The sequence below is a fragment of the Falco rusticolus genome, chromosome 15 (assembly GCF_015220075.1).
Source record: "Falco rusticolus isolate bFalRus1 chromosome 15, bFalRus1.pri, whole genome shotgun sequence".
NCBI lineage: Eukaryota > Metazoa > Chordata > Aves > Falconiformes > Falconidae > Falco > Falco rusticolus.
Window position 1 is genome coordinate 8,496,007 of NC_051201.1, and position 288,358 is coordinate 8,784,364.

Below are 288,358 nucleotides of genomic sequence, written 5' to 3' on the forward strand. Positions count from 1 at the left end.
TTAATTCTTTTAAACTTGTATTATAAAACAAGAATGTAATAAATAAGTAAACTGATATTTCTAAAAGGTGTATGTGATGTAGAAGACAGCAAACATGACAAGAGGATGGGGACTCTATAGCCCTTGTCTGCCACAAAAGTATTCCCTCTGCTGGAAAAACTCCTCCAAAGGTTTTGTAAATTGGTTTCAGGGCTGCTTCCCCTTACAGAAATTTCAAGAAGTATCGGTTCCTGCACTTGGATCAAAAAACCCCCGCAAAACACTACAGGCTTGGGGAAAAGTGACTGGAAAGGTGCCTGGCAGGAAAGGACCTGGGTGTGCTGGTTTAGAGCCAGCTGAACATGAGCAAGCCATGTGCCATGGAGGCCAACAGCATCCTGGCTTGTATCCAAACCAGTGTGGCCAGCAGGACAAGGGAAGTGATTGTCCCCCTCTACTCGGCACTGGTGAGGCCACACCTTGAATACTGTGTCGAATTTTTTGGCATTTCACTACAAGGGCAACATTGATGCTCTGAGGTGTGTCCAGAGAAGTGCAGCAAAGGTGGCGAAGGGTCTGAAGCTCAAGGCTTATGAGGAGCAGCTGAGGGAACCGGGGGTGTTTAATCTGGAGAGGAGGAGGCTTAAGGGAGACCTTATCTCTCTGCACAACCTGACAGGAGGCTGTAAGGCAAGTGGGGGTCTGTCTCTTCTCCCAGGTAACAAGCACCAGGACAAGAGGAAACGACCTCCAGTTGTGCCAGAGGAGGTTTAGCTTGGATATTAGGAAAAAATTCTTCATGGAAAGGGTGATGAAGCACTGGAACAGGCTGCACAGGGAGGTGGTGGAATCACCATTCCTGGAGGTGTTTAAAGCCACGTAGCTGTGGCGCTTAGCAACATGGTTTAGTGATGGGCTTGGCAGTCCCGGGTTAATGGTTGGACTTGATTATCTTGAAGGTCTTTTCCAACCTAAAAGATTCTATGATATATAGAATAAATACAGGGGAAAAAAGCTTCTAAAAGGATGATCTAGCTTGAGATCTCTATAATAATAAACTATTGGACAGAATGTCTTTCATAATCTTCCAAAAGAAATTCAGAATTACTTGGAAACAAGCCAGCTGGACTGGAAGCTGGCTGAAGAACTGCAAACTAATGATGTTACACAGTAAAGTATCAACTTCTCTGCTCAGACACCAGAAAGAGCAGTGGTTCTGTCAGGTCTTATTTAAAGCATTGCTCTGCTCTGGAAAGTGACAAGACAAAATGACACCTTCTTTCTCAAGAAATCTGATCTATATATGTATCCAGTCATTTCTAATTAGTGACAAAAGTTTATTCCCATCACTCTTGTGGAGCCAGAATTTAGAGTTAACAGAAGGCTATTGCTGCCAGTATATCATTGAAATAGTTTGGTAGTTTTCAGTCAGTTATAGCTGTACAATAGAGGTTACAGAAGTGCCACTAGGGTCTTAATTCAGCAAACAAACTCTTTATTACCAGTAGTAATGGGAAAAAACCACAAACCAACACCTGTCTGACACAGGGTCTTAATTCAGCAAACAAATTCTTTATTACCAGTAGTAATGGGAAAAAACCACAAACCAACACCTGTCTGACTGAAAACAGGCAGAGTTTTCCAGACTGGCAGCCAGATCACTCTTCTTGAGAGACAATTACATTCAGTAAAGACTCATCAAGGCATTAACAGCCATGGATCCCTCTAATACTATGTTCACCAAGAAACTTTTCAGAGTGAACTGAATTAGCAAGCTTGTTTGTGATTTAAAAGTGGCGAGCTATGGGAGTTCATCCCTGAGGCTCATGAACAAATGCAAAATTATGATCTAAAAGGAAAGTTAAAAGACCTTGAGAAGTTTAATATGTAGTAGATAAAATTGGTCTTGAAGCATAATTTCAGAATTTTAGTAATTCAACTCTTTAATCCTCTTTAAATGCTTTTAACATTAAATTTCTTAAAGTGTACATAAGCTGCTTTAACTGGAATTATCTTAAAGTGATAAAAAAGAATATACATTGTGATTGGGCACTCATTTTCCTAGCCACAATGCTAGTGAATGTCTTGAAAACTGCACCAAATTCAGCAGGTGGTATTGATCTATCTTAAAATAAACTAAGCTAAATAATAAAATAGTCTAAGCTAAACATACAATATACTACAGCATTAAAAGCTGTAGCATACCACATACAATTGATTTCTTGTGGTTCATGAGTAAGTGCCAAGTATTGACTGCTCACAATAGAATCTAGCACAAATTAGGGATGGACAGGAGTCTCAGCAGATTCCAAATGCTAATATACTGTGAATTTCCAAAAAGTAAACAGGAAAATTCCTTACAAAGGCATGAAATAAAAAAGAGCAAAAAATGAAGAGAAGACATTAGTGCTTTCTGGTACATTTTGATATAATGACTAATGCATCCTCATTAATAAGCAGAAGACTGACCCACACATTTCTGTAAGGTATCTTCCCACTTTGTATAAGAATACTGCTTCTAGCAAATACCCAGGAAACAGGAATGCACCCTAGCTTATTTCTTCCCTTATGCTGCTACATTTATTACTCCAGCAAGTTATATGCAATACTTTGCAAAATATGTCTGATATAAAGATTTGCTTAATATTTGCATTTTGAGATGCACATTTACCAGGAGCAGGCCTTACAGATGGCTTCAGTCCTATAGCCAAACGGAAGAGAGCCTGCCATCTATCTTTAATTTGCCCTCACACTCCCCAAATATGAAACAAACTGTTTCTACAGCAACCAAAGTCTAAAATGCAAAACTAAAAAAATACTCAGAACCAAAACCAAACATCCCCTACCTACTCATATGAAAATTTAGCAGTGCAACTGAGTTGTTCCCCATGCCACAGGATGTTTTTGTTGCAAAAAGTGCTATTCCAGTTCATCATACAAAAGAAATTCTGAATACAAATGAAATTGCAGAAATAAACTTGTGTTAACTTTCACTTTTTTCATACATTTCAGCATGCGCATACTACTCCAAACTTTGGAATTCATTCAATTTTTAATTGTGACCTGTAAATTAAGAATGAGACCTAAAGGCTTCTACCATGCTGAATTACAAAAATAGGCTCAATAGCACTATCAGCAGTTTAATTAAATATATTATTCCTCCCAGCAGACCTTGATTCTCTCACATTCTTACACCAACTTTCAGTATGACTACTGCACACTTTTGAAAAAGTTATGCTTCTGCTTAGAATAGCCATATGTCTGACTATTGCACTTTAAGTAAAGTGACATGCTTACTTCTATTACTTCAAAATTAGTCCTAAATTCAGGATCTTCTTTCAGGAATCCAAAAGACACTGTCAACTTACTGTAAAGAACACCAGTTTCTTGATTACTAGTGAAGCCCGGTAAACTTCACCTTATTCTCGCTTTATTGCTTGTCAGTGCCCATGACAAGAACTGCATGGTATAAAAACAAGTTGTTGTAATTAAAAAGCAGTAAATGTGACTAAACAAAGGGATACAATGGGTAAAGAAACTGCAATTTTTATAACTGCTTGTCAAGTGAAATCACACTCTGGAATACCTCATAGTGATGTTTTAAATATCTCTACAAATAGGTATTTCCATTGCCTAATTTTTCTTATTGTGAAGGATTTTTCCCCCTAATGTCTGATTTAAATATTTCCTTTTATGCAGTAATTTCACACTATTGCTCCTTATTATGCCATTTTCAGCCACTGTCAATAACACAACAGGGATTCTTGCTGCTCAATTATTTGTAGACATTTATGTCCCTATCATAGTCCCCTTTTGACTTCTTTTTCTCCTGGTTGTGCATATCAAAATGTGGCTCTGTCTGCAAAGTGTAAAGTATATATAATGGGATATGGTATTTATCATACATCATTTGCCTTTGTACCAAAATGATACAAAATTTGCATGTCAAAAGCTTTTCTTCCACTCCTCCCAACTGCTAAAGCAGCAAACTCAGTCTGGGATCTGAAAGTCAAGCTGTGTTCCTTCTGCTTCATACATCATCTTTCTAATAAAAGTTCTACAGTGAGACCCAGCTGCAATTCTGCTGATGACGCATGCAACAAAATATGTACCAGCTCATAGTACCATTGGCTTGACAGTCATAACAGAAGTAAAAACTAGATGCCACTCAAGTGATTGTGAGTGACTGGAATTAATCAACTGGGACAGAGTGACATCAGTAGCTTACGCCCAATATCTAGCAGAAGTCTTTCATTTAGATATAATTTCTGGAGCTTAGCATTATGTATAAGATGTTATCATTGTAGAATGCGGTGTGCACAATCTCAAAACATTTTCACAGGTTTAAAGTAGTGATTCATATTTCGCTATTTTCTGTTCTTTTCCAAAAGTCCTAAACTGTCATTAAATGTAGTTCCTTCTTTAACGTGAACTCTCACTGCAGGATTTAAAAAACATTCTTCTGATACGTGAGGGTGAGTTTTAACTGAGTAACAGCTTGTTTGATCCATTTGAGAGCTATCCAGAATTAAATCCCACAGTATAGGGCACAGGTCCTTGTATAATCTTTCCACAGATGTGCCAGCAGATACCCACAAGTAGTGTTCAACCCATGGCAAGATGGTATTTCTCTCCTGTAGGTCTTAGGGGCCCTCTGTTACCTCACAGATTTTCCCTTGCATGTCAATGTATTAAAGAACTAGACCTCCTATCCATTCTGTTAGAACCTGTCCTGAACACGATTGGGAACATGGTCATTTTTTGTGATTCTCTAGTCAACGCTAGAAGGTAGGTATACCTCTCTCCCTATCAGAAGGTAGTACAGACCATACTCTTGCGGTGAAAACCCCATGTCCTTCTTAACTTCTTGCCAGTCTAAACTTAGATTCACTTTTCCATGGAAGCTCAGAATAAAAGTCACAACCTTTACAGAGCCGCAACCCTGACGAAAGCTCTCTCTGCAAATAAGTGTGCTAACATTCATGCTGTGTGCTGAGTTAGATGTAACATTGTATGTCCTGCAGGACATTTTTTGTATGTTTACTGTGAATTTAAGCATAAGGTCAGCATGTAGGCCTGATGTTGGTAGTGATATTAGCTACAGAATTACCAGACTTCTCAAAAATCACTGACTTTGATTAGATTTGTGAAGTTAGCCTGGCATCGATTAAGGTCATAGAGGAAGTAAGTTATCAAGGGTTTGCTGACTTCATTGGGTTATGACACAGATAGTTTAATGCAGATTTCACATATTACATTTAATTTTTATGAAAAGTGGGCATTGTTTCACTTGAACTTGCAGCATCAGGGTTGGCTGTCCCCTACCTTACCTGCCAATGTCTAGGAATATAGACTAAATATGAAAGTGTGGAAAAGTGTGTGGGGGTTTTGTTTCAAGTAAACACTTGACTCTGGATTCCGTTTCAGTCTGTTTCTTTTCCAGAAACTTGACTACAAGGAGCTCAGAAGCAGCTTTCTATTTCTCTGCACTTCCATATGCAGTATAAAGAGAGGCCAGAACAAGCACAAAGAACAGTGAGTAACAGAAGCAGCTTATATTTGGAGTTGTCTTGATACAAATATTTCTCAAGCAAAAACGAGGTATGGAAACAAATGCTAAATTAGGACTACACTATGTTTCTTTCATAAGGACAATATTAAAAAAGAATGCATGAAAGTAAGGTAAACTGAAACACACGACGGAGCAATCACTTAGACTTTTGAAAGCAATAAGCAATTTGATTCAAAACAGAACAATTAATAGACTTTGTATGAGAAGACTAATACTTCAGACTGAAATACCTGAAAAGATGAGGGCAGAAACATCAAAACATGTAAAAGGAAGAGTCCCTGTGGTAGTAACCAGAGTGCTTGCTTGTACACTGAAGTTTGTCAGTGGAAAACAGAATCATTAGGCATCCTAGAAATTTGGTCTACCTATACTTTAAGAACATTCCTTTAAGAACATATTCCTTTATTACATAACATCATACTCAGGCTGACACGTTATTTGAAACAATACTACTATTTTCAAAATGCAGAGATGGAAAGCTTTCCTAAAGCTATCTTCTTAGATTATTGCTTTTTAAATATATTTAATAAAAACCGTTAGTTAATGGAGACTGTAAATGCACTACTGAGCTACTCTCTATTTGTGGTATTTTAAATTTGATTGAAAACAATTAGCAGATGAGAGAGATGCCTGTGAGCATTCATTAAAATGAGGCTTGTGGATTGTGACTGCTGAATTTCACTGTGCATCTGGAGCTGTTTACACTGATGGCACAGTTTTCCATCATAATAAAAAAGGGACTGTTCCCTATAAAGGTTATGCTGGCAAAATACAAAGTGTATTAATTTTTTCCAAAACTTCCCATTGAAAAAGCAGCAGCTTGTTACCCATGGGGAGTTTCTATATCGGATGATGATGGCTCATGGACAATTTAATTTGTTGTTTAGTTTAACAGCTTGTAAATCCCTCTCCTATAAATAACATGCAGTTGTAAAAGCTGACTGCTAATGAGATGATTGACCCTAAAGGTCATACTGGCAGAATCCCCCATTGTTTGCTTAAGGATATAATTTTCATTTCATCTAACTGAAAACTGACATTCAAGTATAATACAATGAGAAATTAAACAAAAATATTGCATTACTGGAAGAACTATGTTATTGTTTTACCTTTGAGGAAGAAAAAAAAAAATTAGCTTGGGCTGAAATGCTACCAAGTCAGCTGATGAATATGTGGCTCTCAAACGGACTGTAGGAAGAAATGAATACACTGAAAAATATCCAATGAGCAAGTACAGTATCAAAAGTGAGCATGTTCTGAACTTGAACATTCAATTTTATTTTTCATTAAAACAAAGTTCAAATCCAAAACTCATCTCAAAGTGAGGTGAGTGGGGTAAGGAGGTTTTATTAAGGTTTTACTTGTTTTATATTAGAAATTTTTGTTGCTGCCTGCATGTTTGCAATTGAATGAATAGAAGAATCTCAGGCAAGATCTAAACTTAAAACACAAGAGGACAAATACTATGGACAACAGTCCTAACTTAATAATGGTTAACAGAGTAAAAATCTTTAAACTTGCCTAATCCATTCTTTGTACCCAGTATTCTGGAAAAAAAAAAAAAAAAGCTCATATTTAAGTATGAGGCTGCTATGTTACCTTATATATTCTTAGTATCCACTGTAGCAGATGTACTCATATTTCATTCTTTTTCTGCACTCCAAGTGAAAATCATGCAAGAGAACCCCGAATTAGTCTAACACTGTTCTGTTTCCACCAGCTGTACATCGTCTCCAGCATTGCTTGTGTGATTTCAGCTACACACAACTCATTAACTGGAGTTGTGAATAGTCATGTAATACTAACAAAATTAGTTCTTCGGGCAAGATCAAGATCCCTCTTTGACTTAGATTAGCAATAAGAGCTGTCAAAAATCCTAGGCATACAGTAATGTTATAAAATAACATCTTAGAGAAGTCTGAAATTTAACTTTACTTGCTCAGACCCATCATTAGTTCTCATACAGTTTAGTTACCATTTACATCTAGGGAATATTTTGGCTTTTGTGTCAATGTGCATCTTGAGTCATGAATTACTTGGTTAATGTTTAACAGTATACCCAAAAGAGAAATATTTAGCAAATACAGGAAAGAACATGCATTACTCATCTGAGTTAATCCAGTAAGACTAAGTAATGTAAATGAAGTGTGCAATACGTTGTAATTTTCAACACATTAATTTGGGATAATCATGGCGATTATATAACCAGCTATCTGATCAAGACACACATGAACAGATGTGTAATAATACCACAGTTACATCAAATATATTGACAGACTTCTCAGTACCTCTGCTATCTGCTAAGGAAAACATCTCCACAGGAAATACTATTATCATTCATATATTGTTCTTATCAAAACATTAGTTATATAAAAAGCTCAAGATAATAGACCACTTGGCAGTAGTATACTTATTTTACACACGATAACTTTGTGCAATTCTCCATCTTCTTGGTACACATTTGAAAATTCAAGGTACATTAAAAGGGCAGTCTCTGCCATTTAGTTCACAGGAAATGTAATGTATACCACAAAAAGACTAAAATTAGCACTAATGCTCACAAATCAATCTGAAGAAAATTATAGGCTGTATGTAAGTAGGTGATACCTCATTTTTATATTTATGCATATTCAAAATTTAATAAGAGCTATGTGCTCTGCATGTTCCATTTGCATCTCTAAAGGTTCAACAACAGGGTATTCAGGAATTTCAAGGTCTCCATGGCAATGATGTGGGTTGAGCACCTGTTCCCTATGAATAAAAAGTGATGACCATATTTTTATTCTTCTTGGCACTGGTTAGTATAGTAAGAGTTCAACTCTTTTTGAGATCTTCACATTCCATCATACTTTCCCCTGTTTTTATAGGAAAAGTTGAGAGGTCATATTAATTGACAGGAAGCAAAACCAAAGATTGCTTGCTGGACAGAAGAAAGAGTGGGGAAAAAGAGTTTCCAGAAAAGATCTGGTTATACTCTTGAATTTCCGTTTAAAAAATAATGGACTATTCAAATATGTTTAAGTTTCTTTTTAGTTTGGAATCCCACAATGACAAACAGTATCAGCAAGAATGAGTGATCATCTGCTTAATGTCCCATTCTTAAGCCATTCTATCTCCTTTTAAAAAAAAATAAATTCCAATTATGCTGCTCTGCAGACATCAACCTAACACTGAAGAATTTTGTTTGCAATATATATCAGGACATTTATTATAGCATCACCTGGCTGTATTCTCCCATAAGATCCATGTTCTTTTTAGCCTACAGCACAGACTTGAACCATCTTAGTTAATGAAGATTCAACACAATTTTCTAGTGCAGGGAAGCTGTCAAGGAATAATGAGGTAGCTATCATTTATCCACTATAGACACTACTATTTGTCAGTTCAAAGAAATCAAAGAAAAGGTAAGTTTTGTGATTTAAAAAAAATCCCCAAAGAAGTTGTTTAATGTTAAGCATCAAACACCCAGCCCCACAAAAAGTGATAAAGCATCACAATGGTAATTCCAATTACAGATGCTTCAGGGTTTTCCTGTATAGAAATACAGTGTTTAGGGATTACCTGTCTAGGATTATTCAAATTTTTTGTTTATTGATCAGCAGCAGGTCTGCTGATTTCCACTGCTATGCTCTCCACACTGGCATTTTGTTTAGCAAGTCTGTAGAGATGCCTTTAATAGTCATAAGTCTATTATATTAAATGTAATTCCTAGACCTTGTTATCAATTATCTTCTTAGCTTCCTGGTGTCATGCACAGCCAAGTACAACCCATTGTTGTCCTTCTGTTTAGGGCAGTACTGTTCCCTCTTTGAAGACTGCTGCTTATGATTAGCTAGCTAGTACTGGAGTATCCATTGGTGTTTTCTACTAAAAAGCCAAAATTTTTACTGCCCTTCTCAATCACCAAAAAAAAGCTACAGTTCAAAAAACTACATCTTAGTCTTTGCATGAAAAAAGGCTTCACTGTGATCAAGGACTTGAAGAGGTTAAGTGGCATGAAACATATTTTGCAGCCTAAAACTGCTGAAAAGAGAATTAAATATTTTTTTATTTCCTTAGAATTTGTCATAGTTGACTCTTTCACTGCTGCAAAAACATGAAAACAAGACTTTTGTGGAGTTTTGTCTCAGGGAGAAGTAGTAAAGAGCAGCAGGTAAAAGTAGTGCAGGCAAACATACAGGTTTTCACAGAATGTTAAAAGTCTGTTACTTCTCCCTCAGTGTCATTTCACTTCCAAAAAGTTTTGTGTGTTTTATCAAAAAGATTCAACTTTGAATAAGTTTCTGAAACTTTACTTGTGAATTTTAATGGAACACTGATAATAGATTCCATTCCTCTGCCAATGTGAATGTAGTATATACGTGCCATTTTTCATTTGCTAGCCACTTAATTGAGTATCTGCATATGTGATTGGAGAGACGAACATGGATGATTGCATTTATGCTAGTATATGAAACAATATATGGTATGTTTGTTTATGCCATCTCAGGAAACCACAAACTTCTATGCATTATATTTATGGCAGGGACTTAGGATTCAACAAAGTGTCTGCAGATAATACTTAAATATCTTCAATAAAGGGCGATTGACTTTCCCTTTATCTCCAAAATGGAACCTAACTGACCTTTAAGTTCTCTGTCTAATGTGCATCTGAAGATGCTCCCATGTCTTAATCATACTAGCCCCTCCCTAGCAAACATTGCTCCTCAGCAGTTTCATATGGCAGTACTTGTAGGTAGGAGTGTATAAATAGAAGTACGATAGAAACACCACTTGTATCACAGCCATAGGAATATGATTTCCTTGTGCAAGGTTGTTCAAGATGGGCGTCATATGCCAGCTCTGTAGGCACATTGACAGTAGGTAAAAGAATGCATCTAATAGGTTGAGTTTCTTTTAGCCACTCCAATCCTTCCAGTTGGAAGCACTGGTTTGGCTTAATAAGGACTGAGTAGAAGGGGCAATTTTTAATGCTGATGTGCAACATAGCTGTGCAAGTACTGCAAACTGTTTCCAGGGGTGTTCTTTGCTTTCTTCTGAAGGAAAAGTGATTACCAGTTAAATTATACTGGCCATGGTCATTTGGGAATGAAGCTGTCCAGGTGTTAGCAATTTTTAGAGTACAAACTGTTAACTGCTTGTTCCCTGCTGGGGAATGCATGGTCATTCTCAAGTCAGAACTTGGAATTCTAGATCAGGATTGAATACTAAGAAACCTAAAATAACACAATAAGGGCATTTAAGTCTTGGGTATTGTGTATCAATGAGAAAATAAGTGTCTGTGGCTGGAATAATTCTACTTTATTCATAGGCTGGCAACACAGGGTAATATTCTGAAAGAATTCCACAAAGGATTTTATTGGACTAATCTGAGCCCCTGGTGAACAGACCTAATTACTAAACTGCCATGGAAACATCAGCACAGTTCCAGGTGATTGATAATTTTTGTTATTTCCAAAACACAGAGAACAGGGAGAAGGAAATATTTAGATAACAAATAATGCATAAATGTGAGAGGAAATGCCATATCTTTAAAAGATGTTGTTCTTTTATGGAACTACTGTTATCTCATCCTTTTATCCATAATCATGATAAAAAGCAAAACAAGTCATTTGCAGACATTCTCTTCAGGCCTTCTGTTTTTCCTTAAAACGCTGACGGAAAAAATGCCTAGGACCTCTTATCATACGGGACAAATAAAATAGCAAACAAGATGAAAGCAAAATCCCTAATGGGGATAGTTACACAGATGTTATGAGGGATCAATGTCCATATGCGGGCATGATTGCTCTAGTAGAAATCAAGAAGCATGGTATTAGGTAAACCCAGTGATGTCGGGTTTTTTCACAGGCTTCAGCTAGCTCTGGATTACAATTTCACTGAAATTATTGCAGATTCACATTGGTGTAAGACATGCTTAGGAATCTGCACAGATAGTTTGTGGAATGTCATTACTTAAAGCCTTCTGGATCATAACTGTTACAAAAAAAGCTTGTCTATCTAGAAAGCCACCCTGTTTAGTTGACAGCCCGACACATTATGTTATAATAAAAAGGAAGAGTAACAGCATTTTCAAGCATATTGCATTTCAAGGATTTAAATAAGAAATCTGCAAACTTTCTCTCAGTTTTACACAGAATGTGTTATTTTCTTTCACAAGATGCACCCTTCAATTTTTTTCCCAAGGTAAGGTCCCCTGTATGTCCTCCTTGCAAGCCATCTGAGAGCAGGTGATAATGGCCATTTGTTGAAGATCTCCACACATCAAAGCTGCTCATTCAGAAGTGTAGTGCCTTGCTGTGTATGCCAATCAACTTCAGAGCATATGCTCAGCAGGGCCAAATTACACAAGGATGCAGCACACTCGTAGTGCCTGCTGTGCAGGGCTAAACTAAACATCACTGACATTTAGAATCCTCTCCTCTAGTCCCAGCTCCCTCAGGAACATGAACAACTAACCCATATATACATTTATTCACTAGCTTGCAGACAGCACATTCCAGATTCAGGGCATGCTCAGATCACTATGTATCTTTATCTGCTTAGATCTAGAAACACAAACATATCATTGAAATGTAAAATTTCTGAGCATGGGAACAGCAGCTCGTGCCACATGATCTCCACTGAGATTGCTGTCGAGCGAGTAAAAGCCAAATTCAAACTAATGTCAGAAAGAAATAATTTTAAACAGGGCAACCTTCATCTCCAATTCATCTCAGTGATGTGATGCAGAAAAGGCCTTTTATGAGAGAAGGATGATTCTAAAATTTTTGAAGGTTCATTTCAAAAGCTTTTAAAATTATTATCCAAAGCATCCCTTTTGTATAAAAAGCAGGCTGGAGCAATTTTTTTCATCTCATAAGCCTACCATCCTCATTTGGACTACTCAGAAATACCTTTCGCCCATAGTACTTTCATTCCATTGATAGGTACCTCACAGGAGTGCAGACATGCAAATTATTAATTTACACACCAAAAAATATCAGGATTTTGAGCCAAACTGAGTAAGAAATTCTAGATTGGTTAATTTAAAAATATTACCAAGGAATGAGGCAGCTCACTCATCCGAATGTTGAGAAATCATTAATTAGTTGGTCATACTGACACGAGACTCAAAGTTTCCTGTTCACTTCAGTAGAGACTGGGTGTGATCACAATTATTTTAAAAGATTGTAATAAAAAACCCGAAACACATGAAATCTGGTATTTTCTATTATACTTTCTTCAGTTATAGTGTTTTCTGTTAACTTGTTCTAGCTATTGTAGAGTCTAGTGGTCTAGAAAAAAGGCTGTCCTGGTCTTGCAGGACATGCATAGTTTTTAGCTTATGATTCCTGTTTTATTACATATTTTGTGTGGCCCTATAGAAGGGTTTTAGTATTTCAGTTTCTTAGTTTGTACAAGCTGGTTAATAGCATGTTACAACATAGAGGTGTTGTGCAAGTAACAAAAATGAGGAGTTCAGCTACTACAATGGAAACTAATGTACATTAAAGAAAAAGAATTATGTATCTCCCCTCTAATTCTCTTAGACTTTTGATGGAATAAATCTCTCAAGAAAAAATTCTTAGAGTGTCTTGAAATGCTAGGGTCTCTAAAGTCCGGCTATTAATTAAACTATTAATGTGTTTTTTCTCAGCTCTACTATGGAGGCAAAGAACCAGTCTAATGCTTGAGGAACCTCCTGTGAATAACAGCAGGTTTTTAACCTCCATTATTATTTTGCCTCTCACCAATCCAGTATCATTCTCTCTTTTTTTCCCTTTTCTACCTTTCTACTAACCTCCGGAAATATAAGGGCTAATTGTTTATATTCTTTCTTTATTGATGAGATAGACTTAAAAATTATTTAGCTTGAATGTAAAATTTTAATTTTTTTTCAGGGACTATAATTTAAAACGTTTGTATTCCATTCTTTTCACACAGGTACCACTACCTGAAAAAAGACACTATTTTAGCACATAACATGCCTGTTTAGATGAATGACGTTATGATTAAAAATCACCCAGAATTTAAACATACCTCATAACATGTGATGAGCATAAAGTTCACCCATAGCATACCAAAGGGGGTTATAATTAAAAAAAAAAATAATTAAGTGGTATTCATCTTAGTAAACTACATCCACTTTCCTGTCAGAAAAAAAAGCAGAGGTGAGAGAGGAAAGGAGAAATGGCAGGACAGCTCATTGTTTTTTTGTTTCTGGCCACTCCACATGAAATAAAAAGTTTGGCATGCAGCACATTCCACAGGAATATAATCAGCAAAGCACACAGACATAAGTCATTAATATTTTTTTGAGAGAATAGCACATAAAATAAGAAAGGCACAGAGTAAAGGGTAATGAGAAATTGACCTTCGTTCTGAAGTATCTGCTTGGGAACTATATGAATTCTCTTTATTGATCCATGTATTACAATGACAATTTCTACTCAAACCCTCATGTTATTTATAGTATCATATAACTTCTTTAAGCTTATTGCATATTTTAACAAAACAAGATCTGAAAGTCCTTTTCTCTTAACTCTCAAGAAGAATTGCAGGGGACTAGAGATTTTATTTCTAATCTTTAACTTTTGTGGTTTTGATTCTAATGCCTTTCTTTACTCACACTTAGTAATACATTCAGTATTACTGTGAGAGAGCAGAACAGTCATACTCTGGTACCCTGATGAGACAGAATAACACATTCTGATAAACCTGCGCTCGTTTAGGCTACATCTAAATAGACAGTCCCAGGAATGTATCTAAGACTCAGTATCCTACCTCCATACACAGTCCTTCCTCAGGCACTAATTTTCATGGAAAGACATTCCAGACTCACAGGGGGAAGGAAGGCACTACAAATTTTGGACTTATTTAGAACTTGTGCCAGCAGGGGAGCAGGTCTCAGGAGATCTCCTCCAAACAACATTTTTTCTATAATTCTATGTAAAATATGAGAAATCTCTCTGGCATCATGCTTCTGTGATATTCAGTGTCTGCTAGACAGCTGTGCACTGTGCATGCTCATTCCCGGTTCAGTCAGTATTGTCCACAGTGTGTGTATCACGCTGAAAGATTCATTTGAAATCAAATTCAAGCTTTAACCTGTGACTTCAAGAAAAACTTCGAGTTATCTAGCTCTTTCTTAGCATCAATACTAACATCATCAGGATCATTGTAGTTCTCTCCCTAATACATGTACAAGTTAGTGGTAATGGGGAAATCCATCTGTTCTGGAAAATGAAAAAAAAATATTAGTATGTTTCTTTGTTCCTGTGAAATTCTGCTGAATTGGAAGAAAGTAAATTCTTTACCCATGCTGTTTCTCTGAAGCTGACCAGTTAGTATGGCTCCTTTTTTTCTAAAAGGCAACTTCATATATCTTTTCTTCAGTTTGCAAAAGGCAAAGGAGCTGTATAAATATCATCAAATCAAAGACATGAAATACTAAAACATCAGAAAGAAATACTGTAAGATATTTGATTGTCTTTCACCTTTGGGTGAAAGACAATCTGAAATACAAACGTCTATTTAAGGCATAGTGAGATGATCAGACATATATTACTGCTCAGCTCAGGTGACTCTGATGATAATTCGTTTTATAACAAGAAGAAATAAAGTTGCTTGTGTTGCAGATAAGAGCAGTGAAGAAAATAACCCAAGTAGAAGTTCTCTAATAGTTGTCTTACCAGAACAGAAAAATGCTTGAGAACCTTGTAAACTGGACCATCAATCCTGTTTATAAAGACTGAATGTCAAGGTGTTAATGGTCCATGCGTGCAGAATCTTTCTCAAATTTTTGATATTTTCTTTTCATTTTCTCCCATACTCCATACACATACCCTGTCTCATATTTACAATGTATTTGTGAGAAACAAATTCTGTTGTTTTTTTTTTTTTATTTATTCTCATTTATACTGCTTTCCGCTCTGTTACTCATCCCAGAAATCACTACATTCCCAATCTGATTTGGGGTTTACTGCATACACACTAAAAACAATTATACTCAGACTCAGATTGCAACACAGTGATTTGATTATAAGTGACACCTTATGTTTTAGCTGCTCATTCACTTTCAACTCTTGTACATTATTTGAATTCTCACCAGCTGACTTGTACAATTTTGAACATTTTCAGCTTACACTGCACTACAGAATTGTAAAGCCATTGGGTACAGGCATGAAAGTTACAATGATGTATGAGACTGCCAACATAATGGCAATAGCCTACAAGTTTGAAGCTTATTCTCTATGCTTGTGTCCTCAGAGAAAATGACTGCAGTGCTGAGGGCCATATTTTGTGGGTTTAAGTGTTAATTAAGTGGTGTATAGGTCTCACTCTGGTTCCCTGCACAGGGGAAACTTATACCCTTTTTTGCTAGGTGAACTTATTCACAGCAGATTTATTTTGTTTGTTTGTTTTGTTGGGTTTTTTTTGTTGTTGTTGTTGTTTTATTTACTTTTTTTCAGCTGTACCCTTTTTTATCATTAGCCCTTCACAATTTATAGAAACTTGTTTGAATGTTTTATGTAAAGCATCAAGTGCTATGAATACAAAAAACATTCTATAAGCACTTCCAACTATTCATTATCTGAATTTCAGCTTTCAAAGAAAAATGTTTAGGTTCCCAGGACAAATATAAAAATGATTACTACACACTTACCTGGTCAGGTATTACATTAGATCCAGACATTGACTTAATGCCTCGGTTTCTTTCTCACTGTTTTTTGTGCTCCACCTTCCACCTAAAAGCAATCAGGAACAAATGCCAAAACAGAAACAGGCAAATTAGATCCTCTCAGTCTACAGCACTCACACCTGGTGCAGCTGGCACTTGTTAGGACTAAGCTGTTCATTATCCTTTTACTCAGTAGTGCATTCCTCACTTAGAAATCTCCGCAATAACATATCATACTGTATGGAGCCATGCACACTTCCTCCTCTACCTTAGGCTACTATATAATGAAAGGGTTGCTTATCTCCCACCCAGAGTTTGTGTGGGTAGGTCCATTCTCTGAAATGATTATTCAACCTACAGTTTTCTAGTCTCATATGAAAACAAAAAAATAGGATGAGGAAGCATTTAACAACATAACACTAAAACCTGGAGTGCAAACTGTGTCTTCCCCACAACTTTTCTTATAACCTGTAAACCTCCTGTTCAGTCTGAAGCTGTCACAGTTTTTACCTGTCATGACTTCCAACAATGGAATGTATCCACACTCTCCATGAGGACTACAGCTCCCATAATTTCCACGTTGAAAACTAATATCAGATATCAGAAAACTGATATCAGACCATCAATTTTCATAATTCACATAAAACTACCATCCGCAGCAATAATGTCTGTTCTCTTAATGGAAATTACCCTATAAGTGTCAGCATACATATTTGTTTCCAGAAAATATTCCACAAAGCACAATGAAAATATTACTGAAATAAAATGCTGTAGCCACTGCTCAATTTTTCATAAGGAGAAACAATAGACTTCAGCTTGCAAAAGACTTGTATGTATATTGGTACTTATATTCAGACTTGAATGGTTTGGAGGAACCCAAGAATGTTCAGCAGTGAAGACACAGTTTTCAAAGTAAAATATAACTTTCTATCAAAATAACCTTTTCTGAATACTCATTATATCATCTCATGAGTGGAGAAAAAGGATTTTATCTGTAGGATCTGTTCCACAATGCAAACATTTGGTATAGCATTTCTTGGGGCTAAATCTAGCCCCTTTTGTCATGCAAAGCTAGCTAGCAGGCATTGATTTCAGTGCAAGTACCTTTTGGGATTATTAGAATCCGTACATGGGAAATGAAAATGAAAATTAAAACTAGACTGAGTCATTCTAAAATATATAGGTAAAGATACCTAGTTTTGCTTGTTTTGTTTTGTTTTTTAATATTTTAAATATATTTCTTTTTCTATTCTCAACTAGAAGTTGGTTTGTGATAATAAAACTCTTCACATCATTACGTGCTGATTTGACCATCATGCTGACATAAGGGGAAGTACATTCTCAAAATCAATAGATTCTGTTTGTGTCACATTAGGATTGCAAAAACCCCACTCACCTAATTCTTTCATGCATCTTTAAGTGATAAAATGTATTCAGAAAGAGAAACTGTGGAAAAACTTGAAAATCAGTTATTAAGGCAATCATAGATTCATAAAATAGTAGTTTTCTTTCCTACCTGACATTAGCACGCTGCCTGAAAGGAAAGGGTTCTTACCAGAGTCTGAGTTAAAAAGCTCTCAAATAAACTGCCATGTGGACAAGACCAGGCACAATGGTAAATTTAATCAATTCATTAATTAAACAAGTCAAAAACATTCATGAGGATAAGACAGAAAGAAAAGAGTAATGTGGTCTTCTGTTCTGGTCAGATATTAGGCTGTGTCTATACAATTATGGTCTGAAAATTTCCTATTTGTTTTGTAAATTATAAAAAAGAATCAGCAGACATTATGACAGTCTGAATAAACTTCCTTTATCATCAACTTTTACTTTCATTTAAAGAAGAAATATTATATACAATAAAATAAATGGCTGGTATTTCATGTGAAGTGAGAGGGTTGGAAAATACCCATTAAAAACCTACAGCATTCAATGATTCATACTTGACCTTTTTCTGGAAGGATTAATTGTATCTCCTGCTCTGTGTTGCAATGACATTTTACCTAACAATACCCTGCCTTTATTTGGTATAACAGGTTATACTGGGTTGCTACAACTTGAAACAATTAAGATCTGAAAGTGAAGAATTTGAAAGGAAGCTAGTACTGACTGAAAGACTAAAAGCTGTCTTAATACAAGGACTGTAAAGCTACACCTGCCCCTCTGTAGATGGCAGGCTCTGGGCAACCTTCATAGCTTTGTCATGGAACTTACCTGGCAGGAGGCTGGGATAACACCCTGCCTCAGGTAACCTACAAAACCACCATGCGCTTGATAGTTGTACCAAGACCCCTTCGTTGTGTGAAGGAGGGAAGTCATATGCATTGCTGAAAAAAATCTGTTACTTGCCTCTGATCAGCTGTCCACTTATCTGTATCTTCACAGCTGAGGCGTTGGACCAGGACTCAGTTCTGGATTCTACTTGTGAATATGTTTTTGAGTATAAAAACCTACCCTTTCCTTGTCCATAGGTTTAAATCATGACATACTTTTTTTAATAAAATATAGGAAACTTATTCATCAACAATGTCTAAAGAGACTGAGGTATTCTCTTGCAAGTAAACTCATGCCAACTGCATGTGAATACAGGTATACCAGTGTATTTGAAAATTAGTCCAAAAGTGGTAACATCTGTGGCTGGAAATGTGGGACTGCTGGAGTTTATTTTTAAAGGTGATTCAACTGGTTTTGCATTACTTGCAATTCTATAAATGATATTTCAATTAAAATTACATATCTTTTATATTAATTGTTGATACCGCCAGCTTGTGAAATCTGGCATAATGAACTGTGTCAATGTTGCCGTCACTGGAAGTTACATTAACAAAGAAAGAAATGACAAAAAGACACATATACCCCCCAACATAAGACCTGTCTTATAATTGAAAAAACAAGCTGTTATGAAGAGCAGGGAATTTACTTTTTTGCTGTTAATATTTTGAAATGAAAAATAACCCACAACAAACCAAGGCTAGATTTAGGCAACAAAAATACTCAAGTAAGATTCAAAATGAGCACCTATTCCAGAATCATCCATCCTTTTACCATCAGTTATCAATGCTACCTACCTTTTGTCTTACTGGCTGTTTATTCCAAACTTCACAAATCAAAACCTTTCCACATCAGTAAAGATACACATCTATGTGTTCATAAGCACTGTGGAGTGAGTCTGTATATAGGTATCTACCACAGAATAGCTGGCCCATTTTCGTTTGATGAACAGGAATTTGAGATGCCAGTATTGGACTTCAAGTAGTTGTTGGGAGTGCACAGAGAAAGAACAGTTCTATTTTGTATACATTGAGGAAAAGCTTTGCCTGAATATGTGTGGTGTGATGAGCATTCCCTAGAGGAACATCTGCAAGATTTTTATTTTGACGAGATTTTGAGGAGAGTGCACTACTGCCTTCATACTATAAATGTTTTCTCCATTCATGTAATGAAACAGGTAACCTCTACTCATCCCTCATATCTGCCTGTAATTGTCACACAGATTTCATTCAAGCAAGCATCTGAAATGGTAGAAGGAGAAGAAAGGGAATTTTCTAAATCATTACATATCCTTTCTGAAGACAAGGCTGACATTTTCATTTTGTTTATTTCACTGGTTTAATTTTTGTGATGGAGGAGTGGGGGTAGAGGGAGAAAAAAAAAAAAAAAAAGAATCGTTGTGTTGCAATGCTAATGAACACATTTACAGGGCTCTGTACAGAAACTCTGCTTCAGCTCGCTTTTATTAGCCGTGTTGGAAGATGTCTTAGTTGCAGTTGCACAAAAAGCATTGTCAGGGCTTTTATATTTTCTCATTTAAAATACTATGACATTGGAGAGGGACTAGTTCTGCAGCACATAAGCCAGTATAATACAGCAGCTAGACTAATTTTGCAGTGTGATTACAAAACCCATCACAGTGACTTATACAGCAAGTTGAATTGGTTTCCATATTCCACAAAGCCAGAAAATTGTCTTGCACAAACAGTGTACAAATGTGGAAATAATACAAGTCCAGCTTCTCTGAATGATAAGACTACAGAAAGTTTCCATTGCTCACTCCACCAGTACTCTGTCTGCTGCTAATGACACCTGCTACATTCTGAAAGAAAACTAATAATGATGAATACTCCCCCCACCATTTTTTTTGTCCTTTTAATAAACTTTAATTTACTAGGACATCCTGCTAATACTAAAACCATTCCAAATCAGAAAAATATTTTTTTGAGTAACCTCTTTTCACTTCGCTTGATCAGAGGTACTTATGAATGTGTGTTGCTACTGAACATTCTTTTTATTACCTAAAAAGCACCATCATTAGCTTTAGAATTTCCAGTGTGTTTTAAAATACAGAAACAGTTATTTGGTATAAGTAAGCCAGACTGTTCACTACAAGTCTTCCTGTGATAGGGTTTTGTATTGCTTCTAGTCATACCTTTTATTTATTTATTTGCTTATTTTATTCAGCACTTAAACTTGTTCAAGTAACAACAGAGTCCTCTAACTACAACTGAAAAGTAAAGTCACTTGCATACTGTTGTGGGTAAGAGAGAGGGAAGAGAGTTTGGTGAATCTAACTATCCTGGCCTACCTGCTTACTTCCAGTCAGTGAGCACACCAGCTGAAATAAGCTGAAATAGAGCTATGTGATCTTAATGAACTTAATTCCTAATATTATGTTCACAGTATTACAGCTCAGGATAGTGAAGTGGTGGAGAGAGGGGCAGGGAAAAGGGGAGAAACAAATGGCTTAATTAAGACTTAAATTTTACATCCCCCAAAAATCAGATACAGAAACAGATTACCTGCCAAGGTTTCCTCCAGCTGGACAAACTTTGGAGAAGCTTTCTAAGCCCATTTATCCGTTTCTAGAATTCCATGACCATGCAGGCTGTTAAAAAAATATGCCAGGCACACGTGTAGGTACATGCAACTGCATGGAAATAACATAATTGATTTATTTTTCTCTGTATATGAGAATCAGCAGATCCATCTCTAGCAGACCTGTACAAATAAAGTTATTTTGAACATACTGTATTGCAGACATTCTGTCAGTTCTCCAAATTGAGGATTGTTACTGCTGTACGGTAACATAGTTGATGGTATTTGGAGTTGCCATAGTGCTAAATGTTTCTCCTGTGATCAGCAACTGCTGATTTAAAAGAAAATCTTCAGCCATTTTATTTTCTGTATATTTCACAGTCATTTCAAACTCATCATAGACAAAAAGGTATAAATAATACCAGATAGAAAATTTATTGTGTCTAACTGAGCTTCCCATGATCTGATTTCAAGGTCATAGCACACAAATAGCATGTGCTTTCAGTTACTGGAAATGACAGGATATGTCGAAGACCTTTAGTCATCTGAGTTATAATTTGTAAACATGTACACACATTCACTTCTCAGTACTTGCATATATAAGTGCCTCAGCTTAATTTTGTATCTGGACAATGCCCATGCCAAAAATGTAGAATTCCACCTTTCATGTGTGGGATGATTTACTTTAGCAATTCTGACAAAATGAGATAGCTAGGTGAAGGTAAGCCAGAATTGGTGGGACTCTAAGGCGCTTGGCACTTGTAAAAGATTTTGAGAATTTAATTCTCAAATTTATCAGTATTAATAATTCTAATTTAATGCATTTTCCGTGTCACTTACAATGAGTCAATTGCTAATTAAATGTTGTTGAAAAAGATGAATTACCATTTTACATGCTTAAAAAGAATGTCACCAATATGTCTAAATCTAGAGGTGAAACGTAGAACAATATGATTCTAATCCCCCTCAATACCGCTGTTATCCAAAACAATTTTATACTGAATTAATTTCTTTGTCAAAAAAGGAGAAGTACTAGAAAACTAACGATCAACATTTAAACCCCTAATGTGTTTTGGTATAAATTTTATATTCAAATTACATGGAATTAGTTTGCAGAATGAATTATTTCCCTTTGGTGGGGCAGCAATGACTTCAAGAAATAGCACGTTGCTATTGACAGATCACAAATTCATTAATTTCTTTCTCCCCTCTGCATTGTAGATATTCATGTTTAAAACCTGTATAAATGCACAATTTACAGTATGCCCAGCAGTAGCAGCTACCATCTCTTTTCGACTGACAATGATGAGATTTCTGTCATGCTTTGCCTCTCCTACAGTGCCAGTGATGGGATTTTTTTTTCCTGGAAATCTTATTACTGAATGCGCTGTCATGGTCTCAGATGGAACTTTCAATCAAAAAGGCAATCAAAGAGTTATCCATTTGTGAGTTTTCCTACAAAAGAGCTTTGCAAAACTCTGCAGTAGATAATATAACTCATAGTCAGAGCTACTTGCCCTAAACACTTATGTGACTATAGACAATAATGTGATCCATATCTCACAGCACCTTCCTTTGCTCCCAGGATTGGGATGTAGTCTAGAAATTGGCTTAGTCTAAATTTCAAATCAGACTTTTCCATTTACACTACTATTAGATTTGGCATGGCAATTCAGAACACCCTGACACTTGGTCCAAGTGATTAGTAAGAATGTGTTTGGCTTTGATTACAATCTGTTACATAAACCTGTTTGATTTCATTGAAATCTTGATGACTGCTTCTTTTCTATCTTTAGATTACCTCACTGTTCAATTTATAGTATTATCCAAATTGCTGTATAAAGTTATTCAGAAGCAATTTTTTTTAATGCAGTGTAACTTAAATGAATTTGAACTTCATTAATGACAACAAAATCTTTATAATACATATAAAAGTGGTGTTAGCATGTTAGTTGTCCACAAACTACAGTCATTACAACCAGCCATGCCACAGCTAAAGTAAATGTTTCCATTTTGAAATATAGGCAAAATTGAGGGTGATGCATTAAGACATTTTTATCTGCAGAACAAACATTACAGGAGCTTAAAAAGAGGGGATTGTTCTTACTAGCAATAACAAAAAAGTGTGAGGTTATTTTTCAGCATGGAGCAGGGAATTAGATACACATAACTCCTGTGGTCAAGGCTGCTGTGTATTTAATTCTGCAAACATTGTCAAAAATTGCTTCAAACATTACCCTTTTTTATTTTGACTGTATTCAATTAATAAATAAATAATTTTTAAGGAACTACATTCCTCAAAAAACTATGAAGATATTCAGGCAGATTCCTTTCTGCAGTGTACAGGTAAAACTGAAAGAAAATCAGTAACAAGAGAAATATTTATAAAAATATATTTCACAAAGTAGGAAACAATACAGGAGTTTCTCTGAATACAATACATGGAGTAAATAAACAAACAATAATATAGCTTCAAAACAAAGTAGAAAATTAAAATGATTTGCATGTAATACGCAGTTTTATTATACAATTGCTACTTCTAAATGGCAAGTTTGCATTACAAATTGAGTATGCTCGCAGCTTCTAGTGTTCTTTCTCTGTGTGCAAGAGCCCTGGTGCATCACTATGAATATTATAGAAAAGAAATGCTAATAACATAAGCAGTAAAATTATGTACACACTGGTTCCTGCTCTAATACAGTGGAGAACTATAAGCATGTTTTTTACTGTACTGTTATGTGTATAATTCTAAAAGTCTATAGTTTAAATATTCACATGAACCAGTTTACTTCCAGCTGTTTGTGCTTGTATTAAAAACACCAGGTACTAGATTTATGAAGAAGATATAAAACTGTCAAAAGTTTTCTCTGGGAAAGTTTTATTCCTGCCAGCATTCTCTTAAAATTCAGCTACTGCAAATGGATAGGTTACTGCTTTAACCTGCAACAATTTGTAATTTTTCTTTTCAAAATGTACATGTATTAAACATTCATTATATATAGAAAAAAAATCTAAAGGATATAATTTAGTTTTCTTCATAATCTTACTCTATATGTTATCAGTCTTAATAAATAAAAGCAGTAATGGACATCAATAAAATACTTATTTCAAAGATTAAACAAATAAATTTGATCTTTAGCAATAAAATCAGCAATTCTTTCATATATGTAAGTCCATCCCCTTTCACAGTTTTTTCTTTCCTTTCAGAAGATGAAGCACAGGATTGATCCTTCTTATAGAAAAAGATCCTTTTGTAAAACAAGGTTTTGTAGCCCTGCCTCTGAATCTCTGCACATTAGTAGGCTTTATTACCCATCACTGGAATGGATTAAGAACATGTGAATATTTTAAGGCTTGACACAATATTTAAAGATGATATTCAGTCTGTGGTTACGTGGCCAACAATTACTGTATGTACAATGTATGGTCACTGCACAGTAGAAGCCAGTAGGAAATTACAATGCTATTTCTATTCAGCATTGCTAAGAAGACCATGATATTGCTTTTAACATTTCTGTGGCAGGATCTTTGTTGGCAATGCAGAAACAAACCATTAGCTTTACACATACTGGCAGGAGATACTGTTCAACAGCAAAATCCCTGCAAGTCCATTTTCTAAGAAAGCACCAATTTCTTTTTGTTCTTTTCAATTCACTGAAGATAATCAAAGATCCAAATCTCCATCTTCAGAGTGGTCAAGTGAATACCAAATATCCAAAGACTTCTAGACACTCCACATACTTTACTTCACACTCCACAAGACTTAACCTCCTAACATATACTTTTTTTTTTTTTTTTTTGGTTCAACATTACAATGTAATTGATTTTATAGATGACCGGCGCTAAACTTGCCTCTAAAACAAAAAGCCACATCAGTTTTAACTAACAGCAGTGGCCCTAGAATATTACATGATCATTAAGTCAACATTGAAAAAGTTTGTGATCCACTGTCAAGTCTCTTTGTCACTTTCTCCAACTGAGTAAAGTTCTCCAAGTCTTTTAAAGCGAGGACCCCATTCACTGAGGTAGTCAAAATTCTGATCTGAGTCTGATGTAGAGGACTCCAATGAGCTAAGGGAACCAGCTGCTGACCCTCTTCCTTCATAGCCATAAATCTGGATAGAGTCATATGGTGGAGCAGTGGGATCATTATCAGCTTCATGGAGCCTTACATTAATAAATTCATCAACATCAACACCATTAGGAACAGGTGCAAGACCCTGCCTGGGCATAAATTGAAGATCAGGTTTAATATCCTTGCGAGGCAAAAATCCATTAATTCCATCTGGATTTTGCAAAGTTGCAATGTCAAAAGCTTCTGTATCTTCTTCTCCACCTCCTTCATCATCATACCGAATAATATTTTCCCTCACATCTTCATCATCTTTGATGATTAGAGGCTCATTCTTATGTCTTCTTAGTGTTACAAACAGCACCACAATGACTGCAAAGAAAGCATCACAGGCTGATTAGGTAAAAAGTTTCCAATCAAAGAACTACACGTTAAGGGCAGTTGCAGAAGGTGATATGTTGCTTTTTGTGAAAATAAGAGCAATAAGGGTAGTGAAAATCTTGAAGACCTATAACTTCAACCCCATTCACATGATAAAAATTTGATCGGGAGCTGTGGTTACTCCTCTAGTTTTCTATTATCAGCTTGTATTTACATCTGAGTCTCAATTTTATCTAAGCAGTAAGATTTTGCATCCTTCCAGTTTTAAGCCTCAAAATTAAACAACTTTTCCCTTTGGAAAAGTTGCAAATCTAAGTGAAGTCAACCTATCATCATTCACTGAACATAGCCTGTAATGATCTACATTATGATGGAATTTTCCAAAATTAGAGGATGTTTTTCTGAAAACATAGCCCTGATGACAGAAGGAAATTGGTGTCTATTTTTTGTGTTGCAACAGGCTCACATTATATAACTGAAAAGAGAATGAGACAGTAAAGCAAAAAAGAAAGAGCTTAGGTATACCATTTTCAGAATCATGGACAGATGCATAAAAAGCTTTAAAATGGTTACACTGATGTTTTTGCAGCTTAATGCTGAAATCTCAGTTACTGATGTAAATCTCAGTTACAAAGTGAAGCTGCAAAGTGCAGAAATAGGCCTCTTCCTTCACTGTTCTCTCCCTTGCATGATGTTTTATACAAATTTTGTATGTTTTATTGAAATATAGTACTTCTGATCTTGTAAAACTGTAATATCTCTTGTGCCATTCCAATCCAGGATAAACTCATACAAGCCTTAGAAGATACAACCAATTCATTTTCCATCTGTGCAGTACATACTGTGTTCATCTTGCTATTTAACATACCTGATTTTATTTTCAGTTTCATATTCCATACCTGTTTATTATGTAATGTGTGTAAGACTATTTCAGATTGGGACTTTGTTCTATATGCTTTTGTTCAAGTCTCAGTAAGTAAGGATGCAGTCCTGAAATGTTTTTCAGTACTGCTGCACATTACATTGTATTAGATTGTATGTCCTTCCATGTGACTTCTTTGCTTGCTTCCAGCCACCCAGGAATCAGAAAAATTTTGAACACCAGACTGTGAAACGAATACGTACCTAGCAGCAAAATGATGCATGCTAATATTGCAATTAGGGCTCCCATACTGAGTCCAATGGGAAGTACGTATGCTTCAACATTACAGGACTGGACAATACCATCACTGCTGCAACCACAGACTCGAATAGTGAGAGTGCTAGTGCTGCTCATAGGAGGGTTCCCACTATCGCTTATTATGATTGGCAGTAGATACACTTCTTGCTTCTGTCGGCTGAATCCACTATGCTTTGCCAATATGCTGAGAGTGTTATCTGGAAAAGGGAAAACTTGCATTGGTTTACCACACAGAATAACAGCTAAAACCACAGCTTTTTCTTAATGCATTCAGAAAATCTCTATACAAACACATATGCACTTTATTACACTCATTATACCAGCAGCATGTGGCACAGAAATCCTTCCCCTTTCTGTCTGGCTGCCCATGCCCAAAAATGAGTGAATGCAACATATGCATTTTCTTGTGTCATGTGGTAGGAAGTTTATTTGGTATTTAAGCACATGGGTAATTGTTTCATACAAAAGAACAATGAAGCCTCGTTGTCCCACTCAATGACTAAGAAACTGGAATTCAAGTAGGCTCCTTCTGAAGTTCAAGGTCTTTGATTTCACAGTCTTACTGTATCTTTCCATGGTGCAATCACCTACCAATCACTCTTACACAGCCTAGAGAGGTTCTTACTATAATTTATATTGCAGATTATGTCATCATTTCAGCATTTTCCTTAGCATTTAGCGCATGCAACACATGAAGATCAACCTAAAAATTAACTACTGTATAAAGAGTACACATATGCTCACTTCATAATACCTTTGCAGAACAAAAAATATTTCTAATTATTTGTCTTTCCATGACAGAAGTTTTTTATCTGTTCAAGTTGGAAACAGTCACATCAAAACTGATGGCACCCTGGAGCTAAATAATTAGTCTAGTCCTTCTTTGTGGCCTTTACAAAATTAAAGGAAGCATATGTGCTTACTGAAAATAAATTCCAGGTATAAGCTTTTAAGAATTCTGACAGCTCAAATAGGAGCAAACTCCTTGACGATACCCTGTATCGTATGTGCCACTATAATGCAGTGGAAAAGTCAAGTGTGTTTTAAGACAACAACTAGCACACATTAGAATTAAGCAAAAACTGCACTCCTCCTCCTTGCTTGAATGTATCCGAGGTTTAAACTCATGAGTGCAAGTTAAACCACTTCCAGTGTCATGCTTACTCTCTAGCTGAACTGCAAGGAACAAAAGCAGATGTTATGTTAGTAAAATAATATTGTAAATAAGTTTTCCTGAATATCAGTGTGTATAGCTTTACCAAAGAGCGCCACATCTATTGTTATGTGTAAAAGGTACATTTTTTTATCTGATAGCATTCTTTTCCTCCTCTGCACACACACACACACATTTTCAAATACTGGAAAATAAATTTATCTGTCTATTTGATTTTCTCCTACAAAATTAAAAATATCTCAGCAGAAGTTGCATCCTTAATCCTTTTGCTTTAACCTTTTAAAGGAGAAAAAACTGTGGGGCTCAATTTCCAGTTCTGTCTGTCTTTGAGATAAATCCCACTCAGAAGTATCACATCTGTAGTCATTTACTCAGAACTCCAGAGACTTTCATAGTTATATTACACAGTGACTTCTTGTGCTGTAGAAATCTGTACTGATACAGACTGTGCCTTCCTATAAGCCTGGTACAGTCCTTCTCTGTCCAAGCTGGAGGAAAGGATTGATATGCTGAGCCCTGGCATCCCTGCCCTTTACAGATATGCAAAAGAGCTAAGGCACATGGCTTTAGGAAGAAAGAAAAGAAAAAAGAAGCTCCTCTTGGTGACAGCTTCAGACCCCTTCCATCTTTCTGACACACTCACTGCTGCTCCTCCTCGTTCAGAAAATTCTTGTAAACCAGAATCACAGAATAAAACAAAGTAGAAAAGGAGGAGTGCTATAAAGAGACAAATAGAAGAGGACATAAAAAACGAGAGGAAGGAGAAGGGATAGAGAAAATAAAGTGCTCATTTCTGCCAATCAGTAAAGCTGTGCTGAGTATAAGAAACTAACTGGTACCAGTAACAGTTATCAAATCAAGTTCAAAATAAATGAAGCAAAAGATATGCATGGTATTTGGGAAATTTAGCTGAACTATTTAAGTGTAAAAGAAATTGTAATGGCTGAATAGTTAGTATTATGTAAGACGAGATAGAAAACAAGGAGAGAAGATAAACTTTTTTTACAGAGGTGTGGTTTGGGGGGGGTGTTTTTGGTTTTTGTTTGGTTTGTTTTGGTTTTTTTTTTAAGCTACTATGTTAGACTAAAGTTGCATTTGTTGTGCCTGGGAAAAAACTGGCAATCAATAGTCAATAGGAAAAGCAAAATGAAATGACCAAGTTATTTTGCCAGTGGATGGTAAGTATTCAGTTTTGCCTTGGGAATTTTGTTTAGCAACAAATTTCTTCCCTTTTTTTGCTACGTCTTACAATAAATATACCTTGGTGTTGCTGGAGATGTGATTCTTGAGTGAAGAACAAGGACTCTTTTAACTGACAATTTAGTTGGTTCCTAGAACTTGAAAATAAATCCTGGCAGCTGATTAGCAATAAACTCAATCTGTATGATTTGCTTTCTCCTCTCTGTGGACATTCCCCTTACCCATAGCCGACAAAACAGCAGGAATCTCCTCCAGGAACAACCTCCAGGACTGCTGCATGAATTAACTTGGCAGCAGGTGCTCAGCAGGAGAGGGGACAATCACTTTCCACTCATCTTTCCAATTAACCCACTGATTCTTCATTATAGCGCTGTTCAGGCTATTTATTTTTTCATGTTATTTTTAGAAAAACATGGAAAATTACACGCAGAAAAAAAGAGCCCCTCTCTGTTAACAAAGCTCTGAGGCAACCTGCCATAAGCAAAGAGATACACTAAGCATTTACCTCCAGTTAGTGAGGTATATTCAGGAGGTCCTTTGACATTCTCAACCAAAATAAGCCCCCCCCGACTTCTGTACCCTTCTGTGTGGGGAAGGGCTTGAAGAAGTTCACTGAAATGCCAGAATCCTATTAAATGCCATTTCACTGATGAAATGTACATCAACACTGATGTTGATGTACCAGTTACACAGGATGGACTAGGAAATATATTCTGTCCTGTAGGCTTAAGGAATAGTGAAAGATAAGTGATCTTCATAATTATCTTAACTCATCACAAATTTTTGCATCAGTGTAAGGTCAGAGTAACACAGCTCCAGGAATATATAACTACAGTTTATATCTGCAGCTCATTCTTACCTTTTTTAAACATAAAATCAGAACAATCATTTAGATCACCAGATGACTCTGAGTTTCTCAAGTTTATAAGCAGATTTGCAAAACAACCATGAAAGAGGCTATTACGGGAATATCTCCCTCCTAGCTGGAACAAATAATGACAGCACAGAAGGTCTTTACAAGATGTCCAGTGTGATTTCTAGACAAAAGTACTTTGAATAACCACAACCAAGGACATGCTTACCACAGAGCCAAGTGCTTCCTGCAGATTCCCAACTCTTGTCAAGACCCTCTGATCTCTTTTGAGGTTCTTGGATGAAAGATTTTGAGAAAAGTAAATGTAATAGTTTCAATACAAAGCTACTTTTGGATTTGCTAGACACAAGTGATTTTAATGGCATGGACATCTATCTGGACGTGAAATTAACAGGCAGAAGTCAACTTATCTCCCACTTCGTGCAAGAATGCATGTTGCAATTTTAAGTCAGACAGTAAAATGATAGAACAAAAGTAAAAAACAGAAGCAGCTTACATCCAAGTGTCATTTGCTCTGTGCATATTATAATTCCCTCACGGTCTCTAATATTGTGAGATCAGTGGACTTCCCTGCTGTGTAACCTTACACCTACATAGTTCTTTTTCCATCTTTCTTTTTCTATCCCTTTTATATGTTCTCAGAAAGATCAAATCATTTGTGCTATTAAAGACTCTGGTAGAATTTTTTATCCGTGCTGGATATATTACTTATGTGAAGTAAGAATTTTAATTGGAAATTTTACAGTTGGAAACACTAGACAGAAATAAATGTTTCTTCATGTTTATTATAGCCACCTTTTTGTGTACATTTTTTAGTCTAAAACAGATTGTCTGTAATAGAGTCCTTTGGCAAAAGTAGAAGAGCAGCAAAAAAATCCTTACTGTGATACTCCCTGCTTTTTTTGATAATGAAAAGAGGAGGACAGCTCATTCGTTTCCTTCCTCAGTTCATACGTGGCATCTATTCTCACATAAAAACTTGAAATAACTGAGTAATTAAGTTATTATTGTCAAATTTTCAGTGGAAACTACCAAAACACAGGCAGAAACCCCAAAATATATGACATTCCAAGAAAAGTTTGCTATATAATATGTAGCAGTCATCTGCAAATGCTCTAGAAAGGAATGTTCAAGAGAATGCTAAGATAACATTTCAGCTCTTTGTATAACTATTAATTTATATACACACCTCCTGTAATACTTACTATACATCCTGGAGACCTTACAATGTTAAACACAGATTTTCAAAAGATTTGTGATAATACTGGTATTTTTGTTTTTCTTCAAAATTGAAACCTAATGACAAAGAAACAGTGGAATATGGGGAAGACTCCAATCCCCATTTTAGAGGCTGGGAACCAATAAAATTGTGCAAAGACATGTAGAACTCTCAGAAAGTCTCTATATACACTCCATGAGATATAAGCCATACATTAATCATTATTCTTTTGCATATTTTCTCAATAGTACATACCTTTCTGTGAAAGGATTTACAAATAACACATATTTAGATTGGCAGCATCATGCTGCACAGAAAAGACAAGTGAATGTAGCCCCAAAAACTCAATGTCATAGTCCCACGTGTGATATCTCTCTGTCAATTCAACTGTTTCGAAATCTTTTTTTATTCTTATAATTACAAGAGCAGTGGGAAAGAATATTTATGACCTGCTTTCTGATCTAGTACAAAACCCCAGAAGCTGCAACTTAAAGCATACCTTCATCAATGTTCACCGTGTAAAAGGCTATTCACAGACAGGCCCTGAGCTGGAAAACTGATTTGTATGTTTCAGACTACGCTTAGGTACAAGGTAGAAACGTTGGTTTTTTGCTTCCAAAAGAATGCCATTAAAATGCTTGGAGAGATACACCTGTGTTTATGTAAGACAGGGTTTTTTTGTTTCTGCCTTAGGCTGTAACACTTTCTAAAGGAATACTTGATTAAAAGGGAACAATTTTGAGTTTGCATGTTATAATTTGCCACTCGTTAGTAGATGCAAAAACAATCTATTTGTTCATTAGTATCCGTACAATATTTTTTTTTAATTTTTAAACTTAGTATTTTTAATATCGGTGTGTTTATGTACACCAAATAAATTTTTATGAGAAGTCATATATGTATCTGTGTTAATATATATAACACAACTGTGTTATGTGTAATATTTTACATGTGCTAGATCTTTCCTGATAACTGTCTCACACAAAACCCTGTTGAACAGCAGTTTACAAGAAATATGACCCCTTGCCTAATCTGTGTGGTAAAGGCATAAATGTTTTATTCAAGTAGAAGGCTTATAAAATAATCTGAAAACAAAAAGAGGCCATTTTTATAGTATATTTTGTCTGATTTATGATAGCCAAACCATATGGGCACTGAAGCATTCACAGGTATTTCAAACTGACCTGCTTCTCATGAATGTCAAAAATTTGTGATGTTTTCAAAAATGCAGATTGATGACTGCTATCAAATTTGATTGCAGACATCAGGTTCAAAAGAAAAAAGTTTTTGTGCTATAAAAATCCAGCTGACTGATCAAACTGTCTCTCCTGCACCACAGTAAGTCACATGCCGTACCAACATATAAAATGGCAGTTCACAAAACATTCCTATGATACTTCAGCAAGCACCTGAACAAATTTTTATTTTTAGAGAGACCTGGACTTTCTGGAATCCCTTAAAACACCAATAAGAACACAGGAAAAAAAGTATTCATTCCATGTGAGCAAATGTACTGATAAGGAGAAGAACTGGAAAATGTCACATATTTTGTATATTTGAATATTACTTTTTTCTTTCCCAATTGGCCTAAATAATAATAGCTTATGCCAGAATTGAACTGCTGAATCAACTAACGAATAAAAAACCTAAACACATTTCCAGGTCATGTATTGCTTTGCAGAAATAAAAAGTGCTGCTGGGAATTTTGAATCATGAGCAAAGTAATATTTAATCATGTATAAGAATACATCATTGTCATACGGTAAAATTTCTTGGAAAGAGAATAATTGTGTGAATATTACTTTGATGCAAAACTTGTAGTAAACAAATTCTTGAATAAAAAATTGAGGCAAATTTACAGAAAAGTGATGGAATAAGCATTTCCTCGTACATTTTTCCTTTGAAAAATGTGAACTTTAGATAATAGTCTGTATAATTTCTAGTTATATTCCTTTGGAAAAGTTTGAACTTTAGATAATTGTCTCTTAAGTATTCTAAAACTTTCCTTTGACCTTTAGTCCAGCAGAGCTATAATCAAACTTATCTATATTGTCACTTACAGTCTAGCAGCAGCTCTTAAATTTTATACCTTGTTTTTGTAACCCATTGAAGGAAGGAAGGAAAATCCCTGCTGAATAAATAATGATGTAGAAGCATGCACTGAGTCTGAAACGATACTAATTTCATTGATAATGTGGTAGAGAAATTATTAAGACATAATACCTTTTTAATTCTCTTTTTAATTCATGGATACTTATGGCAAGTCAAACCAGGAAACTTTGTGCTCTGGGTCTGTTAAGTTACACTGTTACCACGGTTGTCTGAACTGTACCCAGTATGCCTGATTTTAATCTCACCTGCTCTCTGATGTTATGCCCATTTATCTCTTCTGAATCCTCTGGTGCCGGTTATGATTGACAGTCCCACAATACGAAGCAAATTCAGGCCAATGAAGATGCTAAAACAGCACTGGCTTTTGCCTCTCGTTTTTCTCTGTTGTATTCAATAAGCCAGCCACAAACTTGTTTACTAATAATCACATTGCTTTGACATGCTTTACTTTATTCGGATCACATCACTACATGGCATGTGCATTGAATGTTACATCTGTAAAGTGTAAGAATTAATGCAGGTTGCCAAGCTTTAGTTTAGAAAGAGATGAAATGGCTGTCAAATGTGCTTAGCATTAAAAATACATTATTAACAGAGCAATTTGCATAGAATGATGGATCATTTTTGAAATCTACATATTCTAGTTAATTCTATTAACTTGTTACTTTAACCAAAAAGTTTCAGAAAGTAATACTGTGTTTTAGAATGCTTTGATAAAATATTGGCTATATTTTGCATTGCAACCAAGAGCTTTCCATTACTGTGTTACCAGATTCCAACAAAATGCTGCAGATAAATAAAAACCCCAAAATATCCCCAGGTTTTGCCATCTGTATTTCTCTTTAGGGATAATGGATTCTTATTCTTATTATGAATGCGTACTTACAAGTGCAGTCTAGAAGTGAAACAAATGAAAGACAGGTATCTAAGCCCCTCAGGTGAGATTTACGGTTTTACACATTACATTGATTTGGGGTTCTCCTATACGTAATGCTAAATCTCAAGCAGATTCACTGGCATTTATAAAATGTAGGTTATGGAAGAGTTCCAAGGATTCCATCCTACTTTCTTTACCTTCCTCACTTTATACACATCCTTTAATTCTTACTTCAGTGACTTACTTCTAGGGTCTGGAAAGTTTCAGAGTCTTCATGACCATGAAGACAATCACAGAAGTTTGAAGTGAATCTTTCTTTCTAGAATGTAAACTATGAATACCATAGTAAGAAAAAGAAAACTTAAGCAGGAACATTTTGGGTTTTAAACATGATATATTCTTGGCATTTAAGTGAATTCCACACTAAGCAACTTAAGAGCCACTTCTCCATGCCATGATAACTGTCTTTTCTGTTCCAATACTGTATGGAACATATACATTCACATAGTGAGAATTTAAAACTATTTACCAGTAGATCTTATAACAATCTATTAAAACTCAATCTGTAATTGGATATATCAACCATACTGAAGCTTTGTTATAACAGTTGGAGAACAAAATTCAAGCCATAACAGTGTATTTCTATTATGCTATTCCTTTTTCTTATAATGTTCACTTTGAAATATAACGGCAGAAAGCAACCACCAGACTATAAAAAAAAACCAACCAGCATTTATTGAAATGCAGCCTATTTGTACTGGTGTAATAAAAGCCTTATCAGAACTTGCATTACAAAATGCCAACTTTCAGAGGTTTATAACTGATATAATAACTTACTATGAGAAGAAATTTAGATTGTGTACTCTCTGCCAAAGAACATTGAAAGTTAAATATGACTTACATTGCTGAGGTATTTTCAGTAGAGAAAATAAATTAAAAAAAATTGACTTATCATTTTGTTGAGCCAGGGCCACTTTTTAAAAAAAAAGAAAAAGAAAAAGAAAAAGAAAAAGAAAAAGAAAAAGAAAAAGAAAAAGAAAAAGAAAAAGAAAAAGAAAAAGAAAAAGAAAAAGAAAAAGAAAAAGAAAAAGAAAAAGAAAAAGAAAAAGAAAAAGAAAAAAGTGGCTTTGATTTTAAAAACTGCCAGATCCTACAGTTCTTATATACGCAGAACTCCCTTTAACTTCACTGAGAATAATTTCTGTGAGAGAACTGAAAGGAGTGCCATTATACATTTTTGTAAATGTCATCAGGAGTTATATTAGCTTTTTGTAATTTGAAAGACTGAAATGCTATGGTATAAGATTGCCCCTGGGCACACAGGCAGCATGATAATGACTTTTTGAAGACATTCTCATATGCAGATTACATAAAACAATAAAATTTATTATCATCAGGCCATTAATGGCAGTAATTTATAGCTCTGTCTTACACTCAAAGTATACACATAATGTCTTATTGTATGCACACCTCTCAACAAGGACGTGTCTCCTATGGTGAAGACTAACGGTCATTTGATATGCAGAGAACAGCAAAATGCATCCAGAGAAGGAATGTCAGCAAGTGAAAAAAAACCAATTACCTGTCTATAGAGTGGAATAAATTGCATAAAGTTTTCAAAGGAAATATTCCAGATACTCTTGGGAACATTTCTGCATACCATATAAACATTACACAGAGAAAACCTGGCATAGCCAGAAGTTCCAGACTGCCATCACAGTCAGATTACTGAGAAGCAAAGCAGGTCTACAGGAACACATGTGCACATACATTTAAATTTCAAGACTAGGACATACCACAAGACCCTAACTTTGCTATATATGTTGTGTGACACAACACACAACTTGGAAAAAGAAGGAGCAAGGGAAAGATGTCAGCATATGAGTTCTGCCTCACCACTGTAGAGATATGATAAAGTTAGTGCTTATATTGGTAAATATCCTCAAACTATAGCATCAGTTCATAAGGTGTTCTAGTGTTTTCATGGAATCACAGAATGGTTGAGGATGGAAGGGACCTCTGGAGGTCATCTGGCCTACCCTCCTGCTCAAGCACAGCTGCCTAGAGCCCAGGACCATGTCCAGGCAACTTCTGAATATCTCCGGGGGTGGAGATTCTGTAAATAGTAAACCAGGTGTTAGTCACTATTGAAATATATGTGCAGCAAAACGAAAGACATTTCATTTATTCATTCTCCTCCTATCAAGCATAGAAAGTATAAGGTACAAATATATAATGCATCTCTATGCATAGAGAACAACTTGCATATCACAGTGAAATTGTTTCCTGTTGTCTTCTGATTCATGATGAAGTACAAATGAAGTATATAGGAAGACGCTGCAAGGAGCAGGATCAAATAAAAGTAATACAAGAGACTAGGCAATTCTACTGGCAAAAAAGAATACATGTTAATATGCTAAAAAACCTCCGAGATCATGAAATAAACTTAAATAGTCCAAAAACAAAGAGCAGAAAAAACCAACAGATACTTTGAGAAAGATACGTTTCCTTACTAGAAAAAAAAAGAAAAGAAAAAATACTAAAAGAAACAATTTTAGTCTAGAAAAAGCTAAGCTTTTATATGAAGTTTTGAAGCAAGTGGTTCTGCTAGACAGACTGCAGTAGGATTCTAAAGTTTTTAGCAAATACATCTTTTGGTCTTGTGTGTTAGCAGCAGACAAACAAAAAATAAGAGAAAGTTGATTTATTATAAAAAAAATAAATTTTCTTATTGAATAATAGAAAGTAGTACAAAGAAGTTGTAATGTTGTGGGATAGATAAAGATGGTATGTAGAATCAAGTGTAAAACACCTTCCTCTACATTTTGTACTCCAGCTTGTATCAAAGATACAACAATGCTTCCCTGAGTGGCAGAGTAACTTCTACATGTTTTCTACCTGGGAGCTTCAGAAGGATCCAAATGGACACCATAAAGCACTCTTGAAGATCACAGTCTTCACCGATCCATAGGGAGCCATTAATGCCATAGGAGCCATTAATGTCACATGTGAGTATCACATGAATGTTTTACAATACATCTGCAGTATATGCATGGCACAATGACAGGCATGGTGATTAAATGACCCATCCAAAATCATATAGGAAACCTGTAACTAAGATATACAAAAGTATTCTGAACCCCAGAACACTTCGTTAACCAAAATAAACATCCCACAACTGCTGTAGAGTGCTCTTAGATCACAAGGTCTTATTCTTTGTTGGCGTGAACACTGTATAATTTACAGAAGGGTCATATATAATGGATGAAAATGTTATAGAAAGTGACATGACGGAGTTAAGCAAGGTTACAGAGTGGTAAGTTCAAAAAGGCTACATGAAATATTTTTACCTTATTTCTTATTATTTCCTATAACCTAGATTCTAGCTTTAAGTTCAACTGAACAAACATTTCCTAACAAAACACAAACAATCCCAACAAGTTCTATATGATTTTATGAAAACAATGTGAAACCGTAATGTGTTTTATTACATTATAAAAATTAGAGAAGAAAGTCAATGTTCGTGTTCAACAGTCCAACATGCTATAGAATATAGGACATACCAACATTCAGTGATTATTATTGATGCTCCTTTTAAGGTTTATGACTGCAATACCTAACTCCATTCAAAACTCCACAGATAAGACTTTATTCCTGATTTATCTTTTGTTATAGAATCAGATAAAAAAAAATATTACTACATTGTTACATTTACTGCTCAAAAATATACATAGACCTTAGCCTATAGCAAAAATAAAGGTTACTTGCTTAAGCCCACAATTACTTTAAGCCAAGCTGGGGTGATCTGACTTTGTTATTTTAATATGGGCATACAACTACTACTGCTTCGCTGATTCACTGTACTCTGACTATGCATCCATCCATGTTACGTTTGAAGGACCCCACTAGCTCTCCCTCTTCAACACCATCAAGCAGACATCTGGTCCTTTTCTTGAAGTTCTTCTATTTATCTCTCCCTAACAAGCTGCCTTATTATCTCACTTCAAACAGGGGCCCATCTTCACTCCCTCTATAATCAGCATTGATTACCAAGTCTGCACATCCTATCATTTTAGGATATGCAAACTCTCTCCCCAGACTAGACAGGTCAACCTAAGTGTTTCATTTATTTTCTGCATTTGGCTCCATATGTAAGATCTCTGCATTCAGTAAAATCATGTACTCTACCTCTTTTCTGGCCTTTGAATGGATTGCCTTCTAGGCATATTTATTATATAAATATTAAATACTAATACTTACATAAATATATCACTAATTACTGGATGCTTCCCAAATGGAATACATCCTAATGAGATAGAATTAAATGAAGACCAACAAAGTGAGTCATTTGACAACAAGACCACCCATACAAATTACAAAATCAGAACTTGATGGGAAAATATCATAAGTGGTACACCCCCACCCCCACCCCCCACCCCACCCTAAACTGAATAAAGCCTTTGTCTCCATTATTCTTTAAAACTTGACGTGAGAAGCTCTGGTCAGAATCATTAAAAATGTTGTATTTCCTTCAGTGTGTCACTGCTAGATTTGTTCTTGTCAGAGATATACAGCCCATTCTTGAACCTGCTTAAAAGGAGTAAGGAGAAAAGGAAAGGGTATAGAATAAATGTGAGCACACCAGACAGGCTCGGTAGAATGTATAGGCATAGACTTCACATAATAATCCGTGTAATGGTCACCTTGTAGGAAGAACGACTGTGATTCCAATAATAAGTTCTTCCTTCCTGTACACCACTTCTGTAATTGGTTCAAAACAAGATGCAAATTGGAAAATAGTCGGTGTCTTTTTAAATCACATTATAATGTTAGTTGTGCAATAGTTTATCATACAAGCCTTGAGGCTAAGTGTGAAAAGTTAGTACCTTTTATTTTAATGGAGGAACCATATGCAAACTGTTTGTATAATTTATATGTGTTATTATGATGAAAGGAGACTTTTACTAATCAAATGAAAATTTAACAGCTAATATGTGATTATCCCTGCTCATATTGTTTTCATTCTAGCTGTTTAGATTCTTCCTCTAGTGGAAGAGTGTTGGGGTTCTTTTAATCCTGACTGCAAGTGAAACTTTAAAATGGGACTCCTATCTAGTTTCTCATTAATTGACAAAATAAAAGTACAATTAGAGCAACTAATAAATTAATATTTACTCCCCCTCAAAAGCCTGTATTTAGAACGTGATAACACAAAGAAACATTCCATAATGAAAACAACCAATACATTTACAAGGTGGAAAAAAAGTAAGAAAAACAGTCTTGTGCCATAATTACCAATTAGACACCAATAGAGAAAAAATCAAGCATTCAAAACAAAGCCAAATAATAAGGAGAAAACAGAGGGGGGTTCTTAAGATGCAATATGTCTTTGTCAGATAATATATTGAGGTGGTGAAGGGGCAGAGACTCTACCAGGACCTTCAGCTCTGGACATAATTTCTCCTACTCAGTGAATTAAACACGTTTATAAGCAATCAAACAGTGCATTGTCCACCAACACTTCCACTACAGGAATTGTTTCTTGCAGAAAACCTGGAGGAATTAGATCTACCCATGGAACCAGAAGTGGTACTTTGGCAGAAATCTTATTTTCAGAAGACGGTTGATTAAAAATCTAGAAACCTATCTTCAAATATTCTGTAATCACTTAGTTACAAATACTACTATGAAAAACTTTTAAAGTCATAGAATGTAATTATTGTGGTTGCTGTTAGCTTTCAAGGAGTTACATTTTTAAAGCACTTAGGGAACCTTTGAAAATTAAAGGGCTATTGGAGCAATTTGCATTGGAAGGCAAATTCCAGAGAGATGGTACTACAGATCTTACTGTTGTCCTGATAGCACTTAGTTGAGCAGTTTTTTACTCATTAAGAACAATGCCATTCTGTCTGCTAAGCAGTTCCGTTTTGAGACCCTGATGTAATGTTTATTTTCCGCAATCTGTGTCTGAAATTAAGTCAAACTGAATATTCAATTTATTCTTCTCTCCGTTATTTCTTTGAGTCATGTTCCATATTATTACTAAAAACGATTTCTTTTCATGCTAATTTGCTGACCAAATTATTTTCCTCTTTTGTTTTCATAACCTTTTACCCCTTAGTTCGTCTTTTTAAGTCACAGCAGTGTTGCTCACTTTTCTTTAGTTTTCTTATGAAATTAAAGGAATAAACTGGAAAGAGAGACATAACTATGTTATACTATCTGAGCATGATGATACTCCTACAGCAGGAAAATTCACAGCTGTCCAATCCATCTCCTCACCATGAGTAAGCACTGTTGTACATATGGTGCACAACAGTGACCTCAGATCTTTTTCACTCACATTGCATCTGGTTCTTAATTAGTTTGATTTATAAAATGAAACATAATTGATGCCTTGACAACATTTTGTTGCTTAGCAGCACAAATAATAAATTAAGAATGAGTGAAGTAAAAGTCTCTTTGGTCATGTATGCATAATGGTATACTGCATATATACAGTATTATCCTGTACTTCAACACTCACACTTTACGGTTTTTGGGGGCTGGGTCATCGTTTACATAAATGTCCTGAAATAGCTTTGTCATTTTTATTTAGTCAAACAGTTTTTAAAAAAGGCGCTTTCTGCAAGGATGTGATGCTGTGGAATTTAGTCTTATTTTCCCATGTGCACATACAACTCTTCTGTAGTTGTCTGAACGTTTGTATTGGTGAGGCTTGGAAAGAAGTTGTCATCACAGAGCTGAATTAGAAAGGACTGAAAGGTTAAACAGCATGTGGAACAGAAGCGCTCCCAGAGAAACGCTTTGCCAGCTACAAAACTATAAAAAGTACAGACGTGCTGGGGAACACAGCAGAGATGAAGAAGAGCCTAAAGATGCCTAAAAGAGGACAATCGGCTTACCAGATGGCCCCCTCCTTGCTGGTTCATTCATCAGGTTGGCCTGTCCAGTCGAATGAAGACTTGATGGACCGCATCTGGCTTAGGGCGGAGGAGAGAGGGAATCTGTCTGGAGTCCTGCATCCTGAATACAGGAGAGGAGTGAATAAGGTTTCAGATGGACAGAACAGACAGAATGGTCAAAGTGTGGAGGAGCTTGGGAGCTGAGCTAGCGTTTGAAGAGTTGATTCTGTTTTTCTGACATTCAGTTTCAGCTAGAGCAGCTATGTGCACCAAGAAGGATTCATCTTTTTAGCCTACCAAAGTGGTGAAAATCACATAACTAGTGTAAGAAGGTGCAAATCATCCAGATAGGGCTAAAATGTATGTTTGCAGAGGAACTGCACAGAGTCTTCACATGTTCTGTAGTTCTAATTAGCAGGGAGTCCAGAAAGAGCAGTGATCTACATGCAAGAAGAAAGATGGTAAAGACAGCAGAAGCAGGTGTCAGTGAAGGAAGTGGCACACAAAGGACTGGAGTGGAAAAATACTGGTTTCCAATCTACAGTAATGTAATCTTCACTTCAGAAAAAAACATCACATCCTTCTATGCCTGGGAAGTTACTTCAAATTGCACTCAATTGATATTAAACATCAAGGAAAAACATCAGTGAATAACAGAACATAGTCAATAGTGACGATAGTAAAGAAAGAAGGGGTAAAGGAAGCGGAAAGCTATCAAGTATGAAAGATATATACTGAGAATATTTTCACTGACATTCTCAGACTAGATGGGGCTAACACTACTGTACCATGGAAAAGTGTAACCTTGCTAGGACTGCAAAATGGTATAGCAGAAAGGAGTTGAATACATTACTTCAATGTGAAATCATACAGAGGAAATGGAAATGCGTTCAGTGCCTGGGAAGATAGAACTTCAGAGTATTACTGGAATGTATTTGGGTGCCTCAGTAATATTATCAGCAGCTTGAAATTCTACCAGTCTTCTAGAATTTAATAGTCCAAAGATCTATAGTACTGATTTCCACCTCATGTTGCTTATCACTTTATCACTAGCAGAAAGGGTTCATCTTTTTGAGTCTTTAGACACAGTCTATTACTTCACAAGATGACATTACATCTTAGAATTGTCAGATATGTAAATAAGAAAATTTATTATTTTTCCTACAAAAATGATCTAACACAGTTTCTGATCCAAAGCAGTTTCAATCAGGTCAATTGTCTAAGGGCCAAGGATGAAGGAACCTGAGTATAATATATAAGGAACTGCATTTCCTATGTTATAAAACCAAATTATTTCAGGGACTTGACACTTACCACCTTATGCACAACCAATCACTCCAGGAAAAGCGCTTGCACCAGCTGAATACCGCTTTTTGCATATTAATCAGGTGGATGCTTGAATCTGTCCTTTCCTTTTCCAGGCCGTGATAGCCCTGCCTGCCTGCTCCATAGCGAGGGAGGTAAGGTAGCATAGTGTTCTCTTATCACCACACAGCCGGATGGTAATTCCTACATGCCTTCCAGCCCACAGACCATGACACACCTGGGACATTCTCAGAAAGGCACTCAAACCTTGAAGTGTAGTATAACTTGTAGATCATAAGTAGAATGTGGTACTTCAGGCCTGTAAATCACATTTTGTTTTTAACTGAGAAAGGTAAGTAAGCATCTGAAATGTAACTAAGAGTTTTCTGAAATATGACTTAATGTCAGAAAAATCTAAATCCACAACTAAAATGCCTCATGCAGTTTAGCTACCTTAACTCTCGTATGATTTGTTCTGATAAAACTTAGGCCTTTCTGCTCGGCAAAATATCACCACCATCTTTATGCTTCCTTGTTTTAACTTCTGTAACTCAGAATTTATAACATAAGCAAAAAAGAACTTATTGAGCAAAATCTCTCAACCACACTAAAAAGCAGATCCTTCAGTAAATTTATATTAACAATATCATTATTAACTATATTATTCATTAAAAAAAAAATCAATGCTTTGAGGTTGTTCTGGTATCCTGAGTTTATAAAAATGTTGAACTTTGCTTTTTAAACTGTTCCAACTTCAATGCCATGCTGAAAAAAAGACTGATAGTATGATATTTATAATACCTTTTTTCACAATATGAACACTCCTGGAGAAACATGGCGTCTGCCTGTGGATGGCAGATTCTGGCACAGAAGTGCCAGATTATAGGTTAGCTTGTGTTTGTTAGGGTTTTTTTTAATACATCAGAATAATCAATTTTTAACTCTACTACTGTCACACTGAACACACTTCATTATGGAAGTATTCTTTGTGATTTCTGGTGCCAAGACTATGCCTATTAAGAGAGATGATAATGTTGTTTTCTAGATTATGCCGCATATTGGTTTATAATTTTAGATTCAGTCTTCTAGATGTTATTCTATACCACTAATATTGACAGACATGGTAGAAAAATATTTAATTTTAGACACATCTCTGATCACATCACTTAACTTTACTTTTCAAGAAAACCACTAAAAAGGATGTGATTTCATATGTTTTAGAGTTCTACCTTGAAAGTCTAATTACTGATATATAAAGAAAATTTGGATGATTATTAAACACATGAGAAATATATGAGCATGTGCTTTCCCTTGAGAATTGCCATTGTCAAACATTCTCTGGCACAGATGGCAGCTGGGCCACAAAGTTTCTGAAGGCTCATGAAAAATTTCATGAAACTGCAAAAGTGTATGAGGATTTACTGCTCATATCCAAGGACCATATGGGTGCTGTTATTCTAGGTGTACATTGTACATCTACCAAGAAATGATGCGTTTAATGATGTCCTTGCTAAGGCAATTTGTACCTGAGGTCAGTGGGTTAACTTTCAAATTGGGCAAAGTGGAAGGAGGGCAATGAAATAGCAGTGCCACCTCTTAGCTCTCTGAGGCATATATTTGGAAAGAAAAGTCAATCAAAAACACAGAAGGAGATTTAGCTGGCAGCTGAGACAATGGCAGAGATATCGAGAAATGCCAAAAGAAACTGATTCAAGGAAAGAAACTCATTTTAACACATGAGAGTTACTCTTGTGGGAACAAAAGACTCATCCTCCAGGTATGCATTTGACAGACACTGCTAAAAATATTTTCAGGGAAAAGATATGGAAAAAAATCTAGGTTTATTACGTTAAAAACACAGTGACAGAGAAGTACTTTAAAAAAAAATGAAGTAGTGCTGATAATTTGGTTTTATTATTTGGGATAGCTAGAAAAGAGGTTGCATGTAATTGTCATCTTTGACTATTTCAAAATAGTTTAGAAATATTTATTATTGTAAAGAGTTGATGAAAAATAGAAAATGTGCAAAATACAAAGGCATGTATGCCAGTTAGTGGTTGAAGTGATTATACCAGGCTATTTCCATTCAAATACATGACATTGCCTATACTTTCAAGGCAGCACAATGAGGACGTAAGTGACAGATTAAACTTGCTAGATGGAAAGAACAGAAGAAATGGACATTTAAACATGAACATTCTTGGAGCTATTATAGGTATAATGTACTAAGCATGGGTAAGAATAAATATTAAGTTCATTATAGAGAACCAACAGAACAGTGCATCACTGAAGTACTTATAATGCTTCAATTTAAAACAAAAAGAAAAAAAAAAAAAGCAAACCCTCTTGACTGTGCACTCACTTAAATCAGTTTGGCCCAAATTTGGACCTCACATGGATGGACACTGAATATTTTGGGGTGAGGGAAGGCTCATTACTTATAAGGCTATTGGACTTCTGCAGGAATACAAATGTATGCCATTAAGATGGTTCTCTTAATCCAAAGATGAGGCTTTCCCATGTTTCAAGCCACCTTGTAATTGATTCTACTACATAAACCCTGGTAAGAACTATGTAATATCACACTTACGCAGTAGAGATGCACCATTTCTTCTGTCAGAAGAGTTACTGCATCCAAAGGCATTGTAAAACATTTGATTCAAGGTTTATTCCATTAGGAAAAAGAATTTGGTATAAGAAAAGTAGAATAGCAATGGAAATATCTTTTGGGAAAAACTTTTAAGACTCTCTACTTTATGGCAAAGATGTATTTGCTAGTTTTCAAAAGTAAAAATTGCATTGGTAGGATATCAAAATGTTTACATCTTGAAAAGGCTTTCATCACAAAATTCTGTTCTCAGTTGAACAACCTAAGGAAACCATAAGAACATTAGGAATTCAATGCTGAAAACAAGTATTGCTGTAAGCATATTGTTTGGGATGCAAGAGATGATCCATGTACTGGCATTAGATTTTAGGTAATGGTTTGTGAAGACCACTCACCTGAAGAAAAGACTATCAACAAATGCCAATTCCATTTCCAGAGGTCTCATTTCAATTTACTGATGCTGTGACAGTACAAAATCTTTATCAGTTGTCTAAATTCCTGTCAGTTTTTTGTCCTTTATTGTGATCCTACAGCTTTTTGGAAAGGTTAATTCTAATCAGCTAAGAAATCTAAACCACACTGCTAGAGTGTATCAACATCTGTCTAAACATATTTTCATGTCAAGTTTTAGTTTTTTTCTGTTTTGAAGTTTGTCAGACACACTATACAGAATATTTTCTTTCATTTTCCACATTTCTGTTCCTATGCACAAAGACATGAAAAGTGACCAGACAGTCAGTCTGAGTTTATGGAGTCAAGGATTTGTTATGTTATGGAGTCACAGGCTCAGTCATCAGGACTAACACAGAAAACATTACATGATTTTCACGTTGCGTTAACTTCTTATATTTTTATTGCATAATTTTATTCTTTCTCTTGTGAAGGAATAAAGGTTTATGCATCTGGAAATCTAAATGATCAGTATTCCTTGCACTGCAGTTTGAGAGAGTAGGATAGCTTTACTTCAGATTATCACTAGCTGCCCATTCAACCAAGACAAAAAGCCTAAGAAAAACTACCCAGTAACTGACATTTGAGCTCAGAAAAGAACAGAAAAAACAGATCAGGAGATAGGAAAAATAAAGATTGCTAAGAGATGATTTACAGACATTCAGTGAGATGTATGGCAACATTTAAATTCACATTTATAGATTGTTTACATCAGAAAGGCACTACAGCATCTACAGAAAGACAGTACAGCCTCTACAGTTTTGGGCATCTTGTCTACAGAACGGATTGTAAATATGCAAATATAACAGACCAAACAAATAAAGGATACTGGTATATCCTTTCAAGGAACAGATTCTGCTATGATCACAGGATAATTTCTATAACACATAACATGACTTTAGGAGGAGTAGGGGGTTTTGTGGTTTCTGAGTAAGATACACTGTTGTGTCACTCAGTTAAACATCTGGCAATAACAACATAGCAGATCATAATACTTGTAGTATTTTTTGGGCAGCACAGTTGATTACTGAAATATCATGTTAACTTGCCTTAGTGCAATCTGGGAAGCTTAAACAACAGGAATAGCCTGTAGGCAAGAAACTAAATTAATTAATGTTTATGCTTATGTTCCATATACCAAGAGAAAAATACAAAATATATGCATCATATATTTTTTAATTTGAGGAACGGAAACAAAACATCATAACTTTCTTCCCATGGCAGATGCCAAGCTGCATTGTTTGCATACCAGTGCCACCAGATCAGATAACATCATTATTTCATGAAGCAGAAATGGAATTGCCAAATGCCACAATGTTACCTAAAGCACAAAAGAGGAGTCCAAAATGATAATATCATTTCATAAATGCTCTTGAGAAGGGGCACTTTTGTTTATCTCTGCACTTGGGAGAATTTTGGAGAAAGGCAAGATATAAAAAATAATTTAAATAAAGGAAAATACATAGTAATTCTAACAAATAAAAAATTGGGTTTCTATATTAGGTTTCCTGAGAAAATGCAGTCTGTTTACAATACCCATAACATAACATATGTTCAGCAGCCATCAAGTCAGTCCCACTGCCTTGAAGAACTTGTCAAGGCCAAGAATGTGGAGGAAGTTGAGGCTGAGGTCACCGTCAGGAAGATGTCAAGGATTTTGCTCCACCATTATGAGGAAATGTTTTTATGTTCCAAGCCTAAGTGGGCTGTAGACTGATCTACCCCTCAGAAATACAATTATCCAGAAATGAGAGTAGGGTTTGTTATTTTTTATATTGCCTCTAATAAACCATACCAAACTGGCTTTTGGACAGCCCAGGCACTCATTAGTACAACTAAGGAGAAATCTGACTTGTGAGAGATCGGTTCTTTTAGGCATACTAGAGTTTTTTCAACACACATAATCATTCACCCTTACCTAGCATATATATGCAAGACAAATTCATGGTCAAGTCTATCGTTTAAGCAGCATAACTAAATAAAGACTAAAGATTTATTGTGTTTAAATGACATGAAACCTCACCTCAACAAAATGATACCCTGATTTTGGCTTTGACAGGAATATTTGCTTCCTGTGGGAGATCGTATTCTAACATCAACCATGGACTGCATCCATGGCTGAGCAATCTTGATAGAAAAGGATGGTATGCATAGTTGGAATTTTATTCCTGGATACTGAAAGATTAAATCAGAAAAGTCTCTTCAAATGGGTTTTTGATTTTGAGATTTCAGTTAGCTGTTTTAAGAGAATTTACACATTTAACTGATGCAAATGCATTCAGAACTGTGGAAAACTGAGCAGCAATGTTGTAAAAAAATTAGACTTATTTTTCTAAACCATGTTGTATAGAAAAGTTCCTCACTCCCACTCACATCAGGAGTCATTTTTGTCATTGGCTGTGACTAGGAGTAAGAGTGGGTCTTAAATGGGTAACAGATTGGGAGGACAAGGCTAATTAGTGATGTGTGCTAAATATTTAACCATGAAGAGAAATGTTAAGACCTTTTTTACTTTGTCATGCTGTGCAAAGCAAACCACCTCACATTTAGGATGTTTAATTCAATTTGTGTTATGCTACTGATGATTATGAAATGCATTTTGAAGAAGTTTGTTTTATCTTGTCCTGTAAGTGCAGAAAACATACAGAGACTTATTTCCTACATGAAAGTACAAATAAAAGTAGAGACAGACTTCATGAATGCTACAAAAGAAAACCATATCTAATGAAAAGAAAAATTCAGCACATATTTAAGCAGATTTAAGAATTTAGGTTTTTATAGTATCATTTAACAAAATAGCACCATCATTCTTCTTGGTTGGAACAGCTAGAATAAAAAATGAAAACAGTATTTTCTCTTTATTTGACATTTAATGTATTACTTTTACACCTGTGTAGATACACCTCACACATACATCTTCCTATTAGCAAAGGACTAAATAGGGATTTCCTTTATTATCATTTCAAATAAGAGAAACAGGAGACTGTATTTGACTAAAATTCCTGACCGCGTAGTGTGGTTTGTTTGTTTTATATATATGTATGTAAAGCCAAAGTGGAAAAACTTTGCTGAATATTCAAGAGAGTACAAATACGTAAAGACATATAGCACTATTTATAGCATTCTTGTGATATAATTCCTACCTCTTTCTCACATGACCTTCAAATGTATCTGTGAGCCTAAGAAAAGGTTCAGTGTAAATTTATTGCTCAACAATATTAAATGGGTCTTTTTTTCCATCACGCATGAGATTCCACTCCTACAGTACTACAGAACGACACTATGCCCTTCCAGAAGTGCTCTAAAGCATAGTGACACAAAGTGCCCTTCTGGGCTTTGCTGACCTAGCAGATTTCTCTTCCTAGTAAAAGTGCCTAACTGAAATACTTTGAAACCATTATGCCCACAACAAACAGGCTTAAAAGGTGTTTCCATTGGGGATTTAGTAGATAGTTAATTTTATGTTCCCATCTATATCCAGTCAATGTAGGACCAACATTTATTTATCAACATAGTTTCAGATTTTCATCTTACAACATATCTCTGGAATTTCAAATTAACACAAATAAAACAGGCAGTAAATCCATCCTTTTATTTTATTTAAGCTATTGAGCTGTCTTCTGGATCTAAATTCAGTATTCATTTACTTTCTTCTTATCTACTGCAAAGATATTGGAAATAGCTTAAGAGATATAATGAAGGTACCATTATAACAGGTTATCTACACTGTAATTGCCCAAGGGACAAACTGGTAAAGTAACTGGAAGTCAACAAAGCAATTCAAAACTAAGTTGTTCGGATACACATTATGTATGCTTTATATTTACCTTCATTTTTCTTGATGGTGAAGTTTGGATTGTTGACCATTTCAGGAAGAAGACTGTACAGGAAATAGTGCCCGTTTTTAGGATCGTCTTTGTCGATGGCACTGACAATCTGAATTACCTGCAACAGAAATCTCTCTCATTAAGTATTCACACACCTGATAAACACAGTATTGAAAAAAACAGTCCATTCTATTGGACACACTCTCATTTGTCTACATGTTAGATTAAAAATGCTAATTTATGATCTTGCAAGGCTTTTACAGAGCTTAGACTGAAAGTCTGGGGAACAGGGACTATCTGGCCCATTTAAACTGTTTCCAGAACAAGAAGACAGGGAATAAGGAGAGACAAGTACATAAGAAAGGCCAGTAAAAACTGCTGCTGATTTAAGCATGTAATTATTACTCACCAATAGAGAAGGAAAACTGTTTCAGAAACACTCATGATGCTTATGGTACTCTTTCTTTCTATAGCCATGCTTCTCACTGGACCGGAATGTATAACCTATCTTTAATCCTTTCTCCTTTCTGCCCCAGCCATTCTTTACTTAATTGAAGAAATTTATTTTTTCTTTATTAACTTCTGGTGTAAAGTTTTATACCACAAATAATCTGAACTGAAATAAAAAATAAATTATCTAAGTATATATATATATATATTTTCCCCCCTTAATTTTAATGAAACCTCAGTTATTCCTGTGCTAGGAACATAGGTTTGTTCTAAAATATCATTATTAACAAATGATTCCCAGAATAATGCAGAGAACTAAGGTTAGAAGAGGAGAGAGTGTTCGGATAGTCTGAATAACTTCAAATAATCAAATAACTTTGCATGAAGCACTTCATACAATTTATACGACCAACTACAGTATCTGTAGTGTATTTACATCCATTTATTTCTTTTACCTCCAACACTACTTAGAAAGATACTGCAGCTGATCATCTTCAAATCTTAAAAAGATGCACAGGAATATGAAAGGAAGAAACATTTTTTTCAAATACTCATGAGGTTTTATGTTGTTGGGTTTTTTTTTTTAAATATTTGGTGCAAATACTTTTGATTCCAACTATTTTCCAGATAATTAGAAACAAACTGTGGATCCAGATCCCACACTCAGTGCTGAATTTCAGTAGTATGAGGCTTATAAGAAATGTAATGAGAATTATTGACCTTTCCCATGTCCATTGAATTCAGTAACATTTTTGTCTTATGTAGTCAGTTTTGTAATGCCTAAAGCCACTGACCAATAACTTCTTGGACAATTAAATTCAAATTAGGAATCACTACAAATTTCATTTTTAAAGTGCAGAGTAAGAAATAGAAACAGGGTTCGATGCTATCCAAATTCATTACTTCATACTTTAAATTTTCAATGCTTCACTAAGAAACTTCTAATAACTAATATTTTATACTGGTTTTACTGGAGAGAAAAGATTATCAATCTTTCTACATTACATATACAATAATAGTCAATTTCCCATTCTTTCTTCTCTGTTTTTCAAGAGTCAAAGAAAGAATAAAATCTTACTAGATAACCACAAAGAGCAACATCTTACCATAAATATTTGAAATTTTGTATGTAAAGAGATGTTTGAACAGGTATTGATATAAGCACACATAATTTGTAAGACAACCTAGCAAGCAAGTTGAGGCAATTAAGATAGGTCAGATTTGTTCTAAAAGTCTACTGGAAAAAGGTTTAGATTGTTTAAATACCACTGAAATAGTTTGGTGGGGTTTTATTTATTTATTTTATTATATCTGCCAAGGTGGAAACCTTGATTGATATGATTTCCAATACAATGTATTAGAAGAGATGGATAAAAAAAGGCCTTCTTTTGCTTAAAGAATTAGGTCTCCAATTCTACACAGTGTGAAAAAACATGAACAGCTAAAAATTATATAAGCAGATGTTTTAAGTCCCACTGCAGAGATGGACCTATTTACAGATGTGGAACATTTTCAGATTTTTCTTTGCAGAGGAGTAAGGTACCAAACTATCCACATGCATTGGGCCCAGGGTTGGACTAAGTACTAGTAATTCTGCATCACAGGGAAGCGCAATTTAGAAGGAATCCCGAACAAGTGTCTTTAGACAGATCTATTATATAATTGTTCCACTTTTCAAACACTGCTAGAATGAGAAAGCAACAGGGAAAAAGGACAACGGCACAGTGAAGTTTGGAAGGTCAACTGCACATAATAGGTGCAGTTTATCAGATAGTTATGCAATTTTATCTCTGCTGGCTACATAACTGTTAATTCTTTCCAGCACTATGTAAGAGAGTTGACTGTAAAAATTCACTTCATTGTCACCAGATTTTCAATTAATATACACAAAGAACAGTAGCCAAAAGCATTAGTAATATGAGTATTCAGGTCATGGACATTTCATGAAATAAGCTTAGAATATCATCTAGATTGGAAATTTTCAAGAAACAGAAACCAAGTATATTATTTGTCCTTTTTTTTTTTTTTTTCTTTCCCCATGAACTACAGATACCTCTTAATGTTCTATAGAATTCTTTCTTATATTTCAGTTCTTTCCAGCCATTCCCATCATTGTTTGTGAAACCATTCTTTCTCTGAAAATGCACCAAAAATTATATGCAAAAGACAGGCTTAGTGGAATATTACATTTGTTGTGTTACATGCACACATCAAGGAATTAGGAGTTAGTGTTCCCATAGCAACCTTATTTCTTTGTGTATTTGCATTAAAACAAGCTCTTAAAAAAAAAAAAAAAGACGGCTAATATATATACAGCGATACAAAGCTCTTGTATCTTTTACTCCATAGGGGTGAGAAAAGTCCAGTAATTCTCATTAACACATTTTTATTAGTATGCTGATGAGCACACTTTATTGCTCAGTGTTGTGCGATTATGTAATGAAACACTATTGAAGTAATTCTCCGACACTTAAACTGTGGTTCATAACATGGTAGAGAATCTTCCAGGGCTGACCTGCCTTAATGATCACTACAGATATTTTTTCTTTCCTAGTAATTACATGCATAATGGAGGTGTTCCATATATAAAATTGGTCAATACTAGTAACAGCGAAAACAATGACTGACTTTTTTCACTAAGTATCCATAACTAGAGTGAAAGTTAAGAGCCCTTTGTCTGTTCAATCTTGACTTTTCAGAAATTCTTCCATGTAAAATTTCAACTATGATGTTGTATTAAAAATTCATGCTTATACTTGATTCTGTACATATATTTAATAGAAACATAATAAATCAGCATATTTTGCTTAACAGGCAGCTCTGGATTGAAATGAATAGTTAAGTGATCCCCTAGGACAACTCTGCATTATGGTCTGCAGATTTGCATTGCATTTCTATAAAACCTCGTGTGCCTGAAATAATATTTATAAAAGATCACCAGTATAATCATAATGATGTAGAAGGATAAATAGAAAAACAAAGTTCTTATCAATGTACTGTAACTACCTATATGCAATTTTAATACATGATGCCGTTTAAAAGCCTTTCCCTGCAATGCAACTTGTTAACCTAACTTAGAATGGTTCCTTACCATTAGTAAACTGTTCCCTTCTGTTACTAAAGATGTTCTTCCAGGTGTGAAAAAAAAAACACTTTTGCAGTTACATGGGAGTTCATGGTTCTTTCTGAATTACTTTGTAGACTCGTAATACCATAAACAGCAGACTCACAGTGGAATTTTAACTTTGCCTTTTCAGCTAAAGCCAGCCCTTTACTGCTAGAACCTGCATTTTGCTGTTTGAATGAGCTTTGGCTCTCCAGAGAGGCAAAGATCTATCTGAAGATTTCTTCCATTAGAAAAAGGCAATTCTATTAGGGGAACTGAATAAAACAGAGACAAATTGCAAGACTGGAGGAACATTGTGCTCAGTTTTTATATTGTTCTAGTTTAAACTGGCTTGAGCACTGACACATCTTTGTCTGTGCTACTTACATGTTTGAAAATTTTCTAGCTTTGTTTTGAGCAAGCAGCACTTCTGGAAAAGTCTGGGTATGGACTAGGGAACAGTGAGTGTGGCACTTTTCTTACTCAACAATACAGACACTCTTTTCTAGGAATATTGGAAAATAATTTAGCTGGGCTGGAGACAAGTAAACTGTACAGCTACAGCCAGCAAAACCATGAACGTTCTGGCTTTATTAAGTGGAATTATGCAATAAAGGGAATGATATGAAAAGGCATGAACTGGTTTATGGTTAACTTAGACATACTTTAAAAGCACATTCAAATACTTTTTTTTCCCCCCTTAAAACTGACAAAAAACATTTCAGACAGCTTCCTGTTGCGTGTAAAAATGTGCAACAAGCACTTAAATATGTGTGTAGACAAATATACTTCCTCCTCCTGTCCCTTTCCTCTCCTACTAGCTGTAGTACCCTCTACTGCTAGAGGTAGATTAAAGCAAAGAAAATGCATCTGGCAACGTTATACATCAACAGTTTTTAATACATTCTGTCACATCACCAGCAGCTGCACTTGCCACTTGCAATTATATCAGAACCTAAAATAGAACACTTAGAAAGTGAACTGGAATAGATGGTTCAATATGTTTAGGGGCTGCAAATAAGGTTTCATAAAAGGTTCAAATGTAATCTCCCTTATGGTAATTCAAATTTGATTTAAATTTAGATCTAAGTTGAAATGCAAATGTAAATAGATTGGAATACCATAACACAATTGCCCCTTTTCTGCACTTGTAACATCAAAGTTTAAACTTTGGCGAACTATCCTAATTAGGCTTTTGTTATTATGTAAGAGGGTAGCATCTTTCACATATTAGCTATTTCATAGCTGAGATATATTTAAATTTTTAACACTTCATCTTGACTAATTAATATGATTTCTTCCAAAATTTTAATATAGAATAATAAGCATAAGAAAAACCAATCAAGCAGTGTAGATAATTTTTGAATGATGACTTAAATTTAGAACCTAACCTTGGTGATTCTTCTGGACTGGTTACTGTTCCAATAATGTTATTTGTTTAAAACACAGAATAAATTACAGGATCACTGCCACCTCATCCATGCTGGCAGCCAAATATTTAATAACCATCTGTAAAGTTCACATAGGATTCATGCTCAAGAGTGACATCTGCCATCAGATCAAGAGTGTAAGAGATGATGGGAAGATGAAGGATATCTTGGTTTAATGAAAGTTTTCTGTAAATGCTTAAACAAAAGCCCCTTTTACCAGCTGACTCACAATCATTTATTTTATTTTTTTACTCCAAAATGATACGTGAACAATTTTTACCATCTCTTTAAACCACCTGAAATTTGATAGAAATACCTAGATATATTCAGAAAACACTGTGCGACACAGCTTTCTGATTTTAGGGAGGCTTACTGAGTCCTGGATAAAGGTATACTCATTAGAATACAATATATCCTAGAAAACTTAACTTCTCAGCATCTGAAATCCACCCTGCGCGAAACAAAAACCCACTTTGAGCTAGAGGAACTTAAGTACCAACCATAGCATAACTGTCTGCCCATAAGGGCACATTTCAATAATCTGCTTTTCAGTGGTTAGAGAGAAAGTTCATTTCTTAAATTACACATTTTTGACACTGTATAAATAAACAAAAAGAGGTCTTAGAAGTCAAATCATCTTCTCTAACAATCCAGTCTTGGCAGAGGTAGGTTGTCATATAGTACTATACAGGATCTCATTTAATACTACTGAAAGAAAATAACTTCAGCTCTATTGTCTGGTAACCTTCTTTGGCGAGTAGTAAATTTAATGCTTAACACCCACACGAGGCACAGGAATAGTTGGTTTAACGAGACTAGTGTCATGTTGTCAGCTGCTGTTTATTTAAATAAAATGTCACAATCTAGAAATAAATTGGAAAGCTTAAAACCAGTGAATTTCTTAAAAACCAGAAACACCCAGTGCTTATCAAGCTGGACAAAAGTTAAATCTGATGTACACTGCATTACTTTCTAAAAGTCTGTACATTTTCTTGAATCTTTATCTCGTAATTTATGTGACGTATGATATATCCTTCCCTACTGCTATACATTTGTCCTTCAAAATGGATGCCTTTCAGGAATTCTGTTTAATTTTCTTTGAAAAAGGCTACACAAGTTAAATCTTGCTTCTGATTATTAGTCTATGGGGCCAGATTGGAGGGCCTAAGGCCACTGAGGGAGCTGGCAGAGGAGCTCACCAAGCCCCTATCCATCATTTATCAACACTCCTGGCTAATAGGGGAGGTCCCAGAAGACTGGGGGTTAGCCAGTGTGACACCCATCTACAAGAAAGGCAAAAAGGAGGATCCGGGAAACTACAGGCCTGTCAGCCTGACCTCGGCGCTGGGGAAGGTCATGGAGCAGTTCATCCTGAGCGCCTTCACGCAGCACGTGCAGGGCAACCGAGGGATCAGGCCCAACCAGCATGGGGTTAGAAAGGCAGGTTCATAAACCTGATCTCCTTCAACAACAAGATGGCCCTCCTAGTAGATGAGGGAAAGGCTGTGCATGTTGGCTACGTGGACCTTAGCAAAGCCCTTGACACAGTCTTCCGCAACATTCTTCTGGAGAAACTGGCTGCCTGTGGCTTGGATGGGTGCACTCTACGCTGGGTTAAAAGCTGGCTGGATGGCTGAACCCAAAGAGTGGTAGTGGATGGAGTTACATCCAGCTGGCAGCCAGTCACAAGTGGTGTTCCCCCCAGAGCTCACTACTGGGGCCAGTCCTGTTTCATCTCTTTATTGGCGATCTGGACAAGGGGATTGAGTGCACCCTCAGTAACTTTGAAGGCAACACTAAGCTGGGGGGAGTGTCGATCTGCTCAAGGGCAGGAAGGCTCTGCAGAGGGACTGAGGCCAATTATAAGAGGTTCCACAAGGAGAAGTGTCAGTTCCTGCATCTGGGTCACAACAACCCCCCAAAATGCTACAAGTGGCTGGAAAGGTGCCTGGCAGAAAAGGACCTGGGGGAGCTGGTTGACAGCCAGCTGAACATGAGCCAGCAGTGTGCCACGATGGCCAACGGCCAACAGCATCCTGGCTTGTATCCAAACCAGTGTGGCCAGCAGGACAAGGGAAGTGATTGCCCTCCTGTACTTGGCACTGGTGAGGCCACACATCAAATGCTGTGTTCAGTTCTGGGCACTGCACCACAAAAGGAATGTTGAGGTGCTGGACTGTGTCCAGAGAAGTGCAGCAAAGCTGGTGAAGAATCCAGAGAACAAATCCTGTGAGGAGTGTCTGAAGGAACTGGGACTGTTTAGTCTGGAAAAAAGGAGGCTGAGGGAGTACCTTATTGTTCTCTATAATTACCTGAAAGGAGGTTGTAAGCAGGTGGGGGTAGGTCTCTTCCAGGTAACAAGCAACTGGACAAGATGAGAAAACTCCAAGTTACGCCAGTGGAGGTTTAGATTTGATACTAGGAAAAAATTCTTCACTGAAAGGGTAGTCAATCATTGGAATATGCTGCACAAGGAGGTCGTGGGAATCACCAGCCCCGGAGGTATTTAAAAATGCTTAGATATGGTGCTTAGGGACATGGTTTGGTGGTGGACCTGGCAGTCCTGGGTTAAAAGTTGGACTTGATCTCAAAGGTGTTTTCGAACCTAAATGGTTCTATCATTCTATGGTATTTTGCTATGTTTATTTCACCTTGTAGAGTGTTGTGTAAGTTCCATTAACAACCCTTATACTTCATTAAATCAAGAAGGAAATAACCCATTAAGCTCTTAGGTTTTTTTTTTGTTTGTTTTTGTTTTTTTTTCCTTTGGGGTGGTGGTGTGTGGGGTGGCAGCGGGAGGGGAATGTAATGAAAAGTTGAACTCCACTTCTCCAACACCCCATCACTCTTTAGATACTTTAAACACAGTTACAATTTACTTCATTTTCCATTGAGTTCTGGTTTGCTTGCTCCACATCAGAGTGGAAACAGAGGGACCTTAAAGACACTCATTATTTTTTTCTGGATATTGTCCCAAGATACCTACCTTCAATTTTAAACCTACATATTTAAAATATTTAAATTTCTAAATTTCTAAATAAATAAATAAATAAATATTTAAATATTTAAAAATAGTTATGTCCATGTATAGAGAGATGTATCACAGAATATGATCATAGGTTTATCTTGAATAAATGTTAAGAGTTGTTAGCATGGACACACAGGCACATATTTTGGGAATAAAGATGGGATAAGATAACAGGGAGAAACTGCACCCCATTCTCACACAGTGAAGTACACAACATAAAAACATGGAGATACTTACTTGTCCAGCTTTCCCATTCTCACATAAAAAAGCTTCATGCTCTGATGCAAACTCAGGAGCGTTGTCATTTACATCAAGAACCTTGATAGCAACAGGCACCCGGGACACTTGACTGTGGTTCCCTAAGAAAAGAAATCAAAGCATGAAAGCTTTGATTTAAAATATATAAGTATGCTTATATTTAATTTAGGACTGATACATAAATGCTTACAAAATAACCATCCTCTTCCTCTCTTCTGTCCTTGCTTAATTGGGTTGTCTTATCTTTAATGGATCGTAGAGTTGGAGCACGAGATAAAGAAGGATGGCTGAGATTTTATGGTTGAAAAGAATAAATAGATCCCTATTGCAAACAGCATTTGTTGGAGATTAGCTCAATGAAGACCTTTCTTGGACTAAATGGGTAAGATCTTTCTTTGATGAAGTTTGTATTGTTTTATTGATAAAGTCCATTATACATGGAAAAAAAGAAGGCTGTAAACAACATAGATTTATTTCTTTGTTTATCTTTGGCAGAACACAGAACATTTTACTCTATTACTTTTCTTACTGCACATCTATTATTTCTTCATTATAAATGCGATTAAGGTGGAGACCCACATTGTGAGAAAGACAGATGATAGACTGACATAGGGATAACTAGATAGTACTTTGGACTATTAAAGCACTACCACTACTGACCAAAAGTATGACCTGTGAACTTCTTTTTTCATTGAAATAAACCACCATTATTTATTACACAGAGCTATTTTGCATAAAACTGTTTACTGTAGAGAGCAGAATAAGCTTTAATGCAAGAAAAGCTAAACCAACAGTTCACATTCTACTTTGAATACATTTCCGTCAGTTGCTGTCTTTCCTTCACTTCAGTGGAGCTAATTTATTTTAAGACATTATTTATAAACACATTAGATTATTTCCCCCAGAGAACAAAAAGACAAGTTCAGTTTAAACTGAGGTGAGCAGTTGATCGGAAGAGTTTAAAAAACCATGTTCTATAGCACATGCATACCTCTACAGGTAACTCAAATACTAGTTTTAAAAGCCGTCTCCTGGTGAGTATTGTTTTACAAGCATAGTAGTTTGTCTTGTTTATATCAACAACAATTTGAAGACCTGCACGCTGTATGAGTTAAGCTCTGGGTCTGACTGGAACTGACCTACCTGGTTTTGCCTAAATAATTGCTGCAGGCAAGAAAGCTGTTACCATAACTCAGGGTATCAACTTACTGACTGTTGTGACAGTTGGCAGCTTCCCAAAGCTGTCATCAGTCTTTGTGGGTTCTATTCTCTGGCAATACAGAACTGGCTTAGGGGAAGGCAGGACAGAAGTTCCTACTGCCTGGTGTTCAATGTACCTCAAACAATAAATGCCTACAAGGTAGAAGTAGGTCAGGCTCCACCAGTGAGCAGGTGGCAACTTGGTGGCAGCCTTACAAGTGGCATAGATGACAAAAGGAGGAATCACTATATACACTGTATTTTTCCTGGTTTCCATCAACATTAATTGTGCTGTAACCTAATCAAACCCTCCCTCTTGCATCTTGTATGCTAAAGACAGTCATAAGTTTTGAGGCTCAACTTAGAAATCTAAATGTGTAAATTTCAATTGCTCTGCTAACATTACTTTGAAATAGCATAAAAATAACTATTTCAAAAGACACAAAGTCAAGCTATCACCAAATGTACTAGTACTATAAACAAAGGCTTTATGTTTGCTGGGTAGCCTGAAATATTAAAATTCCACTTGTACAGGATATTGAAGATTACAACACATCAGACAGAGTTTTAGTTCAGGAAGAAAAATGTTGCGGAAGAAAAAGAAATCCCCACCAAGATATTGCAAGAGTAATATTTATGTCCATTTTGCATCATATGGTCTTATTTCTTAACAGGTGAGGTGAACACTAATGCCCGGAAATAACAATGTACTTGAAATCACATAAAAGCTAACATGCAAATAATGAATCCCAAACATTTTAAACACTTTTTTTCCCTCTAACTTGATAAAAATACAGACAATGAATCTTGAGCTTATCAGAATTCTCAGCAGCAGTGTCATATTTAAAACTAAAGATTTACTTTTATCTAAATTAATGAAATGATGGCAGTTCAAATTTTAAAGACATTACAGAGAAATGTAATTAATTAGATAAGCTTCTAAAGAAATTATTCATGTCCCTTGTGACTGCCCCCAAAATGTTTGTCTTTCATCAGAAATACAAACATTAAATTTAAAGATATTATAATTAGAAACTTGATGAGAATTCATTTAAAAAATTAATTTACTAAACACAAGAGAGACCCAACTGGTTTGGAAATCTCCAAACAAGGGGATATCCACCGCCTATTAGGGTTCTTGTGACTACAATGAAATTTGTTGTTGAGAAAGAGAGAGAGGGATGGAAAGGGAATTTTATCTACTGCTTGTACTGACCACCACACTGATTATATTGTATTATTTCATCATTGCAAACTTTTCAATGAAATTTCACTTTATGCTAATTTTCCCTGTAAATAAAAATCACCCTCAGTATACCTGTGCCAGCAATTTAATGCATTCTCACTAAGAAAATCCAGATTTCACTTGTCGATGAGAACACTGTCAAGATAAAATAGTTTCATCTGTCCATTTTCATACTTTCAATATCTGCAAACTTCTCAGTGGTAAAAGATGTATGCAGAGGATGTCCCTCTCCCATGTAAATCCATCTTTGTTAGCAGTGCCCAATATCCTTGAGATAAAAGTAGAAAGTGATTGAAGTGGATCCACGCTGGTGCACAGACTGTTACGTTTGCATGGGCAACTGTTCTTAATGCAGTTGGGCTTCATACTGATTAGTATTCAATGTTCAGAACATTTCCTCATTTGTACGAAATGGACAGTCAGCTCTTTCAAAATTAGTGACAAAACTGAGTTTTAATTACTTTTTTTGTTTGGGTTGGTTTTCTTTGCCACTGAACCACCCAGTCAATTGAACCAAAGGAGGCTGAGTCTTGCATTTACTGAATAGACAGTAAGACCGGTTGCTTAAGTTCCAGTCAATTATGTAATGGAAAATCATAAAAGAGTTTAAATTTAGAGACTCCTCTTTAAGGAACTAACTGAATTTGTAAATGCTTCATTACCTGTATTTATTGTGATGCACAGTTTAAGAAGACCTGTTGTGAATCTTGAAATACAAGTATTATCATTAGGACTGTCACTTGAGAAGCAATGGCTTGGTTGGAAAATGTAGCACACTGAGGTGCAAAATTAAAAATATTGAGAAAATTTCCCATAGTCTAGTTTACCAAAACTCTATTCAGAGTTAAGGCTGCACGGAAGTTTTTAATTCCAAATACATTCAGTTGGTCATCTGTGGACACCACTGCCACAGCACAGCATGTAACTGTAAGTGACACATATGCAAATTATGTACATAATTTCCTAGAAGTACAGCTCTTCTATTTCTCTGCTGAAGTCTCAATTACTGCACAGTTCTAAGATCCAGTAGTCTGCTGTGGATGAGCACAGCACACACAGAAAGAAAGGAACATCCGGACACATATAAGGAAAGGATGACTCTATATTAAAATAACTAGTGAAATTATTAGTGATAAAAAATACATTTCCTAAAATAATGGAAAGTCGAGGTGAGTTTAGAAATAAATATTGAAAGGTTTACAAGAATTATAAGCACCTAAAAAAGCTCTTCTACTTTTCTCCTCAGTTCTCAAGATTCTATTGGAACATTAAATGCTTGAAATACGCGACTTGCTGGTACTCATCTTTAAATGCCATACCTATTGAAACTTACTCAGGATCAAAAAAGGCTGCAGAGTTTGATACAAAAATGATGCGGTAGAGGAGATAATCAAAGTAAAATTTAAAAAATCCCATTACCAAGCCATTTAGTGTCTCCAAACCTGAAAACTTAACTTTTGGAGGCTTCAGACCCATGCTATTTCTTATTGTGATGAATATATTTCTTCCTTCCTGGGAAAACCCTACACAGCTGAGATGTGTGGGTATCATTGGAAATTCTTAATGCAAAACACTAAGCACTGTTAACATTGTTACTGCATGCAGCAAGTAATACTAGGAGCAACTAAAGCTTATAAATCAAATTTTTGGTCTTATGCCATAACTAACTGAACATAATGCAGCTATTCAACTCCCACAAACACTTAAACACTTTATAAACATGCTTAATATACTTCCCCACTGTCTTTCCTGGACAGATACACATAAAAGTGGTCTTCAAGAGCAAGAATTATTGGATGTACAAAACGAAGTTTATGATTTGTTTAGCCCAAGGAAATCCAGTTTAATCCATTTTTCCTTTATTTAATTAAATCATCCAAAAATCACTTCAAGATTCTCTTTAAAAAGTCATAAGCTGTCTTGCATTTTAACTAAAATTAAGTACCTGAATGGAAAGTAGACTCCTAGAAAATAACATATCTTTTATTATTATTATCACCACATGGCTTGGAAATGGCTATTTCATGCTTCTCTGATTCAGTGAAATTTCTACTATAATAATATTCTAAATTGGAAGTAGAGGAAGTCCTAGCTCTGACAGAGAAGTCAAAACAAAATCTGAATCACTGACTTAAAAACAACAGCTCTTGTTTTACATCCCTTCTATTTCAAATGTACCAGGTTGTATTTTAACAGACCCATTCCCCGTGACTTTATCACGGCTTTATCTGGTGACTTTACTAAGATAATCTAAATGGAGGACAAGTTTATTTCTCCTGTTAGGGTTTATGTAGTTTTCTTCTTTGTGCAATCCTTTACTTATATAACACCACAGTTTATAACAAATTTTTTGCCATATTAGACTGACAAATCAAAAGTCAAGAACCCTGAGAAACAAAGATTCTGTTGTGAAATCAAAATTTATGTTGGAATTTAACTATAGCAATTACATACTGCAGCGAATACTATGTTCATTTGTCTGAAGTGTTGTGTAACGATCTCATTCAAGAGAGACCGAGTGCCTGAAACTGACTCTGAAACTGCCAGGAAAAGACATCAGTAATTGATAATATTTCTTTTAAAAATAACAGAGCATAAGCTATTTCTGAATTAGCATAAAATTCAAGCAACCAAACAAAAAACCCAAATGTGATTGGTCATAATGAAGATTTAAACCCACTCTGAAATTCTTATATTTTTAAACGATGAGAAAATACTAAGAGATGTAGAATATCTATTAAGTAATATAAACATATCAGTGCATCACAAAGGCTTCTGTACAAGTTGCTAAGACAAGAAACAAACACTGTTTCAAAAATAATGTTCCATTTATATTTCTGTCAGCACACTGGTATATTCGAGGAGTACAGATTGTGGCGAGTCTGCATGAACATATGTGTGGGAGGGAGGCAGAAAGTAAAAGATGCAAAAAATATTTCTCAGGTTTGTCCCTTAAGTCATTCTTTGGGATAAAAACAATAATGGAGTTGAAAAGTTTTGTCTGCTTTTAGTAGATCACTTGGATTTTTTTTATTATGGTCTCCAGAAGAAAGGTGAACAGGACAAGAGCAAAGCTATATTACGTTCTATTTTTATTTCGACACTGATAGACTGCCACAGGTTTAACCAAGGACTTGCTCAACATCTTCCACCTCCTTTATTTTCGTCCACTTTTCTACCTCTCACTGCCATGAAAAAGATGTCAGACTCTTGCAAAATGTGTGCTTCCACAGGTGTGGACAAATGCAGAGCCACACATACCCACTATCCTGGTGGAGCACAAGGAGTGTATTTCAACTGTATATCCTGGTGGACAAGGAGGAGGGGAAACTGAGGACAGACCACTTTTTCAAGTCCTCAAATTCAAAGCTGCATTTGTAGTTAAGAGGTTTCCAAAATTCAGCAACTCCGTCTGTAAAGAGGTGGCTAACATAGGCTACACACACCTACCTTTAATCAGTATATAAGATGCATAGCTTGGGACTGAAGGACAGATTATACTTTCAGGTTGCTGATAATACCAATACAATCACAAAAAAAGAGTACAATTTCTGTGTTAGATGGAAAAGCCATGCCAGAAAATGGTAATAAAGAAAGCCATATTCTTCAGGCCCTGCCAAAGTTTTCACTCATGTTAATTTTCTGTGGTGTTTTCTTTTTTTTGGCTTAATATGCATAAACCACAAAAATTGTCTAATATAGCCCAGAACCAATGATAATTTTGAATCAATTACCTAAAATCTGCAGAAAAATGAAACATGCCTGCAAAAAGACCAAACAATTTTTTTTTCTTTTTTTTATCAGTGACATTACACCCCTGCCCTGAGTTCTTTGCTTGCCATTGTAGTAGCAAAATAGCGTAACCAGACTATGTTGGTACACACTTTTCTCTTTCACTTCAAGGCCTGATTGAGCTTCTACTGAAGTTAGTCAGATCTCTTCTACTCTGGAAGTTTAATCTAGTCCTTGTCCTTAATACTACATTATCTACTTCCTACGTTCTAAATAAATTTTTAAAATGTAAATACAATTTAAATTAAAATGAGGACTTCAGCTGGGTACTTTGTTAATTTCAAAGTGTCAACACTGATTTATAAAACTTGATAATCAAACTATGCTTTTAAAAAGTTAGTATATTCCTTTCATACAGATACAAATCATATTGATGGAATGAGTGAACCTTCATTTTGCTTACCTGAGGGCAGGCTACAATTTGACATTCAAATACAACCTCTGTTATTTCTCATACCATCAAGCTGCGCAGTTATTCAGCAGCCTAACAAACAGTTACTCTGTAATCACCTCTGATACTCTGAATTGAAAGGTCCATTTGCAAACCTGGGAAATGGCTGCAATTTTTTGCAGAAGTATCACATTTTATTTGGTGTATATGCACAATATTGTCTTGTCTGAGTGCACAGACAAATCAAAAGGGCTTGGAAAGGCAAAACTAGATGGGAAAACCTAAATATCCCCTCAAATGTAGTTTGCAGCTGTGAAGAGGGTTTCTTCTACCATAAGCCTGGTTGTAAGGGAAAATCAAAAGACACCGTTCTGTTTAAACTTAGTCATGCACTGTAAGAAAGGAAAAGCTGTCTGCTGCTGCACTGTGATTGAGAATCAGGGTAAGCAAACTGTAATTTTGCCCTTGAGGGAGCAGAGGATGCTGAAACCAATTCATATCCACCTTAGAGCTGAAGGGGAATGGGAACTATAGGAAACCCCACCCCTCGTGCCACCCTCCCAAAAAACCAACAACCCAGAAACTCAAGGGTTTCTTGTTATGACAAACCACTTTGAATGGCACTCTCCCTTTAAACACAATGTTCATGTTTTGAAAAATCCATTAGTGTCACCACATCCTATTCATTTTAATGGACTCCAAAAAGAAAATGCTAGAAGACATAGTAGATCTTAGTTGCACTAAGTAACACATGAATACTTCTCACAGGTAACCTACATATTGCATAAGAGCGTGATTAGACTGCATGGGATATGCACTAGGAGGGAGAACTGGGGATATTAAAGAAGGGGAAACAAAGGGATGAGGTGAGGTTTGCAGAGAGTTAAAAGGGGCATCCTAATCAGAAACTGTAGCACCTTTTCAATATTGGAGTAGCAATTAGGGCTACTTGTCAGAAGCTCTGGATGCAAACAGCATGTCCTTAGAGACTGTTCTTCTGCATATCTAATTCTGACCGCAGTGAGCTTTATATTCATAGTGACACCTAATCAAGACATATGTGACACATCAATATGAGTAAACAAATACATAATTCAAAATAAATTATTAGCATAGCTGCTTGAGCGGGTTGTATTGGAAGCTGCTATAGTCATGTCACTTTTATGACAATGAAAACAATTCTGCTTTATTCACAGATCCTAAGTAAATTCTTAAGGGAAAAAAAATAAAAAAAAGTACGCTGTCAACATCCTTCCACCCACACATCTATCCAGAGACCAAACTGAAACAAAAGCTGGCAGAAAACAATCTGTATTTCTGATACAGTACTGTGTTACTGAGTCTTATTTGTCTCTAACGAGGATGCAAGTCAAAATGTATTTTGCAGTTATGTTGCTTTCAGTAAATGAACTGTTATGTATTTCAGTGGTTATGAGGGCAAAAATCAAAACATGGTTTAAGTTTTAGCAACTATCAGCAGCTGACTTATAAACTATAAAGAAAGGCAAACTAGAAAGGTTTGAAGCTACATTTTTTGCAAAAAAATCAATGCAAAACAAACAAAAAAATACCTAACTTCAAGAATAAGCAATAACAAACCAGCATTTGTAATTTCTGGAAACATCTGCAACTAGGAAGCGGTATTCTGTTGACTCATCATTTTACCAAAAGTCAGAGTCTAATAAAAGCTTTTGAAAAAAGTTTTTTCCCGTTCCTTATGGCAGCTACCAATAAGAAGGAAAAGAGTTACGAAAACCGAACCACAGAAAAGCATAGGGAGCCACATCTTTCTGTCGTCTTTATCATTCACACTGTAATAATGACAGCATCATGACATGCTACTGAATCTTTACTTGTGGATCACAGCACCACAAAACCTAATCAGGATTCAAGCTTTTCTGAGGCATTGTAATGCCGTAACTGTTGTGAGGAAGTAACAGGTTTCAATTTCTAAATAAAACAATGAGAAAAAAATCCAGGCAATAAAAAGTTGCCATTAAGTGACAGAAAAGGATTTACCGCAAAAAAAACCAACCCACCCCAAAACCCCAAAACAACAACAACAACAAAAAAAACCCAAACACCAGTGAACGGGCAGGAAGGAAACTGATTGAACAAAAGTTTTAAGACACAACAAAGTTCCCAGGGCGTGATTTGCTGCTGTGTTGCTCAACTCCAGCTTAATCAAGGGAGTTGCACTACCATAAAACAGTCAGGAATCTGGCCAACACTTTAGAGCAATTATATTGTTAATATGCTAATACATCATGCATATTAAAATGTTATAAAATATTGACTTAGATATGCAAGGTTTTATTGTCAATTATATTTGGCTATGAAATTTTATAATGACTAGCAGCAGTAATAATAACAATAAGCAGACTGATTGAGGACAAGATGCCTGGAATATTTTGATTATTTTTTTTTAAACAATTTAATGACTGAAATAAAACAATTAATAGCTCAAATGAAATCCATCCTTTACTGATGGACAAAAATCAAAATGCTTTAACAAATGTTTTTTATTAAACAACAGCTTATTATAGAAGTATTTAAATGTCATTCTTCTTAGAGCTTATATTCCCTTTTGGTACTGATTTTCTCAACAGTGCAATTTAATACTCTTATGTTTCTTTCACAGAAAAAATATTGCCGGATATGCTGGATTTGAATCAGGTTCTAGGAGTTTAACATCAAACTATTCTTTTTTGCATAACTTCAGCAATAAGCAAAAAGATCTCCCCAGCATATCAGCATGTATCTTTAAAAAATTCTCTCTGTTTTTCAGCCAGAAAAGACTGTCATTCTTTGCTTATCCAGCAACTTTATTAGAAGCTCAATGCATGCTACTCTGAGTAGTGTCTTTATTCTAGAAAGATATGTGCTTAAAGAAGATTGGCTGAAAAGAAACTCAGTTACAAACCTCTGTTTTGACCTATTCTCATGCTTCAGCCCTACAGAAAAAACAGCGGAGATTTTAGACAGTCACATTCCACTTAGAAGTAAATGGATTCAGCTTATCAACTCGATGAATACTACACAGCATTTTTAAGATCAGTCCTATTTTCTTCAGAAATTCTAATTCAAATGTTCAAAGCGCAGATGGCCAATTGTTAGTTGTTCAGTTTAACAGTGCACTCATTTTGCTAATATGCATATCGTCAGTTTAACCATGCCTCCAGTTTTCTCAAAGTAATTAACAAACATACTTCACATGAATTAGTCAAGTATGTTTTCACTAACAACCCCTGTATGCCTTACTTGAATCCTTATCTGTTTTGTGCCCCAGAAAGCCTTATTCCTTTCTCAAACACCACCTAGTATCCTAACATTTTGTGTTTTCAGCTTTGAATGGTGTTCTCAATTCCAGTATGTTTCTGTGAAATCAACATTAGCAAACCTAGATCTAAGATGTCTAGCCTGGCTTTATAATGCCCTGAAACCAGAAATAAAAGAAATTAGACTGCTCATGCAAATCTCTATCGTTTTCCTTGCCATAATTATGTTTATTACCTCCTCTAACTTTTTCTAGCACTATATTACTCAGATGCTTTATTCACAGCTGCCTTACATGCTTCCCTCTGAAATCACAGGTTGCTAACACTTATTCAGCATCCCATACCTGCATTTTAATGTTTGCTCCTGAATGACTGAGACAGAGATTATTTTGTAAGTACACTCCATTCCCATTCATATTTCCTCATAATATGGCCACTCCCATGTTGTTACCCATGTGGATCACCTCTCCTACTATGAAAAAAACACTATTGGGAAAGTTTGCGATATGTCTGAATGCATTTTCATAGCTGAGAAGTGCAAACTAGCTTTATGTGATATACCAGCCCACCACTGACTAATGGCAAATGCTCTGTGACCCATTAGAATCTATGGAGTTCCATGTAACCCTGTATTTATGTGCAAATGAATAAAAATTACCTTAATAAATTCTGAGTTTCTGTGAAAAAAATGATGGATTATCTAGTTTCAGTTTCACTAAGCCAGATAAAAAAGGGTCAAGCAAAAAAGGTTAATATTCCTGAGCTTCTCCTGTTTAAACCTTCATAAAGGCTTATTTCCTTTTCTTTTGATAACTGACTGTCATTTACTCAGCCCGAAATTAGAGGTAGTTATACGATGCACCAAAGTAACTCCCTAAAATGTTAGAATTATTATTATTAATGCCTATAGTAATCTTTACAATAAAAGGCTAAATAAAATTAAAAAAATGAAAGCATGAGCAAAGGTATTCATGGCATTAAAAAGTACCTTGTAGCTGAAGGCTTATTCTGAAAAGTAATTATGTCTGTCTGCTTTTTAATTAGTGTCCTTGTATTTTTTAAAGGAATACACAATATAGATAACTTTAGAAGAGCATGCGCTGGATGATGATTCAATTATTGTATTTATATTCTTGGTAAACCATAAAGAGTCTTTCTGGCTTTATGCCCTTTCCCATTAGGTGATAAAATTGCCTCATACTTCTTCATTTCTAAAGAATGCCATTGGTATGGGTAATTACCTTTGTCAGATAGAGCCCACAGCTTTGTCCTTGAGATTCCTATGCTCTGTGCCTGGAAAATATTTATTGTTGTCAAATCACGATTTACATTTCAAGATCTTGTCTATACTTTCATCTCTTGCTTTGACTAATAATTCATGAGAATTTCTACTAGTTGTGGCAGTTCTGGTACTTTCCCAAATACCTGGGCGGGGGGCTTAGCTAGCCACTGGTACGTTTTTTGTTTGGCAAGTGAAGGTGAATACCATGAATCATTTGATAAAGGAGTCAATCAAAATGAAAGTAATAGCTCCGTGACTGGAGTGCCTGCAGAATAAGGAAAACAGAAATTCCATTAAAAGCCTTCATTCAGAGATGTAAAAGTTGGTTAAAAGCATTGCTCTAGGCTAAGGGAAATATCCTCTCCCAGGCAGTCCTGCACAGCCTCTGGAGTTCCTCAGCAAACAGATTTGTTGCACGTCCGTGCACAGGATGCACAGAGTGTGAGAAGAGGGAGGAGTTTTAGAAGAGCCTTCTCGTACCCTGATGCAACAGAGCCAACGGGTGCACGCTTCACCTCGGTATTTCCCGGTAGGTCTGAAAAGGCTTGAGTCTGTACTAACGATAAAAGAGCCCATCTGTGCTTGGATATGCTCATGGTAGTACCTCACAAACAGGAACGGAGATTCAACCTGAGTGTGGTCTGAGGAATCCAGTGCTACACATGGTCATAAAAAGGCTAGGAAGGAAATACAAATCTTGAGTATCCCACTCAGTGTTACGTCAGGTGAAAGAAAGATTGGGAACTTTAAAGGGATCATCATTTAGCTGTCTTTACATTTTATGAGCCATGGCTTCTGTTATTTGTTGGTGTGTTTTTCACAAATCTCAGAGGCTGCCAACTGGAATAGATTTAGAAGGTTTTTCTTGTTGAAATCTATGACATCATTCAATACATTTCTACTGTGTAATACACATATTCTTGAGAAAAGGATTACATTGCTTTTTTGAAAAGAGAGTTCCAGGTAAGCATTGCTAATAGTGAATGCATTACAGTACACTTCTCATTTTCAAAGAATTCACTAGAATCCTGTATCTCAAGTAGATTTGAGCTACAGTTTAGGAGGGACGAGTATGCAAATATCAGGATATTAATATTTAAACTGGAGGAATGTTTTGCAGCTAAATTATGTTACTAATATACTTCTTTTTTGCCTAAGTTAAAAGAGCTTCTCTGAGATAAGTCATTACTTTGGTTTCAAACTACATTAGTTCTCCATTTATTACTGCTTTTGTTGCATCAATTAACCAGCAATGACTGAAGTACAGGGCATTTCCTTAGTATTAATGAGACACATGAGGATGGTAGGGAAGTATCTGTAATGTGGCTGTTACAGCCATTAGAAGATGGAAATGGAAACCCATGGAGCTGGAGGCAGAAGAAAGGGTTTCATTATTATATGCCGTAGACATGTATGACAATCTGATAGCTTGAATGATCAGGGATTCTGAGCTCCCTTCAGAATCTGGGTAAACTGAAGCAAAAATGTTCTAATAAATAAATCATGGCTATTTGATTTTCTTTTAGTAGCTGAGTAGCATTGACAACACATAACCCGGTAAGTACTGCCAAAACTGTACAAGAAACTGAAAGAATACCAAGGAGGTTAGCCCAGCCTGAACTCTGCCTTGCTTCACTGCCCAGCAAAATTGCTAACCAGCTAATGCAAGCAACACAAGCATGCCAATGTGAACAGTAGTTACAGCTATCATTGTAACTTATACAAACTAAAAAAATGTATTTGTGTGTTCAGATGAATGGGATCATGTATGACTATTAGGAACCTGACTTTATTAGATTTTACTGAATGGCAGATAATTCCATTTCAAAAAAGTACCAAAGGACCAAAGATGTGATGAGCCTTTGTACATACAAAAAAGATGCACCAAAAGAAAGGTCTGCAAGTTAATCATTCATTCTTACTGCACTGCAAATCAGACTTTCAGAGAATACTTGCATATTCCCCAGATTCCTTTCCTGTTCAGGGCATAGCTCCTGAGAGCCCAAACATCTGAGCAGCATAATCAGCCCCGACTTACAAAGCAAGGCTATTATCCACCCCCGTTCTCTCAAGCATCTAGCCAAAATAAACCTCCCAACCTTGGCATACAATTTTAAGCTCATGTAAGTCTCAACTACACCAGAAAACAATGAGAAATCTCATTACTCCAGCATCTAAAGTCCAGAGACTTTGAAAACAAAGATCACCCTTTATATCTACAGACTAAAAGGTACATTCTCAAGGCAAGGTCATATTTTGTCAATAAGCCTGCTTCATCCAGCCTGCAATAACCTAGATGTTCCTGCTCCTCACTCATTCAGCAGAGAAAACTTGGGGGTATGGCAATCTAGAAAGAAAATTTAAGAATCAAGTCATAGGTGCAATAACTTTCAGTATCCCTCTTGCCATGAGTGTTAATACATCTATTTCTTCTGCACATCCTACACCTGTATTTCAGAGTGATCTTTCAAAGATGTCAAAGTTCTTCGCAACATCCTCTTCTCTTAAAAGTCCATGTGACAGAACTCATCAACATAAAGGAGTCACCACATGACCAGAAAGGAAAAAAGCTGAACAACAAAAAAGCAAAAATTAATTTGATGATATAAGAAAGAAATATAAGAAATCATACAATAGAAAAAAATGTGCAAAATGAATGGAACATTTAAGAGTAGACACTCTTGGAGAGGGTCAAAGCTACAAAAGGAATTTATCTACCAATTTTTCACCAAATTAATGAAAAATTTATAACTAAATCTGAAATACTGAAACTGCCACCTAAATATCACCTGTACTATGTTAATCACTTTCAGTGCAGTCTTCACATTGTTTTATCTTCAGTAACCAAAAAAAGATGCAGATGGATGAGGTATTTGAAGAATTATCTCTAGGGGGCATGTAATCAGTATGTAACATAGTTGCTTTGATTTAAACAGGAGGGATAAAACTATATGGCACTCGTCTACATATTTAAAAAACTTGAACATAAAAGCAGTACCAAAGTCTGGGCAACTGTCTGAGGGAAAGAAACTCCAGGCAACTGTTCCTTAGTCCGTCTGTCTAGTTTACCCACCCAAAAAGAAGCTGCAGACAAGAAACTTCTTCACATAGGCTGGAAGGAGCCTGCTTACAAGGGAAAATGAAAGGAGGGAAATGTCACCCTCGGCACAGGTCTCAGAATATGATGGTAAGACTATTTGTAAACAATAGTATGAACTTTGATGCTAGTTCTGAGTTAGAACTATCCAGACACTTGCTTATGTATAGGAAAACAAAATGTTCTCCCCCAAAAAACAAAACAATCAAACTTTTGCATGTTAAGTACTTACAGAAAAGAGTCAAAGTCCCCGCTAGCTCATGCTTTCTCCTCCCAATTTTGCTAGACATGAAAGGGTTAAGTTCACATTTTAGGGAACTCAGATTAAAAAGAAGTAGCATGTTTAAAATTATTCACAGAAATTCTAAATATGGTTGCTTTCAAAAAGATCAGCCAATCTGAATCTAAATATCCTCATCCTCAAGCCATGTGAAAATACAGAAGTAGTTATGCTCAATTCAGCCAGGCCAATCTTGTGTCTCGGAACATTCCCACCTGAGACAGTGGCTGAGGGGTGACATAAAAGAATAACTTTGTCATGGTGGCAGCAGAAATCTGCCAAAAATTACCTGTGCTTAAAGCACAAATTTAACTGCAGGTAACCCACCAGCACAAAGTTCTGAAACAATGACTCATGTTTTGGCAAAACTTGGTGTTTACCTATTGAAGTGTTGATAAATCAGATATAGATTAGGATCTACCATGCTGAGAATCAGAAAAATAAACCCAGTATCATGGCTTATGATTGGTAAGCAAGTTTGATGGCAGTGAAATGCTCTGGTCGCTGCCCCACAAGAAGAGGGGAGCCTCGGACTGAACCTGGAGAGCAGCTGGCCTGGGAGGAGAAAATGCTCCTGTATGAATGATGCTGAACATATTTATTTTTATGGGAGAGATCAGTAGTCCATTAATATTACTGTCAGTGAAGATATCGTAATGCCAAACTCTGAATTTTCATTTGATGCTTCTGCCTGCCTCCAACAGATTTCGGTTCTTTTGTAGCAGAGATTTTGCTTATTGTGATGTTGAAAAAAGACCTTAAAATGCCCATGTTACCCTGCTTGACAGTTCTATGAACAAATTTAGTTTCTATATGAGGAGTTTAAAAATAATTTCTCTTAAAAAAAGCAAATATAGTAGTCTATGAAATTAAGCTCTTGTTTTATGTAAATGTCAAATAATTATATTATGAATGTGAAAATAAGTCATCAGCAGGAATGCAAATGCTTAGAACAAGATTGGCATTATTATTTTCATAGACAATCTGATAAGAGGCAATTTTACAATGGTGATAGATGCTGAGGCTCCCATGAAGACTAATGATAAGGCTGGTTTCTAACAAAATTCTTGAGTATAATTACGTTTTAAAAATCTGAAGATGCAACAGGCAGGCTTGATTCCGATGTGGCTCAGTAAAGTGCACATCTGTTAACGCTGCAGTCACGCACACATAATGGAGTTAAAAAAATAATTGGAAGAGTTTCTGGAAAAACTTATTATTATTTTGTTCTTTTTTTACTTTTTTTGAGAAAAATGTAAAATTACTTCATTTTACATCTTACTATTCCAGTGTCTGAAAACTTTGGATCACAACCTAATAAATCTGCTTTCATGCCACTGGTAAATCTCATGATCTGACATTCCTCATGTCTTGAGAGAATTGGTATGGAAATTTTATATCTTGCTTCTTTAAAAACATCAGTACTATTCACTGGTTTGATATTAACCTGGGCAAAATATACCCTATGCAACCAGAGCTCGCTTACTTTCCTTATGTAGTTTGATTCCCTGTGTTGGCTTGGCTTTCCTGCAAGCAGAAAGTATTCTTGCTAATTTATCAAAGCAGTGTTTGCCTGCAAGATTTAACAGTAATTAAACGGGTACTGTTGGCACTACTGGCAATGAAATACACAAATTATTAAGTTATGTCATAGGAATACAGTTTACAGGGGTTGTCAGTTGAGACCATAGTTTATACTAAGACCTATCTTTCTCATTTCTGTATGGCATTTCAGTTCTCTGACACAGATTCCCAACAAGTTTGTTTCTGAGAACAAGTACCACAGAACAATATTGGACAACAAAAATGGGCCAATTAAGCATATTTTATCCTCCCATTCATTATGTTCACAGCTACAGTCAGTATTACGAAACTGAGCATTAAAAGTTCTGTATTATAATACTATATCCTTTAAAAAAGATACTCTGGGGGAAAAGCAAGAATTAATATCAGTATTCTACATGCAAGAACTAGCAGCACTGATCATCAGGCTCTGAAGACAAATTTTCTTACAACAATGTGTCAAGCCTGCTTGCACATATGGGAATTATGCATATACATTGATTGCAGAATAGATACATCAGCAGAAACATTTTCATGGTTTGTGTTTCAGTTAAGACAAAGACATGGGACGACAGACCTACGTTCTGAATCTGTTCTTTTGCTGCAATAAATTTATGTCAAATGTATACTCTAAAATACAGTGCTAATATCAATACTGAATTATACTGTCACCTGTGATCCCATCAACAGCGCTTACAATTCCCAATTAATCAAGAATTCTTTTTGATTGAAATCTAGGACCCATATTCCCAGACAGGGTGATGCTCCTGGCTCTCCATGACTTAGGTGTACGGATCAGTCACAACAGCTTTGCGGATCTGAACAATCCATGTCTATAGCTGTGTATCAGTAAATTTATTCATATATATCAAATAGGGCTACTTTCATGTAACATTACCCATGCCCTTAATCATTTATGGCACTGAAACATAATATCACTCAGCATTAAGAACTTTTGGGTTGAGTCTACAATTTACTTCTACAATAGCAAAGCTTTATTTTTTCTGTGTTAATATAAGTAACTAAATATAAGGCTTTGGTTTTAGGTTTTCTGAATTTTGTTTTAACATTTACCATGTATACCATTTACAAATGTAATCATGTGTCTCTTCAAAATCTATACTACTTTATTCACTGAGAATAATACAGTTTTGAAGATGAAAGGGAATGAGTGAAACTTCAGCAGAAATTCAGTTTCCTTTCAAAAATTCTCAAAAGTTAAAAATCCAATGTGCATTACTTTTTACTGAATTATACACAGTTTCCACTGCAAACGTTGCTTAAACCATTTACAAACCCAACAGAACTAAAAGCCAGTATACACAAACACTTACTAGTTTCAGTAGCTACAATGGTTATGTTGTGCCACATATTTGTTTCTCTGTCCAGTGGTGTTGCCAAAGTTATTTTCCCATCTTCTGCATTAATGTTGAACTGTCTCTCAAGGTCAGTGTGCCGATCAATGGAAAACCTACAAAATAGACATCCCTGTAATCTACTTAATGAAGTTGGTGTAATCCATACAATCACAAGACAATTTAGGGAGCCCTCTGAGGGCTACAGTTTTATAGCCAAATGGATTCAGAAGCTCAATAGCATAATAATTTATAAGACAAAATGACAAACTGAGACTAAAAAAACTTAATAATTATTGCCCAAGGAGTAATTAGCTGTATACCCAGTGTGAAGGTCATAAAATGCCCTCAGGTTTACTGGGTAACATCTTTGAAAAACGGTGCTGATCAAGAGTTAATGACACAATCCATCACATTTATTAGACTGTTTCTATGGTATTCCACAGTAACTGATGATAATTTTGACAGTAATGTATTAAGCCCACAAAAGTGGTGGGCCTCATGGTTATTTTAAAAAAGGGCTGAATAATATTATTTTACCAATAAATTTCAGATTAATGAAGCATGAACTATCCAACGAGCATATTATTTGGTTATGGTTCAAGCAGCTCCATGGGCAGAACACAGTGAATCACCGTTTTCCTATAAAACACTTCAAACACTGAAGGACTGATTGTTTTATGGACTGACATCACTGATTTTTAACAAAACGAGTTTCATCTGACAGGTAGTCAGAGTTTGCAAATGTGAATGTCCAGGTAAATTATGCAGCCTAAACAGAGCCAGCCTGACAACAAGAGCGAGCTGCAGTAGATTGCTCCAACGGTGCATTAAGCAGGATGATGATTTAAAGCTCAGAACAGGATCTCCAGGAAAGCTTTTATGTTTGTCCATTTTCACAGAGTTATTTTGTTAACATATTATTCGCAAAAAGAAATTAAATCACAAAATTAAGCCTTCCAATTTTTTGACAGGAAAGGTATGAAATGAGAGAGTTTAGTGATAAACTATTGATATGGTTCAACAAAAATTGACTTCAAGGGGTTTTACTGAATCCCAATTGTGGATTTATGGAAAAGCCTTTTAAGCCTTTGTGTCTATGTATTACAGAACCTAACAGCATGCACTGACAATTTTTACATCTGTTCTGCATTATATCTAGGCATAATAGGGTGAGTTAGGGTACAGTATTAGACTGGATTACATGATATAGTGGTCAGAAAAGTGACTCAGACTGTCAGTTTCCCATTACATTCCTACTTTTTGCAAATACGCTGTGAAATTCACTGATAAAAGAACAAGAGCATATTTTGCTACAGTGACAATGGCAGAGTTATCTGAAATTCAGTTATTCCATTGTGGTTTATGCTTTATCATAAGCAATTTCTGAAAAAAAGTTCTAATTTGGAAGTACCTCTATATGCTACAATAAACATATTCTAATGAACTCAAACTCATTCCAGCATAGCACAATTATTTTGATAGACATAGCATTAGAATCTGATTTCAAAGCTTAGGATTATGGTGTTAATCTTTTTTTTATTTCACTGTCAGATATTTTCATATTCAGAATGAATGATGCATTGCAATTAGATTGCTTGTGCAATGCATCCAGCCAGATAAAATTCACTTTCAGAAAATCAGTTCTAAACTACAGAAATCTATCAAAATTTTAAAGTCTAAATGTTCAAAGACTGTTTTACTGAAGATCAATGCTAGCATGATCATGTTGGTAAGGTATTTAACAACTAATGGACTTAAGAGTGAACCCCCCTGCTTAACTAAGTAATGGGATTTGTTAACACATTTAAGTTTCTGGTTTTAAACTCAGACAACCTAGTTTTATTCACTTTAAAATGAGTGGTTTGGTTAAGAAGAGTACCAGGAAAAAAAGTTGAAGTAAAATTCCAAATATATGTGCCTAAAGCTAGGCACATGCATCTATATTTGGATGTTGGAGTAAACTCATTTTCTAGTGAACTCCACATGCTCAGCTCTCAATGCTTTAATGGGAACTGTACTACCCTCAGCATTTCTGAAAATCAGGTCACTTGTGTGGAAAAATAAAGCTGTGGGGGCCTAACTTCACACAACCATTTTTGAAAATGCATTGTAACTTTATTTGAATGTCTCCCTAGTTCTAATTAAAGTATCAGAAGTGAAATTCTGGTACTAGTGAAGTTAGTAAAAAATATCTTACAGACTTTCACAGGCTTAAGATTTCACTCAAGAAAATACAGGAAAGACCACAATCAACTTTTTTTAAGATGTCATAACTTAAAACCAATTTTAATTCTTGATGTTTACGTAATGTTGCAGAAAGAACTCTTCTGATACCAAACATTTATGACTTTTTTACAGTCCACAAATGAAATAAAATATGAAATGTTTATATGTTACTTAATGTTTAGTTGACCTGGGCTTGACATAAATTCCATTGAGATAAGACACAATTCTTCTCTAAGGATCACACATTTTTAAACTTTTTAAAACATTTACAGTCTTCCAGCAGTTCCTTTTTTTGAAGATATAAAACTGAGAGCATAACATCTGTGAGTTTATTAAATCGCATTTTATCTCATCCCAACACTATTTATTCACAATGCAAAACGAGCATTCAAAATGAAACATTTTTAACATAAGTTACATAGCTTTACAAGACTACAGAGGTAAAACCCTCTTGTGATTTTAATTTGATAAATATTTGGTACAAAAATAAAAATTAAGATCTGCAGTGTCATAAAACTAGGAAAACTAATAGTACATTTGCAGTTTCCTTTTCATGATAATAGTATTGTAACTCTTTTTAATGGGAATGCATTGTCAAATCCATAAGCTATACATAAAACATAGATTTCTCTAAAAATGAGAAAAGAATATCTTGGGAAATAATATCATTTGAAATTGTAATAAACCCAGCACAGGTTATTGGGAAGTTTTGGTTAGTTTATGGGTCTGCTATGGCAATTATAGGAACACCCCCATAGTGGTTTAACAGAAGACTTAAAATGATTCTCAGTCCTGCTCCTGCACAATAGCAATTGCTATTATGACTTAATTTTATCTATTCTTTATTTGCCTCAATGTAAATAAGAGCAGAAATTCTTTTTTTGCTGCACCTGCTGAGATTTAAATCACAGTACTGATACCTCATCAGTGGTAAATCACCATTGTTTATTAATGCCAGGCAGATCGGACATACTACTTAGTAACAGATAAACAGCTGCACAATTAGGGAGGCAGAAAATATCATATCTCAGTTTTTAAGGCCTGCTGTGAATTAAGAAAATGATCAGCTGCTGCCAAAGATGAAATCTCTGTTGATATGAATGGGGAAAACCTGCCAGTGAAGCTTCTCTCTCCACAAAGACACTGAAGGGCAGTGCTTTATAGGAGGGCAGGTACAGTATAGGAGGAAAGTTTATTACTCCTGCTTTTTTCTATGCACTTGGATCATGCTTTATCGAAGATAACTTACCACAGATAAATAGACCGTGGTTATAAAATAACAACAGAAACATGAAATAACTACAACTGAAATCAAAAGATTTGTATGCTAATGGATAACGATCTTTCAAGCCTAATTATACTATAAGCCAGAATGTACCACCCTTACTAAATAAAGTGCAGTAAAGCTTTATGACTAGCTTAATTGAATTCACTGAGTCCCTTTCCCAAGAGAGACGCATGTGGTCTAGTTGTGGTAGCGAGCCACTAACGAATACTTCTGAAGTGACTAGGCTAGAATAAGACAAACCACTAACTGTCTTAATAACTGTTAGACAAATTTGTAAATTCTTTACACCATCAGACTTAAAAGTGAGCCAGGCCCTTAACCGCCATGCACAGCAGAAGAGCAAACAAAGACAAAAGAGAAATTCTGCTGTTTATTTTAAAAATACTGGGTTATGTAAGATATGATGTAGTTAAACTATATGAACAACCAATATGAAGAGATTGTAGAACCATACAATCACAGAATCACATAGGTTGGAAAACACCTCTGGGAACATCGGCTCCAACCATTAACCCAGGGCTGCCAAGCCCATCACTAAGCCATATCGGTAAGCGCCGCAGCTACGTGTCTTTGAAACACCTCCAGGGATGGTGACTCCACCACCTTCCTATGCAGCCTGTTCCAATTCTTGACCACCCTTTCCTTAAAGAAACTTTTCCTAATATCCAGTCTAAACCTGCCCTGGCACAACTTGAGGCCATTTCCTCTTGTCCTGGTGCTTGTTACCTGGGAGAAGAGACCGACCCCCACTTGCCTTACAGCCTCCTGTCAGATAATTCATATTCCTTGGAGAAACAGGTAATGAAAGCACAATTCAGCCAAATACCACGTTAGCAGTTAGCCATACAAAGGTGCCTTTACTTATCCACAATTAGGGCTCAACAACAACGAGAAAAGGCCCATACAACATATGCATCCTTTAGCCCCATCCATCTACAGATGTCTGAATTTCTGTGGCTGATACAGAGATTTCAGGCTAATAACTGCCAAACCTCTGCATTTGACACCAGACATCACTAAATAGCCTTCTTTAGGTATTTACATAAGGGTGGCACGCTCAGAACCAGACTGGTAACCCACCTATACACCTGCTTGTAAATCTGTGATAGGGTTCATATCTTTTATAGCAAGTAATGGAAAGACCAGAGAATGTGTTTCATTTCTTCTAAGCAAGCATAAAGCCAAAGTACTGTTGTATTGGACAGAAATGAGGTTAAACTTTTTTTTTTTTTTTAATGAAACCTAGGAAAAGTTTCTTTCCAGTCTGTTTTCTATAGTATTTTTTCTAAATTCTCTAATATTTTGTCTCATTACTCAATTATCAGACTATTTCCATGTTCAGAGATATCTAAGTTTTATTTCATTTATGGTACTGCAATACTTTGAGTTTACTGAGCCTTGGTGTATAAGACTAATGTGCAGGAGACATGGTATTGGTAGCACCTAAGTTGATTCATGTTTTTTTTCTTTTGTTAGGGTTTTCATAACAAATGCACACAAAAGCTCTCACCAGAATATTGATAGAACAGATAGCTATTGAAAAATATTATTTCCTTGAAATGCAATTAGCTATTGTCTCCTAAAATTCTGTTTTAAAGGAAAAATACATTAAAAAATGGCCAGGCAGCATCAAAATGTCCATTATTTTTAGAACAGAATGTTTTCATTCTGATTTTCAATTTTTAACTTATGATTATAATATTTTTGAAAGTGTATCATTAAACATACACATTAAAATTTACATGGTGCAATAATGGAATAAACACTTTTAATGCACAATCAAAATGATGCATTCTAATCCAAAAACCCAATGCTTCCACATATTTTTGTTAGAAATTGCCATGTTCTAATTTTGTTCCAACTTGGAAAGAAAGAAAGTACATTTTTGCTCCCTGCTTTCCCCTGATGAATATTTTTGCTTCTGTAATAGTAGAATTACTGACTTGAAATCCTTTTTTCTTTTTTTTTTTTCTTAAAATATTTTTTTGCCAAAAAAATTTGAAAAAACAGAATTTGGACTTTCCAGAGCTATGCCAGATAAAGCCAGATTAATGAGATGAGCAAGCAAGAAGAAAAATAAGTTGCATAGAAAATCAAGCTCTTTATCTTGAAGTAGCTATCAAGCCAATACTGTAGAAAAATTAAATCTTACAAAGTACTGCATATAACATTTTTACAGAGGACATATGTCACACTAATTAAATGCCTTTTTTTTTAAATATAATGAATTTTGGCTACTTCTCTTTATGTATATTGTTTCTATATAACTTGATGAGTAATGAAATTCTAATTCAGTTTGCATATATAAAATACTTATGCTTTTAAATTTTTGAACATATCTATAAAATTCTGAAAAAATGGAAATGAGGTAAATATTTTACTCAGTTCAGTTTTACAGGCTTGGACAAAATGGAGAGTGACAGTTTTAGGATATATGTAGGCCTGTAGCTGGTCTAAATTATTAGGGCTTTGAGGCAGGACTAGTAAAGAATTCCAGGGAAACAGAACAAGACTGGAAAAATAGCCAAGGTAGGACTGAAACAGAGTTGAAGTCAGGCTGAGATGAGGAGCAGAGGGGACACAATCAAGAGGCAGAGGAGCACAGGACCAAGCTCAGAGTAAAGCAGAACAGGGCAGAGGGAAGGAACTAATGTTAAATTGAAAGAGAAATGACTATCAAGCTGGAATAAAGGGAAGAAAGCCAACTTGCTGCCACTGTGGCTGGTTTCAGAAGACCCTGTCTTTCTAGTAGCAGAGTAAGTCCTTTTTCACAGATGCCAGGGGACAGCAGTAATAAAATTAGGGGCGGGGCCACTGCTTAAATTGTAATAGATCAAACTGTGAATTCTCTATTACTTTTCTCTGTTTATGTAACATTTTTCTGATCTAGGTAACTACCCTCATTTATTTCCTATTTCTATGATCATATTACCATCTGAGCATCCTGAGAGCTTCTCTGGTAAGAAAAGGAATTTGTTGCCTATTAACACTGTCTGAGTTGTGTGCTGCAGTAGAAAATATATTAATCAATTAATTTGTCTAGATATCTGTGACAGTGAATGCTACATTTAGCTAGTTTTGGAAGGATTATTTAGAAATGAGAGACCAACATAGTCTCCAACATCTTCACACACAAGTGCTAATACATCCAAACATGTTGGAAATTCTGAATTTCTAATTCTGAAAATACTAAAATGTGCAATATGTAGGCCCCCTAAATAAAGGTTTAAAGTTTTGCTCTGTGACAAATCTGATGTAAATGATGATGATTAGAAAATGGTCTTAAGTGACAGATTATAACAATTAACATCATCCTCTTGATGCTGAAGACTGCTTGCATAGCTTAAATTCCCTAAGGCAGTAACACACAGTGATGATTATTATTAAATAGACCCTCTCCAAATATACCTTTCCTATGCATTTGACGTTTTGGTGTTTGTTTTCATAATGGTTTTAACAGGCAGTACTACACATAGCAAAATGTCTTTTGGGAACCTTTGCATCATACCATACTAGCCATGACAAAGGAGGAGTAGAAGGTGTGTGGTCATTAAACATCTATGTGATGAAACTGGAATAGCAGATTTTGTTCAAGTTAGATCAAAAAGGAAAATATTGTAAACTGAAGATGCAAAAGTCATACAGGCACAATCATCTCTGATTTTCTATCTTTAAACCAGGAATGGGTTTAGCCAAAGGAATACAAAATATGTTTTGACAACCTTATAACTACATGGAATAAACTCAGTATTGTTAGTGCAGGCACTAGGAGATTACTCAAAATAATCTGCAGATCCACACTGATGATTGAATCCCATCCAACCTTGTACACCCGGTTTCTTATTTTCATTGCACTGCTACTGTTTCGTAAGACTACTCACGTGGCAAGGAGCATTTTTGTGATTTTGAAAATGATCTGAACTGATAAATGTTACATGATTAAAAAATCTTATGCAAGTATTTTCATAGAAATCAAATGGCATGAGAAGAGTGTCATATACCGCATGGGAAAACATACTTAGCATCCTGCCAGTAGGTTTTTTCAAAGGGAACTTCAAAGCAGCACTACCTGATAGGACTGGAAGACACGTCAGGGTCATGGGCAGCCACCTGACCAATCACAGAGTTAATAGCAGCATTTTCATGCACTTCCAGTAGGTAAGTAGGTGATGAAAAGACTGGTGGCTCATCAGCATCGTCTACTACAATTTTTACCGTTGCTGTATCCTTGAATGGTCCTCCACTGATGAAGCGAGGATCAATATAAATGTTGGCTGCTTCTACCTTCAGAGAATAGGATTTTTTGGTCTCAAAGTCCAGTGGCTGTTAAGAATGACAAAGATAAATGTCTTTTACTAATGGCCACAGAGAAAGAACAAGTGAATATAATGCTGATGGATGGAAGTTATGTGTATTTACGTACATTCAGTGAGTTTTAATGCAATCACTTCCCACTCCCAGAAATCCAACCTGTAAACTTTCAAGTCATATATTGATATCTGTTTATTAACCAGCCTCAGAAAAAACAAGTCTCTTTGTTTTCTTGCTTTTCACAAGAAATTTACCAAGTTATTCTCTCTCATGAATTATACTATTACAATTACATATCAGATAAATACTACAGATTTGTTGGTGATGACATGACTTGCATATTAATCACGCACTTAATCACTGCTTTGTTAGTTGGAGATAAGAAAGGAATTATACTAGCTCCACAGGAATAAATATTTTATTACTTCCAGAACAATGTGAGAAATTCAAAGAAATAACAATTATTATTTGTTGGACATAAGAGGCATCATATGGAAAAATGTAGAGCTAATCATATAAGAAAGTGTTTCAATATTATTGCACTTCAGGTAGCTCTGCATTTCTGTTTATAGGGGTAAATGAGGCAGACATCTCTCAGGAATTTCTTAAAACTAGCAATTTCTATTTCTGTATCTTACTACTATTTTTTTTTTTTTCAGAGAGAGAAGCATGAAACTGATTACTTTATTCTATCAATATACCTGCCATGTCACCATTGTTTTTACTGTTTTACAGTTCCATATTAAAACATAAAAGATGAAAACACAGTGGGTTTAAAGGAATGAAATGCCAAATAAAAAACAAATCTGTGACACTTGAATATTAGAATTTTTCATTATAGGAGATTCAAGTTTGTGTCTTAAAGCACATCAGTAGATTCACTACATAATTCTCTTGTGTCTCACAACGATTCAAATTTCAAAGATGCAAATTGCCAAGCATTGGAAAGATATTAAGATTTGCATTACAATGTCCCAGGGATAAAAAGAAAAGGACATAGAAACTCTAAATCTGCAATGCAAATACCAGCAAAAGCACAAACAGGAACCTTCAGGAAATCTGTCAAAGCCTTCAATATGTATACTTTCAAATTTTGTTGATTTTTTTCAGGTATGAATCAAGCTCTAATGGGATTTGCTCTTTCTTACAAATTCTAGTAAACACGAGAAAAGCTTGCTTCTTTAGCAGCTCTTAAATTAGTAAGCTTTTGTAATTATGAATGGTGATTTATAAATCAGCATATTCACAATTTGCCAATCATAGCTCCTGTATCATTTTTTCAACGGCTTTTCATGTACTTTACAGAAATGACAGTACCCCAATACATTTAGTCATGCTTAATCAGAATATCATATTGAAAATTTACTCTGCATTGTCTAAACTCCATGAATTTATGCTGGAGAAAATCTGTTGCTGAACAGCACCCTCCATACATCATCTACTGTAGCAGAACCAGAATGATTATTGCTGTCAAAATGAATATATGAAACAACATTTTGTTAGAGGCTCAGTTGTGAAATAAAGCCAAGGGAACTGGGGCAAAAGGCTAATTGCCTTAGTTTTCAAAGGAGGCCACAGCATACAATAAATAACAGTAAGAAAGATCAGGATTATATATCATAATTTTCTCTTTAGGAAAACAGATCTAAATTTATGTAAATACACATAATTTTATTATAAATCTACAGGGCTGACAACTAAGAAACAGAAAATATAATCTTTTGACAGGGACTCTACCTGACCTCTTTAATCACAGGTACAAGCTGTATATTATTTACCTGTACTCACTGGATTCTTCTTGGGTTTTGTTTTGTTTTGTTTTTTTCCATTGGAATGTCATGTTTTAGGGGTTTATTTTGGGTTTTAGAGAAAACAAAGATTAATTTAGAGTGCTCTGTTATGTATTTAAAACCCTCTATGCCAGAGTTACAAATTATATTCGTATCCTTTTTCAGAACACAGCATGAGAATCAGCTCTCTCCTCCTTCCACAAAAAATGATGATAATTAAATCTGTAATTAATATTTCATTGACATTACTGGCCAAGTTTTGTTCTAGGTATGCTGTCTCTCTGCACATTTCTGTATATAATTGGGTGGTCCTTCTGTTGTGCACATTGCACATCAAGAATATATCTTGATGCACCTTCCATACATCAAGACTGTACAAACATAGAAAATGTAACAATTGCAGACTCCTTCAGGGCCTGAAATTGGCACTTCTCATATGAAACAGCACTGATCTGCTTGATAAGGTTCACTGACATCACTATTCATTGAGCAAAGAGAGTTCAGCATGAGAAAAGCTGGAAGACAGTCTCTCATACATCAGGTGATTAAATAATATGCCTCAAATTATTTTTTTTTTCTGAATACTATTTTACCAGTCATACAGCAAATCAAATAATAGAGAAAAAGGTATCTGATTTTATGATTTTATGGAACAAACAAAGCATATCAATCTACTCTTCTCCTTTGGAACCAAGAAAGCAAAACCAATCTGATTTGACCACATGGAAGCCCAGATAAGATTAACACATTCCCAGCACTGCAAATACTTCCATGGACGTCTCCCCAGTTGTCACCTAAATGGCAATTTTGAGGGACATGGCTAATACAACCTTTTCTTATCAGTTCACAGGCTTGACACCCCATCCATAGATAAAAGAATCCTTGGAAATCCAGTATTTTCTCATAAAGTAAAGTGTGGCTGGGTGTTTGTATGTAAAATAAACATTTATTATTTTTTTTAACAAAGATACCATTTACCTTTCTCACTCTAATAATGCCATCTTGAGTCTGGGCATCTGTAGTAATTTCAAATATATCCATCCCATCTCCTTCAATAATATCATAGGATGATTTCGCATTTTCTCCAATATCCAGGTCATTTGCTTTCACCCTTCCTATTGGCTCACCAAGAGCAACATCTTCCATTACTGAGAAGTGATACAGACCTTACAAAGAGGAAAAGACTAAATATTACACCTGTTTCCAGTATCTCTTGTGTGCTCTTCATTTGTTTATACTTCCCCAATGCAAACTCTTGAGATGTGCAGCTGATACAAACCACATTTACACAAGTTATTTACAGAAAGCAGCAAAACATGTTCCTCATACAGGAATATTCAGTTTACTATATGTGAATGTTCTTTTCATTACAGTAATAGCCTGCTTCTTTCTTGCAGGGATGCTTAGTGCTGGCAAACATCAATAAAAACCTACCTCCAACACTGGAAGTATGTAACTTTCTCTACTGCAGACACCACTGAACTTACCATTTTATTTATAGACATGCAGTTAGAGTTCAGCTATGAAACTTTGGCTTTCACTCTGTAGAAAAATGGTCTAATGCTTTAAAGATGCTTTATACAATTTCAGGTCTTTATCCTTTAAATTTAATTTGGTTTTGTCTGTTTAACCCTTTCCAGCTTCCTTTTTGTGGTAAGAAACTAAATAGAAACATTGAAGGAAACTCTCCAAATATTTTTTTTTAAAGGCGATAATAACTTTTCATAGCAATCATTACTGCATTTACTATTTGGTTGTAGGGTTAAAATAGAATCCACTAGAAAGTGCTATTCAAATTGTCAAGTTTTTTATTTTCTGTAATACTTGCTTCAGACCTTCTGACCTAAGAAGTGTCAAAAATCTGCTTAGAACTTGCAATATATTATTTTAGGTAAATGTGTTTTTTTTAAAAGAAAACTCGAAATACCAATTCTGTTATTGTATCTCCCAGTTCTTACCAGTACTCTGAAAAACAGAAGACACATGCATGCTTTACATCAAAAATTCTTTATGGAGTGCTTTTTTTTTTACCTCTCACTAACTGACATTTATTGAAGCTACAGTTAATATGTGATCTAATCAATTGCAGTGCTACTTAGTAGTTAAAATAGTTAAAAGGTATTCAAGGTTAGTACCCAACACGAAATAGTTTTTTACAAAGGGTTCTGGACTTGTTCTTTTCTGTCCTCACAGTTGTTCCAAGGCAACAGGTGGTTTTTGCTGTTACGTGTTGCTATTAGTTATCTAAACCCAACCTATTTTGGAATTGTTGCTTTAACCGTTTGTAGGCTGATTGCATTACCAACAGGAAACTGCGAGGAATTCACAAATACATATATTGGCTCTACATATAATCTGTCCCAAAGTGAATTTTTTTTGCTTTCATATTTCTAGGCTAAATTATTAGTGATAATTTGGAGATCATCAAGATTACTCAAGAATATTCATAATGGCTCACAAACAACGAGCAGCCAAAGCAATCAAGTGCCTCAGGAGACGAAATTATGTGTTCATAATTTATACTGCTTTGTGGTTTGAATCTCCAGACACAGTTGATTGCATTTTTAAGTTGGTATTTTTCTCTCAGATTTATTAAGATAATTTACAAAATGTTGTAAAAAAATATTATGATGCAGCTGAGTGTTTTACACAAATTGCTCTCAAGAATTATGAATTGTCCTGTCAAGAAGTCATAGTGCAGAGCTGACCAAAAATCCGCATTATGCATCTTTGAAAACCCTTGGCTTTCACAGGAGTGCACAGTTATTCTCAGTACAATCCTATGGTAAACTTCCAGGTAAAAAAAAATCTGTGACTTACAAAATGCCTCTAAAATTATTTCAGAGATCATAGAAGTAGGGAAAGTTCATCTTTTTCATTTCTAAAACCCAGGAGGCTAACGCTCTTTGAAATCAAACCATAAATATACATTTCTGTCCTGCCTGGAAACAATAAACGATAAAACACACTGCTTTCTGAGTTCATTACAATTTACTGTGAAAGCAGCATGTATTACATCTTATGAATTCCTATTTCATTCTGCTTAGGCTCTATTGTAAGTTTGATCCTTTCTTATTTTCCTTTCCAAGCAAATGCCAACTGTGCTTCAACAGTGTAAAAAAAATACATTAAAGACTTGATCAGCTCTTGTATAAGGCCAGAGTCATGACTAATCTGTAATGCTAGGCAGCATGCTATGAATGCTTAGTTTTAAAAGGCAGAATTTGCAATAACATCCAGTTGCAAGATTTACTATGGCTCACCCTCATTAAATGCAGTGTACACATAATGCAAAGTTACAGTACATGCAGGTTTTTTCTCACGAGGTTGCACAACGGTCAGTGTTGTGACAGGGTGGCTATTTCTAGGTGGCAGCTTGAATCCTGCACTGGAGTGCAATAGTTGTAACAGCTTCAAAGACAGCAACTTATTCTGTTGAAGGAAAACTAACCTACATTTTCCACAGAGGAAATATTTCAGGGATCTGCGATGCAGTTTTCCTCATGTTCCTGAGTCAGTGTGTCACTGTATCCAAACTACTGGAGAACAGATACGAGCAAACTGCACCGGGGAAATACAGTTTCAACTCCATATGCATCCACTCCTGTGCTTCCTGCTGAGACCTCCGGCAAATGTACCAATTAGTACCAGTTGTGTTGCTGATTTTCTGATCAGCTTTTTTTCATACTGGCAGGCAAAAGCTTTTTGAGACAGAAAATGCTGATACAAATATAAAAGGCAGGTAAGCTGGCACAAGTAGATCTGTAGTCACTGACTTAGAGCTACAGTACATTGCAGGTGTAAAAGGCATGCCCCTCTGCATTCTGGTGATACACTTCAGCCACGAGTCTCAGCTATAGATGTTTACATTATTAGAGAAATTGTCATCATATGTTGGAAAACACTGCTACGTGAGTGCAAGCAATGCAATGTGATATGAAGTAAAAAATGTATGCCTTTCTTATGAGAGAAAACCTTTTACTGTGCATAGAGTGCTTATCTGTTAAAAACCACTATGATGAGGTAATAAAATACATATTTTGTAAATAAGCTTTTCCCACTGCAGATGTATTTTATAATTTTTCTCTATCTGTATGTGCATTTTCTAGACTATAGCAGAGGTTTTATCACATGCCAAGTACTAGGACAAACCAATTTTACTCTTTGTGTCTTCAGACAGGGCAAAAGGGGACTTCAAGTCATACATATGTGGAAAACAATTAATTTTACATTGGGTACATAAATACTTTGTTAGAAAAACATGCCTCTGATAAAGTAAAAATGATACAAAGTCTAGATGCGAACATTCTCCAACCCCAAACCAGGCTCTTAATACCTTACAACTTTAGTTTTTCAGAACAAGCTGGATAAAAATGTAGGTTACTTATAGTGCAGTAGATTGTACCTGTTCCAAATAAAACCAATACAGTCATTACACTCTTCCCTCTTCTTTTTTCTTTTTGTCTTCATCTTTGAGACAGACTACCAAGCTTGTAGAGAATCTCAGCAGGATGCCAAATCATTTTAACCTAGCCCAGCAAGATATCCATTGGAACCACAGTAGTAATATGGATTTTGAATTAAAGATCAACAATTATCTAGACTAAGGCTTATAGCCTTTATTTTCTTCACTATTACCTAATTAGTCAAACCTTTATTTCTTTTATCAGTTATATATGTCTTTTACCATTGGTGTCACTTGCCTGCGTGAGATGGAAGCATGTATAACAGCAACTAAAACTAGCACTTAGAAACAGCTGCACTGAAAGCAAATAAATATATGTTAAAAAATCTCCAAGTCCTTTTGTGTGAATGTAAGAGGGGTAACAAGGAAGACAGAGAGCTGTGTGCACTGTTGTGGACATAAATCCCTCTTTCCTAAGCTCTTAATCAGACAGAGCACTATTAATCTTTCTCTAGTAGCAGCTACATATTTTTAAATTACACTATAAACCCAGGCAATATGATAATTAAAAGAAAAAAAAAACAAACCACAAAACCCCCTACATTACTTTTTTATATAAGAGAACATGTAATACATGCAATAGCACTTACTCTGTGCAAACTTAGGAGGATTGTCATTAACGTCAGTGAGTGTAATTGTCACTGTTGTAGTTCCAGAGAGTCCACCCATATGTCCTCCCATGTCCTTTGCTTGGATGACCACAAAATATTCTTCTTTGGCTTCTCTGTCCATATTGGGAAGAGCTGTTTTAATTATAGCTACAATAAGGGGGGGAAAAAGTCAGACACAGACCAAATCCAGTTTTGCAAGTATTCCTATGGATATGTGTAAATATTTATATAAAAATTGAACTTCTAAACAGCCAGTTCAATTGCCTCTTAGTACCAAGGATAAAGAAGAATTTGAGATTCTCAGAAAAGTATATTAGAGGTCACTTACCTTTATTTATTTAAAAGTGCAATGAAATTGTGGTCCAAAAGCCAAGAATCAATCATACCTGTGATACATATTAATTTTTACATTTTCTTCCTGATAAACATTTTGGTTTCTGTCTTACCGCCAACAGAAATCCGTTGTTTACCCACAGAATTCACAACCAGAAGACAACAACAACATAATAAACTTAAGCTGTAAGCACTGTTATCTGTATTTGTCAGATGTTTTCAAATATTTTAAACCCCAAACCATTACTTAATCAGCTCTTGTATATAATGCAGGCTACAGCTGTTCCCTTAACTCCTAAACTGAGTGCCTAAACCTCTGCTGGAGAATGGCAGCATCTCCTTCTGTATGTCTTTCAGCATAGTCACCAGTACTGCAAACTCCTACAGTCACCTCACAGTCACCTCATTGTCCCTACTCAGGAGGGTCACTTGTTGGACAATCTCCTCAGTAAGCTGCTATAACCCACTTTATTAGGTTAGAAGTTTTTAAAGACAGAGAAGTAAAATGATCTGTAGTATATAAAATACAAAATGTCAGTGAGCTAGCAGGAAGGTATCTGCAAGGGACAGTCCAGTTAAATACAGGGCCAGATCCAGGCAAACCCCTATAAACTTTATGGACATCTAACAGAAAAAAAAAAAAAAAAAAAAAATTCTGTCCAAAAATTTCTCCACCTGTAATGTGCTATTATATTGAAAACATTCAGTATGAGAAGTGCAATACTAAATGTTTAATGGTAGATTTCAATCATACTCATGACAGTCTAGTAATGTTCATTATAATAAAAAGATCATAATCAACTAAAGAACTCCCACTAGACCTAGGGAAAACAACTCTAAATATTAAAGTAAAACATGGCATTTATTTCCTTTTAATCCTGTTTTTGAGTTCTATTTTTTAAAAAAATAATTTGTCTGTGAAGAGAGAACACGAAGTTCAAGTTACTGAATTATCTTAGTGGTTAAGCGAAGTGTAAGAGTGCTGAGGGGAACCGAACCACCATTGCAGCAGCTCCTTTAAACCATGGTGTTTGAGGGTTCTTATGAGGCATAAAGAAGAGCGCCTTGTACTTACAGAGTTGAAGGGCACAGTTTATGGGCAGACATTGACAGTGACTCACCAAGTCTTTGGAAGTCATTAAAAAAAAAAAAGAAGGGAAGATTTCTATATTGTACTGTATATTTGTTAAGATGTGCATGTTGAATAGAGTGGCCAAGTTCACACTCTGAATCATACATATCTGTTACGGGGCCTGATCATACATTTCATTAGCTCTCAGACTGTATTTATTGGTTTTCTCCCCCCCCACACCTCCCCATCCCCCACCCCCCGTTCTTTATTAAGTACTGTCAGGAGGGTTTGGATGTCAATCAATACTTACTGCAAATCCCTTAGTTTTGATTTCTCTATTGGGACTAACATAGCTATGGAGACTTCAAATAGCATTTTTTCTTTCACATGGGATAGTTTATATTAAATAAGCTTCTTAGATATGACACTGGCTGAAATGCCAAGATTGTCTATTCATGTACTTCTGGTGAATAAAGAAATGTTCCTGTTCCTTATCATTAATAGAGATGCATTTTAGTAAATTTTAGAACCCATTTATCTTTAGTATTGTAACATTAGGAATCTGATCAGACCTACTCTTCTTGGCTGAGCAAAGGACCAAGCTAAGAACAAGGGGGTGTAAGGAATTCCAATACAGCAATATGCTTGCTACATAAACTCCCAAACAACATAATATCAGTCTTGTAACCTACCCTTTTGTAAACGATCACCATAAAATATTGTGGGTTGTTGTCTTACATATTTTATAAATATAATTCTGGATGAAAATGAAACCTCTGTTTTATGTCTGCAACTGCATAATCTCTTGCTCCCAAAGAACTGGATGCGTAATCAGTGATTTTTTCATTCCAGCATGGGGCAGGAGGGGTTAGGAGCAGCAAGGCCAGCTGCAGTGCAGTTAGAGGTGAGTTAGGAGCAGAGCACAGAAAAAAGGCAGGCAGGAGCTGTGACCTCCCCAACGAGGAGCCAGACTGCAAAGGGGCCAGTCAGGGTCCCTCTCAGATCCAGAGACAGTGGCCAGGCTGAGCCACAGAGTCTGACGGTCACCCAGCAAGTGCACAGCAAAAAGGTAGGTCTGAAACCAGGCCAGGAAACCCAGCCAGAGGGTCTGGAAGTGGGTCAGAACTGCTAAAGCACAAGACCAGCTGCAGATGTAGCACAGCTGGGGGCCAGCAGAAGAGCCTCAGCCCAAAAGCCGTTCCCAAGGACAAGGAGGGACAGCCTCTGCATGAAGCTTTCTTCATGACAGCTCATATCAGCAAAGCAGTTGACCTTGAATGCAGCCAGCTACACTTCTAAACTTAACCGACTAAACTCCTTGAAGGAGGTTGTGCTCAGGACCTGACAAATCCAATGAAATCCAGTGCTTATAAAACCAATGAAGCAGCCTTGAAGTACAACATTTGTGTAATTCAACTATTCTATTCCATCTATAGGAGTGGACAGAAGTTATTCTGCAAAACATTGAAGAATATGCTTCTGTTGCATTTTTTAAATTAAAACAGGGAAACAGTAAAACTCAGAAGATAATAATAAACATTTATCAGATGTGATAGGTGCAAAATACATTCAGTAAAAGAGTAGGGTCATAGTTCCTCTGTAACAGCCTGGGTAAGGAAGGTAAATTATACTTACGTCTAAAAGCATTTGACAGTTGTGACTGGTTTGGACTGATTGGTTTACTAATTGGGAATAATAATGATGCATTCTGCAAATAATTCTATTGTTATAAATGAGATGACTCAAGAAAAGGATGCTAACATAAACTTAGTGTATAAGAATTTGGTCCACGTTAATTTTTTTTTCACTAACAGAGCTGATCCAAAGATCAGTGAAATATTTGAGTGGGTTTTGTGTTGTCTACTGTAGCTTTTCCTCCATTACTATTTTTTAAGCAGCTTCCCTTGCTTCTTAATTATTTTCTTTTTTAAAGCCTAATTTACAGATTTAAGTCTAGCCTACAGATGACTTGTATAAGATGCCACATTTTGTATCCAATTTCCTCCAAGAAAAGTTAATTATTTCAATAAATGATGATTTTTCCTAGGCATGTATTTTAATTTGTCTCTTAATGTATGGAACAGTCTAGCCCTTGTCTAAGGTTTGGAAGAGATCAGGAAGATTAAATACCTTAAAGAGCACCTAAATCAGAATTAGAGTTTCTGACTTTCAAGATGTGAAAAATTGGGGGGTGGTGAGGGGGTGTGTGTGCGTGTCTCTCTCTGTCTGTATAAAGATACTAACACAACCTGTTATTTCAATAGTTTTATACATATTTCTATCTGCTGTCTCAGCCATAAACCATTTGCCTGATTAAAAAATAAAGTCAGGTTTCAATTTCAAACACGATAAAAAGCTAAAAAGCCGTTTACTGTTTTAATTACTATATGAGGAGCTGAAGATTTTTAAACACCAAATATAGCCAAATTACACAGGATGACTGTAACCACCAGCATTTCTGTATTCAGACTCTATAGAACAGAGGTCAGCAAAAGAGAAGTGTCGATATCTCTTAGAAGGCAAATTACTAAACATACAAAGTCTCCATCCTCACCTAAGTAATGTGATTGAGACAAAGACAGACTAAGAGAGTTATGCATAGAGAATTTCAAGGTTAACTATTTGTTCTTTTGCTTTATTCACCAGTTCTTAGACTAGGCTCACAGGAAATACTAAAATTTTCAATCTATTTTTAGAAAACAATTCAGGCTCACCAAATAATAATGCATATACAGTACACAGAACATTAACTCATTGAGCATTCCACCTGCTCTACTTCAATTCAACACAGAAACAAATTGAGAATAAAAACATAATCACGTTCAGCATGCTATGATGGATGAAAATGATATGTGCCAAACAGCAGAGTAGTTTAAAAGCGAGGGATGAGAATTACCGTAAACTAATGTAAGGTAGGTAGACGCTTGTTGGAAGATTGTATTCAGAGCAGTTATCAACGGCTTACTGTCAAAGTGGATAGATGGATGAAGTGGTTCATAGGGTTTGTTCTGCTTCTAGCATCATTCAATATTTCCTGAATGATGGAAGACAGGAAGAACTTATCAAGCCTGTCAGATGACAAAGTTGGGAGCCACTGCAAATGCTGGAAGAACAGGATTAGAGTTCAAAACCATTTTGACAAATTGGATGGTCTAAAAAAGGAGGACACAACTCAGTTTGGCAATTTAAAAGCATCTTGTGTGGGTGAAACAATTAACTTCACAATTACAATAGAGCAGATGACTCACAAGGCAGAAAAAAATGTGGAGTCAAAATGAGCAGAATATGAATCAACAGCGTTTTGCTGATAAAAATGTTCAGACATTTCCTGGTATATTAGCTAGTATGTTATATGGAAAAACTGCGGAATAATCCTTCCAGTTCACTCATATTGGTAAGGCTGGAATGGTGTATCCAGTTTTGAAAAAAAATGGTTCATATAGTTAGGGGGAGTATGAGGAAAGACTTTACAGCCAAATATGTAAAAATTACTGGAAGCTACTTTCCTTTTCCACTGGGGATAAGAGAAGTGATGGGCCTTAAATATAACCCACAAAACAGGTTTAAATTGCAGTGAGCGAGATTTCAGTTAAACAGCAGGGGAACACTTCCTAAAAGAGAAGGTAAGTGCAGACAGAAGGCTGCCTGTAAAATATGAAGTATTTCCATTACGGAAAGTTTTGAAGAACCTCTCAGAAAAATGTCTGTTGAGAATGAAAAGGGACAAACCCTGATCCATTCTGGGGGCAGGGGCACTCACTGCATTCTCACTTGAGGTCCCTTCCCTCCATATTATGTATGATAAGGCTTTATCTGTATGTACTCTAAAATATTTCACCAACCTTAGTCCTGGGAAAATATTCAGTGGCCATGTAGTACAACCACTGAACAGATACCTGCATCATAATCCAGCTACGGATCCTCTGACTAAAGCTGGAAGCATCAGGAAGCAGGTTGGAAGGTAAAGAAATCAAGGAGTAATCTATTCCTTCAATAAGGAAAACACCCCCAATATATGAAGTACTTTTTTTTTTTTTTTTTTTTTTTTTTTTGGCTGAGTTGCTTTTCCTAAACAGCTATTGGTGTCACACTGCTCAATAGCAAATAAAACAGCTGCAGAATGGGATTTATTTTTACAGTGGTCCTAAATGTACACACTGAGCAATTTGCACAATCTGCCTCACAACTTGATGCGGTTAAAATGCACCCCTGTGGACTACTTTCAAAAACCTATTTAGAAGAATATACACTGTCTCACACTGAAAAAGATCAGGGGAAAAGAAACAATAAGTCAGAGGCTACAGCTGATGAAGAGAAAGAAGAGAAGCAAGAGGAACAATAGAAATGAGGATCTGTTTTTCACTTTTTACTTTCCTCTCCATTATTTCAAGGATCTCTTTATGCTAACACTGTAGGACTACACATAATAATAATTGAGAACATGGAACAAAACCAAGCAATCGTTATGCAAAATTGGAATCTGGCCCTGAAAAGCCTGTCTTAAGCATCTCATTCATCTCACACATTTTGATGAAGACTTCCTGCTATTTCAGCTTGCCTACTTTGGAACTTTCCTTTCTTCATTTTGGAAGAGCTAAGTAATTGCTTGGATCTTCCTTCTGTGCTAATATCTTGGTGGAGATTCTTATTAAATGTAAAAGTCATTTAGGACCCAAACTCCTGAAAAATCAGTCCTGTAATTTCTTCAGAGAGCTGTGAAGTGCATTCTTTGTATTCCCATGAAGAACACTGACTTCAGTGACGTTTTAGCAGTCCATAAAAAAGTTTCACCTGGAGATCTGTGGAAAACCTGTACCATAACTCCCAACAAAATAATAGATCACAACCAACTTTACCGAAAATTAAAAACAAATAAATCTAGTACTTTGATGATGTGATACAAGAATACTGATCCACTTTTTTAATGCATAAAATTGTATTTAAAAAAAATAAAAAATATCAAATACACTTATTTCTTACATAGTTCTAATGCCTTAAGATTTTTATTTTAGCAAGACGAGAAAAACATCTGCAGTCTCTAGCAAAATAAGCTACCTTCCTGGAAAAATTATCAATTACAGGAGTTGTCTGAACTACATTCAGATGTAGATACGTTTCAAATCTGAGACATTAGCCACAGTAAATGTAATTACTAGGTAAGGAATTAAATATTATGTTATACGATTTTATGTGGAGTGATTTTGTGCCATTTTTGTAATTTTAAGTGTACGTTTATGTGGAGTGATTCTGTGCCTTTTTTGTATTTTTAATCGTACATACTTTATTACCATATATATTTTAATAAAGTTAATGGGGAAAATGCCTTTCTGTTAAACTGAGAGATGAAGGTTGAATATTGTTTTATTAATTCTCTTGTTTCTTGTTCAGCCTATAGCCTATTGTATTTTCCTTTTCAGCCCATATTGCTTCTATTTTTCTGTATTCTGATCTTACTTTCTTTCTGAAGTAGACCTTGCAAGTTTGCCATTGTGCATAAATTAACACTACCTACTTTTCACTATATATATTCTACTTGAATATCATATAGGATATGACTGGATAACACCTACTGAAATACTGCCTTTTTAATTCAGATGAACTTGTATCATGTTTTATAGTATAGGTAAAAGCTTTGATCTGTACTTACCAGCCAGTCCCTTTTCCTTGGGACCAAGTTTGACTGGCACTGTGAAAGGATCACTGTCACCAACTGAGAATGAATGCAGTGAATAAACATTCTGCACTGCATTTATGAGCTTGTTTCCTTAGGACTTTATTTGTAATGATTCTCTAATACCTATAATTATAGTAGACACTTTACAGAATTGGAATCTTTTTTCTGATACTTTCCCAATCTAGCTGTGTAGTTCAAACTCCTTTCTCTAATTCAGTCTCCTGAAGCACAACATTATTTAGATATATAGTCCCTGTTTTCCTACCCAGCATGAGTAAAATGGTTAAGTCCGAACTATCTCACTAGCTTTCCAAAACATTAGCGGTATTGCTCTGAACTGCAAGAAGTATGTGTGATATCAGCTTTTTTGTTATTACTATTATTAGATAAACTCTAGAAGCAGAAATCACTTTTTTCAAATGCCAGTCTCTCTTGATCTTAAGCCACTCATCTTTGCCTTACACAGAACATCATAACTGTTTTCAAATGTCTCTGCAGTGATTTTAAACTTCCTTATTAAACAGAAAAGACAGCTCTTACTGTTCCTGAAGGACCCAACCCTACATACCTTATCCATAACAGTTGCACTTTATATTTCTAAATAAAAAGCAGGCACTGTAGGACTGAACTTCAGGTCTGCTGTGCTAGCGGTTTGCCAGTACAACTCACTCTCTTAATGGGCTGTCACCAAGACAACTCTCAGAATCACCAAAAAATCTCTGTACAAACACCTTTACACAACTCCTTAGGTTGCACAGTATACTTGGTACAGAATGACAAGAAAAGGCGTATACTAGTTTGAAAACATATTGTATTTTCAGCATTGAGCCTAAGTGCACGCAATGCTGTCAAGACAGATCTGAGGGTGCTGTAGTGGAAGTGTCCATGTGTAAACTCCAGAAATCAGTGTAAACTCCACAAATCCTTGCATGTGCTGGAGCCGATCCTGCTTCTTGGGAATGTTGCTGTCTGGGCTGCACAGACCTACTTTCTGCATGCTGCTGCACACACCTGCCTTCTCTAGGAAACGGGCTCCTACACATCACTTGCTAAGACATCTACCCATCCCAGTTCACGCCTCTTAAAATTATTTCATTTAAAATTTAGTTAACTTTAAATCTGTAGTAGTTAGCAAGGATATCACAGCAGAACTAGTACATAAAATGAGCTAGAAAGCAGCAGCTCAATCCAGGCTCGGACATTAGTCAAACAAGTTCTTTCTCCACACTAATCCCATGAGGGTTTAAATCTAAACTGTTTAGAAACGGAACTGTTTAGAAAGGCTCTGTTGAACACAAGTTCGTTCTGTTCCTAGCATCTCATTACTTCCCCCTTACAGTTCCAGATTACTTCCTCTATCAAAACTGTTTTCCCGTCTCTCTCTAGTTTGAAAACGCTACTTAGTCATTTTACCATGAGTAATTACAGAAATAGTCCCTGTGCCTCTCTTGTTAACACTTCTCAAATATTTGTGCAGTGATTTCATACCCTGCTTTAATCACCTCTTAATCCAGTTTAAACAAATTAAGTTCAATCAAACTTCCATTATAAGTAATATTCTCTCACCTTAGCTACCCTGCTTTGAACTTTCTTCAGTATTTCAGCAGTCTTTCTTATGATGAGGGGTCTCATGAATACTACATGCAGTATTTTGAGGGCAGCTTGTGCTATCATTGATATGTACCACTAAACTGGACATTAACAACCAGATGGAAGAAATAGTCTGAAACATCACAAAAATAGGTGTAACTCGGAAGTTGCTGTCATATATCCTCTTGCTACCTTACTTGTTTTTATTTTGCTGGACTGTATGTCAAGGTATAGATGAAGGAAGATAATAAAGGAAGTGAATTAAAAGAAAAGATTCAGACCTGACTTCTGCTGAATGCTGTTCTCATTCCACCTAGGCCTACTTATTTATGTTCTGATTTCAGAACCACAGGTTCAACACTGTGGTCCAGAGAGGACCATATACTAAATCATTAATAGCTCTGTTGATTAAAGCATATGCACTTTCACCTGAAAGTAAAAGCTAGGTATATGGGATGGGTGGGTGGGGGGGTGGGGGGGGGGGTGTGAAAGAAAAAAAAATAATATTCATTCTCCAAAGAAATATCCACATTCTATTAGGAGAGTTTTTATTTTCTAGGTCTCCTGTTCCAAGCTGTACTAACTTGAACTTTGGCTTCGTACCAAATGACTATATCCAAGATGGCAGCATTTAAAATCTATTCTTTTTCATATATAGTAAATGTTTTTGCTTGAATAATGCAATGTGTTTTTCAGTGCAGTAGGGCATTTGGCGTAATTTGCCTTCTTCATATAACTATGTTTCAGGTATGTGTAGGATTGACATTATTTATGTTCATGTGAAACGTAAATAAGTCAGAAACAGCTGACAATGTATTTTCTTTGCCATTCCTATATTGTAGAACACCATGTCACTTTATATTATGTTCCATTATGATAAATTCATTTTTAAACTGAGAGTCATGATCTATATTAGATCTTGAAAAACTTGAAAGCAAGAAGTGCACTTTAGCTACTTCTAGAAGTCTTAAGGAACCCCATTCCCCAGCATTGTGGTTGTCATTATTTAGATTATAAGAGAATACATACAATATATACAACATATAAAGCCTTTACAAATAACACACACTAGTCAGGGTATGTGACTTCAGTTAGTCAGATGTAACTATAATGATTTATGGAATACATTTTAGTTCACCATGAGTTTCGTTACTAATCTGATCTCATCATGTTGTAAGTTTAGTGTCTTGTAGAAAAAAACCTGAATCTGTATCTTTGTAATGTATTATTTATATTTACTCTCTATCCAACAAAACCCGAAGCTATATGAAAATTCATCTACAAAAAGTGAAAATTATTCAGAACAAGCCATCAAAAAAGCATTTACCCTAAGTCAATTCAGAGCACTGAATGAAAAATAACTTCTGAATTACCTTCTTTCATGTATCTATAACTCACACAGAAGAACTTGCGTACTGGAATTACAGAAGTATATGCATTTTTCATCTAAGGTAATGGAAAATTATTGTTTTATGGGTCACTTACCAATACTTGCCTCTGTGCACCCAGTATTATAGAATTGTTTCAGCAAGGAGATTGAGAGTAAAGTCAGAGTTTCAACCAAGACTGTGATTCAGATAAGGACTACACATAGTTAATGTCAAATAGGTAGGAACAAAAAAGCAGAATGTAAGCAACTGCTTTCCTCACATTTACCCTCAGGTGTAGCAACTCTTTCTACCACAGGAGCGAAGCCATATCCTACACCTTTGCTCCCTCTGTTTATTCAGAGTACTACAGAAAAAAAGAGGAATTGGGAGGCATGATTGGGCTTATTCCTGATGGTGAGCTCTCAGCATACCATTAAAACTAAGCAGCAAGGTCAGACAATCTTTAGTCTGAGCCAGGAAATGAAAAGTTATAGTCAGTACAGCTTATCCATGGCTGCCCTGGTGCTGGCACCTGCACAGATCCAAATCTGATCTTAACTCCTAATAGACAAAGCTAATGAAAGGCCAGGCACCTAGAAAAATAGTAACTAGATGAGCTCTAAGTAACTATACTTTTGATAACATTCGATACACTCCCATGAATGACATAAAATCATGGAATCACACAGAACGGTCAGGGTTGGAAGGCACCTCTGGAGATCATCTAGCCCAACCCCCTGCTAAAGCAGGGTCACCTACAGCAGGCTGCACAGAGTCGTGTCCAGGTGGGATTTGAATGTCTCCAGAGAAGGAGACCCCACAGCCTCCCTGGGCAGCCTGTGCCAGGGCTCTGTCACCCTCAGGGTAAAGAAGTTCTTCCTCATGTTCAGCTGGAACTTCCCGTGGTGCAGTTTGTGCCCGTTGCCCCTTGTCCTGCCACTGGGCACCACTGACAAGAGCCTGGCCCCGTTCTCTGCATGCATTGGTAAGACCTGCTCTCAGTCTTCTCCAGGCTGAACAGGCCCAGCTCTCCCAGCCTTTCCTCATTAGGGAGATGCTCCAGTCCCCTCATCACCTTCGTAGCCTCCAGTGGCTCCTCCCCAGTAGTTCCCTGTCCCCCTTGAACTGGGGAGCCCAGCACTGGACACAGTGCTCCAGGTGCAGCCTCACCAGGGCAGAGCAGAGGGGCAGGATCACCTCCCTGCACCTGCTGGCCACGGTCCCCCTCATGCACCCCAGGATCCCACTGGCCTCCTTGGCCACCCGGGCACACTGCTGGCCCACGGGCAACTTGCTGTCCCCCAGCAGTCCCAGGTCCCTCTCCGCAGAGCCGCCCCCCAGCAGGTCAGCTCCTAGTCTGTGATGGTGGAGGGGGCTGCTCCTTCCTAAAATGTTTACATTCAGAAGTGGATCGGTTCAACACAGTCCAGCTCTTAAAACAGTTGATTCCATTTGGGGAAAGACACAATTGTAGACACAATATCTGCATTCAGAAACAATGACGTTTCAAGTGAATTAGAAAGGTTTTCAACTTAGCAGAGACACTAACGAAATGTAATCACATAGAAAATGTAGCTGTACACACATCCACATCTCTCCCCCTTCCCTTACCAAAAAAAAAAACCCCAAAAAACCCACCCCCCCAAAAAAAAAACAAACCCAAATCTAACAAAACACCCCAAACTGCAAATATACTCCAAACCCTAAAATATCTTCCACACTTGGAGGATCATCTTCAGTTTTGATTTCTTTTGGATAGCACGCTGCTATACCTTGCTGTGCTGCTTTAATCTGTACAGTGTCATAAGAGTATCCATCCCACATGAAGACTGCTGAATGTGTAATATAATGTGCTTTCCCAGCCTAGTTACTAAGAGTTGTGATGGTTCACATTGCTAAAGTTGGATAAACATAGAGAAACAATCAAACATCTACATACTTTCTATTTGCTTTGGACATTTTCTTGTAAAAATGTCCACCGTATCTGCCCACAGTAACAGCACTAGTATCCAAACTGTATAGCAGCTAAACTAGTGTGCATGTTTTATGCATCACTACCTCTAAAAGGTAAAACATACAGTGCCACAAGCTACTGCAAAATTGTAGCTATCTTAGCATAATACTATTGGTGTTTTGAGACTGTGTGTAACAACCCATAAACCTCTGTCTGGTATGTAATAAACGTTATTACACCCCTGCTCCAAAATTCTGGTATTACGAAGGAAATATGCTGCATAGTTCCTTACGTTTTTTGAAATCAACACTCCTTTTTTGAAGAACAACTACAAGGCTGCTGGGTTTAGAGCGATCTTTTTCACCCTGTATAATATGCAGCTGCAGTTTCTACATGACTACCTGCATCTGGTTTGCTTAATGACTACACTTCTATGTATATTTATTGTTTACATATCCTAAACAAATGTATGCTGCAGGGCTCTACACAACCGAACATTTAGTACGAAGAAGATTTCTCTAAGTGAAGGAAGACACATCTGAGGCAAAAGAACAACTTCTGCAAATTTTAAAACACTACAAGCAATGGATAGGTCTGTCTAATATCATAGGAATGACTGCATACTCGGGAGGCAACACACTATTTCTGGGTGGCTGTTAAGAGTACTATGGTATTTACACTACAGATGAAGGCCATTACAAAAAGATGGCAAAGAAACAGAGGATGGCCTCAGTACTTAAACTCATCCAGTTGCAATGACTTAGAGAAGAACCAAATCGATGTCCTTCATACCTCTAGAAAAATGGGGAATGTGAAACCGCTGACTCATTCAGAAGTAGCTCCACAATATGAAGCCACTTACTCAGGGACTCTGGCAAAGCCACAGTTGCATTCTTTATGATTAAATTTCTGTTAGAAACCATCATAACTTTCAAGGTAACTGAACTGCTACTCAAAGGAATATTTGTAACTGGAAATGAAGGTAGAGAGGGAATTTAATGCTAGTCAAACACGAGAAAAATCAGGATTTTCGGGTTCACCAAAAAACTTTGGAGTTTTTTCTGGCTTTCATGATGATGGAAATCACTTTCCTAGGTGATGAATAGTTACTCCAGTGGATTAAGCATAAGGTGTTAATGCAATACAAATAATAAACCTGAGTAAAATGAAACTTTTTTTTTTTTTACATTTGAAATATTTTTTAAGCTGTTTTTGTGTGAAAGAAGTGAAAAATCTGTGTAGATTCAGCTCCTCTGTGAAAGCTGATGTGTTCCCATGCTAAAGCACTAACTGCCCCTGGTAGTGAAAAATCTGTGTAGATTCAGCTCCTCTGTGAAAGCTGATGTGTTCCCATGCTAAAGCACTAACTGCCCCTGGTAGTGAAAAAGAGCCTTCAGCTAATCCCCCTCTAATTGAGACAGCTAACTCAAGTCATTATTTCATGCAATAATTTGCAATATTAAAGAAAATCAAATCATATATTCTGATACTTGATTGTCAGGGGTCTATTCAGAGTTTTATTTTCACATGACTTGTGACAAATCAGCCAGCACGAACTAAGGTGCTTCATTAATAACACTCTTGACATACTTATTTTTGAAAGAAGATACTGTTTTTCCATTGCACTGTGCAGAATTATTCTTTGCAAAATTCTGTTTTACAAGCAGCATAAAATAAAATACTGAATCACATTCTAGAGATCGTTTACACATTTAGGATAGCTGTCTTTCTATCAGAAGAAAATACTTTACAGGATTAATCCATTAATCTATTAAAATTTGTTGACTTACACTGTTACCTAAAGTCCCTGCAAATCCGGACACTTCTAGGAAAGGGAAATAATTTTTCCCATACAATCTCACCAGAAAGAGTTACAGAACTTCTGGACTTCAAAGAGTCTAAGAGTACTCTGTTTAATATTGGTAAGAAAATTTAGCACACTTGATCTACCAAAAGCATCCTTTAATAATTTCTCCTAACATTTATTTAATAATTCTGTTAATCTGCACGAGGACAAGAATTTGTTCTCCTGCTTTACTCCTTTGTGGTCATATATGTTCAGGTGTGGTTTTTATGTTTTAAAATTGGTTATAGTTTTCTTCTCCTTAGAAGATCACAGCTGCTTGACTCACAGTGATTAAAACCAGCTTCTAGTAGCAGGTGAAAGAATACAAGAAATAATATCAAATCACTTAAAAAAAACCCCACTTCTCAGACACAACTAAATGAATTTGTTGTAAGTACGACACATGTACAGAAAAGAACAAGAAATGGATTTATTGGCATTTCTTTCAGATGACTTTCAAGACTTTAAAACCACTGAGAAATAAAGTCATCCTAAATGCATACTAATAAAACTTCATACCAACACTCAGTATCGTGTTCTTTCCTTCCCTCATCCACTCAATCAAGGAAGAAAAAAGCATTTTTAATGAAAACACACAATATATTCACAAAAATACCCAAGCTAAACTGTACTTGGAAAATACTGGAAATACCATAGTCTCATATTGAAAAGCATGTTATGCTCATTAATTCCCTCATGCCAAGTCTTTCAGTCCCTAATCAGTCACAAGCCACATGGCACTTTCGCTACCTTTGCTTTTGCTTCAGTAGTTTCTGTAATATTAGCATCACCATTACTTAAATTATCATTAATACAGATTTTTCTTTGTCTTTTCAATGATCAGACTCTGATGGAATACAAGTGAGACACATGTTATAACTTGGTTACTTCTTACATCTACTTATGCTCCCTGTTTAAGTATATTATATGAAATAGGTAAGAGGCACAGTCACTCGTGTAAGTATAACCCAGGGATTCATGGTCAGAGTCACCCACCTGTATGTGGCTCAATAGAAAAGTAAGGCTGTCCTTCCAGAATGCTATAAACCAGCTTGGCACTGTTTCCATAAACTGGATCATCTGCATCTGTAGCTGTTACTTTAGTAACAAAGGTGCCTAAGTTAAAAAAAATATACACAATTAATGTTTACACACTTACTTGAAATTTGCATAACTCAAAAAATAATTTGAAACAAATATTAATTTCCTTGTGAGTTGTATGACAATAAAAGAATACAAAACATTAACAACTTAAAATATCACTTGTTGAACACAAAGGAAATGTTTTTCAAGATGATATATGCCAGTAGAGTGAATGTCTGGGTTAAAAAAACCCACACCTTTTTAGTAGCTGTATTATTTAAAGTTTCTTTGTAGAATGCATTTAAAGCTACCTGATAAATCTCTGTAGACTTCAAGCATTTGCAAAGGAGTCATATCAAAGGGATACGAAAATACAAGGTTAATAATACAATATAATATGTTGCATTTAAGATTTGCAAAATCACATTTGAAAGAACCTTGACAAGTTACAGAGACCACGTAGAAAAGCAATAATAAAAAGGCTTCTTTCTTCTTCTCTTGGCTTGCAGCCATAATAATGGTTTGATGTGGCCACAGTGACAGAGGTAGGACAACATCTATTGTCTCTGAAATGAGTCTCTGCCACTGAGGAGGCCATTGTCTAGCCAGAGTTATAAATCCCATACTCTGACTAAAAAAATAGAAGAAAAAAAAAAAAAGAAATTGCCCTTTTTATTTCTTAGGCAACATTGCACTTGCCATTTCTGTAAGAAGCAAAATCAAATGAAACTCAGTCAGTTACATTAAGCTTGCTACAGAGACTTTTTTTCCCCCTAAAAATATAATGATGACATTAATTAGGCTAACAATAAAGACAATATCTATGAGGGAGAGAAAGCAAGAGTAAGAGAGAGGTTAAGGGCTGAATTATGTTTCTTATGTTCAGGAAGGAAAAGAATTATAGCACTCACCAAAATATCGCCCTTTCTGGGTGTGCTAATAAAAATAGCCTCCTCTTCTTTCTTATACTTTGTGTGCTGTTGAATCCAAATTACACGTCACTTCAGGACAGAAACAATAAACTAAAGGGAGAGGAGATCCCTTTGGCATGTCCTTGCATTGCACTTGCTGTTCTTTCTCTGTAGGGCACATTGCTGCTACAGCTTTGGGCAGTTTTGTTCTTTACACTACACATAAATTATTTAAAATGTGTGCATGTTTAGAGATAACGTGCATATCACTCAACAGCTTCCATTTCACCCTTTCCCAGCTGGCCACTTCAAACATCAGGGCAAGATACAGGGCTAGCAAAATGCTGGATTGTCTAGAGGGATGGAGAAACCTCACTTATGGAGTGGAAGTTCTGCAGTGCCTGAAGTTGTGGCAGGTTTGGTTCATGGGAATAATGGGATTATTCCCCGGGAAGGGAATACAGCTTGCAGAAACACATGTCACTAGAGAAAAAAATGCCTATGTCGTGTACTGGTAATTAATTTTGGCTACCACTGTGAATTTATCTATTCTTACAGGGGGGTGACATCAATGAAGGGAAGCAGATCAGCTGGCCGTTATGCAGGCTCTACCATGGCCTCATCTGGCAGGAAAAATGCCCCACCAGCATCCCTCCTGCTGCTCGGCAGGGTCCAGAAGAATCCACGTGGCCTGCAGCTGATGCATACAACACGGAAAAGGAATCCAATGCTGATGAATATTATGTTGCATGTCTTTGGCAGATGCTTGCTAACCTGTTTCTGTAAGCATGTACTGTTCATGTTTTTAAGCTTAACTGTTTTTGATGTTGAAAGGTGATCTTATACCTAACATTCAATATAATAACCTTTAACCTGCCACTGGGCATGAGAAACAGACTTTATCCTCAACTTGATGGTTGGTTTGTAAGGAATTAACATCAGAAATTTGTTGTCTAACCAATTCCAAATTTTGCTGTACACCCAGACACTAATAGGCAATGCCTGGTAGCTTTGAATGAAAATGATAAAGGGGATAGATGACACAAATGTGGCCCCCAGCCCTGTAGCTAGCACAGCAGCCTCAACCTATAGATGATATCCTGAATGACCTCCTTCACACAGAGATGAATGAAAACAGTAACAGGGAAGCAACCACGAGGCATACTCAGAGGCCATGGCATAGGCTACAGTGAATAAAATAGGGAGCAATGACAAGTAAGTATGCAGGAAGCTTGAATTTGGATGATGCAAGAGCAGAGGATCAAAAGGACCTTTTGTGGCTTGCCCACAGTAGTTACAAAGCCTAAAAAGTAGTAGCTGTTAGAATTGTCGCACATATTTAAGGTTTTTTGGCTCACTTTCTGTAACTTACAACAGTTACAAGTTCTCTGTTACGATGTTCCTACAGAAAGCAATCTCTTAGCCGAGCTGTACCTCCCCTCTCACAGGATTCAGGCTACCGCCCCACCACCCCAGCAGGACATTCCCTGCAGTTCACAGCTGCTGTCCCATGCATGATAACAAATATGAACGTAGAGGACAGTGCTTTCTTCAGCTAGATTCAAACTGCAATAGCAGGAGATGTACTAGGTTTCCATGGATGCTATCATAAATCTTCTCTTTTAGAAGATTACAAAACAAAAGAGGTTTGCGCAGAATATCATACAATAGGACAGGGCTGCAATAAAATAAGGCTCATCACAGAACAGTGAAAATTTCTGTAAAAGTATTTTATCTAGGCTGTTTCATTTTGTTTCCATGATATAATTCATACACAAAAGAAAATAAAGAAGTTATTTAAAAATAAGTTAAAGAAGTGTTGACTTCTTTGAGATTGTGTTTGATTTGCCTAGCTGGCTCTCATTTCAAAGGACTTCAGAAATAATTATATTGCTTGTTTAGAAAGATTTGATATATAATGCCTATCGTTTTCTTATTTCACTTGAGAATTCTTGAAGAATTTTACAGATATTTATTTCAAGTTTTCAAAACTTAAATGGGTATGTTGATTCTTTGATAAAAGTATCCTTTATCCCAAGTGTTCATTAGATACTGAAGTTGAATACACCATAGTAAAAGGAGGCAATCTGTCTAACATTGCTTCCAATCCTAATGCTCAGCTCTCAATATTTATTTCTTATGACATAAAATAATTTAATTGCTTATTGAGGCCCCAAGTTTATCTGAAATTTATACATACATTAAAAAACCAGACATAATAGTTACTATTCCCATTCACTGTTTATATACACAAAACAGGGGAGGCACGTGACATACCCTTCTTTTTTTTCCCTTACGTGACTATAATCTCACATAATAAAACTAATGAAGGGAACAGAAAAATAAGATATTCTCCCAGCCCTTAGAAATCAATTTCTTACACTGCCAGTCTCTGCCACTTAGCACTTCATTTCTGTCATACACAATTCTGAGGTCACTACAATTCAGCAATTTGCTCCCTAAAACCTTATTGATGAAAATTATTTATGAAATATGCAAGCAATCATGAAACAGAAAGTAAATAAATTACTTCTACTATTGAAATTAGTTAAGCTTTTACATAGTTTAAATTTTATCTCCTTTAATTTGTTGGGGGTTTTTTTTGTGTTACGCCTTGAATCAAATCTTCTGCAGGTGTGAAACATGCCACATTAATATGTTCACACTGGCAATAAGAAGTATGTCAGAGAGCAAACTGTCCCCTCTGCAGCTGTGGATGGCATTGCTGCTCTGGTTCCCCTGCAAGAAGGTAACGGTCCAGAAGAAGTGGCAACCCATCCCACTCCCACAAGTGATAGAACCCTATCCACCTAAGCTTTGGAGATCTGGAGAACTAAGGGTGAAAAATAATGCAGAAAAAAGGAACTCAGAGCCACCATGGCTGATACTTAGACAATCTCCCGAACACAGCAGAACTCTCTATGCTTTGGTCTAGAGCTTTGAATTATTGATATTTAAGCAGGATTTTACTCCACTACAGACTCTGCAGTCATAAACCGCGTGTACATAAATATTTTTACATGCATAATGTGTTTAAAGTTTTAAAAATAAAATTACTGATTGAAAAAACAGTAAGAATGTAGGGAAGAGCATTTATTAAGTAAATGCTTTTTGAGAAACAACATTCTGGGTTCTACCCAACAAAAAAACAGCTAAGGTTTCTGTTTGTGTTTAATTTTGACTGCATTTGGCTTGTGTTTGTTTCTTTGTCAATGCTACAACAAACTCATTTAGCTAGAGACTATAAATTTGAAATGGTGCCATTTTTACAAGAAAGCCACTATTATAGTCCAAGTCACTGTTGTCCTAATTACAATAATATAGCAGTTTTATATAATCTGGCCCAACAACATAATCACTGTTTCTTTTTTAATTTATGTTCCTAATATTTCCTTATGTAAAACAAAACCATCTTTTCAATAGATGAGGCAAATTTTAAGATGTTCTGTTGAAAAAACGTGCTGCATTTTTTTCGGAGGTGCACTTTTGCAATGCTAATGACCCTGCGATTAAACACGGACTGCGAAGAGATTCAACAGATTTTAATTAATGAATACTTCTAATGTGATTTCACCACTAACCATTGCTGATTGTTTTAGTGTCAGGTTTCATAGTTTCTCTTTGCAACAGGCTAGCAATCAGAGAAGCAATTAGCAATAAAAGTATTTTTATATGGCTAGGTAAGAAAGCCTGCATTTGCTGGCAAACTGAGATTAAAAGCTATCATAAAAATAAGATGTGTGTGCTCAGCTAGTGCTCTTCTGTTGTTTTGGCTGTGTTTTTATGTGCAAGTCAGGGTACAAATTCTGCACATTAGTCAGAAAGAAAAATGCATATGCTGCCACAGGGAGTCGGGAAGCAAATTTTTTGGTGTGGCAGTGAAATGTGTGTTCTGGGAAAAAAGAAAGAAAAAAACAACCAAAAATTCAACAATAAACCCCCCAAACTTGTATGTTCTAGAGGAGGTAACGCATAGCTGTTGCCAGAAATTTACATGAATCCATATTCAATGAAGCAACCATTTTGTTGAAAGATTGTAATGGCTGGTAAAAATAAAAAAATGTGACCATAATGCAATATAGTGGGACCATGTTTTCTCATTTGCCCAGGGACTTCAGCATTTTTTTTCCTTTTCTGATGCCCTTTTTGGTCTCACTCACTCTTTCCTCCTCTTCCCAAACCCTGACAGGCTGAAATCTCCATTCCATTCAGAAGATCTGATAACAAGTCTGACAGGGCATTAAGAGTATATATGCATGAAAAAGATCTACCATTATTTACAAACTGTTTTGTTTTTCTAAAAGAATCACTGTGCTTCACATCTCCAGCTAGATTTTGAGTTTGGCTGATAGTAGCCCTGCAGTCAGTAGCGGTCACAGCAAAGCATTGTTTGCATTCAGCAGGTCAGATAAGCATTCTTTCCAAAATGAAGCCTTTTCTTCACTGTCCTTCTTTGCTATAATCTCACAGGTAGCATGACAGTTGTTGTCATGGTAACAATTTTTTATTGAATAAAACTGCAATAATCTCATAAAAACCTGTATAACTTCTTGACATGTAAATTATTACTGCCTCAAAGCTTAAGGAACTTATTCTTATTTGTTTTTCATTGTTGCTGATTTTTAAAATACAAAAACATATTTTTAAGCCTTATCATCTCAGATTATTCTACACGAGACTATTTCTAAACCAAAAATCTATGAATTAGAGATTTCACTAACCAAATAAACAAATCTTATATGGAATAGAAATCTGTGTAATGCACTTCAGGACTTTCTAATATGTGTAAAATGCACACATAAAATATTATCATTGGCATTTTAAATTGCATAGCTTGGTGTCTATGCAGATGCATATATGTGGGTATGTTATACGAGTAGTTTAGCGTTCTTTGCAGATCATACACAATTTCACTCCTAACTTCTACACTAGTACTTGACTATATTTTTGTTATTATTAACAGCTACATTATTGCCAAAGTTCTGAAAACAAAATATGTGGATCAGGTCTCATAAGTCAAGAAAGTCCTCTCCCCAAAGACTCCAAGAGGCAAGAACCAGGGCAGACAAATGCAGGCAGACAACTGAAGAGAGACAGGGAGATGACAAGAGGATGTAAATCGTCCTGGGAAGCCATGCTGTCAGCAGGCAGTGGTGCTGTGGCCTGACCTACCTGCTGTCAGGTTAGCACACCTTCCCCACAGCACCTACAGCACATAGGCATCACGGAAGAGTTTTAAGGACTGCTTTGAGAACAGATGACAGTAGTCTTGTGTAGGTTTTTCAGATCTTCCCACACTTAAAGGAAAGCATGTGAAAAATAGGTAAGTATTTGCTTTGTAAGCGGACGTCTTTCAGTGATGAAAAATTAATGGAGGTGAAAGATGACATCCTAAGCAGCGGTAAGGGGTGGAGATATGGGCCAGAAGGATCCACTAAAGGAAACTATAGGCAGCTTACGCTTGGCATGCTAGAGACACAGGAAGGCCAGAATGTATTCTACTGTATTTATACTAGAGTTCTGTATACAGCCACTCCTAGAGGGAAAAATGAGAAAGAAAATGTGTGTACTTTACAGGTGTAATACTGATACGTGGGTGATGAGAACCATATAAATACATAGATAGGAGACTTCATTTAATCTTCTGCAAAGACAAAAACAACAGCAAAAGCTTCCTTACAATGAGAAATTGTACAAGGAGGAATAGCTCCCCAAGGGAAATAACAGAATCCTCCTCACTGAAGAGTTCACTCTATTGCACAGGATGCTAGATAATGTATTCTAAGGGAAAACCCTAGAAAGACAGGAAGATTAACTAATAGGGTAATTTGTCTTTCCCAGCTGTAATTTGTTTGACTCTAAGTAGTGAAATACTGTGATGCTGTCATGATCTTGTTTATGATGATTAAGGTAAGGAAGAAGGAAAAGAGGGTTATTCATACCACTCAGTTTTGGTCTCAACTGGCTAAATTAGATACGTAGCTGCACTAGCTTTCTGCTCTGTATAAGGGAGGAAAACAGAATTGTCCTTTCATGGGAACCTGCTTTCTTGGTCGACCAGCGAGGAATCCAAATTAAATTAGCCAGCTAATGCAAATGTCTAAGTTTTAACATATGACTACTGTCTTATGCGTATGTACTCAAATTAGGCCATACCAATCTATAATACTAACCCTCCAGGAACTTCAGGCATGTAAGCTGGCACATCAACTTATAGGAAAAGCACAAGTATTGCAAGACTTTTGTTTCTGTTTACATTATTTTCCAAATATATATATATATAAAGACCTATGTGCACTTACACACTCATTTAGACAAATACATATAATTTCTGCAATAAACTGCAAATCATTTCATATTCAGTTTTTTAAAGCTGATCTTAAAAAGCAGAGTAACAAAGCATTACTGGTTTGTTTTGCTAGTTGGTTTTATATATATAGTTGCGCTGTTGATGTCACTGAAACACACAGGATTTGAGAACCCAGTACTCTACAGACCTACAGCAAATGGCAGATGGTGCCCCATACAATTGATAGTCTAACCCAAAAGTTTTAACACCTGAAAAATCTGGCTTAATAAAGGGATCTGAAAGAACCCAACAGGAGCAGCTTGGTCAACAGTAGGAAATAACCACTACAATAAATTATGAAGTACTGTGCCAAAAAAAACGCAAGAAACTCTTTCCTGTTTCCAGCAGGAAAATACTTTTTTCATGTACCTCTGATATACTGAGTCAGGTTTAGCTCCATAAGCAGAACAAAAATCCGAGTTATTTCTTCCAAATGTTACATATTACTTAATGCAATTTTTAGAGTAGTTTAGAAAGTTAATGAAACCTTGAAAAAATGTTAGCATGCAGTATGTGTATGAGTCAAAATCTCTGAGCAACTGAATATCCTACCACATATAACACAATGATGCTTTTAGATTGCTCATGTGTCATTTTAAGGACTTTTCATCATGTGAGGGAAAAGGGAAAAATATATTATATGCAAATGTGTAACTGCAGAAGTATGAAAGGTGCTTGCTATGCATAGGAGAAGAAAGCCTTCTGTACAGCCCACAGACAACGGAGCAAGCTGGCAGCCTTCAGCATTTTACAGCTGTATAATGAGGACTGTAGGAAGCATGGTTGTGAAGTCTAATAAACTGTGTATTTTACAAAATTTGTGCACAGATTAATCATTTTAGAACTCTGATGCTGCCTTTATAACATGAACTTTTGGAAATAAAAATGTTTAACATCAGAAATGTATATTCAATCTAGTGATATAGATAACTCTTTGGCAATTATCCTTGCTGATTTCACCTACTGCTTGGATTTAGCCTGTGTGACTTTAATAAGAAAGGACACTGCCTTTTCAGTTTTAAGGTTAGCAGCCTTTCTTGGTACAACTTATAAGATGCTGCCATTAGAGAGCCCGCAGATACTCCTTTATAAATTCCCCTGGGTGGCTGTTTGTTAGGATTAGAATAAAGTATGTAACATCACAGGCAACAGTAGAAGGGTAAAATATATTTTATGTTTGGCTTAAAGAATAATGTTTTCTTTTCATTTTTTTAATTGTTTTATTATTATTCTCCCTTTAGGTATCACCCACACTATAGAATATTAATTGATATTTGCAAGAGATGTGGGAAATAACTATTCTTTTGTTCAGGACTTTTTGAAAGACTGCTTGTCTCTAATCAATTGACTATTTCATCAGCATTCATTCTGCGAGGTCCCCAGGCAAAGACAGTGAAATTGGATGATCACTGTACACTACGTTACCAAGGGGGAGGCGGGGGGGTAGTACGGTAAGGCTTGTTGATTCCGATGGAAGTTTCAGGTTATGCTCAGGTGTACTGTATACAAGTATAAATAAATAATAAAATAGCCCTGGCTGTTTACTGCAGAAATCCTTTCATTTATACCTTTCTATCATGAAAACAGAAAACGGCTGGTATAATCTTGCAGCTTTGATGCCCTGCTTGCTTTATTTGGTAGAGCGAAGCCTACAGTGCCAGTAACTGTAATCCAGGTTACAAAAGCAGACTTTGAAATATTGCCCCCTTAGGCCACTGCGGAGCAAGCATATGGCAGCACAGACCATGAGGGCCCCAGGGAGCGGGTACAGTTGAATCAGCTGGCCAGCAGTCCTCTCCTGGCTGATTCATGAGAAAGCTGTATTGACATCAGCTCCACAGGCAATTGCTGCTCTGTATTCACAAAGAAACCTCAAGTGCTGCAGATTCAGCAGCATACAAAGACAGGGGAACCAACTCAGGGCAGGGTGGGGAATGACCAATGCCAGGAAAAAAATAAAATAAAATAATGGGTTCTGAATTGCGTCTGAATCTCATTTTCCCAAATGTCAAGTGTGTCTGTCAAAGAGACGCCTAACACAGGCTATCTCAATTAACAGAGTTTGAGGACTATTGGTCTCCAGCATTCTAAAGCTAAATCTTTTGTGTTAGCAGAGTGATGTAAGTTATAGTAATCAAAGTTGCTATGAAAAAAAATACCACACAATTTAATTTTTTGACCTAGAACTTTCTAACTCATGGTTAGAATTTGTCTATGTTTCCTATAACTAAAAAAAAAAGAGAGAATACATTCCAGTCCAATTCTGTGGTATTTCACAGAGCCTAAGTCTGGCAGAAATCTGTACTAGTCGGCTCTCTCTCATCTGTTTGCCACTTAGGAAATCATCCACTGGCCAGCAAATGGGCTTATGTCACAAGCATAGTTGTTTGGAGAAACAAAATGCATGCTTTCAAAGCCAACAAAACAAAACTACCACAGTTTTGAACATTCTTTTCTATAAAATGTGAAATTTGGAAAAACTGTGAGAAATGCTTGTTAAGAGTAGATTTAAAGTGGCAACCAAAAGAGCATGTAGCAGAAACCTGAGTCAAAGACTTATTTGCATATATTCACCGAACAGAAATATGACTGTGTGAAGTGTATAAATGAAAAGAACCACAAAGAACTTCAGAAGCAGAATATCTGCAACAAGAACAATATATAGCTGTGACTATGAGAAAGGAATCACCTGGAAAAATAACAGTAGGACAGATTCTTGTAGATTGCTTAGGACTAGAGAAGCAAGCACCTAAATGCCAAAATTTTCTTTGCTCTGCCCTCATATGGTCAACATGTGTCTATGTCTGTCTGTTCGTCCTCATCCTGTGAAACAGGAACATCACAGGAAGATGTAAAGGAGCTAGGACTTCAACTCTGGTCCAAATTAGCTTTTTCCTGATGTCACTTCACTATGTGTCATTTGCAAAACATTCCTTTGTGCAAAGGGAATGAATGTGTGCAAAAAATGGAAAAATTGTAACAAATTGCTGCCAGTTAATGGAGAGGGAAAAAAGGCAGTTTTTGTCTAAGAAACCACTGCACATTAACAGCTCCACACTTTGCACAGGTAGTTTAGAGCTTATTTCTAAGAACCAGGTAGTATCTTCAGAACTTGAATGTTCACATACTTGTTGCCACTAGTACGAAGTATTTTGAGCAATCCCAGTGATTTTAGCAATTTTGTGTAAAGTCAATGAACTAATTTAATACATTCAGGACAATATAGGTCAGTGCAACTAAAGGGTCAGACTATAAACCCCTAAAAAGCAATATTGTAACTTCATCTGTGGTCCTTGAACTCATCATGGTCATTTACGAACAATGTAAAAAGATAATGACATTTTCAAACAGACCTCGTGAGAAATGGAAAGTACAAAAAAATCCCAAAAAACAAACAAAAAACCCCAACAAAAAAACCCACCAACATACTCAGAAATGTTTATTCAAGGCTCAATAACAAGTAAAATTAGGGAGAATACTGTCTTGGTTTTCCTAATCAATATCCTAACCAATTACTGAAGGTTACTTATGACTCTGCTTTTGGAACCCTGTCTCAGCCACACAGAATGTACAGAAGATTTTAAAGACATGTACGCTCACTAAATATATCTTTCATGTAAAATGTTCTTCAGTACCACAGCTAGTGAATTTGATTATGCACAAGATGACTAAGTAAAGGAACAAGAAAACATGAAGATATACATTTTCTAACAGCTGTTGCCATATTTTAAAACATCTGCTGGTTTTTTTCCTTAGCTTTTGCACTCCCTTTGCATTTACCCTTTGGGCTAATTTGTAGCTGACCCCAGTAATATAGTCCTTTTACTCTACAATTTTGTGACAAACTATCATTGATTTAACAGTCATGCTCAGTGCCTTAAAAAATCAATGAATACAGAGGGGAAAAAAAACCCCAACAAACCAGTAAGACAGTGTGGTTGATCTTGATAACATTTCAGGTGGGGTTTTTCTTGCATCTTTCTAATTTATCTAGTTATTTTATCACTATTCATATCAGGTGTTGCATGTCGATTTCGTATTCAACAGATTTTGTTCTTTTCCAAACAATTTGTAACTGGAAGAGGAGTAATATCTTTAGGAGAACTGGAAAGAAAAGCTAGACCTTATACAGTGCGCTTCTACTATAAATAGATACACTAAATAATTCCAGTTTGCTTTTGAAGAAAAAATAAAAAAAAAAGATTGAATTATTTCTTATTTACAGTAGTGTAACCAAGGGTAAACTTCGATCCAAAGGAAAACATTGCTAAGTAGATGTGCTTGTGCCAAAATTGGAAATTGATATTCTGACTTGCATGAAACCCTAAGCCTTTTCCAATAAAGACCTTTCCCCCCACTAAATAGTTTTCATGGAAACATTTAGGGACAAAAATATTCTAATCTTTCTCACACTGTTAATTTTTTCTAGTGTTAAAGGCAAAAGCATTTCTAGAGTAATGGCAGACTGGATTCCACTGCATGTATTTCAAGATGGTTTTTTTTTATGACTGTGAGGGGACTTAATATTTGGAGGTTATTAAAGTTTGTCTGTTTACCTTAATTCAGGCAAACTATGAAATAATTCTCTTCCCTTATGGCTTTTGTTCTTTTTCCATCTGTGTCCTTTTTTATTTCACCAACACGTTTGTCACTCTACTTCTGTCATCTTCTGTCTTTCAACATGACACTAGCTGTCTAAACACTCTTGCCTTCACTAAGAAGAAAATCAAGAAATTTCACTCCTCATCCCACCCCTGAAAAAAAGATCCTGCTATACTGTTGGGAAAAAGTATCCGCTTTTGTTTCCATCATCACCTCTGCAGCACGCTTTCAGGGAAGTCATACATCTGTGCACAGCTAAGAAGGCAACACAGAAATAGAACATACTTGGGTGTAGTGTCTCTCTTTTTTTAAAAAAAAAAAAACAAAAACTTTTTTCTTTTTTTTTCTCTCTGTTTTTTTCTTTTCTTTAAATAAGCTACAGATCCAGCTACAATTACCCTTATGGATCTTCTAAGATAACTCATTCATTTACATAATAAGCTACCTTCATTGCAGGCATATATACACATCTCAGACAAATGGGGGCAGGGGGGAAGTCATGGGGTTCTTCCACCCAGAAGCTTAGGTGAATCTCTTTTTAAAAGGTTTCAACTGGGTTTCATTACCAGTGCATCCCTGTACATCTAAAAGTGATTAAGCAAGATGTACAGACAAATGAAATTATTTCCTATTTGTGACATGCAATACTGTCACAATAAAATTATTGTACAGATTTCATTTTTTGATCTTTAATCCCTCAAGCAAATTAATATCAGAATTAAACAATTAAAGCACTAAGTTTCAGCAAAGAGCATATTCTCCATATACATTATTAGCTTTTACAACTAAATTCATCATTTTGGAGTTGGGGAACAGGGTTTACTACAGTACATTATATAGGAAATGTGTAAAAAAAAGAAAGGAATACAAGGATGAAATAAGGGAAAATTCAATTTAGTTCTCAAAACTTTTTCTGGAATGTGCTCCTCTCGTCAAAGAGAGAAATAATTTATTTTAAAATAACTCTGCACACAGTGTCGATACAACACCACTCAGTATGTGTGTGGGTGTGCGTTCTGTAAAGACAGCTGAAAAGTGAGCATCATTCCTACCGGAGATAACACAGTGTAATACTAATTGTCTTTGCACCAGGTAGTGGGAGGAAAGCCATGCAAATCCTTTTCTTTTGTTTTAATAGCGAAGCAGGACTTTCCAGATATCACTGATACGTAACAAAAAAATCTAACAGGCCGGATTGTGGTCATGCACTTGTGATAATTTCATATACTGGCATACACACACATTCATACATATCACACACACAAGGTTTGTACATACACCACAGTTTTCACATCCCCATAATGTGTCTTTCATGTCCTAGACAGTCATGCAAAAATACCACTGACGTTCATATAACGCATCTCTTCCAGCAAGGAATGTAACACCAGTGTCTAATACAGCTATTAGGAAAATCACACTGGGTTAAAACCTCAACATTACATTAGAGAATAATGACAGGTTAATGCATTCATCTGTATTTTATGCATTGCTTTCCACAGAGGTCCAAAAATAAAATACCTTGTCCAGCATCCCCATTACATAAGTACACTCTGTGTGTGTGTGTGTACACACACACACACATGTATATATATATACATATGACTTCCTCTTCTGTTTCAGAGCAGTCAGAATTTGTATAAGGATTTTCAGGAAAGAAGAGATTTAGTGGAACCTTTTATCCTGCATAAGAACACTGACTAGTAATGGCTGTGTTGTAGAAATGTCAAGGCTGAAATTAGCAGTGGGTGGAGATCTCTTTAAGGAGAATTAAGTAAGTGAATAATGGAAGTAAAATACTCTTAGTGTGGCAAAAAATAAAAAATATCCCTGAACTCTGAAAGGAGACAGTTTTCTTATAAACATTATAGAGAAGTAAAGTAATTTTAAGAGGACTAACAAAACTTAAAGAAACTTAAAATAGTTTATGGAGATTTAGTACAACTTGATATTGCTACCTGCAGGTTAAAAGAGGAAGGCAGAAGGAAACAGTAACAGCAACATTAGCGAAGGGGTAACAGTCTGATCTTCATCTTTCTAGCCTTGAAAATTGGTTCCAGCAGAGATTGCAATGCAGACTTGACTGCATATGCTGCACAGATTTTACAGTCAGTTGTGACCCGTGTAATGCAATGGCAAACATACTCTGAGTTCTGAGGTGACAGTTTAGAATTAGGTTTTGTTTTTCAACAAAAGTGCAAGCGTGTATATTTGTGCTTCCTCACAGAAATAGCCTGAAAATGTGCACCCCTAGGAATGTCACATAGAAAAATATGCAAAGTTCAGGCATCATAAGGGATAAATGTGCAAAACTGGCATAATTTCACTAATAAAGGTAATAAATGGTAGACCTCTTGGATAATCTATGACAATTTTCTATCTGTATTTGTGGTGTTAGAATAAACTCATTTTGGACTAAACTCTTCCATGCAGCCTAAGGATATGTAAAAATGTGGAACTACATGATTTCGAGGCAGTTCAGTGAAGAATTACTTCTCTTTCCCCCACCATGCTAGGGAAAATAGTGAAATGATATCCTCAAAAAGCCAGAGCTTTTCACTGTTCCAAAACCTGACATCTATGTCCAGGTACTGGTCATTTCTTCTACAATCTCCTACTGTGAAGTTTCCCCAGATGAAGTTTTATCTTCTAATGCATCTCTCATGACCATCTTTACATTTCCTCCCCCCTCCCTGCTTCACCCTAACACTTTTCCCAATTGTTTCACTTCCTCTATCTTTCATTAATGAAATTATTCATGTTTCATTTCCCCTCTCTTGCTTTCATTGCACTCTCACCATCTTTTAAACCTCATGTTAACCAATTCACTCGATTTTTATTCATCTGATCTTCTGACTAGTTTCCTGTCAATGTTTTGGATTGTTTTTTTTTTTCCCCTCATCTTCTGCACTGTGAATACTCCTTGGATAGAAGCCATATCTTTACTAAGGTTTATAAATATTGCTCATATGCACCGATACAAATTACTTTTAAAGCAGCCTTGTCTCAATATATATTCATTTTCTTTTTTCCTAGAATACCAAACAAGTCCCGTTCATATAAGGATTAACTGCTTTCAATTTCCTTTCATCCTTCTCCTATTTCCTCCTTTATTTTATTTTTTTCCCTTTGCTTTATTTAATTTAGCCATTGTATTGCCTAGAGCCTGGCAAAAATATATTCCGAAAGCAGGTTCGTATCATGTTTATGCTGCTGTGTAACTGAAAGTAACTTACAAATTAAACCTATGTTTTAGTAAAAACTGATGTGCAGGCTTGAAAATTCACATATCAGTTTTGGCACAAGCAATTCAATACAACCAAGATATGAAAATCTGTTGGAGAATTGTTGATTAAAAAAATGAAGGCTCGGGTATCACCTTCTAGTCAGCACACCATGCTTACATTTGAAAATGGCCTGGTACAACTAATTGTACTGAATGTGAGTGAGAGGATGGTTCTGGCTCCTTACATTCCTCTTCTTTTTAACTATATAAGACAGAATGGTGGTTTTGAAACTTTTTGATAGGGTGCTGCTTTATTTTACAAAGCGCCTTGGCATTCTTTCAATTATCTTGCTGTGACAGATGTAGACAAATTGCTGAAAAGCATGTTATGCTCAACCTAATAGTAAAAAAAAAACCCACATTAGAATTTACTCTGAATTTCATGGCCAGATTTTGATGTCTTTGCTTATACTGAACTCTGAAATTGACTCTTTTGGTTTAATGGGTTTACTTCCCTTTTGCTTTAGTGACAGCTACGGGTCTTCTGCACTCGATATGTTTGTGTCAGTAGGGACTGAGGACCTGAGTACATAATTACGTACCCCTGTAAGTAGAGATGTATACACTTGCAAACACAGAACACAGGAGAAACTATGAAAAAAGATTAAAATCTAATCTATTAATCCATGAGAAAATAGATTCACATTAATCTGGCAAAAATAATAAATATAAGTAAAACATATTAAGAAGATTATTTCCTACTCCTTTCGTTTTCTTTGTTTTCACACAGTTAATTTCCCTCTTCACCATCTCTTTCCAGAGGTTTCTCTGTTTTCCCCTTCCATCTTCCACACAAATCCTATGGCTAATTGGTTAAGTCCACTCTAGAGTCTAACCATCAATTCCCAGACAGAGCATCATTCATTTCAATGTTTTCGGCTGATTAGAGTTGCACTTAGAGGAAAACAAATAAGTATGTATCAACATACTGCAAGTGCTACATCTGTGTATGAAAATACACAAACAGATAATTAAACATCAACAAAATATCAATAGGATTAGAGTGTCATGTTGGAACAAATCTTGATAAATCCTTCTCAGTAACAATACTCTAAGTACAGCATCATAAGGGGAATATAAATTCAACCCGTTAAAGTGTTGTTGGACAAAGACAGACACATTAATACATCTGTTAGTCATTTTCTTACTACTAAGGGACTCCACTATTGTGCTGCAGATGAAAGCTTTGGCCAAGGAGAGATTTGTAAATATGCAAATTAATGCTAACAACATAATAAATATCTTATTATTCATCAACAACTCAACAGCATACTGGCACAGTTTAAACTGTGAGTAATCAAAGTTTGTTGATGTTTACACATACGTACCTACAACAGACATTTCTGGAACCGTAGCGTGATACGGACCATCAACAAACTCTGGGGCATTGTCATTGATGTCTTGAACCTTAATAATGAATTCTGAAGGAGGCTCCAGAGGTTGGTTTGTGTCCCTGTCGACCGCTTGGGCTGTTAGCGTGTATTCAGCTTTTTCCTCACGGTCAAGCCTTTTCATTGCATGAATGTCTCCAGTCTTGTCATTGATCACAAAGATTGTTCCAGCTCCATCTCCTGACAGAATATACTTGATTTTGCTGCTGCCAGGATCCAGGTCTGTGTGCAACTAAACAGGGAAAAAAAAGCACTTTAGAGACAAAATTTACACCCAGATTTTTTTTTTTTTTTTTTTGCATTGGTCTAACCATACATTTTGTCAAGCTATTCTTTTGTACTTTAAGCTTAGCACCAGTGATCCACATCTCAGCTTGAATACACAAGGATAGTAGGGATTTGTATACATACTAATCAAAAGTGAATGTAATCATAGGCATAATTAGACTTTCTATTTAAAAAGCAGCTGTTATATATATATATATTGAATCCCTGTTCTAAAATGTAAATGTCTTCAGAACTATTATCAGCCAAAATGAACAAGCACAAAATGTCCTTAACCTATTAGATCAAAGGGTGAATGAAGGATTAACAGTAATAGATATTTTAATCCATTTTTTTCTTTTTAGTTATTGCTTTCAGCTTATTTTCAGGTGACTGAAAAAGGCTGAACACTGGCATCTATGCAAATGTTGTAATGGACAGCATTCACAGAAATTTAGAGCCATATCATAACTCAGCTGTTAGCAGAACTTAAAGGATTCTAAGGTATTTATTCTAAAAGTATTTCCCCTAAAAAAACCCAACAAACAACCTTTGTTAAAGCAAGTTTCCAGAAATATTAAAACCACCCTCACGCACATCTTCCCATTCTCCTCAATGCTGCATTAGAAAAAAAAAATTAGATTCTATTTGGCTTTTCAAAAAACAACACAAGATTATTATAATCTGAAACAGTATGGGAAAAATAGAATTCTTCTTTACTTTGATTTTTTATTTGTTAATTAAAAGCCTAAACTGAAGAGCACTGGAGACAAACAAAGGGCATTCATTGATTCTGAGCCCACAAAAAAATCAAGTATTAAATATTGGATTATCATCACAAATTCTTAATTTGTGAGGGTGAGTGTACCAATTGGTGGACCATATGTATTAGGGTTGACACACTCAAAAATACAGGATAATAATTTAAATATACAGTAATAGTGCTTTAAATTCTATTTACTATAAAGTCCAACACAATATGAACAATAAGAAGTGAATAACATGTCATTAAAAACCTAACTTGCATTTATTATTATTTACCTCTGTCTCACAAGAAGTCTGAAGGAAATATGTACAACCTGTTTAGGACAGCTGCAACATGACTTACAACTACCACTAGACTTGCTCCTGTTTGCTTATTTTTTAGCAGGCAGTTCAACAGAAATTGTTGCTGGTTATGCATTGTACTCTTCAATGGATATCAGGGGTTGCTAGGGCCAGCATTGTCATTTGATATAAGAACCTGTATTGGGATATTAATACAGGTGTGGAAAAAAAGCCTTGTAACACCAGTTACAGCCAAGACACAAGTGGATTTTTATGTCATACCACAAGCAGGCTCTGCAGGTTTTTCAGTAGATAATGACTCACATACAGTTATATCTGCAAATTAGCTGTTCAGGAATAAGGGCTTAGAAAACTCATTAACAGCACCTTAGAAAAAAGGAATCTCAAATTGTTGCAATGAGCACAGCGGACAATGGCAGTCAGGTTTGATTTTCCAGATGATCTGGTTTATTATACATACAAAATCTTGGGCCGCCAGTGTATTCTCTGCTTTGCAATAACAGCAGAACTCCCACCAACTACAGGAGGTGTGACTTCACCCTCGGTGTTTTGCAGGGCAACACTTTATTACCACACCAGCTAACACCACATCATTGTTTTAACAAATTTCTAAAAGCACTTGAACTGTCTGTGAATTTGAATGACTCAATCCAGTTGACTCTTCCTACCCAGCCCACATGAGCGCACATACAGACATCAAGTGACAGCTGAGTCCTTTTTCCAAAAACTGAGTTTTTCTTTTTGTAGTTGCTATCAGCTTTTACTTGAGAACAATCAGTGCCATTTATTAACTATACTAAATCAGTTGACAGTACTTCCCTGTTGTTTGGTATTGCAGTTTTCTCTGCTCAGTAAGACACATTAATACATTTATTTTTATTTATTTTTTGCCTTAAAGATATTGTCCTTATAAGCAGAACTATAATCAATCTAGGTGTCAGCAACACAAAAAATTATTTCTAGGGTACCAGAGCCTGTCAAGATCAATCCAGAATCTGTTTATGTTTTAAACAGATTGTTTAAACACCTGTTTGATCCCTGGATAAAATCTATACTTTATTAACATTGCATATGAAGATTTCAGCAGAATATCCATAACTGAATTACAGTGATGTATCACAACATTGTCTGGACACACACAACTCAGCAAAGCAATTGGGAACATCTCAGTTCACCCAACTACAGAGCCTTACAATGAAAACTATAATCTGAATTTCTAAGAAAGCACTGGCTGGATAAAGTAGATATCCCATATAAATACTTGAGAATGCTCAAAGATCTCCCAGTTTGCTATTTGCTAATAATAAGTAGGAGAAGCTGTCAGTATAATCTCTGGTGTAAATTTTACCCATATTATTCAACACAATTTATCGTTCATAAATCAGTTCTGGTATAAATTAATGTGGAGCTATAAAACCTTTACAGTGCTAGTAAGATACCAACAGTAAAAACAAAATAAAGTCTATGATTACTATTAATTGTTTCTTCTAATAAGTTAAAGTTCTTTGCATCAAAAGAAACAAATAGATATTGGTATTTGAAACCCTATAAAATAAAGGGATAAACATTAAACAAAAAATGGAAGAGCTAGAAGCATTTTATAATCTTAAATTTGGAACTGAGGCTGATTAGTGGAAGATCAGTCCTTTACCCAAAGATTAAAAAAAAATTACTATCATTTTTGCCACTATTAGTTTTTAATAAAAAATCAAGCTGTAAACATGGTGTTTACAGAAATGATATGTATACTTTTAAAGATGAACATTCAGACTGACAGATTAAAATACCTTTTCTGGGTTTTGAAGTTCTTACAATATAATATCAAAATATTATAATAAATAACTCACGGAAATATCCATTTTTCCAAAATCAATTCATTGTTTGGATTTAGGATTACATCATCATCATCTATTTACAAAGTTAAATCATGGAGCTGAAGTGAAACTCCAGACCAGAAAGCACAGTATTTTTTCCAAGTAATATTTTCTCTCTTCTACCAGATGTGAATGATAATTTACAGCAATCGTCAAGCTTCAGCAAGCTGTGTTCATGTGAAGGTTAAAGATCATTAAACACATAATTATATAGGGTCTAGGTGAATGATAGAGAGGCATAATGAATATGATAAATGAATATCGGTTTCTGCTGAAAAAGCCTGACAAATGTTGTAAATTTGAAACTGGTTTCCACACCTGTAGCTTCATTTGTTGTGCCTGTGCTTGAAAGCTGACCTCTTATTTTTCAGAAAAATATTGAGAAAGGTAAAAAAAATTCTATTTAAATAAGGAGACACCTATAGCTAGCCCCTATGTCCCACTATGAGACAGCAGCCCAAAACAAACAGAAAAGCGTGTTTACTGGAAAACTTAATCATGTTCAACTCACTTCCACTGCATGAGATTCAGGTAATCAGACTTCAAAGGAAGTGAAATCTTCTTCCTCCACCACTGCCCTGGCTGTGGGGCTATAAATTCAACCATCTCTCTTCTTTAAAGTAGCAGATGCAACCCCATCACCCAATTCCATGCCTGGATTTAGGGCAACAAGAGAGGTTTTGGATCCTTTCCTAGTTTTAATGGTGATGCAGATGCCTTGTATTCATACCCTACTAATGGCTCCCATGCAGCCCTCGCACAGGTCCGTTCCTAAAAAATGAATTTCATCCAGAATGAACCCTCTGAACACTGCAGTTTCTAATTATTATTACTTCCTTTGCAATTCTATGTTATAATACAGATGATAACCAAAGAAGCCAGTATTAATAGGTAAAAGCATACACAGCGTACTTCCACAAAACTAACATTATTTTCACTAATAACAGATGCATACTTAAAAGTACTGCCAACACACTATTCAAATATATAACATATATTTATAGTCTCCCACATAAATACATTACAAAAATGCATAATTACAATCAGTGCAAGAGAGATTGCGTGGATGAAACTCATTCAAGGAGACTCTATATGCTGTAGATGTAAAAGTACTACTCTGCAGTAAAAAAACAAATACATGAGCACGTTACACTGGTACTAAATTCTTCCATTCCACAGGTATTTGTTCATCATATTTTTAATCACATTTTCTTAACAAAGACTTACTTCAAAACTACGTATGCAGCCAAGAACTTAATGTGTGGACGAAGGCTGAAGAAGCTCCAAGCTAGGTTTGGGAAGTGCTTTTGAAATTCTGAGTATGCAGAAAGATTGGTGAGTATCTTCTGCAGATGGAACCCATCTCACCTGCTCTCAGTCAGCTACCTGGCAAATCATCAGTAGTCAAAACAACAGCTTGCTCAGCGCAATGAATTTCATGTTCAAGCCATGTGTTCACCATCAGGGAAGTACATAATGCACTTGGGTCTGGTCTGTGCCCAGCACTAGCAGAAAGCTGTTGACTGCCCTTTGTAGTGGGATTAGGCACGTCCAAGTCCTCTCCAGGCGTGGTGTTGATGTACAACTTGATACAGACTAGCCAGTAACAATATGCATTGTGAAAGAGAGGATTTGTAACCCCAATTTCCTCATATTAGTGAAAAGGTATATATATGTCAATAAATCACAAGAGGGGGGAAATCTGCATATTATGAAAATGCTCCTGCACATTTTTAATTAAGAGAAGACAAGGCAGCATTCTGTAGTTGGGTTTTTATTTAAGTTTGTTAGAAAGTAATTAATTCATCCTTGTGTAATTACAAGGGAATTACCCCTTACTTGTTTCAAGGGAAAATGTATAATCTGCTCTTAAAACTTCATTTTAAAATTTGCATCATTCTTTTACATTCTAACTCTGGAATTTTTTTTAAGGGATTAACTAGTGCATCACCAATCTTCACCTGATGTTATGCAGATATACACACAACACACCAACATTTTCCTAATGCTCCAGGTTCTTCTATTATTTAACTGTGCTTTGAAATAATATTTCTCATTTATGAGGCAGACCCCATTTAATGAACTTTGAGACAGAATTTTCAGCTTTCGTGACTCTTCTCCAAAACTGCTGGGTTCTAAGAAGCTATAGCTAATTTTGTGAAATCATGGAAGGATTTTAGTGACTTTTACAATCGTTTATACATATATCAGTGCTTTCAAAAAACTGTACTGCACCTGACTCATCATATGATTCTTTCTGTATGTGACTTTGCAGGGTGGTTTTTTTTCCCTAAAATATGAACATCATTAGGTGTTACAGAAGGTTTCTGTGTGTATTGTTGACATGCTCTGACACATAATGGAAAATGAGCACGTTTATTGATGACCCACAATTTAAAAAGCCATTCATAATTAAACTATTATAGATAGATTCAATTCATTTGCACACAACGCAGAATTAATAAAGTGAATGTAATTTCAATTGAATAGACTCTTTCATTTTCTCCATGGATAGGCTGATCCCATCTCTAGTAATGGGAATTATAGCTGCACAATGGGGGAAGAAGAAAACCAAATATTCTGCATTATTATTCAGGGTAATGACAAATTGGGGCACAGACTTGATGTACCTGACATAATGTCAGTACTTGGAACACATTCAGAAAGGAAACAGACATGTCCATGGGTGACAAAGGTTTCATTTAAGATATGAGAATCATGTAACTTGGAAGCCTCTAGAGTAACTGTCAAAAGACATTACTGCTCACACTTCTCAGCTGCAGTTTCACAACCATATTCAAAGAGAATTAAAGCAATAATATCCCTAACACTTTCATTTAAGAACATAATCTCTGCTTTTGTCTGCCTCAGTTTCCTACCATGTCATTTGAGTATCTTTGATTCCAGATGGCTTCTTTTATGTTTCTGTTTATTCTTTGCTGTTGCTTTTTTATTCTATTTGATTTGCTAATTTTGTCTCTGTTTATATTCATGCTGCAACTGTGCACAAACTGCTTTCCATTGCTTACCTTTTGGTATCATAATACACTAGAGTGAACTGCTTTTAAAAAACTGGAGACAAGATTGGATCTAACTATCTGTTTGTTCTAATTCACTGATTATGACCAACTGATGCAAGAAAAGAGCTGAGGAATGTGACTGAACCCTGATCCAAGTCATTCCTGGTTAGAGCACCATTGGTCCTTTCTGTACGTGTCATGTATTGCCTTCCTCACCAGTCTGAATTAATAATTTATATCTATTTTCACTCAGTGTCTTGGGAGAAGAGATAGATACACTTGTTTTTACAGATGGGATGAACAGAGGAAGAGATAAACCCATGTTTAGTCTCACAAAGATATATATTAGGAAAAACAGTCCAGCCCATAGGACTACCCAAGCCATTCCAAAGAGCTCTACATATTTATCTCCAGTTAATCACAGTATTAATTTTTAATTAGAATTGTTATGTATTGCCAGTGTTGTTTCACAAATTTTTTTTCTGCCTGCCAGGGGAGCTAGGAATCAGGAAAACATGTCCCCACATGCAAAGTCTTCCCCAAATCCACAGTCACAAGTTCATCTTCAGGGGCTGTGATCGCAACAAGGACCAGGTAATTTGTTTCTACTCTTTTCTATCTTCATTCCAAAGCATGGTCTCAGGTTGATTTTTCTGTATATATTTCTTATGTATCTTGCTTCTTCTGAATCCTTATGTTAAGCCAGAAGATAGCTAAAGCTTTCTGTTTTCCTAGTTCTAGCCTTGGCCCTTTCCATTTGGGAATACCATCTGTCTTCCCTTCTGTCCTGAGAACACGGCCACCACATATGACCTGTGTCCCACCACAGCTTGGACTGTTGCCTTTAGTCACTGCTTTCTGCAGCTATTTAACGCCCAAGTGTCCTGTGTTAAGTGGCCTCAGATGGCTGACACCTTTTTGTAGTTGGCTTTCTGCCTAGCTTGGAGTTCATGTAACTATTTCTCAACCCAGACTGCTGTTCCTTTCTTATGTTCCAGCAGACACTGCTCCTGTAAAAAGGTCTTGATTTTTTAACCCAACTGTTTCTGATACTTGGAAACGTGCAACGAAGTTGTGTCGTGTTGCCAAAGACAACTCCTTTCCCATCTCATTTACTTCTCTATTATTTCATCTATAGTATACTGTGGTTCACCACAGGAGATCTGAAAGCTGGATATAGAGAGCCTCAAAAATTGCATGCAGTGTTAGTCTTGTAAAACATATTCTCTCCTCTGTGTTGGTTTTTGTTGTTGTTGTTTTGGGTTTGGTTTTGTGTTTGGTTTTTTTTTTGGGGGGGGGGGTTGGGTGGAGGGGGAAAGTATCCGTCTGTCACCTCCTACTGTTTGCGGTCAAGCACTTATATTAACAATTCCAGTGCTTCAGGCATTATAATTAACAGTGCCTCCTGCACTTGTCACTTTTCCCAACTCGGTAAAATAGCAGTGAAATCATTTACTCTCTCCTCTATCTTGTCAGTCTTGGACACAAACTATGCTGCAGTTTCTACTACCTGTAAGATTGCGTGAAGTCTCCCAACACAACTTCAAAAGTGTTCCCTTTTGGCTTTCAATTTTACTGCCAGCAGAGACTCTCTTGCTGCTCCTTCCTCAATATAGGCAAAAGATGGGGAAGGCTGTAAAAAAACATAAGCCACAAGAATTTCCCATTCAATGTGCTAGCCACAAGTCTGGCAGCTCCTATACACCGAATCCTTCTCTTTTGTTCCTTTAATAATCATCATCTTATTCACAGTGTTCTGAGCTTTTCTTCCATGTTGTTTGAACTGTATTTTTCCTTTCCTCTTTAAAAGCTTATTATAACTTGCTAGGCTTCATTCTCAGGCACAGAGTACATTACACTGGAGCACTAAGACCTCTTTGTGCTTTTCAAATTATTTTCTCAAGTGCATGTCAGAGCAATATCTTATAATACATACTCTTAGGATTGCAGAAGAGGAATAAAAAAGTTAATCACTACATACCCGCAGCAGTAAATTGGAAGCTGCTTACAAAATCTGTCAAACTAGACAAGCTATAGCCTAGATCAGCAAAGGCAGAAAGAAGTACAATAGGCCAATGTGGTCAAAGGTGACAAGATATTTCTATTTATTTAAGCATATTTAAGTTGTCACAATTTTACAATCCTTCAAGGCTCTTTTTTTCAGCTGCTTTTACAACCCTGGCTTCTGATCATGCTTTGCTCACAATGATGAGGAGGAACCCAGTGATAATATATTTAACCTGTCTTCCTTCTAATAAAAGAATTTCAAATCCATGCAGAATGCATTCTGTTACTTAATGCCTTCTGTTATTTAATAATATTTAATAAAACAAACCTGAAAACATTAAAATACCTTTTTTTGAGGGTAATTTATCAAAGTTGACTGCTTAGCAGACTTCCATGTCTGAACATAAGGAAGCAAGTACTGTCTAAAACCACATGATGTGTAAAGCTGGCAGTGCAAATAGAAGGCTCTTTTCTAGCAATTGGCTGTCAAACACATCTACAGTGCAGAAATATAAACATCAGCTACGCAGCCAGCTTTGAGCTAAAATTGAAAACCGTTGAGAAGGTAACAGAGTGAAATAAAGAAAACTAAAAAATTAAGTTGTGAGTACTCACATATTGATTATCTTATGAACTATCTGCTTATATGTGACAATATAACTTTAGAGTACTTACAGTAACCTGCGAACTGTGCACATGGGTGCAGTATAATTTTTTTCTTACTAGAAATGTTTTTCAAGTTACTTGGAATGTGGAAATAAACACAGCTAAGAAATGCTACAAAGCAAATTCCTTATGAGATGTCAAACAAAACATTAGTTCTTCAGTTACCATGCTTGCAGTTACATAGTAACATCAGTGTCATACATCAGAATAAGTACATACAACATGAGGATAATTTGATTATTTTTTGCCATTTTCTTGCAGTTGGATGTTTATTAGTGATAACTCGTGCAGAATTATAAATTATTCAGAAGAACCTGGTTGAAACTAGTTATTATGACTTCATACAGTTTCATAAAAAATTATTTGTCACATCACTAGTGTGGTTTTCAAAGCTTCCTAATGTAATTTCCCATGCATTTCCACTAAGTCATGCATTCCTGTGAATTTCTTTCAAACTCACTTGCAAAGGTTACGTCTCTCATAATGCGATCAATTTGCAATACCATTAAATTTGAAATATTTTTTTAAACCACTAGAGAGAGATCATAGCTTCTGCCTTTGTTAATGCTTTTCTCAAAGAATTGACAGAGAACACAAACCATTACACACAGACAATATTAAATATGCAGAAAGAAACAACTGTGCCAAATCCAGCAAGGTTTGATATTTATTAATGTTATTACCTCTGATTGTCAAGCAACTTGTGTGGAGTCTTGCAGTCCCCTTTCTCAGTTATTCCTGAGACTTTAGTCTGCATATGAATTACTACATTCTTTGGCATATCAGATAACCTGACCTGTTTCCAAGTCGGAAAAAGCAATGCTGTGAGTATAAGCGTGGGCATCATTTTGGAGTATTTATGTCATTAGCTGTAAACACCTAAGCTGCCCGTGTTTCAAAACATGCAAAATTTGGGGTCAATGTCCCATTAAAAAGAAACCCTGGTTCAGCACGAATACAGACAAATTGTATACAAATCAGTATCACAAAAACTGTAAGTGTGTAACATATGTCAATCTCAGAACAGCCAGAATCCATACAGACTTAGCAATGATTTAGTCTAGACCTTTATACAAATCGTCTGAGCTCATGGTGAAAACTACTGTGGGAGGCTGCAGGAGACATCTGTACTAATTTAATGACGGTTGAATCACTGTCAGTTTTCTCTACCCACACAAGCTTGGTAGTGCTCGTATCACTCTGTGAGCACAGAACAGCCAAAACCCCATATGGTCCTCTCACCATTCAGCTGTTCTTTGCGTTTCTCTAATGGGACATTCTTCTTAGAAAGAGAGGTGAGCAGCCATCATGTATTAATATCTTTTGGGGTTGCGAGCAGCAGAGAAGATGCATGATACACAATAGACTGAAGTTAAGAGGCAAAGAAACATTATGATTTCTCAGGACCTCTTCTCAAACAATACACGTAGTCCCCCTCCTCCGAAGAACTGATTATTACGTTGCCCCCTAGAAAATATAATGGCCATAAAAGGAACATCAAAGGAGGGAAAAGCTGCATAAGGGAGATCCTTGAAGATCTCCAAGGGCATTGCTGAGGTTTTTCTAATAAATGAGTTCAGGTACCTTTTGGAAGGGCTCAGGAGAAAAAGAAGGAAAACCACTGAAACTTTAAAAATATGAGAAAGAGGTATAATATTAAGAACTAAAGTTTTTGAATGAGCCAATTCATACTCTAGGTAAAAGAATGACACATAATCCAAATATCAAATGTACATTCCTGCTATTTATCTGAAAACTCTACTGAGAGAAACAAATGACAGCTGGTTAGCTGGGCAGCTGACAACTGCAGACTCAGTACTCATCTATAAATAATGATTATTAATTACTTGTAATACAGTAACACATAGAGGTCCTTGTTGGCACAAGGACTCTGTTATAATCTGTGCTGCAACCTTCACTGAGCTTACTTCACTGTCCTCTGCTTACAGTGAAATACCAAGTGGCTTTTTCCCCTCCTTCCTTTCTTCTGAAAGAGGGACAAGGAAGAATGAACCCAAAGTACATAATTTTAGAAATTAATTTCTAAGACATTGGCTAATTTCTACAATTACCACTTACGGCTTCAGTAGGATTCAAACTCATGGAAAAAATGGGGCTGAATTCTTGCATAAATTTCTAGTCCAAAAATGGTATTTTAAATTTTTTTTTAGAATTTTTAATAGTTTTAATGGTTTCGGGATCTGATATAAGACCAAGGAACTCAGTAGGAGCCTGTATCAAATTTCAAAGCACGCCAGACAAAACTCTTTATCTGAAACATGTAGAGAATAAAGATACAGAACCAAACAAACTCCCCCCAAAAAGACAAAAAATCACAACTGACATCTAGTTATCAATTTGGATTATGACTCCATAATTTATAGTCCAACTAAATTCAGAATTTACCCCTAACCTACAAGCTTATTTTTTATACTTTTCTGATAACTAATAGGTCATGTATAACTGATTTTCACACAAACTAGATAAATAATGAGATCAGCAATTATCTGACTGTGAGATAATAAAGTGTTGAAAATAGCAAGACCTTGAAGTAAAGTAAAATATTTGAGATTATTTATCAAGTCAGTAAAGCTGCCTTTTCACATTTACTTAGGATATAGGAGATGGAATATTTTGTTTGCCTATGGAGATGGGATCATTGGGTATGTAAATGGACATTGATAGCCAAGTTAACTGAAAAGATAATCTGCTGTATCACATTCTTCAACAAAATATTAGCAGTATAAACGCACTGTTGCTCAGTTCTGTAACAGATATTCTGACACAAAACTTGATACAGTTAAACATATCTTGGCTTATCAAATGTTAACTCTGTTTTGACACAAATCAGGATCATGCCTACTCAAATATCACAATCAGCATGATTAAACCAAACTTTTTTCCCCACCCATACTAAAAATTCAAAGCCATATTTAATATCTCACCACTGACCACAATTGGTTTCTGAGTTTGTGTATTTTTATCAGTGGGACCATAATTCCCTGTCTCAACTATGCCAATTCCACTAACAGGTAGCTTTTCTCAGAAAAAGACAGAAGCCCACAGGACAAGAATGCCTGGAGCCATAATTTTCTCCAGTCTGGTGCATAACTACTTCTGATTATACAGCATCGATGTTAGCAAGGTGGCTAAACAGGGAAGCCCCATGAATTCTCCCATCTCCTTTTCCTTTTCCATATGTGCTATGAGAGTGTGAGATAATAGTAGAAGTTTCAGCATTATTTTAAAGAAAAAAATAATTAGTTAGAACATAACCCTGCCCTTCTTTGCCAGCACAAAACCCAAGCAATTTCAATCTGGCAAAGAGAAAACACACAGAAGTTTTGGAGGACTGCAACACCTACATTGCCTGTATGGGATAGAAATTCATAAGAAAAGCAGAGTCCCTGAGCAAGCCATATATTCTGCTGTTGTTTCATATATTATTGATCTGCAGGTTTAACAAACAGTTCCAAGTCTCAAAGAATCCAGACTGGCAAATTCTTAGGTTTGTCAATTGTTACAAATAGGTCATGAACAGTCCCTTACATGTGAGTCACACTCATGGAGATTGTAGTGTAAATAAGTATTGCTGGAAATCACCATGTAAAGATTCGGTTCCACTTCTGGACTTGCAAATACCATGGATTTCTTACAATTGACCTGTAACTTTAAACCTTTGTGTGCTGTTTGCCAGCATGGTCAGTCTCTGCTCAGTCCAATTCTGTTTAGATGAACACTACATTAATTTCAGTCCTTCTGTAGACCTGAACAGAATGTATATTTGCAAGCCAGAATTGAAGATAGTAGTGATGTTGTATTATATACACTGTACTTATTCTTTATACCATGAAAAAGAATTTCAATATAAGAGTTAAATAGTTAGAAGTCTGACATCTGTCCTTTACCAATAAAAAGGAATGAGATCATGCAGAGCAGGTGATGGATAACACAGAAAATGTGAAAAGACTGTAAAAAGCCTCCATCTGAATTATGCTATATTGTCACCAGGAAAAAAAAATCCTCATATTTCAGCTTTCTTCTATTTGCTAAGATATGTTCCAAAGGGATAGTGGTAGTGAAAGTCAAAACCAAAACATCAGCCAGTTTGGAGGATATAAACAACCACAAAATAGAAATATCTAGAGTAAAGTAATGGGAAAGCAGGAAGAAACAAAAAAGAAATAAATACCAAGCATATGGCTCCTAAAAACACATAGGAAAAAAGTTACATGACTGTTAGGCAATTTAAATCTTGCCGCAGAAAATGAAGTTGAGAATATTTAACTTCCAGATGCCAGTTCATTGATGACAATATGTTTGGTTTGAGGTTATTTGGTTGTGGTTTTCTTTCTTTTTCTTTTTTTTTTCTTTTTTTTTTTGTGTGTGTGTTGTTGTTTTTGTTATAAAAGACAAATAAAGCACAGCCTTACAAATACCTAAAGCAAAAAAAAGGAAAAAGCCCCTAACAATCTATGTGTACTTGTGATAATATTCACTTTAAGGGTTACTTGGAGAGTTTTATATTTGAGAAATACATTTTCTTTCTTTTTTCTGTCTACAAGAGATTGACAATTACTGAATTTTTAAGCCTGTGTGGACAAACATTGGAGAAGCAGTCCCACACCATCAAAGGGATGGGGGAGTTGCTTGATAGGAAGAAGCTCTTTGAGAGATCTGCATGAGAAAAATTAGAATACCAGCTAGTTAAAAATCAAGGAGTATACAAGGAATTACATTCCTGAAAGGTGACCCACAAGTTGTTTGCAAAGATAACACAGATTTCAATAGCTTCTTTGACTGCAGGTGATACCTAAATGAATGGATACAGAATATGAGATCAATAGAAAACCTCATGTTTTTGTTGGTGTTTTTCTGTCCACAAGTACTACCTGATTTGGATCTCATTATATTCAATAGTGAGTGTATTTCTTTGCTAAGCATACTCCCAAACCTTATTTATTCTGCCTGGAATCTTACTGCCAAGCTCATTTCTTCTTACTCCTTGTGGCTAAAGCTGTCTTCTGACCTGATTCTCTTCTAGAGGTGACACTTTATATTGATAGCCCAAGCAAAGACAGTCATCATCAAACTGGCTGTGTCATTCAGCCCCGGGGCGCAACGCTGAGAGCGATCACACATCTTGAATATCAGCAATTCACTCACAGCTTTGCACAAACTAGAGATAACCTTTTATTTGTCTTCCTACAATCAAGGTAATGTTATCATTATTTAACTATTAATACTTGGCCATCATGTACATTAATCCACAATTTCAATGTGTCACCACAGTAATGGTAGGACCGTCACTACACCATTTCAAAGCAAAAATTTTTTTTCCTATTCTGCTGATGGGGAAACAGAGTCACAGAATAAAGAGGCCCAATATTCAGAACAAGCTGAATAGCTGAAGGTCCTAAGGATAGCTGCCCAAGACCACTAAGAAGCAATACCCAAACTACCAGCCTTGCCCTTGTACCTGCATGTATTTTTTCACCTCTAATTTTTTGGACAACGATGACTCAGTGACACTCACTTCAACCATCCACTTGCATTTTACTGAAAAGGTGATTTAGGAAACAAATATAGGTATGGGAAAACACCAATGCAGTATTTTTTTCTGAACATTTCATGACAAGAATGCTTAAGTGATATTTTAGATTCCAAAATCTTGTTATGCCTGTGTATGCATTAATTTCATTCTTTTAAAGTATTTAACTTTTTAATACATTTGAAAAGTAAACCATTGCTTCCCTTTATTTTTTTTTTTATATTAGAGGTTTGTTTTTCATATAATAAAGATACTATGCCTAGCCCAAAACATTTTTTTGATATTCCAAAACTTTCTATTTGGAGTGACACAGAGGTATCTTTTCTCCAAAACTTTCAAAACTGTGCATGAAATAAGTATCTTTCACTCAGCTCAGAAGAAGCACTCAAGTTCAAGAATTAAATTCTTATTTGCTTTAAAAGCAAAACCATTCCTGCTGCCAACACAAATCCTCCAATTAAACCTTTACTTCCAACAAAAATAAAGCCATTTCATTCCCATTGTTTATAATAATTTAATTATTTTCCCCATTAGAACTAGCTTTATTTTAATGTTTTAGTGCTTTTATGCTATGACTCATGCTGTAGATATTAGAACAGCTTTCTACTGTGCCTTTACTTCTGCAGCATCACCAACATAATTAGAATATATTTGCTGTGATTATATTTCAGTATATACAGATCAACATATATTTTGCTCTTAGGTATAGAAAACCTATTGTTCATGTAATTACTATGCAGAAATAATGCAAATGACCCTGCTGAAGGCAATTATTGGACTTTCTTTGTAACTTTATAATGTTATAAACAAGAATTGGCATTCTACTCAGGGGTGGACAGCAAACACTCATTTTATTGAATGCTTTAAAGACTTCAAATTAACAGAAGCTAAGTGATCATTGTAATCATTCACCTAGTACATATTATATCTCTAAAATCAGACCTTAGATCATGCTATTGAATTATACAGATCAAGATATCTCTGATTAGTATATCCTAATGAACAAAATTATTGTGCTTCTGCGATACAGGACATCACACCTATGATGTGGCAGCTGCCTGCAAAATGTGAATAAGTCATCACAGCAGGATGAGTTACAACTGAGGTAAAACCCACATTTATGGTACCTGCTGAGAGCACTTCTTAACTTGTGTAGGAATTGGAAAGACCTTTTAATTATTTAAACTTTTTTTGTACTTTATAGTGAAAGTCATGGAACTATATCACAGGATGATAAACATCCACATACTGTGTTCTCTTAGTTTCCTCGAATTCCCTGTGACCAAATTCCCTTCCAGTTACTCACAGGTCCACGCAAACATTTCACCTGTGAAGACACTGTTTTCCCCCAGTAAAGAATCTCTATTAATCACATAAATGTTGTCATGGTCCAAAAGAACGTGAAGGCACTGCCAAGGTCTACCACTGAAATGGACAGGCACAATCAGCTCCTGCCACTCGCACAACTGGCAGTGCTCAGAGACAGGGAAGTGACAGGGTCATCCCACCATGTCAAAGCCCTAGATGTTCAGTCAAACCAATCTCACAACTTTTGCTTTCTCCCCCACTTCTTTTTTCCCTACCCTTTACATTAGTTGGGGTACTGTGCATAAAGGAGTATCTTGCTGCTGTATCTAACACCCATCTGAAATTTTTGGCCAGTACTCTGCTGACTAGGATGTGCAAACCATCTGCACCAAAGGAAAGGATGACAGGGGCCATTGTAGATCAATGATCCCTTGGACAGGGTCACTACTGGTGCCACCTGATTGATCTGTAAGGCACTACAGGCAATTCCCTGGACTTGGTCTCTTTCCTCTGCTCTTCAGCCTAGTCTGAGTCACAAATATAACAGTGGATCTAATTGCTTATTTTTTCCAGGCACCAGAAAATTATTTTTTTTCAAAACATACTTTCGTCCTGTACAGGATATCATTATGAAGAAAGTCAAGTTTTCATAAATAGCAAATACCATATAGAAGCCTGATAAATTTAACCCTAAGGCAAAAGGTCAATGCATAAGCATGCCTGAAAGCTGACAGATTGAGTTTTGGGAAAGGAAAAGACATGATTAGACCCAATACCTTCTTAGTTCTTCAACAGTCTCTTCCTAATAATTTCTTCTTGCTTATCTTTCATGGATCCTAACTTGGCCAAAGGATTTTGCAATAAAAGTTTTGATGTGCAAACCAAATCATTCCTGTGCACAGCTCTTTCTATTATTGCTTTGTATATATTTTACTAACAAATAAATCAGGCTGAGTTTGCTCCAGCTTTTGGAAATCTCCAGTCCTAATTTTTGAGGCTCTCTTTGAAATTATTTATTTACGAAGCAGTCCATATTATTGCCCTTTCAAGAAGTGCAATCAACAGAAAGGATACCAACTCTCCTCTGAATGTGCCATGATGTCTAGCTTAAGTACAAACTATGAAAAATGCAGATACAAGCAAAACAAAACTCAAGATAAAAAAATCCCACTGTTTTTATGTATGCTGTACTAGTAGACTCTCCCATCATTTCAAAGGGAGAAATGTACTTGGATATCTCATTATGATACGTAGTAGCAAATTTTTGTCTATCCCTATGCTGAACAGAAACCCAATCTTGTAATTATTCCAACATTCTAAGAATCTCTCCAATGTCTGTATTGACAAAGTTGCTCTTTGATGCTAAATTTTGATTTATATTTTAGTAATCTCTTGATTTTAAGGAATGGAATGGGGGAAGAACTCAAATCATATTTGTTCACATAGAAAGAAAAAGTATTTTTGAGAACACTAAAATTAAACTTCAAACACTGATTTATTTTTTTTGTGCCTCCCTGTAATTATAAATATGGAAAGAAATTTTTACTTGATGCATATCTAAACTCCTTCAAGTTCTGTAGTATGTGAGCTTAAATTAGAGTTAGTGTTATTTTTGAAAGGCTAAGAAGTGCAACCATAATTTAGCTCTGCTCAACCACGCGGTGTCTGTGCTTTGAACTGACAGAAGCCTTTAAGTGCAAAAGCTTAGATAAGCTGATAAAGATGAAACCAGCCACGTCTGCAGTTACTTAGATCCAACTCAATTCAGCCCTATCATACCACAAATCTCAGATACTTGCATATTTCAAAATAGTATTACTATGGTGTAGTAAATAATAAGCTTGCACAGATAATGAGATCTCAGACAAAAAAAAATAAAAATAAAAAATATTTCCTGGCTCCTGCTCCCCCAGAACAGAAGATGTCACCACCACAATAAATTCATTACTGTGGATTAAAAGTCCCAAAACGATTTTACTGAGTTATTAATTAGAAATTTCCCCTTTAACATAGAAAGGGCTTTCCATTCCCAACATAAACTTAACCAGAAAAAAAGAGCAACATATTTTATGCATTACCTTGTTTTGTTTTTACATTTACATTTGGCTAAGATCAAGCACTGTCCATACTGGAAAAAGAGCAATAGTGGCATTACATTGCATTCAGTACTCCCTATACTATAAACTTAGATGGAATACGGAATGTGGGCTACTGCAAATTACAGTTTACTTTCCAGGAAAAAAACCAGATTGTTGGGTACCATTCCCCCACCCCTGAATTTGAAGGTCATTGGAATTAAATACAGATATCTTCTTTTTAGAGAGCTGAAAAGCTCATAGTGCACAATACCAGAAAGCAAGTGGAAGAGGAAATGCTGCATCTGTGCCACCTGAGGATTCTCAAACACCATGGCAATCAGGACAGAAATGAATCCACACCACCACACTGGCCCATGGTGGCCAGATCAGTTGAGTAAATGTCTTTTAGCAATCTGTCTGGCATGACGCAGTTCAGCTGCATTTTACCCTCCTTGTGGACACAAATGAACAATATAAACTCCAGATGTAATTGGCCCTGCCGTGCCCTTACCAAAGTCAATGTAACTCTGCAGTGCCAATAAGTTTTGTGACAGCTTTTAATTAAAACAAATAAACAGTGAGATTCAAATGTAAATTACAAAACCACCATTCAGGTAATTCCATGTTGGTTAAACTTTTATCTATGTAGCCACCAAAAGCACACAGGTAATTTAGTATTTCAAACTGATTCTGCAAATAGATTAGCTCTTGATATAAAATTGTTAAGCAAATCATATCAAGAAAAAAACATTCTGGGATACAGTCATGGGAAGAGGTCACATACACAAAACTAAGCTTTGCCCAATTGATTTCTAATTATAAAATCAGAGGCTCTAGTTTGTGGTCAATAGTCCTTCTCTTTAGCCTGAAAAAATAAGCTGTGCTCACACACAAATATGCATAGACATAAAACAATTCTCATTGTTTCAGTAAGCAAGTGTGTGCCCTGGCACCATTCAGCTCAGAATGAATCAGGCAATGCCTCACTGAAGGCCATCTATGGAATTAAGTCTACGATGCCTCACTGATGGCCAGCTGTGATACAGCAAATTGTTCCTTATAATAAAGCTACAGTAATGTCTGCCTGGGGAAAAAAAAATCCACAGGCAGATTCTACAAGGGCTGAATAAATTTAAATGCACATATTGTATAATTACACAATTTTATGTTTTCCTTTGTAAAAATATAGTGGCTAAGAATTTAATATATTTAATTCATTCATTCTTCAGCATGAAGGGTAGGCTGCCAGGACATCTGAGTCTCTTGTCTCGTTTCATCTTTGTATGAAATTGGACAATTCTCAGGATGCAAGAAAGCCAAATAGTACTGCTCTACATATTAAGCATGCTCAATATAAGTATGCTTTCTAAGTACATACTACATCTTCATCATAGACTAAAATAGCGTGACGGTGAATATACTTTATCTATATAAACAAATTAGGAAAAATCTTTAGTTACTATATGATGTGTAAGAGCATTTGATTCACAGGTCTACCTATTTTACACAACAGCTGTGTTCAGTGTACGTGCGCTGCATTTCAGAAATTGATGAGTTTTTCTGACTTCATAATTTTATAATGATAAAATTCTAGAACATTCATAAACATTGTGAATCTTTTCCTTGGGAAATCTAAAACCCGTGCTGTGCTGCATGATTACTTAAATAATGATTTACTGCTCCCCATGACAAGAAGAGAAGAACTGTGATCTATATAACTTGTCATATCCATCTCTGATATTTACAAATGAATGCATCTAATGATCTGGCTGCTAGAAATTTCACCCTGTAATATTTGCTAAAACTTAGTAATCTTCATTATTTTTCTCTCTAAAGCTGTAAAAAAATTCAAACTCACAAGAAAATTACTTTTTAAAAAGAAAAATATTTTCTTAATAAATGATTACTTTCATTTCCAGGCTTGATTCTCTGCTGCATTATTCCACTTGCACATCTATGAGAGTCAGCAGAGATGACATTTCTTGAAGAAATAGGTCTTTCCTTGCTCTGCTCCAATCCCTTTATCACCCATTCAAAGTTACACAAAGTAATCTGGAAAACAGTGCCACAAATTCAGTTGCTTATATCTGAGTAACAGGTTTTTAATCATGTATTGCTAGCGGATCAGCTTGCAATCCGGCAGTCAAATTTTGTGGTGGTATCAACCACAGATGTTTCACGGAAAGTGAGACACAGGGAGTTGTCAACCCACTGTGAATCAATTTATTCATTCTCACCAACTCTCCAGTCAATTTCATACTTCAAGGTGCAAATTAGAAATACAGATGTATTCTCTGAAAAGCTTTAGAGATTCAGGTTTTAAAAAGCAAGTTTAGAGCCTGTTGGCTCTCATCCAGCGTAGTATCAGTTTAACACTAGATGAATTCTTCTGCGGGGAGCCACATCCCCCAGCTTTGAAGTGAACTTTACAAACATGTCTTTATGTCAGTTATGTTGTCTGCAGACCATAAGTCCTAAGACTTTATAGCCACGTTCAAGACCTGGCAAAAGACCTTCTGCTTTTCAGCCATTCCTACCACAAGTGGAAAGTGGAAAGCTCTAAGACTGCACCACTGTCTTAAACCATGTGGTTGACATTGTTAGTACTGGGGACCAGAATCTGGGGGACAGCAACTACCCAAGACCGCCACGCAACTGAGAAGGAACTTTAGTATAACAGTGAGATATCTTGCAGTAATTCAAGATACATTCTATCTGCAATGACCTGGAATGGAAAGCAAAAGGAAATTGGAAGCTGAGTCAGCAAACTATATCATAAAGTCATTACAGGTCTGTGATGTGATGAGATGAACAGCTACAAAGGATAAACTATGGTATGTTACACCTGTTGCATACACTTTAAGCATCACTGACTGGAACTGTGTTCTTGTAATTGTATTTGCTGTAAGAATTGCACAAGTCAACAGACAAATTAATAAGGGTCTGTCAGGGTTTCTACTACCCTAATATTTAAGGATTATTTTTTTCTAACATTACAAAGTGATATTAACAATGGTACAATATTACTATGATAGAAAGCAGATAGAATTTATTTGCCTAATTATGCCTCACTTTGGCCTAACAGTAAACACTGAAGAACAGGCAACTAATCCCAGTAGGCTGCTCTGCTGTTCTGGGTTATCAGTTGCAACGCTGGTTTCTCTTGATAATATATTTGAGGATGAAAGCAGAAGACTATGTAAGTAACAGCAACAAAAATGGTTTATTCACAATATACTTGCTACCCTTTAACTAGCTAAGACTGCTTGCAGCAAAATATTTCATTCTAGCTCAGAGAAGCTGCTAAAATTTTTATTAATGAATTTTATTAAGAAATTTATTTCTTTTTAAATCTTACAAAATTGAATCTAAAATAATACTATTCTGGATTCTGAAATACGATTATAGCTGAGAAAGTATGATTTTCTACTAGTCACAATGGCAATGCTACCTCCTTATTTTCATATTCACCCTTTATTTTAATATGCAGATAATAACAATCCATAGCTACATAAATGTAAATACCAGAGAATCCATTTTAATCCGGATACATGAAAAAAAAGACAGACCAACCCCCCCAAAAAAAAAACCATAGAGAAGCACAGAGACAAAGCAGTGATTCATAGAAATAAAGAGTCATACACATATGCAGTTTACATGTTTATAATTGCCCGTGAATTCTTGACTTGCTCTCACATATAGCTGTAGGATAGTGACTCAGCCAGGGTGAGTGTCAGCCAAATCCAACCAAAGGAGGAAATACAATGCATACATTTTCCATTTTGTTTATGGCACAAGAATAAACCCTCTACTCTGACCAAGGCTGTTTCAAGAGGATGAAGAATATGTGCTACAAAGGCTTTAGGGTGTTCCACAAATGGCTGTTTCCTTTTGAGCTACAGAAAAGCTTGTAATGGACTTTTCTGTTTCTAGAGACACTTTTAAAGCCTCAACAGAAATTCAGTAATATTTTGTAGACAGTATGAAATTGCTGCTATAAACCTAAATGCAGATGCATAGCTTATATATTTAAGCCATATTTTTTAACTAAAGAAGTAAAAAAAAAAAAATCAGTTTTGAAAGGGTAAGGTTTTATCCAAATTAATAGGGCAGTGCATTGCAGCTGGTTCATGTACGGCTAATGTGGTCCTTTTCAGAGCTTTTAACACACTTTGCTGATTGTTTGCTCAAGGCATATGGTTTGAATGAGCTGGGCAGTGCACAGTACAGCTGGCAGACTAGATATCAAAATCTGGCAATATGCCTTAGAGTTATCTGTGACTAGGTATCATATTAGCCTGAATTTTATGTTTTGATTTCTACCATATCGGTATAAATTGGAAGTTACTTCAGATTCTACTACAGTAGATGACATCGCTTCCAGTCTTGCAACAACTAGATGTAGATGACCATGTTTTGAGGAATGGTCTTAAAGGGCAAAAGTTTTTTTCTAGACAAAATAACTATGAAAAGCTTCCATTAAACAAATCCAGTATCTTCAAAATCTGCAAGTAATTTTTTCTAGTGCACAGACTGGGAAACAGTGGCAGGTGCTGTTCCAAACACACACTCATTTCACTCAAGCAAAGAATAGAAAGGTTTTGGCAGCTTGTTTTGTTTTCACTATTACCTCCCATAACCAAAGTCAACGGTTTCAGCCTCAGCTCTGACATCCAGGAAGATCTAACAAAACTCTCCAGCATTACCTGAATTTTTGTACTAATTTCATAAATAAAGCATCATTTTTAGACTCTCAACATAATAAACTCTCATTTGCACTGTGTAGATTCATAAATTCCCGCTGTTAAAAAATGCTTTCATCAGAAATGGGCCAGCCTCCCATGATGTCCATTCATATTCCAGTTTTGAACTGCAGGAGGGTGTTTGCCAGTTACAAGTGTTCAGTTCTTATTACAGAGTTTCCTTTATTGCTGCTTGAAAAGCTAATACAGATACTAAGAGTGACATTCTCATCTCAGGGTACATACAACTGTGAATTTCTGAGTATATCCACAATTTTTCAGTGAACTGCATCCCATTTTTATGCCACATGAGCTCAACATAATGAATTAAGGTGAATACTAAGAGATCTAGAGAAGCAGCAAGTTCCTTTCTACAGACCTGCGTGGATATGCAAAAGTATTTTGTAATAAAATGTGAGTTGTAATGCAAATGCTTTACTGAAGTCAAAGAGCATTTCAAAAACAATGGATCTTTTCAAGCAAAATAAATAAACCAGCACATAGCCTCTATTAGTCTCAAATATTATTCTCTTAAGTTTAGAAGGAAACTAATTTTTAGAAGCCTCATACAGTAGAAGTCACATACATTTGAGAGGTTGATTAATATCTGAAAAGTGAACAGCTGGACAATTTTGTGAAAAAAATATTTCAGTTAAAAAGAAAAATTAATTCCTTTGAAATCTTTTTTGCTACTCCCATAATCTTTTCTTCCCACTCCCTAATTGGTCCTAATGACAATAATATTGAGCATGCGGTCAGCACAGATACGCTATAATTGGACAAATTGGAAATATATAGTAAAGGATTTTTTAAATTGTTTTTTTACATCTCTCAAACTTCAATTTCCTTATCAACATAAAGGAATATAGAAAGGGAGGAAAGTAAATATGAGGGAAAAGGTTGCATATTCGTATAATAGAAGTACTGCCACTATGTTCTTGAACATTTAGAAGATGACCCCTCAAATAATGAATAAAATGTGCAAAGGACACTGTTTTACAGTACAAAGAAATCCAAATGGAATAAAAATGTGAAATATATTGAATTTTGTGGGAGTTCACTTCAGTGAGTGAACAACAGAACTGGAAAAGATGTATAGTACCATTTCTATAGCAGCAAATAATACATTATGTTTGTACAACTTCATGGAGAAGCTCTTTAGAAAGATGGCATGGCATATGTTCTGACACATATAAGTGAGCGTGCCACACCTCTGACTTTCCTGCTGTGGCCTTTACAGTGTTTCTAAGGTTGATTTTTCATTATTTTTAAATAATATTTTTAAAACGGAATACATTATCCAGCCCTAATGCTTGACAAAATGTACAAGTATGCATTTCTTTACCTGCAAGGCCTGATTTGCAGACACGCTCAAACTACACAAAAGGTTCACAAGAGCAACTGAAACACTGAATAATATTAAATCAGCTATATACAAAATAGACTGAAGTATAGTTCAAAGAACATTGAGAGGAAAAAAGGAATGTTACAGGTCATGTCACCTACAAAGAAGTGTCAGAGGATTACAAAATTTTTATTTCCTAAGGAGCTCTCAGGTCAATTAGCTACCAGGGCCATTTCAGGTCAATTATCTAGCATTAACATGGACATTAGCAGATGGCTTCTTAGATTCACAAAGAGACTTAGAAATCTACCAGCTTTATGCAACTATAAACTCTCTCTAGCCCTGAAACATCTAAATGCCTTTTTCCAGGTTTGCATGAAAGCTGACAGCTGTCAGTTTGCATATATTTCAGCCTTCCACGTCACATGGATGTAAAAATAGACACACCCTCTCTCAGAGAGCCTGATTTATAGAATCACGCAGCTAACTTTGAGAGAACACAGGAAACGTTGACGATTTCCTCATCCCACATTTTAGTCATAGAATTAGGCAGGTACTTGAAAATCCTCTCCCCCAAAACCAGAACACTGACGACCAGCTTTCACTCCTCTTAATTCCCTTCCCCTAGGTTACACCATTTCTCTTTATCCTTATTCTTTATTTTGCTCGTTTATGTTTAATTTTTTTGTGCAAAGGGAAGAACTTTAAGAACACTCACCCCCACCTATCAGGACCCCTTGAATGAAGGCACTCTCCTGAAGGAGGAATACTGGCCTGAGCTATGAGCCTAATGCACAAAAAGATTCACACTGACTCCGCATCAGAGGTACTTTCTGCCTGGGCTGAAGTTTCAAGCAGAGACAGCTGATCTGAGTTTTTCCTATTAGCAAATAAATTCAACAGATTATAAAAAACTATTAACCAAGTCACCTCATCTTCATTGATGTTTTAACTCAGGTTAAAAATGTAACTTTTGTATTGAAAGGTTTTGCTCTTTCTCTTTTTTTTTCTTTTAATCATACTTGCACCACATTTTAAAAGCCAATTACTGAATATCCTGTTTTTAAGAATGTTTTCACAGTAAATTAAGGCAATGTTTAACAAACTCACTAAGCAAATTGTCTTAGAGCTGAAGTGTTATAATTGGAAGAACTCAGTGAATATTTTCATGGTAATGCAAAACAGAAAAATCTTGGTCCAAGAACATAAAAGACCAAATTCAGACCTCAATAACTAGGCTTTACATATCATAGCCATAGAATAATCTGGCAAACTGAAAACGGAACTTAAAATAATCCAAAATTTGTTCTTTGAGAATGAACATATCCACACCAAAAAATTCTGAATTACCAACATAAGCCTACTATTGCATTTAAATATGCAACTAATGTAAAGCCAAACTTTTAAACTAGAACAAGGGGGGGGAGGGGAAATTGTCACTGGGAAATCTAGCACCTTATTTAAAAATAAACATTGTCAAAATGGCAGCTATCTTGCTGGGTTACACACTACCAGATTCCTGGTAAATTGTTTACAGCTGGGGAGTCATATCATCTTTCAGTATCAACTTTCTCTGGGTTCCGTATTCATAAGAGCCCTTGATACCGAAATGAGTGAAAATAGGAATAAGAATGTTCAATTCCACAACAAAAATAGAGACCGAAAGGTTTCGTTGTAGGTCTGCCATATACTAGGCTTGACAATGTCTGCTCTGCCCAAAACCAGACAGCTTTGTATCCACTTAAGCATGATATATATCAGAAGGTTTGAAATAAATGCAGTGTATTGCAACCAAGATGATTCTAAGCACATGCTGATTTCTGTCATCCCCTCCCCCCCACCCTATGTTTATTTTGCTCGGCCAAATAAGATAAAAACTGTATCAAGATGTGGTTTTGACTCCTAAGGGAGAAAAAAACAGAATTCTTTAGAAAGGCAGTAAACTCCTGGTATAATCCAGCATTTAAATAATATGTTAGACATATCTATATATACACGGACCAAGACACATATGCATACACATAGAGTAATACATATATTGTCCTGCAGTTCTGTATTAAACAAATGGAATACCCTGTAGAAGAAATACAGTACTAATAACTCAAAATAGCACTTCTGTTCAAGTTGCATTGTACAAGCCTATTTGAGTTCTAATTGTGTGCTGAGGTTCTCTCTTTTAATGCCTTGGTCTATTTGAAGGTTAGCTTTTGGTCCCATGGAGATAAAGGAAAATGTGCCAACATTTCAGAGATTTGATTACCTGTATAAAATTATACTTGCTCATTTTTCCTAGGCAAGATACTCTTGGGTAAAGTTATATTAAAGAGGGAATAGAAATAGTGTACATCCAAAGAAAATATTTTCCAATTACACTTCACAAGATGCAGAAAATATTACTTGTTATAGAGGATTATGAATGAGATAATTACTGAGAGCTTAATGTACCTAAAGCTAGAATAAAAGAGAGAGAAAAATATTAATAAGTGGTTACTGACTGTTCTGTTTTTTTGTAATAAAAGGCCAGAAGAGTACCAAGGACAAACCTTTCCACAGTTTTGCTATGATACGTTATGTACAAGAACTTTCTTACTTACACAGCCCATCATTAATTTCTATAAACAAAAGTATACCAGTTTTTCTTGAACACCCAAAACACTTTATGCATCTCAAAACAAGCTTAACAATATTTTTTCATATTAAGAATTGAAAATAACAGAAATTTAGAAATACATAGGATAAAATTTTCATTTCACATATTCCTAACGAGTAACCTGCACTTTTGAAAGAATCCCAACTAATGTTAGGTTGGTAAGGTATAGAATGACAAAAGACTTTGAGTTTTAGAAAATAAAGTACGACTTATTATCACTTTTTGATTCTCCAGCAAAATAAGTATTCTTTGCAAGGGCTTATCAGAAATATTTGAGCTTCCACATGTAGTATTTCAATACAGGTGTGATCAATAGGGAAGATTATTAAAAAAAAAGGATTTTCAAGTAGCTGCAGCTCTTTTCCTGCTGCAAAGCAGAACTTGGTATGACATGCAAAATTACCTTTGGCAGGTGATGTTTTTTTTTTTCTTTTCTTCTTTTTTTCTCCCCATTTTTGGCTCACAATACTGCTGCATCAAGCATGAAGGTACAGTCACTACAGAAAAGGTTAAGAGGATTTCTAAAAGGATTACAAAGGACACAAACACTACAAGGGTCAATCTACACAGAGCAGAAGCTGCATGAATGCTGTGGCTTTCTTACACTCCTGTGCTTAATTAATTCTGCTTACTTAATTCCAGAAAGAAATGGTTTCAGTAACAAAACACATGCCCTACTAAGTCTTATAGTCCCCTCTTATTAAAAGGAACCCTTTTAATATTCTCTTAGACACATGTAATAACGTATATATGCACAACACAAGAGTTTTCATCTTAGTGTAGTCATTGCTTTTTCTTTCATCTCTCTGCCACCACCAGACACCGCATAAACTGTACATAGGACTTTACATTAACTTCATTAAGACAGGCTTAATGCCTAGTGAGTTTACTAACCAAATTTTGAATGAATTTGACCTATTGGATCTCAAGCAATTCAAAGTATCTGGAAGACTGGACCCCTCAAAATTATTTTTATCAGCTAAAAGCAGTACTGTGAAGCATACAGCTTCACAAAGCAGAAATTCTGCCTCTGTAACAGAGCATATCACAGGGCATAATAAGGACAAGTGATTTATCAATTAAGTGGCAGAAAAAAAGAATAAATTAAGGATTAACTATTACTGGATTATTGGTCTCCCTGAGAAATCTCAAAGACATGCTCCTGAGAGATTTCTTTTGATAGTGTCTCATGGGGACAATGAAACACCTGAGTACCTGAAGACTGTATGACGGTTATTACAGCAGGAAGGTCACCAAGAAAAGAGACTCCTGAGGTCAGTTACTTTGTCCTACACCAGCCTAGATCCTCCTGTGCTTCGGAGGTGCTCAGAGCTAAATACAAAGTGGACTATCACGAGTCGGTACTTGCATTCTTCCAGGCTGACAAACTGCCTTCCTAACATGACATCAGAGAAACTGAGCCTTAAGACAAAATGGAGCCACATTTGCTGTCTTGGAGTGGGGAAAGTATCTCTTGTGTTTTCCAGTCTTTCTGCAATTTGCAGAATTTACAAATATATTTCTGATTCTGCATAGGATATGTCAGTTGGAATAATAGTGGCTCATGTTATATTTTTTTCCCACTTTACAGGTATGTAACACATACATTTCATAACACAGTCAAAGCACTGCAGTGAATCTATTGTCCCAGGGGGGCTGAAGCCTAGCTAGTGGAGCAAAATTTTGCTTCACTATCCATCCAACTTTGTCCATAGGTATTTGTCTATTACAGTACTTCTGCAGAATGCATTTGATTTAGAAACATTTATTCACAGAAAGCTCCATTAAAAAATCCAAATATTTATTTACGCATATATACTACTCAATTCCTATCATTGCTTATTGCTAGCTTGCAGTAACTAGCAGGTGGTCTTCTGGAGTGACAGAACTTAGATCAATTACAGAATGATTACTTAATGGGGTATCAGTGCAGCTACCTTCTAAACAGAATGAGAAACCTAATTCTGCCTTGCATTTTAAAGTGCTTGTCATTTTCCTTATTTTTGAGGTATGATAATTCCACTGTGTCAGTAAGCCTTATATTCACAGAATGGTCAGGGTTGGAAGGCACCTCTGGAGATCATCTAGCCCAACCCCCTGCTAAAGCAGGGTCACCTACAGCAGGCTGCACAGCCACGTCCAGGTGGATTTTGACCGTCTCCAGAGAATGAGACCCCACAGCCTCCCTGGGCAGCCTGTGCCAGGGCTCTGTCACCCTCAGGGTAAAGAAGTTCTTCCTCATGTTCAGCTGGAACTTCCCGTGGTGCAGCTTGTGCCCACTGCCCCTTGTCCTGTCGCTGGGCACCACTGACAAGAGCCTGGCCCCGTTCTCTTGACACTTGTCCTTAAGACACTTGTATGCATTGATAAGGTCCCCTCTGAGCCTTCTCCCGGCTAAACAGGCCCGGCTCTCCCAGCCTTTCCTCATAAGGGAGATGCTCCAGTCCCCTCATCAGCTTCACAGCCCTCCACTTGCCCCTCCCCAGCAGTTCCCTGTCTCTCCTGAACTGGGGAGCCCAGCACTGGACACAGCGCTCCGGGTGCAGCCTCACCAGGGCAGAGCAGAGGGGCAGGATCACCTCCCTGCACCTGCTGGCCACGGTCCCCCTCATGCACCCCAGGATCCCACTGGCCTCCTTGGCCACCCGGGCACACTGCTGGCCCACAGGCAACTTGCTGTCCCCCAGCAGTCCCGGGTCCCTCTCCGCAGAGCCGCCCCCCAGCAGGTCAGCCCCAGCCTGTACTGCTGCACCACATTGTTCCTCCCCAGGTGCCGGACCTTACACTTCCCTTTGTTGACCTTCATGAGGTTCCTCTCCACCCAACTCTCCAGCCTGTCCAGTCTTGCTCAAGGGCAGTGCAGTGTTCTGGGATATTGACCACTCCTCCCAGTTTTGTATCATCAGCAAATCTGCAGAGGGTGCACTCCGTCCCATCATCCAGGTCACTGATGAGTAAGTTGAACAGGACAGCACCCAGTACTGACCCCTGGGGAACACCACGAGCTATTTGGTCTTTACACCTTGTGATACTATTACTTGTTAGTGGGAGACAGCACTGTCTATGGAAATTAACAGAAAATCAGAAAGCTTGTCCCCTGGCAATGCCACAGACTTGAGACATAATTGCGGACATTGAAAATGACTTCTCTGCCCACACCATCTTTCTGCATTTACATTTTCTTCCTCAGCTACATTCTGCATATCCTATTTAGACAGTAACGGCTTCGAGGCAGGAATTTTCTCCTATTCAACAAAATGTATCAAAATTTTAACTAATGCTTCTTAATACAAACAGCAGCACTAGCAGCTCTCACATTTACTGTTACTTAGTGTACTATTCCTCATTTGCTGTAGTTCACTTCATAAAAATGCCCTTCATGTATGCTTTGAGGGTATGTACAACATTTTAGAAAATCACAGAAGAAATAAGTCCATGCTGAGATTCCCTTAAAAAAACCCCATGGCTTAAATCTCAATTTGGTATATAAAACTGTTTGTGCCAAGTAAAATCCTGGTACATGTTTTAAATTATTCAAGTAACTTCTTTTTATTCATATGAAAACTCAACAAAAAGTAAAAGTCCTTGTATATTTAGATCAGCACCTGCTCTCAGTTAATCAAATATTCTAACAGATATGCAGGAAATAGAAAAAATAATCAAGATCCATTAATTAGAAGAAACGAACTATAAATTTGAAATATTGTTTTGGCATTAAACCTTGGTTTTTCATAAAGGAAGAAACACAATCTTTTTGCCTCTGGACATTGTATTTTCTTGTCTGTGTGACATGACAACAATAGGAATTGCAAAGTGTGCCAATACTCTACACTAAAAGTTTTAGACCACATAACAGAGAACAGGTTGTCTGCAAAACAGACAGCTAAAAAAAAAAAAAAAAGTTAAAAGGGAATAGCAGTTATGTCAGTAAGGGTATTTGAGTTGAGTAATATTGGATATCACCTTTTGTATCATGCTTTAATATACAGGATAATGTTACATCAGTTATGTTGCAGGTTATCCCAAATTAATTTAAAAATATGGAGGTTTTTTTCCATTCCCTTTAATATCCTGATTTCTTATGTTGGGTGTATAACATGTCAATAGCTTTTAATGATGCTTGTAGCTTGACGACCTTAGACAATTATGTGATAGATGAGCTATGGTTTGGTTCAATTCCTGTATCCTCTGTGTGCTTCACGTCTGGATGCCCGCCACCAGTTTTGTATATACTGAAATTCACCTTTTCTCAGTTGGTAACAATACCCCTATTGTATGTATTGTATGTAAGCAGTTCTCTCAGCAAGGGAAAAAAAAAATTGGATAATATGGTTTCTGGATTTAAACCAGGAGATGACTAGGGCACTCTAAACTGCTAAGAAATATGTTTCGCTGGTTCTACCTACAACTGGGTTCCTTGCCTCCAGTGATCCTTTCTGAGTCAGTCTTTTATTTAACTACATTCCCTCTCATTGAGGCATGATGTAACAGCAATGCACAGTACATCAAGTTGAAACACAAACCCTCAGCTTTGCTTCTATTCACCAGGGGCTGGGTGCATAACAGTTCCTGAGCTCAGACCCTGAAACAAGAAAAGGGATTTCTTACATTGCTCCTAATGATTCCTCTGGTTAATTCAGGAATGGCATTGATAGTCCCCAGGGAAAGCTACACTTACTTTTTCTTAGCTGCTGGCATGACTGCTGTAAAATAAAAGCTTTGAAAGAAATTATGGAAGGAGAATCTTTACACTAATAGAGAGTCCTCAAGGAAAAAAGAAAGTTATATGTTACTCTATATCACCACAGGTGTTCCCCAGGGATCGCCAAAAGGCTGCTCAGATACATAAATATTTGCTTAAATATCTTTAGGGAAATTATCTACATTTATTTTCAATGCCCCACACATTGATTTCAAATAACAGTTACCTTTAAACATGGCCTAAAATACTAATTGAAGCAAATTATTTCCGTAATGAGGTTTACTGCTTTGCATCCAGATTAAATTGCATAGCATCAACATCCGAATCTTGTCCAAAAAAATAAAACTCATCAACAACCAAATAAAAGACCCTCAGCTGTGAAGTCCTTGGTCTGTTCCACTACACACATTATGCCTTCCTTTTTCTTCTTTCACTTTACTAAAATAGGAAAAAAACCCAATTTTTAAAACAGAACTTTCAAGAAACAAAATTTGTGCAAGCTCTTTCCCATTATTTTCACATGCAAACTAATTTTTCTTGCAGTTATGGTGAACGTGTGTTTATTACATCCTAAAAATACAGAGCTATCCACCAGTTAAAAAGTCAGCCTTTCTCAGATGTAATTCAGTTCATGAATTACTTCAGCTCCAGAGCTCTTACTGGAAGCCTGCACACACTGAAGGAATTAGTCCCAAAGTATTTATCATTTTAATGCAAAAATATTTTAAACGTTTTTATTACGTAAATCCTTGAAAAATTAAGGATCATATCTGGACCTGAAAGCAATAAATAAATTCTTTCACTTTACTGGTTGAAAGGCAACATGTTCTGTCACTTTTGGGAAGTCACTACTATGTTTTCAGCAGCCTATGGGAAATATGTTTGTCAAGTTCAGAAAGGATAAACTTTTAGCAAAACACCACCATCACAATTGGCACTAATTGGTAGTTAAATTGACAACTGGAACTGAAGCATCCTGACAGCACCAGAGGTGGGCCCTACAGGTAGAAATTGAAAACCATTTACTAAAGCAATGTTGGAAAGACTAAACGATTATAGGGCATCTGTGTAATATCATGTGGAAGGCTCTACTTAATTTTTCATACTGTCACTTCAGCAATTTGCATGCACACATGGAAAACATTTCAATTAATTGTGAGAAAGATAAAGTGTTTAGATCAATATATTGAATAAAAGTACACAAGCTTCTAATTCTTCACAAACAAACAAAAATTCTCAATAACAGCTACTTTTTTTTTCAGATTAGAAATCTTTGTGGCTTTAGAAAAACATGACAAGGAAATTTAAGCAAATAATGTTAAAGTAACATCAGGGGATCCAAATGCCTAAGCACACACAGTGAAATCATATCCCCCCATATATACCATTCTGCTTTTCAACAACAACAAAAAAACCTAAAACAAAAATCTCAACTCAATTCTTTGATATTATACCATGCTTATTGTCTATGAAGTCTTAAACTTAAGATGTTAATCACATCACTGAGGTGTCCCCACCTCAGTAAAGAAAACACAGAGGGCTCAGAAGGTGCTTGGTGTTTTGTAGGTTGACCCTTTACCATGCAGGATTCATAAGTACCTTGACATTATAATGCATTCCTTTAAGTGCTTACCACATTGGTGGTCCATACTGGTACCTATTATGTGCCACTTTTTTTACTCTCTTACCGTAATAGTGTGAAGCAGAAATAAAGGAAGCAACTGATGAAATGCCTTTTGGTTATCACCAGTGCAGTTGTACTAGCTGACATACAAGTGTTGAAAGTTGTGACTCTACTTAAAATGTGTTTATGTCATGCCCCCAGACTAGAGATAAGGGAGCATGAAAGTGTTCAGCCTTACCTAGTGATACTCCCAGAAATATACAGCAATGAGATTTTGTAGTCTGAGGATACGTCTTTTTTGTCAACTCTAAGAAAAATCATGAAAACTATTTTATACTGTATTAGAGAATTTACATACCGTTGGCTCAATTCAGTCAAAATTTCCTTCTTTAAATTCATGCTTTCCAAGAAGAAATTTCTTTGAACTCCTACTTAATTAAAAGAAAAATAAAAACAAAACCCAAATCAAATTTGTGTAGGCTCAGGAATATTTTTTTTAAAAACCAGTACTTTTATCAGGCTTTTATAAAATGTTGTATAGTATATTTATTGTCTTTGCAGCAACATTTCTCAAAGAGCTTTTCTCAGAACTACTGACACTCCTGCTTACCACACTGATTTAGACCATATAAGCTGGAGCATTCTATGAAGTATATAGGCATCTCTTCTCCTTCAGAAGCACACAAAAGGCAGGGGGAATTAGTATTTTCCATGAAGAATACAGTAGCAAAATAAATGGTATGTTTCAGCTGCTGGGAGTTTATTAAACATATGTAGGAAAATTAGCGTATAATTATGGTTGCAAAACAACAACAAAAATCTAGGCCTTAGAAAGCAGCGTTGACTTTGCAACATTTCAGATACTAAATATTTTATGGCTTGCATTTAAATCATAGATACCAAAACATACAAGCACATATTGGAAGGAAAATAGAAGAATCTATTTAATATGGTGTTCTGATTTCTGCTGTTCTAATGGTGAAAACTTTAATGATACATTAATGTAGGACCATGTTATACCCTGTGAAACTTATGCTAGGTCTATACTACACCTGTATTTCACAATGATTTCTTCCATTCAGGGAAACAACTTGTAATTCACACCTAAAGTAATGACAGCCTTAGTTGTATACATTACGGGTTTGTATCACTTTGAGTACAACAGTACTTTCAGGCAGCCATTATAATCACAAGCTCAATGCAGGAATAAAAAGGAAAGCATATGGAAAGAACTTGCTTAATTAAAACCTTGTTTACTTTGCATATATATATCACTTGTACTTCAACAGAACTATTTATGATTTTAAACAAGTAAGATTTTACCATTTCCTTGTTAAGAGATAAAATGTATGTTGGCAATGAAATCAAAGATTGCATAAAACATGTATAATGTAGAACATACAGCTTGAAGCTATTTATAAGTGCTCTCTGCATTTCCAGGTTCGGTTTTTGCAGTAGCACAGCCTGAAGCACTTAACCGTGAAAACATGATGCCTTTCTTCTACTCCTCCTACAGGAAAATTATTTCTCCTCTAAAGGCCTGAACCTAAGCCCCATACATCAAGTGAAAAATCTCCATTGCTCTAAAAAGCAGAAGTTGCCTAGCTCGCTCATCCTACAAGCCGTACAAACAAAATCTGCATTTATCAGAGTGAAGACACACATCACGTAAGTGAGAAACAAGGAAGAAAAACTCCACAGTTACAGATAAAAAATGTCTACCTGAGACTACACGACACTGAAAAGTTGACTCAGGAACGTTCTTTCTGAGTCTCAGTAACTCAATCTAGTTTGTGTCCTCCCCGTCCCGACTTTTCAAAGCAACTTCTCAAGAGCCAGCACAGCTCTTCTGCCAACCACAGGCCACAGATGTGACACAGCAGCTGTGCCTGTGAAAGATGCAGGTCTTCCTTGGCTTGCTCACTTTCAAATCTCTCATCACAAAGACTGCATGCAAAATATGCAATATATTACTTTGGGACTTGAAATTGGTAAATACCAAAAAGTCTGGGGAAGGTTAGGGGTTTTCTAAATAATTAAATCAAAAAGAAACCAAAAACTTTTGTCACCTTCATGCCTTCTTTTGTTCTCTCCACACATTGTACTTACAAACGACAACTATTAACACATCAAACTATCCCAGGTTTTTGCTTAAAAACTTCCATTAAAGTAGGTCCTATCCCATTTAAAACATCACAAACAACACGTTCCATAAAACAGGAGCTACAATTAGATACCCAGAACCTAGTTTCCTAATGCTTTTAAACACTATTACCTATTTCTTGTAAATTTGGTATCTGTCTCCTGTGAAAGAAGAGCAGCGTTTGCTCTTCCACAGATTTCACAGCGCAGCTGCCATGGTGCTGTATACGCATGCAGAGGAGACAGAGATGCAGCAGTGTGTATCAAGTAAAAGTTCTATCTAACTAACCAAGTCCACAGGGACGGCATGCAGTGTCACAAGACATATCACTCTACACTCCAATGAGGTTGTCAGCCACTGGGAGGCCTGCAAACTGCTGACAGCGCTAGGCAGTGTACAGAGTCCTCTAAAGCAGATGCACTCGCTTTGTAAAGTATGTACCTGTTTCTATGGATGAAGCAAAAAGAAGGAAATTAAGTACGAAAAGGTATTTGTAAATCTATCTTTCTGTATTGTATTGCTGTGAACAAAACCAAGCTCATTTGAAGTATGTCACAGGAACATGAAAAAGGTTACTGTGTAGGTTTCTCAAAATGCATATATACATTTCTACATGTACAGATCAAAACAATATGGAATTTATTACAATATCATTTGTCAAAATAAATGCAGTATTAATACAGACAAGAAAGAAAAACTAGAACGTTTGTAGCATTTTATGGAGAAATCTGAAATTCAGAAATCACCCTAAAAGTAAGATTCATACACTTTTTACAGATGTGTGAACTCAAGTAGAGCTGCATATTTTGAGTTTGTTCCTACTGAATATAAATATTAAAATTGATATTAAAAGTGCATATTGTTCAAACTCATTGTAAGAAGTCCAAGACTGAAAGCAAAAGATTTTATCCTGTCCTTTACTCAAGCCATCGAAGAAAATGACCACTCTTTAAGAAAGAAGTGACATTAAATACCCTATCAGTCTTACCCCAGATTCTTTCATTTATTTGAGCAAATACATTGGTAATGCATTTATTAATATAAATTTGTGCAGAATAGCAATAAATAAGTACCTTTGAAGAGTGTGTGGTTGTACTGCAACATTTAAAATTCTGAAGAAGGGTCTTCATGCCTAGAAGCTGTTTCTCTCAGAAAAATGGAGCAGCCTAATAAAATGTATTACATATCTCTATAAACCCTGTGTTGCTAAACTTTCGCTGTACTTCAGAAACTTTGGTATCACATCTTTTTAACTAATTGAATGAATGCTTAGTACACTCTATATGCCGCCTTTTATTTTGAAAGTGATTTGTATTGTTTATATTTATTATAATTAATCTAAATTTTCAGTTTTATTTTGCTGACATACATTTCAATTCCGTTAGAATCAAATGCTTCTACTCAGTGTCTTTCCACCCACTGACATAAAAACCGTTATTTAAGTATCAATATTATTCTGAGCAGTTCTTAAGAGCTGAATTTTCAGTGGGCTTTAAAGGTACATTTGAGAACATAGATTCTGCTTGTGTGTATATTATTTCTGATTGTGAAAAAAATATATATTTTTGTATTTAATATCCAGAGCACCTAATTACATTGTACAATCACATTGTACAAATAATATATGACCACAAAAGATACCATATACACTCTAAAATAGTGTAAAAATGGAAGAAAACTGCAACCCAAACCTACATAACTAGATTTGCTTCAAGAATGTTTACTTTGGGACATTAACTGTCAATAAATTTGTTTAAGATTATACTAGTACTTTGAACATGTAAAAAAGCACATATAAGAAACACTGTCTCTATAATGTCAGAAAAGCACATATATGTCCAGAAAAATGCAGCAGATAGGTAGCATACATATTTGGTATCCACCATGTTAAGCCTCTCTACATCAATTCATTATATCGTATTTTAAAGAGTGTCCTTCTTTCAAAGGCTGGCCAAAAAACCCCCAAAGAAAATCAAGGTAAGTCAGAGGGCAGAAAAATAGTTGATAAAGAACGTCACAGAATGAGGGAAATATTCCAAGTGTGCAAATCCTTTGGCAGGGGGCAAAACTGAAAGGCTGGAGGAAGAGTGTAAGCAGAAAAGAGATGAGGAGGAACTAGGTAAATGCAAATCTACTGTGAGTTCTGAAAAGGAGGTTATTTTTAACTTGCAGTGGATAAAAATGCGATGAGGGTGACAGAGGACAAACTATAGCCCAGCTTCATGAAGGAGGAGAGCATTTTGGTGGTGACATTCTGTATACCTTGAAGTTTCGGCAAGAGGGCTTGCTAAGAACTGTGACTGAGGGAGCTGCTGCTTTATAGTCAGGAAGAATTAAGAGCAGCTCTGAAAGATGTGGAGTACCTCTGTTCCCACTGACTACAGCAGAGTTTGAAAGCACCCACAATACTTGTAAACCTTAGGAAAGAAAAATAAGTCAGAAATAGGGATTATTTTTCTGGAGAGTGTGAAAAATTACAAGAATATTTTAAGCCATTTCCATAAATAAAACCAAGCATTTCTCCCTAGGGGAGCAAATGTCACTTTTTTCTCATTTCCATCTATATCATGCAGTGTTTTAATTAGGTAGACGTCTCAACAAATAGATTGTCACAGCATTTTAGAGTAGCTAATTCTATTCAAAATGCCAGCAGAAGATGGCATAATGTCTTCATTGGTTTGGCTTAGTTTAACACACCCACTTCTATTCACTGATGACTCAATTCAGGATATTATACTCACCAAAAAAAACTAATATTGTAGAAATATTAAGACTTGGATACACCCTGAAAATAGAAGTACTAAAAACTCAGGATTCTCCTCAGCTACTCAAAAGCAACTCGAAAAAATTTTAAAAGCTTGACCAAAATATTCTGAAAAGAATAAGGTGGATAAAATATTTTAAGATCTCAAGTAAGTGTATCACGATCTCTTTGACATTGTGATATGTTACTAACTGCAGAAATACAAATGAGAACGGATGTATAATACCTGATATAAATATAAATTAACACAGCACTCAAAATTCACTGGATATAAAACTCATTACACGTTCTGATGCTAACTTTTGACTGGAAAGTGGCTACACTAGGGAAAATTTAGGAATGCACTTGATCTGTGTTTTCTTTAGCAATAGTTACAGCTATTGACAGTACCTATATTATACTATATCCTATTCCTTTAACCATAGATTTTCCAATATTTACATGAAATTAACTGATATCTGTAATTTCTGTTCACTAGCGATTTGTTTGGGGGGGGTTTGTTGGTTTTTTTTTTTTTTTTTCTTTTTCACTCAATTTCAGTAGCCAGGTAATATGGCAATAATGTACCTGGTGATTTGAAGGGATCCGAACTTTAGTGATACAACGATCAAGTATTTATAACTGCTCACTATAGGCCAAACACCCATTTAGGAACAGAAAATTCTTTTCTAAGAATAATTCTAAAGATAATTAATTCCTGATGAATGCAGACAGCCTATGATATCTTTTTACAGAAAGTGCAATGCTGATTCACTGACTGAAGTTAGTACACACCAAACTACAGAGTAAGTTAAAGCATGGCACCAACCAACGGTTTAAGGCAATAGCCAAGCTAGGACACATAGAAAAACATTATAAACTTCCCAACTTTGAAAGTACATTACAAAATCTGTGACAACACTATTATTTCATATGTGTGCATATCAGGACCTCTCTAAAAACTAGTACATTGTAATATGCTATATATAACACACATCCTTTTTTTGTTTTTCAGATTCTCAGAACATAAATAACTTTTCTGTAACCCGGCTGGAAACAGAAAATGATCTGTAGGTGTAAAAACCTTTCTGAATGAATAAATACGAACATTTACAAAAGGCTGCTTTGGTGAAAATCTTCAGCTGACAGAGCTGAAGAGTGGTGACTAATATTAGTAAAGAAAGGAAGTGTATATGCCTGCATATTTTTGTCAAATGGAGTATGTGTAATTTTGTTGTAAATAGCAGGTTAGCTAACCAGGAAACCATAACCTAAAAATGAAGTACCTTTAAAGCACAAATGTATGGATATTAATGAAGAATTTCAGAATAACAGAGCACCTCAAATCTGAATTTCTTAGAAGAGTCCAAATGACTAAAGACCTTCACATACTATACATTTACATACTTGGGGGGGGGGGGGGGGGCGAAAAAAAAGAGGTAAAAAAAAGTTGTGCCTTACCCGGCCTACTAGTATTGGTTCAGGTCCAGAAAATTCTTCTAATACAAACATTTGATTCCAAACCCAGCCTCTCTTGGAACGGTTCAAAACTCTTTGTTCTTCAGTTAGCCTTTTCAGTCCTGTACTGAATCCACTTGGCAGTACTTGAGATTGATTCATTGGAGCCATATAAATGGAAGGAAGGACAGTAATCCATAATATTATTAATGGAGTCCATGTATCCATAAGCATTTCCGTTAGTCTTTCTGGCATTGTACCACAAGCTATGCAAATCACCACAGAAATGAAATTATTATTTTGCCTTCCTCCAGACTGTAGCAATCCAATTCATCATGCAGTACAGAACATTTACTTACAGCTCCTCCATGTGTTTACAGCACAGTCAAGGTAAAAATATTGTAGATTATAAAAACATGATCCATTGAGTTTTCCGATCATTAAGGATTCCTGGTGGGGGGGAAAAAAGGTTAAATTAGCTTAAAGATCTTACTTTTACATCATAAAAAAGCTATATTAGGTTTTAATTTTGTAGTGTATAATATTAGTGCATATTAAATAAGTTCAAAAATATAATTTATTCTGTAAATTCTTTCACTGCCTAAAATAGTAAGAGAAGATCCAGATAAGTGATTACACCCACAAGAAAACATTTTACTTGCAGTTTGTTTTGAGATATGAAGAATCTCCCGGCCTCCTTGCTAGCCTCTACTTTTTATGTAGTCAACTATAAACACTTAGCATGACAAATAATAAAAGGCAAACAAAATAACGTTCTTGCATACAGACTTACTCTCCTTTCCTCCACAAGAAAAAATAAAATACATCTCATAAGTGCACAGGGCTCCAGCAGTACATTCTCATTTTAGTAATCACCTAGCTGCAGAGCACACAGCTCAGCAAAACCTTCACAGTCCAGCAGAGGAACACAGCTGCTAAATCCACTGCGATTTCCATGATTCCCAGACCAGACCACTACCAGAATCTAAGCAAGCTTATTTACGTACATCTGCACTACAGAACTCTCCGTGTCTCTCTCGCCTTCAGAGAAAACACACAGTCAGATTTTATTTCAAAGACATTTTCCCTGTTGGACACCTGGGATAATTTTGCCTGTCTTTCCCCACCCACCCTTTCATGTAGTAGGCGGCCACATCAGGTTTCAACTCTGTGTAAATATTCCTTGAAATGGACAAGAAAGTTAGCACAGTAGGGCTTCCTAATGCCACAGTGATTGACATAAACCTGTAGAAAGGTAGCTGGGCCATGGCTCGGGGAGAAGGGCTGCATTGCAGTTACTCTAATGAAGCTGGAGCTATGTAAAAGTTTCCTGATACATTTTCTTTGATTCATATCCAAACAATCTCATGAGAAACCGCTATATACACGATATATAGAAACATCTAGTGGTAAGCTTACACTCTGTCTTCCACTGGATTTTTTTCCACTTTAAAATGAGTCCCTACTGTCGCAACTCTATGAAAATTTTGGGGAGTTGTTTTTGGTGGGGTGGGTGGGTTTGTTGGTTTTTTTTATGTTCATATACTCTCATAGAAGAAAATACCTGAAAACATGAATAGCACCGGTGAAAGTCAGCTGTTATTTTAAAAGCAAACAATGTAAAAAGTAATTTATTTTTTTTTAAACTTCAGTAATTGCCAAAGCAACTGTGAAATCTGTTGCATGAAAATCTGAAAGTGTGAGAAACTTGTCTTGTTAAAAGGGGAGAAGAGCTGTTATCAACCTAAAACTCAATATCTGAAGTAGCATGGAAGACTAGTAAGCTAATAGTGCAGCGCTTTGACAATGCATCAAGAATGAGGTGAATATCCATTACAGAAGTAACTGTGTGGCTTACAGGCCTCGTTGCCAACTGAGATGGAAAGAAAGAAATCAGAGAATACAGTACACTCTTGCAATGAAATTTTGGGGAAAATGTGAGGTAAGTAAGGGAGGCCTTCAATCTCTCAGCATTCTCTCAATACCAGGAAAAGGTAAAGGATGAGGAGCAAACAGTCTAATTGCTTGATAGGAAGGGTCTGTCAAATCACCTGAAAACCCTCTGTGGTCTAAGAAATTACATGGAGGTGACTGCTTCTGCTTTCTGGCACATTTTAAAAAGATAGATTTCCTGGGCCATGTTTGGTGGTAGAAGGTATCAAAACGTAGAAGCAACCAAACTTTCAATGAAAGTGGTTAAGATTATTTGTACATATCTTTGTGCATATGTGAGTGGGCTTGCAGTTGCATGTATCTGCCAGGGGACAGATTTTTCTGATTTCTTCAATGGAGCAAGAATTGAAACGCAGGAAATATAAAACCACCGCAAAACAGAGCAATAGACATCATCTTCAAACAATATTCAGGATTAAATTCGAAACTAAGGGCAAAAACTGAAATCCCAGTTTAAGAGTCCTTTTCTGTAGCTGAGCTTTCAGTTTTTACATACAATGTGATTTTTGACCCAGAAATAGAGGCCATCAGAAACAGAATAGTATGTTACACCTTTGTCCAAGAAAGTCTGAAAAAGACCCCAAGAGGGCCATGACTGACTTTCTTACCCTTCCAGTACAAAGTAGTATAGTTCTTTTTACTCACAGGACTAAATAATAATAAGGCAAAGCACTTCTTTTCATATTCAAGAAGCTTTATGAGAACAATTCCTAAATAATCTACACAGGCTGCCTTCTAAAAGAGATGATATACGAGATAAAACAATACGATGCTCACAGAAACATTTTTGTTTGAAGAACAGGATATGTGCTTTTTCAGACTGCCACTCTGAATCCTGGGCAAGCATTAAATTCATTTCAGTGCATCCCTTCTCAGTTCCTCCCCCAGACCTCCTGCCTGTTTCTCTTCACTTACTCCAATCAAATTCAGGTCCTATCCACTAGCACCAACGCATACAATTCACTATGACTGGACCATCCTCACAGTAGCTCCCTATTCAGCAATACTTTAAGGCAAACAAATCAAAAGCACACCAAAAATATTAGTAATGTACATACCATGTAATTAAATCTAACTCCATGAAAAAAAAAAAAGTGAAGAGTACAGTTATACAAGCTCAGTGAATGCAAAACTGTGAGACTCTCAAGTACTGACAGAAAAGTAAGGCACGTATTGTGCAGTGCAGGGAAAAGAAAAAGATCTGACAAGACTTTGGCATGTATTGCAGGGGAATACGACCAGACTGTAACAGCAGAACTCGATAAATTTCTCTACAGTTCAACCTAGACTGCTGGAGCCTTTTGAGATTTATTGGAGGAACAGACTTTCATTTGGGATTCACTGCTCTATCAGTAAATTGTGACATTTACTTTGTGCAATGCATGGAGACTGTACCGCCCCCAAATTTCTTTACCAAATTTGGAAATTAATTTTCTTCATTTCTGGGGCCAGAACACCATGTATGTGGGCGGGAGCTGATAGAAGGCATTATTAAATATTTGGACCTGCAATTTTCACATTGGCCAATACAAAAATCAAGAAATGTCTTGTAGCTAGATAATAATCCTCTGGATTAGATGTGTAGGAGAAACCAACAGGGCTACTGAACCAGGCTACTATAATGATATTAAAAAGCCATATGTAAAGGGAGATCTGGCAATCAGGGAAGACTACCAGGTGAGGCACAGTAGCATTTTTCCTTCTTATATTATGCCAGGGTCTAAAGAAGTGGCAAGTATGCAATGACAGCAGAATGATTCCAGCTAAACCAGAACTAGCTTTTGCTAAGCAACCAGAAGAGGACAAGCACATGGCCCTTAAAGAGTGTATTCCCACCCTTATAAAGATTTTGTTGGTGTTGATTAAAGCATAATTTTTGGTTTGAAAGTCCACATATTCAAATGGCCCTGGGCTGTTTTCTTTAACAAAACTTCACTGTTCTAAGAGGTTTCCCTGTATAGCATATGTTTTATACAGCTATAGGTACAACTCTAATCCAGAAAAGCTGTTGACAAAACAGCTTTAGTTCTTCATTCATCCCTCAGCGAGGAAAGTGATATTTGAAATAGAAATAATTTATTTAATGTAGCAAAGAGGAAAAAAAAAAGTGACATTATGTCAGGTAGCAGATATTCAGATAGCTGTCTTATGTTTTAAAAACATAAGACTGTATTCATAAATTTGGTTGTCCATGCACAGCCTATAGAGAAATACAGATAAAGCTGAGTGGGTTTTTTTTCTACTTACTGTATGTGCTGATATAGTTTAGAAAAATATTGTTCTATTAACAGGAACATGCATTTTGGAGCACTACTTGTACAAGGCCACAGAGTGCATGAGTTTTATACAACACCAAGTGATTACAATGAAGTAGAATTTTATAACCTAACACTAGAACATAACTAGCATATCAACTTTAGAAATTAATGTAATATACATTGCAATGCTTTTTGGAACTAAAATCTATGTAGGTTACCTGTATGAGTTAATTGCCTGCATAAAGTTAGAGCAAGGTATGGCAGTAGGTAGTTATAGTAGATATACTAACTGATGACAGTTCTCATTTTATATATGAGTGGCGGAACGCTTTATGACACCTAACATCTCTGATATAACTAATTTTGCTAGTTATTTTAGAATCATCTTGTAGCTTTAAAAGGTGAACACTAGAATGCAGTAGACTTGTTAAAAAAAGATTAATAAAGTTAATAAAAGAAGTTTAAGATATATAAACTTATTCTTGAAAAAGAAGGAAAGAAAGATCATAACAAGCTTTAAAAAAAATCGATTTATCTTTAGATTTCAAGCCACAGAATACATCTGGTCAAGTAAACCACTTTATTGCAACGCCAGTGCATTGATTTACACCATAATCTCAGTTCAAAAGATTTTAGAACTGGTCTAGTTTTTCTTCACATAAAAAACACATAGGGTTGTCTTAAAATCGCAGCAATTTTTTTTTCTTTAATTCTGCATTTACCTTACCATTCGTAGTGATGACATATAACAGCTAAGCCCTTTAACCTCAGTGTTTCATTAGGGTGGATTTTATCAATTCCTAAACTGTTAACAACCAAACCAACCAACCAAAAGTACTGGTTTATTTAAATAAGTTAGACAAGAGATGCCAGAAAAAAGTTGGTGATCTTTGCCTAAAGCAGTGTTTTCGGTAGAATTTTCAAGAATCTTTTGTACATTAAATGACCTCTTCAGCATGCATCCAGAAGACTGCTATTGAACTGCCACAACATGAGGAGATAGACAGTACATAAAGGCAATGGAGTTCTAGAAAAATGTTTTAGATGTCTTTATACATACTTTCTACCTTTGCCACTACTTCAATATAAGCAAATCTACATTACAGTACAAACAGCCTCGAATAATTGATGAGAGGCGTTGATTTACTGATCACCTAGAGAGTTCCAACTATTGCTGTGCGACAGCAAGCAGATAGCTTGTGTACTTCCCATGCTTCCTTCGGAGCCTCAAAATGCCCCCTGACCCACGTGGGCTTTCAGGACCAGAAGAATGAATTTAATTTAATTTCTGTCAGAAATAAGGATCCTTACATCTGCAAAACAGAGCTGAGGGTAATAGTTTTAATATAGGTTATGAGAATGAAATAGGAAGGCTAAGCAGGTGTCCATCACAAAAACTTACATCTTGTGACTTCCTTTACCTGAAATTCATTAAGCAACAATGAATTTCTCTTTACATTGTCACAGGTTTCCCACAGCTCATGATCAGGTATTATATTTCTCCTGTCAATAGGTCTGCAAAATTGGGATCCATTTTGACAGCCTGTACACACGTACAGGTATTTTGTACCTTTTTTTGTTTCCTTTGTAAACATCCAAGTAAATTCCCTGTTATTGTTCAAATTACTATTTTTGTTTTACCTCTGGCCATTTTTTTTCTTTCCTAGTGTTTTTGTCTCCACAGTAACTGAAGTGTTTGTGGTTTTTTTTTTTTGTTTGCTTGGTTTTTGGTTTGTCTTCACACTGTTCTTCCTGTCCCTTAAGTTCTTTAGGTTTACTTTTACTACTGCAGGTATTAGCTACACTACCACTTATGATTCCTAGTCCCGTTTCTCAAGGATTCAGAGAGTCCTTTTCCATCAACAGTAACAACATGGTGCAAAGCTTTCCCACCATGGGAAGTACAATTATTTTTTCTTCACTGATCCTCTTTTAGCAACACAATAGAGCCATATACAGCCTTAAGTTTTTAGTAGTAAAAATGTAAGGCCTTAACACTCCCTAGCGCTCCAGTCTCACTTGCAGGAACAATTCTTACTCATAAGACAACTGTAGTAAGGATTTTAATTTGTCATTAAAGCAGAACAAAACCGAAGTCCATCAGAATAGAACTATCAAGACATCAAAACCAACAAATAATCACGTCACCCCTGCCTGCATAACTTTGCTATATACTTATCCTGTTTCCAGTACGTATCCTTTATATTGTACTTGAACTTGAATTTAAATTACCTTGGATAAGGCAGGATTCTCTTGTTTCTGTTGCAAACGAATGAGTACTTCTTGCCATAAGTAATAACTACTGTTCTTTAGTGAATTACTCACTTGGGTAAAGATTGCTCACATATCCCCCAAAAGTTAAAATTATAAAGCAGTTCTCCACCTTACTGCGAGATGAAGAGGGACTGAGGCTGTAATCAGACATGCTGCTATGGCAGTAGCTAAGATCATGCTTGGAGTGCCCACTGCTCAGTGCCACTTGCATGCCCTGTCTAGACTTCACTGCCTCTCTTATCTGCCATCATAATTGTATGTTAGTCACTCCCTAACCCAGTTCTGTCAAAATGATCTTGTTAACTTAAACGCTTTTAATAGTAAGGTGTTTTTTAAACCAAATCATTTTGACAGAGTTGGGTTAGGCCATTGCTCATGCTATTCTGCCACCAAGAGCAATTTTAATTTAAGAGGTTCTTGCCCCCGTCCCCATCCCTGCAACACGCCAGCTGCACGTTTCCAATAATACTTCTCCATCCCCATTGCTTTCTCCGCTGCAGCTCACTATCCCTGCAGTTGTGCAAGGCAACACTGTGAGGCAGAACAGTGATATGTGGGTTAAGAAATAATTGCAACAAAACCCTGTTTCAAGAAGTCTCTTCCTTCAAGTTTATAACCCAGATCATTGCACAGCTAAGAGCCCATAAACTACAGGACAACAACAGACAGTTCTGAAAACAGCTGTGCTGCCAAAGAGCATATGAGGTTTAACTATATGCTTTAGAGAACAGTTGGACAAATAGTTGAATCCACAAAACTGAGTGGAGGATAACTTCTGGAAAAGAGTAAAGAACAGGGAATTAGGGGCAGCAAAACTACTTAAATAAAACTCTGATGGACTCCTAGTATATAACCATGGCAATCTGATGCAGCTCTGTCCATTGATACTGGCAGATTTTAGGGATGGAAACCTCTGCACTGCAGCCAGGCAGCAGGCAGATGTGCTGTTCTGAGAAGAGTGTCTGTCAGGAGGGGAACTCCCAGCTATCCTGACCCTGAGCAGCACACAGGACCACGCAGTGGAGAGGGACTGGAAATGGCAGTGAGCCAGCAAGCAGATTCTGGGCCTTGCGTGTTCTAGGCATTGCCCCAAATCATAATTATCATTTGTAGCTGCTCTAAATTTCAGTGAGTAACAGTGATTTTAAGGGACCTGAATTTTATGTCACCTGGAGTTAACTGTAACATAGAAATGCATTATCCACACATCCTTTCCTTCGGCCAAGCACCTTCAAAGGAGGGAAAATGAGATGGGAAATGTTACACTAACTCTGCTATAGCAGCAGGGTGACATAGACTTGAAGTATACTTTGTGCTGCCAGAGATGTGCAGGAGAGGATCCTGCCAATACAAGTGCATATCAATTGTCCAAGTTTATTTTTATATATTCTGTGTGGCAATTTGCTTATGGCTGCTTGCAGAATCAAAAGGCAGTTATCTAAAGAATTACTTGTTTCAGCAAAAATGGTAACAGACACTACCTCTTCCTTTTGGTCTTAGATATTCTGTCCTACATGCGCGAACACAGGGTAATTCAGTGTGCAAAGATATGCCACTTTATTTTGTAAGCTTAGTCATGCATTGCTACTCTTTATAGTTACAGACATCTGAAAGTTCTTCAGGTAAGTGACTTCTTAAGCTCGTGTCAAATGCTAAGGGACTGTTATAAGCACAATGTTCATCAGCCTTTGCATTGGACATTTAGCTGATGGAATCCATACACTTGCACTGAGGATATACAGACATGCAGATATACACACACAAGTATACAAAAAGGTAGCAGTTAATTCAGTATTTGGACCTTTTGTATTTCTTGGATAACTAATCTATACACTTATTATTAGCAGAAGCAGGTTATTCAGTTTTAGGGGTCTGTTTCAGGGACAGAGGGAAGGCAGGGTTAGAAAAGCTTTTCTAAGAAAAAATCCTCTTCCTTTAGTTTCCTTACTCTTCTTGCTTTAACTAGGAAACCCCGTGATGGGTATTCTGAAGTAGAGAAGAAGCTGCTATAGGATATAGGTCATTAAACAACTTGACTAATGCTTTGGGATAAAGAGAAAATGACAAGTACATCATATTGAAATATACCTTCTTTAATCAAAGTAATATAATGTAACAAATTGCCTGTTAGTCTGATTGCTTAACATAGTACTTCATCATATCTACAAAGTCTATTTTGTGTTAGTGACTACCTAAATATTTTTTATACTTTTTAGAAAATAGTAACTTTCAGGAAATCCTTTTTCTTAAAGCAAGCAAACAAAACAGAACAAACCAACAAAAGAATATCCTGGCCCTATGATGTCATGCTTATTGCTTAACTTGTATTTCTTATTGGGGATACTTTTGTTACTCAGTAAAATCAACATGAGTCAACTTTAAAGCTGCCAAACGCTCTGATACTTGTATATAAAGTTGTCAGTCTTTCCAGAACTGTTCACTACTTTACAGAACCAGAACACATTTAAAAAAAACCCCACTGCTAGCACTTCCAAACTATTTTTTCTCCTTTATTATTTCTTGCATTGTGTAGTGCTCAGGAATTCTAGTCATGAATCCAACGGAGCTACACATATACTGATACAAGACAAAGAGGCAATATGTGCTCCACAGTTTGCAATTGAAGTACCATGACTTTTTTGATTTCATTTCCTCTCCAATGAAATGAGTATCTACAACATTTTAGGGTTGGAGAGTTTTTTTCTTGTGGATTTTCTTGGTGTGTCTTTTTTTTTTTTCTTTTTCATGACAGCTGATACCAAAAGAGTAGGCATTGAAATGACAATATAGCTATTTTAGACCTACCACAGGCATTTGCAAACTTCCCTTTCAACCTCTTGTACTTAGAAAAGGAAAAAGGGTTGGTTTGGGGTTTGCAGGAGCCAGATACTCCCCAGATGTGTGTCAAAAACATCACTTCACCTCATGGCATTGTGTTGAGACGCTCACGATGCAGGCTCAAAACAGAGAGGGAAGAAAGTAAAAATCTGTTTGAACAACCAAGGTGGACTAGAAACTTAAACATGAAAAAAAATAGTTGTATCTGCATTGTTTTCATTCTATAGTAAGAGGAAGAAATGAACTGAAGTCATTTTTATTCTCTACAGTCCACTGATTAAAGCAATTTTCCTTTGACTAAAATAGAACTGCATTACATATAGATTTAATAGCTTCAGCTCATGCCAACCTCATCTCTCAAACCGATGCTCATTTTTATGAGGGTGTATTACATAATTTGAAGACCTATATCACTTTTAAAGGAGAGAGGGGAAAAAAGGCAAGTTGTGCACAACATGAAGAGAGCTCATAAAAAGGCAAACAGATTGGCCTGCGACTGAGAATTAGGTGTTAACCGTGCTCTGCCTAGGGCATCGTTTATCATGACAGTTTCAGCAGCTGGGATGTGCTTATCCTGTACTTGCTGAAAAATGTTTAAATATTAATGGAGGACATAAATACCTTGCTTTCTGGCTTCTTTGTCAGTCTTTTTTTTTTTTTTTTTTAATATACAACAGAGCTTTCATTTTCATTGGTTTCCTTTAAAGGATATTAGGTATTCTCTACATAATTTAAAAAAAAACCAAAATAATTAAGGATAAACTCACGAGTGTTTGACACGTATTCTGATTAAAGTAAGAATATAAAATCATCACTGGTCATGATGATTTAATGAAAACTATATAAACATTCCAGCCATATGCATAAATGTAAATGTACATTTTAAAAAAAAAATCTTTATAAAGGAAAAATTTGAACATAACTGGACTTTTCTAACTACATATGGTACTGCTGCGGTAAACCTACTCAAATCTTTTTGGCTGAAACTCATTAAATTAAAAGTGAGGATCTTTAATTTTGCTGGCTGAATTTGATGGCAGTTTTATCATGAACTTAAAGGAGTTGTTTGGAAAGAACTGATGTCCTCCAACATAAAAACTATTTCTTCTGCAGTTGGCAGGTAAGGTTATTTTGGTGGGGGTTTCTTCATTTGTTTTAATCTAACTTTTAGAAATGCACAAAAAATAAAGTCCACAGACTAGAACACAGTGCTCAATCTAAACGTCTGCGACATGAAGAGTTAAGTTCTGATGACATATTACTTAAAAGGTGATCATACCGGTTACATTTAATCCATAAGACAGGTTCACATCGAAACTGTTGCTCCATTGCAAACCTCAGCAAATGTATTGCACTACCTCTGAACGCATATGGTCCATTTGTATTAGTATTTAAGGGCTTTGGTATTAAACCCCAATAAAAATACAAAATATACACAGGTATATGATTAAGGTAGTCAGTGAGCGCAAAGGAAATAGGTTTAAATGGTTGTCTGAGTTCCGCAAATTAGGCTGAGCGTTGCTTCCCAGGAGCAAGCTACTTCAACAGAATGTACACCAAAGTAGAAAGTTGAAACTGTGAGCTGATGACTGCCAAGACTGACTGAATGCATAATGGTTTGAACTCCCCCATCCAATTGCAAAGACCTGAGCAAGACATACAGAGAAACACCTTTATGAGCTTGTCTATGACTTTGGCACCGCAGGGTACAGTAGACAGTTCTTATGGAAGGTTTCACTTATTCTGATCTAGTAGTGTTGACATCACTAATTTAAAATCCAAGCCAAGGTGCTGATCATTCTCAATTTCAAATAATTTTCACAAGACACATCATGCTGAACACCTTGGAAAATCAATTCTATGAGTATTATCATTGCAGCTCATAAATAAAGGTTACTCTCACAAATAAGGCAGGTAGAAATCAGCCTCTTGCCTGGAGTCAGATGCTGTAAACTATCTGTTGGTAACTGAACTGCTTCAGAAATCATCTTTCCTTTTCACCTTGCACCTACCACTTCAGATACCATCAGCACCCAGTGTTTCTTTCGAACAAAATTTTACTAATATAGTTGAAATGTCACTGTGTTGATGTTATTTATTTGGCTGACAAAATGAGAAACATGCTGAACAGATTCCAGAATGAAGGAGTCTGAGGGGTTGGGAGGAAAAATACACACACACACTTGAAACCTTCAAAATAGACTTTATATTGTTCTGTGTCTATCTTATGCTCAAATACTTTCAGAAAGCTATGAAGTGAGCCACCTTTTCTATGGCAACAACACTAAGAAAAATGTTGAATTTCCATCATCTAATTTAATTCTATTGATGGGATCTTATGATAGCGATGATGCTTAAAACGTTCCAAACTCAAAATGCCTTAGCATTTCCCTCCCACTGAAAGAATTTAGTTTGTATTATTTTAAACTCATAGTTGAAAATACCTTATGATACAACTGTAACGTAGCACACAATTGTCAGTATTAAGAGTATATCTAAAAGGTCAGGCTGTAATAATATCAAAATGGAAAAAAAATAGAAAAGAAATACTGCTAAGATATCACCTCTTATGGTTATCAGATACTCTATAAAAATACCTGTTTATACTATGTAGCATGAGCAGTTGTTTTCCGTTACAAAGTATGCATATTCATCACTCAAGAGATACACAGCACCAAGAACTTAAAGTATGCATTCACATTTCATTCCTGTTCATAAACTTAAAGGTCACTATTTTTTCCCCATGAAAGTCTCTCAAGTGTTGGAAATGAAATTATGTGTGTTTGTCAAGGGCCAAGTGGGTGGGATTCCAGGCCCCTGACTTCAATAAGTGGCTGAAAGTCCCAGCTAAACTCTGTAGGGCATTTAGGTCTTAAAAGATAAAATCTGCAACTGTTCCAGAAGAAATAAAGAAAATTCAGGAAGTACTTCAAGGGGTGATAGACTTCAATCTATATCCACAACTGATTGTATGTTCTTACTTGTGTACCAGTTCTTTATCCTGAAGAAAAGTGTACACATATATTTTTTCCTAGAGAACACTATGTAGCATATGTTAACAGTGACATAAATAAAGTGTCCAGCGATCAATTAATTTCTTTCATAAAGGTGCAATATTATTGGAAAAATTGTGAAGATTACAAATAACAAAGAAAGTAAATTTAAATCTGATTGGGGGACTACTTCCTTCTTTACAATTTTGTTTGGGACCTCAGTAGCAGGAGCTGGTGGGAACAACTGAAGTATATTGGGAAAGCACTGAGCGACTTCCTCAAGGGAAGATTCTACCTTATCCCATGAGATAAAAACTTTTTTTTTTCCTCCCCTTAAATGAAAAGTATAAAAGGAGTAGATGTTCTATACAGGGAATTTTTTTTTTTTAAACCAGTTGCATGTGTTAAGCAGGCACACATACTACTTATTATTTTTTTCATATTTAATAAGATATCCAAAGTTAGTATCTTGGTCAGCAGCCTGCTCAGTTAACAGATTGCTCACCTGTATAACTTAAGGACCAACGTACATAAAGTACTTCAATCTCTGAGGACACTGAAGACCCTCTGCTTATAACTAGGCACAGAAATCAAAGCCAGGACGCAAGTTTTAAAACAAGAAAGGAGAGTTAATAAATAGCAAGCCTAGGAGGAAGGTAGCAGAAAGCTGTGCTCATTCTGTATGCAGTAAGGTAAAACAATAAGGCTGAATAGATTAAAACCTTAGCCTAGAATATCACATAATAATCGCTTCCTTTCCTAGGGTTTTTCTGTCGCAAACATTCATACAATTCGGTTGGGAGGTGACACTGCAAAAAGCTTTTGGGTTTTGATGTTATCACATTTTATAGCTGTGAAATTTGATAATTTCACAGGTATGCAAAATACTAAGTTCTTCTAGCTTCTTTATCATTTTCTTTAAGACAGGTATGCTAAGGTAATCTTTTCAGTCTTCTGAATGTATTTATTATTTACTTATATTTACCAGGAAGCCTATTGTAAAGTCTCTTCTTCGTAACAGTCTGGTGTTGAACACAGAGGAGGAACATCATTCATATAAAAGTACTGTATATTTCTCTTTACCCTGATTGCAGAGAAACTCTTAAAAAATATCCAAGAGAGGATGAATGAAGTTAAGAGAATTCTTCAGCTGTAGCTTTTGTGGTTATGAGCTCTGTTCTTTAATTGAAACTGAAGTGAGCAGCTGTTAGCTTCCCCTCTATTAAGCACTAACATGGTAGATTTGAAACAATAAACAATGTTATTTGATTTCTTACAATCAACACCCCCCCAAAAAAAAATCTGGTTGTGATACCCAGAGACTCAAAAGGCAAGCCATTTATATGATCAAGTTGGCTGTTTAGAAGTGTCAGCCTTTATGAAAGTTGTATGAATATTTATTCCTACTTACACAGTAAAGAAAGACAAACTCGTTTGCATGAAAGAGAGTATGTGTGTTTGTGACTGTCTAAAAGACAGGAAGAGGGAGGGAGAAGTGAGGGTATAGAGTTTGATACCTGTTGGCAACACCAGCAGGTTTGTGTAACTCTGTTATGTGCCAGGTTGGACTGATTCCACTCTATTTAATCTGGTACTAAATGCAAACTGTTTGAATTGAGACAGATTCAAGACACGACTGAACAGCAATGAACCACAAAGGAATTCCTGCCTATGTTAAGTGGTGTCACCTTCATGGCGGTAGGCAGCATCTAAATAAGGATTTGAATTAATCCTTTCTATAATATCCACGTAGGAACTGCCATAGGCTTTCTGTGCTGAAGCTTTGCAGTGCCTCCTGGGCTCCCCAGCCAAGCACCGTATACAGGTCTGATACTGTCTAGCAGGGATGCTGTCTGACAGCTCGGGGCTCCCAATTGAGATGCTGCTACCCAGCAGATATTGTAGCCAAGCAGAATGCAAGTATGTGTTACTCCTCTGCCTTCCTCAAAGAGAAGATGAAGCGTTTAATAGAACAGCCAGCTTCAGGGGTCGACAGACTCCTGCATTTCTTCTCTGGGAGCCCTGGCAGTGATGCAACTAATGAGCAACTGGAGCTAAGGGGCTTTCTCCCTTTCTGAAGTTTCAGCTGGGTGCGTTATCTGTTTAGCCAAGCAAAGGAACGGAAGGAAAACAACTTGTGGGACAGGGATGACTCCTGGCTAGTTAAGGGTAAAGATTCATTCCCATCTCTCCTTTTAAGAGGAAGAGCGGTATTTCTGGGATGCTTTCCTCTCTGAAAGTAAGAAAGGAAGCTATCATACCACTGCTATTTATTTATTTACCTAGGGGGTGCAAAGCTTTAGGGGGAGGAAAGGTGGTGATAAATCAGAGGGATTTCCCCCCCTCATGGTTCTTGCAGCCTCCTCCTCCCTCATTTACATATCTGGCTGGTGGGTGATTTTTATTCTCAGCACGAAAACTGCAATCTATTTCAATGCATGAATGCAGCCCTGCATCTATTCAACCCACTGAAATAGCCCAGAGACTTATTGTACTAAATAAGAAAACAAGGAGAAGAAACGCATTCTCCAGCCTTGGAAACAACCCTCTGTGATCCAAAGTCCTCCTGATCCTTTAGAGAGGAGGAAGAAGGGAAGAGGGGGGCAAAGCAACACACCCCAAGAAACAAACATGAAAAATAGCCACACCACCACCACCACCACTCCTCCTCCCAAGGGAATAAAAAAAAAAAAAATCCTAACTAGCACCCCATGACATTTTCATTATCAGGAATTTCAAAACATTCGACTTAATGAGCCACTACAGTCAGCCTAACACTGTACCTATTAACGAGAAAGGCACCGGCACAGCGCACCTTCCAAAAACACAGACACTTAAGTCAAAAAGAAATCTACAGAGAGACAGCCCTCTGCCAGCGAGACGTAAATAATATTAATAAAATACTCACTCTTCCAAGGACCAAGGAAACCGGTCGCCAACAGCCACTTCACGCGCAGATTTACAGGGTGAGGTAAAAAACATTAGCCAGTCCCTGTGAACAGGCAGGATTCTCCAGATTTTCTTTTCATGCTTTTGGAGGCTGCTGATGCTGAAGGAGATGCTGGGTTTTTAGCTTCTCGGGTTTCTGTGCCTGCATGCTAAAGTGCGGTTATTAATTTCTCCCTTTGCACAAGCCAGCGGCAGCAGCACGTCTCCAGGAAAGCAGGGATATTCCAAATAAATCCACTAATTCCGGGTCTGAGCGCTCCAACGTGCCTGCCTGCCAAATGTAACTGTGAAGTGATGTGGAAAAGTGAGCCGGGAGCCTCCCCTGACAGCTCTTATTGGGCTGATCTCGGAGGCAGGTCTAGCGCTTGGAAATTCATGTAAGCAGTTTTGGGTGGTGGTTTGCCTCCCTCCCTCTCCTCCGCACCCCCCTACCCCGCCTTTAACCCGGTAAGCACACAACTTTCCAACAAACGGCGGCGCCGCTCGCTCCGCGGCGGGCGCCCGCACCGCCAGCTCCCCGCCGGGGCATGACCCTGCGGCCGGCCCGAGGCCGCGGGGGCGGGCGCACGGGCGGCAGCCGGCGGGGGCCGCGGGAGGCCGGGCGCTGAGGCGCGGGGCCATCGGGGGGGCGCCCGCCGGGGCAGCTCGGCGGGGCTGGGACGTGCCCGGGGCGCCGGGAGGCGGGTGGGGGAGGGCGGGCGGGCGAGCGGCGGTAACGCGCCGCGGGGGGCGCGCAGGCGGCGGGCGGGAGGGAGCCCCGGTCCCCCGAGGCCGTGCCCGCCGCGGGGGGGGCGGACACTGGGCAGCGGGTAGCGGCCGGGCTGCGGGCACCGCCGGTCGGGCGGAGGCAGGAGCCCGGGGGGCTGCGGAGGGGCCAGGAGGGGCGGGAGCAGCTCATCCCTGACAGGCGCGGCGGGAGAGGCAGTCGGACGCCCCGGGGACGGGGAGGGCATCCTTCAAAAACCCTTTTCCAAACAAACCCCGAAGAACTGCAAGCATTTAATTTTTCTCTCGTGCTGTTTTAAAGCCAAGGGTGGCAATCAAATTATAAGCAGGAGCCTGAACCAGCCTAAACGCAGAGCAGAGCCAAGACCTCCACACAGCAAGAGATGCTGAAGGGCACCCTCAGTACAGTAAGTTTTGACCATCGCCCAGTTTCCCGTTCCTCCTTGTGACTGACAGTGCTGTTATCCTGCAGAACCGGGCTGGTGAAATGCCAGGAAGAGGCTGAGGGACCCTCAGCATTGAGGATCCTCAACTGTCTTGGACTTTAAAGAGCTGGAGGGTGCTCATCCCTGTGGGGGGCTCAGCACAGCTCCAGCAGGGCTGACAGCAGAGGGCTGAGGAATGCCACAGCCCGTGCCATGACAGGCCCACGCGACTCCTTTGCCCATCTTCTTTATCAATTGGATTCATGAGTCTCTTCCTTTTTATGCTGCATGTATTATCTACTGGCAGACTAAAGGTATTATACTTGATAATTACATACAACATAGCTCTAACGTTACCACTGCCTATATCCCTTTTTTTCCCCCAAGTTTAACCTTTACCAAAAGAGAAGGGGTCAGCATTGTGCTAGGAACACAACGCAGAGACAGGGTCAGGTACAGACAAGGACTCTTAAGATGGAGGAATGAGTCAACACTTAAGCTTCCACAACAGTACTAGTTAAGTGCACTCAGCTCCATCCTCATTCTCCAATTTCTCATCACCAGTATTAAGTTGTGTTTAAGATGAGTGTTCGGTGCAGTTCTGTATTATTAAAGCTGGTCCATTGCTCAGCTTTGTTTTTAAATGGCTAGTCATCTTAAACCCACCCATATAATTGGAAAACCTTTTAACCTTAAGCACAAAAAAATGACTGCATTGTTGAAGATCTCTAGGATTGCAGAAATTGGACCTTAACATTCCTCTATATTGTAAGAATACCATATAATGTAGTTTAATGATTGTTAACCTTATTTTTATGCTGATATTATGTGTGCTCACATGTATAGTGAATAAGACCTGCATTTGGAGCTTTTATGTGCTTCATTTGAACTAAACACAAGTTACTGCAGATAACGTGCATTTCTTGCACAAGTATTCATTCTGAGAAGCCTCAAATTCATCAGAAGGTAGCAAAATGTACCAAAATTTTACATTTTTCAAGGGCAATGAGGAAACATCTAACTATTTCTTTGCTTCCCTAAGCCCAAACATTTACTTTCCAAGCTGTGAGCCTGGGATGATTCCTTGGAGAAGGATGGATATAAAATACACAATACTTACTTGAAGCAGGCAGAAAGCCTTGAGGGAAATACAAAACACTTTGCAGTGCAAGAGATAACATCAGAAATCTGGCTTCCTTTACCTGAGGTCCTGCTGAGGCAAAGGGTATTTTTCTCCCCCGTCTTTCCACCAACTGAACACCACAGTGAGAATATAGGTGCTGTCACAAGGAAACATGAGGATATTTAGCCTATGTTTACTCCTGGCAATTAATGACAGTTTTCAAACTTTTTTTTTTAATGTTTCAGTAAGAGTAGTTGCACACCTTGTTTTCATTTCTACTAAAAATACCTGATGGAAGCAACCAAGAATAAAAATTCTCGCTAATAAGATTGGGTTAGATCCCTTGCGTCTGCTTTAAACTGGCAGTACAGTTATGTGTGGGAAGAAAGCTAATGGTAGAGGTTGTACCTCTAAGTACAGCTTAAAAGTTTAGGTTTTGTTTTGATTTCAACCTTTGACTTTTGCCATTTGTTCTATGTGACCTTTCTTGCAGTTGGAAATTACTGGGGCAAATGCTATGCTCTTTCATCCTCAAGTTGTAGGAAAGGGTGGTAAGTGTCTTGTTAAAATGGATTGAGTCATCCGTGGAGTCCCCTGTTGCAAAACCTTTTGGATTGAGTAAATCTTGACAGGAAGAAGTGTACAGATTAATATTTAATTTAAAAAATAATCCTGGAATACTAAAGGAACATTTACAACTTTCTGCGTCCTATCCAAACTAAATGATTTAATGATATTTGTTATAGTGACACACAGAGACAATATCACATAGCACTGTTGAGTCTACTGGCTAAAAATTGTTTCTTCTTAAATATCTTAAATACATATTATGAGGAAGATCCTTCCTCTGTCTCCTCAATGATCATTTCATTTTTTAAGCAAAAAGCAGCTCTGACTGCAATTGAAATAGGATCAAGATTTTTAGTTTAATAACTCTAGTAAAGAAAAAAAATAAATCTACAAGATGTGTGTGACAATGCATCCTGGATCAAACTTGAATTTAATTTTTAGTATTAAATCTTTGTACCAGAAAAAAAAAAAACAAACAACTTATACAGAAGGGGGTGGATGTTTCTAGGTTTTCTTTTTCCTTTTTTTCTGTGTCTTTTTGTTGTGGGTTTGTTGCTGGGTTTTTCTAGTTACTTTTTTGTTTTGTTTGGTTGAGGGTTTTTTGTTTTGGCTTTTATTTTTCTGTTTGGATTTTTTTGTGTTGGTGTTTGGGGTTTTTTTTTGGGGGGGGGGGGTTGACTGATTGTGACTCCTAAGGGGGGAAAATTAACCTCTGCTTGGAAGAGAACCTGGAAATTTTCTTGCATATTTGCTTTTATGAGTAAGAAGGATTAAAACCCCAATGTGACTTCTTATTCATACACAGACAGGAAATACCTGTCTATCATCTAAAAAAAAAATGTGTGGCATAAAGTAATTCAAGCATCTTTTCACCCTTTTATATTTTTGTGAAAACAGTTGTTGATTATCATACAACTCTTTGTTCCTCAGCATTGCAAAGCAGTGCAATAAACTGCTTTTTTGAAGTCAGAGAATTTAGACCTTACTGCTTAAAAATATTCAATAGAACTGACCTGAAATGAGCTCTTAAGGGGCAACTCAATTACAACACAGCGTCATCTTATTTAAATAGCAACGTAAAAGTCAGGAACTTGAAAGGGGTGGGGAGGTGAGTGAAGGGAAGTATGCCTGGGAAAGAAACCAGTGTTAATTCCTCATATTCAGATTTTATTTCATCAGATCACCTAGTAATGAGATATTTCCCTCAATGTATCAGCAGCTGATTTAAGTTTTTAATACACTGTATAGGGCCAGATCCAAAATTACCTGAGGTTAATGAGTTCAGTGGGAATTACTTGATCAAGATAAATTACTTTACTGCAAGCTACTTTTGCTTACAGGGATTACCACTGCCGTGACACTTCAAAGTAATATTAATAATATAAATTAATAATTGATCTCAAAGTTACTAAAGCAAGTTTACAGAACAGTAGTATAACCTTAATTATTCTAGTAAGCTTTAAATAAATTCAGTGCTATTTTCTTAGGCAATATCCACACACTCTACCTAGCTTGTACCTTTTGCACAAGTTGTGAGGGACTACTCCTGAATTTAATTTGCTTTGAAAGGCTAGAATTCACATTCCATAAACTAAGAAGAAACAGGGAGACTTATCTTAAGTCCAGAACATTTCTGAATAAAATAGTGCTCTTATCAGTTCACTATGTCAGTAGAGAGACATAATGACCTATGAAATGTAGGTTCTTATCACTGTCTTGTAACCTTTAAACCCTACTTGTATACAGTTATCACAAGTTGGTTATCATGAAAAATAATGATCCCCTGTGTTTGGGAAGTCACTGAAGACATCCATAACTTGAAAAAGTTCCATTATATAATGCTTACAACGGATATTATGGATTAAAACAAAGGAAATCATACAACTGGCCCATGGGATGAAGGTTTATGGGTTAGGGTAAGGTGGGTTTTGTTGTTTTTTTCGGGGGTGGGGGTTGGTGGGGGTTTGGGTTTTTTTGGTTGGATTGGTTTTTGGTTGGTTTTTTTTTGTGTGTGTGTGGGTTTTTTTGGGGGGGGGGAGTGGTGGTGACAGAAATTAATGATTTCATTTTAACAGGGAAAGCTAAAAACAATGAGAAAATGAGAAACTTAAGTGAGGTATTTGTAATGGAATGCCAGATCTCTTTATAGAGATCAAAACTGTTAAAATTGAATATCCAGTACTGGTACAGAAAGCTTGAAAAAACCCACTGATGAAAGAACAGACCATAAAGCAACAGCATCCATAAGTGACAAAAATTCTCAATCACTAAAAATACTTGCTTTCCAGTCTAGCTTTCTGTGAAAGGTATCTAATCAAAGTCCATTCCCTTGCTACTCAATACATAAAAAAAATAAATGCATTGATTTTGACTAAGTTATTTTCACTTGGATTGGGCTTTATAACCATGCAAAGTCCAATCCAGCCCATGGACTGTCAAACAGGAAGATTAAACCCAACAGCAGCCCTTAGAAAAATCTTTTTCCTGTCCCAAAATTGCTCTATTTAGTAAAATAAAACATAACTAGTTCTAAGACCACTTGAAAATCTCTAGAGATTTTAAAACATAAAAAAATCCAACTACTAATTTGTGTACCAGATGCCCCAATGATATTATGGCATGCATAAAAATAACAACACATTATCTGGTTTTATTATTCCTTGGGTACTGTTTGCAATTTTGATTAGCTGCTGCCAGGTTGACTATTAGAAACACAAATATTTCTTTTGTATATCAAACACTAAGATAAAGACAAAGGAAAATTATATCAAGCAAGGCAATCAACCATTATTTTTGTACATAAATGTTCTGATACAATTTGGAAAGTTAATATTTTGCTTTTAGTTTTCAATATGCCTTGTGAATGTAGGTAACTGGATCAGTTTCAGTAGCTGTGCAAATATTGTTTGCTCTACCTCAAGTGCCCTCTAGTGTGCAGTAATTAAGCAGGTTAAAATAATTTTTTCCCTCCTTTTTCCTAACAGCCACAGTTTTAAATCCCAAAGTAACGTGTAACGCTGCTTTTCTTTTCAGAGGAAAGAGAAATTCAAAGAGAAAATCATGTTCACTGCATTAGTTGTGTGTATATAAATGAATTAGCTCCTTTATATAAAATCAAATCACCCCTTTGCTGTCAAGTTTTTATTCTCAGGGGTATTAGTTAAATAAAGCCTAATACTTCTTCTGGACATTGTGCAAGTGTTGTTGAGACACAAACAGTTTTCAATGTTATCAGAATCAAAACAACAGTCTTCTCTATCTGAAAAAGGAAATTAACATATTCATCAGCAAAACATGACCCTAGAACAAAATTTAACAACAAAACCCCTAATTATGCTTCTACAGTTTTTTTGTTTGGTTGTGGCTTTTTATTATTATTATTTTTTTTAAAGTACTGGGCAGCACTGATAATCCTAGCTTTCAAAGTTATTTTTAGCTATTCTAGGCAAACACAAATACACCCTAAAAATATACACTAATTTGTGACAAATAGAAGTACTCATATATAAGACACCTATATACCATTCGTTATCAGCACATGATTGAATAAGGCCAGAATGAAAGTCTGTGACTTTTTGTTACCAGTTTAGAAAATAAGTAATTCTACATGAATATAAATTAAAAAAAAAATAGAGGTACACATGTAACAAGTCCTGTGTGTTTTCTTCTGTCCTTAAGAGCAGATTAATCTGTCCTTCCGTTATGCTGATGTGCTCGGTCAAAATTTTGACATTACTTGGCTGGACAGGTTGTGTCATGTCTGTCAGTGATAGGAAGTTCTGTACGATGTTGCTCTTTGGCTGCAGGAGGCAACGCACGCAGCCAAGCAGCTATAGCTGTTTAACTGCCGTATCAGCAGGACAGAAGAAGGCTGTCTGACAACAGATAAAGAAGAAAGGGAGGATGCGAAGAGAAAGAATGTTAAGAGTTGATAGTCAGGAGAGGTAAAATTACCAGGTACAGCTCCAAGAACAAATAATGAAAAATATCAGTAACTGTACCTGCAAGAGGTAGTTAATCATATTTCTCAGGTGCTCCTCAATTTAAAAAGCAGACTTGAGTTGCCCACCTGACTCTCCACTGAACAAATGAGTGAATATTTGGGGGAGAAACACTGAAAACTTTTTCCTATTCCTCATTTCATTGTGGTCTGGCTTCAGAGCCAAGTCTTCACTTTCAAGCAGGATTTACCATAAAATTTCATAATAGAAAGCTTAAGCATACTATAAACAAAACAGATTTTTAATGGACTTCTATCTGAGAGCTGAGGTAAGAGGGATGGGTGGATCCCAGGAGAGATGAAATGCTTGTATATACTAGGGATATGCTACAAGGTGAGAGAATTGAATTTTTTATGAGTTGCAAAATCAGTTGGACTTCCTATAAGTGGAAAGAGTCATCATCAGTATCTGAGCTAGGGCTGTGGCTGCAGTGTTGTGGTTTCCAAGTGGGGTGCTGAGAGAAGCCAACAGGATTGTTTCCTGTTTGCTTAGCTTAGACTCTTCCCTGCTTAGCATGTTGGCTCTTTTGATTTTTTTTTTTTTTTCAATTTAACTATTCCTCATCCATTCCAGAGAGAACGCAATTTTCTAGCATAGTTTTTGGCATACATATGAAGCTAATAAAATAGAAAGCTGAACAACTCTGTACACCAATACACAGTTTTCTAACACTCAACAGTTTATTTAAATCTGTCTCAATAGCCACACTATGCCCAGGCAATGTGATGGCAGTAGTGCAACTAGATTTATTCCAGAAACACCATCAGAAAAGACCCTCTCATACTTTAGAGCAAGTACAGACCCAATGTACATGTTAGTAGGGGCTAGACAGGGCTTGGTGGTGATTTAGAGAAATAAACTATATTAATTACCATCAGGTTTGAGCAAACTTATCCAGACTGTGTTCAGCCTTCATCATAACAGTGCAGTGATATGGGTGAACTGCTACTACAGCATTAGTAAAATATACCTGCTATAGGTACTAGTAGAACATAAGGAAAGGGAAAAGCCTTTCAAGTGGCAAGGATATCTCTGTGCCATAAAATGGGTAACTTTAGAGATTTCTTGTTTGGAACAAAGGTAACAATGCTGTCAATTTTTAAGTTTAAACCAGCTCATCATGAAGGTGCCTTCCTCAACTAGAGTAGGAATAGCATATCTTAGGTCCATGTGAAGGTGGCAATGATAAGCAGAACTGAAGGTAGGTGTGGTTACTAATAGAAACAAAAGGAAAAGTAGCACAAGCCTCACATTTCAACACATACCACCTGAAGAAACTCCCAGAAAGGTAGTTTGCATACTCCATAACACAAATCTAATAACAACACAAACTGAAATTTGGCTGCCAGTCCAAATTGTATTTGTTTTCCCATTCTGAATTCAGTGACAGATTAGGAATATATGCTTATTTCAAAGTACTTTTCTTCAGAGATTTCTGGTTTGTTTATTTAATTAGGAAGGTAAGTCAACATATTGCCCATAAAGTCATTTTTTCAGTCACTGCTGACATCGTAGTTTGGCAGACTGATTTAAAAGAAAAAAAAAAGGGGGGGGGGGGGGAAGGTAATGCTGTGGTAAAATAATCCATTTCCCCTAAAAATATTTCTGGTGCATATGTATCAAATACTGCTAATGAAGGAGAGTATAAATCATTTAAATCCCCAGAATTTAATGCTGAAGTACTTTTCTTTCTCAGTGAGTAGCTAAAAAAGCAGAGTACGTAGAAGAAGAATAATTTTACTGAAAAGAGCTAGTTTTAATGCCGGTAGTTTTAGTGAATCAACTAAATACTTTCTGAAACATCTATCTGCATTCATTTTAAAACTTTGAAGGTAGTATTTGTCGCCATACAGTAGTAAAATCAAACAAATAAGTGTCTGAGACTGAGATGCTAGAAATAACATCCTCCACGGGAAAGAACATGAAAATTGTGTGGCAAATAGTTGTTACTTGTTGATCCTCAGTTTCTTTGCAAGACCTTTGAAGTAAAGAGACAGAAGTAAAAGGCAGTGTTCTCCATGAATTACTAGAGTCAAATAAGCCAGTTGTGGCAGCACTGCAGGAATAGTACAGCCTGATTCACTACTGTGCTAACTTCAGTAATTCCAGTTTAACACTGGAGTAACAATGTGGTAAAAGACGACCCATATTTTTATTTAAATTAAAGTATCTAATATTCATCAAATATTTATAAGAATATATAACAAATAATTGTGGCAAACATTGCATAATAAAGATGAAAAGGAAATTAACCTTGTGAATTTTTAAGCTGAAGAATAAAGACCATTACATTAATAAGACTTAATTATATCATTAAATATTTAAAATTATGTCCTCTAATAAATGTTTTTATTTAACATATTTCTTTTTTATCTATTACTTTAGTAAAATGCCTTTAAGATACGAATAAAAACCCAGCAGAGCTCTTTCTTTTGATAGCCATGCAATTACAAAAAAAAGCGAGAAGGGAGCCATATGTTAGTTCTTCAACTCAAGGTCACCTTTCAGGACAGAACAGTCTTACTTCTACAAGCCTAAACTCCCTGCCTGGATGGGCTGGTGAGGGGCTGCATCTTTGTTAAGCATTTTTGTTCAATTACTCTTTCTTTTCTTTTTCTAGGACTGGCTTGGCTCTATCTGTGCTAATGAAGTAAGTTAAGCTAGCGCAAATAAAGCTTATTGCCTTCCATGTTTCTAACATTCCATCTAACACCTAACCCTATTGAACACCTATTAAAATGGATACAGCGGACAGTGTGTTCAAGTATCAGCTTCTAGCCTGCACTGATGAGTCCCTCCCTTGCTATCACTGACAGAACACGTGCACAAGCAACAGTTGGAAACTAGCAGGAAATCTTCAGCACCTTGCAAACAAGAGAAAGGGTCAGTTTGCTTACAGAGGGTTGTAGGGTACAACCTCTGCAAGGAATTAGACACACCCCATCATGCCTGTGTCAATGTCACAAATACTTTTCCTTACATTAATTTACCCCAACTTACTCTCTCCAGAGGTTTATGACTATTCTGCAAAGAGAAATCCAAGGAAGACTTACAGCAAAAAGCTTCTGATTCAAACCAAATGCCAGTCAACAGTTCAACCCACAAGGTTATACTTCTATTAGAAAGATATTTTTTTTTCTCCAGCACACCTCCAAAATTATGGCACTTGAAAGTAACATTTATGTCTCTTCAATGTACTCCAGTTATTCTTTCCACCTTGACTGTACATACAAGCCACACACCCAGGTAGCCTGCTCGTCTCAGCTTTCTGCTGAAAAACCATGCATTACATGCACTTGCAGAAACACTGATTAAAATCAAATGGCAAACACTAACAAATCAAATCTAACTCATCAGCATTTCAGATTTATCAGAGGCTACAATTTAATGATGCTTTAGTGAAAATTCTCTTCATTTACAAGCCCACAAATACAAAGCCCTATCTGTTTAGCTATTGTGCTTTTTCAAGTTAAGCCATTCTTTCCATTTGCCACAGTAATACTTATTTGGATTTAATCCCCACAAATTGTTGTTTATTTTTGTAATATTCTTTTGATTTGTCTTCTGTATATTGTGTGTTTTGTTGCTGTGATTGTCTTCCCACTATTCCTCACCATTTCCCACTCATCTATCTGTCATCACCCATACTGTAATTACAGAAATGTTATTTGCTGGTAGACAGATGCATAGGGTTGCTGGCAGGAGTACTACCATTATGCAGTGCAAATACTGTGCAGAATATTAAAGAATCATATGAATCAAATCTTAGTGAAAGAGTATTCTTCAGAGTTACCAAAAAGATGGAACCAAGTCTGTTTTGCTTGTTTAGCCTTTGGACAACTCATCTAAAACTAGGTAACATTTATTTACATTTGGCAGCTAAGAGTGCACTGGAGATATAGTCTTCTAATTAACACGCATGATGCTGCAAATATAAACAGGGATAAACACATATTCCATTATATATAGCTGCCAGTCAAATTGTTACAGTATTCTTTTCAGTGCACAAGTAAAACAATACTACAAAGCAAACAAGCAAAACAAGCATTGAGCTTTCACTTCAGTACCTGCCTAATAAACGAGTTCCCTGAAGATAAGGTATGACATTATTTGGAATAGCTACAAAAAAAAAAAAAAAAAAAAGCAAGTTTCCCGGTAGTGTCATGTCCTACCGCTTCATTTAACTAAAGCTCAAGGGGCAACAGAAATAACATGTGAGCTTCCACTAGTGTTACGTTTTACTTTGCCTTAAAGTTTCCATGGATAAGACATCTGTTTCTAACTGACAAGGTTCAGAACAGTGATAAGTGACATGTGCTTACAACTAAAAAGCTTAATCTGCAGAACAAATAAGGAATAAAATATATATTATTGGTCCAAATGGATCACCACTGAAACTCAAGGTAAAACAGTCTTGCTACACACATGTACAAACATGTTAATGTTAAGTGGATGTTGGAAATTCCCTGGCAACTGCTTATCAGCTGTGTCACCACTGGTGCCTGCGTCACCTGGGTGCATGTTTCAGTAGTATGTATGGTCTAGAAGAGTCCACTACCATGTCTTCCTTTGCATTGGTCAGGTTGGCAAAGAACATGTGAAGATACTGCCAGCACACAGGAACACTGGAACCACCAAGCTGAAGATACTTTCCTGTGGTAATTTTTCCTTTCCTTTTCACTTCAGTGAAAGAATGATTCTCAGCAGTGTGCCTCGAGTGCTTTTTCCTCCCAAGTGCTAGCTTCATAACTGATATACATGCGTGCACATCTGGGGCCAAGGTGCACATGTGCTTGTATAGACTACTTATACCATAGAGGTTTTCAAATGCTCAGTACATTGTAAGATCTCTTCTGAAAAACATAGTGACTGCTGCCATTGAGAGTGAGACTGTGTTTATCATTTGCTTTATTGTTCAGCCCAGATGTGTTTGGGCAGGTGTGTGGTCTTCATACAAAGCTCTCTGTTAAAGTGCCTTCACACAGACTTTTAGTCTCCACACCACAGTTCATTGCACACCCTTATCCTGAGTAGTCTCATACATAATTTAAATGTTTAATGCAAAGTAAAGCTAATGTTAACAATACATATTTTTGAAGCCTGACAGTATAATGCTTTATTTCCTAAAGGAATAACTGGAGTGATCCATAAGCAAATAGAAACTCAAGTAACACCATCTGAACAGATATAAATTGTGCTCATCCTTGAGAAATCTTAGAGTGTATGCATCCCTCCGTCCTCCTCAAGCAGGCAAAGTACAATTTACCATGTGGGTTCCTTTCAGATAAGGTATTGAAAGCTGCAGTGCACTCTATTCTGTATTAGTATTAATGACACTTTTGGAGCTGTGATGTCTTTGATATGTATTGTGCACTGCTGGCTGATGGCTCTTTCTAACCTAGAAAGGTACTTTGTCTTAGCAGCTTTGTGTGGGCTGGGATTGGAGGCCACAATAATATTTTGAAGTTGAGGATTTAAAATTAATACAAAGTATCATATCATGAAAATTGAGATAGTAATACCCTTTAAAGTCACCCTAAACTTTCTTTGTCCATGCAGGAAATTATTAGATATTATCCTGTTTTGCTACTGGATATTCTTTATTGCTATTCATTCTCAGAGTCAGTGGATGAGAATCCACACAAAGAAGAGCAGGGACAGCAGAATCATCCTTGTTGTGCACTTTCTTTTGCATACTTGCTGCAAAGGCCCCCAGATTCTTTTATAAATGCTCAGAAATAACAATTCTGGTAATTGCATGACTAATAGTTTCATTATTAGAAAGCGGTATCTTTTGCATACAACAAATGGAGATGATACTAATATCAGCACTGAAAAAAAAGGAGGGAATTATTTATCAGAGGGAAAAAGATAAACTTAAAAGATTAATTTGTGGCATGTCATCTTCGTAACCTGTGTTATAACCTACCTATAACAAACACACATTAAACAACAACTTGCAAATTGATTCCACATATTCTCATCTATTTCTTTCACAATACTAGTAATACTTAAAATAATTTTGCATAAGAGAACACTCATTCTGCTACAAGATTTTAATAAAGCATCTGAAGTGCAAGCAGTGATTAAGAACACAAAGAATTGGGGACAGAAGAAAATTTTGGCTTCGGTAGGATATCAGATGGTTGCTAGGAATGGAAAGCTATGAACAACTCTGCTAGTGATCAGTGTAGTTTCTAGTAGAGCACTGTTTACTCTGCAGAAGCACTTTTACACTAACATTGAGCAGTCATCTTAGCAGTCTCAGAGAGGAAAAGGACACAACTGCTGGCTGAACTCTTGCTCTTAGGAGCAGCCTCTTGAGATCAGGTTTGAGAAACACCAGCTGAGGAACATGGGAAACAATCAGTACTGTTACTCACACTGAACCTGTTCTATGAATAGAAAACTTCATTCGCTAGGCTTGTCAATCTATCACCAAGAAAAAGAAATAGAGGGGAAAATCAAAAGGTTAGTATGTTATCTTCTCCAAAAATCAGATTTCAGTCACCCTGGGAAAGTCCTGTGCTTGGATACTTTCACTTTGGTTCTACAGTCTGTAACATGTCCCTAACTGTCATTGGTACTGAGCTTTCTCTTGGTACTACTAAAAGGTCACAGAGCATCAGGGAGGTGGAAGGATACTTCCACTTAAGTGACCATAAGAAGATGTCTTTAGGTTTAATGTGAAGCAGAAAGAATTGAAACATTTTTTCTATGATTCTTATCTGTCAATGACAAGACTCAAAAAAGTAGTGCCTTCCATCATTCAGCTTTTGTCTCAAGTCTATCAAAGACCAAAGGTTAGCTCCTCAACAGCGATGATGCTGGCTGGACCAGGCATTCAGGTAGTCTGGTTTCTCATATTTCTGAGCTAACATGGAAAACAAAGGATCACAGATTGCAAGAGCAGAAAAGACAAGTGGAAAACAATCTAAGGGAAAAACAACTGGTAAGTCTCAAATATTACCTTCAAGAATGAAGAGAAATTAGTGAATTCCACTATCCACTTTACTTAGAAAGACAGAGTTCAGTGGCATCAATATAAATTGGAAGAAAATCCTCTGCTATGAAAGCAAAGTGAGTGACTAATTCAGTTCTCAGAGCAAAGTAGAGGACAGTAATGGTTAAATCTGACCCTGTAAGGTGCCACATGGTAGCCTACAAGCATAGAGTGCTCAGCACTTCTGAGGGTCAAGCCTTTGGCACTCTGGCATTTGAGATTCAGTCACTCTATAGATTAGGATTGATCTCCCCTGTCTCTGGATAAAAAAAAACCCAACAAACAAACTGTAACCTTGAAATTGTCATCCAAACCTGGAGTCCAGCCAAAATAGCAGAGATAGAATCCCCTTGAGAAGCAGAACAGCAGCCCCAGAGGTCACTATCGAGGCATCAAATAGAAACAGTGGATTTTGATACAGCAAGGATTTGTGTAATTTCATTTTTTATTCAAAAAACAAAAGTGTAATCATATCCCCCCTCATCCCCTCCCCAAAATGCAGAGTTGCATCCATCTCCATTTAAACACAGACACTCAGAGGGTATCTTAATATCCTTTTAGAATAGAAAGTGCACAAAAGCATGTTTGAAAGCAGAGCCGTTATACAAGACAACATTCTTACTCTGTGGCAACAGGAAAGTTTTTTGCTACTGTTGTTTTGAGTCACAGGAGTGGTCAGCAGCTTTGAAGTTGTACAGATGAAGCAAACCATATTCAAGCTAGGAATGGCACCAGCCAGCTCACCAGAAGGAGGAATAACAAGTTATCAAGCTTTTACTATCTGTTGCAAAACAAGACAATTTGGATTCTGGGGTGAGTTGGGTTTTTTAGTTTGTTTTGGGGAGTTTTTTTGGTTTTGTTGGTGTTTTTTTTTTTCTTTTTGGTGTAGTGTTTTGGGTTTTTTTGTTGTTTTCGTGTTTGTGGGGGTTTTTTGGTTTGTTTTTTGGTTTTTGGTTGGTTTTTTTTTTTGCTTTAGGTGGGGCAATATTCTGATTTCAAATAAATAAAAAACTCAAGCAGCTGTAGGTTCTGTTTCCTCAAAAGCCCAAAACTCTACTTCAGATTCACTGAAGCAGAGGAAAGCAGACCACAGAATGATGTCAAATGATTATGACTAAACATAGCTCACGGCAATGTCTGCATTGCATATTATTTCCTTATTTTTAATGGGGCAACACCCAGAAGACACCAAATGTGCAACTGTACAGAAAGATGCACCCTCAATTCCTAGTGGTTAATCAAATCTAAAATTCCATACATTTAAACTTCAGGACTGCAGCATATCAGTCTAAAATGAAGAAAAACAGGACAGTAAATGGGAAGCCATGCAATAGTGTATCTTATAAATAAAACCAGCTACAAAAAAAGTAAATTAAGAGGCCCTCGAAGATTCATCCAAGGGAGAAGTAATATACAGATAGGAATAAACAGAGAGAAGGAAGGGTTTAGAAGGAAAGTGCAAGGAATTGGATTACTCTATCTGTGACTACATTGGTTATACAGTACACCTACCAGGAAAGCATTTTATTATCTAATATTTATCACTTTTGACGGTCACAGGTGTTCCTACTTCAAAAAGATTTTAGCAAATGCTCCTAACTGCGTGACATCTGGATACTGTCATCACACTAACAAGAGGTAACTTTTGCCACTAGGATCTGCTTTGGCAGATGTGTTTTTACTGCCACTGTTCATTTCCCTCCCTGTTAAAATGCAAAACATTAGCTTTTACTTACAAATAGATATAACCTCTTCTTTCTACACCGTGAAGTTAGTCAGATCCTTGTAATTTGTTAGTCCAACCAAAGAAAGTATTAATAGAAAAAAGGCTTACTTGATAGAATACCAGGTCAAATTCTCAGGTAATATAAATTAACGCCCATGGAACTATTATGATTGCCACTTTTTGGTAAGTATCCTTAGCATGTTTTCCATGTTGTTAAAAAAATAAAAAAAAGTCTTTAGTAAAATAAAACCTCAGGAAGGAAATCCAAAGTTTTCTGTAAACCCATAGAGAACAAGCTGCTTTGAGGTAAGGCAGAGTCAAGCTTAAAATATTTTGCAGAAAGTATTTTTCACACAAACCTAAACAAATAATGTTTGTAAACTCATTGTTTCTGGAACCCTATATGTAGCTGAGTAAAACCTACATATTGTTAAATCCCAAAGAATACCAATTTCATTCAGCGGCTCAGGCACTCCTATGGGCCTGCGGAGGGATGGCCAGGGTACCTCATGTCTTCCTTTGGCCAGGAAGGACCCTTTGCCACTTGGCTTTTTATGATGTCTAATCAGTCCTGTGCTACTGACTTCAAGATTTCATTAGGATTTCAGCTCCACAATAATCTAACACTGAGCAAGATCTCTGGCCTCAGATCCAAACCACCTCATGGCTAGCTGTCTGCAAAGCACAACAGATCAAAGGGAGGTTGCTCAGCTGATGCTAGGAAATCAGATGCTTGCTGTGGTTCAGTCAGTCCTGTCAAACACTGTATAGCTTTGCAAGATTGCCTGTTGCTGGAAAGCTTTTTCCTGACAAAATCATCTTTCTTGGGATGAGAATATGGTGGAAGACATTTAAAAAGTTTTGCAGGAGGGTTTTTACCAACTTACATTTTAATTATTATCCCTTGCAAAAGAAAGCAAAAATACACAAACAGAACCTAAAAAGCTATAGCAAATATATGCTTATCTAAACAACTATCTTCATTAGATGACTGTCACATTTGTACTGGGTACTATACTTTAGTATTAACTGGTAGAAAAAGACAGTAGAATCAACAAGTCTATGATTTATGCACAATCCACCAGAGACACCTCAACAATCCAGAGTGAATAAAGAGCAAGAGTATAATGAAGTCAGAAGAAAATGATAGGATGTTTAACTAGACAAAGTACTGCAGTTCGTAAATTACTAAAGATGGACATCAAATTGCATCTTGACATTTTTAAGTGTGAACATGAAGTACTCAACAAAATACTACAGGTCTACAAAAATTCCAATTTTAGGTAATGTAGCAGTATAAAACTATGTCAGGTTAGATAATCTATACTGACAGTGATATAAATTCTATTCTGTGATCTGAGGGGTTTTTTTTGCATATTATGTTACATAAAGCATTCTACACTTACACCAAATTCTATAGGAAATTAAAACCTGATTATCAGTTGCCCAGCATCAATGTTATAAATCAAAGGCTTTGAATAATGTCCAGCATGCATCTCAGCCATGTTTCAAACTTTTAGAAAATAATTCATTTTTGGCAGACCATCTGACAAGTTTACAACTTATGATCACGGCTTACATTATGTGTCATCAGTGTTCTTTTGTTCATCTCATACCTATCAATTTTGCTCATCAAAACCTAGGGCTGTTTAAAGTGTGGAAGAAGTTTGGCATGTTATGTGGGTCATTTATGGAAATCAAGAACATGATTTAACATTAATATACATGAAAATGACTGGAAATTATGCACCAGAAATCCAGATCAGTTTGTGGCTTTTTAAACTCCATTGTATAATACAAAGCATTTTCTCAGTGAGGGAAAGAAAAATTCAGGTGGAAAAAAATATAATTACGAAATGGAAATCTAGCTTAGTTGCAGCTATGTAGTATATTAATGTTATTCTCATCACAGCAGGATATTGGTAAATAAGACTTACACCTATGAATGTTAATTTTTAAAAGCAAAATCTAGCAACTCCTGTGTGTTTCTGAGTTCTGCTAAAATTTACAGCAGAACTCTAGCACCACCATGTATGGCACGATCCTTGCTTTTATAAAGAGTGAAGCAAACAGTACTCCGTTAACTAAAAAAAATGCAAACAATACAGAAAGATGTTTTTATTATTTAGGAGCAGCTGAAAAAAAGACTTTTGGAAAGCAAATGTGTCTCACTGCAATTAGGGCTATCACTGTCTCTCTATCGGAAGGTGGATCTCTGCAGAGAAAGCAGTTGTTCTTAGGTGCAACAATAAACTAGCAGAAAATGAACCCAAATTATAGGCTCCCCCCCTTCCCCCAATTAGGTGAGATTTCTGCATTTAAGATTTCCTAAACCTAGTAGAGTTTAATTTGGGCACAAGACAGCACAGCATATATCGTACTAGGAATGGTAGCCTAGCATTCATTCTGTTGTCTCATTTTATCCTTTCACAAACACAGCTAAGTTGTCCTCTTTATTTCCTTCTCATTTCTGCCTATTGTATTTATCTCTCTGTAATGTTAAAAAGGTTGGAATAGGAGCAGAAGGATGACACAAACCACAAAAAAATCCATTAACTCAGTATATTTAAAGAGGTTTTTTGGTCATGCATTATTGCCTCTTCCAGGCTTCAACAGTACATCAATCTCCTACAGCTATTTATTCCTTGTGTATAACCTGCAGTAGCTTCACCGTGCTTTTCTTCTGCTTCATTGTCACAAAGGCAACCTCCCTAACAATAAAATGAACAGTTTATGAAGGCACCATCCAGTAGGTTGAAACTTCACTGTGTGTAACGCACCTGGGAAGCTGCAGATCACATTCCAGAGCAGGACAGCTGCAGCAGGGCCAACAGGAAAACCCAAGTCACCTTAGTGCTCAGGCACCCAGCTGCTCACCGAATAGCAAATCGCAACTGAACATAAATTCCCTAGCTTTTATCTGGTGCATTGTAGATCTCAGATATGGCTCTTCTCTAGAGAAACCGACTGCTCAAATGCTGTGCCAGCACTTTGTAACTGGGGTTTTACAGACCCTCATACCATCTGCACTGCTTGGCCCTGGTCCTCTCCCTCCTCAGCACGATCAACATATAGCGCCATCTTCCTGGGGGGACGAACACCTGACTACACCTCACACTGACTGCGTGGGGGCCGAAAGCCAGTACCACAGTGAGAAACGAGTACCTGAGGTGCTGCACATGGCTTACAGCTGAGCGGCACTGCAGCCGGGCCTGCTGGTGCTGGTGCCCTGGCTGCTTCAATAAAGTGCCTCTCGCTTTCCAGGTTCACATCAGAAGTTTAGCTCAAATATTATCCTTATCCAAAAAGGATCTCTGCTGCAGCAAAGCGTGGGGCTGCGATGGGATTGCCAGGGAACGGCAAACAGCCTTTTCCAACCCAGCGGTTACCTCAGCGCTGCAGAGGCGAGCGCAGGCCTTGCCAGGGGCCCACAGAGGCCTCCCAGCTAGAGGGTGACACGCAGCGTTTCAGCCACACACGGCTGCAGGCAGTACCTACCTTGCGCTTGCCCAGGTGTCACTGCGTTTAATTTACTGTAGGTTTGTGATGAAGCAGGGTGATAAACATGTTGGAATGCCGCTTCTGCTGCCCCTGGTTGCGGGCCAGCGGGGAGCCGAACCGCTGGGCAGAGGCAGGACTGTTCCATCGGCAGCGTTCCTGCTGTTCGGCACTGCTCCCTCAAGTCCTTTTTGTTAAGAAAGGGCACCTTATTTGCTGTGTTGGACAGGTACGCCTCCTTTTTAACTAGGCATCAGAGCCCGCTTACAAACACGAGGCCAAATTCAGCTAAAACTAAAGAAATCTGTAATCCTGCTAATGTCAAAATCAATAGCTCTGCCATTAACAGCGCTGCGAATGAAGTCAGAACACTGAAATACTTTCCACTAAAAATTTATTTCCTCAACTGCACCTGACATAGTGATTCAGATTTGCTAATCCATGCATATAGTGTATGCCATACACCCTCTATACATAGCACCTCCATTTCACAAACTAGTTCCAATTGCAGGAACTTAATGTCTCATATAAGAGAATAAAAGAAAACACATGACAAAACTCTTTCAAGGGACAGCATAATGAGACTGTAGCAACTTATTTTCTGCTCCTTCCCTTGATTTAACTTTTATTTTTCCATTTCTTTAATGCACATCAGCTCTGGCTCTCTAAGGCTGAGAAGACTAAATTTAGAACCGATGTGTAGAAGTTACATATCTTTAAATAGCTATTGAAATTAGTTATATCTTTATAACCAAGTGCATGTTGTTTAGTACCAAAATAAATACACGTCAGAGTGTGTTTTATGAGATAGGTACTGATGATGTTCTTTTTGTTAAGATAAAGAATGTTATACATTGTTGGAAAGTGTTACACTTTCAACCTTCCTAAAGAACACTAAGAACATATAAATTCCATTATAAATGCTGAACAAAGAAATACAAATATTTAAATAAAAGTTATAAAAGATAGTGAACTGCTGTAAATTATTTTCTTGGATATATCTGCTATGAGTATTCAAAAAATATGTAATTTTAATAATATACTAACTTACATTTTTTTAAAAACCCTTTCCTCAGAAGACAGATTCTGCTGGAGTTTTCCTGTGTGTGTGTGTGAATATACAGAGCAAAAGAATAAAACCACAAATGCTTACCGTCTCATCCAAATCTGATATACCGAAGTTTGATTCACAGACATGAGACATTACTGTTTCTTTGCAAAAACTATGGTGTTTTATTCTGATTCACAACTGCTCATAAAAATGCTCTGGTTTGGGCTACGTAATATGTAAAATCCACTTCCTTCCACATGCACCATATAGAAAGTGGAAGAAAAAAATCATAAAACTATAGCTATGTTTTTCATCTTGTTTTGCAACAGCAAAATGCATTAGCAAGAAATAATCCTGAAGTCTGCTGTACTGACTCCCTTATCTATTTTTGTTTAGATTTTGCTGAAATCAACACCTTCTATCAGGGTAAAAATTTCTGTTTCATTTGTTTGCTCATTAAGAACAAGAAAGTGCATAATCCGGAAAGGCTTGATGTACAGATGAAGCTGTCAAGAGCAATATGAATTCTAACAATAGTTTCTCAAATGTGATAATTACTGTTTATTTTATAGGCTTACACATGACACCCGATTATTAAAGTAACTCCCACTTCAGCTTTCATTATTAACCACGTGTTTCAATCTCTTATTGACCCCAAGCAAAACTGTATTTTTCTGCACAGCAACAACAAAAAGCTAACACTCAACATTTACTTTACCAGGAATTATTCTCAAAGCTATTTCTACATTTTAAAAGGTGCCTCATTTGAAAATACTGATGGCATCCATTAGAGATTGAAATTGCCCTTTAGAATAGACTGGATAAATCAAAGTGTAGGGAAAACCAGTAGGACTTTCAAAAGCATTTGGAGGTAGTCCAGCTGAGTTCCCATACAGATCAATGGGGGTTTTAACACCACTTTCAAGGACTATAGCAATCAGAAGTGAAGAGCCGCATAGCTGCTTCATGCAGAATTCTGTGCCATTACATTGGATAATTATGGGGACTTTACAGACTTCCTAGAAAACTGTACCTGGCAGTTGGGTCAACCTATGGTTTCATTCAGAAACATAGTATATAATCTTTGTCAGTGCTTCATACAAGCAGATTGCAGTCTGTCATAGGGCCCTACTCAGTATGTTTTGGCTGCAGATCCTCTTTCTAGTCACTGATCGTTACTACCTCCTTTATTATTTATTCTTCCATGAGCATGGAATGATGACCTGTCACAATTTTAGTTTAAGCCAGTGTTCTCCTGAGCAGAGCTTACTACTGCATGTGGAGGCAATACAAAACGTACAATGACCTACAAGCTGGAAACACACTGACACCAAACTACTTTAAACCACCAGGAGTAAATTTCCTTTTTTCCTGTGCCTATGTAAAGGTACCTGTCACATAGTACTATAGCAGGAGAGCAGGGGGAAAGAAAACTAAAACTCAAAAGATGAAATTGGCAAATTCAGAATAAACTAAGAACCCAATAACCACAACACTAGGAAGAATCTCTTGCAGAAAAAGAAGAAACGGAAATCACATGGATAGAGTGAGAAAGGAAGAATGATCACAAAAAGGACCAGCAATAGTTAATAACAGGAGCAGAGCAGAACAGGACATGCTGGGTTGTGTCCAGTGGAAAGTGTACAAGGAAAAAGCTCAAAAGAGCAGAAGAGTAAAAAAAACAGTCCAGAGACCACACCTGAACTTTGTAAAATGGAAGGGACATGAGATCAGAGAGTCTTACAGACTTTGAGATCTCACCTGACCTGTGAAATAAGTGTTCCTCCTCAATGGTTCTATATGTATTTTTGTTACATGGATGATCGATTTTTGATCATACACACTTGCAGAGACGCAGTGCCATAGCAAAGCACACTAGCAAATGTCACAATAAGTTTGAACAGAAAGCATGGGATTTTAGGGGATTTACACTGAACGTCTTCAAAGAACACAGCTGACTGAGAACACTGTTGAGGATCTGAGGAGATTCTAATAATAAAGATAGCACATATATGCCACACGACTAACCCTAAGATTTAGACAAGCTGCTTTCTCCTGACAAGCACTCTTTCATTCATAGGACAACAACAGTCTTGAGGATCCCACTGCTTCCCCCCCGGCACCCAGTTGCACACTGTTGCCATGCTCCTTCATGCCTACAGTTTTGATAAATGTACCAGTATTTTTGTGTTATCAGATTTTCCCATAGTGGTAAAGTTCTTGAACAAAGGAGCAATAACGAACATATAAAAGACCTGCACGCTAAGTTAAAAAAAGGAAAATAAATAAGTATCCAGCAAAATTTTGTTACAAAAACATGGGTGCTAACATGTTTGGTTGCTACCAGTAACAGGGGAGATTACCAGCATTCAACTCTGGTGTTTATACAGTTTCTTTGTTCCTTTACTTCTCTGCTGCATTTGTTTTGATATGCTTTTAGTCTAGTGAATTCTGCTGCTTTTTTTCTGTAATTGGAAGTCATACTAGACTTTTTAACAATGTTAATTTTTTTGAGAAATCACACTTTTTTTCCCCCTGAATTACTATAATTATATTCAATGCACTCTTTATTGCAGCCTATGGTCCAGATGGCTCTGCTGAAGAAATAGAAAAGCTAATATAATATACAAACATGAAAATTACCAGTTGATCTGATATTGTTTAAGTTTCTGGAGACATCATTTTCCCCCCAGAGATAAAATGCAGTGTCCTCAAAACTAGCACTCATATTCTGTGATACAGAAGAAAGCAGAGATTTGTAAACCCTTAAGAAGCACCTTTGATGTTTAGGATTTTATATTCCTTTGATCAGAGATTAGTTGCCAAAATGCAGGAGAAGGATCACTTACTGATACACAATGAACTTTAAGAACTGATGGGGAAAAAAGCCCCTAAAATATCAGATATATTAGCCAGCACAGCTGAAATAGAACTCAATTTTAAGCATGAATAAGTAGAACACTAATCTGTAATTTCACCTAAACCATTTCCTAAATGATCTTTTTTATTTAACTGAAGGGAATATGATAAACAGGTCTCAAATGAGCATTGGCATGTTCTACTATGAATTTCATTATACCATTGAATTCTAATGTTTTGGGAGAGTTGTCACATAGAACTTGATTAGTATTCACTAAAAATGGCAACTGTAACAAAATTCAGAATAGGATATAACACCCATCTCCTACTGCATTTGTCAGATTGCATTGTCAGACATGTTGGAGTCTGAAGTTTCACAGCAACAGCAAGAAGGTATAGCTTACAGTCTTAATTCTCCATTTCTTGATTTAAAAGGTTTTTTTCAGCAAGACGTCCTAACATAGAATTACCATAGTGAGAGATAAATGTTAGCCATTATGGGACACAGAAATGGGATGTAACTTCCTGAGATTTCATTTAAAGGGAGTATTGAATAGACACTTGATAAGTTTTTTCCTGTGCAAGAGTAAAATTATCTCCACATACAGAAGTAATTTTACAACACTTACACTGTATAGCTCATGTTTAAACATGTAACATATCAAGGAACTCTAAGAGTCCACTAATTGAAGGCTGGGTTATATTGCTTTTTCCAAATTATTTCTACCCTCTTTTATATGGTTATCTAATGCATTCATTAAGGATACATATGTATCTCACAAAGGTATTTTATGGAGTCATTTAGAGCTACATCAGAAGATACATGAACACAGAAAGAAATGGAAATATACATAGTGGAAAAATATTGGTTTGTCTTTCCCCAGAAGGTTTGACTTTGCAATTTTTGCTACATCATTTTTCTTAATCCCTTTCTTACTTCCCAACTTTATGTGGCTTACTTTGTTATGGTTGGTAAAGCACTTGAAATTCTTGAATATAAGCTGCTAATGAAGTACAAATAATTTCTATTTTTAAAATAATTTCAACCTCAGAGTTATACTTCAAAAAACCTCAAAAGTCTTATAACAATCTTGTGGACTATGAAAGATTAAGAACTGAGATTTACATATGCTAAAGGGAAATTTGCGGTTCTGCCTTAATTCCCTAATTAGTGTTGAGGGTGTCAAAAACAACCATAGATTTTATTCAGTTAGGTAATCACTTAAGTACAGAACTCTTAGCCACCCTGATAACAACATCGATGATAGAGCTTTAAGACTCTTAACCCCCCAACATCAATCCAAACTCTCCTGCAACACACCATACTACTTCCAATTTTCTCGTTCTTTTACTGGCATAAGTCAAACGACATTAAGAAAGACTGGAAAAATCTGACCTTTCTAAAACCCCAGCTCTCCTCCAGCCTCTATCCTCTGTTCAGGCATGAAGAGGTGGAAGCTGAATTGTAAGCCTTTAGCTCTCCTGATCCAGCTCTGGCAAAGGGAATGACAAGCTGGGAGATAGTAACAGAGGCTGCTAATACTTTTTTTTCCTCCTGTCTTTCCAGGTTCACTGTGAACTACTTGAACACACTAGCAACTTCAGTTATGTTTCCAGTACATATGGACAACTGTTATTGATGATTATTCAGTTTGACAAGTCTACCAGCAAAATAGCTGAGAAGTAGACTCCAAAATGAAAATCACTTTTCACTTCAACTGATATGGCTCCTTCTCCAAGTTAACAAAATAGAGGAAGCAGGCAGCAACGTGTAGATATGGAATAGTGCAGAACCAGTGCACAAGACTCCAAACTGATATGCAGAGAAAGGTTAAGGGCGAAAAAAAATAAAATAATTTGATTTTTTATATGGGTCTGTAAAGCAGGTTAACAACAATGTTCACATCACTAATTATGTTATTTTGTCAAGTGGATCTCATCCAGTCTGAACTGAGCGATGTTAACCCCCACATCATCTTGCTAGCTTGATATCCAACTTCATATAGCATGACAAGGCAACAAGCCTAGTGTCTGTGATCTGCCTTCATATGAAATTAGTTTCTTCCCAAATGCCTGTTATTCCAGTTGTTAAATTACTTTTAAGTCATGCTCCAAGGCATGTATAGTATACTACAATCAAACAGGAACAACACTTTGCATATCATTAAATGCCAAATTCTTTCTGCCACTCTGAAGCAGAACTGCAGCCAGAAATGTGCGCTTTCTATGCTTCTTTGCAATTCCAATTGCCAAGTGAACACAGGCTGGGGAAGCAGTTCTGCCAAGTGTCAGTGCTGCGTTAATATTGTTATTATTCTCTGGGAGTGAAGTATATAATGCTATTTTCTCCAAAGGCATTATTGATACCAAGGATTAGCATTACAATTTGTATAATTATTCCAGTGCCCACAGGACTTCATGTCATCAAATATTTATACAACTCAGAATAGTCAAGTGTAAATGATTTTAGATGCCTTGCTGGACCTTGGAAGAAAGAAGTGATCCGATCAGGTAGGTAATTCAAAGGAAAAGCATAATACGGTGTTTTCATAGGATGCTTGAGAGTTATTTGGTCTCAGGGTAGCCTTGAAATCTCTTCACACTGCTTTTCTTAACCAAGGGCCCTTAGCTTCTGTTGGTTTTTGTTGGTGTTTTTTTTTTTTTTTTTTTTTTTTTCTCCTAAGTACCTATCTAACTTTAAGCATCCAGTGCCCCCCGACACTTTGGAACCTGTCCCTCCAGTGTCCAGTGTTTTCTTTTTCTGCTTTAGGCCTCCACCCCACCAATACCTGCTGCAGAACACAGCATATAGCATTGGTTATATGATAACTTGGCATTTTGTGGTATCAGGGTGGTCAGGGTGGCCTTCAGTAATAATATTACAGGTTTGCTTTTTTTAATGGCTACAGGAGGATTACTTATGAAAAAAAATACATTTTTTCATTCTAAAAGACATGTGGTAAAATATTTCTAAATTAGGAAAGTATCAATGCAGTTTATTCAAACCCCTGTATATTTGCAAGTCAAAGGCAAATATTCCTTTGTCTTTTTTTTTTTTTTTTAAGAGACAAAAGAAAGTACCTTTACCTTTGCAAAGGCTCCAAGACCATGACAGAATTTAGAACCAAGATATGAACAGGGGACAGAAAAAAAATAAAAGTACGAATTGCACACTTCTTCAGGATAGCTGTTCAATGAACAGGCCTTATTATAAGCTCTGCTCCAGTACTGATTGCACCAAATTTACAGAAAGTGATCAAATATATTCACAGGAACATGGGATTCAGCATCTAGGCCCTATGCAGCTTTATAGTGACAGGATTGATGTCCAATTCAGTAATAAAATTATGTGCAAAAGAAGGGTCATACAAGCTATTTAATATACCCTTGCTAGTACTCCAACAATTAGCCTTGAATCACCTTTTTGCTTTTCTCTGTTTGTTGGGTTTGAAGAAATAAATGTACAGAACTAACAGAAAGCATAAGATTCAAATCACAATACATTTACTACTGCTTATTTGGTATCAAACTACTACAAAGTTAAAGTTTTGGTTAATTAGCTACATTATCATCAATATAAACTGCCTTGACATCTAACAATATTTGACAAAGAGCACTAAATGACATGGCATTCGTCTAATAATGCCCTGAAAAAGTAATTTTGACTTCTCAGATTGCAAAAAGGATGACTATAATGCTGCCTCTGAGTAGCTGCTATTACTATTTTTTTAAAAAAAATCAGTATTTCTAAAAATTGAGTTACTGTTGAACTACAAATTACTTAACACTTCCAATGTCCTTATATATGCCAGTGTAACTGCTCTATCCTCATAGAACTCAGTGAATTATAGAAAGCCATTGATCTTCCTTTTGCTGCACTCCTGCCTTCCTTTGGCGACTCCTCCATCTCCTCCTCCCCAGCTCAGGAAGGCCAGTTGCTCTGTCAGCAGCACAGTCGAGCAGAGCCAAAGCTCACACCACGCTGTTGCACTCCGTGGCTTAACTTGGCTCGTAAACGGAAAGGTGCCCCTTACATTTTTGAAGCAACTAATGACTCCTAAGCTAAGTCTAATGTAATAACTTACTACATGACTGATGTTTATAATATATATATGATGGTTACAACCCCAAAACCTCTGGACACACTAAAAGCAAAGTGATTCTCACAGGATGCAGCCATATATCAGAAACAGCCAAAAACTTAAGAATGCTTAAAGTGGCATGAGCCCTTTCACTTTTTTATACACGTATCACTGCGTAGTCTGTTATCCCAGGTTAGACAACGGCTAACCCTCCACCCCCACCCCCCCATAACCAAAAAACACCAAAACCATAGCCTCATGACAAGCACCAGCAAATTAGGCTTCAAGGCAGAGAGAGCAAATGAGACATTCAGAAACCAGTGATAAGATATTCTCACTCTATAGTGCATGTTTAATAAACATACCTGTAAAGAAATGGAAGTAGTGTGCAACTGTTAAGTATTAAGAGAATTAACCTGCCCACTTTCAGTCCTGAGAAGAATTGCATTTGAAATTGTTCCAATAGATAATACCGAGAAGATCAAGAGCAGGACCTAATAAATAACATTATTCGAGACAAAGCAATTAGCAAATTAGCAAGATACCATGCTACTATCATTTTAATGTCAGCATTATAGGAGAAACAGTATAAGCATGGGCAGGGATGTTAGCAACACCTTGCATTAAGATTGTCAAAAACCTATTTTTTTTCCTTTCTTCAGTGTCTTGTATTTGGTCCCCTATCAGAGTATGTACAGGCAATGGTACTTTACAAATGGCTACAGTATTCTGAAGTCCTGCCTTTTCATTTTGCAGCTAGAAAAATGTTCACATGTGTAAAAAATCCAAACAATATATGCTGCCTTGTATTTTCACCTTTTTTTCTCTCCAATTATAGTCCACTGGTAACAAAAACTCTGGAACTGGAAACATTGTAATCAAAGCAGTGTTACACTGTTGCAAAAACAAAGTTAAACAAACATGGGGGAGGAGGTCGTGCACATCTGTTCTGCCAGGTGAGTTCCTATCCAAAACAGATCAGGGCTTTGGTGAGTATTTCCTTGAAAAACAATGGGAACTGAAAAGTCACTTTGGAAGCAGCATAACTAATAAATTTTCCAACTGTAGTGACATCAAATCAAGTTAACTGAAGCAGACAACCTGGCCCACAATTTCACGACACTGAAATATTGTGCGCATCAGAAAATTCAGGTGTCTGATTTCATTTTAGGTAAACATCTGAACTTACTACCTCGAGGCATCTCATAGATATCCTTCAACTAAATTAAGTTCATAAAAACAACTGCTAAATAGGTTATCACTCGTTTCTAGCTCAGTTCTCCTTTTAGCTTGTCTTAACCAAATTTGTATCACAGTAATTGCAAAGGACTTTACTATCACTAATTTTACTAATCTTCATAAAGAAAGCAGTCCTCAGCGACATTAAAATAAAATCAACCTTGGAAAATCAAAGACTCAACAACTCTTCTTTAAGGCACTGTGAGGCTAATTAACAAACAGTTGCTTTCTAGTTGAGGATTTATCTTGATTGTGTACATCAGGGAAGATGCTACATTTTGACTTACAGCAGACAAATCAGCCGGCTCTGGCTTTTGGGGGAAGAGGGGAAAAAACCAACCAAAAACAGCATTCCAAGAAGAACTGGTAACCAATTCAGTTCAATGAAAAGGTATTGAAACACACACTCCTCTGGTCCAGGAGACTGGATTTAGACAGAACACTTCATGTCACATGATAGCTATTAGGGAGGGAAAGTTTCAGAGGAGTCTTCTGAGTAAACACCAGCAGTTATCATTCTAGCTGTGTATGAAGCCTTTCCTTACTAATCATTGTGGCTGCTTCTTACATGTGTCAAGATCTCTGCCTTCTCTGGAACCGATGCTGCACTGCATATATAGAACAAAGAAAGAGAGCTTGGGACAATCAACACTAAGGAAAAAATATATGCTGCAGTTTCACCACCTTAAATTTTTCACTTGTTCCCCTGGGACAGAAGAGAAAACAGTTTTACATTTCTGTATGAGAAAATATATTGCCATTATTTGAAAGAAAAATATATTTTTAAATTTGGAATCATGCTTTAAACTTATTTTTCCTAATTTAAACCAAACTTTTATCCTGCTTTAGAAACAGTAGCAATATCCAGGCTCCCCTGAACTCCTTTATTACCTCTTCTGCCTATTAAGAAAGAATAATGATTATGCAGAAACAAAAGGGACACCTCTGGAAACACAGCACCAAACAGAGACCTAGCAGGGAGAGTGATCAGTCAGAAACCAACCCATAATCCGGACTGTAAAGGAGATTCTTACTCCGGCTGAACAAGATCTATGGAGTGAGGCTTAGGACTAATGTTAGCTAAACAAATTTTATGATGAATTACGATTGTAATTATTTTTTAATTACTTAAATACAGAAACAAACATAAGACTTCTCTAAAAGTAGAGTGTATGTTTTCAGTAACTGATTCAGTGGATACAGTAGAGTTTTTCAAATAAAAGCAAAGCACTGGTTCTTTGGACCATGCTATCTTTATAAGATGCATTGCTTTCAGACAAATCTGTTGTGACATTAGCAGGTGGGGTTTCTTTGTATCTCCTCATGTAGATAAAAAGTAATTAAGATTCGAAGATATGACAGTGGCAATTAATAAGTACTTATAGCTATGTATCTGGGTTATACAGATTCTTTAAATTTAGGACACAACACATCTCACTTGCATTAAAGAAAAGAAAAAAGGAAGAAATATTTATATAATAGTGCATTGCCAAAGAAGGGGTATTTGACCATTTTCAGTCATTAATAACAGCACTTAATATTACCAATAGCATGTTATTTTTTTAATAAAATATTTTGAATAATTGCAAAGTCATGGAAACGCTTAACTGGTTGAGACTGTATAATCTGCTCCTTTCAGAGCAGACACCACGACCTCATCTTTTAGGGAACTATCTTCCATTGTTGCCATGATACACAGAATCACAGAACAGTTGGGGTTGGAAGGCACCTCTGGAGATCATCTAGCCCAACCCCCTGCTAAAGCAGGGTCACCTACAGCAGGTTGCACAGAGCAGTGGCCAGGCAGGTTTTGAATGTCTCCAGAGAAGGAGACCCCACAGCCTCCCTGGGCAGCCTGTCCCAGGGCTCTGTCACCCTCAGGGTAAAGAAGTTCTTCCTCATGTTCAGCTGGAACTTCCCGTGGTGCAGTTTGTGCCCCTTGTCCCTTGTTCTGTCACCAGGCACCACTGAAAAGAACTTGGCCCCATCCTACTTGAAAAGATAACTAAAGCCTAATATACACCCACCTAAATATGGAGACAGCCTTTAAGAGGTGTCAACAACCGTAACTGATATATTAGAATGTGGTAGTTGGGCAGAGTCGACCATATGGAACAGAATATGGGGCCTTACAAATGCAAACCAATGTTCTCTTTTGCCAGGATAGGTTGGACTAGTTGATCCTTAAGGTCCTTTCCAACCTAGTGTTCAATGATTTCTATTGTATCAGTATGGAAATAGGATCCCTTAAAAGATAAGTTGGTTTCTGTTTGGATACCTAGTAGGAAGTTTCCCAAAATAATGGTAAGGGAGGTACTTAAAGCTGACCCCAACAGGAGCAAATGAAATCATTTTCAAACCCTAACAGGTGGAGAGGAGGATCTTTGCCTCCAAGAGCTTTGGGTCCTCCTTGTACCACCTCACACAGAACAGAGACAAGAGACACCTCAAGGCCATCCTTGCTCAGTCTACTTCACTCCTGAAATTCCTCTCTGAACTGCCCCTCTCCCCTCTTCAATCATAAACTCCTGACCCATTCAATATGCCTTCTGTTCTACAACTGTGCATCTTCAAGCCTCCACCAACCCCCAACTCCCTCTGAAAAAATCATTCTTTCCTTTCTCCTCCACACTGTTTATCCTTCCCAGCTACTAAAAAACAACACAAAAAACAAGATGGGTAAAGAACTACAACTTTTTTTTTTACTCCAGGAGATAAGTTAGAAGAAAGATATACCACCAGGGCAGCGGTCCCAGAAGATTGGATTTTTCCAATTCGTAACTGTGATAAGGCAACAGCTGAATCTTGAAGGAGTGGCAAAAGTAGAAAAAGAGCTGAGCTGGAAGCAGTCAGCTCACACCTCTTCAGACATCACATTGATTTGTCCTCCCATCCTAGATGGTAACTTATTTTTGTATGCCTTCAGCCTGTTCTGCATAACTCCTAGCTTCGCTGTTCTGTACCGAGCAGTGTAATGTCTTGACACTCTACTAGTTCCTAATGATGTGGAATGTAATGTGTCACAACAGAATGCAGTTAAGAAATATGCAAAAGAGAAAATGTTAAACCTTGAAAGAAAATCCTGTCTTGGCATACTATTAGACTAATCATGTGAAAATGTTTATTTGCTGTGAAGTCACAGTTATTAAACAAATTGGTCCATTCTGCAGTGCCACAGTACTCTTATACGGTGTTGCAAGATTTCTTTAAAATTATGATGAAAAAGATACATTCAGCTAATGAAATTAATGAGCTTTAATACTCCCTTGAAGTACAGGTTTTCAGCACAAATTTGCTTCATTATCACAGCTCTGTAAGCCTTGTAATGCATAATGGTCACTGATCTTACCCAGAACACAGTGAAACATGGCAAAAGTTTAATTGTACATGCACCTACATTTTAAGGCAAATAAGGCAGTCTCCAAGGCTATTAATACAACAGACGCCTTTTATAATTAAAGGGATAATGTCCAAAGATTAGCTGGAAAGTATTTTAATTAAAGTTAGTAAATTACTGTTGAAGTTGTCATTACATGGAAACCCAATTAAAATTAGATGCTTAATTTTGCAGCAGTACAGCAACAACAGTAATTTTTCCAACATCTGTGTCACATACAGAACCCCACCTCACGCACTGGAACACCCGATTTGGTACAAGTTTTCCTCAGTTGCTTAATAGATACTGTATTGTAAGGAAAAGAACCAAGTCTAGTGCACCATAACATGGACTTTATTTTTCTCCTTGCTGTTCAATAGAAGACTTCTAAAAAATCTCAGTCAAAAAGAGTAGCATTTACATAAAAAGCCATTTTAATGATTTTATAAATATATATATACACACACAAAATGCAGCATTAGTGCTGGAAAACACTTTCTATGGACACCATCTTAATGAATGGATAAAAAAAGCACAAGGAGGACTATTTTTCTTGAATGCATTGGTAGTACAATACAGATCTACTACAGCAAGTCTATCTAAAAGTGAATTTCAATAATTCAATTTAGTAAATGTTTACAGGATCTTTGGATGGTACAAAATGACTCTGGCAAATATTTAAATAATTATAGGAACACATATTTCATCCAGACAGAGAAAACATTAAGCTCACGTGTTGTGGTGTTTGTTTTGTTTTTGGTTTTTTGTTGTTGTTGTTGTTGTTGTTGTTCTGTTTGTTTGTTTTTTTTTTTTATTTTATTTTTTTTATTTAGCTTCCTAAGAGCATACACTTTTTGTCTACCTTGTTGGTTTTATGTGACATCAGACTGTATTTCTAGTTTGCTTTCTGTGTCACAAACATTTATTGTGTACTCTCCAGGCCATTCACAGACTGGAAAAGGTCAATCAAAAACAAAGTTTAAGAAAACAGTTACATAGATATAACCTTTAGAGAGTATGGTGAACCCCTGAACGAACAGTAACCGTTTTTACACCCACTGTTCACCAGAAACCTGAAATTAGATTTGTAGTTGGTACCCCTCAGGAAGCAGTAAGTCCCCACATTTTTGTGCTGTTAGTCAGGATATGTGTCCAGAAAGGGTTTAGAGCAGTAATCCCATGCATGCAGTTGTGGTAAAGGAGCTACTAGTGATGAAACCTACAGATGAAGGTATTTTTCTTTGCTGAATAGAGACCCCTTATGTAAGAAAGTAAATTTAAAAGCTGACAAAGATATCAAAGTTGCACAGAGGACAGCTAGTGCCAAGGCTGAGCTGGGGTGAAAAGAAAGAAAATACCCAAACATTTGAGTATCCTCTTGTCAAGCAAATGCTCCTGCTGAGAGCATGAGCCCAAGAACTTCCTTCTTCAGCCCTGAACATGTTCTACTCTACCTAAGTCCTACCACATCCCACTAGTACATCAGTTGTCCCCTCTCCCCCAAGGGAAGGGTGGCCTGGTATTACATGCAAGTATTAATGTGTCAAGTGATATATAGCCTGTTGCAAATAACTACTGTAATCCACATTGATACAAGATACAATATCCTTTGTATATAGCTTTCAAAAATAGCACAAGCTATTTGTTGGAACTATTTTATAATTTATTACTGCACTAACATTCAGCACACCGTGCCACATAGTGTACACTCATCCTATTTGATCTGGTACTAGTGAATCAGTTATGAGTACTCAAGTTCTACCCAGACCGGACAAGTGAGAGACTACCTTTGTCAATATTTCCCTTTTACTACCAGAATTAGTAAATTCTGGTAGTAAACATTATACTTGCACTAGATATACCGCACTGTATTATGCAAAAGAGGCCAAGCCAGAGTGATCTTTAATCTGCTGGAAAGGCCATCTATGATGGCTTTAATGGCATGTGGGTGCTGCACAGTTCCCGTGCTTCCCTTTACAGTTTCATTAAGAAGGTATCCCTTACAGGCTGAAGTTGAACAATTGTGTGGTTTGTATGTGGCAGACATCTTTTGAACCTAGTAACAGTGAGAAGTATTTTTATCACTTGTTAATTCACTATGAGTCAGCAGACAAGTTTAACTGTTAACTCAGCAGGAAAAGCATTCTGGTGTGTGCGCTACTGGTCAGGCAAATGGAGTTTTCCATATCGGCCCGTAATTACTAATAATGTGGATAGAAATTTGAAATGTGTGCTTTAAGAGTAAACTGATGCACTACTTATCACTTTCTGTTTCTAAATTAAAATTACTTTTCCTGTAATGATGGGCAGAGCAAAGGTTAGACTGTCAAAGCTGGCTGACAAATAGAATTCATTTCAAGACACAGGAGTGTACTGCACGACTTGCACATCCACAGCACAGATACCTCCTATTGAGTCAAAAGCAGAGATACACCACAGAGTTGAGCATATATCTAAATGGAGTGTCTGAAGTGTTATTGATTTTTATAGCCAGTCAGAATATGTTCAACAAAATTGCTGTCCTTTTACTGGTTCTGACCAGCTCTGTTGACTCCATCTACAAGACTGTCTGCATTTCAAAGCAGTGTTTAGTCGGGATACAAGGAGGGATCTATCAAGAAACTCCATACATTAAAATGCTGCAATCAAGAATACGATGTTAATAGCACTGACAATGCTGAAATTGCCTTTCTAGTTAGTTTGCTCCCATCTTAAAAAAAAAATAATAATATTGAAAGCTTACAACTGCCTCTTTCTACCAGCTCAGTACTGTATATTTTCTTTTTGTAACTAGACTTACTTGGAAAATTCTTACAAGCATTTTTAACCTTCTTGCTACTAAGACTACTGCCAATATCTCAGTTATACCATTCCCAATTACCCAGGAACTTAAGAATTTCTGCTAGTTTGAACTAATTGCATGTGGTTTATTTCCTGCTTTTTCAATAGCAGGATATTAATTAGCATTAATATTTACTTAATACATTCTATTACAGCAAAATGAATTATGATCTTTATTAACTTGAACTGAAAAATTATGATATTGTCTATTCAATCACTGAATATATTCACTGCATTTGTATTGTGTTGGCTTTCTTAGGATCCTACTATATTTTCCTCATGCTGGGATAATGAGTCTCCTAAATTGCTATCTGCAATAAATTTCTTGTGAAATGGTTCAGTTTCCTTCTTCCACTCCTTCATTTTCTGCTTTGAATAGAGAACCCTATAGCGAGATAGAGATTGCAAAGAAAAACGACTCAGAGAAGACAAATCACTAAAGAGTTTGGAAAAGGATAAAACCAACAGGTTCAGGGATTACAAAAGGCACCAACTGGTCATTTCAGTTGTATTCACACCAAGTCTTACTCCAAAATACATTTGATAAGTTTGTCAATAACACCATTAACTTTGATATAATTTTTCTCTGCTTCTTTCCAGGTCTGAATCTGACAGCTATGTCCTGTTGATGCCTTTTGTCAGAAGCATGTCTCCCATCCTACAACAATGACGCACCTCTCCTCTATCAAGACCCTCTTGTTTACTCCCCCTGTCATCATCCATCCAACCCCTCATTCCCCCCCCCCCCTTTTTTTTTTTTTTAAAGAGGAAACTGCTACACCTCCTGGGTGCTTTTATTCTCATCCTTCAAGGTAGGACCATTTCCTTGAATCTTTGGCAGTTAACTCCTCAAAGTCACAAAGCAAATGAACATGGATTTTACTTCAGCAATTTTTTCTTTACACTGTAAGAATCATCTCAAGCAATACAAGGTATGGTGCAAAACCCCTTTAGAGGAAGAAATCAGAAGCCTTCTAAAGCCTTCTCTTCCACACTTAGCTGATGACAAGATCAACAAGATAGCACGGAGAGATACTAACTGGGTAGAAATCCTGTGCAGCTGAGTGCAAAGGCCTGATATCTACTTAAAAGCCTGATATTAAATGAAATAATGTTCTGACAAAGAGCAAACAGAAAAAGAAGTCCCAAGAATTTTGCTCTGTTGTCCTGGTCACTCACCAGAACCAGTTATAACAATATTTTAACAAATGCTGTAGGACCTATGGATTTACAGTAAACTGTTTCATTTAGTCCATTTTCTTTTGAAAAGTCTATTTCTTTCAAACTAAGTACTGTTCAAGTCAGCTTTATAGCAGCATCACTGGCCTTTACTGCAAAGGGATACATGTAAGATACTTCGAAAAGTGTATTTCCTTTTTCTTTATTCCAACAATAAACTGTTGACTCCAGCTGAACCCCTGATCACACAGATAGTTACATTCATGAGAAAAATGCTCCCAAATGAGCATTTGAGCCTGACTGTTTGGACTGTCAGACATGACATAGATTAAGAGCAATAGCAGGGTAAAGCATGCTACAAGTATCTGCTTTCAGGCTCTTCATGTATTTTGGCGTTGCATATTCCTGCAAGAAACAAATTAATGTAACTGCCCTGCCCCACCTCCCCCACTCCCCACCCCCCCACACCTCCACCCCCATTCCCATAAGGATTCCAAATTACTTATTTAAATCATTACTTTGCCTTCTCTTTTCTACTTGGGACAGATCTATCACATACTTCATCAATTGAGGCTGATTACCATCAATCTTATTATCCTACCCAGCTAGAGATATATTCATGCACACCTACCTCTCACTTTGAAGTCTAATATTTAGCTTCTAGGACTTAAAGGATCCATGTATTGTCCATCACACCTTTAACAGACAAGTTGTGTTTCAAAGGTCAACAACAGAGTTGCATTAATTAATACTAGAATTGGGCTTTTTTCACCTTTGAGGGTGCTTGATTTAAATAACGTGTAGAAGGTTCATGCTCTGAACCTAGCTGGCTCATGAAAGGGATGATCTACATTAGCTGACTGCAACTAATTCTGACTTGCCACTCTGACAACCCTCTTGCAGTCACACCCCCTTCTCCATTTTTAATGTAGTACTTCTCTTTTTATCCCACATCTGAACTACTGCGGTTTTGAAGCAGATGCATGGCATACTAAATTGCAGTGGCTGTACAGTACAAGAAACCAGGATTGCCAACACAGATGCATTTCTTTAGTATGGTTTTCCCATACTATGTGGGAAGCCTAGGATACTATTAACGTAGTATTTGTGCTGTGGTTTCCTTCAACTTGTTTCTCACTTTTCTAATACTTTTGTCTTCTAAAGTTTCTAATATTTTATTTTTCTTCTTGCTCTTAGAAAAGTTTAAGAAATTTAGTGAACATATACCAGTTAATTATAAAATTAGTCATAAATCCTGGAACTAATAAAGTCTCAATAGCATTCTGAAGGTTCACTGATCCTTTGCTTGCTTGAGAGCTATATGTCACCATCAATATTGTTATCCCTCAAAATATATTGTCCCATTACCTTCATCATGAAGGACAAAGAAACCACCTACTTCTCTCTCCTTCAGCAATATGTGAGTTTCTAAGATCTTTAAGAATGCACTTTCTGTACTTGTAGGCCTAATTAACTACTTTTCCCCTTTAGTTAATGACAGCTCTTTAGATAACATTAAATATATGCCACAAAGAATGGCTGCTGTAAAGAACAAATTATCCGAACGGTATGCATTTAATTGTTGGGTGTTTTTTTCTCTCCTGGAAAGTTCAGCTAATAAAAGGTGTTCAGCTTTGTTCACATAATCAAATAGACTTAAATGCAAAATTGTTTGTGATAAAATGCAAAAAAAATTAATCTCTAATCATCTTTCTCACCCGATCATCTTTTTTTAAAGATAGTTACCAATAAAAGCTTTTTTGGTGATGTTTATTGTAGTAACATAGCCTACTTTCTCAACCAACACAAATATTGTTTACCAAAAGTTTTTGGGTTTGTTTCTTTTTTTTTGTCTTGTGTAAGAATTTTTTAATGTTTTCCCACAATTTTAGTATTAAAAATACAAAGCCCAAAATACAGGGCAATATCCTGATATATGTTGTTTTACTGGTTTTAATACAGAAGACTCAAGTAATGAAGCTCCATCTTTTCCTCAGAAAAAGATGAAATTGAACACAAAAAAATCTCTGAAGTTATGGAGATTCAGATGTATTTTTTACCAATATGCCTAACAACTTAATGAAGCTTCTATGAGTTTTCCCCAATATTAATAAATTTTACTATTCTTAATTATTACTTTTGGAGGGTAAAAATCCAACAATTAAAAAACCACCTTGGATAAAATCCAGTTAAGAGAAATTTTGAGAACTCCAGGATCTGTACCATGGAAAGGCTGATCATGGAAGCACTGCAGTATGGTTTTGCAGTAACACACTTAAGCTTCACCTCCATCACCTTTTAAGCTTTTAGACCTTTTCCCCACTCCTATACAATTTATAATGCGTAAGTGATTTAAACTTTAAAGCTCAAACTGTGACTGCTCTTCCCCTTTGAGCCACAGTACGTAGAAGCAGGCAATTTCCTGAGGATCCAATTCCCTCCATCATGAGGGTTAATGAGTTAAACAGTATCAAGGTAGGGAGGAAAAAGAATGAGTATCTGATTGACAGGACAATATCAAAGTATATTTGATGTATGTACATACCTACAAGCAAGCACCCTACCTTCCCCATCTGGCTCCAGGGAAAGAATGACATTGTTGAAGGACAACGTGAGGATACACTAAGAAACACCCTCACATGCAACTGTTAATTCACTGATTCTTTTCTGCTTTTTATGCCTAACAAGGAATCATTCACAGGTTTTCTCTAATTTAAGATGTTGCATTAATAAATAAGGTCATTTAAAACAGAAGGTTTCAGTAAAATTTAGTTATAATGTAAAATTAATAAAAGTTATGTCATCTTACTTATAGGATGAGCAGCATTGCATTGGATATTTACATTTTTGAGTAGTAGGATTATCTCCCTCTCCATACAAAAAAAAAAAAATTAAACTTGTACAGACCCAGTCAGCATTCTAGATCATTAAAAGAATTCAACACATCAGGCCATGTGTCTTATTCTGTATTACTTTATACTTGCTTGATGTAAAGTATTCTGTTACACATTCCACTTCCTCCCCCCCTGCCCAGATTCATCATCATTTGGCTCTTTGCCTTGTTTTTGCTTGTGCTTTTGCTGAGCTAAAGAATCAATATCTGTATAAGCCAATTTTTAATTAAACAAGCTGATGCTAACATTTTCCTGTTTTTAATAGTAATATATATATATCTACACACAAAAGAATAAATACGTAATTATCTACTATAAGGCATATTCAAAAGTTTCTGAGGGGCAGACTTTTGATTAACTTGAACTTTTGAATTTGGTCCTAGAAACAAACACATCACCAGAGATCCACAGCCAACTGGAAGAGATAGATCAATGTTGTTCTTTTCTCCCTTGGTTGGTCCTACCCTGACTACAACAGAAAGCAAAATGAAACGCTGAAGAATCAGATGCTCTGATTTACTCAATGAATGCTGTGGAAAACCGTCTGTCCAAAATTTTAGATTAAGGGTTAGTTAAGACTGAAGATGACAAAAGAATCTAGTTTTACAACAGATATTTTGAAAAGCCTCAAAGAGATTTGAAATACCAGAATGTAAGATGTGGTCTCTGCTAGAAGGCAGAAGACAGAGTGCAGAGGAAGTAAACCAAGACTTCCAAATCCAGTTAAAAAACACTTTTCCTCCTCAAAATTTCCTTTGCTCTCGTTTTTTAATACCACACTAAATTAATTGGTTCAGGATTTAGAGTGTGATAAGATGGAATTCTGTAAAAGTATATGAGAACATTGCTGAATTGATATACCTTATTTTAAGGGGTGTCTCTGCAAGATCATTGCTTGACAAATAATTGCATTTTCAAATAGTGGACCACCAGGTCCTTCTGTGGTATGAAACACAGATACAGATTTACAAATATTCATGGAGAGTATTGATAACGAGCTGGACAATCAGGCTGAGAAAGACTCAGCAGAAGAACAAAAAGTGCACGTTACAGCTATTTTCAAGGTTAATATGTGCTGTGAGCACTGCAGTTATACCACTTCCTAAAAGAAGTATGGGGAGAGCAAATGACAGCTGAATGAACTGTAGTTTCAATGAGAGGTATTGGTGTAGGTAGTCTCATCACCAATTGATATTATAGAAGCCCACAGAAGAAGGACTTCCATCAGCATATTCTCCTCAGACTGTCCTACAAGCTCAAAGGTAGAAAACTATTTCCAAAGCATTTGTCAAGAAAATGAGTCATGCCATAGAAAGAAAGCAGCTACTATAATCTCCTCTTCTTGCAGTGCCTACTGTCACACTGGACACAGTAGCTAGATCCTGACCTCAGGTCTCTTCTCTGCCACAGGGGATTTAAACCCACGTGCTTTGGTCTTACTCTCAGACTACCAGCTGATCTGTCAGGCTGTGGAGAGCGAAACACTGAGAGCAAACATCTAGAATTCCACCCTTCTGTAAAATGTTTAAGATCAGAATTTGAGCTACCTATGCAGCTTTGGTATCTATAAAGGTTAAATGACAAGTGATGATTCTTCAGCATTACAAGATATGACTTGGCCAAAGCCACAGCTTCTGGTTTAGGATGCTGCATCACGTTTCTATAGAGAAACCCAATGGCAGGGCACAGTTCTGCGTGGCATTCTGCAAAGGTGCTCAAATCAGGGCCTACTACATAGGATTTAAAACTATCTTTTTATCGAATCTTCTTAAGACATTCTGTGCAGTGGAAGGGAAATAGTTTTGTGTCAATTTATACAGGATTCAATAATAGCAAATTAAAAAGTTGTTTCCTATTAAAATCTACACAGGTTTTCTATTATCATGAGTATTAATAACTGGAGATATATATGCCAGATCTTCATTTAATTACAGGCATATAACTTACACAAAAAGCAGTCATATCTTCCAAGTAATTACAGGCAGCTCTAAAGTATATTATTGTATTATTAAATTAAAAATCTGCTAGTAGAAAGATCAGAAATTAAATACAGAATCATCCAGAATTCAAAGAAACAGTAGGCATAGAAAGTGAAATAAGCTAAATTATTCAAAATTAAAATACAGTTTTTACACAGAAGAGAATTATATGCAGTACTGTTTTGCTGCAGTTTTCCAAATCAGATATAGCTACCAGAAAAATATTCAACTTTCATTAAAATAAGCCAGTTTATCCTAAAGAACAGGAACAGCCAAAGAATACTTTTCCCCCAGTGAAAGTTTCCAGAAAGATCACCCATGCCTAGTAGGATGAAGAGAATTAACAGCAGCATCATACGATCAGGCATAGTGAGTGATTAAGCAATATTGTCAAACCTCAAATCTTCAGAACTTGTACATATGTATTTGATTTATGCCCTCTTTTTGAAAGAATAGAAACACTACCAGTCATAGACACACCACATCTTGAACTCCACCATTGCATGGTCACTGCAGCCAAGGCTGAGCTTCGCATTCCCCACCAGCCCCTCCTCGTTGGTGAGAACAAGGCCCAGCATGGCACCTCTCCACATTAGGTCCTCTGTCACTTGCACAAGGATATTATCATCAACACATTCCAGGAACTTCTTGGATTACTTATGCCCTGCTGCGTTGTTCTTCCAACAGATGTTGGGGTGGTTGAAGTCCCCCATGAGGACCAGGGCTTGTGAATGTGAGGTTGTTCCTATCTGCCTATAAAGGGCTTCATCTGCTTGGTCTTCCTGGTCAGGCAGCCTGTAGCAGACCTCACCATAATGTCACCTGTCCCTGCCCATGCCCTCCCTTTAATCCTGACCAATAAGCTCTCAGTCAGCTCCTCACCCATCCCCAGATGGAGCTCCACGCAATCCAGCTGGTTGCTGGCAGAGGGACACACACATCCCTCATTTCCCCTGCCTGTCCTTTCTAAAGAGCCTGTGTCCTTCCATTCCAACACTCCAGTCATAAGTCAGCCTACCATGTTTCTGTGATGCCAGTGAGATGACAGCTCTGCAGGTGTGCACACTAACTCCGTGTTTATTTCCCATGTTACATGTGTTTTTGCATAGGGGCATTTAAGGTGGGCCCCCGATGAAGCAGACTTACAGGCTGGAGCAGCTGGAATTCCTGTGTGATGCTCTTTATATGCTGCCCTGTGACCACTCTCCAGGCATCTCTTGATGGCACAGGCATCAAACTGGTAGGAGTGGGATGGTTTGGGGTTCCTCTCCCACCTGGCAACTTCAGTTTAAAAACCTCTCCACCAGCTTGGCAAGCCTGTGACCAGAGATCCTGTTACCCTTCTCTGACAGATGGATCCCATCGGCTCCTATTAGATCAGGTTCCTCAAGTTAGTGCCATGGTCTACGTAGCCAAAACCTTGGCTGTGACTCCAGTCCCATAACCATTTGATTTGATCCCTTATACTGTCCAAAGGTAGCAAGACAAAATCTTGAAGTAAGAGACACAGGCCCTAATCCAGACGGCTTAAACTAGCCTATAAAGTCTTCGTTAAGATACCAACAATCCAAGTCTGAATATTTTGTCCACATCTTTGTTCAGCCCTCAGGAGACAAACCTGGCTGTGTAATGATCACAGAGGACTTACAGACCCCTGAAGTCATACTTCATTTACCTTAGTCTCAACTGCCCCATAAATTGTACTGTTCAAACATAAACCAGTTCAGCTTTCATTCTACTCTAAGTCAGCAAGATTCACCCTGAATTAATGATGAGTCTTAGAGATGGAAAATAGTACAGATTAAAAAGGACCATAATACATAAAACTGCATTTTGAGGTTGATCTGGATATAGACTTTAAGCTAGCTGTTACATATTTTACAGTCTATTTAGAGCAGAATATCCAGGAAGCATTTTCAAAGCTAGTTCTAGGAGCCTTTACTATATGACCATAGAAAGGCAAACAAGTTAGGTAAAATAAGTGAATCTGCTAGACACGTACCTAAAGTGTACTAGTTTTATGCTTAAAACAAATGTTTAATGTCAAAAATATTGAAATGTTATAGTTTTTTTTTACTCTTTCCAGTAGCGAATGGAGCCAGAACTGCCAAAACATTGTAAGAAAGATTATGTTAATCAGATTTCCTTTTTGGTTTTGTAAGCTCAACAGGTTTCTAAATTTGTGATTAGTTCTGAACTTCTGGATGCTTTTCTAAACTGAACTCAAAGCAAACCCTTTTGAAATCTGCCCTGCTACACTTGCATTCCGGTAACATCACAGACTGGGCACCACTTCAGAGGCTAAGCCAAAGTCCACATGCAGACATGAAGTGCTGAAGATCTACCTTAAGGTTCTGCGGCTTGCATTCAGCTTTTTAACTTTGTATTTTTATAAATGACTCACACTGGGAGTTTTGTCATGATATTGTCAACTATTGCCTTTTTCTCAAATTCATTTTCTCATTAATGTAGACAGAACTCCTATAAAATAAAGCAGGGCATTTTCTCTCCCTATTTGTCAACACCGCAGATATGAATACCTTTATTGCTGATCCTCTCCCCCATCATCTTTAGTTGGGAGTTTTTACTTCAATGTGTAAAATGCCAGAGAGGTTATTCAGTCTTAAACTATATGAGAACCTTTACAATTTTAAACAAGTATCAACTACATTCATAACAAGATTAAAAATAAGTTTTATTAGTAACCTTAGCAAGTGCATTGCAAATATAAAGGCTGTTAAATTTTATAAGGCAGTAACATCCTAGTAAGTGCCTGAAATGTCTATCCACCCTCATAATGACCAGCTGCCTTTGACCTCATCTCAGTAGGGAAATACACAACATGTATTAGTTGGAGACTACTTTAGAAAGAGTGTGCTGGTTTCAAACTCTTACTGCACAAGCAAGTTTATTCTGGCTAATTCAAAGTGTCATTAGAGTGGATTAAAGGGAGAAGGAAAGAGAAAGAGCGAGGGAGAGAAGGTAAATTAATTCCTTCATACCAGAAAGCCAACTTTCAGTCAGCTTTTCCCTGGATGTTTGTATCTGCAAGCCTACTGAGGATTCCAGCAGAAGAAAGTCTATTAATTTTCCATGTACTTGTTGACGAAAAAGCTATCAGGATTACGGGTTGAATATTTCTAGAGTAGGGAAAGTAAGGGATGCAATTAATCTCTGTGAACTAAAATATACCTCTTTTCATTAATCTTTTATTGTAAATGAGCAAAGTAATTGAACCAGTAACACACTGTCAGAATAAATGCAATGCCAGTGGGATATGCATGAGAGAGCACATACTGATTGAGTATTAAATATCTAACAGCAATAATTTATGGTTCATTACCTCTTTTTGGAGTTCCTTAGTTGCAAAGTGCTTGAATTTTAAGTAGACAGTCTTTCAGCAGAAACTGCTTTCAAATGCTGAACATAGCAAATGCACAAAACCCTCAGCAATCTACTTAATTTTAAGAGTTTTGTACTCAGTTGAGCCAAACTCGGTACTGCCAGAAACATGCAATCTATTTGCAACTTGGATTAACGCAATTGAAGATGCAGTGATAAATACTTCAAGGACCATACACAAAATGAAAGTTACAGATTATGAACAGAATAATTCATTCTATACAACAGAACTGCATATAAGCAGACCTCATTTAAAAATGACCAAATACCTTGTTATATGTTTTTGTGTAAGACTACTTCAAAAATGCTGAATTCTAGAAATGTGATCAAAGCATGGCCACTTAAATGGCTATATTACATGGTATAATTGGCATAATCAAATAGAGTAATTACTCCAACTGTTCATAGGAAAAGTCAGACATCCACTTGTATAATATAATAAAGAAAACATTATTTATACAACTAGAATATTCCTGACAGCATCAGCTCTGGAGATTTGTGGCAATGGTAAGAGCTAGTAAGAATGTGGCCTTTTTCCCCCTCGCCCCTTTCGCAGACTCCTAGCAGGATCACTTGCAGGGGAAAGATGTTGCTTTTGCAAGATTGACACACCACGACCCTCTTTACCTACAGGCCTCCTGACAGATTCAAACTGTCCTGCTTTGATGGAACCTTTCAAGGATCAAAGAAAAGATCAAACTGAAAGTGGAAATAAATGCCTCAGTGTTTTTATACCCTCTTCATATTGACTTCACATGAGTGTAGCTGACTAAATCTGAGACAAAATAGAGAGGAGTCAGTCCAAACACGTATTTTAATCCTCTTTCTGAATTTTTCTGTTGCCTCTGGAATTGGTCCTGGAATGTGTGCAGGGCTTTGTAGACTCCCAAGCCTATCTGTTCCTGGTGAATTCTGCTCATCTGTTGAAAATTAAGCTGTCCTATTCAGACACCGTTCACTTGGCAACAAACCACTCTATGTTTACTGTTTATTGATTTTTGCTAACTGGGACTATAGAGAAGAAGCATTTCAGTTTCAAAGTCGTCCCAGAGGACACTGGCAGGTTACAATCACTTATACTGTAAAAAAGATTCATGTTAATTGACTTTATATTTACATATTATGAATGCATATTTTAATCTGTTTTACATGAATAAGTCCTCCACAATGAAGATTTCATTTCCTTTTTTAAAACAACATAACTACTTGCCTTATTTGAAGAGACAAATCTCTTCTAAATTGTTTTGACCTTTCCTAGTGTCCCTTCTTAAAGTAGAAGTTGTATCTGCCTTCTCAGTTCAGGAATTTCTTATCTTAAAAAGCAAAGGGATGAAATGAACTTCAAACCAAAACCATTCCATTGTGCTCTTTCTAGTTTGGCCAGTCACCCTATCTGTCTATATTTGGAACAGCCAAATCCTTGACCAGCTCAACTAAATTATTTTTAGTCACAATAGACGAAAGGGCGAAAATAGACCGACTTCAGCAATACACTGGAAAAGGTCTCTGGTCAAAACCAGGAAGACATAGAGCTATCCTAGGTTATTAAAATAGGAAGATTGGGACATTTATCTTTTCTAGAGCTGAACCGACTGAATGTGGCACTCCTACATCTCAGCAGAAGCACCCTCGGCTTCCCAGTGTCCTGCTGTTGCTGTTTAATCTTTTGTCCTCAACCATGGCAAAGTTTTATCCTCCTCCTGTACAAATCTTTTGTTTGAAACTTTCGAAGAAAACCGGCATTTAGATAAAACACCTTATCCAGCTCTAATTTCTTCATCAGATCAGGTCTCAGTCAAGACAGAGCTGAGACTTCAATTAAATAATGCCCAGTTATTCAGCACAGTCTCTGGCCTCAGTGCTTCATTTTTATGCACAGAACGTTTTTAGTGGCAGTCATCTCCACCCCATCCTCCAAATATCTACGTATGCTCTGCTGTATTCCAAGACCACGGTAAATATTAAAAACCAGCTGTGCTAACTTCTGAGAACAGAGCAAGACAAAGCTTTCCTCCAAGTACCTGACTTTCTTTGCATAGTATCCATGCATTTTCATAAATTATTAGCTCATATACAGCACATTGCTACTAGCAAAGAGAAACGCCTCCATCTTAAGGCTTCAGGTAAAACCCTAACAAGGAAGCACCTTGCAGGTTGCTATTTGTCATGCATCACATATAAAGCATTGCAATAAAACAATTAAGCATATTCACAGGTGTGAACACTGCAGCCCTTAATGTTATCATCTAATGTCTTCATTTTCAAAACACTAATATCCTCTAGGAAACAGATTTACTCTAGGGTCTTATCTGTTACTGTTTCATATCTTTACAGCGCCTTTGTAGCAATGCTCTTTTGTGTTTGAATTACACCCTGCAGAAGTTGCTTCCTGCCACTGAGACAGACCAATTTGTTTCATGACTACAAATCTATATTACTGTCTTTTCTGTACTATTTAACAAAGCAAGTCCTTCCACTTGTTACTCTTAAGCAATTAAGGCCTGTATTTCTGGAGACAGTAGTACATGCAAAGTTCATAGCAGGTTTTATTGCAATTAGAAACTACTTCAAGTTCCCATGATCAATACAGTGAAAACATATGTGCATTAAATTAAGAAGTTAAATATAGACAAAGAAAAAAACAGTGATAAGGAAACTCAATGGAATAGTTACAAAGACATAGTTACAGTTTATTTCACGTAAAAGCCATTGTAACATCATAGCATCATCCGAATGGGTATAGCAGCAGAGTGCATATGGAATTTAATTTTGAATGATATTGAAAGGTCAGTACAGAATTGCTCAGCTCATTTTTGTGAAGATAACATGTGTGAACTAGTTATTTCCTCCTTTTAACATATAATGACCTTGTCCATTGATTTAATGAGAAAATTATACATGCTGCACTCAGATTTAACAAACTCCTCAGAATTAAAGATATACCAAAGAAAGGAAAAAAAATTAAAAAAATGAATGAGATTGAGACCTCACGCTTGCAACCCAACCATCTGGCAGAAGAAAGCCCAGAGATACCAACACAATGACCTGTGGAGCCTTCGTTATGACAAGCGCTGGAGCAGAGAGGGGAAAAAGCTGTGCAATAGCTCATTCTACCTCAGGTGCACTGACCTCTATTAATGTGATATAATATGAACAATGCATATGGTTAAAGTGCTAAGCCGCATATGTGCTGCTGGTAGAAAGAATGGAAAAAAAGACAACAGTTTAAAACACTGAACTGTAATTATAACTAAAGACTTCTATAATCTTGATTATTCTTATGTTGCTTAAGCTATGTTAGGGCTCTATGTCTCAATTCTAAAGACTCCACTAGTATCCCACGTCACAAAGGAACATTCCTTTGTTCATTAAAGTTTTTTTTTTAATTTTCAATGAATTTTAGCATTTTAATTGATCTCCTCAACTCCTATAACAAATATTGAGACCTGACACCATTAAAGAATCTCTTCTAATGCTTAGAAGTGGAGGAGTGAATAACTCTTAATTCTCTTTCTAGCTCTGTTACAGCCACTGTATAACCCTGGCTATGTTTCTGTTATTCTCTATGCCTTTAGGCATCTGCAAATTGCCAGTATTCAAAAGATTTGAAATTTGTGTGATTAACATCCCTAGACCCTGAAAGACAGAACTAAATAATGTAACAACGTATTGATCTGCACTTACTTTCCTCTGCTCGCTAGTCACAGCTGAAGAAATCAGGTTTGAGACACAGAAGTTTAAATAGACTGATAATTGCTTGAGTATTACTTTTCTTGTTGATGAAGTAACTCAGCAGTTAGAACATGCAAGAGAACTGCTCCCAGATTGAAAAAAGTAGAAAACTATTTACAGTGCCCTCACTAAAGTTTGGTCCTGTCCTTTTATTTTAGGTCAGATGTGATTAGGCTTCCTAATCTACTAGCCATGTGCAAAAGTGTCCTCATATGACAAAGACACAGCCCTGGATCAAAGGACATCCACACTCAAGTGACACATGCCATGTTCCCCATGGCCGATCCCACCATGCCAAACAGATAACAAGGCTGAGCAGGGCACGGAGCTGCGTCAGAGACAGCAATATTCATGCTGGAGCACTGCCTTGAGATGGCACTGGCATTGCTCGCAAACCATGTGCTGTTTAACAGGCGTGGGCTGACAACTCTCTGGCTTGGGCAACAGGTACTTAGAGAAGCTTTAAAACGGTGGTTTGTCTCCCTGCTCCAGTTTATTTCATGGATTATGTGCAGGTTTTTAATTTCACAAGCATATTGAGTGGAAAGACAGGTAAGATCAGAAAGGGAGTTCTGAAAAGGAACAGTACCACAGGGATCCCCTAAAGAAACCCATTAGAGACTCTAACTGCAGATAAGTTTTTGAACAATGAACTTTAAGAAATGCTTAATGAGTATTAGATTATACTCAATATACATGTTCCATCTGAAGCCTGAGTAAAATAACTAGATACTGAAATTTATTTTGCTTTGGAAAAAAATGAAAACAAGAACAAACTAAAGACTACTGAATTTATGTTGGTTCTTGTGATAATCCCCTCTGTTTACTTCAAAGCAAGTTACAAGAATATTAAAGCCTCCCAAAGACATGCGTTGGATTGAACAAAATGTAAAAGAAAAGCAGAGGACAAACACAGTTATGCTGATACTCTTCATAGGCATCAGCCTTATGTAAACCACTCTCATCTGACAGAGATTAACAAGGACCAAAGCTCTGTACTATGGTTTAGGGGTCGACAGATGAGTTTCTTGCTTATGATCTATCTTCCAAATAACCACAGTGTGGCAGTGTGTCATTCCAACTGCAAATGTGTGTTTATTTCCCTAGAGGCAGATGACAGCTAATGAAAAAAAAAAAAAACAGAAAAGCACATATGGTGGATGACAGGTCCTCTAAAACAACTCTTTTGTTCTACAGTGCTGCTTCCAGTCTACATCACTTGCAATCATAGACACAGCTAGGCTCCCATTCTAGAGTCTCCTGGGGTCCCATTTTGTATGAATGCTTGTGAAAGCAAGGGTGCAACACAGAGTGAGTGATAGGTTATGACAAGAGCTACTGAGGTCTGTGTTTTGGGATAGAGGAAAGGGAATAAAGGCGGCTTCTTCTCTTTTGTAGTGTCCTAGTCCCCCCCACCCCCCCCACCCCCCCAAAAAAATAAAAAAAATCAATCCTAGTGCTAACATTTTATATTCAGTGAAAAGGCTTCTGACAAACCAGTATTTTCTATCAAAAAAAAACCAAGTAAAATATCAGAGCTCCACCCTCAACACCCACGTGTGGCAAAAGTCCTGATCTGTCCCAGTGAATGTTTCTGTACCATTGGAAAACATTTCACAAGGAAAACTTCAATTCTGAAGCAAACATGTAATTGAAGGTCATGGGATAAAACAAGACAATCACATAATGTTTACAAAGTAGTCTAATAAAAAGGTATTTCAGGCAGTAAGACTAACTAGACTGGGGTGTTTTTTTAGGTTTTGTTTTGTGTTCCATCTTAAAATAATAGAAGATCATGAAAGGCTGCAGCAGTTCAATCCCTCACTGTAAAGGTAGCATGAGTTGCCATTAAGCTGTCCTGGGGCCCATCACCAGCACTACTTCATGCATCTCATGGCTTTCAATTGAAATACTGATCAAGTCTGGCCCTACTGAATTTTTACAATTAAAGTTTCAAGGTGACATGCTATGGCATAACATTAAGCATAGATTTCATTTGTCCTTCATTAATAATCAACCTTACAGTCAAATATCCATTAACATGAACTGCATAATAAAATCAACAACAATTTCAAATGAATTCCCATATGAACAAAACACTTCAAATGCTTAATATTTCACATTCCTCTTTCACCAGATACAGTTCAGTAACACTCTAGGTCTTTGAAATCTTCATAATGCTTTTTATCTTTTGAAATGAAACATTTTCCTTAGACTTTCATATCATACTTATTACTTTACATCAGTGCCAAGTCAATTCCCTTTCTGGATTGCATCAGTCCTCTTGTATCTCCTTTACCATTTAGCCAACAAAATCCTTCCTCTGGATCTTCTCTGGGCATGTACTTGTAAAAAACCCAACACTGTTCTAAACGAAATTAACAGAATCAGATACTAAGACACCCTCCTCTGCTTCATAGGCTGGCATGTACAATAAGTAAAAATTCAGAGTTAAAGTACATAAAACAAAATCACAATTGGCTTGCTATGTATAGCTTGACTTGGCAATGCAGGCCTTTTAGTCACCCATTGGTGTACTGAATTATTCTAAAAATAATCCTTCAGCAGTGTAAACTCATGGGTTTTTTTTCCACTGTCCTTTAGATGTGGCTTTTTTTTTTTTTTTTCAAGGAAGGAAAATTTGATCTGGTATGCACATGCAACCTGGTACTATTCTGTTGAGAAACATTAATGTTCAGCTCCAAAGAACAAAACTTTCGGCCATTATCAGTGTTAACAAAGAAGATTTTACCAGTTGTGACTGGAACCTCTCAAGATTTCAGATTTAACTACTTTTCATGGATGTGAACGGTGTGATTGCTCCTGTTCTGCAGGGTAGAGGTGAACTTTGTCATGCTCAAAAATCTGTGCTTTTTGATGTTAACTACCTTCCTATAAAATCCTGTGAATGCAAGATAAGGAGGCTTTTACCTGAGAGCAGCTAAGTCTGATAAGTGAGGTGTTTGATTAAGCTCAGCTAAGATTAGGAGAAAGTTATTGATGCCTTATCTCTAAAGGACTATACAGTTAGACAGCTATCTCAGTAAGAAGCCACCCTTTTTCTCAACATCAGACAAAGCTGGAATATAACCATTTTTAATCCAATTCACTTACAGAATTCAGACAATACTATTCATTTACTATAGTTCAAGTTGCAAAATGTCTAAGGCAGATTAGAGACAATATTTATGACAAGATCCAGAACAGTACATATGGAATTCTCAAGCACTGAATATTTAGACAATAAAGATTTCCTAACACTTCTCCTTCTTGAGATGAAAGCACGTGATTTCTGAAGTACTGCTTCCATTACACGGTATCTCTCTGAACATAATGCAGAGCAATTTCCCAGTACTTTATGAAATCTGTTCCTTTAGGCTGCCATTTACATTCTAGGAATTACAGTCCCATACCAAGCATTTGCATAGAGATCATTAATATTTAAAGTGGGACATAGAACTTAAACAACTGAAAAAAATTAAATTATAAAACACATGCATGCACCCTTCCTTATATGCCTTTTTGCAGTGGAAGGAGCTATGCATCCCCTCTCCCCACTGTTGGTTTTTGCAGGGGTGGTGGTTTTTTACTTTAAGTTTGAAAGTCTCCTGTTGCCTAGACAGCACGAGCAATACCTGGGGAGAAGAGTCTTGTTATGGCAATATTGAAACTGTTGGGAATGGAGAACAGGACAGAGCAAAAGACCCTTAACCCCACCATGTTGGATGACCAAGATTTCTTCCTCACCTCCCTGCAATCCAGGAGTGCCCTACAAAGGAATTAAAGAAGTGGCCTGCACAGCTCCATGCTCAGCACTCCTTCCTTGTCACGTCCCTGCCCCTCCAGCTCCCGTTCAGGGTATCTGCTTGTGGCATCTCTCACACCATGGTGCCTAGTTCTCAAAATAATGCTTATCTAATGAGCAGTTCTCAATTGCAGACTTTAGCGTTTCAGTGGCCTCAGACTTCTAGGGAAGTTGATTTATTTTTGTTGGACTGATGTGAGACCAGTCTTGGACTTTTACTGAACTTGACCTTCTCTCTCTCCTCCTGTAAGTTGCCTGACACATTGTTGTAAGTATACAGAGTTAGTCAAGAAATTGCAATTATCAAAATGCTTGAAACTGGAGATGTAATTTGCACTTGTTCATCACACCATTTCATTTCCATACTGTTGTATTTTTTTCTCATTTTAATTGAGTTACTATGCTGCAAATTAGGGTTACTTAGCATTCCTGCTCTGTAGCTCTTGCTTAAAGCAATCATCTATGAGGTATCCCACCGAAATAGCTAAATTCTTGCTGTAAGGGATATTTAACTTTTCTTGCTAATCCCGACTGTATTAGCTAATTTAACAAAGGTGTAACATAAATTCTGAATTATTTTTCAGATCATGCCTACTTCCAACATACAAAAGTGAATGTTAAAAAAAAAAAAACAATGTTGGAGCTACCTGTTCTAAATAGACTTTTGAGATTATAATGATGGTGCAAAAATACAGATACGATCTCTGGAAGTTGTGCAGATAAGCAAACTAAACAAAGCTAGGTAATGCTGTATTTATCTAGGAGAAATATGTATGTCCCTGAAATATAAAAAGAAAGTATCGATTTGCTACTGATACAAAGTCTGTTTCCTTCAAGCACTACTGGCTTAAAGCGCTTTCTGGAGTATACTATTGTTGATCATCAAACACAGCACTTTCCTACATCAGCAGCGTAGGAGGTAAGATTATTCCTCTGAGAATTACGGTATTCAAGAGGCAAGTGATAAAATCATTACAAAGTAGACAAGTTATTTAATATTAAATAAAATAGTGCACCAGAGGCTTCTGCACCTACTAATGCTTTTTTATTTCTCAGACTTGTCTCCTACTGGATCAGGCAGAACAGTGTTTTACTTCCATAAATTTTTAATTTGATTTTATCAAAACTGTGGTGAATTCTTCCTACCTCTTTCTGATGCATACTTGAAAACAGCTTGCTGAATTTGTACAGCTGTACTGACAAAAGGAGGCTCAAAACGCCAGATGAAAGCATCTATTTTACCTGTCAGTAAATAAGCTTGTTTTGCCTAGAGCTCATACTTTGGCAAGTCAGGAAATTCAGTTGTTTGCAAATTTAATTCACTGTTTCATTAATTTCATAAGAGATTGTAAGGCTCATATACCAGCAACTTTATGCCTTGAAGTAAGAAAAAAAAAAAAATCATGCACAAACCACTTTACCATTACTAAAAATCTGCAATACATCCAGATCATCAGCTTCGCATGTAGCATCAGAGTTGGATGCAGCTGTATACTCCAAGAAATGGTCATTCTGAACAGCGTATTATTAATTCTTCTGCAGTGAACTGCCTGTTTCCAGATATGAAACATTTATATAAAGCAACCGTTCTTCTGGCAGAAACATTGTGGTGACAGTTTCCACTGCAAGAACTACCAGTGACTAAGTTTCCACACAGTGCAGGGTGGCACTAAAGTGCTGTAAAGAATGCAAGAAATTTCTGTACTAACCTGATGAATACAGTTTAGACTTAATTTCTCCATTCATTTTTTTCTAGCTTTGCATGCAAGCAGTAACAGCTTTGGTTAGTATGAAGAGGCTGTTTTGGACTGTCAACATGTATCTAAGGGAGCCTTGAGATAGAGTGGAAGACAAATAGACCAAACATTGATTTATAACAACAGTCAGCCAGAGAAGGCAGAAATGTGAGAACAGTGCAAGTAGAGTGTGAAACAAAAACCTGAACTGTCAGGGAACTGAAAGAACAACCAGATGCTTTCTGCAGTGACATAAATTGAAGTAGAAGTCACCAGGCAGAAATATAAGCAATGCTACCACAACAACACGTAAATAATCTGACTTGCTCTAAAAGAGTTGTTCTGTGGAGCTGAAACCAACTGCTGGTTGCATAAATCACATCCACTCTCAGACACTAACAGGCTAGAACATGCATTCTTCAGAGAATGGGAACTATGAGCAGAGCTGGAGTACTCTGTCCTGCTAGAAATGCAATCTAGAACAAAGCAGTTGTCACATTTAGAGTCTGAAACAGAGCCCATTGATTAGGGAGTAGCTGCTGCAGGTGCTACATTCTCAATTTATTACTGTTAGTGCTTTCTTTCTGCATTAAAAGATGAAGGAATTTGTTATCTAGCAGGGAACATTCAAATGAAAAAAAACCCTACAAAAGCAATAACTTTTTACTGTACGTACCATAGCATTACATGATGCATGAATTTGTATTGAATTCCACAGATGACTAATTTTATTGTTCCTGTAAGTCAACAGGCAATCACTAATTAATCATCATTTCAAATAAATGTATTTTTCTGTGTTTCAAAATGTAGAATTGATATAATCTATGCACACGTCACACTGTCATTTAATCTTTTTAACTGAAGTTTACATACAAGCACCTTATGAAGTTTATTCTGAAATAATGGTATTGCTACCGAGTACTGAAGATCAAATCTTTCAAGTATGTGAACACTGATTTTGAAAATATTACCTCCAAAAGCTTAGATCAACACAACACACTTTCAGCGGTCAACATGCAGTAATTAGGCCTACTTAATCTCCCCTACAGTTGTGGTGGGTTCTGAGGTTTTTGGGGTGTGGTGTTTTTTTTTTTTTTAATAGACATTTATCTTTGGAAATGTTTAAGTTTTAATATCTCAAATGCACCTAAAAATATAATCTCAAAGCTCTTTATAAAGGATAGCATACATTGATTAACTTAATTAATTATTACCTGTGTTTTTGTGTGACAAGGCAAAAGCAGAAAAACCCACCTATTTTCCTCAGACAATTCAACATTGGAGAAAGGTGTTGGACTCTGCAGGGAAACGTCTTTTCCCAAAGCAAATACAATTCAGTCAACAAGAGGAAGGAGTAACATAATGCTTGGCTATATCTGTTTCTTTTCCACTTACTTTGTCCAAGCTGTAATGCAAGAAATAAATGATACTTTCCCTATATGACTATTTTTGCCTTAAAAACTACAAATAAATACACAAAGCATTATTGGGAAAAGAGAACATACTGCTGGTTAAGTGTGTTTTAGCACTATAGAACCTTTCTCACCTTGCCAAAAAATATACACTCCATAGAGACATGAAGCAAAATAAGGGGAAAAAAAGATACAACATTGAGGTGTGAGATAAAGGTCAGTAAATCACATGAGCTTTCTTATGTCAAGACTGAGTCTCAGGGTAAATTACTCTGAGTCCCACGTAGCATCTACAGAAAGTTGTTTAGAGATTCAAAACCTGCCCAAACTAGTATGCTGGAAGAGAATGGAAATCAAAACTATGAACTCAATCACTTCTAAGCAGATAAAAGAAATCCAAACAGAAAGATCGAAAATATTCACAAACTGAAAAGAAAAAAGTGCATGCTCATTTTGTCAGTTTCTATAAGCAGCAATTAAATATGCATAAAACTAGTGGAACATTTTACACAAAATTGAAAGTTTTCAGAATAATCATATGGTGTCTCTACCCCACCACCACAAGTCAAAAATAACTCCACTTATTTCTGAGACAGCTTTGCTCTGTTTCTTGTATTCCTTAACTGCTTCAATTCTGTCATCAGGTTTGTTTTGGCAGGTAGTTCCATTTACAACTTTGACAAAAGTTTGTACTGTTTTCTTCCGTTTCTCTTTCTCAAATATGTTGAAAGATTTGCCTTTAAAAAAGGCTTTATGCTAGCACAAAATGGTGATCTTACACTAACGCTCAAAAGGGCTGAAAGGCTAGTACCAGACACATTAACCTTAAATTCAGCACAGGAAAAACAAAACCAAACCAGCAGAAATTCAGTCTTTTTTGTCACTTTCTCTTCATCACCATTTTGCCCATCATTATTTTTTCTGAATCTGTTGGCCAAAAGGGGAATACAAGATTAAACCAACAAGCCAACATACATTTCAAGACAAGACTAGGTAAACAATTGCGTCGATTGATAAATCATAGTTTCAATGTCCACACACATACAATCTGAATCATGAGTGAAGTTTTTGAAAGATCAACCAGGAAACATTGCAGCATTATGACATTTTCTAGGAATGGCTGAGCATCTGAGGTTTCCAGAGACAACAGAACATATGAAGGCTAGGAAGGTATTTAAATATTTTTATAAACATTTCCTTTTTATAAAGGAGCAAGGATAATTTGAAACAATGCAAAGCATAGATTTTCAGCTTCTGTTACTTTTAGAAGCACAAGACAGACCTTGTTCTGTAGAACTCCCAGTCAATATTTGTGACTATGCAAGTGTCAGTATTTAGGACTCCCAGCACTGTGAAAAACACGCATAGTGTATTTTGGTAAGCAGTTAAGTATTTAAGAGAATTGTTGAGAGGCAGGAATTTAGTTCCTGAGAAGTGTGTGAGAGCTTCACGCATTACTCCAAACATATAACTCTACACAAAATGAAAGGGATAGCAATAATTTCTACTTGGTCCTGTTTCTTTTGTTTTCACCTGTTTGACCACTACAGCACACAAGCTATTACTCAACAATTTACAGCAGGAAATAGAAAGTGCCATCAACACCTCTCCTACAACTATTTCTTCTGTTTGGCCATCAAATAAATGACTTAAAATTTCAAAGATCAGTGGATCATGCAATTAAAAGAAGCACCAGATCATACCGCACTGAAAAGTGCTTCAGGGACATGGATGAGCTACTTCACCTCAGCTATGACAGCTGTCTCTGTATATTCTTTTAGTCTATATCAAATATACAATAAATCAGCTCAGTTTAGTCTGAAGTGAATGACTTTATCTACGTCAAGGTTTTCCTGCATTTGATACTGGCAGGCAAGCATCAAGCATGGCAGGGGCAATTACCTTAGGTCGACCTCGTAGCTGTGTGTATTAGCTGTAACTCATTTTGCGGAGACATAAAAATCTGGAAGCCAAAGGTCTTTTGGAAAAAAAGTAACAGAAAACAGACTTTCCTAAATACTTTTCTTCACACGTTAAGCAAGTTTCAAAGATAGGTATAACTCTGCTAATGGAAAACTAATAACTGTATGCCAATTTACTAAGAAAACACAATCAGTTGTACAGTTTCATTCTTCCTTTGCCTCAGTATCAAAATAATTTTAATGTAACTGAAAAAAATATATGAAGATGTTTTAGACTTTTCCATAAATACTGATAGTTACTACCCAATCCATACTTCATCACAACCTTCAGAAAACTCCTGGCTCTGTTCCATATTCTCTATAACACGTGGTAAGAACCTGTTACATTTCAGCCTTATTAAATATCTACTTATTTTTGATAGAGTAATACACTCTATTATTTCAGTAAATAATCCTTTTGTCTTGCAAATACAACTAATACATTTTTCCTTCATAGCAGGTAAATTAATCACATTTGAAGAAGTGCATTGTAGGTGTTGTTTGTTTTTTTTTGGGGGGGGGTGTGAAAGTGGGGGGGTGGGTAGGTAGGGGTCTTTGGATTTTTTTTTTTAATTTAATAACTATTAATAACAGAATTATGACTAAATGATTACAGGAGAAAATTCTGGAGCCTCAGTTTTTATCCCCCAGACGATAAGATCTGCCGCTTCATTGAGAGCTGGAATATTGTTTGTGAACTTGCATAAACTATGAACTTCGCAAGGATAAACAACATGTATAGCAATGAACAGATCTGTAAGTGGAAAGAAGTGGATTTAAAATCTCCCACCTTTCACTCAAGAAAAATGACTTCACAGAAAACCTTATTGTTATTGGTCACAGAGTTCATTATAAAGCAAATGACTTACTCTATGATTTTAATTACTTAGTCTTAACAGACCATTCTGATTAAAAGGCTGATGTTAATTTCACACTTCCGCTTAACAGAAAATTATCATTTTTTTATCAGTTATTAATATATCAATTCTATCAAAACATCGTATTCACAAAGTAAGAAAGGGAAACAGAGAGGATTCATTTTTTAGAGCAGATACAACATTGCTTTGCTTTCCTAAATGCTAGCTTCTTGTAGTAGTTTTTACTTCTGCAGTGATCACAACAAAACTCCATATGCCCCTATGCTGGCAAATGAATTCTTGTATTCCAATTAAAACCCTCAAGTTTATACTTTTATCTGGTCTTACTGTTGTCAGCACCAATTTGTATTCCCATTGTGCATAGCTAATTTCTCTTCATTCTCTTGACTGTAATCAAGGTTGTTCGTGCAGAGCAGTAAGAATAAGATTACAGAGACTTCACTTACAACACTTGGTATCTTAATCCACAGCCACCTTTTCAAAAAAGAATTTAACTACTCAGGGTAGGTGCTTCACAGTTTTTCTAAGGATACTGCAACTTTTTTATTTCTTCCCTTTACTCGCCAAATATGATAACATATTTCACCAAGCAATATTAAATACTACGCTTCCTATTGTCCCTTCAGCAATTTCCTAACTGCATTTACAAAAATATATTAATGATCTAGCTTTTGATATGTAGATATAATTTCTTTACTGTTCCCTGGTTTTCTTCAGCACTTCTTAAATAAAAATTAATAATTAGCTATTTTGTGAATCTTAGAAATTGCAAATTTGTGAGTTTTCTTCTAATCTCTAAATTATGCCTAGGAACTGACTCAAAACCACCAAGGTGATTCTTAACTACAAAAAGTAAACACTGATTTCAGATTCTCTAAATTTCAGTGTTACTCCCATTTCTTTAAAAGCAAAAAATCAGAAATGCAGCGCATGTTCACATGAAACAGTTTTCTGGGGGGTTTGAAACCACTTCATTATTTTAAATGAAGGAAAGCACCTGGATGAGTGCTAACAATGGAAGAATAATTTTGATTTCAGTTACTCAAACACTAAAAATAAACATTTTGCCCGAAGTCAATTATGTAAGATTACAAATCGACACACATTCAGAACTTCCTAACTGCAGCTAATCAAGGAAATTGGAAAGGTATGGTGCTTCTCAACTGGTGAAATAAAAAAACCTTTAAAACCAGATGGAAGCATAAAATCTTATAATACAACAGTTTTCACCATATTCCAAGTTCACAGACTAACACTTCCAGACAGCAAGAGCAAGTCAGACTCAAACTTTGTTTGAGAAAAAGGAAGCACTTTGGTTAAATGCTTCAGTTATTTTTGTTGCATTAATATACATATTTTCAGTGATCTCAGGAAATAATGTTTTATCTGAGGACTTTTTTTTTTAGCTTGATACACTTGCTTTCAGTCTCTGCCTTGGAGCATTCCTTCCCATTTGTCTTTAAACAGAAAAAACAGCCTGCCTTAGAACCACGCATCCTAATCAGTCACCCATCAGCAAAATTGAAAGTAATAATATGCAATAATAGATATAATCATAACTTCTTTACCATTCTGTAAAGAGTCAAATCTTCTTACCCTTGCTTACTCTCCAGTTAAAATAATTTTCTTATTTTGGTACCAGGCTATTGATCAGACAGCTTATATTTAGAAACCTAAAATTTGGAAAAGTTATTTTAAGCTGAATTCTATTTAACAATGTAAAGTTAAAAAAAGTAATACCCTGTGTCCATACAAACTGCAAGCATCACAACAAACTGCTCATCCTGCTTCATGCCTTGGAAAGGGCATCCTATACCTCTGCATCATGAACTCCTTCACCAGTGCAGCCATGGCTAGCACACTCACATTCCCCACTGCCTGCTTCTTCCATGGACTTATAATTACTACATAGTCACAGACTTTCAGAAACAGCTGTCCAGGGTACCCCAGCTGAATGCATATGGGGCCTACAGGTTAGAAAACATACATTTGGACATCTTCAGTGTAAGAAATTAATATTTAGCAGCAATAATATTTTAGCAGCAAGCAGCCTAACCAATATGATATTACAAAGAGTATGGCATTACATCTGAGATCACTGCCATTTAAGAAAGAAAATGGCGATGCTCAGCTCTTTCAGATGTTTTTCAGGCATTTACTTTTAGGAGAAAGCTACAGATCTGGTACAAGTCTAGTCTAAGCTCCAGAAGTGATATGAGTCAAGCTGTGCTACCATCTTTAGCTCGCTATCAGGTTGCTAATGGAGGGCCGTTTGTAGATCACCCTCAAGAAGCAACCGGCTCACCCTTCACATGGTAAAGAAAGCAAGGCTCCTAACTCGACAGTTCAGGCAGCAACTGTCATAAATTAATTGGAATTCCCTTGGTGTCTTAATTGCAAACACTTTTGTGAACTACAGCCTCCGCAGGTAAATGTACTAAGACCAGCTTAGCATTGTGTGAAGGCTTTGGTTCTCCTCACGTGCACAGAGAACTTACAGCACACTTCACCTTTGGCACGAATTCACCTTTTATTTACTGCTTCTAATGAAAACTATGAAAACTTAAAACAGTTAATTGCAAAACCTTACATATTTAAAACATGTAAAATAATTGTTTTAAATAGCACCTTTTTCTTTTAATTTTAGCAAGAAAAAGAGGCTTTTCAGTTTCCTCCTGTATAAGCACATAGTTAATTCTAAAAAAGAATTAGATTTATCTTGGGGAGAAAATCTTTTTAAATATAATAGTAATGTATCAATAAATCCTCAGTAAAACCTCAACAGTCCCAACTCTAGTTTCAGATAAAGGAATATAAACAAGTCAAGTAACTTCACTAAAGTCAATTGGATAAAAATAAAAATAGAAGCACATTCAAAGTCTTTCCAATCAGTCTCTGTATTAAGATTACCATTAGTATAACAGATCCCTCACCTCTTCTTTACAGGATTTTCTAAAAAAAAGATTAATCTTATTCTTACTGACATTCTTATGTAATACTGAAAACAAATGTTAAGATCAAAAATGTATTAGAAGACATTCAGCACTTTAGAGCCAGCTGTTTAGCCAGCTTCTCCACTTAAGTCTTCCTGTAGAGCCAAAGCTCTGTTCTGATGAATCAGGCAGACTCAACTTCAGGAAATGTACTGTATTCAAAACATATTTTGGACATAGATGTATAGGAAGTAAAGTTACTTTAGTGAACTCTCCTTTTACTGGTGATTTTTTTTTTTTTTTTTAAGTGGAAACCTGTTTACAAGTCAATAGATATCAGCAACAGATTTAAATTCAATAATCAAATTGTAAGCAAGATTAATTTACTTTTGACTTCTATGGGCCTTTTGGACTCGGGTCTCGCTTCTGCTGGAAGCCAGTTGCCAAGACTATTACAACTTAGACAACTGAGAAGCAAGCCTCAAGTTTCTTAATTACTAGGACCAATTTAATGAACTTACTCTCATTAAGCTTTATGAGCCGTGCCATCTATAGGAGTGTGTGAAAGTTCACAACAGTAACACAGTGATGTCACGAGGCAATTAACAGCACTGATGAGACATTTTGTAAGAAGAGGAATAGCAAGGCAAATGTTTTGTGAAGAACAGCATTATTACACAAAATTAAAACCACTTAATTGAAAGAATCAAGTAAAGATAATTTTAGTCCCAACAAGCTATCAACAAAGTATATTCTCATCTGAAAGCAGACAAGCATGCACTACAACCCTCATGTTAGATGGCACTCCACACCACTCCTTGGGTGAGAAATTGCATAACAAATTTCCCCCGTACCTTAATCTACTCATTAGTGGAACCAAGCTACTAGTCTTCGGATATCAAAAGAAAATCACTACTCATGTGAAACTGATACTAACAGAACATGATTTAAGAAAACACCACGATACAATGCCATTCACAAGTACTTTTTAATTTAAAATATGCAACTACAGGAAAATCACAAAGTACCACTTCTAAAACAAACCCTACTTCTCACAATTAATCAAATTTACACCAGGAAAAACCAGCATCAAAAGAGATTACAACTACTACAATTACACAAGACATTTTTTTTTCCCTCTTTATCACAAAAGTTATAACATCCAAGAACCTCTAAGCTCCAGATAGCTAGATTTGATATACCAGAGGAACTGTCAGCTTCCCAAAAACATTTCAAATAACCTATCATTTCCAGTAGAAATAATACTGTCCTACCCTTCTAGGAAAAAAAAAAAAAAACCCAAACCACAAAACTAAACAAAAAACCAATCCCCCCAAAAAACATCATAAGTATATTACTGCTTTAAAGGCAAACAAAGATTATTTAGAACTTACCTGTTCTATGAAGGCAGTAGTGAGGCTACCCAACATACTCTCATACCCTGCCTGGAAAAAGGACAACCCCCCTGTAACCCCCTCCTAGCACAGCTTTATAGATTGGAGTGCAGCTATATTAATCCACCCCATCTGTGAGTCTGGCTTCAGCTGAAACATAAAACCAATTAATACATATATGCACTGGGTTTACCAGGCAAGGTTTTGGTAGTGGGGAGCTGCAGGGTGGCTCCTGTGGGGAGAAGTTAGGGCTGCCCTGAGCTGGACACGGTGTGTTCCAGCTGGTTCTGTAATGGACCTGTCACAGCTGAGCCAATTAGCAAAGCCAGTGGTGCGGCTGGGAAAATGTGTTTAAGAAAAATGAAAGAGTGCTCAGGGAGTGCGGGACCAGTTTGGAAGGGGAGTGTGAGTGCTGGAGCAGAGAGGCCTCTGCAGCTTGTACAGGGGTTGTTGTAGCACAGGGTTCCCTTGCAGTCGGGGGGAAGAGCCGGGACCCATGCTGCAGGCTCTGTGGGGTCCTGTGCCAGAGCAAGTGGCCGTTCCTGGGGAGCCCACGGTGGAGTGGGTTTATCCTGAAGGACTGCAGTGCATAGAAGGACACATGCTGGAGCAGGGGAAAAGTGTGAGAAGGGAGAAGTGGCTGAGAGTAGCTGTTACAGGGTGATTGCAGCCCTTGTTTGCCGCTCCCCTGTGGCACTTGATGGGGATCTGAGCAGTTGAGAGTGAAGGGCAGAAGCTGAGCCGGGGAAAAGGATGGGGGAGGTGTCTTTAGTTTTGCCTCTGTTTCTCATCATCCAAACCTAATTCAATTAGTAACAAATAAAACATTATCCTGTGTTGCCTGTGAAGATAACTGTAAACAATCTCTCTGTCTTCAGCTTGACCTGCAAGCTTTTTCTATCCTGCTTAGGTAGGGGAGGTAAAAGCATCTGGGTGGGCATCTGGCAGTCTGCCAAGGTCACCTCATCATAATATATAATTAATTACGTACCAAGGCACAAGTGCAATATTTTTCTCTGAATTGTATGTGATATGCTGAATACATTGTGGCTTATATATGTAGCTAATGGGTATGCTCACCATAAACTCAAGAAGAAAATAGGCAACTGTTCTAATAATGTGACTATTTAGCATTTGCAGGAGCAATTACTATGCGGAAGCTATTCATAAACCCCATCTATTCCATTTCCTTGAAAAGCTGTTTATTATTACTTACGAAGTTTTAAGGTTGTTTTGCTGTTTTTTTTCCCCTGCCAGGAAGAGGGTTTAGATGGAAAAAAAGTACTTTTTACAACTTCTACCTCTAAATAATGCTTGATATTAGTATTTGGATGCTTAAGGCTTGCTATTCTCTTAACTAAGACATAACAGCTATTCTATCCTATATTGCTTTTTGAGAGCTTATGGTATGAGTGTATTCATACTGATTAGGTTGAACACAGGAGGAAGAAGAGGTAAGTGTTCTCTTTAGTATGAATACAAGACAATGAGTGGGTGGTGGAGAATAAATCTTTAAATTAGCTACCCTTGGGGAAGAAAGAGAAATACAGCAGCATTTTTTTAATTTGTCTAACACAAGGTATAGACAAATGTTTGATGCTGTTAGTGAAACGGCGCTAATTCCCTACAGAAGAGTGTTATTTGTAGCTTTGATCAGTACACAAATATTCAGGTATTAAATACTGACAATAGAAAATGGACGTGACAAGTTCTACTTTCAGTGTTTAAATATGTAAAGTTAAATAATTTCAAATAAAATGTGTTTTCTAACTTTACAGATAACTACTCATTAGCTACTCAAATACATTTGGAGAGTATAGCATCTTCTCCCTTCTCCATGAAACATTCTATAGGTGTGTTGGGTTCCAGTAGGGTTTTAAAAATATTATTTTAAAATGCAAATCTAATTTGTTTGTTATTTTGAGCTTTTGCTGGATGTATGGGTGGAATTGAGGTAACCATATCCATTCATATTTTTTGCTTTAATATTAAAGTAACTATGGGAAAAAAAAACCCAACCAAATGAAACCCTGGACCATAGAGGTCTGTCCCAGACTGCTTACGTGGTGAGACTACTGTGGCTCAAAGAAAACACCCTTTTAGATGATGATACAAGTTGAAATGGTACATTCATTTTAAAGGTTTAATGTCATAATTACTATGATAATCGCATTTTCTCTGGTAAAACCACAAAAATGGCTGGGTGCAGCACTTGAGATTAACACTAACAGCATATTATTTCAAACAAGTAGGTAACATTAATGGAGTCTGTCTCCAGCTAAAATTCTTCATGCTGCGCATTTCACCACGGCAAGCTCAGCTTGAAAGTGTGGATAGGCTCAAAGGCATTTTGTATGCTTCTTCCAGAACTGTATATGAGAACTGGAAGGAGATTAAATTTGTGTTTCTATTTGTTACACATTTGAACAAAATCTCTGGGTCTCTGATGTCAGAGCAAAAGGCGGTTTCTGGTGTTTCATCCTTGATGTCGATGTGTTACAGTGGTAATTAATGAGTCAAAACATGCAAGTAAAAATAAAATACAGGTTGGGATACCTACACTTCTTGGGTGAAATCCTGTAGCTCCTCAAAGTTGGTGGGATTTCTGCCTATGGGTCAGTGAAGCTATGAATCCTGTGATTTTTATTCCATGTGTGTGTGTGTATCTATGTAAAATGAAGAAATACTATGGACTGTTTTCTTCCCTCTGGCTGTGCTCCTAAGGATATTAGGTGTATGTATATTCACAACTAATATGTACATGATACAGGGATATGGGGTCAATATGGAAGTGGAAATATGAACGTAGCCACATCTTCTCTACTAATGCTGGGATGTCGGCAGGCCAATACTAGAGGAGGTCTGTGAAGCTGGTATTCGTAACATCCTGCAAGAAACAGTGGCAGAAAACTGCCATCTCTAATTTGAAATGAAATAGAAGATGATGTTTTTCCCTGTAGTGAAAGAAGGCCGGAAAACTAAAGGCTATCAATAGATGTATGTACACTTTTCCTTTTATACATACTTGTAAAAATAGTATCTAAAAATCATTGCATACACTAGAACTTCTGTACTAGTCAGAGGTACTCTGAGTCCATCCTTTCAGCTGTGACGTTATTCTTGGTTTGTATGAAAATCCCCTGCCTCTAATAAAAAATAATTATCTCACATTATTTAATGAGTCATGCCAATCCTGCTAATTGTCTTAGCAAAAGGTTAGCACAGTGATTTATTTCTACTCTTTTACTACTGCTCTGAAACTCAGGTGTATTGCAAGAATTTTATGACAGAAATGCTTCTTTCTGAAAATAATTTGTGTGTGTATATCTAGATATGTACATTCTGAAATTGTCAGAATTATAACAAAGGACAACCTTTCTAAAGGCTTGATGGGTTTATGCACAGCTGCACTTCCCACCTTACTTGCAGATGTCACACTGCCTCGTAGGAATTTCTACATCATGATTGATGAAATGATTTTTTGTGTGAAGAAAAAATCCTGTTATTTGTTGTTGCTCAAATATAATTAAAACATAAAATGAAAGGTTAGCAGATACTGCTTGTTTGTTTGCATATGTTAAGTAGTACTCAATTTCACAAAAAACACTTTAAATCAAATATAAAAATGTCCTAGCAAAAAATTATTTTCAGGACTGCTAATATAATTATAAAAGTTCTAAGACTCACATCCTCACCTAGAACTGTAAGTCCTTAAAAGTATGGAATTATAATTTGTAAGAAAAGTACTTACAACTCTTTCTTAAGAATTAAATTTTTTTTACCTTTTTTTTTGTTTGTTTGATGTTGAGCACAACTTTTACTGAGAATGTGAACAAAACCTTCACAGTACTACATCCTCATTGTTTAAGATTTGTGCCAGGAATGGTGAAAGAAATGATGACTATGGAGTGAAAATGTAGTTAGGATGACAGAAAACAGCACTGGAGAAATACTAGTAATAAGATTTAGATAAAAAGCTTCAGTAAAATTACTGGGGACAAAACTGACAAGTCCTAGATTTTAAAACAGGTTATGTGGAGGTAGATGAAATGGCTCTGAACTTACTTGTGTATCGACACCTTGTACTTGAACATGTTATTCATTTATGTATGGAGCCTTTAGTAACATAAACATTTAAAACAGTAAAATGGCTATGGGTAAATGTTGCCTACTCAACTGATATGTTAACCAGCTGATATTGAAGGTATGAAGAAAAACATGTAGAACTTCAAGACCAGGTTTCAGAGAAAATATATTGTATAAATAGGTTGTTTTCCATTCCTCCCATTCTTTCAGGATGGTCTCTTAGGAATACAAATTGGGTTTTGAGATATATAATGGTGCCTTAGACTTTAGAACATCCTGAAGTCATTAGGACAAGTAAATTAAATGGGTGGAGAGACAATATTCTTTTAAGAAAAAAAAAAATCTTTTTTTGTTACAGGAAAACCACCTTTTATCTAACGTTTTATGATAGTTTACATGGACTTAAGCATAAAAAAAGTTAAGACTGTAGTAGAATTAGTGAGGAGAATATTAACAGCTACAGAAAACATATATCACATTATATAGATTTTAGAGACATAAAGTACAAAAAAAGCTTTTTGGGGTGTTGGGTGTGTCCTGCTCAAATGTTAAACAGAAAGGATCTAGAAACTTTGAAGATGATTAGTCTAGGAAGATCAACCATAGGGTGTTGTTTTGTTTTGTGTGTGTGTGTAGTTTGTTTTTTCTTTTAGTTATTTCTGTCTATCTATGAAACTTTTCTGATAAATGGTCCAACAATGGATAATAAGTGGACCCCTCACTTCAAGAGGGACACAGAGGTGCTGGAACGTGCCCAGAGAAGGGCAGTGAGGCTGATGAAGGGTCTAGAGCACAAGTCTTATGAGGAGTGGCTGAGGGATCTGGGGTTATTTAATCTGGAGAAGACTCAGGGGGGATTGTAATACTCTGCAACTACCTGAAAGGAGTTGCAGGCAGGTGGGGGTAGGTCTCTTCTCCCAGGTAACAGAACAGGACAAGAGGAAATGGCTTTGAGTTGAACCAGGGAAAGTTTAGATTGGATATTATGAAAAATTTCTACTTGGAAAGTGTGGTCAAACATTGGAACAGGCTACACAGAGAAGTGGTGGAATCACCATCCCTGGGGGTGTATGAAAAACACATAGATACAGTACCTAGAGACTTACTTTAGTGGTGGATATGGCAGTGCTAGGTTAATGGTGAGACTTCATGATCTCAACAGTGTTTTCCAACCTAAATGTTTCTATGATTCCATGAAAACTAGTTACTCAGTGCTCTGTTGCTGTTCCACAACACAGGGGACAGAACTATCAGAAGTTGAATTCATTTTTGATCCCTTATGTGTCTGTCACTACCTTATGGGAATAAAATCTTCCAATAAGATAAAAAAGGAAAAGTAAACTGCATCAGAAAGGGGACTATCCAAGAAAACACAAAAAAAAAGTTAATCTGAGAACAATGAATGACAAATCAATACTAACCTTGCATTGTACTCTTTATGTTTGATTTTACTAAGAAAATGGCATGGAACACTGTAAAGGATTGGCTTTAAGTAGGTACTTGAACCATATTTCTACATTTTGTTATTAGTGACTCAAAATCATGAAAAATATTTAAGTATAAAGAAGGCTGCTGCTATTACTTTTTGCCTTCATTTTGAGAAGAATTTTTCATTTTTTCCTTTGGTCTATTTCTTATCTCTTTTTTTACTTTTAGCTCCCTTTCCACAAGAACATAAATAATACTTCTCACAGAAGTATAATAATGTTTATTTCTGTGAAAAATTGTTAATAAACTAATTAAATATTTACAATGGAAAAATCTATACTCAGATGAGATCCATTTTTCTTTTCTGAAATGGTTTTGTTATTTGTATTGTAGTGGAACAAACATAACTCAGAGAATGGGTTTTCAAGTATAAAGAAAATAGGATCATTGGTTTTGAATCACACCTTTCAAAATCTTTCCCCATCATAGATGGCTATACTAGTTCAAAACAAAAATTTATTTTCTGGTTTATGAGCTATATTAGCCATTATGGCAGCAAATAAAAAAAAGTCCATTAAATTCACAAGAAGGTTTGTCTTTTTACATTTCCAGAGAAGTTTTGCAGGCTTTCATATTTAGGTTACTCTTTGCACTGTCACCTGAACTTTTCCAGGTCACTCTCAGCTAAAACATCAAATCTTTCAACATTAATTCATTAATTACTAGCATGCCTGTGGCATAACCTCCTTTCCAGTATGTTGCTGTTATTGTCCTGCCCTTTGTATTGACCATCCTTCTTTGTATTTGTTTCCTCAGCATAATTCTTTGCCTTACTATGCATTTCTTCTTCGAAATTATTTATAATGTAAATCAGCCAATACATTTGAAAACAGGTTAGGAACCTGATCTTTTGTGCACATGCATTTATATCTCTAATTCCCAATGTCTTGTCATTCATATTTGCCCTCTGCCACTGAGATCCAATAAAGTTCTGCATCTTGGAGTTGCTCATAAATTGTAACTTAGTGATCTTGCTGATTAGGCATTCGTACTTTTAGATTGATTTAGATAGATTAGTCTTCTGAATATTTTCACTGTGTATATATAAGGTGATTCATTAAATGCCTTTGTAAATTGCAGCTGGGGATTTCCCACTCAATGTTTTTCTAAAGAAGAATTTATAAAATGTCTTGCAGTGATTTCCCTTTGATAAATATATCCAGATGATCCGTAATCAAATAAAAACCCTCCATAGGTTTTCTAACTATAGCATCTGATAAATCTTTCTTCTTCTTTTTGCATCTGAACTCAAAATTTTCATCTGGTCCTTTTATATATAAAAAGGAATGTTCTCCTTATTTTTCCTCACAATTTCTGCGGTGAAATTTTATAGCTCCTCTTACTTGTATCTGGACCTTGGAATAAAATTTGCATTGTGAATTTCTATAGTAATGCAAACTTCCATCGATTCTTGAAAGGTCAAAGTGATTGGGCTAGGAGATCTAGATTAAAAAGACAAGGTAGTTCTGACACCTTATTTTCCTTATAATAGGATATGCATTTTCTTTAGGCAGCAAAACCCCCACACCTTGTTCTGAGGCACTACTGTTAGAAATGACTTCTATTTCCCCTTCACACTAACGTGGTAACATGGCCTTTTGTTATAGTTGTTCCCAGTTGCTTGAAGCCTTGCTACTGCCAGCATTCCCCAGCCTTCTTGATGGTGGCCTGGTAATGCGAAGCATCTTGCAAATGATTGCATTTTTTACTCTTTGCTGCTTGTTCATCATCCTTGTCCAAAATGCCTGACCTCATGCAGGAAGATCTCCTGACATCTACTGAACTAAAAGAACAGAGTATCGTTCCAGTGGTGATTTTGCTCAGTGCACTACTGACTTTGTGCTATCAACTATAAATAACAATCCTGTGTTTATGATGAACAATTTATGACAGGTAACACAGCAGTCATATTAATCTGCCAATCCAACAGTCTGTTGAAAAATGGATTGTAAAGTTGATAAACTTGTGTAACAGTGACTGTGACCAGACTGGACATATTTTTCTTACCTCTATAGATAATATAAATGTGCTCTGCACATAATGTAAACGTAAAAAATGTAAAGCTAAAAATCAATAAAAAATAAGAGAAAGGAAAAGGCAGTTAAAATGTATTGTAACGGGAAGCCAACTATCCATTGGGTCTTTTATTGCTTATCTGGGTTCACTTGCCTTGAACACAGAGCTGGACCAGAAAACCTATAGATGTTCCTTCCAAACTTAATTATTCTATAATTCTACTCAAAACTCATAACCTTCATTTTGAAGATGGCAGAAAAAGTATTACTAAAACATCAAAGAAAACTTACAACCAGAACACTGCTGACTGCACCATTCTTTTTTCCCTTATTATTAAAATATACTGATACTAGTAATATTAACTCATCCCAAGTGAAGAGAGAGAAAAGCGCATAGAATTACCTACATAATTCCTTTTTTCTCAGAGTTCCTCATATTTCAAAATAATACATTCTTCCCTTCAAGACCTTTCAAACCATTTTTATCACAGCTCAAATGTTCTACACAAACAACTCTAATTTTCACCCTGGAAATAATAACTTTGACTGTTCTTTCTTTTTTCCTAGTCTGTTTAAAATTTAAAAACCAAAACGAAGCACCACCCCCTAAAAACCAACAACAACAAAGAAACAAAAAAACACAGGCAAATTTTAATACAGGTGAAAATGAACATTTACAGCGACAGTTTGAACTTCAATGTTTCTATTTAGACTGTTTCCTTACTAATTTTGTAATCTAAAAGATTATCTTTTATTTTCCCTTGGAAGACAGCTATTTACAAGAACTATTCTACACTGTGAAGTAGAAAGGCAAGCTCTTTTACTCATATACATTGCAGTCTCATCAATGGGTGTATTCACAGATGCAGGTGTTAGCCTGCAATACCACACAGCTGGAAGTACTGAACATTAATCTCATTTTTATTACATCTATATAATAACCTTCTAGTTACTTAATTCATAGGTCTTATCCTGCAAACTGTGAGGGCATGGAGCATCGTATCAAATTGGAGTGAATACATGTGTACACGTGTCATAATTTGCCAAATATTTGTTAAGTCACGTTATAATTGTCCAGAAAGAAATTCACTTAATGCAGAGACTCCAATAATAACAGCAGTAACACTTGATAATTATAGAAAGGTCACTCATAACAGCAAGTTTTAAATTAAACTTACAACATTCCTTCCTGAAGAACATGCTATCTGGAAAAAAGAACCCAAACCAAACAAACAAAACCCAAACAAACCCAAAACACAATAGAAAGACGGGAAGGGGAACTGGAAGAATCACCACACTAAACCACCGAGAGACCTTTACAAGAAGAGGAGATACCTGGTTTCACTTAGCGTAAGCCATACATCTACTCCATCAATCATGCTTTGTCTCTAATATTTATACTGAATTTCATTTTAAAAAAAAAGTAAAAAGTATTCCCAATCAGAGATGACAATCTCTTTTAAAAAAAATCTGATTATAATCAGTACCTCTGCCTGTTTACACTTTCTAATCAGTACTAATTCTCTGATGGTGCTAAACTTTAATTTGACCATCCCTGCTGCTGTTGTATCATCAGCACAACTGAAGTTATCCATTCAGTTTGGGAATCAGGTAACTAACACGGGACAAATAAGAAAAATAATTAGTATCTGTTATCTATTCTGTGTAATTCCCTGGATGAATATCTGAACTCAATTGTGAGTATAATTATTTTATTTTTTCCAATATGGTCTTGTATTTCCAAAATCAAGTGTGTCCTTAAAAGGTAGCTCCACAGCACCTCAAGGTTTCTGGTTAAAAATCTGTATGACAGTTTTAGGAAAAAATGTTTCTTACTCTCTTTAAGCTGATCATTTTTGCAGTTGAATAGTATCATTGCAAAAGTCATTCCAGTTTGCTAGACAAGGAACGTCAGAGAAAATTTAATCCTTTGGTAGACAGATACCTCACTCTTCTCATTCATTCTAATGTCCTTTTGTCCTTTACAAAATATCTGACAGTGTATGTATAACCATGATTTTTCTCATGCCCAGCTTTTCCAGTACATTTATTTTCACTGAGCTAGCACCAATGTCCATTTCTATTGCAAATTCAGCCAGTATTACCTGTCTGTTTTCAAGTACAAAACATTCAAATCCAAACTGAGTTTCATCAAAACTGCCCTATGCAGTCCTTGTCCTCCTGGACTCCTTTACATACAATTATGTGCTTTTTCCTTTCACTGAATAGTATGACAATGCTTAATTCATGTCCACTAATTCAGCTTCAAAACAATAAACTGAGTGAAATGACTTTAATATTGAATTTCTTAAGCCAAATTCTCCTGAGAAACAGCTTTTTCTGCTTTTGGAGTCTATTTCTGTTCCATTCTAGAAAAAGGATAAACCTATTCTTAAAGCACTGCTCAGATAAATTCTGACATATTTTACCCATCACTGATCAAGCACTTCATCTAATTATCTCTCTAATGAACTACTCAATTGCAAAGCTACAGGTATGCTGCATCTTTTCTCTGAACTCCTCAGTAGGAAACTTTTACAAAAATATACCTTACAAATAACAAAATTACTTCTTTTTTTCCCCCTTTTAATATCTATAGGGATGGGGGCCTACCAATGTGTATTGCTGCAGGTTGGGATGACCCTCTCTCCTCTTACAGAACCCCCTGTATGTATAGTAACTGTTCTCAGATATCCAGCTGTATGACTCAACGGCCTCTTCTGCAAAAAGGGGGCAGATACAGAAGCTATAAATTGGATCAGAGTAGGTAAGATAAAGAGCAGTATTCTTCCCTTGCTGTTGAACTGGGGCAATGAAATGTTACGTGTGCTCATTCCAAGTTGGCATTTTATGTGCTTTGTGTATAGCTCTGCAAAGGACTTGATTTCTCAGCTTCTTCAGTAATTACTTCTTTTTGTTGAAACTTTATACCAATCCATTAGATCAGTGACAATAAAGGCTAGAGATAAAATGTCTAAACTTCACACTTCAATGGAAGCCCATTAAACTGTAGCACACCAGTAAACTTTACCATTTCATGCAAATCATGCCTTGCAAAATACATCTGGCTTGCACAGTCATCAGATTACCCAGCGAGTTCTGATGGGTTGTTAGCTGACCTGCAAGGAGCCAGCTAAGCTGTCCTCTGCACATCTGTCTTGATGTGTCTGCCAAACTACATTATCCATCTGGCTGTGCAGACTTCTCTGTGTATACTGTTTGACACACAAAGGCAACAGGTCTTTCACAGAACAGCTACAGTCAAACAAGTTTTTTTTTTATGAGAAAAAATAAAATTGTGAACATCACCAGTTGCTATGAAAGTTGAAGAGTACTCAATTTCTGAGGAGCAGGCTACTATTTAAAATTCTGAACATGAATTTCAGAGTCTGACTTCTGACTTTTTTTTTTAATACCTTATTTTATAGAGTACTAATAGAAAAAAAATAGCCAAAACATCAGAATGTAGGAATATTATTTAGGTGATTAATGCCATGGAACACTGCGAAAAGCCACTCAAAGGCAGCTATAAAGCACACGACATGCTTAACAAGAAGCCACAGGCAAGCTTTAAGTGTAAATCCCCTAAGCCTATTGATCCTGCTTCTGAAAAAAAATGAAGCTCTTCTGTGACTCAGAAGGGTGACAATATACAGTAAGCGCAAACGGCAGGCAATGTATGCTTCAGGAAACTAATCACGTAACCTTCTTCATTATTTGAAAAATCACCTCTGTCAATACTCAAGCCGTATCTTCACTGACTGCTGCTGTTTAAGATGCTGTCAATCTTCTCATATGATTTTGTGAACCAAATAAATTCCAAGTCATTTAAAGGTGTTATTATCTCTGCTGATAACATTACCCCATTCAGGAGTTGCAGAAATAGGAAAATAAAACTTATTTCAATCCTTTTGTTCTGGCAGTTTCTCAGTCTTCCAACACAAAGACAGAGGGTTTCAACCTAGAATTCAAGACTGAGTAAGTATTTAAACATATTTTCATAGACGTATCTATATCTGCTCACAGCATTCAACCAGGAATATATTTCTTATATATATCAAAGAAAAGGTAATTTATTTTTTCTTTATAGATGCAATTAGCTTTGAAAGCAGGCATTTCATTCATGCAGATTATCTGACATTCTAGAACAAACTGTTTTGTTAATTTTTCTGTAGATTTTACCCCTTGGGTTTATACACATTTCCCAGAAGAATGTAAATTCTCCTCCCTAAAGTGATTGTTATTACACATGTCAGAGATTACTATTGCTTTACATGGTCTGGTATACCACTCAAACCACAAAGTCCTAAAAAAATGTATTGTTGATTCTGATTTGATTAAAAGTGTGTTAAAAAACTTCTCCCTTTGTGAGAAAAGTTTTAGCAAAAGCTTTTTTCCCACACATACAATGCTGGTTTTATTTTTCAGAACTTGAGCAATGAAAAATGCTTATAAAAACTGAGGCTCAAATTCCCGTGTTAACAGCAATTTCAATTTTTATTCTGGTTCAGATAGCAAGCTATCAGCAATAATCTAGATTCCTAAGTGGCTGTTTCAGAAAAGAAGATTTTTAGTTTATGGAGGAAATCTAGGGAAGAGATTATAAATACATTCTGGCCTTTGAATAAAAGCAACAATTATCTTGTGTTGTCATAACAGCAAGGAAGCAATGAAATGTGATTTTGATAATAATAAAATATCCTCAGCTATCTAACTCTCAGAGAAAATAATCTGCCCTTGTGTTTCACATTGTTAATTCTGTGTGTCAAAGTCAAGATGGGTGTAGAAAATAGAAGAAAAAAAATAATCTCTGCCCTTTCATGTCTCCTACCTACACTACCTACAATGAGTACACACACACGGGGGGGAGGGGGGGGAATGTAAAAAAAAAATAATTGTAGTAGTAATGAAATATTTGTTCTGTCAGGCATACTGTGAATAACTATTTGAATATCCAGCAAAGATATTGGGCAATAAATTATTCCCACTTACTGTCCTGGAATGAAAAGAGAATCATAAAAATAAGGAGAGGAAAAATTTGAGATAATGATTTATCTGTTTCTTGACTCCAGGTGCAATCAATGACTGGCAAGCAATGATATAAAATATGCGTAAAACAACACAACTAAAATTATTGTTCGTCTTGTTGCTGCATGTTCTTTTTTACCTTACATTAATTTTAACGATAATTTAAATTTAAAATACAGAAAAACGATCTGCTTGCTACAGTGGAAAGATACAAGTTCAGTTGCAGGAATGGAAAGAAACTGCAGTCTGCAAAAGGAACAAGTTGAATGCATGGGTTTTGCACACTGAGAAAAATGGATGGACCCAGAATCAAATCTCTCAGGCAGAGGATGCTGTCATCAGAGATTGGTGGGAAACCAGGCTACAGTAACATCATCATGTTTCCGGAAGGTGGAAGATTATCATAGAAAACGCCAAGCGGCAATCTTCTATGACACCTCACTATTCTCTGGAGCCGGAATTGCATCACAGAATCACAGAATTATAGAATTGTTTAGGCTGGAAAAGACATATAACATCATTGAGTCCAACTGTTAACCAAATGCTGCCAAGCCCACTGCTAAACCATGTTTTTAGCACCCCATCTACATGTCTTTTAAATGTCTTTTAAATACTTCCAGGAATGGTGACTTCCCTGGGCAGCCTGTTCCAATGCTTGACAACCCTTTCAGTGAACTAATTTTCCCTAATATCCAATCTACACCTTCCCTGGTGCAACTTGCCATTTCCTCTTGTCCTCTCAGTTGTTATTTGGGAGAAGAGACCAACCCCCACCTTGCTACAGACTCCTTTCAGGTAATTGTATCATCCTTCACTGGAAGATCTGATTTGCAGTAGTCAGATGCATAGACACAAAATTCAATTAGTAATTTCAGCCTATTCTGCCAAGGCACCAGCCGCCTGCTTCAATGGATCTCATACAGCCTGCGTTCACCTGCACTGCTGGTAATAACAAAGTGCTAATGCTCGAAATACAGAAATCCAAAATGCAAAAGCAAGGGATGAGAAATGTTCAACAGCACAAGAAAGCTGAAAATCTTGGAGACACCTTTTAGTATTGGGTCTGGTGGAGCCCCCCAGCAGCCCTCACAGCGCGGCGCTTGTACTGGTGGCCAGGAAGGGGGTGATAACACACCAGCGTTTTGGCTACTGCTGAGCAGCACCCGCACGGCACCAAGGCCGTCTCGCCAGCCCCCCCCCGCCACACATCTCCAGGCTGGGGTTGGGCACGATCTCAGGAGGAGACATAGTCAGGACAGCCGACCCAGAATGACCAAGGGGATATTCCATACCATACGACATCTGCTGAGATGTAAAGGCTAAGAGAAAGGAGGAGGAAGTTGAGGCATACTTTATTTACTATGTTTGTCTTCTGCAGCAACCACTGCATGTACTGAAGCCCTGCTTCCCATAAAGTGGCTGAATATCACCTGCTGATGGGAAGTAGAGAAAAGTTTCTTGTTTTCCTTTGCTTTCGCATGTGCAACTTTTGCTATTGCTTTATTAAACTGCCTATCTTGACCCATAAGGTTTGTTTTGGTTTTTGGTTTTTTTTTTTTTTTCATCTTATTTTCTCCCCCCGCTATTCTGCTGAGGAGGGGAGTGATAAAGTGTCTTGGTGTGCACCTGGCATCCAATGAAGGTCAACCCACCACACTTTCCCATCCTTTTCATTTTACATGTGAATAAAATATGTAGACTTTTTTCCAACATTTCCTCATTTGTATATTTCTCATATGATCATACTGTTGATAAGTTAAGCATGTAAAATGGGGTTACAATGCCCTTGGGCAAATGAAGACCTTCCTTCACCACCACCACGCTGTCTCCTCCAGACTGGAACATAACAACTGTTTGCATGACAGAAAACATCACGTAAAATAAATGCCAGAGAAATTGTAGGTAACTACTAAAGATGGTGGCTAAGAAATAATTACATAGCAATCTTAACCTAATTTCAAGCCTACTATTTTTGACTGGTTTGCAATAACTGATTTATTTTTTTTTTTTAGCAAAGCAGCAAATTACACCAGAAGATACACTGCAAATAGAATATAACTCTTACAAAACTTTAAAGTTTGACATTTAATAGGCACTATCACAAATTCTGAGTGCAAGGATGCTTTTAGAGATTTATTCAAAAAGATAATAACAAACACTCATGAATTTCCTTCAAAATTTAAATGAAAACTCACAGAGTTGTTTTTGTGCTGCTCACTCACTGATTGTTAGTGCTAATAATTACTTGACATGAAATTTGGCTATGAAACTGAGGCTAACATCAGGGTCTTAGAGGAAGAGTTCAATGAAAACTCCAGTGCCTACAAGTGGCGATTCGTGTCCTGTTGGAAAAGCAGCACCTTCGCTGCCCTCTAATGACAAGCTAAGACACTTTCTTCAGAGTTAAAAAGGACACTTAGGGAATTACCATTATTTTCTACAGTCTATTTAATGACTATTCCCTGCACAGGTTTCACTTCTGTTTGGCACCGATGGATTGAGTGTCTTAGAAATGCTCTGTGCTGCATTTTACACCCCACAGGAACTCAGTGTGTAGTGGAGCTCTACATGAAGAAAAACGTTGAAGCTGAGATGAGCCAGGAGAAGTTGGCTGGGTCAGAAAGACGTCTATCATTTCATGTTAGTCCTGTACTGTTTTGTTGGTTTTTTTCCTTTTATGTTTTGGTTTGGGTTTTTTTGTTTGTTTGTTTGTTTGTTTGTTTTTGTTAACAGACTGTCCCCGGGGGAGTCGGACAATTCTGTAACTCTTTAAAGGTGCTTCATAAAGCTGCTCATTAGAGCTGAGGCTAGAGTCTAACTATACAGTGATATCTTCAGTATCAGCACTGAAATGTTTTTGAAAACTCTATTTGCAGGTCCTTTATCCTAAAACTAAAGCAACCATACTAAGATAAAGAAAACAAAATAGGAAAACAGTGGTTCACCAAAAAATGCATGTATTTCAGGTTTCTTTTGCTTGCCCCTCTATTTCATTTTCAAAAGATCACTCCCTTACTTAGTCTTTCTAAACCAAGCTTCACCCTGAGTGGAATTTCCAGAGGAGTTATAAACCCCTGAAAAATGTGCTTTATAACAGAGATGTTGACAGCTGGCTTTTAACAGTAGCAGAGTTACCTGCCACTGCTTATAATATAGTAGTCTCTAACTACTCTAATTCTGATGAAAAGTTACTGTAATGTGACTCCCTATCTATACTAGGCTACATCATTTTTATTCTTTATGGGCCTCATTATGGTAAGGAAAATGCATGTCCCTCTAGAGAGAAAGCTGGTAAAAGAGGATCTAAGTACTTATAAGCTATGTTTCTTTTACATCAATGCCTGAATATAAGGCTAGAAGATCTAATGTGCTTACAGTAATGAGAAACATTCTCAACACTCCTCAGAAAATGCGAACTTAGATGTGGTAGAGAATTCTAACATAAGTTAATCTATAGTGCCTTTTATCTTGAAAGATTCCTAGGTATTTTAATGATTAATGTCCCTGGGCAACATTGACTCATTCCAAATAACACAACCGCCTGTAGGATGGACAAAGCATCCGTTCTCCATCTTCAGTACTATAACTCTCTTCATGCTTAGAGAGAAGAAGGGAAACAGAAAACAAGTTCTCAAGTGAACACAGAGCTTTCATAGACTACATTCCTAGAATTAACCACAAAGTGGGAGGCACAACAGTTTTGTATCAAATGGTCTCCAGATACTTCCTATAGGTAGATCAAATAATTCTTTATAGTGAGCATCTGCATATTTGATTTTATTAGAAAGCAGAATTCCTACTGTTTATTCTTGTTATGGAACCACACAATGCCTAAGCCCAAGTTGCACTTGCTATTTTTTGTGCTATGAGACCTGGGGGTGGGGGGAAGTGAAAGGATGCAGATATTATTTTACAAAAATTAAAATGAAAAAATATATTTTACATGAACATTTCCAATGTGTTTAAGTATTCTTCATTCACACTTGTATTTTCCCAGTATTAAATCAGAGATTTTTGATTTAATGTTTGTGTTCATGAATACTATATGTTTATATGTGTGTTAGAGGGTGGAAGAATTTATGCACATAAACTGTCATTTCAAGGTCAGATTGTGAAATGCAATTGCTATTAATGACAGTAAACAACAGAGGTGGATAAATATGGGTAGCTTTTAGCAGATGAGCAGCTTAAACCATTGCTTAATATTTTTTAGAATAGACAAAAGTTTTTTATATGCTGTAGGAAACAGTAGCAAAGACAGAGCAAAGTCAAAGCAATAATCAGAATTTACTGTGATTAAAAAATAATATATCAGATGGATATAGGAGATTATGACCATCTGTATATTTTTTGCCTCAGACGTCACTCTTACCCTTGCTTAAGGCTCCAAAAAATCTCATTCCTAATGTATTTGCCTAGGAATATATCTTATTTCAGGTTTGTAGGGTAACTTCCATTCAACAAAACATGCAGCTCCAAAAAAGGTTAATCAATATTAATAGCTAGTCAAAAAAGGATTTAGTAGAAGGAGATGGAAGGTGCCTTTTTTCCGAAATACTGCCTCACCTTGCAAAATCCCCTTTTGCATGAGGTGAAACTTTCTTGCACATGAATTAGATGTATCTGTAACTCACTGGTCTGGCCTAATCAAATGTGTGATAGTACTTGGTCAATACTTACACGTTTGTCTCTAAAACAGAACAGAATAACTACCTATACAATTCAAACAGTGTGAGATGCAAGTTTAATGCTAATTGTATTTGTACACAAAACGCATTAGTTATCCGTTCAGGCCGAGAATCAAATTTTTGCCTATAATAAAGCAAACACAACTGTTAATTTTAATTTGTCTTGCTCTGAAAATGGAACTAGAAGTGACCTAACTCTCTTATTCCATACACTTGATAGTGTTGTTTCAAAAATGCATACTACACAGAGAAAATGAATAAATGAAATCCTTAACTTATTTTACTCCTAGAAGATACAGTGAATAATGAATCAATTTCCTTACAGTCTGCTTTAGATACAGAAGCTACAACATTCTGTCTTTCCAGTGTTCCCTGCATTTTCAATTAAATGCAGCAGTTTTTTACCCTCTACCAATGTATGACCAAATCTTTTAATCTTTTCTTAAATCACTAAACCATGTGACACATTCAGTAAGGTCACTTACATGCGATGACTTATCTAACAAAGTTTGGCAGATCAGCATTTTGAATGGTAGATTTGAATTTTTGCCAGAAAGAGACTGCAAATTCAGACCCTGATTTTCAATGACTGAAATACTTGAGAACTTTCATATACACCCTCTCCTTACACAAGGCTCAAACCATGGGTATTTGGGTTGCATCTAAATCTGGGTGAGTATCAGTGGCCAGCTAAAAGTATTAAGTATATAGGACTACATAATGTCAGCAGGGCACATCAATGGTGCAGTCAAATAAACTAAGTAGGACGTGTTATGCTGCTGAATCAGGAGGCTAATATTGGAAACCATGCTGTAATAAAACATATCTAATGAGCTAGAATTAATACAATGTAATGTACACATGCACAGAGTAATGGGATCTTGCAGAGATAAAAAAAAATAAATAAACTATTTGTTGTGATTCCTAGCCATAGAATTACTTCCCATAGATTTTTCTATAGCTAGAGTAAAATACTCAGGTACTGAAATTACTGAAAATTTGGTATGAAGGTCCACATAAAATATTGTTGCTTTTAAATAAAATCGTGCAAAAATATTTTTAGATCTTGGGTATGTTATATTTATTAATAAATATTTTATCAAGTTCCACTACAGACGCTATTTGAACTTGTGATAAGCCTGAATAATTAGTCTGCAGCACATATCATGAATAAAACAGATTACTTGAAAAAAAAGCAAAAAAGCCAGGCTTGCCTAACACACAAAATGAGGATCTGAGATGAGGCACTGAAATGACATTAACCTTGATTAAGGTTACTGCCTAAAACTGATTATCAACGTTGGATCTTTCAGTGCATTACTCTTATTTCTGTTCTTATATTTCATCTTAATCTGAATGAAATTTCAGTGCACTTTTAGAAAACATGTTGATAATTACATTGAAAAGGCAAGTGTCAGAATCAAATATAAATTCTTCACGCAGTAATTTTTCTCTTCACATTACTCTCCCCTCTGCAGTGGCTTTATTCCATTAAAGCAAGGCTTGTCCATAACTGTCAGGCTATGAACAACAATTTCAGGAGGAGTTTTTTGGGTCACTCAGCTTTGACCATCTTGGATCTTGTTGTTTTGCGTGAGAGCTGGGTATCTGACAGGCTAACATGATTACTGCTATGTTTTCTTCTGCCTTTTTAAAGCTTATCTGCAAGATACACTGGCTCTGAGACCCTGCCCTGCTAACATCAGCCTGACAAAATCCATCCTGTTAGTGACTGATTACCCTCCCTGCCAGGCTGAAATGATCAATGAGCGGATGGACTTGTCAGACAGTTCTTTAAAAATCTCTGTAGCAGTGTCTGCAGCAGTGTAACATGGAAAGAAAAACAGTCTAGGGACCTGCTCCTTCTCTGCTACCAGGCATGTGTGGTCTTTTACTACTCCAAAGCCAGTGGCTCTTCAGCCTGGCTGGAGAACTGGTGTTAGATCTGTATGCATCAGCATGAAAAGTTTATGCAGTAACTTTGTAGATGCACAGAAAATTTGAACTTAAATGCATTACAAAACTGCCTAGCAACCAGACAATACAATCCCGTATGTTTGTTACTTTGTGCAACGGCATTAGTACCTTAGTTTTAATCATGATGGCACTTTTGAAGCCTATATCCCAGGGGTCTTCAGTTACCATGGACCATGGGAACAGTCATGTAGAGGACAAACTTGATTCCTTTCAGTTGTACTCCTTGACCGCATTAGATGCAACCACTAATGAATATTCAGTCCATCCGACCAAATAAAAACTAGTCTGAAATAAGTCTGCTTCAAAATCACATAACATGGATCAAGCTCTTAGCCCCAACTATTTGGTTTCACAGACATGGTCATGTTGCATCACTCTACTTGCTAATGTAGTTATAGATAATGTGTGGCTACTGCTCTGCATTAAAAAGGGAAAAAACACCTGAAAGCAGGTGTAAAAGTAAAGTAAAAAAAAAAAAAAAAGTAAAAATAGTTGTAAAATAAGAGGTGCTATTATATAATTCTCAAACAATGAACAGAGGGAAAAAAAAACAAGAAACATATTACTAAAGATTTTTTTATGTAACAGCCAAGGAATTTAACACTTGTTAATGTTGATGGATAATCTCTTAAATAAGTAGGATCATCTGTGATATTTAAACTATATTAAATTTCATAAATATGCAATGAATTTATTGTAAAGTGTCTGAGCAACCACGCAGTTGCTACATATACACTACAAATAAGTTTTCTGGCAGCTAACAAATTGGCAGTTGTATTGCAGACTTAGAACTGTTAACTATTTTGTTGTTGCTGTGTAGTCATATTTTGGTAGTGCCTGGAGACCATAAGCAAATGCAGGCCTCGAAATGTTAGAGACAGAAGTGTTTAAGAAACCAGACATAATCTCCACTCCACAGGGCACTTGAGGCACAAAGAGATTTATTGACATGTCTAAGTGTGCACAGCCAGCTGGAAATAGTGAACAATTGCAAAGGGTTCCAGGTCAACTCATTGCAAATCACAAATCTGAATTCACATCAGTACTGATGTGGTATTGATGTGACACAGACATGTCATAAATGTAAAAAATGAATACAGGTGCCAGTCCATATCTCCACAGCGCATCATGCTTCTCAGAAATAAGGTACTGTTGTGGTTTAACTGTGACCAAATTTCAGTGTTAAAGTTTGTTGAGAATTACACCATTGAGTCCTGAATACAAAATCATTGGTTACCAGATGGTGAAAATTTTAGCTTTTTATAAGACAACCGTGGAAAAATGCTAGATTAAACAAGTATTACAGTACAGCTTTGATATCCTCTAGTTTTTTATCTACATTGTAAACCCTAGAGATCACTTCAAAGAGTACCAAGTGTAACTCTTGCATAGCACATCAGTGTTGCACTAGCAGATGGTAAAGCAGGAGTTCCAATTGGAGGTGCTGATGTCAAACAAGTGGTACAGATTCCTCAGCGGAAAGAACTGTGTTGAAGTCAAATAAGAACAAAGGAAAGTGCTGCAGTAAAGAAGAATTTCTCTGTTTCTATATCCAGAGTTGTCACCTAGACCTGCTTAAAATACTTCACTGTAAATGTTTGCAGAACTGTAGTACCACAAAACTATAGGCTTGACAGATGTTGATAAAAAGGAAGACATGTAAGAACAGGACTAAGGACATGTTAATTGTAGTACTAGTGAAGAAATCAAGCAGTGAAAAAACTGGATTTGACTTTGTGATGAATAGTGAAGTCTTAAACATTGGCAGGATTGCAGAATTAGTACAGCAAATTGGGCATATTATTGCAAAACAAGGATTTCTCTATAAGGATAACTGACGGTATGTGGGGTTTTTTTATGAACAAAGTGTAAAAGGTATTAGAAAAAAAATGAAGCATTCTGAAAACAGAAAGGAAAAAAGGGTATAACCTTGTGTCTGCAAATAGTCCTTCTAGAAACATCTGTAAGCATTTATAATATATGGAATACTGAGAATACTTCAGCTGAAACACCAAGGGTAAAAGCTCAGGATCTGGTAAAAGCCTGAAGAAGGCTTCAATGAAGCAATCCTCCAGCACAAACTATTTTGTGTCCCCACAAAGGAAGACGGATCTCACCAGAAGGAAAAGACATGAGATGATTTAGCAGACTTTTCAAGTAGGCATAAAGTCCTTTCTACACCTGACTTTGAGTGGCATTTTACAGTAAGCTATAAAACATTACCTGAGACCTATCAAAGAAAGGTCTAGGAAAAGAAGAAGTGTCCTTGTTTTGTTCTTTGCTTAATCATAGAATCATAGAATGGGTTGGAAGGGACCTCAAAGATCATCTAGTTCCAAGTCCCCTGCCATGGACAGGGACACCTTCTACTAGACGAAGTCCCTCAAAGCCCCATCCAACCTGGCCTCAAACATTCTCAGGAATGGGGCACCCATAGTTTCTCTGGACAACTTGTTCCAGGGCCTCAGCACCTTCACAGCACATAATTTCTTCCAATATCTAATCTAAATCTATGCTTTTTCAGCTTAGAACCACTCCTTCTGGTCCTACCACTACATGCCCTTGTAAAAAGTCTTTCTCCAGCTTTCCTGAAGGCCCCCTTTTGGTGCTGTAAGGTTATTATAAGCTTTCCCTGGAACCTTCTCTTCCCCAGGCTGAACAACCCCAACTCTTTCAGCCTGTCTTCACAGGAGAGGTGCTTCAGCCCTCTGCTCATCTTTGTGGCCCTCCCCTGGACTTGCTCCAACAGGTCCATGTCCTTCTTATGCTGGGGCCCCCAGGGCTGAATGCAGTACTGCAGGCAGGCACTTATTTTTTTACAGACTCATTTGTCCTCCAGGAGCACTCTGCATCCTATGCATCTTAAATATTATCATTCATGATGGAGTTTGATCCAGTCAGGCTGTGGATGTTGACGGGAGACCATCTATGAACCTCTGCTCCTTTAAGCACATTACCGAGTACAGTCCACTACTGGCAAAGGAGGACTTTCCAAAACACACTGGCAGTCACTATAACCAGTACTCTGACAATATGGATAACTCACCCATGGCAACTGAAGATGCCTAGAGCATGACAGAATGTTATCCTACAGGATTATAAAGTTCCTTTTAAGGAGTTAAAACTGTGCATCCTGTCAACAGCTCTAACACAACCGGAATAAATTACATTCAGAATACAATTATAATGTCATTATAGTTGAATGAAGCAGATGATCTATAAACTCACAACCTACCTAAATAACAAGAACTGCAATGGGCATGCCAATGCCAGACTGCTTTTGTCACAGATTTATGGGAGTCTGGCAAGCCCATTGACTGCTGGATTAGGATGGGAGGCTAGAAACAAGAATTCAATATCTCTTGGTCCCGTCAGTGGAGACTCTGAGATGAAACAACAGGATGGTACAGATCAATGTCTGGATATTTCATTTTATGTGGTTTGAAATGAAATAGCAGTTCCAAAGTTAAATGCACTCATTCTGTCAAGACTACTCCAGGTTCACTTTCTTCTTCATGACTGTAAAAAGATCCAATTTCCACTATGAAGTCTAGAAACTTATATCAACTGCCAGGGTAGAATTAGACCTAATAGAAGCTTTGTGATCTCAAAGAATACAAGATATACCCATCTTTCATTGTAAGATTTTAGCTTTCCACTGGGCTGATTAATTTATGTATTGTATTCTATCTATTTTTAATAAATAATGATAATGAAAGATCTTTATTGCACATGCATGTGTATGTGTACCCATTTATTTCCTGGCTCATTGTTGCATTTATTTTTAGCTTCCTAATGAATTTAGATTTTTTTATAAAATATATGTGGAAACAAAGGACAGGAAAATCCACAGTACCCTGTATAGAGGTAAAGCAAAGAGTAAATACATTCATTGCTTTCCTCAAAGAAATGTATTGTGCAGCTCCTGAGGAACACAATATTGAGATGAAAATGAAGTTGCAATGGAAATGGAATGAGAAATAGGTATTTGCTTCTTGGTGAACACAAGCAGCCTATCAGCTACATAGTTAAAAAGCAGCATCCCCATCACACCAATTCCTGATGACTAAATAAACTAAAGGTAGAAGGACAGGGGAATAAGAAAGAAGGAAAGAAGGGAAATGAAGCTGCCAAATGAAAGGGAAGTGTTTCTGCAAAGGTCAGTAAGGGATAAGATTAGTTTGGAGTAAGCCAATACTACAGTGTAATTTGCAATATTTTCAAACACTTCACAATAAGCATTCCTTGCTATTTTTAATACAGGCTTTGAGCCATGACTATCTAAACAGACAGAGTAGGCATTAAAAGTTCATAGGGCTTGATATTGCCTGTAAAGAAGGAGCCTCTACAGAATTTTATTTTATTGCTAACCTTTATTAGCCTTGTAGCCAATGCTGATTAAAGTGTTGTGGCATATCTGTCAGCATGCATGAATGCATGGAGATTATTAGCAACTGCATTTAAAAGTCTAAGAGCCAAGAGGTAGAGTCACAAGCCTGGAATACTAATTCCTATTTTATTCAGTGTAAACAGTCAAAGGGATAGATATTAGCTTACTTGTATCCTTTTATTGGCATATTTATCTATCCTTTTGCTCTTTTCTTTCAGCCTGTAACTAAGGCAATGGAAAATAATACAAAATATGTCTACAAGTAAACACCAAATTTACTTCAATGCAGAATATCCACTTTTAGCTGGTCAAAAATAACTACTTCAAGCCCCTATTGGCTATGACTTCACAGGAATATCTCCACTCAAGCTGCTCACAGGCAGATTTATACTAAATTTTAATGAAAAATACATATTCAGCAAAAGTATCCTTTTAATATTCTGCATGTAGATACATTCTAGACCTTTACTGAAGTATTTTATTGATTGTGTGATGATTTTTTTGTAGACATAACTTCTAACTCAGTTGACTCAAATTTCACTGAGAATATTTAGAATTCACAATTCAAATTCAGCTGCATGAGCAGTTACTTCAGTCACACTGCAGTCTTTTGTCTTGGGACTTAAACTTAATAAATTACTTAAGAATTGAAGAAATTTAACCCATATACATTTTTGTGATGCCCAAAGTAACGTTTTTTCATGACTATTTTAGTTACAGCAAAAGCCTGTTCTAGTCATCATTCAAAGTAACTTGATTTTTTTAGTATAAATTCAAACAAAATGTGAATAATGAATTAACAGTCTGGTTTGAAGTGAAACTACACTTGGAGATGGCTAAATGTTTATGAACAATATCTTTTAATATTTATGATGCTCCATTCAATGCTATAATTCAGAAAATCCTAAGGCAAGTTAGGCAAAATTAGACAGAGCTCTACTGATGATTTAGGAAAACTGTCTGAGTACAGTTCAAGTAATAGAATCTCTTTGTTGATGTACATCACAGTGAAAAATCTTGGAAAGAATTCTTTTTCCTTCCTATGAAAGGAATTGTCTTCTGTCTGGCACAGAACTAGAAACAGATCATAAAACACAGCTAAGCATTAATGTTAATGAACTAAGATGGCTTCTACCTAAGAGAAGCCAGTACTCAAATGTGAATCACAATGGTAATTAGAGATCACCAATGAGGCTTCTGCATTTTTTTTTTGGTAGAAAACATTTTATGAGGCTGAGTATGACAGTCTGGTAGAAGGATCTGAAAGTTTTAAATAAGTAATCTCTCATGTCTTCTTTTAAAATAACATAGATAAAAACTAATCATAGGTATAACTGTAACACTGTGGACTGTACATATACATCATGTAATCTTAAATAATTAAAATAATCAAGACAATATGCTGAGATAGCAAAGGTAGCTTAAAATTTTAATAATCATAATAGAAAATGTCTCCGAAGGTAATTAAAAAAGCCAAGGGTTGTCTGCCAAGATGTTTGTGTAAACATCTCACTATTCTATTTCTGAAAATGTTGCATAATTTAAAACTGTCTGACAATCCTGTCCAGTTTAAAATTTGTATGATTTAACGTATTTACTTCTAAGTATTTTTTAACAGTTCTTGGTAATTTAACATGCTTTGCTTCTTTAACACTTAATGATTTTACTATGTCATTTATAATACCTGCAATTCCAACACAAAGATATTTCACCATGTTTCTGTAGTTACAGATCTTCTGTTATGTGTATTCTAAGAGCCCCTAAGGACTCTAACTAAGATGAAATGGTCCTATACCAGGGATGCTATACTGTAAGTGTATGAGGTCTGATCAATGCCTGTTACCTTCTCAGTGATCTCTTGGATCCAGCCATTAAACATGGTGGTAGACATGAATAGGCTACCCAAGCAATACTTACGGTAGCATCTAGAGATATTAAATGTCAGTTCCTAAGCCTTAAAAATCCTAATATGTCAAAGGAATTAATATAATGAATCACTATTATTTGTCTACTGAAGCAAAAAGTAGTTGAATTAAATTTCCCCAGTGTTTTCAAATCCTCTGTAGCATCTGTATTATGCTCTCTAATATGGATTACTATGATTTTTCTGCTCTCTCCAAAAAGTCATCTGTATTACAGTTTTTCATCATCTCCTTCCCTTTATGCTGTACTATTTAGAGACCCCCTTGTCAGCTCATCATGAAACTTACTGTAAAGCACAGATTTACAGTTACTGTGATTCTCATTTTCAGTGCAGGAGGCTCTGAATATGTAAATCAATCCTATCCCTGACTCAGACATTAAAGAATGTAATACTTGTAGTGATACTATCTTATCAGAAAGCATGAAGACTTTTTTGAATGCCTTTACTTATTTGTCTGTTATGGTTTGCAATTCTATTAATCACCTACTGCTTTTATTCTTCTATTTTACTTCTTTTGGTCCAATTTCCTAACAGCCTTGCCACATGGTCCGACCTGATAAACTGACAATAGACTATAAATTTTGGTTTAAGTTAACTTTTCCTAATACAGATATACCCTTTTTTGTTCAGTTGGTCAATGTTGCTTGCATAAATATTTTGGATTGTAAACTATTGCAGAACTACTTTTTTTCAAAAATGAAACAAGTGAATCTGCATGAAGATGAAACAGAAGTTTAAGTAGGCTTTAATTAATATATGTTGATTCACCAGTCTGGCAACTATTTCAGTTTGGGTATAGTAACTAGGAATTTAGAGGAAGCACTGATGTAGCATAGCCTGCAAAATTCAAAGCTGCAAAGTATTTTCTATATTGCAAAAACTCATGTTACTCTATTAGCTTTGTCAGAAGAAAACATCTGCAATTCTGAACCCATTTCAGTGCACCAAATAATAACGCAGGTCATGTCTATAATGTCCCCCGTAGCAGCTAACAGAAGTTTTATCTACCTGTTTTAGGTCCAGCTAGCTATCGCTGTTTAACTATTATTTTCTGGTAAAGTTTGCTTAGTCTGCAAAAAAACCCCACCTTTCATCTACAGAGAAAGAGAATTTTTACTTTAAAAGGGAAAAAAACCTAGCATTTTGATAGGCACAAGCCTCCACCAGGGCATAGCCTTACATAGGATAAAGAATGTTTTCCACCAGTGGCTTACTCTCCAAATCTTATACCAAACCCTTCACTCAAATGTCAGTAAAATAACCCATTGTTACCTTTAATAACAGTTGGAGAAGGAGGTCTGTTTCTGGTCAAGGCTTTCTTGGGTTGAGTGGTAAACAAGGAGTTTCTTCTTGCACATCACAAAGCTGAATCTACATTCAGTGTTGTTCTAATTGGTTTTCTTAAACACTTATCTCACTTCTAAATGCATTTTCTTTGAATTAATCACATTTCCTACATTGCCAGCATGCAAGTGTTAATGATCATGAGTGCTGTCCTTCCACTATAAATCTTTTCTGAGCATTAGCTATAACAAAAGAATGCGACATCTGAATTTTGTTTCTTCTTTGAATTTAGAAGTTTAGAGACAGAATACTGTGGTGGTTTTAGTGTGCTTCATTTCTAAGCTTTTGTCTTTAGCTAAGTAACTAATAAAGCAAAAGAATAGACTTCTACAGTTCTTTCTCTGCCTACTAAGCTTCTGAAATTCAGGCTCTTTTCCTTTTCTCAGTTAAGCAGTTCAGTGGCTACCTAGGTTGCAACAAAGTCCATACATTTCCTTACCTGCTCTTAGAAGTCTTTCACTGTGTCTGAGGCCTGGGCTATGTATCAAACTCCAGCTCTTTTCAGCCACCACCATTGCCCCCCTTCTAGTGTTTCTCTGCCTGCACTCTAGAAGCTTCTTTCACTGAGCATGCTGTTCTTTACCAGCAAAGAGCAATCTTACCTTCCCTCCGATGAGATCCACATGACCAGCAGCAAGAACAAGGTAACCATGCAGTTTCTTTCTCCATGACCCAACTATTGCTTATTTCACACAATATGAGGTACCCAGGTAGCGATCTGTAAAACAATAAACAGAAAACACTATCATCTATCGGTGCGGTGCATAAGTTTCAGTAAAAAACTTAGTTGTTCCTGAACCTGATGAAACTATTTTTCTGATTAAGCACACCCTAAGCAGTGTTCTTTCCCGGGTCACCACAGTATAACTGCACTGAAAGGCAATAGCAGTTAGGTCCGCACAGAAAATAACATTCTTTGGGTGTCTGTCTTCTGATCCTCCAAGGCTTTGGCTGTGGAGTGGCAACATTATCCTGACAAATCTGTTAGGGAGAGCTTTTAGATATTTCTGAAAATTTTGATGACGAAGTTAGTCAAAGTTGCAATGGCTCCTAGAGGCATTAACGATGGAAACAAGCTAGTTGTTTTTGGTTTTGTTTTGTTTTTTTCCAAGTGGGACCTTGTGATGAAATCTAGATGAGTTAACATCCACAACATTAACTTTGTTATGTGGTAAGTTACTTAATCAGGGCCTGAATCTACAGTGGGCAAAAATGAAGGCTCTGTATGCTGGAATATTCATCACTGCAGCTGTAAAGTACCTTGGAAAACCCCCACCCCCACACACTTACAATGGCAACAAATGTGGGCACAACTTACTTTCTATAAAAACACAGAGTAGAAGGTCTCTAGTTCCTTAACTGGAGAAAAACAGATGAGGGAAAATACATTAGTTTTTTAAATATATTGAAGTTACTATGAATGTCTAAAAGCAGCTTTCATCATTATTTTCCTACTAAATGTTAGAATTAGCAACAAGATAGTTATTATCAATTGCTATATTAAGAACTGTCACAAATCTGGTTACTTTTTTATGTCAGAGATTAGCAATTTGAAGATAGCAGAAAGCAGATCAGTTTAAAATTATCTAATTTCATAATGTGTAATAGGTCCACAGTTGAAGAAACAGCTGAGGGTGAATCTTTCTGAGATTCCAACTCACTGCCAAAATTTGTTCAATGTATTCACTTTTTGTAGTATTCATTAACTGTTTTTGATTTTGTGTAGTGCTTTCATGTTCAAACTGCAGTTTTGTCTGAGAATTGCATAGAAACAGACTGTATGACTACCTCTCTTCTTCAGAATATAAGGAAAAATCTGTTTGCACTTTGCTGAGGGTTCTTGTTACAGCACATACAGATGCAGAATCTGTAAGAATTTCACACAAGAATTTTAGAGACTCTTAGATTTTAAATATCTCATGAAAACAGAACAAGGTTTTCTTCCATTTGTTTGGATTCCATATTGTATAAGGAATATTTCAACTAAAACATTTAGGGTTTTACATAGAGTTATAATCTGATCAGCATTTATACAGTACAATTCCTATAGCACTATTGTTAGCCCTGGTGACATTTGTGTATAGAATGTAAATTTATGTATCCATAGACAAATGTAAATCGGATCATGTATTAAAAAATGAACTAAAAATAGAAATATAATTATACTAGCACATCCTTGAAGATGATTGCTACTATTCACTTTAAAAACACATGACATGACAACATAATGTGCACTTTATTTGGCTGTTGTGAGAACAGCTGTCGTTTAAGAGACCTAATAAGAACATATATGAGACAATTTATTTTTTTCAGAGTAGTTCAAGTGTACATAAGATTATTTTTTTTAAAAAAAATGATCTGGTATTTAACTTAAATAAGAAAAGATCCTTCTCAACCTTAAGCAGATAGTAAAATTACATTTCATTGCTACTGTGGCATCAAATCTGAGATGTACTGACATAGTTCTTGTGTCAGAATTTTATCAGTAGCTTCAGTATTTCCACCTTCTGCATTTGTTAAATATTGTAATATCTATAGCTGCATGTTGACAAGGAACTTTCAATGAGTTTGTAATGATGCATTTGTTAACATCAGAATTAACCTGTCATACTGCTTTCTTGAGCATGGTTGGGACCTCTTGATAGGCTTTCCTGAACAAGATGAACCTAAACAGATTTGTTTCCTGTTCAGTTGCCTCTCCACATAATACATTAAACATCAGTTTAAACTGGAACATTATCTTAGTGTTAAGCTAATTTCTGTGAAATTCTGCTCGGTTATTTGCTTTAAGGCATGGACTTAATGCAGGTCACGTCTGGTTGCCTGATGTGACATCTACTTTTACTGGGACAGAACCGAGAGGTTGTAATTCTGGAACATTTATAGCTGAAACAAATTATTTTTTTTTTTCTATTAAAAAGTAAAGATTATGCTAAACAGACAGTTTTAACCTTTTTCTTGGAAAACTGGATTAAGAAGACAAATAACTATTACTGTTTCATCCACCAAACCCAATGAGCTGGAAATGAAAAACTACTAGCACTGCCGCAGAGGTGTTTTACCAAGTAATGTAGTTTTAATTCAGTGTCTTAATATACTGTCAGGAGACAGAAGCTAAACTGGACACTCTGGGCAGGGTAACTGTTCAAAAAATATACCAGAAATGTACAGCCCCCTGTAAAGAAAAATCTCTACACTACAAATTTTTATTTCTGTACTTTGTATAGGCATACATGTAAGTGCATATCTACAGTGTATCACAGCCCTGGGTCAAAATTCTCCAACCAGTTCTGAGCAACTCGTGTTAGATTTCCATTTTATAACTGTAGTTGTTGCCACTTTCTCCAAGTGCTTCTTGCCCTTAAACAGACAAGTTTTCTGAAGTTCAGTAAGAATTTGTCTCAATGTATGTCAGCACTTGATCACGTTGCACAGAATACATTTTAGTACCAAGACATTCCTCACAGTTCACATAGATAAGCTATAGAACAAGTGACATTTTCCAACTGTGGAGCTTAGATACAATGTCTAGTTATCTGAATTAAGGAAAATACAAATCCTGGGAAATTCTGACTTCTGCAAAGACTGATTTGTTCCTTAACTCTTCATGTCTGTGTCCTACCAGCTGATCTATATGGGTAAGCAGATTTTCAACTGCAAAGGTAGATTTTCAGAAACTGGGATTTGGAAGTCGATTTTAGATGCTTTGTAACTACTAAACATGTATATCTAATAACTTCTCATAACTTCAAGTACCACTGAGAACTCCATACGTCCCTGCAGTCAGTAAACAGCTGGATAACCCATCCATGCAGAGTACTTCTCAAGCGGCTGGCCTGCATTTGATTACAACCCGCCAGTGTTCACGGGCTCCTCATTATTCCTCCCACTGCTTGAGAAGCAAATGTCTGTGCTGAATCACAGAGTGGCAAGGCTGCATGTGAGAGAATTTCTGCTTTAGTAGAAGTAGAGAAAACTTGAACCCTAACATTCAGCTTTTCATTAATGGAATTAATTAAAAGAGCTTTTCAGGTAACTAATTCCAGCACTTTTGAGCTCCACTCTCTGACAGCCTTTTTTACCTTAGCTTTCTTTTAACATAGCGGACAGGGCTTTGTTTTCTACATGAAAGCCAGTACACCTAAAACATTCCATCTTTCTTGTTTTTTGGATTGACACCTGCACAACTCAGACCACTGTTCCTAATTTGCACAGGCCAGACTTTAAAGCATCACAGTGTTAAAAAGAAAGGGAAGAAACATTTATTTGTTAATTTGAGAACTGGAACTGGTGTGAGCTGTACAAGCTTTGGGACATGATGTATCTTGAGATGAGGTGGGAGGGAGCAAGAATAACAAAACAAAACAACAAAACAAAACAAAAATTTGGGAAGTTAAGTTAGCCTTAGGAAGGCAAGGCTGCAGAAAATTTAAGCTGGTCTAGTCTTTATACCTTCTTTTCATCAAATACAGATTTTTTTAGATCATGAAGTATTAAGACTAAAACTGGATGTGGACTGCAAAAATATTAATTCGCAGATCTCTTGTGCCAACAATTAATTATATTCCAGAAAAATCCTACTTTGAGCACAAATGGATTAATATGTATAATGGTATGCTCCTGTTCTAAAAACTTTAATATGGAAAGTGCTATGCTAAGCCATAGTCTACTTAAAAATAGACAATATAATGAAAGAGCTTCCATTGTAGATGCACATTTCCAAAAATCTGTTTAATGCATTTTTTGCATGGTTTCACAGTAAACAGCTGGTGATCTTATATCCCATAAACACACTTGCCCCATTTTAAAAAGTGGTGTACAGATGAGCTACTGTATGCACTACGTAAATTAATACCATAGCACACTTTTCCAATGAAAGGTAACACTGGTATTATGCTTTTAAACAACCTTTGTATTTATCCCCACAGCCTTATACTGTTAACTTACATGGAATAGAAATAAATACTTATCTTCAAACCAACTGATTAAGAGAATGAAAAGACATGTTTTTGGAAGACAGAATTGTTTATTTCCCATCTTCTAATGAAGATGATTTGGAATATTGCATTTTATTTTTAAAATATGTGGCTGAAAACACACAGTAAGAAATTGCCCTACAATTTTTCTAGAATAAATGGATAAGAACAGAGAGGATGCAATAGTGGTACTGCTACAGTGCACGTATTTATACAAGGTTATGCAGAGTTTTAAAGAATAATAGTGTATAAAGAATTTCCTGGTGGGTTTGATATATAAATATGCCTAAGTCTTGGAACAGTAAATAAGAAAATACAATCAAAAATTAGAAAGTAGCAACATACCCATGGATAACATAAGAAGTCCAGGAACTGATTCTAATATTGATCAGTTATTTCTGAATAATTTGTTGTTCCATCAATACTTATAAAAGAAAGTGAGAATTGATCAAATGCTGTACAATATAGGAATGTCTTGGGAAATATATATAGAGAGAGATCCATTTTTAATTTTAGAGATACTGTAATCTTTTTATGTCAGTATACAATATGTTGATGGCAGGTTGCAAGAAAAAATGCTATTAGGATTGTTCACACAATTTTCCTCAGTTAAATGAATTGATTTTCCTACTTATTTGACTTGTGACTTTAGAGTTCTCTATTGTTTGTTCAAGAATGCAATCTCCAAATTTCACAGAAAATTTGGCACTTTGAATGACAGTGAAAATAATGAAAAGCAACAAAACTTTTCCCAGTCTAGTTTTTACAGATAACATAATTACTTTGCCTTATAGTACTTTTACTCACCTGAAGACATTCCTAAGCCTTGTTTCAATGTTCTTTTAAATGCACATTCAAATATAGGAGCAGTAAGATTCCAGTCCAAGTAATCTCCAGGTTTACCAATGTATTTGGTGATTACAACCCTCATGTCTGAGAATTACAGGGACAGGCATAAAAGCAGTATTTGTGATTTATTATCATTGATCCTTTGGCACCATTTCCAAATTCTCCTCTTCAAGAATGACCAAAATGTATTTCACAGCTATGACTTAAGGCTATAAATGCATCAATTAAAAGGCGGGGGTGAGGAGGGTAGAAGTGTACGAAGAATCAAGACAAATAAGGAAGACACAAAACATTTTCAAGTCTGAGGCTTGTAGACACCTGAGCTTACAAGCGAAACTGAACTTGATCAAGAATGCAACACAATACAATCAGGAGTTTTCGACTTACAAAGATGATTTATATTGGTATTGTTAGTTAATGATGAACAACAGAAAATGGAAAGAGATAACATAGTTAAGACCAAATCTTTTTTGTGAATTAACATCACTTTGGGGAAGGAAGGTAACTGAATTTTCTGAGGTAGTGCTGGAAGTCTTTTACTGACGAAGAAATAATTTTTATATGGATCTTCCTAATGTTAATGTAAGACTCTGTATTTCCACACATAAACTTCAGGATAAATGTTCTGATTTATATTATCATGTGGTTTTGTGTATATCAGCTATTACATTTCTTCAGTGAGTGCTCACTGGAAGAACTTTGAAGATTACACATATATATTTGGGTAGTGAGAGCCGAGCCATGCAGAAGAGTTCAGAAAAAGAAAACTTCAGGTCAAATTATCACACAAGGTATCGGTTGTGCTGAAGAATATACAGAAATAGTTTTCTAAGTAAGGATGTGTATCACAAAGGAAAAATACTGAGAAACAAATAACAAATTCTGTCTGTTACTAAAGAGAATTGGTGCTGGGGCATGTCCGGAGAAGGGTAACGAAGCTGTTGAAGGGTCTGGAGAAGAGGTCTTACAAGGAGTGGCTGAGGGCACTGGGCTGCTTTAACCTGGAGGAAAGGGGGCTCAAGGGAGACCTTATCTCTCTCTACAGCTACCTGAAAGGAGGCTGTAGTGAGGTGCGAGCCAGTCTCCCAGGTAACAAGTGATAGGACAAGAGGAAATAGCCACAAGTTGTGCCAGGGGAGGTTTAGACAGGATATTAGGAAAAATTACTTCACCAAAAAGGTTATCAAACATTGGAACAGGCTGCCCAGGGAAGTAATTGAGCCACCAATGCCTGAAGGTATTTAAAAGATGTGTAGAAGCAGTGCTTAGGGACATGGTTTAGCGGTGCACTTGGCAGTCCTGGGTTGACAGTTGGACTTGATGGTCTCAAAGGTGTTTTCCAGCCTAAATGATTTTATGATTCTATAAAGATCACTAGGATTTGGACACACCAAATTCTTGAAATTTGCTGGTCAAAGATGCAAGCTCTGTGAAACCTATGTACCTAGCAGTATCTGTAGCTAAGCCTGAAAGTCTCTTTGAATTAACTGAATTCCTTTTTTTTTTTTTTTTTTTTTTTTTTTTTAAGGTGAACTGAATTTGGCAGAATATAAAGGGCTAAAAAAGGAAGGATTATTCCAGAAAAAAGTTTGTCTTAGGGCCCAAGAGATAAAGGATTAAGTATTGTTCAAAGTTAAGCAAGGGAAAAAAAAACCCAACAAAAAACCAGTACAGACGTATGGATGTTATGCAGTGAGGATGGGAGAGGTATTACAGTCTGTGTCTGGTCTGATATACAGATAGTCTCTACCAGTTTACAGCAGGAACTACAAGGTAGCAGTCTGGCTAAAATGCATGAAGGTTCAGAAATGGAACTATATCAGGCATGGAAGCAAATTTTAAAGGTCATGACACTGAAATCAGAATAACCAGAGAATTTCAGTTCTCACATGAGAGAACTGATTCATGATGACAAAGTCCAGTTGCACACTTAAATACATTTACACAACACATAAATCTACTTGGTATGGTAAAGTTGAGAATAGCAACCTAACCAATAAGATGTTAAATATTTTTCTACTAGTCTGATCTGAGTGGAATTAAAAGCTTTCTATAAAAAGAAGAGGAAAAAAGGCATATATGTAAGGAGAGAACAGGATACGAAAGACACTGTCCCCATCTTAAGTCCTGTTGGAAAATCTCCTCTAGTTTGATCAGTATAGCAGCCCACCAGAATAATTTTTCTTTTGTGACAGACTTTGATATGAGTAAATTTTTAACAAATTTCATTATTCTAGAAAAATCTGAATACATATTACCATAATAACCTGATTGTAAAATTTTCCCTAGCTATCCAAAAGTCTTAGGAAAACCAGTTGCATTTATTACTGAGCAATAAGCACATTTTGAGTCTTCACAAAATTCTTAGCAATCATTGCTCCAAAAGAAGCAGTTTGAAATTGGAGGTTAAAATAACTACTACTTTGAAGGAAAGGATTTTTTTACCTCTGAAGAATAATAAACTAAAGCACCTCCTGTGAGACAAGGTACTGGCCTTTTTTATGAAAGTTTGAAAATGACTAAACCTGAAACCAATAACAATACATGTTATACATAAAGCCAATTACATATAAATGTTCTGATTGAATTATGTTAAGCACGACTGAATCCTCATTAGTGTCCGCAGTCATTGCTACCAGGGCCCTGAACAAGGTGCAGAGATTCTGCAATGCCTTCTCTCCCAAGTGGATTTTAGCTGCCCATCTTCAAGGCCAGCTCTGATATAGTGCTGCTGCATAATCTTTGATCAGACTTCCATGAAAAAGCAAAACCATGAGAAGAAGCTGCAAGAAGTCTTGCTGGAGGCCCACAATCTCAGGCCGCCTTCTTCCTCGTCTGAGCTACAATGTCAGTACGTCTGTGCTTGGCCACGCGTGCTGCTGATCCTGACACTAACCTGCTGACTTGAATTCAAACCTACTTCCACACAGCAGGCACATCTAGCAGTCCCTGGACCGGTGGCCAACCTTGTCATGCTAATCTTTTTTGGACACTAGGCCCCTTTGTGTCTCTGTTCACTGCCCCTGCCTGCTTTTGCTGCAGCCCTCAGCTCCTGGCTCCCCTTCCCTTGCAGAGCAGCTTGCTCTTTTGCTGCCTCCCTGACACTGAAGTGGTATCTCAGTGAAAAGCTATTTTGGTAGACCTACATTCTGCCCAAAATGGGTCACTACTTCACAGACAGTAGTACTACATGTTACACTGGCTTGCAATTTCCAAAAAGTAAGACCTGGAGGAAATTAGTCTCTCTTCACTGTTTGGGTGTTTATTGTTCTTGGGTGTTTTAAGGCTTTGGTGCCATGCAAGTGTTACACTTACAGCTGTGAGGTCAATTTGTTTTGGATCAAGTAGGAGGAAATTGCAAAGCAAGTGCCTACCCTAATTGCAGCTTATTGGGAAAATTGTCTCAGACAAAACCACTGGATGTTGTATAAATACTGAAACTGCTAAGCACAGCCAGCAAATGCTCAGTTGTTCTGGAGAGCATGGGAGTTCTTTGATGTCCTTGTTCTTAGAGAAGAAAATTTGGCCAACAAAGAAACAACACAGCTGATCACTACATCAATACTGACAGTACGTGTATGTGTTTGTTTGTCCATGTTTATGTTGAAAGAGGATGAGTGGTACAAGGGTGAGAATGAGGAGGACCTCGCTATGTAGAGTCCAAGCAGTAAAGCATCTATTATGAGTTGCCTCTTACAGAACTGCAGAAGAGACGTGATAAACTGGGCAGGGGCGGTATCAGCAGAAGACAAAACCACTAGCTGTGCATAAAGGTATTACCAAGCTGAAGTCAAACTGCAGACTTTCCTTACATGGCTAATTTTGATTAATGATTCTGTCGTATTTGGAACAGTCCCTATGACCTTCTATAGATTACTATACCCAAATTTCTTTGGGAAACCAAACAATCCTTCCCCCAAACCAGAATCTTACGCTTTGAAAGCCAGTAGTGATCTTATTTACACAACATACACCTCATTTTATCTGCAGGTTCCAAACTCAAATTAATTACTCTAATGGCACCCCTCTTCAATAACCTTGTATTTTAAACAACTAGTAGTTATACAGTGTGTAAGCCACATGCTGCAGAACTATAAAGTCTTTGATCTGGAAACAGTCTCTTACAAAACAGGAACAAAGGAGGCTACCTCCGTAAGGGGAAAAAATTAAGGTCATTCTGTTACTTTATATTTTCATAATTTCTAATGTCTCAGTTACTCTTCTAGAAAGACTATATATCTAAGTGGCCCTCTCTTTTTAATGGATGTGTCATAGCTTCTGCAAACTGTATCATCAACTTGTAAAAAATTTTCTGTTCTTGTAAATCCATATTCTAATACATAGGAATAGAAATGCAAATGATTGTATTCATTTAAGAATTGCATTTAAGTATAAACCTGAGTTTCTCTCTTAATCCAAACTTGTCAATGTTGGATGTGAAACCACGCTGCTGAGTGGTTTGAGGCAAATGCAGGATGAAAGCTTGGATTTGTGCCACTTTTTGGTGTGAGATCAAATACATACCCAGAGGGAATGTGAGCCGTTACCTAATGCCCATGTCATATGTTTGATATCTGGGGACAGACACCTCCCGAAAATGTCTGAGAGACGTTTCTTATAAATGCAACCAACATATCTCACTTGTACTTGAGGTATACAACTTTGTGACTCAAGTTTAGGATGTCCTTACAAACTATGGATAACACTCCAGACATTTTCTCTCCAGGTGCTGTGACATAGAACTAGACTGCTGTTGGCTGAAGCTGACCCTGCTAAAATGCCATGCAGATCTATGTGGAATACAAAATGCAGATGGCTATCTGTTGTAAAGCTTACTTACATATCTGGCAGAAATTCAGTTTGGACCCTTCTTCAGCTATTTTTCACCTTCACCTCATGACCTTAAATGCAGTAATAAACACACATTAACTCAATGGGCAAGAAACAGGCATAGGGACTCTAGCAACCTCTGCTAGGTCATGTTTGTAGTTCGTTACTCTAAGACTTTTGTAATTACTATTAAACAATGTCCAGATCTAGTGAGTTTTCACATAGCTAACACAATGAAATATTAAAAGAAAATATTATCTCATCAGCTGAAATAGAAACCTTTATGTAAGTTAACTTATTGATATCCGAAATACATATCAAGATTCTGCTTGGTATTTTTCAGTGAATAAAACCTGACTTACCACTACATTAACAGGCTACTTTATAAACCGGCACCACATTCCAATAATGACAGAAATTAATTTGGAAAACAGTTTGTTAGTTAGTAAAACATTATCACTAGCTGCACAGATAGTACGTTTCTTTGCAGAAAGAATAATGGGAGAAGGAGAAAACTCGCTACAGATCCTTGGAGTGGAAAATGTTCATGTGGTAATGTAAATGCTGTTCTGAGATACCTTTGCATTATACATCATCAAGAGGGAATTTAATTTAGATGTTTAATATAAGTGTCAAGCTCTGAGAAGCTCTTTGGATCACAACAGCAGCAATTAACAAATATAATGTTGGCATTCAGATTCATCCCACAGAGCATAAGTTCAGAAAAAACACAAATCTCCCAGCCATTTTACATTTAATTTTTAGTGACCTAATTTTTTACAAATGCTTTAATTTGTAGCTCGGTTTTTCTTTTTCATCTAAGAAAGCCTCTGTACCAAGTTTGGAAAGTGTAGATCTGAAAAATCTGTAAATCACAACATTTTAATTTGTATGACACTGCAGTTCTAACAGGTGTCTCTTCTTTTAGGTCACATTAAGATCTACAATTGTATAGTGACCTTAACTAGTGCTTCTATCTACATTAACTGGGGGACTTTTTATTGTCTAAACATGACAATGAAACTATAAAGTTTAGCTGACATATCCAGCATACTGAATACACAACAACTTTAGAAGGAACCAGTATAGCTCTGGTTTAGGTGCTTGGGATACATTAAGTGTCCCAAGTAGCCAGTTTTCTCTCACAGTTGTTGATTCTATATTGTTTGATACCTCAGTCTTAACTAATTAACTCTAGTTATTTTGTCATTTCAACTAAGCTGCTATAGACAAATAGAGGTAAAAAAATATAATCTTTTTCTGAAGTTCATTATAGGAAAGGCTTTTTATTAGTAAGGCAAATGCAACAAAAAAACAACATTAAGAAAATCCAAGCTACCATTTTATTTAAAAGGATTTGTCAAGGAGCAGTTCTGAGCATTTTTTGTTTACTCTTTAAATTTTAATCAACAAACACTTAAGCTTCAAAGGTTTCTTTCAGCTTCTTCTTCCCCTTTACACTATAATAAAGGAAAAGAGAAAATAATAAATTGTTATAGTAATTTTCCAGTCATACTGCCGGGGGAGGGTGCGTGGGGTGGGTGGGGGAAAATCATCACTCCTAAATGTTTTGAATTCCATTTCCTCATATTTTTATGTATTAAAAAACCCCTTGTACAACGGGAAAGAGAAACCGGTAAAAGCAGTGAGTCTATTGTTTTAAAAGTTCATTTTTTCCTTGGGTTTTGGTTTAGTTCCTTATAGCACTCATAGGAATGTTGTGTCTTTTAAGGAAGACTATTGTGATTCAGGCTCTGACTAAAACAGTATTGGTATGGCAAAGTCATATCCTGACCTGTCCACAGACGATGCCCTGGACCTCTCTTGAGCACTGACTGCCTATTGTGCTGATGTGTGCCAGACTGTGAGGATGGCTAGCCAAAATTAATTTAAAAAAATCTACCACAGGCACAAGACAAAATTTCAGACTGTCATGATCAAGCGGACAAGAGCAAATCCTTGTTAAGGAAAAAATGAGCAGATATAACTGACTATCTCAACCTTATTGTGCTTAATATGTAAAGAAATTAAGGACTCATTTAAGTTTTAGTAAGATCAATCAAGTCAACAGAATACAGAATGAACATCTGCAAGGAAGTTCTATGCAGCAAGTAGCAATGTCCCACTGGAATGGCATGGAAAAAAACTGGATTCAATTCCTTATTTTTGTACAGCTGGGCAATAACCCACAATAAACACAATTTTTAGAAAGGAGATACTGTATCCCATTGTCACTGCTATCAAACATGAAAAATATTTGCAAATAAAAAAATCAGGCTTCAAACAGAAAATTGATACTTTAGAAAAAATTTTTTTGGAAAAAAAAAAAAAAAGGCTTTGCATTCCATGGAAAAAGAAACAACGGCAACATTTCAAAAGCTGCTGCTAAATTAAAATACTCTCTGAACTTCTCTGCTGGTAAAGGTGTCATGGTTATTTTGACTCAAACAAGATCATGATAAGATATTTCAGAAGAGAAAACACATTAATGGTGCTAACATAAATGTGTTTATTTCTGAGGTTTTAAAGCTTTGTGTTGGAAGAAAAACCTTGTTCTGCATCCTGGCATTACATTTTCTTTGACCACTTTTTACATCCCTAAGTGACATGGCAGGTCAAGAAAGGAAAGGAAAAGTTACCTGAATTAAAAGAGTACAGCCAATTATGTCTCTTCTTAGAGTATAAATAATGAAATTGCTGGAAATTGCAAATGCTTTATTAGCAGGCTCAGGTCCCTTGTTAATTACCAGAATCATGCACCGAAAATACGTGTGTTTATTTCTCCCACAAGTCTGAGAAAAGAAGTGAGGAAATAATAATATCTCCTGGAGTTGTCAATGGGACTTGTGCCCAGCAGTGGAAGAATAGCTCCCTGCAAGGTTTCATCTTTTTTATAAACACATGACTCCTGCTCTTTTTGTCAGAACTGATGTTTACTCTGTCAGACTTCTTTTAACATTTCAGTGATAAATTAAAGGCCCTAATTATTGCTTTCCATTCTGTTCCTAAGATCAGGACTTTATGTACACCACTTCAAAAGACAATACTGAACTCTGTTGGGTATTCATATGTGTTTTTTGCACCCTTCTACTGTGGCAGTAATTGTACCTGCTGTTTCTTTGTGACTATGACCTTTCAGCTATCCAAAATTAGTCTAGATAAGGCTGTGCCTGTGGCACAAACAGTACTTTGGCTAACCCCTTCAAAAAGGGCAATAGCAAGGTAAAACACAGCCATGACAAACTTGAAAGAAGCCACAAACAGAATAGGCTTTTTAAGCTAGGTGAGAGCTAATATATATCTTGGGGGGGGTGTGTGGTGTAGAAGAAACAGTTTTGCTGATAATGATTTAGGAACTGAAATGTTATGGGAGATTCTTTAACAATAGAAAAAGAACTAATTGCAAAATTATGGCCATTTTATGTATTTTTGGCTTTAATCACAGTATCTCATATAGCCGGTGATGAATTATCTTAATAAATAACAATTATGTTAAACATCATCTGCCTCAATATTTTCTTTGCTTTTAATGTCAGGGCTCTTAATGTTCCACTTCTCTTCATTAGAAGGGGGTCTGTGCCTACCACCAGGAGTTGTCATATCTAAATTGTTTTCCTCACAGGAGTTTTAGGAGAGTCTGTACATCTAGTGCTTTACCCTAGCAGTTCAGATTTTGTTTAACTTATGTATATTGTCTATTTTTCTTTCAAAGATTTGTTATCACAACAGAGGAAAATCATCAGAATGGAGAATAAAATCTTTTGTTTCCCCAAAGCAATGTTCTCCAAGTGCTACATTTCACAGTTATTTGAAATACCAGAGGGCAAATTAATGTAGCAAGACTTCTAGATGAAATACTGTGAAGGTGCTCTTGATACCTGGTTGGGCTGCCAGAGGCCATGGAAAAAAAACTACAAGTCAGTAATGCCTGAGTGTGTGTCTCTGAATGTCACAGCACCTCAGGTACATACCCACAGCTTTGCTTTTCCTTAAACTAGAATTTATGAAGTTTAACGCTTCTAAATTTAGTTCATTGGTTCTAGTTTAAACTGGTGTGTGGGAATTGTCCCATGCTGACAAACTACAATTGTGGAAGTTACGTATCAAGGAGGTACTATTCTTATGAGATGGTAGGCTGCAAAAACAAGAGAAAATTTATATTGATTAATACTTCAGGCACATGAAAAGCAATTGACAGGGATGGAAAGAATCTGCAGTAGATGAAATATTTAAAAAACTAAAGGATTTTTTGTTTTGATACTAAGCTTATACTGTAAAAAGAATAGCAAACTTCAGTATTAATGCAACAGACAACTCCCAAACCACTTCATACAAGGATAAAAATGCTCATTGAAGAAACATGTACTCTGTGTACCCGTTTACTTTAAACACTGCAATGAAATACCCTTCCTCTCAGCATTCTCTTCTCTAAGCTAAACAACCACAGCTCCCTCCTCCTCCGCTCAAATATCGCATGCTTCAGCCCCCTAAGAATCTTAGTGGCCTTCCACTGGACTCACTCTTACTCACATGGGCCCAAAACTACATACAGAATTAAGATGGTTCTGCAAAGGTGCTGAGATAGGAAAATACTCTTCTCTAGAACTCCTGTCTATGAACTTGACAGTAAGTGGGTAGACTTCACTGCTGCAACAAAACGCTGCTGACTTACATTCACGTTGCTGTCCATCTGGCTCCCCCGTTCTGCTCTGTGGGTGGCTACCCGCCTAGGTAGCCATCAGGCACTGGCTGTACGGTTCCATTGGCTTGTTCTCTCCCAGCAGCAAGCCTTTGCATTTCTCTCTAGATCATCTTTCCAGAGACTTCTATGAGACTGCCAAGCCCGTATTTCCCCACATCCCCATTCTTTCCTGGCATAATGTTTGCAATATTCCAGTCATTAGACAGCTTCCCCAAATGGCAAAGTCTTTCAAAAATGATAGACTCCTGCAAGCTAAGGAAAAAAAAAAAATAATTTTCCTTTAGAATGACAAAGAGTTTTACTATTACTAATGCCAATCTGGAAGAATCCCTTTCCACTGCCTGTTTTGCTCAACACATGATATTACAGTGAACAGTCCACATTAGTACCTTCATGCAACTTTTTGATAAATTCTATCCACATCATGCAACACTCATTAATTTACAGCATCTCAAGGAGGCAAACTAGCCCTGGAATTTAGGTTCTAGTTCTTAATCATTCCATCATCTAATGGTGAACATGCAACTAGGTTCAACTATTGTACAGATTAATAGATATGTGTCAAGATGATGACAGTTTGTTGTGCATGGCAATTTTATGCCTGAAGTAACTGTGATCAAAATCTGAAGTCTTTTGTTCTGGAGAGGAATACAAAAGCAGAACTCCCAGCTAGTAGGATAAGTACTTTTCAGTAATTTTTTTAATGATGACAGTACTGTTGTAACTAATTTTCAGGACTTTTTGCTAGGATTGAATCTTTCTGCATGTGCTTCTGGATTATCGTTTTTCTTCTTCTTACAGCAAGATCCTCTAAAGTAGGCTTTTCAGTTGTAAAGATGAGAATTTCCAAGACTGTGAATAAAGAAAGTGATCAAAACCAAAAGTTGGGGAGGGAGGAAGGTGAAGGTTAAATGTTTTTTACAAATTGTCTTCAGCTTTTGTTTTGAATACTTTCAAGTCTTTCAGTTCTCCTGTCATTTCCTCCTCTTAATCCCAGACTCTTTCCCTTTGTATATGTTTAGACTTCAAAATTCTGCTAAAAGGAAAGAAGATAAGAATCTTTCCAGCAAAAATGCCCATTTCCTTTAAGAAAAAAGTCTTTAGTACGAATGCTGAAATACTAGTTACATAGAGGGATGAAATCTGCCAGTTCTGCTTCAGAAAACCTGGTGTATTAGTAGTCTGAAATGGTAAGGGTTGAAGGAGACAGAGCATAATAAGCCATTTACCTTCCTTTTATGAAGTCTTTTGTATGAATGACTGCAAAACTGAAAAATATGATGGTTTAATTATACTTTTATACAGCTGAAATACAAGACAATTCTTTCACCATGGAAAAACAGAGTTGAAGTGTGTGAATGTGCCGATATACTCACAGGTACACACATATGTGTATGTAATTATTGATTACAAGAATCCTCAGGTGACTACTTGAGACCATTAAAAATGCTAGGTTTGTTTTTTCAGTCTTAAGTCATTAAAATATGAATGAATGCTATTAGTAGGAATGCACCATGTATGTGTGTCCAAAATGATGCTCGTACATTGTATCAACAAACAGAAAGACAGGATGTGGGCTGTATTTTTAGAATAATGAACATGATAAAAGGTTAGGTATTTTGTTATAATTCTTCTGAAATATGCAATTTGTTACAAGATACATTGTCTGTGAAGAGAGTCCCTACTGCAACTCTAATGTGGGTTTTTTTACAATCAAAAACATAAAAGCACATCAGAACACATCATGTGCAAACGATGGCATTAAACAGATTAGAAAACTAAATGTCATACTGTAACATGACCAGGGTTTTTTTGCAGTTAATTTACAAGAAAGGCAGAAGAGCTCTGCAGGAAGCACTTTCTCCAAATATGCACCCTGCAGCTAAAAAAACTCATATACCTTATTGTTCTTACAGGAGGTGGAAAATAAAATAAATAAATAAATAAAAGAAGGAAAAAACCCTTGACTAAAGTGATAACTTTAAAACTTATGCGGATTTTTAAGATGACTAAATGAATTCCCTGTGATATTGTGTATAGCAAGCAAATTTAAAAAAAATCACAGCAGTCTTAGCTATAAAATACTTTTGTAATCTAGCATTTGACTGATTGCACTGCAGTTTTACTGAAATATTTGTAATTTTATGAATGTTTCAATTACCAGTAAACTTTTTTATTGAATTCCTATTTAATTATATTTTCTTCTATGTCCCTCTGTGATACTGCATTTCTGTTAGTACCCTTGAGAAAGTAAACTGCTGTACAGTCCACTGCAGCCACAAAGGTGTTTTGTTTTATAAACTAAAAAAAGTGCTGGAATTTCAAGTATGGTTTTCTGCTGGATCTGGAGGAGTTAAACAGGTCTCTATTCTCTTGAAGAGACTTAGGTAAAAGACCATCACTCTTCTTAATTAAGGCTTTTCATATAAGCATTGCCTGAAATCACCTTAGCTGCCTTTTCAAACTCTCACCTGATTCTAATTAAGCTCCTTGGAGCATTAACCTGGCTTTTTCCTCTTGATTCATCTCCTTATGAAAAAAAGGTAAATGACTCACTTTTATACGCTACTTTATATAGTGGCCTTCTACTGGAGTTGGTGAAATCCTTCAACAGTGACTTGAAAAGAAGCAATATTATTCTCCTGGAAATTCAGTAAGTGATCAACATGTTTAAGCAATTCCCTACTGAAAAAGAATATGCCCCTACAGAAATTTATTGCTTAATAGCAATGCTCACTCCATCTTACATTTGGACAATTAACCATGTCAACAATTGAGACCACTCTTTCAATAAGATAATGGCCCTGTTGAACAGTTATCAAAAAGTGTACTGTAGTTCTAATTGAGATACTTAAGACTTCCTTCAGAAAACCAAGTTCCCAATACAAAATCAGGTGTTTAGACCATACAGTAATCTGACTTGGAATATATGCTGCCCTGGTAGGCTAATAAACAGCATACATCTGCATTTTGAGGAATAGTTTGGAAAAGCCTTCTGAAACCTCAAAGGAATGGGAGCATCAGACTGCATTGTATCATATAAATGAGATATGCTCATTTTTTCCTACTTCTGTGCATTACTATGCAAACACTGGGAACAAGTTAAATCCTATATATTTTCATATATTAGTGTGTTTTTTTAGTTTGTTCCATCAAAATTTTATTCCCTTTAGAGATTTTTTAAACAATAACCATTTAGTCAGCTAAATGATAAAACATAATTACTTCCAGCCATTGCAAAAGAAGAAACTGTAGTCAATCTGAAGAAAAAAAAAATAAAGAAAACTTTTAGACCTTGTCAAAATACAGTAATTTTCAGAGCTGAGTGAACACTAGTCTTTAGTTTGATAGCTGGACAAAAGGAATAGAAAGTAATTTACTTGGGCCAAGCTGAAATGAATCTTGCTTTTTCCACCAGTAAATTTATTGCAGGTCTAATGAGCATAGTATTGGACTTAAAAGGGTATGCTTTTTTTTTTTTTTTTTCATACAAGAAAACCACTTTTAGATAAAAAGGATGCTTTAGTACTTTCTTTCCCCATCACTGTATAGAATATTTACTCTAATGCAGTGCATGAGTATACACCACCCATCTGAAAGCTCTGTTTTGAATCAGGGAAAGAGCAGATTCGAAGCAAATAGCTTTCACCTTCTTCCCAGTTCTAAGGAAGTTGTCCTAACTACCAGGTGATGAAGCTGTTTTCTCACTTTGACAAGTTAAATCAGCCAAACAGACTAGGAATGATCTGCCCAAAGGTATGTGATGGCATAATTAGCAGATGGTAAGGGCATTCTGCACAGAAAAAAAGGTCAGTTCAAGACACATGTGGAATTTCTTATATACTTTTACAAGTTGGCAGATAAATGGAAAACTACCGAGTCACTTGGTGTGACACTTAGTTTTACAAAAAATTTGAGTAGTCTCAGATGCCCTAACATTCTTTTTATTGGGGATTCAGTGGTCTGTCCCCCAGTCCTAGACTGGTTTGTTAGCAAATGGAGAAACTGTTTAGTTTTTCTACTGAAAAAAAATGTAACAGATAAATCACCATTCTCAGACTAATCTATTAATCCCAAGGGTAGCTGCACTATAGCTGGCAGAATTCTTATAAATTTATAGATGAACATATTGGTTATAAACATCTTGGTTTATACCAGGTATTTAACAACCTGCCAGGAGCTCCTGATTGCAATGAAATCAGCAATTTATTTTTTTTTTATTATTTCCTATCTTCAATTAATCTTTGTTTTACTACTTTAGAAAGTATTCTGAAGCAGAGATATTTGCCAGAGAATGGATGGAGAATACTTGCTTTTAAAGCAGGTGACTTTACTATTTCTCAGAAAAAAAGAAGTCTCTCTGAGACCTAAGAGTAGTGCAGGGCTGCTAGTGGTGGACATTTGTTCAACACAGAGTATGAGGAACAAATCTCAAATACTGTTTCTCAAATGTACACTAGCATTATTGGAGACTAAATCTCTGTGTTTCTTCTGTGGCATGGTATGCTCCAGCCACCATTTCTCTTTCTTTCTTTTCCCACACCTCCTTTGTACTTACTTCTTTATCAATGAACATGTTCTTTCAGTGTAAAGTGCTGAATAAGTTTAGAACAGATTAGGGCGTAAATTGAAATTATTTCTACTTTTTCTTATTATTAAATATTCCCTCTTAAGGAGAAAGTATGATAAACATTCTTGTATTAAAAAGCTAGGTAAAAGCTGCTACTGCAATTTAAAACTTTCTAATTCTGAGAGAGCAACATAAAAAATGATGATAGTAGTTCTCACAAAAAAGTTTCCTGTTTTTTCTTAAGTATTATGAATTCTACTGAACAGTGTTATATCACCTAATATCTGCTATACTTGAATGTGAATAATCACAAGTTGACAAACATATGTATTCATAGTTATACTCATCACTATGCAGCCCTGAATATAAATTAACAATATAAATAGCCATAGATCAGTTTTGTTCTGTATGAAACCTTCCTGAAATTAAGATCAGATGTGATCAGATACGGTATCAGTCAAAACAAAATTCAACACTTGGTTTTTTTTTTTTTCACCTTCCCTCAAAAATAAAGTTTTAAATAGAGTGACAGAACTATACATCTTTAGTTTTACCAAAGCCAAAACCCTTTTCTAATTTGTTTTGGGGAGAAAATAGACTGACCCATTCAAACACAGGGTATAAACAAGCTAGTAGCATAGTGTCTTGTATGTAAGCAGAATTTTGGTAACAAAGAAATAGGAAAAAGTACTGAAGCACAGAAATTTAATTCAGGATCATAAATATATCAAAAGCCCAGAGGTTGTAAAATATTTGGTGCCTGTACATAGGGGAATTTTTAGAAACAGGTAGACATGTAGCTGCTGAGTATCCTTTCTTCTTCAAAAATAGGACTTCTGCATGTCATCTTGGTGACACTGGATTCTGAGCTTTTTGGACAAAAATAGTCTGGATGTTTTATTAAACTTCAGCAAAATAGTAAAGTGGGATAACCAGACCACAAATAAAAGTGTCATATAATTGTAACTGTAATCTTTATGTTATTTTCCTCACCAGGGTGAGATAAATTAGCAAAATAAGAGTTATTGGAAGTACTGACATTTGGCAAGCACTGGCTTGACTGAATACTGTGACTGTGAATGCAAATCATACTCCAGTGCTACTCCAGTGCTAGAAGAAGCAGAATAAAGCACTGCACTTTTGTATGATAACAGTAGTAGGTATGTTTATGACTGGTAGAAACATCAAAGGCATAGCCAAGCTAGCTGCAATCCATTTGTTCGTATACGCTTAAGAGTAAAAGGCTGGGGCTTAGAGTGTGGTATCTTTTAGGGTATTTGGGTACACAACATTCTTGTACTTTGAACATCTTCACTAGTTCCATATGCATAACTGTAACTATTTCTATTAAATTTTATTGTGGATATGAATGCTAAGACTGAATATTCTTAAGCTACCCACCATATACATGCCATGAGTAGTTTAGAATTCTCACTCTATGTTCTTGTGTAAGTAGCTCTCAGTTACGTACATACAAGTTTAGATATCCAAGCTAGCTGTACAGTAATTACCACCCTCAGCTGTAGTTGCTATGACATTCTACTGCAGTCATTCTTCCCCCCGATTTAGAAAGCTTCTGTAATTTGTTTGAAAATCTCAGCCTGAAAGAGCCATCAATACTTGGCCCCTTGCTTGTCTAAGGATGAAAATCATAGCAATAACAAAGTAACTTCTAAAAGTAGCTCTGGTTCTTATCAATGCCTTACTGTACCTCAAATATTCTAATGAACTTTCAAGTGTTTAACTATTCTAACATATTTATGGGGATGTCCCAATTACTAAGAGGTATTTTCTCACTTTACAGTTTCAGAAACGGCAACAGCAAAGATTCGGAGATGCCAGATGAGCAAGTGAAGATTTAGTTCACAATCGAGCATGAAACAGAACTTCCAACTGATTACATGAGACCACTTCACTTAGATACGGTTCTCAACGTTGAACTAATTTGTGAAAAGACCCTGCTAGATCGTTTGCTACTCAGGCTTATTCCGAGTCCACATTAAAACTTGCTCCTTCAGGTTTCTTGATTATAATTTCAGGACCATATTTGCATGAACACTTGTAAGACAAAACTGTTATTTTGCACATTTTTAATATAATAGTTTTGAAGGGGGAAGTTCTAAAATAAACATAAATTATTTGGATCTCTGACTTTAGAGTGGGCAAAGATCAAAGTGTTTTTACAATTCATTAAGCATGTCAATCCAACTAGAGGCTGTGTTGCAAAGGAATAAATACTTAAACTGCTCCCCAAGCTAAATTGTGTTTTCAGGTGGGTTTGTTTCCATTTAATGTTGTTATAACTGACAGCCAAGAAATGCAAAGCAAGGATTTAAGGTGCCACACTTCGAAGAGTTCACAAAACACTTGTGTGTAATTCCTCCCTTATTTCCAAATAAACCCTCCCCAGGGACACTTTGAGGTAGACTTTTAACTCTAAAACTTGACCTTGTGTAATTCATGGGATCTGCTATTTCCTTTATGTCTACAAATAGGGAACTCAGAATTTTAGAGATGGAACCTGTAATTCCAAACACAGTTAAAAAAATAGTAGACATCTTGTATTTTCCACAGCTAGTTTACACCAGTAGTTAACATACATATAAAAAATACATGCATACATATAACTGCACACATATTTATACATATTTTATGTTTGATATTTTAATGAAAATATATGTGTGCATATATGAGTATATATGTAAATAAACCTATGGCAGAAGTTTGTCCTGGTTTCAACTGGGACAGAGTTAATTTTCTTCATAGTAGCTGGTGCAGTGCTGTGTTTTGGATTTGATGCAAGAACAACGTTGGTAACAAACTGATATTTTTAGTTGTTGCTGTGTGATGTTTATAGTAAATCAGGGACTTTTCAGTTTCTTGGGCATGGGACATTGGGAGGGGACACAGCCAGGACAGCTGACCTCAACTAACCGAAGGGCTATTCCATACCATATGATGTCATGCTGAGTATATATAAGCTGAGGAAAGAAGAAAGGAGCAGCGGCATGGCATTAGGGTGTTTGTCTTCCCAAGTCACCGTTAGGCGTGATGGAGCCGTGCTTTCCTTAGGATGGCTGAACACCTGCCTGCTGATGGGAAGTAGTGAATGAATTCCTTGTTTAGCTTTGCTTTTTCTTTACCTCAATTATTATCTCAATCCATGAGTTTTCTCACTTCTACTCTTCTGATTCTCTTCCCCCTCCCACTATGGGGGGAGTGAGCGAGCGGCTGCGTGGTGCTTAGCTGCTGGCTGGGGTTAAACTACATCACTCTGGCAACAAAAATACAATAATCCCTTGCTAAAAGCAGCTGCTTACCCATTTGTTCTATGAAAACTATGCATTTAGCATGGCTATCTCTGCAAACCATAGTACTTATAGTACTTCTAGGATAAAGAATTTTCTTACAGAAATAAGTATACAGTGATATGTGTAATTGTTGAAACATTTTTAAGGCAAGATTTGACATTTTTCTCTCAGGCTTACAGCTGATGTGTCTATCCTGCCACAATGCAGTAGGGGAAGGAATCTCTTCCAATTAAGACTAGGCAGGATGCCAGCAGGGAAAGGAAAAATGCTATGAAGACTTTGCTGGTCTGAAAAATCTTACCACTGTTCATCGTATTGAGGGGTTTTTTTGGGACTGCTGTGTATTTTAAAAGCTACAAGCTTGAAACTTGGAGAAGCGAGGTAATCCTCAAAGTGCCTGAATAAAATCAGAGATTCACTTCCTCACCAACTGATGCTTGCAAACTGCAGGATTTACTCTCTGTTATTTCCTACTCCAAAATAACTGATTTGTAACACCTCATTGTTTACTATACATTCATATAATCTGTACATTATCTAAAACAGGGTTAAGCAGAAAATTTAATTAAAGCAAATGTGAAGAAGTGAGGGAGAAATCTGATTAACACACTAAGGTCCCAGTCTAAGTGATTACCAGCCAACAACATAAAATTGCCATATTGCATCTAGTATTTTGGAATGTCTAATTTAGGGGAATCCCTGCAGCCATATATGAAATTTTACAGCATT

General features: G+C 36.5%; 1 protein-coding gene across 5 annotated transcripts; it reads right to left on the bottom strand.

Annotated features, from left to right (window-relative positions):
• Positions 1–23,405: 23,405 nt before the first annotated feature.
• Positions 23,406–237,563, bottom strand: CDH8 (cadherin 8). 5 transcript variants are annotated; one of them, XM_037409396.1, is made up of 13 exons: positions 237,452–237,555; positions 160,721–160,811; positions 160,365–160,627; positions 121,056–121,350; positions 104,496–104,615; positions 89,640–89,807; positions 85,563–85,750; positions 82,553–82,806; positions 74,946–75,082; positions 57,462–57,583; positions 49,211–49,328; positions 26,605–26,856; positions 23,406–25,470 (listed from the first exon to the last, which is right to left on the bottom strand). In XM_037409396.1, exons 1-13 carry the CDS (start codon positions 237,485–237,487, stop codon positions 24,977–24,979), a joined length of 2,538 nt encoding a protein of 845 aa, XP_037265293.1. In that variant the 5' UTR covers positions 237,488–237,555; the 3' UTR covers positions 23,406–24,976. The 5 variants fall into 5 exon arrangements, with proteins under 5 accessions (XP_037265293.1, XP_037265298.1, XP_037265295.1 ...); XM_037409397.1 differs by lacking the exon at positions 237,452–237,555 and adding an exon at positions 175,586–176,023 and having other exon boundaries at positions 24,977–25,470; XM_037409400.1 differs by lacking the exon at positions 23,406–25,470 and adding an exon at positions 41,021–41,141 and having other exon boundaries at positions 26,745–26,856; positions 237,452–237,563.
• Between the last annotated feature and the right edge of the window lie 50,795 nt (positions 237,564–288,358).

Coding starts and splice junctions, on each gene's coding strand:
- CDH8 (XM_037409396.1), bottom strand. CDS start 237,487: ATGTTGGGTAGCCTCACTACTGCCTTCATAGAACAG. Junction 57,584..74,945: donor CATTGTAGCTACTGAAACTA/GTAAGTGTTTGT, acceptor TTCTTTTCTTAG/GGAACCACAGTCAAGTGTCC. Junction 49,329..57,461: donor AGAATGGGAAAGCTGGACAA/GTAAGTATCTCC, acceptor TTTCTGTTGCAG/GTAATTCAGATTGTCAGTGC.